This window comes from Eumetopias jubatus, unplaced genomic scaffold (genome assembly GCF_037043125.1).
Source record: "Eumetopias jubatus isolate StellerSeaLion01/CBP00866 unplaced genomic scaffold, mEumJub1_p1.0 scaffold_2, whole genome shotgun sequence".
Taxonomy (NCBI): domain Eukaryota; kingdom Metazoa; phylum Chordata; class Mammalia; order Carnivora; family Otariidae; genus Eumetopias; species Eumetopias jubatus.
The window spans coordinates 129,674,957-129,963,314 of record NW_028274808.1 but is presented as its reverse complement, the minus strand read 5'-3'; the positions used below and the strand labels follow the sequence as shown (position 1 = coordinate 129,963,314).

Sequence of the window (288,358 nt, the reverse complement as noted above, 5' to 3'; positions counted from 1 at the left end):
AGAAGGAAGAATCAAAAAAGGATACCAGTATGGAGCAATCAAATGAGGTAGGATGAAAATCAAGAGAACGTGTTATTCTAAAAGCAAGTTAAAAATCTTTATTTTTTTTCTAAAAGAAGATAATGATTACCTGAGTCAACTTTTACTGATAAATTAAGCGAGAGCAAGACTAGTGACTGAGAAGCAAGGAGGAAGTCATTAATGATGTTGATGATGATGATTTTGGTGGTGTGGTAGGAGCAGAAATCTGATTAGAGTGGGTTTATAAGAAAAAAGGACATGATAAATTGGGAAAATGAAGACTAGAAAAATCTTTCAAGGAATTTTCTGTAAAAAGGAATTGTCAAATCAGAGTAGTAGCTGGCAAAGAAAGTGGAGTCATGAAAAGATTTCTCTAATATGGAAGTATTTGAATGATGTACACTGTATTTGAATGATGATAAAAATGATGTAGTAAAAATGAAAAGTTAATGAGAAAGAAGACTGGAGAATTGCTGAAGTGATATTCTAAAGGAAGTGAGAAGAGATGAGGTCTACCCGTGGGACTGACTTTGGATAGGAGCAAGGAAAAAAACCTCTAGTAACTGGATAGAAGAAAGGACAGTAGCAGGTAGGTGGTGAGATGCAGTTGCAGGAATCTGTGGAAGATTCCCTCTGTTTCAGTTTCTTGGTGAAGTAAGAAGAAAGATCATAAGCTGAGAATGGGAACGGGGAAGGACGTTTTGGGAGTTTGAAGATAGGGAAGAAAGAAGGAAATTATGTTTTTTAGGACAATGGAAGGGTGAATGGACATGACGGATAAAGGATATGATTCCTAAGCAGCATTTTAACAGCCTATTGGCAAATATTTTCATGAATTTAAAAGGAGATCAGTTAACTTAGATGTATGTTTATCCCCAGTCACATTTAATGCTTTGAGTACGGGAACGGAGTTGGCAAAGAATTAGATTTAGCCAGGGTTGTAGTATTAACACTTTAGATGAGTAGAAAAGAGGCAAGAGAATCAAGGGAGTGAGGGATTCAGTGACACTGTCTTGACTTAAGTGACCATCTTCTCTTACATTACTGCAACAGTCTCCTAAATGACATCCTTGCCTTAATCCTGTTTCTCTCAAATACATTTTCTGCAGTATAACCAGAGAGTTTTCTGAAGAGCAAATTTGAGATCACTCTCTTGTTTAAATCTCTTTAATGGATGCCTACTCCCTTAAGGATGAAGTCCAAAGTTCTTAACATGATTTCTCTGGGCATTGATGATCTGGCATTGCTTACTTTCTTAGGCCCCATTTCCTTCCACTCCCTCTTCTCACTCTTATATCTGACGAGTTAATGGATTTCAATCTGAAGCTCTTTCTAGCTTTTGGGACAATCTTCTCTCATTTCCAAACTCTTCTCCTGGTTAACTCCCATTTGTCTTTTAGGATCCAGCTAAAACAGTGATTCATCCAGGTGGTCTTCTTGGAAATACAAAGGCTGTTTGTGGTTTTCTACTCTTACCTGTTTCGTTCATAAGATTTTATACGAAGAGTTTTTGCCCTATTAAAAAAACAAACAAACACTAGCATGTTACTAATCTACGCTAATCCTCTCATTTTGTAGGTGGAAAAACTGAAGCTCAGTTTCATAGATAATTAGTGATAGAGTCAAACTCAGGAATCTCAGTTCCTTTCCTTTTCAATCCAGCATTCTTTCCACTGTGTCTGTGAATATCTCTCTGGCTGCTACAGTGCCTTTGTTTTCAAACACTCACTGCTTACTGAGTATATTTTCTATACCTAGACCTCTGACAAGCAGGAACTTCATAGCTGCCCTCAAAGAACTTTTAATCTCAGGGGAGGACAGACACCAATAGATAATTATTAGATCATAGTGTAACTGAACCCAAATCCAACTGCCTGATGCATAGCAAAGCCAATCTGAGATATCAAGTTTACAGCAAGGAAAGAGTTTATTTGAGGGGCAACCAAAAGAGACAGGAGAACAAGCCTCAAGTCTGCCTCCCAAAGGAAGAGAGAATAAGTTCTTTATAATCATAAGGATTGAATTACATGCATATTGATGAAAAGGGCAGGGAAACTTAGGACTATTCATGAGGACAAATGGAGCATGCGTATTAAGCAAACACATATGTAACATATATCTGATGTTCACTTTGAAGTGGAGACCTACATCAGAAAGAGGCAAAATCCAGCCCCTGACATGAGGAGCTTATCGGAGGACAAAGAGAAAGGGCTATAGGCATGCTCGGGGAGCTGAACCAGTATAAGCTGGATGGCATCTTGGAATGCAGGGCCTTGCTTCTTCATAGGCTGGAACCGTATCAGTTGATTTTGAGTTCAAGCTTCTGTAGAGACAGCTAACGGATTTTTTAGTGGGGTCTGAAAACACACAACTAGATTAGAAGGAAACAGTTTTCTGCAAAACAAGCATTGAACTTTCTAGTAGTTTCAACCTCACTCATTGTGGGCCATGGTTTCAATGGGTAAGTGAAATATTAGAGCTATAATGTATTCATGGATTATAATTCTAGTTTATTGCCTATTGTTTTCATGTGTACTGATTGTATTGATCAAGTTACACTGTAAACTCTATGCACATAGAGTGCTTAGTTTCGTTTGCGTCTTCTCTCATTTCTGCTTACTGTCAAACACAGGGTTTGTTTCATACCAGGACCTTAATAAAACTTACTGATGGAATGGGGCTGATCCGTTGCTTTCTATTTCCTGTACAATAAATGCATGGCTATGCCAAGCAGGAAATGTAAAGCACTTTCTGAATCAAAATATCTCTATTAGAAATTATAAAAACTAAGCTGGAAGGAAATTCTTAGACTTGAAGGGATGTGATATAATAATACTTAACACTGTCATGTGTTTTTATCTATACTATCTAATTTAATGATCACAGTCACCCAATTCTATCATTACCATTTTGCAGACAAGGAAACTAAAGTACAGAGACTTTAAAACATCTTTCAAAATCACACAGCCCAAAAATTATAGAGCTGGGATTCTAACTCAGGCCATTTTACTTAGATGCACACATTTAACTAAATGACTATAGTCTTTCACCAACCTCCTTCAGGTCCCAGCTAGCAGACCAAAACATCTTTTCAGGCCTTATTTTTTTCCCCCAAATTTACTTTCTTTTGGGCAAGAGGGTTCTTTCTTTTTTTTTTAAACATTGTATTTATTTATTTATTTGAGAGTGAGAGAGCGAGAGCGAGAGCAGGAGTAGGGGGATGGGCAGAGGGAGAGGGAGAAGCAGACTCCCCATTGAGCAGGAGCTTGATGTGGGACTCTATCCCAGGACCCTGGGATCATGACCTGAACCAAAGGCAGATGATTAACCCACTGAATCACCCAAGTGCCCCAAAAGGGTTATTTCTGATTAGGAACAGAGACATTTCCTTATTATTTTGTATAGCACTCATTTTTACCACCTACTAATATTAAAATACAGCTCTTCCCCTACTTATGACGAGACTGCATCCTGATTAAACCTAGCGTAAATTGAAAAATAGCATAAGTTGAAATGAATTTAATACACCTAACCTACCAAACATAGCTTAGCCTAGCCTACCTTAAATGTACTTAGAACACTCATACTAGTCTACAGTTGGGCAACAGCATTCAATACAAAGCCTATTTTATAATAAAGTGTTGAATATCTCATGTGATTTATTAAATACTGTACTGAAAATGAAAGACAGATTGGTTGTATAAACACAGGATGGTTCAAAGCATATCAGTGTTTACTCTCATGACCATATTGCTGACTGGGAGCTGCGGTTCACTGCTGCTGCCCAGCATCATGAGAGAGGATCTGTCACATATCACTAGCCCAGGGAAAGATCACAATTCAAACTATGGTTTCTCCTACATCATGCATATTGCTTTCACACCACTGTCCAGCTAAAAAAAATCCTAAGGCAAACCATCGTATGTTGGGTACTATCTGTAACTACAGACCACACAGTCATTCACATTTTCTCAAACTTCTAATGAAATCTAAAGATTTGAAAACCAGATTCTTCTGGAAAAATTGAAAAGAATAATCAGATTTGAAAATTTGATTAATCTGGATGAAATACAATTGTGTATTTCCCTCAAATAAAACTATCACTAATTTAAAATCCTTTCTGCATCATGAGGTCAGTCTGTTATGTAGTGATTAATGGCTAGGGCAATTTGTTTTTCATCAGGCAGAAGCTAATATTAGATAACCTCTACTCCTAGGCAGACAGGCTACTTTAAGTTTTCCTTCTAGAACTGGGCCAAGTCTCCAGAGAACCCAGCCTTCCTTATTTGGAGATGGATCTATAAATTGACTGACACTCACACATACCAAAAAGGCTTTTGGGAAGCCTTTGAGGAGGTTGATCTTCCCACATGCCACTCACTGAAAGATAATGAAGGAAGACAGCTTTTTTTTTTTTTAAGATTTTATTTTATTTATTTGACAGAGAGAGACATAGCAAGAGAGGGAACACAAGCAGGGGGACTGGTAGAGGGAGAAGCAGTCTTCCCATGGAGTAGGGAGTCCTATGCGGAGCTCTATGCGGGGCTCAGTCCCAGGACTGTGGGATCATGACCTGAGCCGAAGGCAGACACTTAACAATTGAGCCACCCAGGCAACCTGAAGGAAGACAGCTTTTAAAAGATATTTACTTTCCTGGATGAAAGTATAAATTCATGCTTGCATATAAGGTCTTTCTATACTCACAGGATGCTCTGTTAAAATAATAATAATAAAAAAAGTCTAGCCTTGAAAATTCCTCGAGTGGGCAAAACCAGTTTAGTTGTACAAATAAAGCTTAATTTAGCTTACTTTGCAAGACTAACTTAGCCTGGGTCATTTCTTGCTATGGCGCTGGAAATTATAAGTGAAACTTAAACTGGTTACCTAAATCTGATATGAGATAACCACTAACAATTCCCTATCATTTAAGGAAGTTCTGATATTATAAGCAATCCTTGTGAAGAATAAACAGTCACTGCTATCCCACTGTATCAACTGCTTTATAATAGTATACCCCTGAGCTTTATTCCATGTTTTGGTTGAAGTGGTCCCAACTTGCAAACAGTCTTTTTCGTGTATGTGATACAGGCTGGCTGGGTCCAAGGATCCACGAGGGTCCTTGGCTTGGAGTAGGATGGAAATCAAATGTGAGCTGAGAGGAAGTGAGAGCATAGTTTATTGAAGATGTAGAGAGAGCAGATACTGACAGATTGTCTGGAAGACTCAGAAAGGAAAGGAGAGGGAGTCTCGTCTTTACTTGGAGCCTGGGGTTTTTATTGAGGATGGTGGGCTGGTGGATGTGTCCTCTCAGGCACTCAGGAACTGGTGAAACAAGGATGAATGTTCAGGTGTCCTCCAAAAAGTCCATATGCCCTGGAGCCAGGGGTCTGGATGTCAAGGTGTCTGGAGTCGGTGGCCTTGGAAAACATATATGAAGGGCTCTCCTGGTCACTCCTTAGTTGTTATCTTTTGTGCTGGAAGACTCCAAAGCAATCATTAACTCCTTGATCTTTGCAAGGGGGACATACAGTATCATCTATAAGCCAAAGTTGGGCAGGGGTGCAGGTCTGCGCGAGAACAGAAGCAGAAAAAGGAGGAAAAAGCAGTTTTTTCATGGAATCCCTTTAGTTTCCCTGTCTCATATGTATAATAACTTTTACTAATTACTACTTTGGTGATTCATTTGTTTTACTTCTGTTATTTATGAACTTTTCAACTCACATGTATGATCTTCCTATATTTCTTATACTTACAGTATACTATATTATACTCATGAAGTTAGACTTAGGATCCATGGTTCTGATGTTAGGCAGCTCTACACTACACATTTTCCTTATAATATTTACAGTATGTTAGAGATTTTTCAGAATCCAGTTTCACATATCCACGGAGACAGCCACCCTGGCTTTTCAGTCAGCTAAAGGGCAAATAGAAAGCACCATTGCCTTCGAAAAGGAAAAAGACTGAGAATGTACAAATGATAAAGATTTTTAAAGAACAAATGGCAGCTTAACAAGACAAGGAATGGTCAAATGTGCAAGAAAATCAGAGAAGTTTCAGCTTTAAAGTCTTAATCTTGTTAAGAATTTGTCAATGAGCTCAGTGGGAAAATTGGATTATACTTTGACCCATGGTTGGATGAGTTGCAGAATATCTTTCAGGACAAGAAAATTAAATAAAAATAAAATTCTTCTTTGATGGGGGACATAAATATTCCCTAGCCACCATCTTCTTTCTTCCTACCAAAAAAGATAACATGCTACTTAAATAGAGAGCTCTAGGAAACTATCCAGGAGTATTTTTTTTTTCCCCTCTACCCAATTATTACTTAAAATTTTGCCCCTTTTATTCTCTCAGGTATAGTCCTTTACATTTTCGTGGTCTTTTAGATCTTTCAGTCACTCTCCCAGACGTTGGTGATTGTCTACTTAATAATTCCTTCCCTCTTCTTACCAAGTGAACTTGTTTTCCCCCCAGTTGTCAGTATTTCTGCATGTGAGGGCATGCTTCAGGGAAGGCTGGCTCCTGCCTATGGCAGAAATCTTGATAACCCAGTGGTTTATTGGATAATTTATTGGATAATTATGGTTAAGCCAATTTTGGTAATTCCATTGCCTATCGACAATGATTGATTAAGGAGTACCATGTGACCTAATGCAGGTCCATAAGGCATGAGGAGAAGAAAGCTGGGGATTCTTTAAAAAGTTTTTTAGATCTTCAAAAGGTGCACAAAAATTTAGTCCCCTTCCGACCTGCCCCACCTCTGGACATCGCTGTTTATGCACATACTGTTTGGTACTGCCCTCATACCTATCCTGAGACAACAATAAGAACTAGTTGACAAAATGAGAAGAGCAGAATGGAAATAAGGCTTTCAGTGCTGATTTGTTTTTCCCAAAGAAATCATAACACTTCATCAAAATGATCTGAAATAAAGGTAGGGAGAAATAAAGCCAACATCTGTTAGTAGACATAGAAAAGGAATTTTCAAGTGGTTTTAAAGATTAAAAGAAACTACACAATGGCGGGACAGGCCAAGTTGATAAATTTCTTCATTATTTCTGGTACATAAAAGTTTCTCAATATTTCAATATTGGATTCTTGTTCATCCTTTTTGTTTAAAATATGTTGCTGTACCTGGATTCCTGTAGATGAGTGAAGCTCCTACTCCCTCAAAAACAGGTTCCTGGGGGCATCTGGGTGGCTCAGTCGCTAAGCGTCTGCCTTCAGCTCAGGTCATGATCCCAGGCTCCTGGGATCGAGCCCTGCGTCGGGCTCCCGGCTCCATGGGGAGCCTGCTTCTCCCTCTCCCACTCGCTCTGCTTGTGTTCCCTCTCTTGCTGTGTCTCCCTCGGTCAAATAAATAAATAAAATCTTAAAAAATAAAAAAAAGATTCCTGACTTAGATCTCTACTGCTTGACTAGTAAAAAAAAAATAACCAGTAAGTCAGGGATGTTCCTAAAAGCACCTTCCTACCTCTCCATCTTGGTCTTCTATGACTCCTGACTCCTCATGCACATAGCTACATGTAACCAGTGTATTTCTTTGACACCGATGTACTCTCTCATGCATCAGTACCATTGTGTATGTCTATGGTATGACCCTAACTTACCTCTGCTCCTCCTGTCAGTGGGTGGAGCCTCCAAATGGTGTTCATGAGAACTGTGGAGTGCTGAGCAATAGAAAATCTCTTTTCAACTCTGATAGCAAGAATGTAATGAACCTCCCTAAAATAAGAGAAGAAAATCCTTCCCTTCTCTCCAGCAACATGGTAGAGGAGGCAAAACAGAAATATGGCTATAGTTCTGAGCAAAAAGAAGAAAGCCATTTCAGGGTTTAACAAGGAAAGTATGTAGACAGCAAGCAATTTACAGAACCGATAGAATAGGAGAGAGAGTAAAAGATGGGAAAGAAAGTCTCTGTAGAAATCCTTTGGTTAAGACTTATTTCTTGAAACGAACTGAACAGTGGGATTAGCAGGGACTCAACAATAAGTCCTCCAGCATGATAAAGTGATAACTCCCTCACAGTGTGCCTTTGGCCTTTGTGCACACACCAACAGAAAAACAACTGAGGATGAGGATTCTCATAGTTCTCTTGTGGTGATTTCAGTCATTTTCAAAAAAAATTCTTATGTGTTTACAAAAATCCTTCCAGGTATTTTGAGATATAAGTCCTTTTACTGAGTAGCTTGTTCCTACTGTTTTTAATAAGTGCTCTAAAATAGGAAATTAAGCAAGTAGAACTCTTTATTAGTCAGGGTCCATCAGGAAATGAGACAAAATGCATACTTGAGATTGAAGTTATCTGAGGAATGTTTAATAAAGATGTTACAGGATTTCCTTTCCTTTGGTGCCTACGGTTCTCGGTCATGCCTCTTCAAAGAAAGAAGTGGTAGACTAGATGTAGAGTGGTGGGCAGCAAAGCAAAGTTTATTGAGTGCTAGTAAAATGTATTGAGCAATAATACAAAGCTCCCAAAGAGGGAGGGGACCGGAGAAGTTTGCCTATTTGGTGTTTAGATCTAGTAGGTTTTATGGGCTTGTTGGCAAGCTATTTTAATCTGATTAACCCTCCATGCCCCTGTCACCCAATCAGGTTTTTGTTACCTACCTATCATGTGGGGAAAGGGTTGGAGAGACACTAATTTCTATAGCTTTGTAGTAATGCCCAAAGAATCATTAGAAAATATTGAACCACAGTGCATTTCATTTTAAAATGAAGAAAATATGTAGAGTAAGAACAATGAGAGGAGAAAAAGACTTGAGACACACTGCAAACATATTTTCTTTCAAAACTACACAAGAAGTGCAGTGAGAGGAATCTAGCCATGTGGACCCTTTAAAAATAGTTTTCCCAATAATTTCCTCTCCAGTAAGGGTAACCATTGGCCTTCTGTATGGTTCTCCAATTGCAAGTACATTTCAGGAACTGGCACAGAGGACGATAAAGAGTTCTGCTAATGATGGTCAATGTTTTTAAACTATGTGAAAGCTGAGATAATAATTGAATGGAGACTCGTTTACTCAGTTCTCCTGGGTAATTGTCCTAACTGCCAAGTACATAGGGAGGCTGTGCACATCTGCAACCAGATATTGCAAACAGGAAAATCAGCTCCTGTTCTTCATTCTATTAACATCAGACCTCATTTGAAAAGAGGTAAAATTCAGAGCAATATTCCTGCCATCTACTGTTACTGTCCTAGATTTTACCAGACAATATTGGCTGCTTGATTCTGATGAAGGATAGTTGGAAGAAGGGCAAGCAGGGACAAGGAGTCCCCCTGCCCTAAGAGGAAAACACCCTTAAATAAAAGGATCTTACACCCACCCTGGAAGGAGCCCTCCACCCTTTCCCATGTGATAGGTAGATGACAAAAACCTGATTGGCTGACAGGTGCATGGAGGGTTAATCAGGTTAAAACAGCTGGCCAATAAGCCCATAAAAACCCCTTGACTTAGAAACTCCAGTGGCAACCCTCTCATGTCCCCTCCTTCTTTGGGAGATTTGTACTATATAAACTTTGCTTTGCTGTCCACCACTCTTCGTCTGGTCTACCTCTTCATTCTTAGAAGCAGTGTGACTAAGAACCTCGGCACCGAAGGAAAAGAAATCCTGTAGCAATTTCAGCATTAACTTCAAGAAAGTGACTTCCCAAGGATTGAAAGAGAGAGAGAGAGAGCTATGTCACATGTTTCTTCTCAATTCTTGAAAAGATGATTTTGAAGCAAATACAACTGATTTTTAAAAATTCAGATTATTGAAAATCATTTTAGAGGGACAAATTTTGCTCAATAGTATTTTTGCACTGACTATCAAGGTGGTAGGGGGCACTTAAACATTGTGGTTGTGCTCTGAAATGTGGTTGGGATTTTGTCAGTGACCTAAAATGTCCCCATTGGAGCTTTCACGATCTCTCTTCCTTTTTTGGATAATTTTATTTGATAGAGAAATCATCTAAATAAAGCTCTGGAAGAATATAATTTGAACTATTGAGAGCGGAGGGGTTGAATATTTAGACATTGTTCACACTTGAACGTCAACTTTACTAGCTAATAAAAATCGAAGAAACAAACAGAAAGGAAGCAGGAAGGAAAGAAGGGGATGAGGAGGGAGATGATTGGAGGCGGAGAAGGAAGAAGGGGATGAGGAAGGAGATGATTGGAGGCGGAGAAGGAAGAAGGGGATGAGGAAGGAGATGATTGGAGGCGGAGAAGGAAGAAGGGATGAGGGAGGGAAGGAAGACTAATCCTTCAAACCACAGGAGATGTGTTTGTGAAAGGCTAAAGGAATGAACCGGTTCTGCTGAATGCTACAGCATTTGAATTCTATAATACATGTTTAAGTTTTTTAAAAAGACATTTTAAAATTGGTAAAACAATGATTTAAAGAGAAATGTAACATTGCTTCATTATATTTAGAAACTCATTTGGTAATATTCTGAGGAATTTTACTCAATAGGCAGAGACTCAACACATTAAACCAGTCCAAGTCTGAAGAGAAGAAATGAGGATAAAATTCTAACTAACTAACTAACTAACTATAACCATATTACTGATTTTGGTGCCCAAATAGGAAAATATATCTCTTCACTTTGATTTCTACATCGTTCTTCAGTTGGCTTTATAGAACTGAATTTAAATTAGGCTTGGCTATATAGGAGTTTACTACAGGTGTTCTGGGAAAAAAATTACCTTTTTGGTTTAAATGTTAACTCCCAAATAAAAAAGCCCCAGGTTCGCTTTCATATGTCATGGTAAAAATCAACTAGAAACAATCATATCCATCCTTAAAAGAATGTTTTAAAATTGGCTCTAAACTTTCATCTTCCAGATGGGCAGCCTCAAGCAGGCCCTGCTGAGGTGGCATATTAAAGGCCTAAATATGCCTCCAGTCTACACATGGATTCCCCAGGTTGACAATAAATATTTAAAGAGTTGCTGGTGTGTCATGAAAACAAAACTGCACCTTGTGTCTATGTAGGATGGTTTATAAATAAATCTGTTTTTCACTTTTTTCTTGTCATTTTTATTTAAAGGGGCTGAAATCAGCTGCATTTTCAAGGGCTCACCACTATGCTCAGCCACATGGCTGAGTTACGTAGGCCATCAGAAGCTACAAATAGGTGCCATTTGAAACCATCCATATGTTCTATGAATGCTACCAATGTACACATTCATGTTTCCAGTAGAAAATATTTCTCTCTCTCAGAGCCCCAGATGACACCACTTGAGAAATAGTAAGAATATATACATTCATTCGTTTGCAAACATGGTTCTAGGCACTTCTAAGTACTGTGACTGTAAATCATGATAATATTGATAACTAAGCAAACAATGTCATTCACTGAACAACTATTTTATGACAGGCATAGCATTTTACATCATTTAATTATCTCCAAAATTCTTTGAGATGGATATAATCCCATTTTTACAGATTTGAAATCTTAATCCTGAAGGCAATGTTTTTATTTTCACAAAAGGCTAAACCATAGAACTAACACATCTTCAAACTGGGACTTACTGTGTTTGTCTATTCACTTTAAATAAGTTGCTAAGATTGTCTATACAGAAGGCTACCTACATCTAAGATGGGTTGACATCATATTGGATGGTGACAAACTGACCCAAAGAGGCCCTATCTTATAGGGGAAGGATGACTGCTAGGTGCAAACAATAGAAGGCAGAGGAGAAAGGGAAAGGGGATGCATCAGCTCTAAGTGCATAATGAAAGCTACATAATAATATGGTCCCAAGTTTTCCATTAGATTTTTTTTGAAAGTTTTGAGTTCCACAATTACAATTTTTTTTTTTTTTTTTACCAAAGATATTCGGGAAAACAATGAGAAGATTTGCTGCCCTTTATTGAGTGCTAACTCTGAATTAGAAACTGTGCTAAGTGCTTGCATAGTTTGTTCAATTCAGTCCTACCTGTGAGGCAAATACAGATAGTTGCTCCCATTGTTTATTGAGGCTTGGTGAGATGGAGTGGCTTCCTTAAGTTCATATAGTTCATAAATGCAGAACCAGGATTTGAATATAGTCAACGTTCTTCACCACTACTCCTGCTGTCTTGTACATTGCATAACTAAAACAGGAGAAAATTTAGTTGGTACAGAAATATATTCTACTTTCTCTTTTTATTGAGGTATCATTGATATGTAACATTTTATTAGTTTCAGGTGTACAAGATAATGATTAGATATTTGTATATATGTATTTTAAAATGATCAGCACAATAAATCCAGTTAACATCTGTCACCATACATAGTTATAATTTTTTTGTGATGGGGCTTTTTAATATTTGCTCTCTTAGCAACTTTCAAACATGTAATACAGTATTATTCATTATAGTTACAATGCTGTATATTATACCTCCATGATTTATTCATTTTATAACTGAAAATTTGTACCTTTTGACACTAATCACCCATTTTGCCTCCCCCCCACCTCTGGTACGTACCAATCTGTACTCTGCATCCATAAGCTTAATATTTTAGATTCCACATTTAGTGAAATCAAACAGTATTGGTCTTTCTCTGTGTGACTTATTTCACTTAGCATAATGCCCTCAAGATCCAACCATGTTGACACAAATAGCATGATTTCCTTCTTTTTTTTCTGGCTGAAGAATATTCCTGTGCATGTGTGTGTGTGTGTGTGTATTACATTTCCTTTATCTGTTCATCCATTGATGGACACAGATTGTTTCCATGTCTTGGTTATTGTAAATAATGCTGCAATGAACATGGGTGTGCACATATCTTTTCAAGTCAGTGTTTTTGTTTTCTTTGTATTAATATCCAGAAGTGGAATTGCTGGATCATATGGTAGATCTATTTTTACCTTTTTGAGGAACTTCTATACTGTTTTCCATAGTGGCTGCACTAATTTACATTCCCACCGACAGTGCACATTTTCTTCACATTTTCACCAACACTTGGTATTTCTTGTCTTTTTGATAATAACTCATCTGGCAGGTATGAAGTGCTACCTCATTGTGATTTTGATTTGCATTTTCCTGATTAGTGATGGTGAACATGTTTTTATGTGCCTATCAGCCATCTGTAGGTCTTCTTTGGAAAACTATCTATTCAAGTCTTCTGCCCATTTTTTAATTGGGTTGTTTGGGTTTTTTCATATTAAGCTGGGTAAATTCTTTATGTATTTTGGATATTAACCTCTTATGGGATGTATGATTTGCAAATGTTTTCTCATTTTGTAGGGTGCCTTTTCATTTTCTTGATGGTTTCCTTCACTGGGAAGAAGCTTTTTAGTTTGATACAGTCCCACTTGTGTTGATGTTTGCTTTTGTTGACTTTGCTTTTAATGTCAGATCCAAAAAAAGTCATCACCGAAACTGATGTCTTGGAGCTTATGGCCTATGTTTTCTTCTATGAGTTTCATGGTTTAAAATTTTACATTCAATTCTTTAATCCATTTTGAGTTAATTTTTGTATATGGTGTAAGGTAGTGGTCCAGTTTCATTTTTTTGCATGTGACTGTCCAGTTTTCCTAATATCATTTATTGAAGAGACTATCCATTCCTCCTTGTATATTCTTGGCTCCTTTGTCATAAATTAATTGACCATGTATACATGGGCTTATTTCTAGAATCTCTATTTTATTCAACTGATCTATTTGTCTGTTTTTGTGCCAATACTGTTTTGATTGCTATAGCTTTGTAATCTAGTTTGAAATCAGGGAGTGTGATGCCTTTTATTCTACTTTTGATTTAATCTCCACTTCCCTGAGATGACCATTCTAGACCTTTCAGGTAAAAATCAAATACAGAAAAAATGTTATTCACCCCATTATAATAACAAATATTTATTGAGCACTTACTTTATGACAGGCATTCAAGTGTTTTATTTAATTCTGACCAAAGTCCATAATATAATTATTTTAATTTTGTCTTACTTTACAAATGGGACACTGGGACATGTTAATTTATTTCACAAATGTATTAGTATCTATTGCAGTTAACAAATTACCACAAAGTTAGCAGCTTAGAACAACACACATTTATTATCTCAGTTTCAGAAATCTGGACCTGACTTAGCTGAGTCCTTTGATTTAAAGCATTACAAGGTTGCAATCAAGGTGTCAGCTAGGGAAAGGTTTTCATCCAAAGGCTCTTGGGGAAGGATCTACTTACCAGCTCATATGAATGTTGGCAAGGTTTAGGTTTTGCAGGCTATTGGACTGAAGGCCTCAGTTGCTTTCTAGACATTGCCAGAACAGTTCTTACTTCCTTACTATGTGGACTTCTCCATATAGCTTTATCAAAGCCAACAAATGAGGCTCTGCTGGCAAGACAGAAGTTACTCTCTTATGTAACTTATTCACACAAATGGCATTCTGTTATTTTTCTTGTATTCTATTGGTCACATGCAAGTTGCTAGTTTTGCTCACACTCAAGAGAATACACAGAAGCTTAAATATCAGGTGGCAAGGATCATTGAGAAACATCTTACAGTCAGCCCACCACAACAAATATTTTTGAGCACCTACCATGTACTCATGAGACATATTCTAGAGGTGCTTAAAGTGGCCAAGAACATATTTCAAGGTGGAAAATTAAATAATTGAAGGAATAAATAAGAAAAAGGAAGCCATTTAGGGGGGATTTCAACAGTATCTAAAACTCCTCTCAGAAAAAAAAGTCCTCTCAAATGTAATCCATATAGAATAATTTTGGAGCCAGGGGTAAGATGAAGCTTCATATCAAAAGATGAGATACAGTCCACATGCACAATTAAGCTATAGTGACTTAACCTGTCTCAAAAAGTAGGCAACTTACCATGAATTTGGATATCTTTTGTTCAAGAGAATGAAGTATTTTCCCATAGCCAATGCAGATTAATGTAAAATTATTTGCAGTTATCAATTTATTTTACTTTTCAATGAGACTTAAACTATTTCAACAGGGAACTGACAATTAGAGACCATTTGAAGATGATGCCACTACAGACCTTCTTCTAAAAATCTGCTTCTAAAATATTTTTTCTTTTTTTTCTTTTTGTTAAATTAATGCAAAGGAAGTTCATACCTACCTCTCAATGCTTTTGTCATCATTTTTGCTATAGTGAAATATCACTAAAGTTGTCAAGTGTTGATCTTTTCTGAAGTTTAAAAGTCCTTTTGGGGAATGTTCAAGTACTTAAAGAAAAGGGATGCATCACCAGCAACTTGGATTAACTTACTGTACAATCTGAAGGAACTTGACTTCTATTGTTTGCTTCCAAAATATTTTATATTCATGGAGAAAAAATAGCGAATAAAAAATTCTGATATTGAGTAATCACTAAAACATTTTATTATAGCTCTCTATCCTTTTTTCTATGCATATATATATATATACACACACACACATAAATGCATGCAATAATATTTACTTGCTTGCAGTTATCCTTGAATTTTTTCTTTTTCATACACCTCATATTCAACCCTCAGAATATATCCAGAGTCCAAATACTTCCCTCCACATCTGCTGCTACTGCTCTAGTTCAGTCCACCATCGGTTCTCCTGACTGGTGTCTCTTCTTCCACCCTTGCCCCTTATAGTCCACTGTCTACACAGCAGCCAGGACCATCCTTTTAAATGTATGTCAGTTTATGAGCGTCTTTGCTCAGAAACTTGCACTGGTTTGCCGTCTTAGTCAAAATAGTTAAAATCCTTACATTTGGGGGGCACCTGGGTGGTACAGTCGGTGGAGCGTCTGCCTTCGGCTCGGGTCATGATCCTGGGGTCCTGGGATGGAGCCCCGCATGGGCTCTCTGCTCATCGGGAGGCCTGCTTCTCCCTCTTCCACTCCCCCTGCTTGTGTTCCCTCTCTCGCTGTCTCTCTCTCTGTCGAATAAATAAAAATCTTAAAAAAAAAAATCCTTACATTTTGTCCCAGAAGGCCTTATGATGTGTATCACTTCCTGCATTTTCCCTGTCTTTCCCTACCACTTGTCCTCTTGCTTACTCTTTGGTACACTGGTCTCCTTGCCATTCTTGAACACACAAACACATCCTTTTTTGCAAGCTTTTGTACTTGCTCTTTTATCTGCTGAACTACAGTATCCTTCCCCATGGCTCATTTCTCATTTCTTTTAGATCACTGCTCAAAGTTCACCTTATCAGAGAGACCTTTCTTGACCACCTCCTACTTTGTTACTTTTTATACTTCTAACTCATTTTATCTCAGTGAACTTCTTATATATTTACTTAATTATTGCTTGTCATCCCCACTAGAATGTAAGCTCCATGAATGAGAGTGGGGACCGGGATTTTTTAGTTCACTGCTATATCCCTACTACCAAAGACAACTCCTGAAGTCCTCTCAAATGTAATCCATATTTTAAAGAAAAATACACTATATTTTCTCAGTTAGGGAAAATTTAAAAGCCTGGTAATATTAGGTCTTTTTTTTTTTTGGTAATATTAGGTCTTAGCAAAGATGTGAGAAAACTAATATTTTCATATTCCACTGGAAGTAATGTACCATCTTTCTGGTAGACATTTTGATATGTATTACTCTGTCTGAATTAGTATTCTGACGTATACTAGGTGCTTATTAAAATTTGTTGAATGGGTGAACAAATAATTGAATTAAAAATAGTAGTAGTGATAACAATATTATAATAAACTTGGTTTTTTATTTAATATTTCACAATATTCAATATCAAAAAATATAAAGCTATATCATAAGGCTTTTTTTTCCCCTATGTGCCTAGTATTTTTTTTTTTTTTAAGTAGGCTCCATGTCCAATGTGGGGTTTCAACTCACAGCCCTGAGATCAAGAGTTGCATGCACTACTGTCTGAGCCATCCCTCTACGTGCCTAGTATTCTAAAGTTTCGTGGAATACTTAATCCACCCATATTTTTGTTTTCTTTCCCCAAATTTTCTAGATGATAGACACTATTATAGCAAAAATATTGTACATAAATGTCACACATACATACATATATTTAGCATAATTTTCTATAAGTGAAATTCTTAATTCAGACAAAATACTAATTCAGACAGAGTAATACATATCAAAATGTCTACCAGAAAGATGGTACATTACTTCCAGTGGAATATGAAAATATTAGTTTTCTCACATCTTTGCTAAGACCTAATATTACCAAAAAAAAAAAAAAGACCTAATATTACCAGGCTTTTAAATTTTCCCTAACTGAGAAAATATAGTGTATTTTTCTTTAAAATTTTTATTTCTTCGATTACTGATGAATTTGAACGTACTAGATATTTTATGAACTAGCATTTTATGTATTTGCTCAGTGTTTGTTTTTTGTTAAATAAATTATTTGTATGTTATAGAACACAGTTTAGTTTGTCATTTACATCTATATTTTATGGTAATTTTATTTATAAAAATTTAAATTTGCTTAATCAAGTTTATACTCTAGTCAATAAAAAGTCTACCTTAAATTGCTTAAACTGATAAATGAGATCATATATGAGCAAATGTGCTTGGGGACTCAAGTTTGAGACTCCTCGAAACATTTTCTGTTAATAGATTTTTCCACCTAGAGCTTTAAGAGCGCTTTGTTAGCATTTCTCAATATTTTCCATGCTCAGTTATTAAGACTACAAAAACAATTTTAGAATGTCAAGTTGAAACTTCAGGGGTAAATGAAATAAAACTGATCTAGCTGTAAGTATACCATCTTGTTATATTAACTTGGTACACTTAACTTCACTAGAGGCCTGGTTAACCAGCTCACTCCTTTACACTTGTAATCTTTAGATTCCCCCTTTGCTAGTTGGAATCATATTGTTATATAATATTATGACTCTTAAATACTGTGGGGATCATTTACTTCCTTTATTTCTCAAATAACATTAACAGCTTACATAAGTTGAGTGTCTGAATTAAGATTGCTCTGTAACAAGACTAAAAACTAGATCTTTTGATTTTCATACTATATTATGCTTCTCCTCCATGGATCACCATATAGATATTTACTGATTTTAATTTCACCCAATTCTTTGATTTCTGAAAAAACAAATGTAAAATTCTATGGGCTAATTGGGACGTTAAGGGATAGTTCTTAAAGGAACCCGTTTCATTGTTGATCAGAGTCCAGAAGAGGGCTTCTCAGTTGCTTTATGTCCACTCCTAGTCCAGGAATCCCCATTTTCATTAACAGCGCCTAGGAGAAGAGAATCTCTGCATGAAAAGCAGCAGGAACTGAATTCTCATTTATAGGAAATTCTTCATAAAAAGTAGGGGTATTATAAGATAATCCAAATTTCCAAAACCCTTGGAACAACACTAGGACTCAATATTATAATCCGGGTAACTCAAGATATTCCAGAGGAGGGGGGGTGGGGAGAATGTGGCTGATGAGGGCAAATGAAAGAATGAATCAGATACAAAAGCAGGGGCAGAGAGCAGATCAAACTGGATAGAAATTGGCAATGGAATAAAAGGTAGACCAGAAAGCCAAACTAAATAAGAAATTCTGCAAGAAAGCACTTTGAGTGTTTGGACTGGCCATCTGGGCCCACTCTGTCTTTTTCTTAACATGGTCAGGGGCTGGATGCCTTGGGGAGATGCTTGATTCCTAGCAGTCCCAGGCTTTTCATTGAGGATCAACATAGTTCTCAACCCAGTTCCTCGGATTCCAGTGAGTTAATTCTGCTCTCACTTCATGGCTACTGCATGGGCTTTGGAGTAAGAAAAACTCAAAATCAAACCTCAGATTCACTATTACTATGTGACTTTGGACAATTTGGTTAAACTCTGAATGAGTGTGTGTGCATAATTTAGTGTGCGTGTGTGTGTGTGTGTGTGTGTGTGTGTGTGTATACACAGCTTAGTTTCCTAAATGACACATAGTAAGTGTCCAATAAATGGTATATACTGAGACTATGACTCTTTCTATCATAACTCTAATTTATTAAACTTTTAAATTGTTTTTAAATCTTTTCACTCATCCTCAGTGGTCCAGTTAGGTTTCTCTTCTACTTTGTGGTTGTAAGTTAGAAATAAAATGACATAAAGGTAATAAAAAGATAAAATAAATTCTGTTTTGCCTTAAAGTCTCTTGCTCAGTGTTTATTTTGACACATTGAATGAAAACAGATAAGGAATTAATTCTAATTAAAAAAAGGAAGCTGGAAGCTAAAAAAAAATGAAAGAAAACCTCATAATTTCCTAACAAATTAGAAGTCTCAAGAGAAATGAATCAATGACAACACAGTCCTACATCATGCACAGAACACTTTTTATTATTTCTGGTTATAATTTCTCTAATTTGTACAAATGACCTACATTTCCCTGGGGTTTGAGTCATCCAGGAGACTGATAACTAAAGATTTGCAATCCTGTAATTCAAGATAAGTACTCATTGCAAATATAAGAGAGTGACATCAGTCCCTGGAATTTAGAGATCACAATTACAAACATTCAAAAAAATACGTAAATTTACTAAAGGCAAACACAGTATAGACTTCAGTGTGATGAGAATACATTTACTTAAGGTACAAAATTTTGTATTAGTAGTTGCTTAGTATAAAATTTCTAAACTCTCTTGAAATGCAGATATCAAGTTTAACGTTTGTTTCCTAATTTATTCAGGTATTATTATGAAAATTCTTCCACTATTTAAAAACTTACTTATCTTTTCAGCTTTTGCCAATTCAACAACTTGTGAAATTTCTTTGAAAAATAAAGTTAAGTGTAATTAAATTGTTAACTTTATTATTATATTGTACATGTTTTTTCATTTATTTTATTTTTAAAATGAAGGGGGGGAATTCGGAGGGGGAGATGAACCATGAGAGACTATGGACTCTGAGAAACAAACTGAGGGTTCTAGAGGGGAGGGGGGTGGGCGGATGGGCTAGCCTGGTGATGGGTATTAAAGAGGGCATGTACTGAATGGAGCACTGGGTGTTATACGCAAACAATGAATCACGGAACACTACATCAAAAACTAATGATGTAAGGTATGGTGATTAACATAACATAATAAAATAAAATTAAAAAATAAAATAAATAAAAATAAAATAATAGTATTCTGATAAATGGTATATTTAATATGCACGTATACTATCCCCATATCTCTCACTTTCTCACCGACTCACATCCACCCAGTAAACCAGTAAATATTCCTAATTTGGGTTAGTAGCTCCAAGTCATATCAATATTTTTCTTGGCTCAAAAGTGTTTATTCCAGGTTCTAAGAGAAATCTGTTTTTAGTGTTAATATAATTGTAAAAATAGAGGCTATTACTACATGGCCATACATTCCTTTTTCAGTATCAGTCAAAAGCATATTGTTTTCAAAGATAGAGTCAGGAAATATGAAGTTCAACTTTACAATTACAATTAAATCCAGTGAAATGGGTCTTACACACTGCTTGGGAAAGTAAATGCAGAATAGGACCAGCTTTCTGGAGGGCAATTTAAAACTCTCCATTTATCTCCTTAAATTTTCATATATTTTGTTAAATTAATTTCACTTCTATAAATGTAGCTAATAGGAGAAAATCAGAGATGTATGCAGATATTTATGAAAAAGACAGTAAATATAACAATATTTTACCATAACAAATTGAAATACCTAAAATGGCAATATGGAATTCATTAAATAATTATAAGATCTGTCTATATAATACAATATAGCAATTACCTATTTTTTTTAGCATTTAACTATTTTTAAATTAATGTGTAGGGACATGGAAATATGCTTATAAAGTTAAGTGAAAAAGAATAAACATTGTAACCCTAATTTTGGAAGGATATATGTCAGAATTATCCCTGTAATTATTAACAGATGATAGGTTTAGGAGAAATCTTATTTCCTATTTTATATATTTTATGTTTTCCCTAATAAACATATACAACTTATATAATCATAATAAAATGACAAATGATACAAATGGTATATACAATTTATATCTATAGCTACAGTCTCTTACGAGCGCAAGAACTTAATTGACAAGTGGCTGCTTTATATTGCACATGTTATTTTCTTGATTAGCTCAAGCTCCACATATCCCTCAAATTTGCTACTCTTCCATAATTTCATAATTCTATTTATTTTATTACTATTTGCTTAGTCACCCAAGATAGAAAGTTAAATTCATACTGATCTATGTTTCTTTCATTGTCCCAAAATAATTAGTTCTTAAGTTCAGGTCATTATTTCTCCTAAATGGTTCTTGAGTGTATCTTTTTCCTAAATCAAGGACATCTATAGAAAAAGGCTTCAAAGTTCTAAACATGTTATATAAAGTTCACAAAAATATATTGAGCTTAATATTTTGGATAGTCCAACTTAGCCATATGTTCTAGCCATCTCAAACTCTTTACCATTTCCTAAGTAAGAAATGCTATTCCCTTTAAAACTTCAGCTTGCTATATAAAACAACAAAAATTCCTCCTCTTCTCTGAATTCTCATCTAAGTATTCTTGGGACAATTAACTGAGCCATTTTTACCGCTCCTCAGCCTACTTTTGAAGAACCCAGCATACGGAGTTGTAATTATTTGCTTTATGTAAGTTCTCTTTACTAGATTGTGGTCTTCTTTTCAGAAAGGACCATACTTTGAATCTTAGATTTGAATCTTTTTTTTTTTTTTGTCTCTAGTATTAACAGAGGGTGAAATATATGGTAGGCATTTATTTATTTATTTATTTATTTTTTACTGTATAACAGTCTTTTGATTGTTACTCTGTGTTATACTTCCAAATTCAAAAGATTTCTATTGCTCAATTGATAAATACATCTATTTCACTTTAGTCTCTGTTCATACAATACTTAGAATTTATACTGATGTCATTTAATAGTCAGAAAAGCAGCCCATCTTTAAGAAGAATTCTTTATATATCAAGACAATTATAATGACTTTGTAAGGAAATCTATCTTTGCTGAAAGTCTAGTAAGTTCCAGGATTTTGCCAGATACTTTAGATATTTAATTTTGTTTAATTCCTTACTTAAAAATGAAGAAACTGAAGCCCAGGATATTTAAATAACCTTGGTAAGCTCTCATAGCCAATAACCATTGGATTAGATATTTTCTGAGCTCAGTAACAAAATTGTTACAGAAACGAGAAATAATAGTACAATAGAATTTAAATTATCTTAATATTTATAGGAAATATCACTAAATTAAATAATAAGTGTTTTGCTTGATCCTGAATTCTCTTGTTTCCCTTATGTATCTGTAATTGATGAGATATTTGACGAGGTATCTCAAGACATCCTTAGGAATAATACCAAGAAATACAGGCTAGATATTAATATAATTAAGGAGAAAATAAAGTTCTTATATTGTGACACTTAGAGGCTGTTAATGGATTGATCCCAGTCTGTTACCACTTTATTAATTTTTTGAATAAAGAATTAGCATAATTATCACATTTGCAGATAAAATTGTAGCTGTGGCAAAAATACACTGGAGGAGAGAAGCAGGGTGAAATAATATATAGAGGGATTAGAAGATTGGACTAAATCTTTAGAAATTGCATTTAAAAGGAATAAATATAAATTCTCAGTTTTGTTTCCAAAAATCCAAGTAACATATTAGGAAAAGATAATTGAATAGCAAATAAAGGCGGAGAAAATAGAATAAAAGGAAAGATTTATTGTTTTCCTTTAATTATCAGCTCAAGGCGAATCAATAGGACATGTGGCTCCCTCAGACAAGAAAATAAAACCAAAGTAGGGGATAAAATAGTTCCTGCCTGAACCGCTTGTAAAGAAATCATTTCCACTTAATGAATGCAGAATCGTCCATAATTTATTTTATTTATTTATTTTTTTAAGATTTTATTTATTTATTTGACAGAGAGAGACACAGTGAGAGAGGAAACACAAGCAGGGGGAGCAGGAGAGAGAGAAGTAGGCTTCCCGCCGAGCGGGGAGCCCAATGCTGGGCTCGATACCAGGACTCCGGGATCATGACACGAGCCGAAGGCAGACGCTTAACGACAGAGCCACCCAGGTGCCCCGCGTCCATAATTTAGCAGCTAGTAGCAAACGAGGGTCTCCAGGTGGGGTAGGGCATCTAATAAAACTGACCTTATAACATTGTCAATACAATTTTGCCTTTTTGTCAGAATTCAGCCACTTAATATAGTGTCCATCATAACATTGGATACTGGTGGGCATTGCTCCCCTCCAGTAAGGCGAGGAAGGACAAAACTATTTATTTTGCATGTACACTACAAAATTGAGCCTGGTTGGAATTTTCAGAGATTTTACTGAACACTAAGAGAAAACAAAAGAGAAATTATCAGATAAATCAAGAAATATAGAAACAGTTTCCCTTAAAAGATTTGAGTTTGAGGCTCAAACTCTGCCTCAGTCTATAGGTTATCCCAAAGGAAAGATGAGCTCTTTACCCCAAATGAGCTCATAGAGCTTTGTAGGCACAGAGCCAAAGTTCTCTAGCTTTTAGCTTGTCTGCATTTGGAGAATGCCAACTTCTGATTCATTTTCCAGGAAACAATTGCCCAAATACCTTGTTCTCTTGACAAATCCTAGTCTTCTACAATATAGTTCAGCATTTTAGGACAAAAAACCATGAATGTCCCATAATAATTAGTCAGATTTATGTTGCATGAATAACTTTAATTTCACCTTTCAGATGACTCTAGCTTTTATACTTTTTCATGCTCCAAAGAGTAACAATATTCTAATTCCAAAATTTGTCCTGCAATACACTCTATTAAAAGGGATCTGGGGTCAAAAAAGTTTGGGAAACACTGCACTATGTTCATCCCTCAGGGAGTCATCTGGCACAGTAACATTAAAATTTCTGATGTGTTCTACAATTTAAAAGCCTGTTAGATTTAAATTTGCTGGAACTTGAGTTAACTGAAAGTTTTCCAAACTAATTTGATCAAAGAACAAATTATGTATATGTATTGTGTATGTACAACATATATTAACTGCCCATGGAAGATAGTTTTTTCCAATATTGTCCTAACTAAAGAAGTATACAGTCAGATTTTACATGTAAACATGTAACAAGCAGGTCATTCTCATCAGAAAACAGTTTCTAGAACTAGATGGGCTTTGCTTTATGTGTTTAAACACATAGTATTTCACTGCTGAGAACCATTTCTCCAAATAATCTGGACATATTTTTTTTTTTGAGAGAAACCAAGCGGTTTTATAAAAGTATTAAAACCATGCCCAGTGATTTCAGTTTGGAATAAGTGGGGATGAGATACTTAGCATGCACAAGAGGGATATAGGGTTGGAAAATGTCATTGATTGCCTCAGTAACTGCATATGAAATAAATCCATGTCAAACAAGTTTAGCATTTTTGTGTATTGTCTCAAGACAAAAACAATGATCTCTAAGTAGATTCTATAGAGAGAGAGACTTCAGGTCATTATAACAACACTTTATACCTATTAGAGCTATCAAATATTTAATAGGGTGAATCGCAAAGATACAGAATTCTCATTGTTGGGAGAGGTTCTTTGGTTCACCTGCAGTCTAGGTACTTACACAACTCCTACAAAAATACAAACGTGGCTTCTAGAAATGCATACCTAACCCAGAAGCACACACATACACATAATGGTAAAAAAATATTCTCTTTAACCTGAATAGGGAGACCTTTTCAAAGGTCTGTAAATATGCAAAGGGAGTGATTAGTTCTTTTTATATATATATGTAGTTACAAATTTTTATTGAAATTCCCGTTAGTTAACATACAGTAGAAGTTAGTGATTCATCACTTGTATATAACACCAGTGCTCATCACAACAACTGCGCTCCTTATTAGTTTTAACTATAGACATTGAACATGTTTTTTACAGATGGTGCTTCAGCATACTCCAAAAGGTATCTTAGCCAAAATAGTGAAGAGAGGAGACTAGCTTCTATGGATTCTATGATTTTGAGATCTTGCCAATATCTGTTTATTATCAAATTCCATTGGTTGTGTTTAAATTCTATTTATTTTTGAATTACATCAAGCTTAATTGAGTTGATTTTACCATTCGTTTGAGTTCTTGAATTCTTTCTTCTGTTATTGAATTCAACCAGATAGGAATAAGTAAACAGAAAATATTTAATTTGAATGATATATAACAGTTAAATCCAAAGAAAATAGATGGCTAATTATTTTATTGCTCAGTTCTTAAGATTTTTACATAAAACATTTTCTTCTGCTATTGTTTCCAAATGCTATTTTAATGAATATTATTCCTAAACTACACATATAAAGGAAAGAGGCTAGACAATTAGAGATTTTCAGAAGTGGAAGAATAAAAATAATCTTAAATAATCCTAGAAATAGTTGTGCTAATTAAAGTTTTAACTGAAATGAAAAAATAAATTGATACACAAATCTCTGTAAAAGCTTTGGCTGAAAAAATCTCAAATCCCACAGGCAGGTAATAAACCACAGAGGAAATACAAAGTTCATTCAAATAATGGAGTTCCGTTAAAACTAAGATATCTCAGAACCCATTGATTTCTGGGTGTTGGGGCAGAAATTAAGGGGAACATGTCACCTTAAAAAATCTACAGAGCTGCCCCACTCCCAGTGTTGCAATTATATCTGGCCTATTATCACTAGATGCGGATGCAGAGATCATAATTATAACTTGCTAAAAAGAAGTTAGGAAGTAGATATAGAGGTGTGATATCTGTAATGACAGTAAACATTAAATTTTAGTCTATGAGGCCAAAGGAAGATAGCTCGCATGTGAACCTCTTACTGTCTATCTTTATGTTAGTTAATAGACCTTAACTTTAGAAGAAATAATACTAGAAACTGAACTTGGAAGAAGAGAAATGACCATGTTTCTCTTAATATCAAGTATTTAAGAAAAACATTAGTATTGATTCATAATAGATTTTATGGCAGCCAAGGTTAATTGGAATGTATTATTCAAGTCCAAATATAGACTAAGTTGTTCCTGTATATAAACATATGTTTCTTTATTTATACAAATGTGATATATTTCATGTTAATCATATAGAACAATAGAAAATACCCACAAGATCTATCCAGCTTTTTCCAGGTCAGTTTGGTTCATTTATAGAAAACCATTTCCACTTGCTTCCACAGATTCACTTATTATAAGATATTCTACCTCTTTGGCCTACAGTGAAAATATGCATGTGGGAAGTATTGTGTTATCGTGCCTGTGGAAAATTTGCCATTCTGTCCCTTTAGGGGCAGCAGGATGAAGAGATACTCATATAAAAACATGCAAATTTTCCAGACAATTTTGTAAACAAATACAGAGACATTCTTTTTTTTTTTTTGGCTAAGTGTCAAAAATCAGTTTTTGGCCAAAGCAGACTATAATCTTCTAGAATGAACATCTAGAATAAAAGAATAATTATGAAATTTTAATATATAGATGAATTATTTTAATAATTACTTGGCTTAATGATGCAGAAACAGTAATGTCTCAGCAACATGAAGTGCAAGATTGTTTTCTTCTAGTCACCACACTAAGCACTTGGGGTACACATATTGATGTAAAGAATCTTTTAGTTCATTTTGCTTAGGCCCCTGCTCATGAATTAATGCTGCCTGTCACATGTGATAAACAAAGGAGATCAAGTTGGTATCCATCAGTTAAATCATCTTTTAAGACTGTAGAACTACCTAATACGACTTTTCATTGAAACACTTATGGCCAAAATGGTAATTAAATAACAACATTAAATTCAGTCCTTAGAGGTTGTTTTATTTAGTGTTATATATACTAGTCCTGAAATAATTCTGCAAAGATAGAAACATAATATGACCTAGTTTTTATTTTTGGTTTATTGGCAATTAAATTATTTAGATCAGTTAGTTGGCTCCAAAAGAACATAGTGTTCTTCCTAAATTTATCTATGTAATACATTTACTGTTAACATTCATAAAGGTCAGTCTATTTCCCTATTTATTTTACTATGTGAAAGTGATTAAAAGGTTTTATGTAAATATAATTCACAGTTGGCTAACCATCACTAATTATTGCTCCATTTTGTTATTGTAATTATATATATTCATCCTTCAAATTGATAAAATTTTATTATAGAAATATTTTCATTCCAAGTTACCTACATTTGAAAGTACATAATGAGACATGAAGAATACATCTGAAGTGTTTATTCTTGTTCCGTGTTCATATCACTGATAATACTCACTTAGGTATAGGATAGATGGTAATCTATTTGATCATACACCTGTTGACCATATCAGAAAAAACAGTGCAGCAGACATTTGGCTATTTGGACTTTTAAAAGATAAAGCCAAAGATGAATCTAAATGTTAGATTTTGGCCAAATCCAGAGGCCAAAACCAAACATAGACACATCCCTAAATTATGTCCATCTTCTGGCAGTTGTCCCCCTAATCACCATGAGACCCGAGTGATACTGCTCCATGTCAGAATTAACAGAAAATCACTTGGACAAGTAGCATGTCAAGATAGCATATCTTGATGGCAATGTTTAGTGGTCATTGCCTAATAGGCTTAATAATCTGCTTTCAGAAGTCTCAGTCAGAGTGAGTGGTACCACCTACCCCTGCTATACATGGCTTTAGGGATATCTGGTGCAAATCCATTATAAACCCTGAATTTGTGCTCCAGATCTTGTCCTCTGACCTACTCAGAGTCATGTGACAATGTGACTTCTGCTCTAATAAGATAATTACATTTTTAATGAGTCTATGAACATTTAAACATCAAAATAGTTGAACCGTCCAAATACCATCTAGTCTTAGTTTATACCTTGCATTATATTTATTTGGCCAAGGCCAGGCTTCTCCAATGTCCATAGATCTCTTGATACCTTGCTTAGGTACTGAAATGAAGTACAAGGACTTAGTATGTCTTTAATTAGCTTGCTAGTAAGAAATGCAAGTGATATCTTCCAGGTCCTTGCCTATTCCGCCACAACCATAAAATCATTCAGAAGGAAAGGAATAATAAGATAATGGGGAAGATCCAAAAGTAAATGAAAAAAAATTACCTAATGGAATATCTAGAAAGCAATTGTTATATTATATTAGAAAGACATTCATTATTACCAGAATCTATGCTAGAATAAATCCCCTCCCCCTCAAAAACAAAACAAAACAAAACAAAACAAAAACAGCTTGTGTATTTCAGGTATTTTTAGCTTTGAATATATGATCATTATTTCAACACAAGTGTCTAAGTGTGTAACTATTTTACACAAAGTTATATTTATAAAACTCATGAATTTTTCTCCAAAAAATCCCAAATAAGCTACCACAGCCAGTCATTGTAGAACATTTTCTCTTTACCTTAATTATTATTTATTTTCCTGAGTATTTTTAGAATAAAAGAAATAGTTGATCTTTTTGTGTGTGTGCTTTTTTCCTTGGTTCTAATCTATCAATATAAAATAAACAACTTCAGTGGTGGGATTATTGGCTTATTTTAACCTATGTTAATAGAATTTTAAAAATAGCTACATCTATTTTTGGAAAAAAATCAAATTTGAGGAATCTTGATAAGTACAACCAAAAGATCCAAAAATAAATATTATTTAAAAAAATTCCATCATTTGAAATAAAATATTGACTGTTTTTAAGAGCTGTTATTATATATGTAAGAAAACACTCAATGGACAACTCTTTTTTTTTTCTCAAATGGTAGTTTTGACACAATTACATTTTCACAGGTAAAATGATGTGCAGTTAAGAAATTAAATATTCTGGGGTGTCTGGGTGGCTCAGTTGGTTAAGTGTCTGCCTTCGGCGCAGGTCATGCTCCCAGAGCCCTGGGATCCATTCCTACATTGGGCTTTCTGCTCAGTGAGGAGCCTGTTTCTCCTTCTCCCACTGCCTACTTGAGCTCTCTCTCTCCCTCGCTGTCAAATAAATAAATAAATAAATAATAAAATCTTTCAAAAATAAATATTCTTTCAGAAATATAACTGGTTTATATTTGGACTTCCAACTTACTTTGTTTAAAAATATACAGAGCAGTTGGATGTGTTTCTCATAAGATTTTGGTCATGTAGGATAAGAAAGCTAATAGGGCCCAGTAGGAATTAGACCTCTATCTACATTTGGATCCATTAATGCTACCTTCCAACTAAATGGGCTAACATAATAAGCTCAGGTAAAGCACACAAATTTGAAATTCTCTGTGTAAATTGTGCTTCTGAGGCAAAATGATATAGTAAACAGGCCACAGGTTCTGGGGAAAGCCATAATTATGTAGATTTCTAGCTCCCCCAAGTACTACGCTTATAACCTTGGACAATTTATTCTTCTTCTTATATTTAAAAAAGACATATTATAACAATTCTGAATTTGAGAATGATGTATCATGTCTCAAAAGTATATAATGAATGGGTTACAAAATTAGTTCCCATACTGTTATGTGCCTAAAAACTTGGGGGGGCAACGGAGTTAATATGACGATCATTAAAGTTTGTAGCACTATACAGTACTAATAATGACAACAATAACAATACTGTGAAGAAGAAAATGAGGAGGAGGGGAGGAAGGCAAGGGAGGAGCTTGGGGAGGAGAAGAACAGGTGGAAGTGGACAGATTGTTGGTTACTGTTTTGAATAATTTTGAGTTTCTTCAAATGGTTTTCATTCACTACTTTACCTTTTGTATTACTTATGCATAATTACATTAACATGGGATTTGGGAGTTATATGAGTCTGATTGAACTGCCATAACAAAATAACACAGACTAGCTGGTTTAAACAACAGACATTTGTTTTCTCATAGTTTTGGAGCCCAGTATTGGTTTCTAGTGAGGCTTCTCTTCTTGACCCCCTGCTCACCACATCCTCACATGGCCTTTCCTCTGTGCACACGTAGAGAGAAAGAGAACGCTGGTGTCTTTTTTTTTCTTTTCAGAAGGACACCAGTCCTATGGGATTAAGGTCCCACCCTTATGATCTTTTTTAACTTTAATTACCATTTTAAAGGCCCATTATGCAAATATAGTCACATTAAGAGGCTAGGATTTCAATATATAAATTTGGGGAGAATGCATTTCAGTCCATAACAGAGGTGGAAAGCAGAAAGGGGGTGTCATAGTGAGAATTTAGTTGCTGCAAAATCAAGGAAACTAGTTAGAAATCAAAAGAATAAAATTTTTCTAATTCACAATCTCATTTACCAACTTCCTCTTCCCTCAAAAGAATTTTAAAGGATTGTCCCATATTGTTTTCTTTCATTCGCATTATTTTTGCAAATAATTGACCCTTAAATGCCTTATTTTTAATTTCACTTGATGAACAATTGGAAAGCCATCAATTAAGGGATTTCTCATTGGCTTTCTATAGCTGACATATTTACACGTATTACTTGAGAAAAGGATTAACTCTCCACCATTTCATAATTATAATTTCCACTAGTGTTTATGATTATTACATTTATCTCCAGAAGCTGCAGTGCTACCATCCTGTCAGCCAAAGTGCTCATCACCATATGGAAAAAGTTTGATTTGAATGAAAAACCTGGACAATCCTGCTGATGGCTGGACAGCTTCATACCACTTGAGTTAATGCTTTTCTGGACAAACTTTTAATTTCACGGTGGGGGCTCCCTGGCTTAGATAGCAAATATCTGAGCATTAACCGTGGGTCTGTGAGGCTCAGCCAGATGCGCCCCCACAATGCTCTGTGTTGACTGCCCCGCCCCAGTCTCTGACACTCGGGGAATTTTCTCTCTCCGGTGAGAAACTCAAGTCTGATTTTTCTCACCCTCCTTTGCTATCCATCCCTTCAAGCAAGTAATAAGTTTTGTTTTCATTTTTAACATTTGGTGGAGATGTAGTTATTACATTAGTTCTTTATTTCTGCTCTTATGTACTAAGGTTTACCTCAGATATTACTGAACTTAATATCTCAAACTGGACTATTTCATTAACAAACCTTAATTAACAAACCCCAAGTTATGAAATCATTTTCTTCTTCAAATATCAATCTGTGTCTTTAATGAAGATTAAGTGGTCAAATTTATTAAGGTTCAACCTTGCAAGCAGCTGATACTGTTAATATTTTTAGCACACAGATTTATGACACTCAACCCTGATGATGAGAAAGGTTTTTAATTTTTTCTTTAAAATTAGTACACAATTTTGCTGCCTTAAATAATTTTGAAAATAAAATTAGGATTTGCCTTATTAGAAATCTGAGATTTAAAACAACTTAAAAAAATATTGGGTCTTCATGGGGCACCTGGGTGGCTCAGATGGTTAAGCGTCTGCCTTCGGCTCCCGTCATGATCCCGGGTCCTGGGATCGAGCCCCACATCGGGCTCCCTGCTCCGTGGAGAGCCTGCTTCTCCCTCTCCCTCTACTGCTCCCCCTGCTTGTGCTCTCTCACTCTCTCTGTCAAATAAATAAATAAAATCTAAAAAAAAAAAAATTGGGGTCTTCAAAATTCACTAATTAAATTTATTTCACTGATTGCTAATCAATCTTATGGTTACAACTCTAGATAACTGATTATATCTGGAGATTGTAATAAGGGATATATTGCCTGAAATTGTACTGTTGATGAACTAAAATATTAAGGTCTCCTATAATCGAAGGGTTCAGCAAACAGTGATGTGTCTTTAGAGGTTGCAGACCCCTGGAAGGTAATTACCAAGGGGTGGGATTTGAGTATCCTGGCTTAAATAAAATTCAAATGAGACATAATAAAGTCTTGTAAATGACTAGTTATGACATAATTTTTATAGAAAAATTATCATTGTATTTTAACGCTCTAACGCATTCACATATAAAACCAAACTTTTATCTGGGATATGACCTTGCCATCTAACTTAGTTGTTTTTTTTTTTTGTATTAGTATTTATCAGTTCCTGGTCTGAGTCATGCTACCTGATGCTTCCATCTCACTCATAAGGAGCCTCAAGTTGACAGAGATACCAAGCTGCCCCACCCCCAGCCTTCTAGAAGGGTACCCTAAACATGCCAATCATTCTGTCCTGCCACCTTATTCCAGAAGCTAAAGTGTTTCTTATGTTACAATAATACTGAAGACTATTCAGTACCTTTAATTTATTACATTTCAATACATAATTTTTTCACTGAGGAAAATAATTTTTAAAGAATTAGAGAAAGCTAATGTACTATGAAAAAACTCTTGTTTACTTATTCAAATATGGCTAGTTCCAAGTTCCCATGTTCTCAGTCACTTATAAAGATGGTACTGTTATTGAATTGGAACAGCTAAGTGTTTTAGATCTACTTCTAGCTCATAACTTAGATGAGGGTGAAAGCAGGAAATCAAATTAAGGGCAATGTGAGTTTCTACCAACTCTCATTTTAGTTAACTGTGTCTATATGACAAAAATTCAACCAGTAGATGGCACTATTTATTTCAGTGAGAAAGATACACTTTCGTTGTCATAAAAATAAGCAATTAATTGCTAAATGTGAAAATGAGTGGACTCCCTTCACATTTTATTGTGAGTTTCCCCCAATTGATTTGTATTCAAATACCACAAAAAGACATAAAATCAACAGAGAGTTCCTCATTTAAAAATGAACAAACACACTTGCTTCTGGGACTTTGTATATTTTTCAAATAATGATATGAGGACATGAGAAATTTTAAAAATATTAATCTGAAGATTTTGTTATATGCCTTGAAAATGTAAAATATATGTATGTATATTTATAGACATACAGATTTATATACATATTTTTTAAATAGAAGTCTTAAGTCAAGGTATTGGCTAAGCCATGTTCTCTTTAAAGGCTGTAGGAGAGGATTTTTCCTTGCCTTTTCCTAGTTTCTGGTGGTTGCTGGCAATTTTTGTCATTCCTTGACTGATAGAAACATCACTCTAATCTCTGCCTCTGTCATCAGGTATTCTCCCTGTGTCTGTCCAAATTTATCTCCTGTTATGAGTAAACCTGTAATTGGATTAGGGCCCACCCTTAATCCTGTATGACCTCATTTTAACTTGACTGCATCTGCAAAAACCCTAATTCCAAATAAGATCACATTCACACAGGGGCACCTGGGTGGCTCATTTGTCAGGGGTCTGTCTTCCGCTCCTGTCATGATCCCGGGGTCCTGGGATCGAGCCCCACATCGGGCTCCCCGCGCCACAGGAAGCCTGCTTCTCCCTCTCCCACTCCCCCTGCTTGTGTTCCTGCTCTTGTCATCTCTCTGTCAAATAAATAGATAAAATATTTTAAAAAATCACATTCACAGGTACTAGGGGTTAAGACTTGAACATATATTTTGGGGGGATATAATTTAAACTATATTACCTTATAATAATAATAATAATAAAAGAATCAAAACCCTCCAGGATGATCATTACTACCAATAAAAAGACAGGTTACTTACAAGGAAACAAAAATAAAATTGGCAATGGTCTACTCAACAACACTATATGGGAGAATAAAATAGAGTAATGTCTTCAAAGTACTGAAAAGATATAAATTGAAGCTAACATAGTATGATTCTCCCCGCCAAAAGAAAATTACCAAGTTGTGCACCAAAAAAAAAAAAGTTTTTTTTTTCAATCATGTAAGTATTCTAAAATTTAGCCTCTTGAATAAAATGTTGTTTTTGGGTGAACCTAGCCCTCATTTGCATCCTCTTTTCCCATAACCTAATTACAGCCAAGGTTGCTCACAGTATACAATTCTGGTTAATGATAAGTGGAATTTTGTCATGGGGTTCACGAGAAAGGGTTTTTGTTTAGTTTAGTTTAGTTTTGTTTTGTTTTAATTTCTTGATGAAGATTCCACTCTTTTCCTTTCCTGTCTTCCCTACTAGAAGGCTTGCATTGAGACTGATGTGGTAAATATTCTGTAACCATGAGGAAAAGAAAGTTGTAGAAATGTTGATCTAATGTTACATAGCTCTGAGCCAAGTCTATCAGCACCTACATTCAATCTTCTAAGACACAAATAAATCCCTATTTGTCTAAGCTAGTGTTACATATGTATCTTACTTGCAGGCAAAGACATTCCTAATTAATACATTACCCTTAGATCCTTTTTGAAATTATTATTTGGTGATTTATTCCAGCAAAAGGAAGAGATTCTAAGATAAGATAGAAGACAAGAAGTAGTGACAGTCAAAGAAATCAGTAAATTTATAGTTAACAATATAAAAGTGTTAATGGAATGATGAACAAATTTCAGTGACATTTTCTCAAATTTAAATTCAAGATGCTTTCAGGTGATAATTTGGGAGCATAGTAAAGGACAGTACAAATGGAATAAGGCTTCTGAGATATTTGGTGTCAATATTAATTGTATATATACTAACGGCAGAATAGAACATAAGTTATTTTTTTTTTATTAAGAATTAAAATGGTTGGGGCACCTGGCTGGTTCAGTCAGTAGAACAAGCAACTCTTGACCTCAGGGTTGTGGGTTCAAGCCCCACACTGGGTGTAGAGATTGCTTAAAAATAAAATCTTTAAATAAATAAATAAGTCACAAAAAGAATAAAAACTAGATTAACTTCTAAACCAATAGATAGAAAAACACAATCAAGGAAACACAAATACTCCAATAAGCTGTAGAAATAGTAAGACAGAAAGAGATAACAAAAAACATAGTGAATAAAAAATATTATAAAAATATATTTATAAAATATAAAATAAAAAGTAAAGTGCAGAAATAATTCTAAATATATCATTTCCCATAATAAATGTCCAATAAATTACTGTATGAAAAAGGGAGGTACGAGATGAAATATACAGCCACAAGCGCTTTGCAGGAAACACACCTAATACAAAATGAATCAAAAGGCTGAAAATAAAGAGGTGAAATAGAAATCTCAGACAATTTGCAAAGGCAACAAGAACAGCAGAAGTGGTGATATAAATAACATATAAAAGGATGTATGAAATCTTTGACACCAAATATAAACATCTTTAACACCAAATTATATAACATCAAGACAAATTAAGCAAAATGTGACAGAAATGTAAAGATAGTTTAATAAATTCTCAATTTTAATGAAGGACATGAACATATTTTTCTCAGAAATCAACAAACTAAATATATAAAAATAAATTAATAAAGGAAAGATTGAATAAAGAAATCTTAAAGCTTTATTTATAGCCATATATTAAACTTTATATCTAACCAAGAGAACCCTTCTTTTTAAAGTGTCCAAGGGATATTTATAAAAATTGACCATACATTAATTAAGAAATTCTCCAAAGCAGAAATTATGTATTTCCTGTTAATACAGTATATTAAACTAAAAATTTAAAAAGAAAGAATAATTATAAAAGTTTAATTTGATCTTAAATTTAATTTAATCTTTAATTATAAAGAAACTTGTCCACATTAGCATCAAAATTTAACAAAATATGTGCAATACTTATACACAGAAAAAACAAAGCATTGCTAAAAGAAATGGAAAATGTGAATAAAGGATAGATAGACTATGTTCATGGATTAGAAGACTCAATGTTATTAAGATGTAAATTCTAGCCAAAAATATACTTATTAATACAAGTATTTAACCTTGGGATGCCTGGGTGGTGCAGTCAGTTAAGCCTCCAACTCTTGATTTTGTCTCAGGTCATGATCTCGAGGTGGTGAGATCTAGCCCCTGTGGGGCTCTGGCTCAGTATGGAGTGTGCTTGAGTTTCTCTTTCCCTCCCCACTGTGTGTGCATGCACTCTCTCTTTCTCTATCTCAAATAAATAAATAAGTCTTAAGAAAAAATGTTTAATATTAAATGAGCCAAGGGGTTAAAAGAGTACATTAAAGCTCACATAAGGAGTGCCTGGGTGGCTCAGTGGTTAAGCCTCTGCCTTCAGCTCAGGTCATGATCCCAGTGTCCTGGGATTGAGGCCCACATTGGGCTCCCTGCTCACTGGGGAGCCTCCTTCTCCCTCTCCCTCTTCCCCTCCCTACCCCACTCATGCTATCTCTCTCTCTCTCACTCTGCACTCTCTCTCTCAAATAAATAAATAAAAGCTTTAAAAAATAAATATTAAAAGCTCACATAATATAAGAAGAAAAAAGTAATAGATATGCAAGGAAAACAAACTAAACAAAAACATGGTCTGATCAGTAAAACACAATGCTAGTTATTTTAAAGATAAAGTAGACAACCATTGGATATTGTGATAAAGGAAAAAGGAAAATGGATTAAATATTAGGAATAAGAAAGAAGGTATAACTATTGATACATATTTACATTGCTTTTTGAGAGAGAGAGAGAGAGCAGGTGTAGGGGCAGAGAGAGAGGAAGAGAGAGAATCTCAGGCAGGCTTCTCACTCAGCAGTGAACCCAATGTGGGGCCCTATCTCATGACCCCAAGATCACGACCTGAGCCAAAATCAAGAGTCAGACGCTTAACTGACTGAGCCACCCAGGTGCCCCTTACATTTTTTAATACAAAGGAATTGACATACAATTTTTAGTGATTAGCATGACAATATAAATGAAATGCATAAAATTTTAGGAAAACATAAACTACCAATATGACTGAAGAGATAGAAAACGTTACTGATCCAATAACTGTAGACTACAATTGTATGAGTTAGATGTTATTGTTATTTTTTTAGCAATATTATAATATCAATACCATTTCCATTTAGAAATTAATATCTTAAGACACAGAAAAGTTAAGTAACTTGCTTAGGTAATATAACCATTAAAAGGTAGAAGTCTGTCTACAAAATCCGTAATATTAAGCACTACATTATGCTATTCAAATTAAATTTTTGTTTCATGCCTATCACAAGAAAAATTTTGTGCTCTAACTTAGGAAATCACCCTGCAAGTTATACAGAGAGAAGAAAAATTTTTTTATCATTTATGCAAGTATATTGGCACAATATGACCCATTTACTTTTAAACATCCCAGAAATTGTTAAATAATTCATTCATCAATTCAAAAAGTATTTATTAAACATCCATTTATCCATCAGGGAAAATGGGCACTGGGAAGCCAAAGGTGATTAAATCACAATTCTTGCCCTTCAGAACTCTCAGTTTAAGGCAGAGTTAATTTACATTGTCCTATTAATGCTTTAATACTATGGTGTTGTAAGAATGGCAGTAATAGTAACAATGTGAAGCAATTTCAGCAAGTGAACAAAGAAAGGATTAACTATGTGTGGAAATCGGGAAATATCCAAAATTTTCTGGACATCTACTGAGTTCTAGGCAAAAATAATCTGATAAAGATAACTTATCAAGAAGCCCTAAAAATATCTAAAAATTATAAAATATGCCTAACATCCCTCACAATGCAAAAGAAACCCGCCATAGATGAAAGCCATAGACTGGAAATTGTAATTTTTCTTCATTGTAAGAACGAGTTTGTTTTGAAAACTGGCCTGTCAACTATTTACCTGAAGGCACTTTACATATGTTAATGTATTAATCTCCACAACAATGTTATGAGGTAGACATTTTTACCCATTCTAGAGATGGGATGACTGAGGCCCAGAGACACTATCTTTCTCTAAAGAATATAAAACTACAGCAAACAGAAGAGCAAAACCTAAACTCCAGATTATGCTTCTTGTGTCTGTGATATAATAATGGTGGGGGCAGTGAAGCAGATGATATTGTTCTAAGTTGATGATACTAGAGAAAGATATGGGAATTACAGAAAGGGAGCTCCTTTAGAGTGAAAACCAAACTGGACCAAATGGAATATGATAAACAGACTACAGGTGGAAAAGGCCTGGGAGAAAGTTCCAGATTCTGGGGTGGAAAAGAATAAGAAATGGGATATTTGCTGTTCCAAAGTATACACTGTCTCCAAGAAGGAAGTTGAGACTGTATAAGATAAGAATATTTGATATATGAAAGAGAAAAGCTGGCAGGAAGGCAAGTAGCCAGAAGAGAGTGACCAGGGGTAGATCTGGAAAACTAGCTTTGTAGACATGACTGCTTTGCCTAAGGTTTATTTTGCTTATCCTCACCTGGGTGGGAATGAGGCGATGCTGTATTTAAAGAAACTTTGTTATGTTCAGCTGTGAGTGTAAGCAGCTCTGCTTAGAATAAGACTTTATTATAAAAGCAGCTTTTAGCCAGGAGAGTGGTTGTTTGAGATAGTTATTTAAGCCAGGGATCTTTGTTTTTTTGTGGGGGAATCAGGGACTCCTGACTAAAGGGGGACTTCCTGGAGGGCAGAGAATGGGAGACTCTGGAGAGGAAGCAGGGGTAGGATGAGCAGGACCGGCCAGTGAGGTTGGTGGGGTTTCCAGGTTTCTCTCTTGAGTATGCATCTCCGTCCATCAGCAGAGCATTTGGTCAGGAATAAAAGTTGCTTAGAACAGGGGAAAGGCCTATAGGCAAAGGAGGGGTTCCTGCTCCTAGTGGTCTTGGAGTCCTCTTCTAATAATGCATCTGCTCTGAGATTAGATTTGAAGTACTAATAAGTGCATTCCTCTTGAGGTTTTTGAAGCAGCTTTTACATTATTACCTCTCTTATTTTAGAACTTAATTTTTAAGTTTTTTCTTTTTTAAAAAAATACTTATTTATTTATTTATTTAGATCGGGGGAAAGGGCAGAGAGAGAGGGAGAGAGAGAGAGAGAATCCTCAAGTAGACTCCCCGCTGAGCACAGAGCTGGACACAGGGCTCAAGCCCACGACCCTGTGATTATGACCTGAGCTGAAATCAAGAGTCAGACGCTTAACCGACTGAGCCACCCAGGTGCCCCTTAAGCTTTTTTCTACCTTCAGAACAAGGGCCAGATACAATGATAAGATAGAGAAAGTTTCATTTGGCCTTTCCTTTTCCGTTTCATGAAGATGCCTTTCTCAGACACACTCTGCCAAGTGCCTAGAATACTCATTATACTTAGCCTCCTGTCATTACAATTGATTGTCCCTTGTCCATTCCCTTGGTAATCCCCCTGCGGGGAGAATCCTTACAGGCGTTGGAGGATAACAGTACTTGAATTTTGCCTAGTGGGCCTGTTTGCATTTTAGGTAAAGATACCTGAAGCAAAAAGATCCTCGATGTGCAAGTCATCTTTAAAAGAAGAATTTCACATACACAGGTAGACTATGGCAGAGATGTGTAAAGTCAAAAAAAATTTTTTTTCTTGGAAGACTTTTTTTTTTTTTTAATCTACAAAAACTGAGAGAAATGGATATGAATTTCTTTACAAGCCCTAAGGGAACTAACACTGTTTTGATCTTCATTATATAGTATTGGGAAAATACATTCCCTCCAGATGTACCCTTATTCTGATACAAAGGATTGCTACTACAAAGCTCCATAACTCATCTTTGCATAAGGCTAGCTCTAGCTACTGCCATCAGATCCATGATGCAGACAAGGCCAACAACTCATTTTACCACCCTCTACTTTGAGGTCAAGAGAAGCCATATGATCCTCCATTATAGAGTTTTCAGGAGAGACATGAGAACATAATTCAACAGACTGTATAGCTTTCCTTTATTACATTGGAATAGCTTTTCATTTTGGGAGGAAATTCAGAAAGGTGATAGCTGTGACAAGTCAGCTGGTAAATTAAAATGGCCATCTGTGTAAAAAAAAATAAAAAGCATTTTCAGAGGATCAGGGAGAACTATAACAATACAGCCAGGATTGATATTTTTAGTAATTGTCATTCTTTTTTTTTTTTAAAGATTTTATTTATTTATTTGAGAGAAAGAATGAGAGAGAGAGAGCACATGAGAGGGGAGAGGGTCAGAGGGAGAAGCAGACTCCCTGCCGAGCAGGGAGCCCGATGCGGGACTCGATCCCGGTACTCCAGGATCATGACCTGAGCCGAAGGCAGTGGCTTAACCAACTGAGCCACCCAGGCGCCCAGTAATTGTCATTCTTATTGGAATAATTTCTTTCTGTCACTCTTCAAAGCACAGTATATTCCTTTTTTTTCTTCATAAGCACATACACTCATTGAACCTTTCATAAAACATGACACATTTCTATCCAATTGTTTTCCTTTTCCATTCCTAAATTAACCTTTAATGATCTCACCGTTACTAACAATTTAAAGATAATTCCCTAATTGACATTCTTCTTATCAAAATGATCATTTCCCAATAACAGATGGTATCAATCCTAATATCAATTATTAATTGGGGAAAGTTTTTTTTTCTTCTAATAAAATGAGGCAAAATCAATTAGTTAGTGAGCCTCTACCATGTGTTTACCTTTGAATGACAAGATTGAAGATGAAAGAAATCATAGTTTCTGAGTGTCTGCTATGGCTTTAGCATTTGAACATAAATAACCTCACCTGAAGTTCAGAGTACTTCCCAAAGTTATATAGACACATAGCTTTGAAGTAATAGATTCAGGGTTCAAGCTCAAATCTGTATAATTTGAAGTATGAGAAAAGACTCAGCAAAATATCTGCCTCCAGGTATAGGAAAATCTCTTACAGTGAAGAAAGCTGGGGGTATGACTAGATAGCAAATATAATGCCTCAGCAATCCAAAAACAGTTCAGATGAATGGGTAAAAGAAAGAATATGTCCAGATTATTTGCGGGGAGGCGGAGCAAGATGGCAGAGGAGTAGGAGACCTAAATTTCATCTGGTCCCAGGAATTCAGCTAGATAGGCATCAAACCATTCTGAACACCTACGAACTCAACAGGAGACCGAAGAAAAGAATAGCAACAACTCTCTGAACAGAAAAGTGACTACTTTCTGGAAGATAGGACATGCGGAGAAGAGAATCCGAGGTGATATTCAGGAAGATATTGGTGGGGGGAGGGGGCCTCCATCAGCCACTACCGGCAAGTGATAGAGCAGCTGAGCACAAAATCGGAACTTTGAGAAGTCAGCTCCACTGAGGGATGTCGCTCCAGTGGCTAAGTGGGGGGTGGAACCCTCCCTAGAACAGTGTGGTCTCAGGACCCTTGGGGTCACAGAAGGACCAGGGGTGCCTGAGTGTGGCAGAGCTCCCAGGTATCGGAGCTGGGAAGCCAGCGGCAGAGATGGAGCCAGGAGCGGGCTCTCAGCTTGGGGTTGCCATAAACCGTGGTCCATGGCACAGTTGGGCCACTGCTCTTCCAGCAGGGACCCAAAAAGTGGCAGATCTGGGGAGACTCCCCTTCCTCCCCCCGGCGAAGCAGCGCAGGAGTGCACTGTAGGGATCTGCTGGGTTTGGAGACTCCACACGGGATCATGTGCCAGAGATAGAAATGCTCGGTCACAGGCTGGGTGAGCACAGAGTGCAGCTGGAGACCAGGGAGATGGGAGTCATTGACTGCTTTTCTCTGGGGGTGCATTGAGGAGTGGGGCCCCAAGTTCTCAGCTCCTCCAGGATGGAGATTGGGAGGCCGCCATTTTCCCTCTCGTCCTCCAACGCTGTACGGAAAGCTTGCAGGGAACAAAAGCTCCCGAGAGCAAACCCGAGCAGATTACTTAGCCCGGCTCCGGCAAGGGCGGGGAAATTCCACCTCTGGCAAAGACATCTGAGAACCACGGCAACAGGCCCCTCCCCCAGAAGATCCACAAGAACAGCCAGCCAAGACCAAGTTTACCAATCAATGAGAACGGCAGAACTCCAGTGCTAGGGGAATACTGCACATAGAGTTCATGGCTTTTCCCCCATGATTCTTTAGTCTTTCAAAGTTAATTTCTTTCTTTCCCTTTCTTTTCCCCTGGTTTCAGGTCTCTTCTGATTTGTTTAGTGTATAGTTTTCTGGGGTCAATATTACCCTGTTAGCATTTTGTTCTCTCATTCATTTATTCTCCTCTGGACAAAATGATAAGATGGAAAAAATCACCTCAAAAAAAAGAACAAGAGGCAGTACTGACTGCCAGGCACCTAATCAATATGGACATTAGTAAGATGTCGGAACTAGAGTTCAGAATGACGATTTTAAAGATATTAACTGGGCTTGAAAAAAGCATGGAAGATATTAGAGAAACCCCTTCTAGAGAAATAAAAGAATTAAAATCTAACCAAGTCAAAATCAAAAGGCTATTAATGAGGTGCAATCAAAAATGGAGGTTCTAACTGCTAGGATAAATGAGGCAGAAGAGAGAATTAGTGATTCAGAAGACCAAATGATGGAGAATAAAGAAACTGAAAATAAGAGAGATAAACAACTACTGAGTCACAAGGGCAGAATTCGAGAGATAAGTGATACCATAAGACGAAACAATATTAGAATAATTGGGATCCCAGAAGAAGAAGAAAGTGAGAGAGGGGCAGAAGGTATATTGGAGCAAATTATAGCAGAGAACTTTCCTGATTTGGGGAAGGAAACAGGCATCAAAGTCCAGGAGGCACACGAAAGCCCCCTAAAAATCAATAAAAATAGGTCAACACCCCCACATCTAATAGTAAAACTTATGAGTCTCAGAGACAAAGAGAAAATCCTGAAAGCAGCTCAGGACAAGAGGTCTGTAACCTACAATGGTAGAAACATTAAATTGGCAACAGACCTATCCACAGAGACCTGGCAGGCCAGAAAGGACTGGCATGATATATTCAAAGCACTAAATGAGAAAAATATGCAGCCAAGAATACTATATCCAGCTAGGCTGTCATTGAAAATAGAAGGAGAGATAAAAAGCTTCCAGGACAAACAAAAACTAAAGGAATTTGCAAACACGAAACCAGCCCTCCAAGAAATTTGAAAGGGGTCCTCTAAGCAAAGAGAGAGCCTAAAAGCAACATAGACCAGAAAAGAACACAGACAATATACAGTAACAGTAACCTTATAGGCAATACAATGGCACTAAATTCATATCTTTCAATAGTTACCCTGAATGTAAATGAGCTAAATGCCCTAATCAAAAGACACAGGGTATCAGATTGGATAAAAAAAAAAAAAACAAGACCCATTGAAATGCTGTCTGCAAGAGACTCATTTTAGACCCAAAGACACCCCCAGATTGAAAGTGAGGGGGTGGAAAACCATTTACCATGCTAATGGACACCAAAAGAAAGCTGGGTGGCAATCCTTCTATCAGACAAATTAGATTTTAAACCAAAAACTATAATAAGAGGTGAGGAAGGACACTATATCCTACTTAAAGGGTCTATGCAACAAGAAGATCTAACAATTGTAAATATCTATGCCCCTAACATGGGAGCATGCCCCAATTATATAAGGCAATTAATAACAAAATCAAAGAAACACATCGACAACAATACAATAAGAGTAGGGGACTTTAACACCCCCTTCACTGAAATGGACAGATCATCTAAGCAAAAAATCAACAAGGAAATAAAGACTTTAAATGACACACTGGACCATATGGACTTCAGAGATATATTCAGAACATTCCATCCCAAAGCAACAGAATACACATTCTTCTCTAGTGCCCATGGAACATTCTCCAGAATAGATCACATCCTAGGTCACAAATCAGGTCTCAACCAGTACCAAAAGATTGGGATCATTCCCTGCATATTTTCGGACCACAATGCTTTGAAGCTAGAACTCAAATCACAAGAGGAAAGTCGGAAAGACCTCAAATACATGGAGGCTAAAGAGCATCCAACTAAAGAATGAATGGGTCAACCAGGAAATTAAAGAAGAATTAAAAAAATTCATGGAAACAAATGAAAATGAAAACACAACTGTTCAAAATCTTTGGGATACAGCAAAGGCAGTCCTAAAAGGAAAGTATATAGCAATACAATCCTTTCTCAAGAAACAAGAAAGATCTCAAATACACAACCTAAGCCTACACCTAAAGGAGCTGGAGAAAGAACAGCAAATACAGCCTAAACGCAGCAGGAGAAGAGAAATAATAAAGATCAGAGCAGAAATCAATGAAATAGAAACTAAAAGAACAGTAGAACAGATCAACGAAACTAGGAGCTCATTCTTTGAAAGAATTCATAAGATTGATAAACCCCTGGCCAGACTTATCAAAAAGAAAAGAGAAATGACCCAAATAAAGAAAATCATGAATGAAAGAGGAGAGATCACAACCAACACCAAAGAAATACAAACAATTATAAGAACATGTTATGAACGACTATATGCTAGCAAATTAGATAATCTGGAAGAAATGGATGCATTCCTAGAGTTGTATAAACTACCAAAACTGAACCAGGAGGAAATAGCAAACCTGAACAGACTGATAACCACTAAGGAAATTGAAGCAGTAATCAAAAAATCTCCCAACAAACAAAAGCCCAGGGCCAGATGGCTTCCCAGGGGAATTCTGCCAAACATTTCAAGAAGAATTAATACCTATTCTTCTGAAACTGTTCCAAAAAATAGAAATGCAAGGAAAACTTCCAAAATCGTTTTATGAGGCCAGCATTACCTTGATCCCAAAATCAGACAAAGACCCCAGCAGAAAGAATTACAGACCAATATCCCTGATGAACATGGATGCAAAAATTCTCACCAAAATACTAGCCAGTAGGATCCAACAGTACATTAAAAGGATTATTCACCACGACCAAGTGGGATTTATTCCTGGTCTGCAAGATTGGTTCAACATCTGCAAATCAATCAATGTGATACAATACATTAACAAAAGAAAGAACAAGAATCATACGATCCTCTCAACAGATGCAGAAAAAGCATTTGACAAAGTACAGCATCCTTTCTTGATCAAAACTCTTCAGAGTATAGGGATAGAGGGTACATACCTCAATATCATAAAAGCCATCTATGAAAAACCCACAGCGAATATCATTCTCAATGGGGAAAAACTGAGAGCTTTTCCCCTAAGGTCAGGAACACGGCAGGATGTCCACTCTCACCACTGCTATTCAATATAGTATTAGAAGTCCTAGCCACAGCAATCAGACAACAAAAAGAAATAGAAGGCATCTGAATTGGCAAAGAAGAAGTCAAACTCTCACTCTTTGCAGATGATATGATACTTTATGTGGAAAACCCAAAAGATTCTACCACCCCAAAACTGCTAGAACTCATACAGGAATTCAGCAAAGTGGCAGGATATAAAATCAATGCACAGAAATCAGTGGCATTCCTCTACACCAACAACAAGACAGAAGAGAGAGAAATTAAGGAGTCAATCCCATTTACAATTGCACCCAAAACCATAAGATACCTAGGCATAAATCTAACCAAAGAGGCAAAGGATCTGTACTCAAAAAACTATAAAATATTCATGAAAGAAATTGAGGAAGATAGAAAGAAATGGAAAAAGTTATTTTCTCCCAATCTGTAGCTTATCTTTTCATTCTCTTAACTGTCTTTGGAAGACAGCTTATTGATTCTTTCTTTAATGTATCATGCCTGTAGTGTTGTATATAAAAAGTCATTGCCAAACTCAAGGTTATCTATTTTTTAATTTTTATTTTATTTTATCTATTTGTTCCTATGTTATCTTCTAGGAGTTTTATAGTTTTGTGTTTTATATTTAGAGCATGTTTTGAATTAATTTTTTTTGTGAAGGGTGTAAATTTTGTGTCAAGATGATTCTTTTCCTTCTTCTCTTCCTCCCCCACTTCCTCCTCATTTTCCCTCTTCTGAATGTGGATGTCCAGTTGTTGAAAAGAGTATTTTTACTTCATTGTATTACCTTTGCTCCTTTATCAAAGATCAGTTGACTATATTTATGTAGTTCTACTTCTAGACTCTCTATTTTGTTCCATTGATTTATTTGTCTATTCTTTTGCCAATACCACACGGTCTTGATTAATGTAGCTGTATAGTAATTCTTGAAATCTGGTGGCATCAGTACTTCAGTGTTGTTCTCCTTCAGTATTTTTTCCTCTCCATACGAACTTTAGAATCAGTTTGTTAATATCCACAAAATAAAATGCTAGGAATTTAATTGGGAAAGAACTGAATCTATATATTAGGTTGCGAAGAACTGACATATTGACAATATTGATTCTTCTTATCCATGAACACAAAACACCTCTACATTTATTTAGTTCTTTGATTTTCATCAGTTTTGTAGTATTTTCCTCATATAGATCGTGCACATAATTTGTTAGATTTATACTGAAGTAATTTATTTTTTTGGTGCTAATATAAATGGTATTGTTTTTAATTTCAAATTTCACTTGTTTCCTGGTGGTGTATAGGATGGTATGTGTGTGTATGTGTCAATTCTTTCCAGTTTTCCACATAAATGATCATGTCATCTGCAATGACAGTTTTTTTTCTTCCTAATCTGTATACATTTTATTTCCTTTTCTTGTCTTATTGTACTACCCAGGACATTCAGAAAGATGTTGAAAACCAGTTGTGAGAAGGGACATCGCTACCTTTTTCCTGATCTTTGTGGGTAGGCTTCAAGTTTCTCACTATTAAGTTTTTTCTTTTTTTTTTTTTTGGTAGATATTCTTTATCAAGTTGAGGATATTTCCTTATATTCTAGTTTACTGAGGGTTTTTATCATGAATGGGTTTTAGATTTTGTCAAATCCTTTTTCTGTATCTATTGATATGATCATATGACTTTTCTTCTTTACCTTAATATAATGGATTACATTAATTGATTCTCAAATATTGAACCAGCATTATATACATGGAATAAATGCTACTTCGACTTGGTGTATAAGTTTTTTTATACATTGTTGGATCCAATTTGCTAATATTTTGTTGAGGTTTGCATCTATGTTCATGAGAGATATTGGTCTATAGTTTCCTTTTCTTATAATGCCTTTGCCTGGTTTTGGTATTAGGGTAATGCCAGCCTTATTGAATGAGCTAGGAAGTATTCCTTTATCTTCTAACTTCCAAAAGAGATTATAGAGAATTGATATAATTCCTTCCTTAAATGTTTGTTAGAGTACACCAATGAACCCATCTGGGCCTGGTGCTTTCTGTTTTGGAAAGTTATTAATGATTAAATGAATTTCTTTAGTAGATATAGGCCTATTCATGTTGCTTATTTCTTATTGTGTGAGTGCTGACAGATTGTGTCCTTCAAGGAACTGGCCTATTCCATCTAGGTGATCATATCTGTGGCCATAGAGTTGTTCTTGGTATTCTGTTATTATCCTTTAATGTGTATGGGATCTGTAGTGATATTCCCTCTTTCATTTCTGATGCTAGTAGTTCTTTTCTCTTTTTTTTTTTTCTTAGCCCAGCTAGAAGCCTATCAATTTTATTGATGTTTTCAAAGAACCAGATTCTGGTTTTATGGATTTTCTCTACTGATTTCCTATTTTCAATTTCATTGATTTCTGCTGTAATTTTTGTTATTTCTTTTCCTCTGTTTATTTTGAGTTTAATTTGCTCTTTTTCTTGTTTTCTAAGGTGGAATTTAGATAATTCATTTTACTTCTTTCTTCTTTTCTAATATATGCATTCAATGCTATAAATTTCCTTTTAAAACACTGCTTTAGCTGCATCTCACACATTTTGATAAGTTGTGATTTTGTTTTCATTTAGTTCAAATTAATTTTTAATTTCTCTTGATAGTTCTCTTGGCCAGATGTGGTATTTAGAAGTGTATGGCTTAATCTATAAGTATTTGGGGATTTTCCAGCTATCTTTCTGTTATTGTTTTCTGGTTTAATTCCATTGTGGTCTGAGAGCAGACACTGTCTGATTACAGTAGTTTTAAATTTGTTAAGTTGTGTTTTATCAGCCAGAATCTGGTTTACCTTAATGAATGTTCCATGTGAGTTTAAGAAGAATGTGTATTCTGCTTTTGTTGAATGAAGCAGTCCATAGCTGTCTAATATATTAAGTTGATTGGTGGTTTTATTGAATTCAACTATGCTGTTACTAATTTCCTACCTGCTGGATCTGTTCATTTCTGATAGAAAGGCATTGAAGTCTTCAACTATAATAGTGGATTCATATATTTCTTGCAATTCTATTAGTTTTTGTTTTATATGTTTTGATGCTTCGTTATTAGGCACAGACTTGTTAAGGATTATAATGTTTTTCTAGAATTAGCTTCTTTATTATTAGGCAGTGTCCCCCTTATCCCTGATAACTTTCCTTGTTCTGGAATCTGCTCTGGCTGAAATGAATATAGTTATTCCTACTTTCTTTCAGTGAATGTTAGCATTGTATTTCATCTACTTACCTTCAATCTATACATGTCTTTATATTTAAAGTGTTTCTTATAGACAATATATAGTTGGGTCTTGTTGCTGTTTTTATTGTTGTTGTTGTTTTGATCTAATCTAACAATCACAATCTTTTAATTGGTGCATTTAGACAATTGACATTTAACATGATTACAGATATAACTGAATTAATATCTACCCTATTTGTTACTGTTTTCTATTTGTTGCTCCCATCCTTTTCTCTATTTTTGTCTTTCATTCTTTTTCTGCCTCTTGTGGTTTTAACTGAACATTTTATATGATTCCATTTTCTCTCCTTTCTTAGCATACCAGTTGCACTTCTTTTTCTTACTTTTTCTAGTGGTTACTCTAGAGTTTGCAATATACATTTACTATTAGTCTAAGTCCACCTAAAATTACACTTCATGGGTGGCGTAAGTACTTATAATAACAAAATAATCCTAATTCCTCCCTCCCATCTCTCATATCATTGATGTCATTAATTTACTTCTGTATAAATATACATAAGAATGTACATGCACACACACATATATATACATATGCATACATAATTAATACATTGTTGTTATTATTATTTTGAAGAAACTATTATCTGTTAGATCAATTAAGAATAAGAAAAATAAAAGGTTTTATTTTAACTTCACTTCAATGCTCTTTCTTTCTTTTTGTAGATCCAAGGTTCTACCTATATCATTTTGTTTCTTTCTAAAGAAGTTCCTTGGGGACTCTGGGTGGCTCAGTTGCTTAAGCATCTGCCTTTGGCTCAGGTCATGATCCCAGGGTCCTGGGATCAAGCCTCACATTGGGTTCCCTGCTCAGTGGGGAGTCTGTTTCTCCCTCTCCCTCTGCCTCTCTCCCCACTTGTGCTCTCTCTTTCTCTCTCAAATAAATAAATAAAATATTTTTTTTAAAAAAAGAACTTCTATCATTTCTTGCAAGGCAGGTCTGCTGGCAACAAATTCTCTCAATTTTTGTTTGTCTGAGAAAGTCTTTCTTTCTCCTTTTGAAGGATAATTTTTCAGGGTACAGAATGCTAGATTGGTAGTTTTTTTCTCTCAACACTTTAAATGTTTACTCTCTTGCTTGTATAGTTTCTGAGACATCATATGTTATTCTTATCTTTGTTCCCTTACAGATAAGATGCTTTTCTTCTGATATCTTTCAGGATGCTTTCTTTATCTTTAATTTTCTAAAGCTTGAAAATGATATGTCTACCTATAGCTTTTTGAGCATTTATCCTGCTTGATGTTCTCTAAACTTCTTGAACCTGTTTTTACTGTAAGTAGCCTTACTTTTCTTCTCTATAAAATTTTGCTGATGTCTTTTCCAGGTTTCCCTCAGTAGCCACATCTTGAGAGTCTTCACTGAATCTTTCCTGGTTATAGTTTTGGACATTCCACAAAACCTGAACAATAAACATTAAAGCTTATCAAGAGTTATTGATCCTTTAAACCTCTTATATCAAACTGATATTTTTCTTCCTGTGAATTGTCATTCATTTAATTAATTCGGTAATTGCTGCTTTCTAACTATTCATACATAATTATTTAATTTTTGCCACTTAAAGTTGTGTATGTCAATCATAATAATATTACAAATAAATTTAAAAATTCTCAGAAAAAGAATTGGTCTAATGCCATTTAGTACAGCATTTTTAGGAACTTTGGAAAATTGATTAAATTTCATTGTTAATTTATTTATATCTGTTTTGAAATAAATTTATAAATTATAAACTTTTACATTTATTTATTTATATGTATTTTTAAAGATTTATTATTATTTATATGTTTTTTAAAGATTTATTTATTTGAGAGAGAGAGAGAGCTGGGGAGAGGGGCAGAGGGAGAGGGAGAGAAGCAGACTTCTTGCTAAGCCCTATGCACACTTGATCCCAGGACCCTGAGATCATGACCTGAGCTGAAACCAAGAACTGAAGACTCAACTTACTGAGCCCCCCATATGCCCCTATTTATTTATTTATTATTTTTTAAATATTTTATCCATTTGTCAGAGAGACAGAGAGAGAGAACACAAGCAGAGGGAACGTCAGGCAGAGGGAGAAGCAGGCTCCCTGCCGAGCAAGGAGCCCAATGTGGGACTCAATCCCAGGACCCTGGGACCATGACCTGAGCTGAAGTCAGACCAACCAACTGAGTCACCCAGGCATTGCTCTTTATTTATATTTTTAAATTTTATTTTATTTTTTATAATTGGCTAAAATTTATAAATTACATACAGTAAATGCACAGTTTTTAGGTGTTCACTTTTGGCCATTGTGTACACTGCCCAAAGTAAGAAATAGGACATTTCTTTCACACAGAAATTTACCTTGTGTTCCTTTCCAGTTAAATATTTTTCTTCCCCAAGAGAACCACTTTCTGATACCTGTGTTAAGAACTGTAAAGTATATATAACTTTACCATTCTTGAAAGCTAGTAAGTTATCCTGAAAACGTTTCACAGATTCTGACAGAAGACGTGAGTCATAATAATTGTGAAACAATTTTGGATCCAAGCAAAGAAGGCATGAAAACTGATTAGAGCCATTAAAGCAAGGACAAGGATGAAAACCTTATAAAAGTTAGTGAGCAAATGATAGAAGCATTCAAAGAACTATTATGGATTGTGTTGTGGACAGAATGTGTCTCTCTAATTTCTATGTTAAAGTCCTAATGCCCAAAGTGATTAGGAGGTGGAGCCTTTTGGAGGTAACTGGATCAAGAGGTGAAGCCCTCATTAGTGAGATTTGTGCCCTTTTAAGAAGAGACTCAGGAGCTTGCCCAGGCTCTCTGCTTTCTGTTATGTGGGATAAAATGACAAATCAGTAGTCTGCAACCAGAAGAGGGCCATCATCAGAACCCAACCCTGCTGGCACCCTGATCTCAGACTTTCAGTCTCCTGACTGATTGGTGTGATGTTCACCAAATGACTTCTAAGATTCTTAGTTTCATTCTTTGATTCTAATTCTTATTTTGAACTACATTAATTTAAAAGGCAAGGGTCCAATTTAGCATATTACAAATTTAGACATGTGAGATGATAATGTGTTTTTTATGAAAAAGATTTTTCACTTTACACTTAATATAAAAGTGGTCTATAAATGACCAGGACTAACAGCCCATGATGAGACAGATCTAAGCTGAGGCAATTGTCATCAATTATGGGGAGGGTTGCTCAACACACACACACACACACGCACACGTATGTATATATTCATTTATTTTATTTTCCTATAGTGTAATGATCAATTTTGCTACTTTTATATTACAGAATGGATTTCTACCACCTTGTTAGAGAAACTGTTTTTTAAGCTGAGTGTCCGGGTGACACGGTCCTGACCACTTATACATAAGTGGATGTCAGTGGGTGGAGCTTTCTTGAAGCTTTTTAAAAGATTCTGATTTAGCTGGTTTGTTCAAATGGAATTATAATCAGAGAAATAGTTTCATTATCAGAAATTAATTTAAAAAGGCTAGAAGGCTCTCCTTAAGAAAAAAAATCAGCACTTAACACGAAAATCTAATGATAAAATGGAAAGAAACAGAAAAGAGCCTGGGGAAAAATGTCAAGTGATGGATTTGTGGGCATTTACTAAAGCAGAGGAAATACACAGCAAAAAAATTTCCTATACAGAAATTCTTTTAGATGAAAATTGTTAATTCTGTTTTTAATATCTTATTTCATTATTTTTGTGTGATTTATACTGGCTCTTCTTGCTGAGGTTTAGATTCACCTAGTCCTTTTTTTTTTTTTCCCCAGAATGTATCAGGAGGCTATCTCCTACCCCTCCCAAAGTTGTAGACACAGCAACAATTATATTCCAGTCTGAGGACTGTGTTGAAGTGACTTCTCTCCCGTCTCAGTATTGCCAAAATAGCTGACTCCTGGCTCTCTTATTTGATTTATGAATTCTTTAGACAGTTTGAATTCTTTTATTCAATTGGGTATGAAGGATTCTGGCCTCCTTTTTCATAAAACAGCTGATTCAATCAAGCAAAAGTTAGAAATCAAAGCAATACATTTGTGTGACAATGATTAAATTTGGAGTTTTTCTACTGGCGGCCTGAGCAGCTTTGGCCGTGCTGGTTCTGCTCTGATAGCAACGCTGCTCTAAGGGGCTGGATTTCCCTGTACTGTCACTTGGGGCCTCCGTGCCAGCCACCTGCATCTAGAATTGTGGTCTAATGAAGAGATACTGTGGAGCAATAAACAAGTTAGTTCTTTTATCTAATTTGTGGCACCTAAAAGGGAATTGCTGCTTCTTCCAGTTAAAAACCAACCTGTAATTTAAGATGAAATCAGGAGCTTTTTTTTTTTCATTTGGCAGCAAAACAAAGACGCTGACTGACAGTTACCGTGTACCAGTCAATCCCCAAACATAGCGGCTTAAAGCAACAACTATTCGTTTAGCTCACGTATCTTCCAATTGGCAACTTGGGCTGTGATCAGCTGCATGGTTTTTCTGGGCTAATTATGTGTGAATGGTCCGCTGCTGGGTTGGTTGGGGGCTGGTTGTCCATGATTGCCTCAGCTGGGACAGCTTCTATCTTCATACGGGCATCTCTCACCTTCAGCCATCTAGCCTGGTCTTGTACACAAGGTCGTGGCAGAGTTCTGAAAGATATTGTTACATGCAAGTCCTCAGGAGATGTAAGCTTGGACATGGCACACTGTCATTCCTATCACATTCTCTTCACAGGCCAGGCCACGCCAGATATACAGATGAGAAAATAGCCTCCACCTTTTGAGGGGAGGAGCTGAAAATCACATTGAAAAGGGCATGGAAATAGAAAGTAGCAAGGATTGTGGTCACTTTTTTTTTTTAAGATTTTATTTATTTATTTGAATGGGGGGGAGCAGCAGAGGGAAAGGGAGAGCAGACTCCCCACTGAGCAGGGAGTCAGTCCCCAGTTCCCCCTCAGGTTGGAACAGGGTGTTAGCAATGGACCCTGAGATCATGACCCAAGTGGGAAGGCAGATGTTTAACGGACTGAGCCACACAACCACCCCTCGGATTGTGGTCATTTTTGCAAACTACCACTCTTTGCCATTGGCCAGGAAGATTGACTGCAGATCAACACTGAAAAAACTGATTTTCAGTTGAGGGCCGCAACTTAGCTAATATTGCATTCAGGTAAGAGATTACTTACGTGGTGTGAGGGAGGTATGAGGCAGAGAAGTATCTACATGCTGATTTCTGCTTTGTGAGCAGGTTGTACTTCTAAATCATGTTGTTTTGTTGTTTCTGTTTTATTGAGGGAAAACAAGAAATATTTCTAACATACAGCAGCATGCAACTCTATGGTTCAGTCGGCATTTAATAAAAATTTCCTTGAAACAAGAGAAAAAGATGAAAAAGACCTTCAGACAATCAAGACTGTTCTACTAGATTAGCTTCTTCATGTTGCAAATCTGTCAAGTCTATGATTCTTTCAGATAGTACTTGTTTTTGGTATAATAATGAAATTGTTGCTTTAGTCTACTGCATTCTCCTCTATTATTATTTTGTTCAAGCCAAATACTGTGCTGAATTGAACCATGAAATGAACTATATTGAACAACATCAACACAAAAATGTTCTGAGGTGTCATTTGAATTTTCATGTTTGTTCAATTGTTTTTACAGTTATTACCTTGATAATGTAATGTTTGTTTATTAGGTATCAAATCGTAGAAGAAGACAACAAAAAGGAGTTAAATTAGCATAGTTTAATGTAATAAAGGAATCAACAGCATCGATAAAAGCAGTGGGCACTACACAGATGTCCCAGTTCCATTCTTTTACAATGCAGTAGCTGTTAACTCTTCTTAATGCATTGCTGTAATAACCAAGGATCATTCTTCAGCCTGAAAACATGACATTTGGAGGCAGGTGAGGTTATCAGAGGAAGGGAAGCTGAGCTGTTAGAAAGGTTGAGTTAGGTGGGCTTGGGGCCCTCTAGGAACAGCATGCTCATCGCTGTGGCTGGAGAAGTATGAGTTGGGGGATAAAGGAGAAAAGATCAAAGAGGCAAAGGGCAGGGCTGAGGGCAGACCATAAAGAAGTTGCAGACTGCTGTAATGATTTTGACTTTTACTCTGAGATATGAGAACCAATTACAGAGTTGTTAGCAGAAGATTGAAATGATTTGTTTTTATTCATAGTAAGATCACTTTGCCTGCTCTGTGGGAATAAAGAGTAGTATAATAAGATCACTTTGCCTGCTCTGTATGTGTTGGAGAGTAGTAGTAGATAGACAGCTATATAATAGAAGCTGGGGGATGAATTAGGATTTATACTTTTTTTCTTCCAAATCTGTTCCTTGCCCTTCCTCTGATCAGATTTATATATTAGAGGTCTAATCCTTGAAAAGTGTATTTCCCAGGCTACTTTGCTAACAGGTTTCAAAGCTAAATTTGATCAAAGAGAAGCACTGTAGTGAAGTTAAAGGCAGAAAGAAAGGAAAACCAGGATATTGCTCCCTCTCTTTATTGGCTCTGGGTTGTGTCTCTAGTGTCTGTTGCACATGCTCCATGTTTAGTCCCTATTGGGCAGACCACTCTGGTAACCACTTTGTTTGGGTAATCTTGAATCTTGGGTTCCAGTAAAACTAATTTTAAGGGTAGGGTAGCAGCTGTCTATAATAGTCTGGGTTATCTAAACTCTTCTGTTTGTTCTTTCAGATAGTCTAACATTTTTGTAAATAACTGGCTTCTATTAATACCCCAAAATAGATTCTGTTATTCCACTGAATCTTAATTAATAGAGTGGACTATTACAATACATAAGACTAAAGATGATGGTGGCTTGGAACAGGGTGATAGCAATAGAATTAATAAAAGTCATGAGATTCAAGATATATTTTGTAGGTAGAGTGAACACGATTCCTGATAGGCTCTACGAGTGTTGTGAGAGAAATAAAGGAATCAAAAATGACTCCTGTTTTGCCTGATAAATTAAAAATAGTGTAATATCCAATAACTAAAATGAGAAAGATGTAAATAAAGCAAGAGTACAATGGAGGAAATCAGGAATTCAGTTTTGGGCATGCTATGTCTGAGATATCTATTACATACCTAATTGGAGATGTCAAAATTTCAAGTTGCGTGTGTGTGTGTGTTTGTGTGTGTGTGTGTGTGTTTGGGTGTGTGTATGCATTGGAAACTCAGAAGAGGGGTCCAAACTGGGGATATAAATTTGGATAACAATTTTTTATAGTTATTCAAAGTTATGAGACTGGAGGAGATCATCCAAAAAAAATGAGCATATATAAAAAAGAGAAGATGACAAAAAGTGAATGAGAGCTCCATTTACTGCATCTTCAATTATTTAAAATTGTATAAATCAGTGATGTCCAAAACAACTTCCTGCTGTGGTGGAAATGTTTTATGTCTGCACTATCATAGAAACTGTGTTAGTTTTATAGTTCTACCATAATAACTTATCTAAAATTTGGTGACTTAAACAACACAAATTTAATATCTTGCAGTTTGGTAGGTTCGAAGTCCAGCATAGTTTCACTTGGCTAAAATCAAGGTGTGAGCAGAATAAAATTCCTTCCTGGAGGCTTTCACAGAGAATCTACCTGTCCTAGCTTCCAGAGATTACCTGCATTCTTTGGCTATGCTCCCTTCCTGAAATATCTAAGCCAGTGAAGCTTGTTGATTCCTTCTCACATCTCATTACTTTGATCTTTTCTTCTGCCTCCTGATTCCACTTTTAAGGATTCTTCTGATAATATTGAGCCCACTAAGATAATGCAGAATAATATGCCTAAATCAATGCCAACTTAATCATATCTGTAAAATCACATTTGCTTTGTAGGGTAACTTATTCACAGGTTCTGAGGATTAGGTTGTGGACATAATGTTGGAGGTGGCATTATTCATTTTAGCTGTGTGGCCACTAATACCACATGGTGATTGGGTACTTGAAATATGGCCAGTTCAGCTGTGAACATTTTTTTTACTTTAATTTTAGTTAATTTAAAATGAAATTTAAATACCCACATCTGGATAATGGCTGCTTCATTTGGGTAGCATAGATCTAGAGGAATAGGGGAATGAATAGAATAGGGAAATATAGTATGACAACAGACCAGCATTAAGAGTCCATGTGTGGCTTATAGTCCTGAATTTTAAGGAAGACTTTAGTATGGCTGTGAGTATTTCTGCAGCCATTATTTAGCTAGTGATGGCAGCCATACACTTGATTAGAGGACATGTCATCAGAAACAGATAACTATAATCAAGGAAGAAGAAAATTTGTATTCAAGAAATAGTGATGAGCAAAAAAGCCAGAAAAATGTTACTTACTTAAATAATTATTGAGGCTGGCACTCCAAAATTTAATATAATTCTTAAAAGAGAATTCATAAAACAGATGATCCACAATGTAATAAGCAATTTTAATAATTTATCGAAATTCAAATAATCCTTGACATTGATGGAAAAATGAATTGAAATGCTTTGTTTCAAATTTAAGGATAACTAATAGAATAATAGAAATAAGATACAGAATTTGCAACTTGTTAGAAAGAAGTAACAAAGTTAAATACAGAAAAACTTTAAAAAAATTCAAAAACGTGAACAATAGAAAATATAACAAGATGGTGGCAAAAAGCTTTAATATATTGATTAGATAAATTCCTCTATCAAAGACAAAGAACATAATTAGCTCTTTTTAAGAGTCATATTTAAATGACACAGAAAGGTAAAAATTGAGTAGACAGAAGGCAGACAATACACAGAGATTTCAGCAGAAGCCACTCTTTCCAGTAGAGTTTTGAATTCCAAAGCCTGTGGGGCTTAAAAAAATTCAAATCAAAATTTCATTTAAAAAGTGGTCTCCAATTAGTAGTTCCCAAGATGGCAGAAATAAATACAAATCTTTTTTTTGCAGGGATGAGGGCCAGTGTAACTGGCTGATTAGCTGCCCATGAGTGTTCTAAAACAAAGCCTAAAAATTCATAAGCCTTTCTTATGCACCAGAGATTGCATTTTTTGTCTTTTAAGAGAGAAAACTAATGTTTTCTCTTTTCTCTTTCTTAAAATGTGTTTAAAAAAACACATATACATAAGGACAATAAAACTGTGTTTGCACCAATATTAATCAAATTGGTTCTTCCTTTATAATGAAGAAAAAGAGATGATCACCAAAAATTTGCAAAAAAATCAATTACCCAAAAGAGAAACACAACTAGATTATAATTTTTAGTCAAATGTCTCTAAGAGGCTGGTAATTTTGAGGATATGTTGCAAAAAAATATATATGCTTTTGTTATCAAAAAGAAAGATAATTAAGAAATGCCAGGAAAAATCAAAAGCTGAAAAAAAGTGATTTTAATATCAAACAAAGTAAAATGTGGCACAATTCTGAGTGGTCAAAGAATGTAAGAGTAAAGAATCTACTTGAACTTGATATTTTCAGAGTCACAGCGGTCATGGCATTATGCCTATTGAAAAGAAGGGGTAAATTCTACTACAGTACTTGATGCAGGAGTGAATGGTACATAAGTAAACATAATAATGGAACTATAGTTTGTTTTGAACACTTTGATCAAACTTATGATTAAGCACACATAAATTCAATGTAATGTTACTGTCCTTTTGATAGGATAATGAAAGTATCTACATGGAAGTTGGAGATGAGAAGAAAATTAAATGGTAGGGTCTATTATATCCTCCCATTTCACAGTGGGTAGCTCAGATCCTTGTCTAAAGTCATTTATTGCCATAAGAAAGATAGGCTTAAGAATATTATTTAAAATTACTAAGGTAACCACAGGGGAGTTAAAAATACCTAGTGTAAAATATCTAGTGTAAAAATGACAAAGGCAAAAAGACATGATGAATAATATGAGCAAATCCTGATCTTTCAAAGGGAAGAAACAATAGACGATGTCTAAAATTGTTAATCCACAAAATAGAGATATAATTAGTTTATTCAAAGTTAAGGAGATAACCCCCTGAATAGCACAAATAGAAGTGGAAAAAGTAGTTGCCTCTGGGAAGTGTGATTATGGATGTTATAATATTTTATACTGTCAAAATCTGCTTTTAAGAAAGAGGAGCTCTAAAAAGAAAAACATTTTGTTTGAAATTATCCTCGGAGAATGTAAAGAAATTAATATATCCAAAAAAGAATAGTAGCTATTTGAAAAGATAAAATGTCATAGCTTTTAAAATTTGTTTTTAGTTTTGATTTTCTCTTTAACCTAAAAGTTATCTAGAGGAGTGTTTATTTCAAATTAGGTTTATTTTATTTCTTTCTCTATCTTTTTCCCATTAAACTAGAGTCTTATTGTGCTCAGAAAATGTAATGCATTGAAATTCTACTTAGGAGAATTTTTAGAGATTTTCTTTGTAGCTGAAGAGATTTTTGTAATTGTTCTCTAAGACTTTAAAAAGAATTGTAAATTATATTTTTTGTCAGATGTAAAGATTTCTGAAACCTAGGTCTATTATAATATTACACTGTAATACTGTATAATGTTAGGCTATGCATAATTATTTCTGAGAGTGGTATGGTAAGCTTGGACCATTGTGGCTTTATTTCTTCCTCTACATCTTTATATTTCAAAAACATGTTGTTTGCAACACAAATACCATAATTATTTCATATTTCATCAAAATAAAATATATATTTTAGCCATTAATCATTTTTTCATACTTAAAACTATTTTTTGGCAGTTTTAGATTTACGGCAAAATTGAGAAGTGCAAAAAGTTCGCATGTACTCCTTGCCCTGGCTACTTGCGTAGCCTCCCCATCATCAATATGCCCACCAGAGAGGTACATTTGTTAACAAATGATGAACCTATGTTGACACATAATTATCATCCTAAATCCATGGTTTACATCAGGGTTCCTTCTTGCTTGTACCTCCTAGGGGTTTGACCAAGCGTGTAATGACATGATGTATATATCAGTATGGTATCATACATAGTATTTTCACTTCCCTAAAAATCTTCCACTGGTCGACCTATTCATCCCTCCTCCTTCCCAAACTCGGGCAACCACTGACATTTTCACTGTCTCACAGTTGTGCCTTTTTCAGCATGTCACACAGAATCACACCACATGTAGCTTTTTCAGATTGACTTCTTTCAATTGTAATATGCCTTTGAGTTACCTCCGTATCTTTTCATGGCTTGATAGAGTCTCTCTCTTCCTTTCTCTCTCTCTTCCATTCTTTCCCTTCCTCTCTTGCCCTTCCTCTCGTCCCCTCTCTTTTTCCCTTTCTTTCTTTCCCTCTTTCCCTTTCATCTTTCCCTGTCTATCTTTCTTTAGCATTGAATAGTATTTTACTGTCTGGATGGACCACTTTATCCATTGGAGGACACCTGGGCTGTTTCCAAGTTACAAAATTAACCGTAAAGCTGCTCTAAATACTGTGTGTAGGTAAAACTGTGAACTTTGTGGTGTTTTAGATGCCTTATTCTCATTCCCTTTTCACCAGCTCTGTGGTAGCCTTAAAAACCAACAGCTTTGCAACTGCAACCATCGTAGCCATGAAAACCACTGGCATAGAAGTCAATGGAGGGGGAAGTAGGGGCTTGGAACTTTCCCCAAATCCCTACCCATATTATTGGGAAGCTACCTGAAAAACGCAGAGTTTATCTAGCCATATTCCCAGGGCACATATCTAAAACAATCATTGATAGTTACTTCAAATCATGGTTTCCTGAGGTAGAGATACCATATGGAGCCAACAATCCCACTGAGGATGATGTTAGTGGATTTCTTTATATAAGGCCTTTACTATGTTGAAGTATGTTCCCTCTAAACCTACTTGCATCTTTTTTAATTTGTTGAGACTTGTTTTTTTTTTGTGACCTAATATGTGATTGATTGATTGATGGATGGATTTTAAAGAGAGGGCGGTTTTTTTTTTTAAGATTTTGTTTATTTGTCAGAGAGAGAGAGCACAAGCAGGGGGAGTGGCAGGCAGAGCAGGCAGAGGGAGAAGCAGACCCCCTGCTGAGCAAGGATCCCAATGTGGGACTCGATATCAGGACCCTGGGATCATGACCTGAGCCGAAGGCAGACGCTTAACCAACTGAGCCACCCAGGCATCCCCTAATATGTGATTTATCCTGGAAATGTTCCCTGTGCACTTGAAAAGAATATGTATTCTGCTGTTTTAGGGTGGAATGTTCTGAATGCATGTTAAATCCATTGGTCCAGTGTTTCATTCAAAGTCACTGTTTCCTTGTTGATTTTTTTTTTAAGATTTTATTTATTTATTTGAGAGAGAGAGAATGAGAGAGGGAGCACATGAGAGGGGGGAGGGTCAGAGGGAGAAGCAGACTCCCTGCTTGAGCAGGGAGCCCGATGCGGGACTCGATCCAGGGACTCCAGGATCATGATGTGAGCCGAAGGCAGTCACTTAACCAACTGAGCCACCCAGGCATCCTCCTTGTTGATTTTCTGTTTGGATGATCTGTCCATTGATGTATGTGGGGTGTTAAAGTCCCCTACCATTATTATATTACTATAAATTAGTTCCTTCTTGTTATTAACTGCTTTATGTATTTGGATGCTCCCATGTTGGGTGTATAAATAGTTAAAATTATTATATATTGTATATCTTCTTGTTGGATTGTCCCCTTATGACACAATCCAACAGACTTTGTTTTAAAGTCTATTTTGTCTATTTTGTCTGATATAAGTATTGGTACTCTGGCTTTCTTTTGACATCCATTTGCATGATAAATGTTTCTCCATCCCCTCACTTTCAATCTACATGTGTCTTTAGGTCTGAAATGACTCTCTTGTAGGCAGCATATAGATGGGTCTTGCTTTTGGTTTGTTTGTGTGTGTGTGTGTGTGCATTCCATCGCTCTATGTCTTTTGATTGGGGCATTTAGTCCATTTACATTCAAAGTAATTATTGATAGGTACGTATTTATTGCCATTTTGGTAATTGTTTTGTGGTTGCTTTTGTAATTCTTCTCCAATTCTTTCTTCTCTTGCTCCCTTACAGTTTTCTGGCTTTCTTTAGTGATACCCGTGGATTTCTTTCTCTTCATTTTTTGCATACCTATTACTGGTTTTTGATTTGTGGTTACCATTAGGTTTGTATATAATGTTTTCTGCATACAGCGGTCTGTATTAAGTTGATGGTCACTTAAGTTTGAAATCATTCTTTATTCTTCTCCCCTCCCCCCCTCATGTTTTAGGTATATGATGTCATATTTTACATCCCTTTACTGTGTGAATCCCTTGACTGATTTTTACAGATATACTTATTTTTACTGTTTTTGTGTTTCCTGCTTTTTTTACTCTTACTTATGGTCTTTTCTTTCCACTCAAAGAGTCACCCTTCAGTTCTTGCAGAGATGGTTTCATAGTCATGAACTCCTGTGGTTTTTGTTTGAGAAACTCTTTATTTCTCCTTCTAAACTGAATGATAGCATTGCTGGATGGAATATTATTGGCTGCATATTTTTCCCATTCAGCACTTTGAATATATTTTGCCATCCTATTCTGACCTAACTTTATGCTGAAACATCTGCTGATATCCTTATGGGGCTTCCTAATGTGTAGCTGTGTTCTTTTCTCCTGTTGCTTTTAAAAATCTCTTTATCACTACTTTTTGCTATTTTATTAACTACGTGTTTTGGTGTGAACCTCCTTGGGTTGATTTTGTTGGGGTATTTCTGTGCCTCCTGGATCTGGATATCTGTTTTCTTCCCCAGATTAGGGAATTTTTCAGCTCTTATTTCTTCAAATAAATTTTCTGGCCCCCTTTCCCTCTCTTATTCTTCTGGGATCCCTATAATGTAAATGTTATTATGCTTGATGGAACCTATGAGTTCCCTAAGTCTGTTCTCATTGTGCATGCTTTTTTTTCTCTCTCCTGCTCAGCTTGATTATTTACCATTATTTTGTCCTCCAGATCACTGATTCATTCTTCTGCTTCCCTAGCCTGCAATTTATTCCATCTGGTATATTTTTAATTTCAATTATTGTGTTCTTTGTCTCTGATTGTTTCTTTTTTATCTCTTTGTTAAAGGTCTCACTGATGTCTTCCACTCTTTTCTCAAGTCCAGTGAGTATCTTTATCATCATTTAAATACTGTCAGGCATATTACTTATATCTGTTTTGCTTAGGTCACTTGCTGTGGTTTTGTTCTATTCTTTCATTTAGGACTTATTCCTCTGTCTAAATCTCTGTGTTTGATTTTGTGTGTTAGGAAATTTAGGTAATTTAAAAGTCCACATGTATGTGCAGGACTGTGATCATGTCTAAGAAGTAGCTGAGAGGGCCCAATTCTTTCACCTATGATTGACATTGGGTCTACATTAAGCAATGATTGAAGGGGAAGGCAGAGTTATAAATTATCTGCTAGAGTGTTGAAAATGTGCAAAACAAACACAGAGCACCTCAAGGTCTATGGGACTTAGTTGTTCAAGACACTTAAGAAAATCTCTATCTAATCATTAATTCATGACGAAACTAACCAAACAAGTACTTAAGTGGATGCATATAGCAGAGTCACAGATCAACTGAATTACTTTGGGAAAGTCACAAACAAAAGGAAAGCCATACAAAGAGAGCAACCAATAACAAATAGCAATAGCAACAAACCCTGGAAAGTGAAGGGATCTAATTTTCCTTTGATTTCCAGAGTTTCCGGAATTCATTATTTTAAATGTATGTCTTTTCAAGAAGGCATTACAAGGCACACATAAAAATAAAGTATGACGCATACATAGGGAGGAAACTAGTCAATAGAAATTGCCCCTGAGGAAAGGCCAGACATAGAACTTCGTAGACAAAGATCATAAATCAGCTTTATAAATACCTTTAAGAACTAAAGGTTAACATATATAAAGAATTAGAGGAAAGTGTGAGAATTATATCTCCAACAAAGAACAAATAGAAACATTAAAAAAGAATTAAATAGAAATAGTTCACTTAAAAAGTAAAATAACTATTAAGAAAAATTTACTGCAGGAGCTGAACAAAAGATCTGAAATGGTAGAAGAAAGAAAATTGGAATTTAAGAAAGATTCTTTTGAGATGATTTAATCTAAAAAACAGAAGAAATAAATGAGGAGAAACAAAGAGACATGTGGGACACCATTAAGCACACTGACATACACAAAATGGGATTCCCAGAGGGAGAGGAGTATGAAAAAGAGGCAAAAAGAGAAAATAAGTTAGTAGTAAAAACTTTTAATGAAATCACCAAAAATTAGTACTCATTGTTAAGTGAGGAGATACAAAATAAATATAAAAACCCGACAGTTTTCCTATATACAAGTTATTACCAGTGAGATACTATACTGGGAAAATATGTGTAATTCATGATAGTACCTAGTGTACAAAATATATGTGAATAAATAAAAACTTGGAACAAAATATTTATAGTCTATGTAGTAGATTAAATGTTAATGAACATCCGATAGAAACAAGCATACAATAGAAATGTTACTTATAAATTACGATGAAGACAATAGAAAATAACAAAGTATAAAAAATTTATCAGATAAATAATTTAAAGTGACAAACCACTTTAAAAGTGTGAAGGATGATCAACTTTGTGAATACACAGGAAAATACAAATCCAATCCGATCTCATTTTGTGTATAACTGCACTTAAAATATGTAGACACTAGCCACATGTGGCATTTTAGATTTAAAATAATTTAAATTAAATGAAATTTAGGATTTGATTCCTTAATTTGGTAGCCAAATTTCAGGTGCTTAATAGCCAGAGGCTACTGTATTAGCATGGATATAAGACAGGTCTATAATTGCAGTCTGCTTCTCCCTCTCTCCTTCGATCCCTCCACTTGCTCATTTTTTCTCTCTCTCTCAGATAAGTAAATAAAATCGTAAAAAAAAATTATCTGACTTATATGATCTATTTAAAAAAGTAAGTCACAAAACAATATGACTCGTATGATATAGCATGTACTTGTGTGTGTTTATTTGCTTGTGTGTAAGATCTGTGGATATTTGTAACTAGAAGGAAATAGGCTCTTAACAATACCCAGTAAACTTTTATAATGATATAGTGGTCAACATTAGATGGAGTTAAAGATTAAAAAAAGACAATCATATTTTGCTGCTTTTTTTTCCTGTAGCATTAGGGTTTTATTCCTTTTATGATTTAAAAAAAAGAGAAAGAGAGTTTATAGAAGCCAGGTAGTGGTGAAAGCAATGCCCTAAGTAATTTTTCCACCATCATAGAGATTTCCTCCATATCAGGGAAATGGTGTTAAGTAAACATTGCCACATATGCTAAGAAATTATGAGTATCATACATCTTTTTTCCTCATTGTTTCATTTAGATGTGGAATACTCAATACAAGGAATTGTACATACTTGAGAAAAAACGTTAAAGAATGCTTTCCTATTTTCTAATGCAGTACTAAAGACAGTGAATTCAAGTAGAGTTCAATCAGTGGCTTGATTATAGCTCTACTGAAACAGCAGTAGAATGAACTATATAGTTTTTCACGTCTGACTGTTATGTATGCTGTTAGCTTTAAGCTTGATTCCTCTCTTGAGAGTTGAGGTGACATATCCACTTATGTAGGGCTATTCTAATACATAGCCAAAATAATGGAAAAGAAATGTGAATAATTATTTTCATAGAAGTGAAGAGTATACCTATATTATTCTAGCTGGGACCTTAAATCAGTTAGTGGAAAAAAGAGATTTCATTGTAACATCAGAGCTTATAGTTGTGAGGCCTCAAAAAAATGTATCCAGTTCTCCTTTAATACACACAAACAATTTCTGGTGGGAAAACATTTATATCCTATACCTCCCCATCCCATCACTTTCCATGTTAATTTTAATATGGAAATTAAATTTTAATATGTTTTTTTACAAGATTCACACCTAACGTTTGTGAAGACTTTTATTTTACTATATACATGACAGTAAAACAGTAAAATAGTAGAATGTATTTTTAAGATGTCCTTCTCTAAAGCCTTTTCAATATTTCTCTCCCGGTTTTGACTTACTGGCCCCCACCACCCTCTACCCTTAACTCAGATGTGTCTCTGCATTAGGTTCCCATCACAGTGATCCATGAAGACCAACCCTTTCTTATCATGGCTTAATGTTTGTTCCAACAAAATTTAATTATCCTGTGTTTTATAACCTCAGAATGTTGATTTCAGCTAGTCTTCTGCTGGGAAGCAATTTAAAACATGGATGGTAACAAAAAAAGCCTTTTCTGAGATGTTTATATCTGATATGAGTAAAAACAATGGCAAAACTAAAGAAAGAGAGCCAAAGAGGTAAGACCTTTGTGGTGGGTTGGAGTGGGGGCGGGGTGTCTCTGGGTTACAATAAGACATATAACACAAAGCCCTTCTTAGCACTGAATGATGTTTCAAATTAAATGTTAAAATTAGTACATCCAATGTGTTCTTTTTGCAAATGTTGAATTTCTCCCCTTTATCATATTTCAGCAGATGAGAGGGTGGATATATTACTAGCTATAGCATTATTCTTGTCCTGTAGACAGTAAGACTCAAAGCATATGATCTCTCAAAGGCATTTCTGTCCAAGAGCAGCAATGGCAAATGGACACCGAAGTTAGTTAGTTATTCAGTCTTGGTTCCAGGATTTCAAGATTATTTGCTAAAGATGCTGTCTTAAAGTACAGTATGAAGTGATTTTGTGAAATTCTATATTAGTACTAAGAATCACAAAGATTGTTAAGAAAACATATTCATCTTTATAAAAGGCTATAGATAGAAATACAACAACCCCAGAGTTAGAACAGTAATGAATGCTTAGATATCAAGGACTCCTCTTCAAAAGCATACTTAGATTTGGGTAACAAAACCAAGGGGGACTAAGACACAGCATTTTTTTGCTGGCTCTGTCAACAACTAGCTATACGTTGTCCAAGTCACTTAACTGCACTGGGCTTCTATCATTTGTGGAATGACTCCCTCCTATGATTTGTAACATAATGGCAAATGAATCATTGAATTTTTTAAAATTTCTTTCGGCTGTACCACTGTATGATGAACTGAGGTTCTCCTTCCTCTCACTACAGAATTTTTAAAATTAAACTTTTTGTGTTAAAATAATTGTGGGTTCACATGAGTTGCAAGCAACATAGAGCCATCCCATCTACTCTTTACTCTGTTTCCTCCAAAGGTAACATCTTATAAAAATATAGTATAATATTACAACCAGAATATTTATGTCGATTGAATTAAGATCTATAATAGCTTGCTATGGATTTGATTCTTTAATATTTATCAGATAAAGGGATTAAAATTTTTGAGAGCTTAATGTATCCTGTGTTTTATATGCTTCATTTCCTTTAATTCTAATTATAGGCTACTTTAGAGGCCCAGCTCAAAGTGAAAGAGTCAGGTTCAAGGTCTGTTGACATCACAACCTTCATTTTTTCTTCTTTAGCGTGCTGCCCCTGGGAAAAATCTCCAAGATCTTTCTTAACACGTCACGTGGCATTAAGTTGCTCTACACACATCGCTGCATATATATGTGTGTCTGTTTCCATCAGGAAAATTTTGCTTATGTAGCTTTGCAGAGCCACAGACCTAGGAAGATTTGAAACCTTTCCAGTCTAGGTCACCCAGCCCATCATCCATTTAGTTAGGATTAAGTTTGTCTTCTGGACTCCCTCTTTTTTTTTTTTTTTTTCATCTTTTATACCATAGCTTCATTCTCTGAATGATAAATGATGTTCGAGCACGGCAGAGAAAGAAGTAAGGGCATTTTGAAAGAAGTCATTTGTATGTTCCAAAAGAAGAAGGATAATTTTACAAGAAAATCTGCTCAGATGAGTTAATTATGTAAAACAAAACAAACAAACAAACAAAAAACCCCACCGTACATTTAACTAAGAAAATTAAAATTGCAAAATGGAAAATTACGCTGTTCAGTCTTTTACCACCATCCTTTCAATCTCCTAGGGTAACAAACAACAAAGTCTTTCTGAGCATCTAGGGATTCTCAGACCACTGGTGCCTCAGCTCCTTAAAAGTAGTATTGGAGTAATTGGAGTAACAATTGATTTATACAACAAATATGTATTGAATGTCTACTAAGTATCAGAATTAAAGTACTAGGGAGATAGAGCATACCAAAAAGAAATACCTCCTGACCCCTGTGGGGGGTAGAGCACAGCATTTTAATGAATAACTGTACAAATAGATACATACTTCTATTCCATAGGCATTATGGAAGGAATCCACAAAGTATTATGATAACATAGAAAAGGATAATTTAATTGAATCTGAGAGTTCAGAAAATCCTCTTTGAGGAAGTGCCATTTAGTTTGAGAACTGAAAGATAAGAAGATAGGTTTTATATTCAGAGAGAAGCCTTGGGGATTGGTATCATCTGAGGGTTTGCCCATTTTACTTATCAGTCAACCTTGTGGTCCATGATCCGTAAAATTGGGGTTAGCAGCTGGAACACTTACTCGTGGTCACTCCTTGTAGCCTGGGATTCCTCATAATGTGCTGTTTGGGTTTCAAGGCTGAGGAAGAAGAGGGAGTTTATGCATGATAAAGTCTACTTGTGAATCAGCCCCTTAATCACTTAATTCCTAGAGATCTAAATATAAATGGCATTACACATAGTTAAGGTATATGGAAATTGATATATGAAAAAATACATATATGTGATAAATGTTCCATTTTTTTACTGAATATAATATATAGAGGGGTGCCTGGGTGGATCAATCAGTTGAGCGACTGACTCTTGATTTCGGCTCAGGTTATGATCGCAGGTTTGTGACGTCCAGCCTGTGTTAGGCTCCACAGTCAGCGAGGAGTCTGCTGGAGACTCTCTCCCTCTCTTTCTGCCCCTTCCCCTATTCGCACTCTCTCTCTCTAAAATAAGTAAATCTTTGCAAAATAAATTAATTTAATTAAATCTAGAGTTAATATTTAGGTTTTGCACCTATGGTACAAAAACGGACTTGCAGCTTTTTTACAACTTGGCTAAAAGTGTTCAAGGTGGCATCCGACCTGTGCTCTGTTATAGGTTTGAACTATGATAGTTAATTGTTCTTGACTTTCTGCCCTTCTGAACAAAAAATTATTTGCCTTTTAAATAAATTGGCTCCATTCACATTAACCAATGTTATTTTCTTTTAGTTACTTCTATCTTGCCACATTACTTACTCCTAGGTGAGCAAACATATTATGTCTACAACAAATATATTCAGCTGTCCTAACAGATTCCCAAGTGAAAATGGAAATAAACAGTGAAAGGGAAAACACCGTCCAGCATGGTTAGTGGTTGCAGTGCACCGGCTCTGAGGTTGTCTACCTGAGTTTGAAATCAAGTCTCACAAGTTACCATTTATGTGACTTGTTTACTTAACCTCTTTGTACCATGGTTTCCTTTCTGTGACATTAAGATTAATAAGAGGACCAAACAAATCATTTAAGTATAGAAGAAGATAAAGCTTAAAAAGCACAGCCCAGTGCTTGGCATATTTTAAGCCCTCGGAAAATGTTAGCTCTTAAGCCGTAAGTAATCTTACTAATAAGAAAAAAATGCCACCCAGTTTCTTTCTAGTGAGGGTGGACACATGGGGAAATAGGGTATGATATATGAGCCTTAGCATATGCTCCTTCCTCAGGCATCAAATCCTCTGGCAGAATGGGCTTCAGGGAGACCTAGGAGAAGAGCTTAGTGTCGCTGGGAATACAGCAGGAGCGCAAGTGACATTGGCCTATCTACCTCTGTGCGAGCTCTCAGGCTTCCCCAAGAATCTAACTGGGTTAGCTTCATTATCTCCCATGGGAGCCTCTGCGTTTTCACCCAGACAGAGTTACTGTAGCACTGTGTCTAGTCGGTTAAAGTTTGTTTGCTTTTCTCACACTGGCTCAAGACAGAATCTTTGGTGCTTTAAAGGCAACTGTGGGCCTGGCAGGCTTCTAGAGTTTCATCAATTCTCTCTGAAAATAGGCATGTTTGGGCACAAAGAATACACAGCTGGGTTCTTATCCATCTCAGGGAGAAGAGGAATGCCTCCCTCCAATGTCCTTGTCATTGCTGTTAGTCACTGACCATTTAAAACTTGCCTCCCTCTGTTGTGAGGCTCTCATTGCTCCACCTTCCTTTCTGTTGACTCTTAAATCACAAGTTGACTGTATTAGTTAGGGTTGTCCAGAGGAACGGAACTGCTAGGATGTATAGAGAATATATAAAAGATTTTTTATGGAGATGATGAGAGGAGATTATGATTTATTATCTCAGTTATAGAGGATGAGAAGTCCTATAGTCTGTCATCAGCAAGCTGGAGGACCAGGAAAGCTGGTGGTATAATTCAGTCCGAGTCCACAGGCCTGAGAACCAGGGGACCCAATGGTGTCAGCTCCCAGTCTGAGGCCAGAGGCCTGAAAGCCGGGGGGATGCTGGTGTAAATCCCAGAGTCTGAACACCAGAGAACCAGGATCTTCACTGTCTCAGGGCAGGAGAAGGTGGTGGGCCAGCTCAAAAAAAGAAAACAAGAATTCACCCTTCCTTTGTCTTTTTTTTATTTTTGGGGGGGACCTCAAAGGGTTGAGTAATGCCAAACCACTTTGGTGAAGGTGGATCTCCTTTATTCAGTCTGATTTAAATGATAATCTCTTCTGGAAACACCCTCACAGACACACCCAGACATACTGTTTTGCCAGCTATCTGGACATCTCTTAGGTTAGTCAAGATGACACGTAAAATGAACCATTGTGTTGACCAAAGGCCTATCATTCGCTATCATGCACTTATCTGTGGGACCCAAGATCAACCTGCTTCACATTCGTACTTTTTTTTTTTCCAGCCATCTCTCAAGTATAGATTCTTGGGTAAGTGGTGCTTTTTCTTATTCTCATATCAATACCACTTTATGTTGCTGTTTCTTGACCCATACTCTCTCTTCTATTCCTCCTAAGCTCTTTCTTCCCTGAGTCTACCAGTTCTGTTAGTAATGGACTCCAGATCCCAAAATTCTTTACAAAATATTTTGTGCACCTTGGATTTAAATGAAATCTTGTTTTCCCTAGAAGACCTGGATTAACCTTTTCTTCTTTCAAGCAGAGCTGCGTATTCTCCCTTTTCTTATCTCTCAGGGCTGGGGGCAGGTATCTCCATGCTCTGTGCTCTTCACTGTCACCTTTAGACTTAGTCTTCTGTCTTCTTATTAAAATTTTATGCTCTTTTATAGTTCATGCCACTCAGCTAGACAATCTCCATCTCTGTTAGAGCTAAAGAGCAACCCAGAAGCTGTCTTTTAAAAATGGTGTTTAATTCTCTGCTGTAGGTATGTAGCATTGTCTAGTTCCAAAACCCTTAGGATTTATGCTGTGAAATTCCTCCTGGAACTTGCCAGAAATTGCACACATATTTTTTTTTTCCCCACCCCAAGTGATGGATCACATTTTTAAGTCTGAAATCGAAGGATCTGAGATCTTATTCGACTTTCCGGTTAACAAGTTAGCTGGCCTTTCTCCTACCAATCTACCTATTAACAGAAACTGCAGGCCTCTGGATAAGAGAAGACAATTTATTCACCAAGCATCTTAGCAGTGCCCTAACTCCCCTTTGAGCAACATGATGAGGGCCAGATATTACTCGTGCATACAAAGGTTGTACTATAAAAGGGGAACCTTGAAATTATGACATGTCTGTCTTCTTCCTCTCCAGAAGAGACTTTTGCTCTGGGTTATAAACAAATCTTCTCCAGCGAGGAGGAGAAGTCTCTAGCTTTTTTTTTTTTTTTTTTTTTCCATCACATTGGAATATAAACAAATGGCTCTAGGGGCTATCTCTAGGGTTGCTATTCAGTCATCCTCTGCTGTAGCCTGGAAAATGCAGAAATGTGGAAGTAGTAGTTTCACATGACTAGGGCCCAGGTTGTAGAACAGCTTTCATAGCAGCTTGGACTTGCTACAAGGAACTTTTCTCTCCTGGATCCCACTCCCATTTGGCAGCTTCATCCCATCTACTAAAAGTCAGGGCAATATTCCTACTGGTGGAATATTCTGCCACAGACCTCAAAGTGCTATCTTTTTAGCTTTCTTTACACCAAAGTCCCTGTAGGTGTGAGATGCAATAATTTTGTAGGGGACATCCATCATGACCCAGGCCACTGAGCCCCTTCAAGACTTTACCAATGTATTGGGCCCTGATTCTTCATCAGGTCCGTCTCCTATCCCCTGTAGTTTATGCATTTCATCAAAACTTCTGACATATTTGTGACTTCTTGCTTATCTGGTTCCATTAACATGATATTATCCATAAAGTATACTCGTGTGCTGTTCTGTAAATGTTCAGACAGTCCAGATCACTTCCAGATATATTACAAAAGATGTCAGGAGAGTTAATGTAGGCCTGGGGCAAGACCATAAAAGTATAATTCTGTCTGTTCCAAATCACTACAACTTTGTTTTTTATCCTCCTTAATAGGAATAGAAATGAAAACATTTGTTAGATCAATGGCTACATACCATATATCTGAGCCCATGTTAATTATCCATATCCCACATAGCAAACAGAATTCATCTACTTGACTAGTGAATTAATGTGGAATATAATGAGGACCATTATTCCTGCATTCTTTGAGAATTTAAAGGTGGCACTAATCACTGCCATTTCCTCCAAGATGCAATATTGTTTTTGATTTACCAACTTGACCAGTGGGGGGAGGGTGGGATGGTGTCAGTTTTAGATGCTTCCATGTGGCCTTCCCTGCAACAATATAATCTATGAATCAGGAGAAGGAACTTACGTGAGAATTCTAAGAACAACCTAGTATATCCATACCAATGATATATTCAGGGCCAGGTACCAGAGAATTAAACATTGGATGTTTCTGGGAACCCAGTGAATTCCCTGTAAACTAATCTGGGTAGTAGTACATTTATTATATTCCTTACATTCCTGAGAGTCAAATTAACTCAGACCCAGCAACTAACATTCTTTGAAATATTTTTGAATATTTTCGTATTCCCCTTACTTGAGTAAATGTCTGTAAGTTTCTTTGAGGCCTATGGGGATTATTTTTCTACCTACTTGTCCAGTTTCACAGTTTTGCAGGGTCCTTTCTTCTGAGGACTTCAGTCAGTATATTTCAGATCTGCAAAATGGCTGAGGTCTGAAATCTGGGCAAGCATTTGAAATATTTTATTGGGCCTGGTGCCCTCAGTTTCCTTTCCTGATTTCTTTTGATTCTATGGATTGAGCAATACCCTTGTTGGTTACCCATCTAGGTTGTTCCTAGGGAAGCTATGTTTTAGCAACCATTTCCAAGGTACCCTGTGATTCAGGTCCCCTGTTTGCCATACCAACCTTGCAGCTCATTAAGGAACAGCCTAATACTGAGTTTATTTTATTTCTGACAGTTAAGTGCCACCGCCTGGTCTCTATTACTCTGGGATTCTATAATTCCCAATTCTACTATTGAGCCCCGTTGTAATAGAATCTCCATTGTTTTCTCTTATAGAGTAAAAGTCACACTGAGTTTTTTAATAATACTGGTGCCTCTCTCACTAGAGTGTAATTGATCATTTTGGTAGAAGTATCCTCCAGCCCCATCCATGGAACATGGTCAGTTGGTAGATTTTTCTAACTCATATAGATATCCATCTAGCATGCCTGCTTTCATTATCTGCTACTGTAATTATTCCATTTCTCTTTCACTTACTGTGGGCCAATGCTGTTTCCAAACTTCTAAGTGTTACCCCAGTTAGAATTAGAACCATCTAATTAGTATATTAAGAATCAGTATACTTCTACCATCTTCTGAGGTCCTTGCCACATTATTAGATCCTGTATTTTGGAGACTATCCCCGTGTCAATAAGCGCTTCATTATCCAACCTTCTGTTTACTCCACATCCCCTCCTCCCTTCCCCACTCCCAACTCCATGGTCCCATACATAATTTCCAGGCTCCTGCTGGTACATGTTGACTAAATCACGAAGCTTTCTCAGGATATAGTCCATTTCTTCTCCTCTAGTCCCAGCACTTCACTGGCCATGCTTTGCTGTGGCCTGATGCTATGACTTGCTCTGGTGGCTGGACAGGGATATGGGACTAGATCCTTACAGTGGGGTGGGGTACAGTCTAGAGGCTGCTGCATTGTTTTTAAGCAAGGAGAAACTGGGCCTTTTGATTCCTCCCCTAAGAGAGGGGCACAACCTTCCTGTAGACCCAGGGTGTTAAAGGGCACCTGAAGCTTCAATATTCTCTATACACATGGCCTTCTCCTGTCTCAGAGTCCCACTGCTGTCCAAGCACAGTCTTGACTTTACATGGTTGAGATTTCAAACTTCTTTAGAGATTTGCTACTAGCCTTGATCCTCTGCTTTTTCTGTCCTAGGCTGTAAAAGAGACAAATTACTTTACATGCAGCCTAGGAGGATCTCTGAATTTCACATTTTGCTTTTGATTTGTGAAATTGCCCTCAGCCTTTCGGTGTCTTTCTCCAATGCACCAATTACACTCAGCAAGAGTCATCTGATTCCATTGTCCTCATAATTAGTATTCCCACTGAACTTTCCAAAAGCCCGATATGTTACACCAGCCTGTGCTGTCCCTGTTTCATCCATTTTGACTGAAGAAAGTTTAATAATGATCGGTTGCATCAAACCTCATTCTATCTTCTTGTTTGATACCTTTTCCACTAAATAAAATTCAAACTGATTTGCAAGGCCCCACTTCAGCATCTAGCAGAGCATAATTACTCTATTAAATATGTAAATATTCGATTTTTTTGGACCTATGTGATGATTTTCACTAAGTCCAATCACTCCTTTTTAATATACTGCAAATAGAACAAGGCTAATTTTGTTTTAAAGATTTTTATATATTCATTTGACAGAGAAAGAAAGTGCACAAGCAGGGGGAGTGGCAGAAGGAGAAGGAGAAGCAGGCTCCCTGCTGAACAGGAAGCCCAGTGCAGAACTTGATCCTAGGACCCTGGGAGCATGACCTGTGCCCAAAGCAGACGCTTAACTGACTAAGCCACCCAGGCGCCCTGAAAAAGGCTAATTTTAATAGCTTATGTATTGGAACTTGGTTCTGTCTACTGGAATACCTCTGATTCACAATAAGACATAGATTGCAACTAAGCCAATGGTTACCACTGATCTAAAACTGGCCTAGTCACCCCACCTGATGTCTTGAGGTCTGATCTAGAAGGTTCCAGGCCATAGCTGTTGCTCAAGCTTAATGGAATAGACAATAGGATTCTTGATAGAGACCCAGTCATAGTTCTAGGTTAATTTCAGAATCAACTGTGTCAAAATTAGTTGCATCAACCATATTACTTATATGAAGTAGCCCCATTACATACACACACACACACACACACACATACACTTCCTATTAAAATTCAATTGATTATGACTCAAAATGGATACCAGCAAATTCTAGTAATGCTGTCTTAAACTGTGGAACATAATGGAATCAGTTTTCACCGCCTCCCTTGTCTATACTCCCAGAAACCTCTGCCTTTCATTCCCAGTTCAATTCCTTTCAAGGCAGCATGGCATGCTGTCACAGAGGGAATGCCGTTCTTGCCAATTTGCATCCTTCAGGGTGAAGGTCAGGGGTTCCAAGTTTAATTGATTTCCTTCTTCGAAGAAAGAAAGGGCAAGAAAGATGGAGCTTTGTGAAAAATCCCTGGTGTTTCCATGCATGTCATTTGCCAGTGTGAAAACAGCAGGGCTTGCATCTCCTCACAGACATCCATGCTTGGTTCCTGTCTTCCATTCACTGCTAGTATCTGGCCCTGAATCTAACATACCACTGAATGTACAAAGGAATCTGTTGTATTTTGTGTCATTTCTGTTTTGGCTTGGGCCCCCCTGATGTTGCTCCAGCTCAGCAGTCAGCTGCTCAGACGATGAGAGCCTGTCTCTTCATCTTGCAATTTCCTGCTTTCCATTCTTCACTTGCATGATCCAACAAAAGCAATTCATTAAAAGAGTTAAGTGCTTGGCTATTATCAGAGAGGGGAAAACAAATTCAGCTATTTTTGACCTTGGAGGTCTTCCAGAAGCCACTGAACTCAGCTCTTTCTTCACCTACAGTAATCATAAAGAATCACCCACAATTTCTATTGGTCACCTTATCATACTACTGTAGAGTGGGCAGATTTGTGTTGTCTAAAAATCAAGGGCAGATTATGTAATTATTCAAAGAGCTCAGTGGGTTTCTTTGCTTATTTATGTGCCACTTATATAGCCACTGAGTTTCTTGGTAAACTCTGAATGTTAAAGCAAATAAGGCTGATAGATAATTATTAACTTTCTTGGAAAGCAAGTAATACAAAACAAAACAAAAAATTTCTTTACTACCTCCAAATACAGTCAGTAACAGAGTAACAGCCTTTAATTTAAGAGCAGTCAGAAGCTCTAGTATCTGTTAATGCTTATAAAGAAACCCTAGATTATTTCTTAAAAGTTATCAAACCCACATATTGTTTTATAGATGCATTAATGTATAGAAAAGTTACCTTATTCTTTTATCTTACCATTAGGTTTTCAACTTTCTAAAAAATGAATAGAGTTGAATGATTACATTTCACATCTAAGAACTTGCAAAGGCACAAAAGGAAAAAAAATATTGAAGCCTACTGAGCTGAGTTTTAAAAATCTGTTTACTTATGTAAATAAAATGGAATTCATTTTATAATGTTTCTCTCTGTGTACTACGAAGGAAGACTGAGCACACATTTTAGTTGTATTGCTGAACTAGGCAATAATCTGCCCATAACTGGTGAACAAATATTCTTAAAGGTATAATCATCAACTTTAATAATCATTAAAATTAAATTTCTTAACTATCGTACTCTTTTCTTTCTGGTTTTAGGAAACATCTCTTGGCTTACTGTCTACATGACAATCATTCTCCATCTTTGGAAACTGATACAGAAGGGGGTCTGTCTCAGTCATGGCTGTTCCATATGGCCTGCAGTGGTTGATTGGGTCAGAGGTGGACACTTCATTTAACCAATGGCCATTATATGGTCCCAACAATTTAGGAAGTTGAAACAAGACACAGAGACTGGGAGCTTCTAGTAGTTGAGTTTTATTAGTGGCAATACCCTGAAGCCTATGAACTCCCACAGTGGGAACCTGCTCTGATACCTGTTTTACCTGAGACCCAGTTTAGCTCTAGCTTAGCTTCTGTGAGATGTGGCAGCATCTTCCTAAAAGTATGTTTATTTGTCTAATCTAGCTCCAGTTGGTGTCTGTTACTCGCAACCAAATAAAACTCAAACAATACATTAAGACTATATTTATCATGTGTATACATTTGTTTTCACATTGTAAACATTAATGTCCTTTTACATTTCTCCTGCCTACTAACAAATGTATGACAGATATTTTTCTCCAAAAATTTGTACTTAAATTAGAATGCTTACATTAATTATAATGAAGCAAAATTCCAAGGATATCCATACTAAAAAATCCGCATTTAATACTGCAGTTTACTGAAATAAAATTGTTGACAGAATATGCCCTTAATCTAACTATACAGAAGGTATTCAGTGTGAATCTAATGAATTTAAATCAATTCAGTTATTATATTTTTGGACAACTACCTTCTTACCTCATTTCAGTACTATTGAAAATACACCACATAAATGTTTTCATAATTTAATGTTCTATCTAATAACAGATAAAATATAGTTATTAAAGGATATTGTAATAAAAATCAGCTCAGCATTTAAACTATTATATGTCTAACATAGAGCTTTTTAACAATGTAGATTTACTAAAATTATTCATAATTATTTTTTAAACGTACAACCTCTTGCCATTTTACAAATGAGGAACAGTAGCTTCCAAAGCAAACTTTAGGTAATATCAAAATAGACTTTTACAAATGAGAAATCAAGTAAGTGATTCTTTATCTCATTTGCTGCAAACACAAAAAAACTACTTATCAAAAAATTCATCTTATTCCTGTTGGATAAAGTAGCAGCTATTTTTGTCCCTTGCTCCCTTGTAAGATTGTCAACTTCTTCAATCTTGAAACAAATCTTCCCAAATGGATATATTCAGTCTTGTGCTCATATGGGTGCTCCATAAATATTGTTGGATTAAAACTAACCTCTCTGGGAGGCTAATGAAGAACAGATGCAGGCAAAAACAAGATGGTGCCACTAGGGGGGAACATAGAAACTAAAAGACATTAGTGTGAGCAGAGGGAATAAAAGAAAAATACCAGTTGTCAGCTTAAATGGAGTTCATGGATATAATTGAACAGCTGATAAAGTAGGTAGGAGAGAAGAGATAACCTTCAATCTTATTTTCTTTCTTTAGCTGTGTGTTACAGCTGTGATTCTTGTGGAAATAAAATGTGTTTTCAATTCATTCATAAGGAACATTAATCCTATAGGTCTTTATAACACTACAAGAAGTTACATAGAATGTTTGAGTCTTAGGAAGTATGACAGTGTAGACCCACTATTCTTCAAGTTTAATTAGCAGAGTGTTCCTTTTTGGTCTAGTTTGTATTGATGTAGATTTACAATGGATTAAACTTCAAATTCTGATAATTCTGTAGCAAAAAATATAGCTCTTGGCTATACTTATCACATTTTATACAATTTTCCAATGAGACTAATACCTGCAGTTTGCTGATAAAAAAAATTTTTTTTCCTGTCCTTTTACTATTCTGACATTTTTTTTTTTGTTTTGTTTTTTGTTTTCTGTTCATCTACTGGCTAGTTAGGGAGGAAGAAACAAGGATCCTGTGACAAAAGAGCCCAGGCAATATACTTTTCAAAGGTAATTTGCCCATATAATTAAAGAATATGTGAAGAATTACTTATCAATTGGGACCTACCAGTCAACTTACCCAGTTATACGAAACTATGGTTATTGCTCTTTGGAGAATCAGCATGATGTCACAGGCACAGTTGCTATTTTTCTCACTAAAAATTGGCTGATTCGAATTGTATTATGAAATATTTTGTTATCTATCCCTGAATGTTTTGTTAGGAAGCGCACTTTTAAATCATCATTTCCCTAAGTGTTTTCCTTAAAATACTGGAGCTGGACAATGCTCCCCAGATAAAGAAGTTTCAATGGGTACATGAGTTTTTGAAGCAGTGCCCTTTATATTGCACTCTTGGTGATAAACAGGGCTAATTAAAATGTTGATGGCTCTGAAAAATACTGCAATTATACAAGTTCAATTTATCCAACAAATTCTTTTATATCTATTTAAATCCCCAGGAACCATTGTTTTTTGGAATACATTTTGTTAAAATAAGGTTTATAGAAGGTGATTCTGAGGGCAGTTAGTAAATTACACACAATATTATTATTCTTTAATTTCTTTTTTTAAATTATTATTATAGAGAGTCCTTATGTATCCATCATTCAGTTTTTTTTTAAAGATTTTATTTATTTATTTAATTGACAGAGAGAGAGAGACAGCGAGAGAGGGAACACAAGCAGGGGGAGGGTCAGAGGGAGAAGCAGGCTTCCCGCCGAGCAGGGAGCCCGATGTGGGGGCTCAATCCCAGGACCCTGAGATCATGACCTGAGCTGAAGGCAGTCACTTAGCTGACTGAGCCACCCAGGCGCCCCTATTCTTTAATTTCTTAACCTCTCCTGAGTCACACCCACTTTAGAAGTAGATGAAGGTCATCGCTATTTTTATCCAGAAAAGATACACAGGCATATGTATATTAAATTTTACATAAAGTTCAAAATTTTGCATATATTTAAGGCTGATAGTTAAAAATCTATCACTGGTACCATGTTAAGGAATTCAAGCTCTTGGTTCACTCACAAATGAAGCTTCCCTTTTGGAACTGCTACTGTGAAGCATAGTCAGCTCTTGGTAACTTAAGTTTTGCAGTTTTACTCCTGCCCTTCACATAATGTAATATGTGCCTTTTGCCTTTGTTGTTGCCCTTTTGAATCACCTGCAAGCGGAAAGATAGAGACATTATCAGAGAACCAAGAACAAGAAAGCCAAGGATGATTCCTCCTCTTGTATATTCTGAAATACATTATTTAGAAACCAAAATTTTAAATGTATTTCTTTGGTGGATAAAATTTAAGGATATATTAGAATTTCCTTACTGCATTTATATTACTGATCCTCACAAGCATAATATTGAGACAGTTCAACAGCTTGTAAAACATTTCTGTGCTCTGTTGCAGCCAAAAGTACAAAATGCATGCTATATTTGGTTAGTGTGCAGTCTATTTCAAATGTATGTCTAAGGATGGAGGACTTAAGAGTTTTCTATCATTTTTCTTTTTTCTCCACATGTTAGGATGGTGTAAGTAAACAAAAAGATTTTACTTTGCAATTTAATTTAAATTTGTTTATGTATCTCTTACTGAATCAAAAGGCTTTTTGGAAATATCCAATTCTCTCCAACAGAATGTACAGAAAGGTATATCTACACTGATAACAAAGTTGGAATCTATTTAAAACATTTTTCTTTCCATTTCTTTTGCCCTAAGCTCTTATTGTTTAAGGTGTCCCCCCCCTTTTTAAATAATAGTCACCATAGTAATATAAAGAATCACTACATTTTAAATTCAAGCAGATATATTTATTTGGAATACATATTTATTTGAATAATATTTATGACACTTTAATTATATTACATCTTACTCTTATAATTTTGACTTTTATAACAATGAAGATGAGAAAATGGAAATGAAGGAATACTAAGTATTAAGAGTAATTTAACTATAGTAGAGTTTATTTAGTCTTTACAACATGTATAGAAGTTCCATTATTTCCAATTTACATGTTATTTTCAGAGAGACTAAGATATTTCCTAGGATGACACTGGTAGAATGTGGTTGAGATAAGATTTGAACCCAAGGATTCTGATTTAAAAATAGTATGTTTTCATTTTTTAAAACAATTTCAAAATAGCTGGCAGAACAAGTATTTGGGATGAGGTTGTCAAAATAAATAAGAATTTGCCTTTAGAAAAGCATATTCCAAAGGTTAAAAGTACAGTAACTGAATTAGTTTGCATAGTAGCTGGAAATGAGGTTCTTCTTTTTTACTTTGGTATCTCTGACCTCTGTTTTCACATGGTTATTGTCTCTGTCCTAGGATCTAGATCCATGGCATGTCATATAGAAAAATACATAATTTTTAATGCCTTACACATACACACACACACACACACACACACACACACACACACACTATTTAATATCTTTTCTAGTCTGTCTATTCCCTAACCTCAATTGTCAAAGGCCTTAAGTGACTGGCCTAGTTTAGAATCTTGTCTCTTGTATATTTGCTGAATTCACACCTGCTGCTATTCCATCTGCTACAATTTTAGATCACTAAGACCTTCTTGAAATATGTGGAAAATGTCAAACATACTCCCAAAAAAGTGCTGCCTTCTTTTAAGCTGATGGTGTCCTGAAATGACTGAGTTTTTCTTTTCCTAAAGATAAACACTCGCCTTTTTTTTTTTCCCAATGACCTAACGTCCCTTTATTTAAAGGATCAAGACAATTGGTCATGGTTTAAAGGACAGAGAAATAGCATTTCAAAAGTAAATGTCATTCTACTTGATGGTAGGCACTTGAAAGGTTATCAATGCTGTACTTATAAGATAATAGTTCTATACCTGAATGATATAACACATTTTAATCATATTTCCATATTTTAGTGAATGTACAAATGGGTTTTTTCAATCTTAATATATCTCAATCTTAATAAATCGGGACAAGATATTTTGTTTATTAATAACATCTAATAGCTGATTCATTCATTCAGATATTTATTCTATGCAAAATTCTACCTGGAACTGTACAATAAGGGCCCTAAAATGTGTTCAGTAAGAAACTTGATAAGATTATATTTGTATGAGTATATGGGTCATTCTTTACTTAAATAATAAGTTCTTATTTATCTATTTAGACATGGAATTTTATGTTTCTTTTCTTGTACACTTACATATCATTTATTATACCTTTCTTAAATTACTTAAAAATTACATTTTTCCCCCCACAAGCAATAAGGAAGGTATGGGGATAGGAGTGAATACAATGGTTCAAAGGAGCCAGAAAGAGTGAATCCTAAATCGTTGTACAGAAGAATTATCACCATATGGGATCATTATTATGCTTCCAGTATATGTTGGATTTTAGTGTTAATATTTTTTATTCCTCCTAGAAATTATGTATTATAATATTGCTGTGAATTAGGGTAGAATTCACCTTTAATAGTTTTTGCTGCAATATTTTACTGGTTGAAAGTTTGTTTTAATTCTATCCGAAGTGGCAAGACCATGCAATCTTGGGTGTTTCCTTCTTTATAAAACAAAGGCATTGGACAGTTAAAAAAATTAGATGATTTTCTGACCCTCAGCCAATCTGTAACTTTGTGGTCACAGTGGGACAGGGCTTCTCTATCACTGGGAGGAAAGGTGGCATTAATCTTCTGGAAAAGCTGTCAGCACTAACTGATAGATTCCGATGTACAGAACGATGGAGATTGATTTTTCCTCCTACATCTGTGTTGGATCCTGAATCTTGACCTGGACTCACTCCTAATTGTTTGTAACTTTTAACAATCTAGACTGTTTTGAACAGTTCTCTTTTTGCTGTCACTTGGGGATTTTCACTCACAACTCCTGTCTGAACTTAACAAGATGAAGGCATCCACCAAAAAGGAAAGTAGCTAGATAAGCACAGGAAACATAAATGCGGTCAAGAGTCCACCCAGGAATTTAAATTTTTTCAAATGTGTGCTTTGAGGATTTTCAGAAAGCACAATGCTACTTAATCTGCTCCCTGGAATTTATAGTTGGGGGCTTTGATTCTTCCCTGCAAGAAAACAAAACAAAAAAAATTAACTAAAGAATGCATTGTATCTTAGAGATTGCGAGGCCCCAATACATGGTAAAATGACATTTTTCATATTTCTGCTTTACCTTGGCCTAAGGTATATATGAAATTGTTTGCTTCTGTATAAGATTATCAACACCGATTCTTAAAATGTTTAAATTTCTCTAAGTATCGGACACGTAGTAAGAACTCTTCTTATTATTTTGCCAACTGCTTCTGAGTCAAGGCTGACATTTTGGGCTACCTAACTGATAAGACATTTTAAGTAGAGCTTATTGTTAATCTACGCAAAACTCTAGTCTTTTGGTCTGTAGCCTGACGCTCGTATTGCCAATATACTGAAAGCTCTGGAATTGCACTACTAAATTTCTGGCGTGGGGTGGAGGGAGTGCTGCTTCTGGCTGTCAGACTTCTCTTTTGCTGCCTGGACAAATAGTACTTGTTCCTGTATTCCTAGCACTGCATTTCACCTGAATGCTCCTGGCTTCTTGTTGGACCCTTAGCACACTGTCATTTGTTGATGGGATAGATATTTTCCTCCCTATTGCCTCTATCTCTAGACTTCTTCCCAGCATTTCATTCTTCAGATGAGTAAATTTCAAAACGTTGTTCCTTCCAAAGGCGTCCTCTACTACAAATATCTGAGCCTGCTCTACCTGAATGTCATAAGATACCTTCCCAATTTGAACAGATCACCTCATAGGGCCTTCTCCTTGAGGAAAAGTAATGCTTTTAATTCTGTCACTGAGTAGGCAGTACTTGGGACTTGGGCTCACTGCTTTTAGAAACCTAGAAGGGATGATAAACTGAAACATCTGTCCCTGTCTGTTCTGCCCATAATGTGGGCCTGCACTGAAGGGGAAGACAGTATGGTTTGCCCAGTCACCCAACCTTTGGGTGGCCTGGGACTTTAACTATTTCTTTCTCAGCAATGATCCTGGTTATGAATATGTCTTTGACTATAGGGAGTTATGATTTGGAAGTGTTCCATTTGACATGTTTTGTTTTTAAAAGAGTTCTTTGGTGAGAAATTTCTACTGGATATAAAAGCAGGAACAATTAAAAGGGCTTTCCTACTCCTCTGCAAAATAATAATAATTACCACCACCATCAACAAAATATCTTCTTTCTGCAGACATTGGAAATTATATAATCTTTGTGTTTTCCATTCAGATATTGCTACCAAGAGACTTAGATCTCAGTGTAGAGTTTAAATATATTATTCCACACCATATCCTCAGTGGACTTATTTCTCCACTCTCTACAAATAATTTGTCACCTAAAAAATTTTCAGGGGGCACCTGGGTGGCTTAGTCAGTTGAGCGTCCAACTCTAGGTTTCAACTCAGGTCATGATTTCGGGATTGAGCCTTGCATCAGGCTCCATGCTCAGTGGGGAGTCTACTTGAGATTCTCTTTCCTTCTGACACTCCCCCTGCTCGCACGCTCTCTCTCTCTCAAATAAATAAATCAATCTTAAAAAAAATTCAGGTTTATTTTACAATTTGGTTTGATGGTTTTTTTGTTTATTGGTTTGGTGATTTGTTTGTTTTATTGTAATTCTTGTCTGAAATTTTTGGAGGTAACTTTGATATAAATGATAAATGCATTCAGAGTCAGGAACATTATACAGATACTAAATGTTAAAGATCAAAACATCAACACCTTCATAATGAATGTATTCCACAGTTAAATATGCAAGATTATAGATTGGTCTGTCTTAAACTGGTGATGGGTGTGTGTGGGAGTAGGAATGGGAAGGCTTGTCAGTAAAGAAACTGCTCAAGGAATTCAAGTCAATTGCAAACTGTCAATATGAGTTATCATCTATAAAAGTGTGTCTATTATGTAAAAATCCTTTTTATTCCAGAAAGAATTACTTTGAACAAACTGTTCCTAGTGCATCCAGGGATTGTTGACATGAAAATAATGGCTAAAAGCTATGTCTAATGACCTGGAACTCAGTCAGATAGTGAAAAACCCAGCAGAGTGTAGCATTTGAATGTCTACTCTCACCATGGGCAGTAACAAAACAGCCAGATCAAAACACCTTAATATTGATTTGCAGAACTGTTCTTAAACATGACTTTGAGTTGTGCCAAACTTCTTATCAGAATGGTGACAAGTATCCACAATATTTCATCCCTAAACATTGTTGTGATAACTAGAGCTCAGAATCATTTATTAACAATACAGAATTTCCAATTGCTTTAAATGATGTGTTTGCTTCTGGTTCAGATGAGGTTTTAAACATTATAGAAAAGGTCTTTATCTCAGCTTTACACTTCTGCTCATAATTGTCAGGCAAAGAGCCCAGCTGAAAGCTTGGTGCAAGCCACTAAGGGTGCCCATGACTTATTGCTGGGGAAATTTGCCACGAAGACTTGCCAGACTTCTCATCATTCAACATGGAACTTTATCTTCAACAGCAGGAGTCAATTCTGCTGAATTACAAATGCTTGGCAGCCTCTCAAGACTTGCCTTAACCATTTCCATAGAGATTAGGGAGAGGTCTCGTATGACAAATAATATGTTCTAGATGCTCATCTGTGTGGATTTAATCTTCGGTTATTTTTACCACAAGAGTTGATCTTTGTTAGGAAATACAACATTGAATAATAATTTTCTGCTACTCTGATTTAGTTCCCTAGGCTGTGTCAAACAGTACAGAGGGTAAAAAGGCAAGTGTGCATTGTCCTACTGATTGATGTTCAGTGCATGCTACAGAGGATGATCTGACCACACAGAACCATGGCAAGCATCTTACAAGATCACTTGTTCTTTTGCAGCAATGATTTCCACCATAGAGAAACAATACTTTTCCTGGAACCATTGTAATTGCTGGTATTTCTGTGGCTTCTAGTGTCATGCAGAAGTTGTTAGGTAAAATGTTGCTTCCTTTTGGGTCAAAAATAAGACTACCAAGTGTCAGGGTTTTGGGGGAAAGATATTAGGGAATGGATGAGATTTAGGAAATGGGTGGATTCAAGTGACTTTTTGTCCCTGGTGGTTGATGATAACCTGTTTTGGACCAATAGGTTTTACTTTTATATATGCTTCTCCTTTTTTCTAATGATTAGAACCAAAATCAGAGAATATATTGTAAAAATAGCAAAAATATCTCACTTTGATATGAAGAGAATGTGGCTTGATGAGTATAGCTGAATCGAAAGATAGATGTGTTCTGTAAAGCAACTATTTATAATTTGGTGCATACTCACCTCTTAGTAAGTTATGCTTTCCCAAGTTATTTTGGTGCTAGTTGATAGTCTACTAATATCCATACCGGTCATTAAACCATTAAAATGCTCCCATAGCTATTAGTTAATAACCTCCGTTCAAGTCTCTGAAGTGTTTCTACCATCATTTTCATCTTGATTACTATGATATATATATATATATATATATATATACACACACACAAATATATGTGTGTGTATATATTATAATTATATAATATATAAAATTATATATTTGAGATATAATTAATAGATAACATTATATTAACTTCAGGGGTACAACACGATTTAATATTTGAATATATTGCAAAATGATCACAGTCTAATTAACATCCATTACCACAGACAGTTACAGATTTTTTTCCTTGTGTTACAAACTTTCAAATATACAATATTATTAACTATAGTCACCATGCTATACATTACATCCCATGATTTATTCATTTTATAACTGGAAGTTTGTATTTTTTTACTCCCTTCACCCATTTTATACCCTTCCCCTCTGTTGCCTCTGGCAACCACCTATTTATTTTCTCTATCCATAAATTCCACTGTTATTTTAGATTCTACAAATAAGTGAGATGATACCCTATTTATATTCATCTATCTGAGTTATTTCACTTAGCATAATGCTCTCAAGTTCCATCCAAAGTGTCTCAAATGGCAAGAGTTCCTTTTTTTATGGTTGAGTAATAATCCACTATATAGACAAATCACACCACATTTTCTTAATCCATTCATCCACTGATGGACATTTAGGTTGCTTCCATACTTGGCTATTGTAAATAATGCTGCAATGAACATGGGATGCAGATATCTTTTCAAGGTAGTGTTTTTATTTCCTTCAGATTAATACCTAGAAATGGAATTGCAGGATCACATGGTAGTTCAATTTTTAATTTTTTAAGGAATCTTCATATTGTTTTCCATAGCGGCCCCACCAACAGTGCGCAAAGATTTTCTTTTCTCCACTTCTCCTCCAATGTTTGTTATCTCTTGTATTTTTATAATAGCCATTGTAATGGGTGTGACGTGATATCTTATTGTGGCTGATCTCCCTGATGATTAGTGATGTTGAACACATTTTCAAGTACCTGTTGGCCAGTTTGTCTTCTTTGGAAAGATGTCTATTTAGAACCTTGGCCCATTTTTTAAATCACATTAGTTTTTCTTGTTTGTTTTTGAGTTGTGTGAGTTCTTTATGTATTTTGGATATTAACCTTTTATCAGATATAGGGTTTGCAAATATTTTCTCCCATTCATTAGGTTGTCTTTTCATTTTGTTAATGGTTTTCTTTGCTGTGCAGAAACGTTTTAGTTTTATGTAGTCCCACCTGTTTATTTTTGCATATGTTGTCTTTACTTTTGGTGTCAAATCCAAAAAATCATTGGCAAGATTGATGTCAAAAGGCTTACCACCTATGTTTTCTTCTAGAAGTTGTATGGTTTCAAGTCTTACATGTGAGTCTTTAATCCATTTTTGAGTTCATTTTTACATATAGTGTAAGGTAGTGGTTCAGTTTCATTCTTTTGCATGTGGCTGTCCAGTTTTCCTAATATCATTTATTGAAAAGACTGTCCTTTCTCCATTTCATATTCTTGGCTCCTTTATTGTAAATTAGTTGACCGCATAAGCATGCATTTATTTCAGGGCTCTCTATTCTGTTCCCTTGACCTATGTTGTTTTAATGAAACATCACACCGGTTTGCTTACTATATATAGCTTTGTAATATAGTTTGAAATCATGAAATTTGATGCCTCCAGCTTTGTTCTTACCTGAGATCGCTTTGGCTATTAGTAATTTTATTAAGAGAAGATACAAATGCATATATCTGAACATTTAAATATTTCTTATTGGCCTTTAAAAATACAGTGTACTCTACTACTGCTACTGCTACTAGCCTCATTGATTCATTGATCACTTACTAAGGACTCCGCCTAACCCAAAGGATTCTACTTATATTAACTTATTTAATCCATACGACAATGCTATGAGGCACTATTATTATTATCTATATTTTTACAGACAAGAAAATAGAGGCACTGAGAGATTAAGTAACTTGCTCAAAGTAAAAAAGGAAGTGACATAACCGAGTCAGCCTACATAGTCTAGTTTTAAATCCAATATTCTTAACTACTACTCTTGCCAGCCTGATTAAGCAAACATCCTTGACTATTTTAGGTAAAGAGTTTGTATTCTTTTCTAAGATAAACAAATAGACCTGCTACTGTTATTTGTTTAGATTTGACTCTACTGGAGCCAAGCTTAGCTTTGACATTTGCAGACATGGGTTAGCTTTCATCCCACTGCAAGATATAGGGCAACCTGGTATTTGGTTTTCCTACAAAAGGCAGTTAGGAAGCCCTAGAGGAACCTAATTAAAATGCAGCTCATTTCCAAGGCACCGTATCTTGCTGTGTTGCCATAGAAACAGTGGAAGGTTTCTGGTCATTGACCTTTAAGGGAAATTGAGGATACGTTTTCATCATAAGGTTCATAAGAGAAGCTACCCCAGTATATTAACTTATAGTGGCAGGACAGCTTTGGAAATCCCCTGTACAATCCTACCTGACTTTAGAAGTATATTATATCAGCAAAACTCATTAGAGGCTCAAACTCAAGCTCTTTTGAAGAAATTTTTTTTTAACTACTTCCAATATGCCATCTGTGTTATTGGATTTAAAATAATCAAAGATAGTGCTCTAGCAACAAAGAAACATTAAAGGAAATCTTAGATAATTATACAAGAAACATCAGAACCAATATCATATTTTGGAAATAGTTTGTATTACATCTATTGCTTTTGGATTCTTTAAACCTAGGCTTACTCAAATAATAAAATGCAGCATTACTGTATCAAAAAGATACACCTAGAAAATCAAAAGTTTATTATAAAATATTATGTTAATACTATTTAAAAATACAAATTCTTAATTTTTGCCCTTTCTGGTTTATTCATATGTAAATTCAGGCATCATTTTACTAAGTCTGTATAATTGAAAATCCTACTTATATGATATATATTTATACATATACTTTGTGTATGTATACATATATGCACATATATATACACACACATATATATATGCCATTTGACAGAAGGCAAGTGCCCATGATTCAACAGAAAAAAATGACAGTTTTCCTTAGTGTAGACTGCTTTTACTATATTAATATTTTTATTTTCCACTAAAAATAAATAACTTAGTTCTATTGTCAGGCTATGCATAGTTTAATTATAAGGAAATGTCAGGGGAATCAGGGCTGGCTAATTTCTTCTAGAATTAGAAATATGTCTCCATATATGTGAGTATCACTTATTCTAGACATAGACATCTGAAGAAAAATAGAAATACTCTAATAATTGTATGTAGAAAAGCTAGGCTACTACCCCATTCCCTAAACTTCTGCAGGGTTCTCTTACATAGCTGTATGTCCTCACTCAGAGACACAATGGGGACTGGGGGGGGAACACAGACTCTGGCCCTACGTTAATTGGGACTCCTGGCTCTGCTACTTACTAGCTATGTGACTCTGAGAAAGTTACTTAGTCCACAGGAACCTCAGTTTGCTCAAGTATAAAATGAGGATAATAATGGAACTTCTTAGGGTTGTTTTGAGAATTAAATGAGCTAGTATTGATAAATCACATATCTATATTTGACACAGTAATAAAAAAAAACATATTTTGTCTTCCAATGCCAGGGACAGAGCTCACAAGGAAATGCCATCCCTGTCGCACTCCTGCCCAAGACACAAAGAAAACAGTGAGATGACTCATCCCAGATAAAAACAGAGGACTGTCAGTGCACTGGAAGAGGAGTCTATAGAGTTTGCTGTTAGAAAAATGTTTTTCTTTCTCAGTATGGATATAGACAGCACTATTTCTGAGAATTAATGGTTGCCCTTGAGGGGTATATATGTGTATGTGTGTGTGTGTGTGTGTGTGTTTAATCCAATAGTTGCCTACCACATGAGCCAGAAAGATGAGTAAACATATCTTGCACCTCACACTAGGGGAGAGATTCTGAAAATCCAACTTATAAGGCCAAACCACATATGAGATTGTCGTGTTGCCATTTGGGTGCCAAAGCCCACCCTGACTCGTTTTGTTAAAGCTCCCATGGAGTCATATGAGGATGAATAACTCAAACTTGAGGGAATGATATCTGCAAAGTAAACCTAGAACCAGACTAACCCTCATGCTACCTGTCAGGTGAATGCCTCGGCAGTGGATATGAGATAACCTTCCCGAAAAGGCTTGTGTGCCTTATACAACTTTCTGTTTAAGTGCTTGGCACAAGATAACCACCACTGGTGTGTATTAGTACTAGAATACTTTTTGAACAAAGATATTTTAATTTTCCAAGCTGTTTTCCTAATTAGGAATACTCATTAATGTACCGAAATAAAACGAGAAACTTACCACTTCTTTCCAGTTTAAGACTACACAGACAGTTTAACGCTCAACATGGTCCCTTTCCAATTAGACAAAAAAGGAAGTTTCTATGGTGATTATGCTTATAGTCATTGCAGTCATTCCTTTTTCTTTCCTTGCCAATGCTCAATATACATCAAATTACTCACAATTACATACAAACTTCCTAGCACCTCTGAATCTTCTAAAATTATACTTTCTACTCGTGACTTTAAAAAGTAACTGCGATTTTTCTCCTGAATAATTAAAAAGATAAACCAAATAATTCTTCAATTAATTTATGTAGGGTTTTTATAGTCAAATTTACTGTCAGCACCCATGGAGAGTTAGTGAATCTTTCCTAAATAGAAAAACCATTCCTAAAAAAGTATCCTGAGATTCACATATTCAGAATTTAAAGGAATTCATGAGATTTTATGAATCTAGAAAATCAACAATTTTCCATTAATTGTATTCCGTATGCTGTACCTTTCATCTTCATGACTTACTTATTTTAGAACTCCAAGTGTGTACCTCATAATCTCTTGTATCTATTTCACCCATTCCCTTACCTACCTCCCCTCTGGCGACCACCAGTTTGTTCTCTGTATTTATGAGTCTGTTTTTTTGTTGTTTCTTCATTTGCTTGCTTGTTTGTTTGTTTGTTTTTAGATTCCTCATGTAAGTAAAATCAGATGGTATTAGTCTTTCTCTTACTTTCTTCACTTAGCATAATACGCTCTAGGTCTATCCACGTTGACACAAATGGCAAGATCTCATCCTTTTTTATAACTATGCTCCACATACCACATTTTCTTTATCAATTCATCTATCAAAGGACACTTGGAATGCTTCCATATCTTGGCCATTGTAAATAATGCTGTAATAAACATAGAGGTATATATATCTTTTTGAATCCACACAGTAGTGGAATTACTAAATCATATGGTATTTCTATTTTTGATTTTTTGAAAAAACTCCATACTGTTTGCCAGATTGGCTGAACTAATTTTCATTTTCACCAACAGTGCACAAGGGTTCCTTTTTCTTCACAAGGGTTCCTTTTTCTTCACATCCTCACCAACACTTTTTATTTCTTGTCTTTTTGATTCCAGCCATTCTCACAGGTGTCAGGTAATATCTCATTGTGGTTTTGATTTACATTTCCCTGATGATTAGTGATGTTGAGCATTGTTTTCATGGGTCTGTTGGCCATCTGTATGTCTTCTTTGGAAAATGTCTATTCAGGTCCTCTGCCCATTTTTTTGATTGCACTGTTTTTGTTTTTTGTTTTTGTTTTTTTGATATTGTATAAGTTCTTTATATATTTTAGACATTAGCCCCTTATCAGATATATCATTTGCAAATATCTTCTCCCATTCAGTAGGTTGCCTTTTCATTTTGTTGATGGTTTCCTTCACTGTGCAAAAGCTTTTTTTTTGGTGCGGTCTCAATAGTTTATTTTTGCTTTTGTTGCCCTTGCCTGAGGGAAAGTGGCCCAAAAATATATTGCTAAGACCAGTGTCAAATAAATTACTGCCTATGTTTACTTTTAGAAGTTTTATGGTTTCAGGTCTTACATTCCAGTCCATTTTGAATTTCTTTTCTATATGTTCTAAGATAGTGGTCCAGTTTTCTCTGTTAAAGAAACAGTTTTTTCCCCACTATATATTCTTGCCTCCTTTCTCATAGGTTAATTGACCATATAAGCATGGGTTTATTTCTGGGGTGTCTATTCTAGTCCATTGATCTATTTGTCTGCTTTTGTGCCGTCCATACTGTTGTTACTATTACAGTTTTGTAATATAGTTTGAAATCAGGGAGCATTATTCTTTCAGCTTTGTTCTTATTTCTCAAGATTGCTTTGGCTATTCGGAGTCATTTGTGTTCCATAAACATCTAAGGCTTCTTTGTTCTAGTTCTGTGAAAAATGCCACTGGTATTTTGATGGGAATTGTATTGAATCTGTAGAGGGCTTTGGGTAATATGGACATTTTAACAATATTAATTCTTCCAATTCATGAGCACAATATATCTTTCCATTTATTTGTGTAATGTTTAATTTCTTTCCTCAGTGACTTAAAGTTTTCAGAGTACATCTGAAAACTACATCATCTCTTCAGTTAAAATTATGTCTAGGTATTTTATTCTTTTTGGTGCATTTGTAAATGAGATTGTTTTCTCAATTTCTCTTTCCGCTACATTGTTATTAGTGTAAAGAAATGCAACAGATTTCTGTGCATAATTTTTCATCCTGCAACTTAACTGAATTCATTTATCAGTTCTAATAGTTTTTTTTTTTTTTTTTTTTGGTGGAGTCTTTAGGGTTTTCTCTATATAGTATCATGTCATTTGCAAATAGTCAAAGTTTTACTTCTTCCTTATCAATTTGTATGCCTTTTATTTTTCTTGTCTGATTGCTGTGACTAGAACTTCCAGTATCATGCTGAATAGAAGTGGTGGGTGGACATCCTTGTCTTAGGGGAAAAGCTGTCAGTTTTTCACAACTGAGTATGATGTTAGCTGAGGGACTTTCACATATGTCCTTTATTATGTTGAAATATGTTCCCTTTATTATGTTGAAATATGTTCCCTCTAGACCAACTTTGCAGAGGGTTTTTAGCATGAATGGATGTTATAGTTTATCAAAGCTTTTTCTGAATCTATTGAGATGATCATACGGTTATCCCATCTCTTATTAATGTGATGTATCACACTGATTGATTTGCAGATACTGAACCACCCTTGCATCCCTGGAATAAATCACGATTTAGTGTGGTGAATGATTTTTGTAAAGTATTGCCAAATTCTGTTTGCTAATATTGTACTGAGGATTTTACATATATGTTCATCAGAGATATTGGCCTGTAGTTTTCTTTTTTTTGCCATGTCTTTGGTTTTGGTATCAGGGTAATCCTGACCTCACAGAATGAACTTAGAAACTTTCCTTCCTCTTCTGTTTTTTGGAATAGTTTGAGAAGAACAATTATTAGCTCTTCTTTAAATATTTGGTAGAATTCCTCTGTCAAGTTATCTGGTCCTGGACTTTTGTTTGTTGGGAGTTTTTTGATTACTAATTCGGTTTCATTGCTGGTAATTATTTTTTTTTCAAATTTTCTATTTCTTCCTGATTCAGTTTTGAAAGATATATTTCTAGGAATGTGTCCATTTAAATTGGCATTTCTTAAGGTAACGGTTTGGTAGTTCCCAGAAATGTTTAAAGACATTTCCGAGGGTGGTGGCGGGGATATTTGATTTAAAAAATAAAAATAAAATGCTGGGTTAAACAAAGTTAACCAGATTCTCTCGGAGTCTTAATGTGCTAATATGTTTTATTAATACTTGAAGCAGACATAGTCAAAATCATTTCTTAAACTTACTGTTCCATGGAACCCATTTTTTCTGAATAGCCTCTTAAGACACCACTGCATGTCAGAAGATACTTTGGGTAGTGTGCTTCAGTGAATTCCCAGAGTAAAGGCTTAATGTTCCATCTTGTCTGCTTAATTCTTTTAAAATTCCTTCTCCTTCAAATGGCTGTCAAGAACTTTAATTTTGTCAGTTCTCAGTTCATATTGTTATAAGCATGATTTTATTATTAAAGTGAGATGGGATTAATATTTTTATAATGAGATAACATTTTAATTTCACCATTTATATATAAACACAAGTTAATAAAACACATCACAAAACAGTAAAATTTCAGAGTTAATATTTATAGGTGCATAGTTTCATGCTCACGTTTTTAAGTATTACATATATTAACAAATTTCACAACACATCATTTTTAAACAGAAATAATCATTAAAAGACACCTAGAAATCTTATAGTATATGATAGTAAATCACAACTTCTCAATAACAGCAACAAAAAATAGTGAAGATTTAGAAATAAGTGGTAGTCACTTAGGTGTTTTAATTTAACATTTTAGATTTGAAGCCACAATATCGCATAGCACACAAGGACCCTGCTACCATATAATCACTTCAGTGAGAGGGAAGCACTGAAATGCTGAGTAGGGGCAGGTACAGATAACTTCAATCACTGCTGATGGAAGAGTTTAAAATACATTGTAAAAACTTTGAGAAAATATCATGACTGGGCATGTTGGAACTGAGTACTTGTACAGGATGGAACATCTTTCAGTAGGTCTCAAGAAACTGGGAGCAAAAGTATTTCTTAGGCTTCGGGTTCATAGTCTTGATATCCTTCCTAATATGAAGAAAATCAGAAAGAAAACATGCAGTGTTATTAGTTTTAGTCATCAGTAATGAAGGATTTAGGGTGAATGAGATAGGACACGGCTCACTGCCTTGAATGAAGGTTATACTCATAACAGCTCTGCAACTATTCAGTTACACACAGTATACTTTCATTTTTAATAATTTTGTCTTCCTGTCAAATATAAAAGTGAATTATGCTGCTCAGAGTTCAGGTATCTGAATTTTACTTTCAGATGACATTTAACAATCATATGTTCTAGTCCTGTAGGACAAGTTAGTTGGTCTATATTGCTCCCAGTTTCCTCAACTGTACATTTTGAGAGATAAATTAAGTGGCTTAAAAAGCCTCTTCAAGGGCTAAGATCCTCTAATTTTTAAAATGAGACAAAGACATTTAAAGGCAAGTGACATTTTCTCTCCTTTTGCTTCTCAATGAAAATGTCTTCTTCATCCATGGCTTCAATTATTACTTTTATTCTAAACCCCCCTCTCCCCATACAGTATATGGATAGCATCCACAGTAAAAATATTAAAGATCTTAACTAAAGCAGTCAGATTAGTCCTAAAGAACAACTCTAATTAGGATTCTGCTTTAAAATGAGCGAACAAATATATCTTCAATAACTCAAGTTGCTTTCTGAATATAGTACAAACTTAAATGGAAAGTTTCTCCTAGTATTCTACAACTTATCTTTGACCCATCTCTGCAGCGTTAATATGTCACTAGTCTCTGTTCCCTAACCTCAAATCCTATTTAATTACTCACTGTTCCTCAGACATATCTTTATGCATGTTTAGACATGCATGCCTTTGCTTCTGATATTACCTTGTGCTAGAATGTCCTCCTTTCATTTTGGCCTATCATATCTCCCATCCCCCCCACACACAGATCAACACCAACTCTTCTATAAAAGTCCTGATCACTCTGACCAGCTCCTGTAAAATATTATACTTTTTTTGTGTATCTTGAATATTTTTGCCTCTGTGATGCCTGATACATAGAAGACAGTCAATAATGTTTAAAGGAATTGTCATGAATAAATGAAGGAGTAAATTTGTATTTGTTTTTGTCAAACCATTAGAATGTAAACTCCTTGTGTCCTGGTACTATCAATTAATCTTCTTGTATTTTCTATAGTATTTAGCATTGTGCTGTGCATAAAAAGATTCAAAAATTTTGGTAAAATCTAAGAAACAATTTAATCTCAATTTCTATAAATGGGATTATCACTATGCCTTTAACTGATGCCATGAAGAATAGTATATAACCTAACTAAAGACACTTTAACTTGATTTTTAATGAATAATACATCTTCTTTGTGATGTCTGGTTCCAGTATAAGGGTAACACCGTCCTCATGGAGTTAGTTGGGGAGTAATCTTTCCTCTTTTTTTTTTTTTGGAAGAGAAATTAATTGGTATTAATTATAATTAATAGTTATTAATTATTCCATAAGTGTTTGGTAGAATTCATCAGTGAAGCTGTCTGGTCCTGGGATTTTCTTTGTGGGTAGATTTTTTTTTTAACAATAATCCAGTCTCTTTACTTTGTTATAGGTCTATTCAGATTTTCTATTTCTTCTGAGTCAGCTGCATTCATTTAAAAGTATTTTTAAATTTTCCTTAAGATACATTTTCTTTTAAAGAAACTTATTTTCAAATTAAAATTAATCATCAAAAGGCTAGACTGAAGTACATCAGTTCCTGCAAACCATGCATTTATCATATTTCTACTCTATAATTTTTGTGGGTACCTTTTATTTTACCATGCAAATATCCTGCTGGAAATATATGGCAAATAATAATTATTTTAGGCATTCAGTTAATTTCTCCAACTTTCCATCTGGGGATTTATTTTAGAAAGTAAGGTTTTTAATAAAATAATTTTCTAATGCAGGGATCAGCAAACACTTTCTGTAAAGGGTCATTAAGTACATATATTAGGTTGTGTGAACCACAGAGTATCTCTGTTTTTTTTTTTTAAACAACCCTTTACAAATGTAAAAACCACTTCTAGCTTTCAAGTTGTCTGCACAATATATATTCTGGATTTGGCCAATTTGTCCCTCTAGAGAGTAAATCACTTTCATTAAGGACAAATGGAAGGAAAATCTGACAGTGACAGATTTTTGGTACTGCTTATTAAAAAGACCCAACTTGAAGTCCTGAAGTTTATTTTTAGAGTTGTAGGTATATAAAATTTTACCTCAGAAGGCATTTCATACGCCTCATTGTCAGGATCAACGGGCATATCTTCCAGAATTCCTTCCTGTGGGCCTCCTTCTTCACTCTAAATGGGAAGCACAAAAGGAATATGATGAGGTACTAGTTTTTACTTTTTAAAAATTAGGCACACTTTCAAAACATCTTATATATAATACTGGTAAGAATGTTGTAAAAGTGGCACTCCTTAATATTACTGCTCGCATTCTAAACTATATAGTACCGTTGCAGAAATATTGTGGTTGTATGTGTTGTTAACACTAAAAATGTACAAATTTTTTGCCCAAGTAATTCACTACCCAGGAAGTAGTCCAAAGCTATCATCCAAACATGTTTTTCAAAGCATCAATGACAGCAGTAAAAGAAATTGTTAACCTAAATGTTCAGTAGAAGATGAAAAGTTTAGAAAATTATAATTAATCTATTCAATAGATTATTATGAAGATATGTATTTACTATAGCATAAGAATTATATAACAAATTGAGAACCTATTATAATAGCATGTTTAGAAAGATATAAAGTTGTATATATTATGGACATAACCAATGTATTATTCAGATACAAAGCTAAAAAGATTGAAGAAAATCCAACAAAATATTAAAAGCACTTTTTATTGGGTAGTTATGTTTTACTTTTTCATAAGTTAACTTATATAACCATTTATAATGTAAAAGCATACATATTTTATAATTTATTTTTAAATGATGGCAAAGAAATTATTTTCTGAAATTTCAAAATTGAAGTTATATAAATATATATAACTATATAAATATATACTAACTATATATCACTATATATATATATATATATATATATATATATATATATATATGTAGAGAGAGAGAGAGAATCAAATACATGATCCACAAATTTCCCAGATCTCTCTCCTTAGAAATAAGATACCATAAAACTCAACTTGAACTCAGGTCTTCACTAGTATCCTTCATTAAATACCTTTTGTTGCTTTGCATTTATTATGTAAAAGCATACATATTTTATAATTTATTTTTAAATGATGGCAAAGAAATTATTTTCTGAAATTTCAAAATTGAAGCTATATAAATATATATAACTATATAAATATATACTAACTATATATCACTATATATATATATATATATATATATATATATATATATATATATATATGTAGAGAGAGAGAGAGACTCAAATACATGATCCACAAATTTCCCAGATCTCTCCCCTTAGAAATAAGATACCATAAAACTCAACTTGAACTCAGGTCTTCACTAGTATCCTTCATTAAATACCTTTTGTTGCTTTGCATTTATTCCAGTAAAGTTCACTGAAAATTGAAAAAGCAGAGAAGCAATGTGAGCCTAAAATGGACTTACTCAAAGAGATCAAATACTCCCTCAGCCAATGTTGCTTATGTTTAAAAATATGCCTGATGTAAATAATAGCTCCTCCTGTCTCCATCATGAAAGTGACTCACAGGTAGGCAGAGAGATAAAGAAATGGCTGCCCATGTGAAAAGTCAAACTAAACCTCATGCTTACGTTAACTGGGCTGAGTAGTTTATAGATCATCATCTCCTGCCCAACTCCCTTTTTATAAACCCAAACAGTCCAAGTTATATATAAATGAAATAAAATATAGACATTCCCCAGAATACCTTACTTCTAAATGTGGAATAAAGATACTATTTCCATGGAGTTTCACCTCTTAGCACAAGTCAAGAATACAGGTTCTCTTGTGTTGTGGTTAGATATGAGGTCGGTAGCATCACAAGACTTGAGTTCAAATCTTAGCTTCTCTAGATTCTAGACTTTTTAAATTGAAGTACAAGTAACATATAGTATTATATTAGTTTCAGGTGTACAACATAATGATTCAACAATTCTATACATTATTCAGTGCTTACCACGCACGATGAGTATAATCACCATCTGTCACCAAACAATGTTATTATAATCTTGTTGACTATGTGCCCTATGTACTTTTCATCTCTGTGACTTATTTATTTTATAACTGGACATTTATACTCTAAATCCCTTTTAGTTCACCCATTCCCCACCCACCTTTCCTCTGGCAACCACCTGTTCTCTGAATTTCAGAGTCTATCTCTTTGTTCATTTTTCTTATTTCTCAGATTCCACATATAAGTGAAGTCACTTATTTGTCTTTCTCTTATTTAACTTAGCATTATACTCTCTAGGTCTTAGAAGTGTTGTTGCAAATGGTGACATTTTGTTCTTTTTTATGGGTAATATTCCATTGTGTGTGTAAATACACTACACCTTCTTTATCCATTCCTTTTACAATGGACACTTAAGTTGCTTCCATATATTGGCTATTGTAAATAATGCTGCAATAAACATAGGGGTGCATATATCTTTTCAAATTAGTGTTGTTATTTTCTTTGGGTAAATACCCAGTAGTGGACTTATGGGGTCATACGGTATTTCTATTTTTAATTTTTTGAGGAAACTCCATACTGTTTTCCAGACTGGTTGCACTAATTTTCATTTCCACCAATAGTGCACAGGTTTCTTTTTTCTCCACATCCTCACCAATACTTGTTATTTCTTCTTTTTTATTCTAGGCATTCTGATAGGTGTCAAGTAATAAATATCTCATTATGGTTTTGATTTGCATTTCCCTGTTGATTAGTGATGTTGAGCATCTTTTCATGTGTCTGTTGGCCATCTGTAGGTCTTCTTCAGAAGATGTCTACACAGGTCCTCTGCCCATTTTTTTGATTGCACTGTTTTTTTGATATTGTATAAGTTCTTTATATATTTTGGATATTAACCCTTATTGTATATGTCATTTGCAAGTATCTTCTCCCATTCAGTAGGTTGCCTTTTTGATAGTGCAAAAGCTTTTTATTTGGTGTAGTCTCAATAGTTTATTTTTGTTTTTGTGTCTGTTGACTAGGGAGACATATCGAAAAAAGTGTTTCTACGGCTGATGTCAAGGAAATTATTGCCTATGTTTTCTTTAAGGATTTCTATGGTTTCAGGTCTCGTATTTAGATCTTTAATCCACTTTGAGTTTATTTTTGTGTATGGCATATGAAAGTGGTCTAGTTTCATTCTTTTGCATGTAGCTATCCAGTTTTCCCAACACCATTTATTGAAGAGACTGTCTTTTCTCCATTGTATATTCTTGCGTCCTTTGTTGTAGATTAATTGACCATATAAGCATGGGCTTATGTCTGGGTTCTCTATTCTTTTTGATTTATCCATGTGTCTATTTCTGTGACAGTACCATACTGTTTTGATTACTACAGCTTTGTAGTATATCTTGAAATCTGGGAAGGTGATACCTTCAGCTTTGTTCTTCCTCAAGATTGCTTTGGCTGTTTGGGATATTTTGTGGTTCCATACAAATTTAGAAATTCTTTGTTCTATTTCTGTGAAAAATGCCATTGGCATTTTGATAGGGATTGCATTGAATCTGTAGAGGGCTCTGGGTTGTATGCACATTTGTACAGTACTAATTCTTCTATGAGCATGAATATCTTTCCATGTATTTGTATCATCATCAATGTCCTTCATCAATGTTTTACAGTTTTCAGAGTGCAGGTCTTTCACCTTCTTAAGTTTATTCCTAGGTATTTAATTCTTTTTAGTGCAATTGCAAATGGGACTGTGTTCTTAATTTCTCTTTCTTCTACTTTGTAATTAGTGTATAGAAATGCAACAGATTTCTTTACATAATTTTGTATCCTGCAACTTTACTGAATTCATCAGTTCTAATAGTTTTTTTTGGTGGAGTCTTTAGGGTTTTTTTATATATAGTATCATGTCATCTGCAAATAGTGAAAGTTTTACTTCTTCCTTATCAATTTGTATGCCTTTTATTTTTCTTGTCTGATTGCTGCAGCTAGAACTTCCAGTATCATGCTGAATAGAAGTGGTGGGTGGACATCTGTGTCTTGTCCTTGATCTTAGGGGAAAAGCTGTTAGTTTTCCACAACTGAATATGATGTTAGCTGAGGGATTTTCACATACGTCCTTTATTATGTTGAAGTATGTTCCCTCTAAACCTAAGTTTGTTGAGAGTTTTTTTGTCATGAATGGATATTGTCCTTTGTCAGTTATTTTGGCATCTATTGAGATGATCATATGGTTTTTATCCTTTCTCTTATTAATATGATGTATTATACTGATTGATTTGCAAATATTGAACCGGTCTTGTATCCCTGGAATAAATCCCAATTTATTGTGGTGAGTGATTTTTGTAATGTATTGTCAAATTCTGTTTGCTAATATTTTTTTATTAAATATTTTATTTATTTGAGAGAGAGAGAGAGACAGCAAACATGAGTGAGAGAGAGAGAGAGAACCAAAAGGAGGAGAGGCAGAGGGAGAGTAAGAAGCAGGCTCCTCACTGATTAGGAAGCCTGACACAGGGCTCGATCCCAGAACTCTGGGATCATGACCTGAGTTGAAGGCAGGCGCTTAACCAAACTGAGCCACCCTGGTGTCCCCTGTTTGCTAATATTTTATTGAAGATTTTACATCTTTGTTCATCAGAGATATTGGCCTTTAGTTTTCTTTTTGTTTGCACTGTCTTTGTCTGGTTTTGGTATCAGGGTAATGCTGGCCTTGTAGAATGAATTTGGAAGTTTTTCCTCCTCTTCCCCTCCTCCCCCTTCTTCTTTTTCCTGAATACTTTCAGAAGAATAGTTATTAACCCTTTAAATGTTTGGTAGAATTCACCTATGACGCCATCTTGTCCTGAGCTTTTGTTTGCTGGAAGTTTTTAATTCTGATTCAATTTCATTGCTAGTAATCACTCTGTTCAAATTTTCTATTTCTTCCTGATTCAGTTTTAGAAGATGATATTTTACTAGAAATTTATCTAGTTCTTTTAGATTTTCCAATTTGTCCTATAATTTTTCATAATATTCACCTATAGTTTTTTGTATTGCTGTGTTATTATTTCTCCTCCTTCACTTCTAATTTCATTTGAGTTCTTTCTTTTTTCTTGATGAGTCTGGCTAAAGGTCTATCAACTTTGTTGATTTTTTTTTTAACTTTGTTGACCTTTACAAAAAGCCAGATCTTTATTTCATTGATCTTTACTATTGATTTGTCTAGTCTCTATTTCATTTATTTCTGCTATAATCTTTATTATTCCTTTCTTTCTACTAGCTTTGGGCTTTGTTTTTTCTTTTTTTTTTTTTTTCCTAGCCCCTTTAGATACAAGGTTGGGTTGTTTATTTCAGATTTTTCTTGTTTCTTAAGGTAGGCCTATGTTGGGGTGCCTGGGTGGCTCAGTCCTTAAGCATCTGCCTTCAGCTCAGGTCATGATCCCAGGGTCCTGGGATCAATCTGCGCATCGGGCTCCCTGCTCAGCTGGAAGCCTGCTTCTCCCTCTCCCACTCCCCCTGCTTGTGTTCCCTCTCTCACTGTCTCTGTCAAATAAATAAATCATCTTAAAAAAAAAAAAGGTAGGCCTATGTTGCCATAAACTTTGATCTTAGAATTCCTTTTGCTGCATCAAAAGATTTTGGGCTGTTGTGTTTTCATTTTCATTTGTATCAATTTATTTTATTTTTCTTCTTTGATCTTGGTAGACCCATTCATTGTTTGGTAGCATGTTTAGCCTCAATGTATTTGTGGTGTTGTTTTTTTTTTTTTTTCAGATTTTTTCTTGTAATTGATTTCTAGTTTCATACCATTATAGTCAGAAAAGATATATTGATATAATTTTATTCTTCTTGAATTTATTGAGACTTGTTTGGTGGCCTAACATGTGATCTATCCTGCTATCCTGGAGAATGTTTCATGAGCACTTGAAAAGAATGTATTTTCTTCTATTTATAGATGGACTATATATATATATACACACATATATATAGTCCATCTAAATATATAGTATATATATAACATATATACATTTATAGATATATATTAAATTTATATATATTAAATAAATTTATATATATTAAATATATATAAATAATGAATGTATGTATATATTAGATTCATCTTGTCTAATCTGTTATTCAAAACCACTGTTTCCTTGTTGATTTTCTGCCTGGATGATCTATCCATTGATGTAAGTGAGTATTAAAGAATGCTACAACTACTGTATTACTGCCAATCTCTCCTTTGTCTGTGAATAGTTGCTTTATGTATTTGGGTGCTCCCATGTTGAGCACATAGATATTTACAATTGCTTTATCCTCTTCCCTTTTTCATCATGTAGTTCCCTTCTTTGTCTCTTGCTACAGTCTTTGTTTTAAATTCTATTTTGTCTGATAAGTACTACTACTCCAGATTTTTTGTTTCCATTTCCATTTTCATGGTAAATGTTTTTCTGTTTCTTCACCTTCAATCTGCATGTCTTCTTAGGTGTGAAGTGAGTATCTTACAGACAGCATATAGATGGGTCTTGTTTTCTAACTTTAATCACCCTGTGTCTTTCGATTGGAGCATTTAGAACATTTACATTTAAAGTAATTATTAACAGGAATTTACTTATTGCCATTTTGTAATTTATTTTATGGTTGTTTTTGTCATTCTGCTCTGTTCCTTACTTCTCTTGCTTTCTTCCCTTTTGGTTTGATGGCTTTCTTTAGTGTTATGTCTGGATTCCTTTCTTTTCTTGTGTGCATTTATTATAAGTTCATGATTGGTGATTACCTTTAGGTTCATTTATAACATGTTATGTGTATAGCAGTCTCTATTAATTTGATGGTCAGTTAAGTTTGAACACATTCTAAAAGCAGTTTTTATGTATGTGATGTCATATTTTACATCCTTTTATTTGTGAATCCCTTGACTGACTTTTGTAGATATAATTGATTTAAGTGCTTTTGCATTTTAATCTCCATTCTCGTTTTACAAATAATTATTCTATTATATTACATGTTTGCTTCTACCTGTGAATGTTTTTCTTTCATGACTTTCTTACTTTTAGTTATGGCTTTTCTTTCCATTCAAAGAATTCCTTATAATGCTTCTTACAAGGCTGGTTTAGTAGTGATGAACTCCTTTAACTTTTTTTGTCTGGGAAACTCCTTATCTCTCCTTCTATTCTGAATGATAATCTTGCTGGAAAGAGTATTCTTGGTTGCAGGTTTCTTTCTTTCAGCATTTTGAATATATCATGTCACTCTCTTCTGGCCTATAAAGCTTCTGCTGAAAATTCAGCTGAGAGCTGATAAACCTGAAGGTTTCCCTTGTATGTAACTGTTTTCTCTTCTCTTGCTGCTTTTAAAATTCTCTGTTTATAACTATTTTCTTGCCATTTTAATATTTTGTCTTGGTGTGGACCCCCTTGGTTAATCTTGTTAGTGGTTCTCTGTATTTCTTGGATCTGAATGTCTGTCTCTTTCCTCAGATTAGAAAAGTTTTCAACTATTATTTCTTCACACAATTTTTTGCTTCTTTCTCTGTTCTCCTTCTGATATCCCTATAATGCAAATGTTAATTACACTTGAAATTGCTGAATTTCCTCAACCTGGTTTTTTTTTTTTTTTTTTTGGAGTGAGAGAGAGTGAGTGGGGGAGTATACGCAGAAGGAGAGAATCTTAAACAGGCTCTACACCCAGCACAGAGCCTTACACAGGTTTGATCTCACAACCCTGAGATCACAACCTGAGCCACAATCAAGAGTCAGCCGCTTAACTGACTGAGCCACCCAGGTGCCCCACAACCTCTTCTCATTTTCAATTTCTCTTTTTGCTGTTTAGCTTGGTTTCTTTCCCTTACCCTGTTTTCCAGATCATGGATTCATTCTTTGCATCCTCCAACCTGTTATTGATTCCCTCTATTATATTTTTTTAATTTCAGTTATTGAGTTCTTCATCTCTGACTGGTTCTTTTTTATATTTTCTATCTTTTTGTTGAAGGTCTCACAGATTCTCCACTCTTTTTTCAAGTCCAGTGAATATCCTTATGACCATTACTTTGAATTCTCTGCCCGGCATATTGCTTATCTTATTTCATTTAGCTCTTTTACTGTGATTTTGTCCTGTTCTTTCATTTGGAACATATTCCTCTGTTTCCTCATTTTGCCTCACTCTGTGTTTGTTTTGATGTATTGGGATGGTAGTTACGTCTCTTGGTCTTGAAAATAGTGGCCTTATGAAGAAGTCCTGTGGCACCCGGTAGCACAATGTCCCCTGGTCACCAGAACCAGGCATTTCAGGGATGTCTCCTATGTGGGCTGTGTATACCCTACTGTTGTGGCTGAGCTGCATTTGCCCTTCAGTCCAGTGAGCTGCAATGACCCACTTCCCTGCTGTGGATACACCAGTCAAGATGTGGCATGTCAGCAGTCAGGCTAGCTGTCTGCAATCAGTCTGTCTGCCACAGGTGCACATGCACCAAACAGCAAAATGCTTTCCTGGTTGGGCTCCTGAGAGGCTTTCAATGGTGGGCAAGGTTGGCAGTCAGACCAGATTTCAATACCTAGTCTGTCTGCCAGGAATGCAGGTGCACCAAAAGGCAAAGCACTATCCCTGAACACTCAGTTTAAAAGCTCCGCTGCTGGAACTGTGGGTGTGCTAGTGTATTGTAGTTTTCTTCCCCTCCTGCCAGGGAAGGAATAATTTTGGAATGGCAACAGCCTTTGCTGGAGCTACTTACAGGGTGTGTTGGGGCAGGAGCTGCTTTGGAGGGATGCCCTGCTAACACAGGTGACTTAGGGTGGGTCTGCAGGGGAATGTGGGTGCCAGGCACATCGTGTAGCAAGAGAGGTGGAGAATGTTCACACTGATTCTTGCAAGTGTTCAGCTATCTAGTATGGGAGATAGGAAGATAAATGGTACCCACTGGCATTTTTGTTCTTGGATAAGTCTCCTCAAGATCCCTGCCCCTTCAGCACACGTTCTGAGATTAGTAAATAACTCTCCTTCATATACATCACAGCTTTTACTTAAACTGCTGTACCTATGTTTTTTCTCCTCCGGGTTATTTGCTATGCTGGTTCTTTAAGGGCAGAGACTCAGGTTCATATCACCCTCTAGCTCTCCCAAAACTAAGCGTGCTGATTTTAAAAGTACCTGGAGTTAAGCCCCACTGATAGTAAAAGCTCACAAAATGTGCCCCACCTGTTTTCAAAGTCAAAGGGACTCATCTTCCCAGGGCTAATCCCCCCTGTCTGGGGTGGGGTTTGGATCTTGTTTCTTCTGTTTGTGATGTCATCCCCCCCTACCCTGCCATTTGTGATTAGTCTCACTGGGGGTTTGGTTCCCAACTATCTGCATCTTCCCCTCCTATACTCTTCCATGTGGCCTCCTCTTTATTAACTGTGGAAAGTCTATTCTGCAAGTCTTTGAGGTAACAGATGTAGCTGTTATCTTGGTGTGTTTAAGGGACCAGGTGAGTTCAGGATCTTCCTACTCTGCCATATCTTCCTGATCTCCCAGATTCTAGATCTTTTGTGATGTTGGGCAAGTTTCTTAAGCTTTTTCTAAGCACCAAATAGCCTTAGTGAAAAAAATGGGGCAGCAATTCATCTTTTAACGAGGAGGAACAAAAGATACCATTAATCTACTATTAGTATTTAGGTAACTTTTAGTGATAGTCAAGTATGAGAAAAATAAAGTAAACCTGTTGTTAAAAAGAACCAAAGGCCCAAAACAGAATCACTTATGTTAAAGACCCATGTCAGTAAACCAAGTCTTAATACCTAAACTAACTGCAGTTCTAACACCCCCAAGAATACAAATTTAACCAGCATACTAATTTCCTCATCTACACTAGGAGGTAACCTGCTATTAGACCATTTCTGTTCCCTTTAGGAGTGTGACCTTGCCTAAAACAATGCAGTCACTGTTAATAATTTCTTCCCCCCACCCCATTCCCTCTCTGCCTTTAAAAATCTTTTCTTTCCTACAGCTTGATGGAACTCCATTCTATTTGCCTGACTCACTGAGTAAAGCTAATCAGATCTACAAATTTGCTCAGTTGAATTTTTTTTTTTTTAACAGATTTGGTTGCAGTATTGACAATTAAGTGAACTTCTGACAGCCTTCAAGGACAACAAGAAACAGAGGCACAATGCCTCACCAATCCTTTTGAGTTCATTGTCTTTTTCACCGTTTCTGAGGGCCATTGGTGAGTTCCTCTCAATATGAGCTCTGTTCTTTTTGCATCGAGCTTCCAATCTAAGTTGCTTTACAGTCTAGAGTTAATGGGCCAGTCTAGACTGACAGGAGGTCTCTAACCAGTCCTTGTTTCAGTCTGCAATTTCAGTTGGAATCCCTTCCTCAGTTCCAACTCCAGTCTCCAGTAGTGGAGTCTGCTGATTTAGTCCACATTGGGAATTGCTGGTGGTGCAGGTAGGAACTTCCATTGGCAAGTCCACAGATTTCTTAAATCCAGCCCTTGGTTCTATCCTCAGATTCCACATGGAGAACTGCATCTGCCACCAGAAGTTCTTAATTTGTTTGGCATCAGTCCAGAGTCTTCATTCTTTGAGGTCTTCCGGTTTAATCCTTTTCCCAGTATCAAGTTCTTTGCCTACTGCTGGTGTCCATGGTTCTGTTTCCTTGGTAACTATTGGTTTCTGTTAATGGGCACATGAGGTAAAGGCTAATTGTTAAAGGGAATCTTGGATGCCAAAAACCTGCAAAAATTCGTGGGCATGGGTTCAGCATTTAAGAGCTGTTAGTTTACATACCACCTAACTCAAAGACTCCCATGTTAGGATAAGTTGGTTACACAATGGGTTACATAGACAGTAGATCACCCACCCACTTCAAGAAAGCTTCTGTGCAACCAGGTACACTGTAAAACATGCATAATTCCCACCCCAGCTGCATGTGCCTTTTAGATATTAGTTTGCCTCTGAGAAACCCAAAGACTTGGCTAATGGGATCCTTAAACTCTAAGCAGTCAAGCACACCACCGTCCAGCATGCCTGCTTTTTTCTAAAAACCATGGGCTCAGAATCTGTGAATATCTACAGAAATGGCAAAATTTTACTAAAAACTATCTAGAATTACAATGGCCGTTATGAGGAATGTTTCAATTATATAAGATCCCCTTTAAGGAGTGTACTTGAAAGTAAAGCCTTCAAAATTCTAAAAATAGCTTCATTGAAAATTTCACTACAAAAAAACTGATAAAAAATTAAAAAGACGCAAGAGGTAACTAATAGAGAAGACTATAAGACTCATGTAATTCTCAGTACTTTCCTCTATCATTTCAATACTCCTCCTAGTCCTCTGTCTGAATTGCCTTAACATGACCATAAACATAAGTCCACCAAGTTAATAACCTTATAGACACCCCCCCCATTATCTATCTTAGAATGAGGGCCCCACGTAAATTTTGCATTATCATATCTGTCTCATGGTTAAATACTTTTAAACAACAAGGCCTCTGATTATATACTTATGTGTGTCTAGTATAGAGTGTGACATTTTCTACTTCTGGATGGTATTACTAAAATTTGTAAAGAGCTCTGTTTAATTCACCTAAAAATAAGTACTTCTAACTTAATTTTTTAGAGAAAATCTCAGAAACATAAAAGAAACTAACACAAATGCTTGTCAGATTCACAAGACCTGGGAAAATATTCAGTATTAAGGGTAATTTCAGGTTGCTGGTTTATTATAATAGACATATCTTAGACTTATCAACCCTGACTATAATGCAAACATAACTTTTTATTCTGCCTATGTTTACTAATCAAATAGGTTCATGTTGTCTCTGTTGCAAAATTAGTCAGGAAAAAAAAAACCCTTAGAATTAGATTTTGTCTAATGTTTCAAATCTAAACATAATTAAGAACAAGTAAATTGAATAGGTGTAAATAAAAGTTTTAGGTGAATTTTTAACATCATTTCCTCAAATCATTTTGGTAACCTGAAACTTTAGAGTTTTGCTAAGTGATGAGTTAAGTTAAATTCATTAAGTGTCAAGATTATTTCCAAATAAAATACTAAAACATTAATCGCTGAAAATAGGCTTATTTACTTTTTGCTTACTTTTACAGAGGAATCAAAAATATTTGCACCTATTAGTAAACATGTTTTAAACCACATTGAGAAATTTTCTATGAAAAAAGCAGAAATCATAAAAGTATGTTTCTAGAAATAGAAACAGTATGTTTGTCAATTCACAGAATGCCAATGTAAAAGAGCATTCATAATTGTTTACTTCTTAGTGAAAGTCCCTAAGAGTTGAAAATTCTAATCAATATATGTAATTAACGCTACTAGGAAAGCACCTCTGTATGCAAGAAAAGAAAGTTGTTTGCTTTTGGTAAAGGAAGGTATGAGGAATGAAAATATATTCTAGTTAAGGGGAAAAAAAGCAATTTTGGCATAAAGTAAGGCTGCTTATTTAAAGAGGAAAAATATAGGACAAAATCCAAATGTAAAAAAGAAAGTTGAAGAAGTTTGTGGAAACAAAATCTGTGAAAAGAAATTTTAATGTATAATCAAGCTAAAATTAATATGAATTTATTTAAGAATGAGTTTTAATATTAAAAGTACACAGCTGGGCGCCTGGGTGGCTCAGATGGTTAAGCGTCTGCCTTCAGCTCAGGTCATGATCCCAGGGTCCTGGGATCGAGTCCCACATCAGGCTCCCTGCTCCTTGGGAGCCTGCTTCTCCCTCTGCCTCTCTCTCTCTCTCTCTCTGTCTCTCATGAATAAATAAAGAAAAAGTTTTTTAAAAAGTACACAGCTATAAAACTAGAATGTGGCTTTTTTTCTGTTAAAAGAAAAGTTTTCTTAGATTATTGGTCTGGTCATTGTTTACAATTTCTAATTAAGGTTTTTTGTTTAACATAAGCTGCTTAGAAAAATAAAGATTGTATGTTTTGTATTTATTGGGTCTTTGATTACTTCATTTTTTTTCCTTTTGTTTTTTGAAGGAAAAACAAACTTTTTTGTCGTTGTTGTTTTCTGAAGGGAAAAAATCCTTCAGAATCTTTTCAATTTTAAAAGAGCTAAGGCTTAACTTCTAGGGAAGATGGTGAAGTAGGAGGATTCTAAGCTCCCTTGTCCCATAGATACAACTAAATAATACTCACATCAGTGTAAATGACTCAGAAAATGGCACAGACTGGCAGAACAGACCCTCTACAGCTAACTGTAGAGACGAGGGCACACTGAAGAGGCTAGGAAGAGCTGACACTAGTTAGGAGCCAAACTAATGCACAAGACTGTCCATGGGAAGGAGGGACCATGCTGGCATGGAGAAAGGAGAGAGAGATCCTCTCACCAGGCACCCCAGACACAGGGAACCCACATGGGGAACATGAATACCTGTAACATTTAGCTTTGAAAAGCAGAGGGGCCTAATTTCATGAGTTCTTACAAATAGCAGGGCTTAACACCTGGAACTTTAAAATTGAGCATGCTTGGCTCTGGGAGAGCCAGGAAAGTGATAAGAAACAGTCCATGCCCTTAATGAGATAAGACAACAAAGAGCCCCATGGAGATACAGCAGAGAAGAAGCAGTTTGAAAATCGCCTGGGGTATATAAAGGAGGGATATTTGTTTACTAATCTCAGAGTTTATGCTTGAGGGGCAGGGATCTTCGGGTGACTTATGCAAGAACAAAAGAGCTGGCAGGTGCCATTTCCCTACCTTGCCCACCAACCTGCAGGATACACAGACAACTGCAGGAACCAAAAAGGTGCCACCTAACAGGGTGACCTGCCATTGTAGCCTTCTGCAGTTCATCCAACCCTGCCAGCCTCAGCAGGAGGTTTCCCGGGTGGCTTCCGGTCCCTTCCTGCAGCAGACCTGCACAGACCTTGCGGGCACTGTGCGCGCCACCCCCACACTCTCCTGTGAACTCTCCCATTGCAGCCCTGTGGCAGGAGGTTTCTAAGTGGCTCCAGGTCCCCTCCTGCTGCAAACATGCACAAAGCTCGCTAACACTGCACGCCCTACTGCTGTGTTCTCCTATGGACCTGCCCCCTCTGATATGCCCTTGGCCAGAGCCTGGCCAGAGTCTATCCAGAACAGTGGCAGTGTGCAAGCAGCCCTGAAGGGGCCAGCCCCACTTCAAAGTGATTCCTGCCCCAGGGAGAGGGGAAGATAACCACACAGGCCACTCTGACTGTGGCCCCAGCAATGGGCTTGGGGGCAGACACGTGATCTGACTGTAGGCCCTGCCCAACAATGCAAGCTCCTCAGGGGGTAACACAAGGAAAGTGCCCTGCAGTTTGGTACAACCACAGCTCTAGCAAATGCCTAATCTGACTCAAGCCCAAGTGCCACATATGAGCCCACTGACAAGACAGGGACCAAACCCTGCCCACAACAGGCAAAGAAAGACACTGCAGACAACTAGACCGAAGGCAAAAGTGGTTCAGCCACAATAGTAGAGCATGCACAACACACATAGGAGACACTCCCGAAGCACCAGGTTCTGGGGAACAGGGGTCATTGCAGCTACAGGACCTCTTCCCCATAAGGCCACTACTTCCAAGAGCAAGAGATGTAGCTGACTTTCCTAACAGACAGAAACAGACACAGAGGTTTAGACAAAATAGGGAGACAAAGGAATATGTCCCAAGTGAAAATGAAAGAACAGGAAAAAAAAAAAATCACAGCAAGAGAGCTAAATGAAATGGAGATAAGTAATATGCCTCACAGAGAATTTAAAGTAATGGTCATAAAGATGCTCACTGCACTTGAGAAGAGTGGAAGACCTCAGTGAGACCATCAACAAAGAGAAAGAAAACATAAAAAAGAATGATTCTGAGGGAAAGAACTCAATAACTGAAATTAAAAATACACTAGAAGGAATAAATACAGACCAGAGAAAGCACAAGAGCAGCTCAGCCATCTGCAGGCGAGAGTAATGGAAAGCAAGACAATAGACGTAGAAAAGCATTTGACAAAGTACAACATCCATTCATGATAAAAACCCTCAACAAAGTAGGTTTAGAGGAAACCTACCTCAGCATAATAAAGTCTTATATGAAAAACTCATAGCTAACATCATCCTCAATGGGAAAAAAAATGAAGAACTTTTCCCCTAAGGTCAGGAATAAGACAAGGATGTCCATTCTCACCACTTTTATACAACATAGTATTGGAAGTCCTAGCCACAGCAATCGGGCAACAAAAAGAAACAAAAAGCATATCAGTAAGGAAGAAGTCAAACTTCCACTATTTGCAGATAGCATAGTACTCTATATAGAAAACCTAAAAGACCCAACCAAAAAATACCACTAGAGCTGATAAACGAATTTAGCAAAGTCGCAGGAAACAAAATCAATCTATAGAAATCTGTTGCATTTCTATACACTAATAATGAAGAAGCAGAAAAAGAAATTAAGAAAACAATCCCATTTACAGTTGCACCCAAAATAATAAGATACCTAGGAATAAACCTAACCAAAGAGGTGAAAGACCTAGACTCTGAAAACTATAAAACACTGATGAAAGAAATTGAAGATGACACAAACAAATGGAAAGATACTCCATGCTCATGGATTGGAAGAACAAAGATTATTAAAATGTCTATACTATCCAAAGCAATCTACACATTTAATGCAATCCCTATCAAAATACCAACAGCATTTTTCACAGAACTAGAACAAACCTAAAATTTGCATGGAACCACGAAAGACCCCAAATAGCCAAAGCAATCTTGAAAAAGAAGCAAAGCTGGAGGTATCATATTTTTAGACTTCAAATTATATTACAAAGCTGCGGTAATCAAAACTTCATGGTACTGGCACAAAATAGAGACAAAAGAAAACCCAGAAAGACTCTCACAACTCTATGATCATTTAATCTTTGACAAAGCTGGAGAGAATATCCAATGGGAAAAAGACAGTCTCTTCAACAAATGGTGTTGGGAAAACTGGACAGCAATATGCAGAAGAATGAAACTGGATCACTTTCTTACACCATACACAAAAATAAACTCAAAATGGATAAAAGACCTAAATGTGAGATCTGAAAGCATAAAAATCCTAGAAGAGAAATAGGCAGTAATTTCTCTGACATTGGCTATAGCAACTTTTTTTTCTACATAACTCCCCTGAGACAAGAGAAACAAAAGCAAAAATAAACTATTGGAACTACATCAAAATAAAAAGCTTCTGCACAGCAAAGGAAACAACCAACAAAACTCAAAGGCAACCTACAGAATGGGAGAAGGTATTTGCAAATGACATATCTGATACAAGGTTAGTATCCAAAATATTATAATGAGCTTATATAACTCAGCACCCAAAAAATAATCCAATTAAAAAATGGGCAGAAGACAGGAACAGACTTTTCTCCAAAGAAGACATACAGATGGCCAACAGATACATGAAAAGAGGCTTATCATCAGTTTTTATCAGAGAAATGCAAATCAAAATTACGATGAGATATCACCTCACACCTGCCAGAATGGCTGAAATCCACAACACGGGAAACAACAGGTGTTGGCGAGGATGCAGAAAAAGAAACCGTCTTGCACTGTTGGGGGGGGATGCAAACTGGTGCAGCCACTGTGGAAAACAATATAGAGGTCCCCCAAAAAGCTAAAAATAGAACTATCCTTTTGGTGTGGAAATGTTGGGGTTCAGAACAAACGGCCAAGAAAGAATTCTTGAGACGTCTTCGGTGCAAAAAAGTGGTTTTATTGAAGCACGGTGACAGGACTCCAGGGCAGAAAGTGCTGCAGTGGGCTCATGAGGAGTGGCTGATTATATACGTTCAAGTTGGGAGGGCGCCAGGAATAGTACAAACCTCCAAGGTATTTTGGAAACAAGGTTTCCAGGACCTGGAAGGGGCTAGCTATTGTTAAGAAAAGGTCATTTATTAGTGTTAGGTAAAAACTCAGTCATGGGACCCTTCAGATGTATATCAGCGGACCGTATGTTTGGAGGATGATTGCTAACATATATCTTGGGGGTAGAGTAAAGGAAGTTTCCAAAAGAATTTCTTTATGTTTCAGATAGACTCATAGAATCCTGGGGTGTCGGGCTAAGATCGCCTTTTGCCCTTAGCAAAGCGTCAACATTGAGGCAGCTGAGCTCCCAGAGGAAGGTCACTCTGCCTGTTTCAAGGACTTGTCAATAGGTTGTGAGCAGCAAGGAAATTTAATTTTTTTTTCTTTTGCCTTTGTTTCCCACATCACTATGATCCAACAATTGTGCCACTGGGTATTTACCCAAAGAATACGAAAACACTAATTCAAAGGGATACATACATCCCTATGTTCATCACAGCATTATTTACAATAGCTAAGATATGGAAACAATCCAAGTGTCCATCAATTGATGAATGGAAAAAGATGTACACACACACACACACACACACACAGAATATTATTCAGTCATAAAAAAGAAATCTTGCCATTTGCAATGAAATAGATGGAGATAGAGAATATAATGCTAAGTGAAATAAGTCAGACAGAGAATGACAAATACCATATGCTTTCACTCATATGTGGAATTTACAAAACTAAACAAATGAGCAAAGGGGAGGAAAAAGAGAGAGAGAAAGAGAGAGAGAGAGAGAGAGAGAAATCAAGAAACAGATTCTTAACTATAGAGAACAAACTGATGGTTACCAGAGGGGGGGGTGGGTGGGGGGGAATGGGTGAATAAATAAAAACTTAAAAAAAAATGTTATTCCTTCTGGTCCAAATTTAAACATATTAATTTTTTATTCTTTCTCTCCTGGGCATAAGTATTTTCTTTTTACTTTTCTCATTTTACATCTTAAGAACGTGGCTTGACTTTCTGCCTGTCTGGGACATGCAGGTTGTCAGTACTTTTTTTGACTATCTTTGGGAGTAACTACAGATATTGAAAAAAAAATAGTATCTTTTACACCCTTTTTGAGGATGCCTCTTGGGTCCATGAAGTTGTTTACACTTGATCTTAGCCAAAAGGCCGAGAAGCGATCCATGAAGTTGTTTAATACTGCCAGAAATATTTACTGTTTGTCCTAGCTAAAACCTGACAAGATATTTTAAGACTTAACGACTCTATAATCAGAAATTTGGCCAAATTGGAAGCTGATATTCAGAACCTGATATAAAAAATTTTAAGCACTCTCACCTCAGGTGAATGTACCCAGAAGAAAAGAAGACATTCTCATAAGTGGATGGGTGTGTCAGTCCTTTGATAGCATTACACAGCAACCCAATTCTTTGAGGAATTAAAAACAGCTGTCCTTATTTTACAAGTCTAGTCTTACAGGACCAGAGGTACGATTACAGAACCAATTCAAAGACACAAATATTTTTTTTTACCAATTCCACAACCTCTCCTATTTATCTCAAAATGCATAAGTATTATAAAAATCCTGGTCTTGAGGGAAGGAGAGTCATTCTAGAAAGTGCTTGCATTTTTTTCCTGTGCTATTGAAACGTAAATGTTCAGTGTCCTACCTGGTCTTTTCCAATGAACTTAGTTCATCTCTTTAAAATACAAATTCCAGGGAGGTAATTTTTATCAAAAAAAACAAGGGGGAAAGCCATTTAGAACCTGACTTGCCAAGGACAAATACAAATCTTGTCTTCTCCACAAATATTAAAAGAAACCGTTAGCCATGTAGGCCAATAACCTTAAATTCAAAAACAAACTCATCCAACATTTATAACCAGTAAATTTTGTATCTATTTCATGGCAGTGATTTTAAAATAGAAGCTATAAGGTCTGCCTCTGTCTGTATGTTTATGTGTGTCTATATATGTGTTGTAAATGTGTTTCTACCTCTGGATGGTATTGCTAAAATTAATTTGTAAGAGAGAACTATTTCATTGGCTTGAAGGTAGGCTCGTCTAAAGATAGGCATTCTTTAACTCAGGGGCAGAAACTAACCCAAATGTTTTTCAAATTCATGTGATCTGAAAAAATATTTGAAATAAATCCTAAAGTTGATAGTTTAATTAAAACAAACATGTTTTTAGAGTTACGAACATTATATATAAAAATTTTAGTCTACTTGAGTTTAGTAGCCAAATAAATTTGTTAACTCTTACAAGATCTGTCAACAACAAAAATAGCTTAGGATAATGGCTGCGTAATGTTTAATAAAGTTTTTGTAAGTAATCTAAATAGTTAAGAACAAGTAGATTAAATAAAAGACCCTTGGAAATGTTAACACTACATTTGAAAATTTTAAGAGACATGCTTCTAGAAGTTTTAAAATGTATTCATAAATTTGAAAATTTAAAAAATGCTGATATGACCATTCACAACTGCTTCTTCATTTTCACTAGAAATCAAGGTCTTTAAGGGTTAAAATTCTAAATAATATATGTAATTAAAACTACTTAAAATAAGGGAAACCTCTCTGTATGCCAGGAAAGTAGGTTTTCAGGAAAAAAAAAAAGAGGTATAGAAATTAAGACGCATTTTTTGTTGAGGGAGAAAAAAAGTAAATTTGTCCTGAATTGAGGCTAAAGAGAAAAAAATAAAGGACAAAATCAGAATATATAAAAAAAATTGTAAAAGGTTTATGAACAAGAAACCTTTAAAAAATTAATACGTGGTCAAGCTGGCTAAGATTAAATAAATTTATTTATTTTTTAAGATTTTATTTATTTATTTGACAGAGAGAGAGAGAGAGTGCACACAAGTAGGCAGAGTGGCAGGCAGAAGAGGGAGAAGCAGGCTCCCTGCTGGGTGGGGAGCCCAATGTAAGGCTCAATCCCAGGACCCTAAGATCATGACCTGAACTGAAGGCAGACATTTAACCACCCTGGCTCCCCTAAATGAGTTTATTTTTAAAATAAGTTTTAATATCAAAATAAGCTGGTGCAAAGATAAAATTTGGTTTTCTCTCTGTTAAAATGACAGTTTTCTTGGACTTTTGGTCTGTTTTTGGTAAGATTATTGTATAAGATTCTTTACCTTTTGATTATTAAGTTTCATAATGATCTGTGATCCTATTTAGATAAGTGTTTTTAAACCCTTTTTTGGGTATTTTTGACAAACTTCCAAAATCAAGTTCTTTTAAAAATGCCTGTTTTATCTAGAACATTCCAAAATATTTGTCAAACAAATTGGACATTTGATATGTAATTTACATGGAAGCATATAAGTAATACTAAGCCTTCTTTATATTATATTTGTAGGATTGTGGCACATGTAGTTAAAGTCTATTTTCCTGCAAAAACAGCCCCTTATTGCCAGATTTTTGCCATCCTAATGTCCTTGAGACATGGCAATAGTCTGCTTCTGAATCAGAAAAACTGATATGGACAAATAATGGCTGTAAATTCAATGAAACCCCTGCAACTAGACTTCATTAAACAGCTACTTAGTATGGGTTATCAATATGTTCTTGTTATTGTATATGCATTTTCTGGATGGGTTAAAGCCTTTCCTTGCTCCAAGTCTGACGCCCTTACAGGAAAAACAAAAAACTTAAATGTGTTTCCCACTTGAAGTGTATTTTCCACTATCTCCAGTGATTAAGGCACCCACTTCACCAGACTAATCCTAGAAGCCTTAACAAAAGCTTTACCAACTTGAAATTCTATCAGTGTTACAGCTTTTTGCTGATCCCTTGTTGTCTCATGCTAGTATGATCAGCTACTATAAGTCTCTAATGTTTTATGCTCAAGCCAGCCATCAATAAAGAAGGTTTTCTAGATCCTATTTTTTCTTTTTGTAAAATAATTATTTTTAATTAACATATAATGTATTATTTGTTTCAAGGGTACAGGTCTGTGATTCATCAGTCTTGTATAATACCTAGTGCTTATTACAACACATACCTTCCCCAAGGGCCATCACCCACGTAGATCCTAATTTTAAAGGAGCCTGTTGGTCATCCCCTGGAGTGTTGTGGGTATTCTAAAATGTCATCAGAGGAAGACAGCCCGTGAGCCCCCATTGAAAGGGACCTTAACAAGTGCCCCTGACTACTGACCCTGCTCCAAAACTAAAAGATGCTAGAGAACTCTAAATCAAATCCACAGGAAGAGAAGTAGCTGACATGGAGGTAGACTGCTTCCACTCAAATTGCTGGATTAAGACTTCATACTGTGAACATAAAACCCCTTCTCCCTCTTTTCCTTTCGTTTCCTCTGGCATTGGCCTAGAAAGATAACACCCTCATCTGTATCTCCCAGGCCACTGCTAAGGCAGGGACTAACATCTTTGATTTCAGGCTAGGAGAAAATCTAAATGTGCCCCTAATTTTTCACAAGCAACATAAGACATCTTATTAGTTGATTCTCCTAAATTTACATTGTTGAGTTAAAAAGGACCTCTCAGGAGGCTTTTGAGACTCTGGACTCACTCCTTTTGGCAGGTCCTTTTTTCCTTGGCTAGGGATAAATATAAATGAAGCTATAATCCAAAATATCTCCTTAAAATTATTGCAGAATCTTCTAAAGCAATAGCAGCTCAACAAAGATCCTTAAACTCTCTAGCTAAAGTTGTTCATGATAATAGAATAGCTCTTGATTATCTTGTAGGTGAGCAAGGAGGTGTCTGTGTTTTGTCCAACACCACTTGCCATACCTAGATTAATGCTTTTGAGGAAGCTAAATCTCAAATAAGGACAAGCTGCTTGGCTTTAAAAAGGTGACTCCTTTCATGGGGTTTTTCCTTGACTTACTTGATTTTGATGGTTGGGTCTTGGGGACCATGGTTCCAAAATATACTCTAAATATTGGGAATCATCCTGCTTATATTAATCATAATGATCTCCTTGGTGTATTATATTCTCTCAGAAACTTTAAATGTATGTTTGCAACTACTAACCACCAAGCAACTATGACTGGAACATCTAAGGAACAACAACAAAAATTATCAACTTAAAAAATGTCAACTGGAAAATGTGACCTATGAATATCACAGAGGTTAAGTAAAAATGTCATGGCCTACGGCCACCTCACCAAGGAGGAACAAAAGCTGTGAGAGACACTAATGTTTTAAAGTTTGATCACATCTGTCAGTTAAGCTGAGTCTGCTGAAAAGGCGGGGGGGGGGGGGTGCTTGTTAGAAAGAAAACCACAGGCCCAAAATGGCATCACTTGGAAGAATTTCCCAAAGCATGGCTTGATACCTATTCTAATTGTTGCTTCAACCTCCCCCAGAAATGTAGTCTTAACCAGTCAGGAATATTTCAGTCAGTGCCAATCAATCTGCCAATTGGGTCCTCTTCCTCCCTCAAAAAAAGCGGTAATCTGTATGATAAAACACCTTGCTTTCCCCCCAGAAAGTGGCTTCCCCTAAAATAATTCTTTTGCTAATATCCTTCTTGCCCCACCCTCCTTCTATAAAAGCCTTTCATTTTGTGCATCTCCTTGGACTTCCCCTCACCCCCATTTGCTAGATGGGATGCTGCCCCATTTATTAATTGTTTAACAAAGCCAATTAGATCTTTAAAATGTGCACAGCTGAATCTTAGTCATTTAACAAATGGAAGAAAGAGGGTAAAAAATAAGCATAAGCAATCAAAAAAAATCCCAAGATATTCAATAACTATCAGCATATAACAAGAACAGGTTTATGCTTTCAAAAACCTTTAACTCATTAAAGGCATAAATATATTGTGTTTACATGCCTGACTGCTGGGCTTTTTAAGCATTGTTTTCTGGAGAATGAGATTATTGAATACATTAATTTTTTTTTGAGAGAGAGAACGAGCACTCACAAGCGGGGGTGGGGGATAGGTGTGGGAGAGGCAGAGGGAAAGGGAGGGAGAGAGACTCTCAAGCAGGCTCCACGTCCAGAGCAGAGCCCAACAGGGGGAGGGAGGATTCAATCTCACGACCCCAAGACCATGTCCTGAGCTGAAATCAAGAGTCAGATGCTTAACCAACTGAGCCACCGAGGTGCCTTAGTACATTAATATTTTAATAAATTATTAACTGACTGTAAAAATTTTAAATAACTGTTTTACCTTAAATACAGTGGAGACAGCTCACACAATTACTGTGAGGCACACTATCCTTAGCCACATCTTCCCTAGAAAACTTGGTCTTAGGTTTAGTAATTTACTCAGAGTTAAATTGGCAGAGGTGACTTCTGACTGTGCTCTTAACCACTATTCCGAAGTTCTCCAAGAGTTCTGACATTCAAATGTTTTTATTGAAATGTTTATAGATTTCAGAAACTGAGAAATTAGATCTTCTATCATGTCCCTATGTCCAATCTATTCTTTAAGACTTAGTTAAGAGTCTATTCCTGGGGGCACTTGGATGGCTCAGTTGGTTAAGCATCTGCCTTTGGCTCAGGTCATAATCCCAGGGTCCTGGGATCGAGTCTCACATCGGGCTCCCTGCTCAGCGGGGCGTCGGTTTCTCCCTCTGCCACTTCCCCTTTCCCCCTACTCATGTTCTCTCTCTCTCTCTCTCTCTCGCTGTGTCTTTCTCTCAAATAAATAAATAAAATCTTAAAAAAAAAGAGTCTATTCCTGGTAAGTGAAATTCTTATAATTTGATTTCTAAGACCTATCAAAGAATTTTATTTATAAACATTATATGTTCTATGGGGCCATTGCATCTTTTATATTATAGAAGTTTACCCAGAAGGAAAAACAATATTAGTTAAAGCACAGGGGAGCATTGTCTCTATCAAACTACTTTGGGGGCGCCTGGGTGGCTCAGTTGGTTAAGCGGCTGCCTTTGGCTCAGGTCATGATCCCAGGGTCCTGGGACTGAACCCCACATCGGGCTCCCTGCTTCTCCCTCTCCCTCTGCCTGCCGCTCTGCCTACTTGTGCTCTCTATCTCTCTGTCAAGTAAATAAATAAAATCTTAAAAAAAAAAAAAAAAAAAAACTACTCTGATGAGTGAGTCACCTGTGTGTAGAAAGATCCACCTTGAAGATGTGGCCAGGGGAACTAGTGAAAGTCAAGGAACTAGTGGGGATGAAGCGACAGTGTAAAAGATAGGCCTACTCTTGTGATGGTTCCTGCTATGTAAGTAAGCAAAATCCCTTAAGGACAAAGATAACTGATATTCAGTTTCCTATTTTCTGTTGAGTTCTGTGCTGCAAAATCATTTCACTGTCCCACCCTGCCCCTCACACATAGCCTGTTGTCCCAAAGTCTTCAATAAAGTTTACTACACAGTGATCAGAATAGGAGGCTGTGGGATGAGAAAGGCACAGAATAGGTAGGAGACAGGTTATTTTATGGAAAAAATTAGAGCCAGAATTGACAAGAAATCTAATCTCGTATTAGAATTAGAATTATCATGTATGTATTTTGCCTTTCCTGTACTAACTGTACCTTGGGTTAAACAAATAGTTGGTGAGTACAAGTTTTTCTCTCTAATCTGGCTAAGAAAGGAAAAATAAAGTATCATCATTTTACAAGGAAACTCGGCAATGATTGGCAAAGGCTGTGAACATGACATGAAGAGAGAGAACCACATATTCTGTGTTCCTTATAAGGTATCCTTACCCAACATCTGAACTGGATTCACATCTATTCTCAATCGGAAAATTTACAGTAATGTAGCAGCTGAAGAACATGTTCACATTAGATACAACTGGCAAAATTTCTGACTCTGGGGAGTGATATAAAACAAATAACATAGCTACTTCAACAAAGTAAATCTCAAGGAAAACAAAAGTTTTGAGGATAAAGTAGATGAGAGAGTATCAGAAAACTGCATCTTAACAATGTTTTCTTCTTTTCTTTAAGAATGTTATTTTATTTTTATTTGAATCCTGATTTAAGCAAATATGAAACTGCTGGGGAAGTCTGAATACTGAATAGGTATTTAATTAAAGAGTCATTTTTTAAATATGAAAATATATGAGAGTTTTGCATTAAAAAGTGTCTTTAACTTTTAGAAATTAAGTAAACATTTGATTATTTAACCATCATAAAATAGGTATTTGCTTTGAAATTATCCAGGTTTGGGTGGGGAGAAATGGATGGAGTATAGAAAACAGCATCTATTAGTTAATGATCAGTTGTTTATGCCATTTTTCATATCAAATACAATACAATGTACACATTCATTTCAATAATCTCTAACCCTGATATGTTTTTCAGAATATGACTTTGTGATCTAGATCTGTCAACTCCATGTATTAATAGATTTTTAAGCTTACTAAAATATTTGGCAGCTATTCCAAAGAGAATACTGCAAGAAACAGTTTAATCACTAGATATAATTTTATCCTTAACTTGTATATTTACCATTTTATAAACTTATCTCTAAAAACCTTGAGTATTATCTAGAAATATCTCTTAATAAATTTCAATTCCAACTCCAATTTAGAACTGTGCCTAATTATGCTTTGAATGTTAAATAACATTAAGATTTTGTATTTATGGATATTAAGGACTTGTTTTCAAAACATAATCCCTCTCAGAAAATACAAAATTCAGCTTCTGTTCATTTTTTACCATAAAAAAAATATCAGTATAACAAATGTTGAACACCTTTGGTGTTCAACCAAAGGTTGAAACAAAAAACATTTTGTTCCCAAGTTTTCATTATAATGTATCAAGCCAGAATACATTAGGGTAATAAAATACATGAGGAAAAAATGGCTAGATTATGGCATATGCCTGCATGTTTAGGAAGAGAACTTGTGTGCAAAGTTCAATAGAGTATATAGATTCAGTAAGAGAATACCTTTTTTTTCTCTTATAGGCCCTACCTCCAGAGGATCTGTGGTTTCTTTTTTCAAGTGAGATTGTCTTAAGAACAATGAAATAGAGTAAGTTTAGTATCTTACTTCTGTGTATAACCCATGGACAACTCAAATGGTTGTCAAAAATATTACAGTGGAGTGGCCCTCCATTGCTAAGTAAAGGTACAGACTTAGAAATGGCTGTGACCTCTTCCACCCTAAAACACAAACTCAAGTTCTTTCTAAACTAACCTGTTATGTCATACAGCTGATATATAACCGATTACCAATTGGGAAGTGCAATTCTAGGAACGTGAAAGTGAGGGGAAAGGGAAGCAAGCAAAGGAGGGATGCAAAGCAACAACACCATGAGGAGAGAGTCCTGGCTAACTGCCCAGCTTGCTCTAAGGCAAGGGCATGAGCACCACCCAAAGTGCGGTTGCATCCCCAGCAGGTGGGTAGCAGCCTCCCTGACCCTCAGTACTCTATCTTTCTTTTGGTTATGGAAGGGGATAATTCCCTGTATTAAAACTTCCATATTTGGAAAACAGTAGAGTCTGTTTCCCTTGGTCAAACTGTGATTCAAAAGGCAACTCAAATTTCATTAACTTTGCTTAAATTTACATCTGTTTTGTTTCACACTGTTACATAACTTTTGGTTAGCATACTTTTCTTTATGACTACAACTATACATATGCTAATGAATTTTATGTTTTAGTCACGTTATACTTAGATATGTTAAGAAACAAGACAACACCCCAAAATGAAGTCACTTAGGTGAAGTTCCACGTCACCAAACCAAGACTTAATTAGAGTTTCAGTTCTCCTAGACATGGAATCTTAAACCTGGCCATCATGAATCCCTTGAGCAGCACTAGTTAGGTTAACTGCCTCCTAGACCCCTGCCATCCCCTAAAGGAAAGTAACTTTACTTACAGCCAACCTGCCTTTTGGCTAAAGTATAATTTCTTGTTCCCACTCCGTAATTCCTGTGTCTTTTATCTTGTACAGTGAATCGAGCTCCTTTCTAGTTCAGATGCTGCCTGATTCAAGTCAGTTTTTGCCCAAATAAACTCTTACATTTTTTAATATGCTTTGGTTTATCTCTTAGCAGTTCTATTGCCAGAAGCAGGAACCAAAGGAGACCTCTGAAAGCCCCGGACAAGTAAGTAAGCAGGCAAATGGACTGAATGTGCCTTTTGTTCCTATTGAGCTCACTATATTCTTGCCATGTCTGGAGGTCATGGGAAGTCCCTTTTGAATCCTAGCTCTGCTTTCAGACTTTGAGCATTTCTTTTTCTGGAATGGACCTAGAAACTGACTGGAATCGAACTAGGTCTGAGTTAAGCTAGACTTGGTCCAGTGTGAGGCCTCAGGTGAATAAAACCTTATTCTAAGGCTGAACAAGCAGATCAATCTTAACAAAGATAATCTAAGTGACTACAGTAGAGAAGTTTTAACCTAGATAATTTATCCATTTAGGAGGTGCCGTAGAGGAAAAGGGGTCTCAGCCAAGCATTCACCATAAAGAATAGAGGGAAAATTATATTTCCTCTCTTAGTTTCAGGTGACCAGGATGAGACCTGCTAGGATACCTCACTCCAGACAAGATCCTACAAAAAGTGGCAGAAGTCAACAAAGGGTGAGAATTCTCACCAAAGTCATTTCTCCCAGATCTCTGTCTGTAGGAAGGTAAAATTTCACATTGTCCCTTTCTTTCCAAATTCAGATTGGAAGTAAAAAAAAATTAAGAATGAGGTCTTTGAATTGTGACTCATGAATTTGCTTTCAGATACCTGTGCTTTGTTGATCTTTTCTCTCCCAGGTTTAACTTTTGCCTTCTTGTTTGTCTTATTTTATGTACTGAGAACTTGGCTTGGCAACCTTCAGGTTGGGGACTCTAAAAATATGGCTGGACAGAAATACATGTTGCATTTACATATGTGTTTATGTATGTCTACATATGTATGTTATAAACGTGTAATTTTTTCTATCTTCAAATGATATTGCCAGAATTAATTTGTAAACAGCTCTATTTAATTGGCCTGAAGACAACCATTTATATAAATTAAGTATGCTCTCAGAAATATAGAAACTAATCCCAATGTTTTTCCAGGTCACAGGACCTAGGATAATCTTTAGTAAATAGAAACTAAACATTGTTAGTTTAATTAAAACAGTCATGTCTTTAGGGTTATCAGAATTAAATATAATACTTTTATTCTACCTAGGTTTACTAAAGTCAAATAAGCTCACATTGTCTCTGTTATAGAATTTGTTAGCAAGAAAGATAACATAAAATGAAGGTTAGTTGCTTAATGTCTCAAAAAATTTTCATGACTAATCTAAACATAATTGTTAAGAACAAGTAAATTAAATTTATGTAAGTAAAATTTTACAAATGGAATTTTCAACAATAACTATGCTTTATCATGTGTTCAACTTTAAAAAAGTTTTCAAGATCTTTTTGGTAATCTGAAATCTCAAAGTTATACTGAGACAAATTAAAATGCATATTTGTTGACTACGTAATTTCCAAATAAGATAAAATACTAAAACATTAATTACTGATCACAGGTTTACCCACTTTTGGCCTCCTTTTACAGATGAACTAAAGGTAATTGGGTCTATTAATAAACATACCACATTGGAAAATTTACTATGAGAAAGAATACGCTTCTAGAAATTATTATATATATTTATAAATTTGCCAGTCCACAGAATGCTGGTGTAACAATCCACAACTGCTTTGACTTCTTAGTTTTCACTAGGAATGAAAAATTCTAAGAGTTAAGAATTCTAATCAATATGTTTTGTTAAAACTACTTAGAAATAATAAAGGTGAAAGGAAACCACTGTACATGAAAATTTGGTAAGGAAAGTAAAATTATTGTTTCAGAATGAGAAAGAGGAAAAAGCATAGGACAAAATCTGATTGGATATGCAAAAGTTGTAGAAGGTTTGTGGAAAGGGAATCTTGGAAAAGGAATTTTATGTGTGATCAAGCTGGCTAAAAATAGAATGGATTTTTTTAAATGAGTTTTAATATCAAAAATGCACTGGTACAGGAGGGGGAGGAGCAAGATGGCGGAGGAGTAGGAGACCTACATTTCGTATTGTCCCAGGAATTCAGCATGATAGGTACCAAACCATTCTGAACACCTACGAACTCAACAGGAGATCGAAGAAAAGAAAAGCAACAACTCTGAACAGAAAAGCGACCACTTTCTGGAAGGTAGAACTTGTGGAGAAGTGACTCTGAGGCGATATTCGGGAAGATAGATGGTGGAGGAGGGGGCCTTCCACAGCCGCTACTGGCAAGTGATAGAGCTGCGGAGCACAAAATCGGAACTTTTAGAAGTCAGCTCCGCTGAGAGACATCACTCCAGTGGCTAAGTGGGGAACACTTGTGGGGACAGTGTGGTCTCAGGACTCTCGGGGTCACAGATAGACCGGGGGTGCCTGAGGGCGGCAGAGCTCCCCGGTATCGGAGCAGGGAAGCCGGGGGCAGAGACAGAGACATGGAGCAGGCTCTCAGCTCGGGGTTGCCATAAACTGTGATCCACAGCACAGTTGGGCCACTGCTCCTCCAGCAGGGACCCAACAAGCGGCAGAACAGGGAGACTCCCCTCCCTCCCCTGGGAGGAGCAGCGCGGGAGTGCACCGCAGGGATTTGCTGGATTTGGAGACTCCTCACGGGGTCGGGTGCCAGAGATAGAAACGTTTGGTCACAGGCTGGTTGAGCATGGAGTGCGGCAGGAGACTGGGGAGACGGGAGTGATTGACTGCTTTCCTCTGGGGGCACACTGAGGAGCGGGGCCCCAAGTTCTTGGCTCCTCTGGGGCGGAGATGGGGAGGCCGCCATTTTCCCTCTCATCCTCCAAAGCTGTACGGAAAGCTTGCAGGGAACAAAAGCTACGGAGATGAGGCGCCTGGGTGGCTCAGTCGTTAGTCTGCTGTCGGCTGGCTCGGGTCATGGTCCCAGGGTCCTGGGATCGAGCCCCACATAGGGCTTCCTGCTCCACGGGAAGCCTGCTTCTCCCTCTCCCACTCCCCTGCTTGTGTTTCCTCTCTTGCTGTGTCTCTCTCTGTCAAATAAATGAAATCTTAAAAAAAAAAAAAGCTACAGAGAGCAAACCTGAGCAGATTACTTAGCCCGACCCTGGCAAGGTCAGAGCAATTCCGCCTCGGGCAAAGACATTTGGAAGCCACGGCAACAGGCCCCTCCCCCAGAAGAGCAGCAAGAAAAGCCAGCCAAGACCAAGTTTACCGATTAATGAGAACAGCAGAACTCCAGCACTAGGGGAAGACAGCACATAGAATTCATGGCTTTTTTTCCCATGATTCTTTAGTCTTTCAAAGTTAATTGTTTTAATTTTCTTTTTCTCTCCACTTCTTTTTAAAATTTTTCTTTTTCCCTTTTCAACCAACATCTTATCAATCCCTTTTATGAATAATTTTCATTTATACAGTCATATTCCATCCCTTCATCGTATTAACCCTTATTTTTGTACATATATAAGTTTTTCTTTCTTTAAAATTCTGGGAGGCACTTTATTCTAACAGACCAAAATATGCCCAAAATCTAGGGTGTGGCACTGATCTATGCACCAGTCTGATATATTTGATCATATTCTTTTTTTTTTAATCTTTTTCTTTTTTCTTTCTTTCCCTTTCTTTTCCCCCAGTTTCAGGTCTCTTCTGATTTGTTTAGTGTATATTTCTCTAGGGTCGTTGTTACCCTGTTAGCATTTTAATCTCTCATTCATCTATTCTCCTCTGGACAAAATGACAAGATGGAAAAAAATCACCTCAAAAAAAAGAACAAGAGGCAGTACCGCCTGCCAGGGACCTAATCAATATGGACATTAGTAAGATTTCGGAACTAGAGTTCAGAATGACAATTATAAAGATACTACCTGGGCTTGAAAAAAACATGGAAGATATTAGAGAAACCCTTTCTGGAGAAATAAAAGAACTAAAATCTAACCAAGTTGAAATCAAAAAGGCTATTAATGAAGTATAATCAAAAATGGAGGTTCTAACTGCTAGGATAAATGAGGCAGAAGAAAGAATTAGTGATATAGAAGACCAAATGATGGAGAATAAAGAAGCTGAGAATAAGAGAGATAAACAACTCTGGATCACGAGGGCAGAATTTGAGAGATAAGTGATACCATAAGATGAAACAATATTAGAATAATTGGGATCCCAGAAGAAGAGAGAGGGGCAGAAGGTATATTGGAGCAAATTATAGCAGAGAACTTTCCTAATTTGGGGAAGGAAACAGGCATCAAAATCCAGGAGGCACAGAGAAGCCCCGTCAAAATCAATAAAAATAGGTCAACACCCCCACATCTAATAGTAAAACTTATGAGTCTCAGAGACAAAGAGAAAATCCTGAAAGCAGCTCAGGACAAGAGGTCTGTAACCTACAATGGTAGAAACATTAGATTGGTAACACACCTATCCACAGAGACCTGGCAGGACAGAAAGGACTGGCATGATATATTCAGAGCACTAAATGAAAAACATATGCAGCCAAGAATACTATATCCAGCTAGGCTGTCATTGAAAATAGAAGGAGAGGTAAAAAGCTTCCAGGACAAACAAAAACTAAAGGAATTTGCAAACACGAAGCCAGCCCTACAAGAAATACTGAAAGGGGTCCTCTAAGCAGAGAGAGAGCCTAAAAGTAACATAGACCAGAAAGGAATACAGACAATATACAGTAACACTCACCTTACAGGCAATACAATGGCACTAAATTCACATCTTTCAATAGTTACCCTGAATGTAAATGGACTAAATGCCCCAATCAAAAGACACAGGCTATCAGATTGGATAAAAAAAGAAGACCCATCAATACGCAAGAGACTCATTTTAGACCCAAAGACACCTCCAGATTAAAGTGAGGGTGTGGAAAACCATTTACCATGCCAATGGACACCAAAAGAAAGCTGGGGTGGCAATCCTTATATCAGACAAATTAGATTTTAAACCAAAGACTATAAGAGATGAGGAAGGACACTATATCATACTTAAAGAGTCTATCCAACAAGAAGATCTAACAATTGTAAATATCTATGCCCCGAACATGGGAGCAGCCAATTATATAAGCCAATTAATAACAAAATCAAAGAAACACATCGACAACAATACAATAATAGTAGGGGACTTTAACACCCCCCTCACTGAAATGGACAGGTCATCTAAGCAAAAGATCAACAAGGAAATAAAGACTTTAAATGACCCACTGGACCAAATGGACTTCAGAGATATATTCAGAACATTCCATCCCAAAGCAACAGAATACACATTCTTCTCTAGTGCCCATGGAACATTCTCCAGAATAGATCACATCCTAGGTCACAAATCAGGTCTCAACCAGTACCAAAAGATGGGGATCATTCTGATTTTTGGACCACAATGCTTTGAAACTAGAACTCAATCACAAGAGGAAAGTTGGAAAGAACTCAAATACATGGAGGCTAAAGAGCATCCTACTAAAGAATGAATGGGTCAACCAGGAAATTAAAGAAGAATTAAAAAAATTCATGGAAACAAATGAAAATGAAAACACAACGGTTCAAAATCTTTGGGATGCAGCAAAGGCACTCCTAAGAGGAAAGTATATAGCAATGGAAGGCTTTCTCAAGAAACAAGAAAGGTTTCAAATATATAACCTAACCCTACACCTAAAGGAGCTGGAGAAAGAACAGCAAATAAAGCCTAAACCCAGCAGGAGAAGAGAAATAATAAAGGTCACAGCAGAAATCAATGAAACAGAAAACAAAAGAACAGTAGAAGAGATAAATGAAACTAGGAGCTGGTTCTTTGAAAGAATTAACAAGATTGATAAACCCCTGGCCAGACTTATCAAAAAGAAAAGAGAAATGACCCAAATAAAATCATGATGAAAGAGGAGAGATCACAACCAACACCAAAGAAATAAAAACAATTATAAAAACATATTATGAGCAACTATATGCCAGCAAATTAGATAATCTGGAAGAAATGGATGCATTCCTAGAGATGTATCAACTACCAAAACTGAACGAGGAAGAAATAGAAAACCTGAACAAACCTATAACCTCTAAGGAAATTGAAGCAGTCATCAAAAATCTCCCAACAAACAAGAGCCCAGTGCCAGATGGCTTCCCAAATATTTAAAGAAGAATTAATGCCTATTCTTCTGAAACTGTTCCAAAAAATAGAAATAGAAGCAAAACTTCCAAACTCGTTTTATGAGGCCACCATTACCTGGATCCCCAAACCAGACAAAGACCCCATCAAAAAGGAGAATTACAGACCAATATCCCTGATGAACATGGATGCAAAAATTCTCACCAAAATACTAGCCAATAGGACCCAACAGTATATTAAAGGATTATTCACCACGACCAAGTGGGATTTATTCCTGGGCTGCAAGTTTGGTTCAACATCCACAAATCAATCAATCTGATACAATACACTAATTAAAGAAAGTACAAGAACCTTATGATCCTCTCAATAGATGCAGAAAAAGCATTTGACAAAGTACAGCATCCTTTCTTGATCAAAACTCTTCAGAGTATAGGGATAGAGGGTACATACCTCAATATCATAAAAGCCATCTATGAAAAACCCACAGCAAATATCATTCTCAATGGAGAAAAACTGAGAGCTTTCCCCCTACGGTCAGGAACATGGCAGGGACATCCACTATCACCACTGCTATTCAACATAGTACTAGAAGTCCTAGCCACGGCGATCAGACAACAAAAAGAAATAAAAGGCATCTGAATCAGCAAAGAAGAAGTAAAACTCTAACTCTTTGCAGATGATATGACACTTTATGTGGAGAACCCCAAAGACTCCACCCCAAAACTGCTAGACCTCATACAGGAATTCAGTAAAGTGGCAGGATATAAAATCAATGCACAGATCAGTGGCATTCTTATACAACAACAACAAGACAGAAGAAAGAGAAATTAAGGAGTCGATCCCATTTACAATTGCACCCAAAACCATAAGATACCTAGGAATAAATCTAAAAAGAGGCAAAGAATCTGTACTCAGAAAACTATAAAATACTCATGAAAGAAATTGAGGAAGACACAAAGAAATGGAAAAACGTTCCATGCTCATGGATTGGAAGAACAAATATTGTGAAGATGTCAATGCTACCTAGAGCAATCTACACATTTAATGCAATCCCTATCAAAATACCATCACTTTTTTCAAAGAAATGGAACAAATAATTCGAAAATTGTATGGAACCAGAAAAGACCCCGAATAGCCAGAGGAATGTTGAAAAAGAAAAGCAAATTTGGTGGCATCACCATTCCGGACTTCAAGCTCTATTACAAAGTTGTAATCATCAAGACAGTATGGTACTGGCACAAAAACAGACACACAGATCAATGGAACAGAATAGAGAGCCCAGAAATGGCCCCTCATCTCTATGGTCAACTAATCTTCGACAAAGTAGGAAAGTATGTCCAATGGAAAAAGTCTCTTCAACAAATGGTGTTGGGAAAATTGGACAGCCACATGCAGAAGAATGAAACTGGACCATTTCCTTACACCACACACAAAAATAGACTCAAAATGGTTGAAAGACTGAAATGTGAGACAGGAGTCCATCAAAATTCTACAGGAGAACACAGGCAGCAACCTCTTCGACCTCGGCTGCAGCAACTTCTTCCTAGAAACATTGCCAAAGGCAAGGGAAACAAGGGCAAAAATGAACTACTGGGACTTAATCAGGATAAAAAGCTTTTGCACAGCAAATGAAACAGTCAACAAAACCAAAAGACAACCAACAGAATGGGAGAAGATATTTGCAAGTGACATATCAGATAAAGGGCTAGTATCCAAAATCTATAAAGAACTTATGAAACTCAACACCCAAAGAACAAATAATCCAATCAAGAAATGGGCAGAAGACATGAACAGACATTTTTCCAAAGAAGACATCCAAATGGCCAACAGACACATGAAAAAGTGCTCAACATCGCTCGGCATCAGGGAAATCCAAATCAAAACCTCCATGAGATACCACCTCACACTAGTCAGAATGGCTAAAATTAACAGGAAATGACAGATGTTGGTGAGCATGCAGAGAAAGGGGAACCCTTCTACGCTGTTGTTGGGAATGCAAGCTGGGCAGCCACTCTGGAAAACAGTATGGAGGTTCCTTAAAAAGTTGAAAATAGAGCTGCCCTATGACCCAGTAATTGCACTACTGGGTATTTACCCCAAAGATACGAATGTAGTGATACGAAGGGGTATGTGCTGCCCGATGTTTATAGCAGCAATGTCCACAATAGCCAAACTATAGAAAGAGCCCAGATGCCTATTGACAGATGAATGGATAAAGAAGATGTGGTATATATATATACAATGGAATATTATGCAGCCATAAAAAGGAATGAAATCTTGCTATTTGGAACGATGTGGATGGAGCTGGAAGGTATTATGCTAAGCTAAATAAGTCAATCAGAGAAAAACATGTTTCATATGATCTTACTGATATGAGGAATTCTTAATCTCAGGAAACAAACTGAGGGTTGCTGGAGTAGTGTGGGTGGGAGGGATGGGGTGGCTGGGTGATGGACACTGGGGAAGGTATGTGCTATGGTGAGCACTGTGAATTGTGTCAGACTGTTGAGTCACAGACCTGTATCTCTGAAACAAATAATACATTAAATGTTAAGAAAAAGAAGATAGTAGGAAGGGAAACATGAAGCAAGGGAGATCGGAGGGGGAGACAAACCATGAGAGACTGTGGACTCTGAGAAACAAACTGAGGGTTCTAGAGGGGAGGGGGTAGGGGGATGGGTTAGCCTGGTGATGGGTATTAAAGAGGGCACATATTGAGTGGAGCACTGGGTGTTATACGGAAACAATGAATCATGGAACACTACGTCAAAAACTAATGATGAAATGTATGGTGATTAACATAACATAATAAAATTTAAAAAATAAAAATAACAACAAAAAAATGCACTGGTACAAAATTGGAAATTGGTTTTCTCTGTTAAAAGTACAAATTTTCTTAGATTATTGGTTTGTTCTTAATAGGAAATTTTAAACAAATATTTCTCTTTATTTTTTAAGTAATCTGCCTGGTCAGCAAAGATTTTCTGTTTTACCAAAATAACTTACCATGCTTCACATTGTCTTTTTTTTTTTTTTTAAAGATTTTATTTATTTATTTGACAGAGAGAGAGAGACAGTGAGAGAGGGAACACAAGCAGGAGGAGCGGGAGAGGGAGAAGCAGGCTTCCTGCCGAGTAGGGAGCCCGATGCGGGGCTCGATCCCAGGACCCCGGGATCATGACCTGAGCCGAAGGCAGACGCCTAACGACTGAGCCACCCAGGCGCCCCCACGTTGTCTTTTTCAGTCTTTGATTACCTAATAAGACCCAATCTTCTCACTATTAAGAGAGCTAAGTTTTGTTCCTAAGTATGTAGCCTTTTGCATTTGCCTTTAATGTCATCTTTTGTTACTTTTGTTAAATAGATAATTATTATTTCATAATGATCTGTGATCCTAATTAATCAAATGCTTAAACCTTTTGACATTTTCTTAAAATCAAATTCTAACTTCAAACTAATTTTGAGATTTCCTAGAGGAACCTTGGAAAATCTGAAAGGATTTGTGTCTCAGATTGTAAAAGAGAGATGTAAAACCAATTATGTTTACTTGGTATGTTAAATTATGTGTTAAGCATTGTTAAATAGTGATGATAAAACTTCTTAGGTTATATTTTTGGACACAGATATGTGTTTGCTTGTGTACACACACACACACACACACACACCCCTCAGTCTACACACATATATATACACACCCCTATGTCTACACATATATATACACACACCCCTATATCTACACACATATATATACACACACCTGTATGTCTACACACATATATACACACCCGTATGTCTACACACATATATACACACACCCACATGTCTACTCACATATGTATACACACACCCATGTCTACACACATATATATACGCACACCCCTATGTCTACACACATATATATACGAACACCCCTATTTCTACACACACATATATATGCACACCCCTATGTCTACACACATATATACACACACCCCTATGTCTACATACATATATATATATACACATATACATCTCTCTATATAAATAAATGCATGTTATTAGTATAAGTGCTCTCAAATTTTTATGAAATTCATAAAAATATGATATGTTCTGGTATAATGTTATCACTCATAATTCCAGTTATTATCTTAAAATGTACGTCACAGAAATAACCAAGCCTCCTCATCAATTCCATTATAATGAACTCTCCTCAGATCTTTAACCATGGGCATTTAAAGTGTTTTGTCATTTATAGATCATTTTGTTACTCTAATGCTTTTGAAAAAGTGAGGTTCATGGAAAGGACCCTAGCAAGTAGTCTGGACCACTTACACCGCAGCCAATTCCAAGGTATTAAAATTCAGGTGCATATTTCATACCTGAAGGCAGCTCCACCTGACATCCGTCCTGTGCAAATACTGAAGATATCAAAATCAATTGGCCAGGAAGAGAAGTCGCTGACATTGAGGCAGACTGCTTCTTCCTAATATGTCAAATCAAAAACATTTCTTTCTAGTTCTTTTTTCTCTGACTAAATGAATATCTTTATGATTCTTTTGTCTATCTTTTCTTTCTTCTGGCCTGGAAAGATAATACCACTATTCATGTATCTTAGGCCATTGCAAAGGAGGGTAATCCAACCTCCAAGCGACTGTAGGATTTCCCACAGTGCTGGTGGATCCAGTAGTTCTGCCCATCAGAGATTTCTCCCTGATTTTCCAATGCCTCAGTTTCTCTGGAACAAACTCAGCCTCATCTCTATGGTGCCAAACTCCCTAACCTTAGAGGTCCATTTTCCTATCTCCAGTTAACAATTCCAAACCTGGGAAACTTTGCATCCAGGCTCTATATAATGAAAGGGAGACAAGGCAAGGGTAAACAAAATAAAACCACTTGTGTGGTCTAGAGACCCTTACTTGCATTTTACCAGCCTCCATGGCTGTTGCCTTTCCAGTCCTGAGCCACAGACTCAAACAGGAATTATCAGTAGACATTCATGATTTAAGATTCACTTCCTTTGGCAGATCCCCACTCCCCAGACAAGAAGGGCAAATGAGGCTATGATTAGGAACCTCTCCTTAATTCTTGAAGATGTTGCAGAATCTTCTGCTAAAGAAATACCTGCCTAACAAAAGTCCTCAGATTCTCTGGCCAAAGTTGTTCATGATAATAGGAGAGCCCTTAATTAGCTCTTAGCTAAGCAAGGAAATGTCTGTGCTGTAGCCAACAGCACTTGCTGAACTTAGATTAACATTTCTGAGGAAGTTGATACCCAGCTATGTAAGATCACTGAACAAGCCAGTTGGCTTAAGAAAGTGACCTCTTCAAAGGGGTCTTTCTTTGGCTTATTTGAGTCTGACTGGTTTGGGTCTCATGGTCCATGGCTTTAAAGTGCACTCCACACATTGGGAATGATCCTGCCCATAATAATCATAGTAGTCTCTCCAGGGCACTGTATTCTCTCAAATGATTTAAATGCATATTCACAGCTGCTAACCACCAGGCAAATGACCTCCCTAAGAATAGAAAGAACATCATAAAAGGAACAAAGAGAATGACCAACTTAAAAAATGTGAACCTGACATCGTGACCTGTGAATACTATGAAGAGATTCAACAAAAACCATGAGAGCTCCAGAGTGATAACTGGGAGTAGTGCTAATGCCTTCAATTTTTTATCAAGTCTCTTAATTAGGCTGCGATCCTGATCAAAAGGGAGAAATTGTTTAAAAAAAAAAAAAAGGCAAAACAACAAGACAGGCCCAAACCGGAGTCATTTAGGCTAAGCCCCACATAATCAAACAAAGACTTCACTCAATTACAGTTTCAGCTTTCATAGAGATGGAATCTTCAAGTCTGTCAGGAATCTCCAGATCAGCACTAGTTAGGTTAACTGCCTGATAGATAACCCATGATCGCCTAAAGGAAAGTAACCTTGTCATAACCAATCTGCTTTTTTGCATAAGTATAACTTACTTGTTCCCACTCCCTTTTGCCTAAAAGTCTTGGATTTTTGTACACAATCTCGAGCTCCTTTCTATCTGCTAGGCTGGATGATTCTGGATTTGAATCAAATTTTTGCTCAAATAAACTCTTAAAAATTTTAATATGCCTCAGTTTATCTTTTAACAAATGTAAATTAATCATTTATATAACAAAATTATTTCTGTTTAGTTGCATGACTTTTAATTTTATTGTATATTTATTCTAATGCACAATGGAGATAAAAATTACTTCCCCAAGCCACCCTCTTAAGCAAGACTTAACAATCACTAGGGGTCCTTGTTAAAAATGTAGGTTTCTAGGGCCCTGTGAATATTTTATATGTTCCTAGGGAATTTTTTTTTAAGATTTTATTTTATTTATTTGGCAGAGAATGCGAGAGAGGGAACACAAGCGGGGGAGTGAGAGAGGGAGAAGCAGGCTCCCCGCTGATCAGGGAGCTCATTGTGGGGCTCGATCCCAGGACCCTGGGATCATGACCTGAGCCGAAGGCAGACGCTTAACTACTGAGCCACTGAGGCGCCCCAGGTTCCTAGGAAATTATTACTCAACATCATCAACTGTTTGTAAACTCTGTGGCATTATTTGGTTTAGAGTATAGCAATGTACTTGCTATCAGTGTGAATACATGTTTTTTGAAAATCTTTCATTTTGAAATCTATAAAAAAACTGTTGGCAAAGGTACAGGGTGTTCTAAAGACTCTGAGAAGCAATACATGATGATATTTATAATAACATGCCTTCATCCACTACCAGGCATCTATGCCTTAAACATTTTCCCCACTGTTTTTACACTGAAGGATATTTTGGGTGGAAATATTTTGCTGCATTGTCAAACAATGTTAATCAACCCCAAATAACTCAACAGATCAAACCCTCGGGATAGAGGAGATAGTAACCCTAGCGATTAAGAAACTAAACAAAGAACTCCAATTTAAGAGAGAAAAATGGTTGAACTTAGCACTCATCTTAAAGAATCCAATGTTTCCGATATGGAATCAAGCTTAGAAATCCTGTTCCAGTGAAAATAACATAGACTTTTAAACTAATGTGTATATCATATACTCCCAATTTTAAAAAGGGGAGTAAAGGAAATGTGTGTAGACAGTGTTAAGTACCATTTATTTTATTGAAAAACTAAAAAATGAAGTTTTGATACTATAGTATCCTATTGTGTTTTAGATGTCCTAGTCCATAATTTTTCTATCAACATTTACTGCTCACTTGTATAAGACAAGCTTTAGGATATGGGAAAACACACACATATGACATACATTATACTAGACCACTGATTACATCTGGGGCTACCTCCCGAGACCATCCTGATTCTCTTAACTAAAAAGTGCAACTACAGCACACAATTTTCATCATAAATTGCATATGCGACAATAAACAAAACCTAGCAAAACAAGGCTAAGTAAAGATACAGTTCCTGGTCATCTGCTAGGCTTTCTTACTGGCAAAGCAGCCTATGCTCTTCATGTGTTATACACCAACTCAGATTGTGTCTCAGCAAATTTACAGATTATTATGTCATCAACCATCTGGATCACTTGGGAATAGTCAAATTGATGAACACCATAAATCTATAGTAGAAACATTACACTATTATACATAGTTCATACCTACAGGGGAATCTTTGCAAATTAAAAATGCAAATGTATTTTAATTCAATCATACTTTTAGAGAAACCAGTCTTCCATAGAAATATGTATTTAGAAGCTATTTATACCCTATTTTGGATAATTAATTAACATACTACTTATTTTCTTGCCATTTGCCCTATTTCTTTAGTTTTGACAATCCCCCTCAGACAGAGAGAAAGATAAAGGGAACAGATACAATTAAAATTAATTTGTTTTTATAAGGTTTAAAATGAAGGAGAAAGTAAATACATTAAATCTATTTGGAGGTTATTTTTTGGATGTTATTTATCTATTATCCCTGAACCCAGTTTTAAATACATTCAACTATAAATTACAAAATAACTGGTCTATAAATCAGGAATCAGTATGAAATCAATTTTTAGAAGAAATTTCCATAATATAGCCAAGTGGTAGTATTCTATCTTAAAACGTTATTCTTCTTGTAAGCATTAACTAGCAGCTCAGTGACTGCCATATTTATGATAGTGCCATGTAATTAGCTGACTCACCTAATAAGACTTCACAACAGAGCAACCTTGCCAGCCTTTTTCCCTGCTACTTGGTTATAGACCTAGTTCTAAACACTAATATACAATGAGAAGTCTGGGAATAAACTATCTTTTGTTTTCCTCTCTAAAAATGAATCTTCTTCTTCCATTATACTATACATACTATATATACGTATATATAAATATATATAAATATACATAACTAGTGTGTATATATATATATATATATATACTATATATAAGTAAATAAATATATATTTAAATTTACTTATTATTTTAAGTTTGCATAGATAGGATTTTTGCAGACCTGTCCCTGGGGTAGTGACTGAATGAGACATCAAAGTAAAAGTGGGTCAACCTGAAAAAAAGATCTACCCTTGTGTTGAGCTCAGAACCAGCCAGTCGTTTCATCTTTGCAAATTCATTGATATATGGCAGCAAGTCTTAAAACTAGGACCTGGGTACAGAATCAGTGAGGGTAAGTGTCAGAGATCAGGGTCTGCTTCTGTATTTTAGGTGTCTTAGGAATGCTAAAAGGCTCCCAGAAAGAGGAAATCTGCCATCAAAATCTTATTGATCCATGGCCCAGGTGTTTGCTTTCAAAACTAGGTGGGAAACTGGTCTTAGTATCTGACTGGGAGAAAATATGTCAGGCAAAATAAAATGTTTGTACACCAGAGGGTGGCTAGGACTTAATAAGGCTCTGAAGCAGAGAGTGAAGACAGTGGCTTCAAGATCAGTGGACATGAAATCTAGGAGGAGAATCTTAAAGAGCAAGATGAAGATGTGTCTTCTTTGTCTAAGAAAGTAAGATGAGGAAAAGGCTCTAAGAAAGCCAGAGCAGGAACGCAGTACATGTAGTCAGATGCATGTTGATACCTGAGGGTCCAGGAGTCTCCTCGCTACTGGGAACAGATGTCAATCACATGTGAAAGGCTCTGAAGATCTGGAAGGAAAACTCTTCAAGTGGATCTCAGCCTTCAAGTTGGAATATCTTTGTTTAGCATCTCTGACAGACAGAAGGGGCTCAGGAATGATGCCCTACAGGCCACAGTAGTCACTTTCTGTAGGTTTTGCAATTATTCTACCCTGAAAATACTTTCATTGTTAAGCTTTGTCACAATTGTGATTGTTACTTTCTTTTGGTTACGTGGAAAGAGTTTTCTCTGAAAACCTCTATCCATGTCTCAAGAGATCTAAGATAAAAGGAAATCTACTTAAAAGATTATCAAGAAAGGTAATAGCCTGGGTGTATCCTTAGGAGGTGACTCAAATAAAATATTAAAATGATTAATTTTCCATCCTACAACTAAGGTTTATTTAGGGCTTATCTCTATTTGGTACTGTTCCAGGAGTTTCACAAGCATTATTTGATCTTAAAAAACAACCCTATGAGAAAGTTACTACTATTATCTCTATTTTACCAATGAATGAACAGAGATAGGCAGTCTGGTTCCCAAGGCACTCAGCTATTACATCTATGTCTTACATAGACAGAATGTATTTTTTATCATATGTTTATTAAATCTGCAAACACTAAGCTAATTAATTTTTTCTTAAAGAAAAAGATAGCTTATTATGAATTTAATGAATAGCATTTTTCTGGTTTAGACCTTTTCATTAGTGTCTTCTAACCAAATAAAGATGATAAAACTGTCAGAAATAAATTGTTCATTTCCTCCCAAATATGTGGCACAGAAACTACAGTTTTTTAGAATGCTTTGCAATATCATCACTTGAGCTTTTTCCTCAATCCTATTTTTTTCTTTTTAGATTTATTTTAGAGAGAGAAAGAGAATGCGAGAGTGAGGGGAGGGGTAGAGGGAGAGGGAGAATCTCAAGCAGATTCTGTATTTAATTTGTCAACTATTCTCCTTTTATTTTTTAAAGATTTATTTATTTTAGAGAGAGAGAGAGACAGAGATGGGTGGAAGGGTAGAGGGATAGAGAAACTCAGACTCCACACTAGGCATGGTGTCCCATGAGGGGCTCAATTTCACAACCTTGAGATCAGACCTGAGCCAAAACCAAGTGTTGGACACTTAACCAACTGCACCACCCAGGTTCCCCAACCATTTTCCTTTCTTTGATTAGTTTATATCTGTTTTTTTATTGAGTGGAAACTCCTCAATTTTTGTATAAAATATGGGAGAAAAACAAAGAACATACAAAATATTCTGTATTTGAGATGCTGCAAGTGTCTCTATGGTTGTAAGGAGAAGGTGGTGTTGGTACACGTGTGTGTGTGTGTGTGTGTGTGTGTGTGTGTTGGAAAACTATATATTGAGGATAATTCCTAATCCTATTATTCTTGAGGAACTAGAAGTGTGGTTACACAATCACTCTAAATACTCTGTGTCATAGTCTCCTCCCTCCAACAACTGTATGCACTATTTGTTGTTGAGAAGATAAGGAAAAGACATGCTTTTAAGAGAATGGGATTTGGTGGCTGATTGACCTAGTGGCAGATGGTATCTGTGAGATTTTGAGCAATGCAGAGGTCTCAACTGGAAAATGGTGGTAATAAAACCTTTATCAGACTGTTGTTGTATTAAGTGAAATGATATACATAAAATAGCCTATAATGACCAGCACACAGTCAAAATAATACAAATATTTACTAAGCATCTCTAGATGTCTTAAGCATTTTTTTTTGTGATCTAACTATTCCAATAAATGTATATCCTATATTGTCTCAAAACATATTACCTGCTGCTGTTGTTATATTTTCATTTTCCTGCTAATTTTTATAAAGCTTTTTTTTGGGGAAAGATTGAAACAAACAAATAATTATTTTAAGAATGGAAGCTTTTGCCTTTTTCATTGACTAGCTACATTTGACTATTGTCAGTATTTTGCCTTTCTCAAATTGGTTCACAAGTCCCCCTTTTTGTTCCCTCTCAGTTGCTTAGAAATGCAGCCGAAAACTTTTAGTACTAAGTGATAGACAGGCCTTGCTATGTTCTGAGTACATCCAAGTGAAATAGCTCTATAGCACTTGCTTTTTACCTATCAGTGCAAATGCTGTACAGTGTCCTCACTGTTTTTAACTGAAGACTTACAAGTAGAAGTAATATTTTATTTAGACCATACCAAGGGTGAGAAATATTCACAGCACCCATACTTAAAGATGAATGTACTTTTCTTCATGTTTATAATGCTGGTAAAGAAGCACCTTCTATCCTTGCAAAACTGGCTTCTCATAATTGAAGCAAAACAAGATATATATTATGACCATTTTTTTGTAGACTCTTGGATCAACCTCACAAAAGGCTTAGTACTGTGCCTGTGAAACTCTAGACTGCTATATCAGTCAATTATAACCTTGCCATAAGAGACACTCATGGGGAAAGAATACAGAGTACAGAGGTCTTAGAAATGGCAAATACCAATAGTGTAACATTAGTATTTATGATAATATGTCCCAACTGGTAACACCATGACTTGCTTCCCAAAATGTGCAATATATTTATATTTAAGGGATTATATATAAGATTTGGGGAGGCAAATGTAAAATTAACACTGTGTTGTACAAAGAACTGAGCAGCTAATGATAATTTTTATATTATTTATCAATAAATGCCTCCAAATTATAAGCTATGAAGCAGAAAATATTATTTCTGATAGTCTAATTCAAAGATAGAGCTTCCATACATTTTGTGTTATATTGTTATCACATATACAATCTTAGCCAATATCAACCTACTCAACTAATGGAAATTATTATTCAGTGGAAGGATCATGAAGTAGATTAGCTATAGCAATAACCTGGAGAGAAGTGGTCAGGTGACTAGAGGAATGGGAATGCAAATGGAGCAAAGAGATTGCCTTGGTGAGATGTAGAAGTTTAATGGACAGGATTTAGCAACTGATGTTTAAGACCTGTGATAAGTCTGAGATTTTATCCTACTTGCAAGCTAATGAGTTAGTCTGCCACAGTTTTACAGATACTGGCTAAAAACATAAGAGTCCTGGGTCAGAGGTGAATGAATGCCTTTATTACCCATCACAACAGAAGTAGCCAGAGTATCATCATTTTCTTGAGGTGATTCTCTAAGCCCTAATTCCCATAGGGAAGTGCAGGTGATACCTACACAGCCAGCCGATTGCATTACAGAAGAGGAATCCAGGATTTAGGGAACATGAATCTTTTATAATAGGCAGTAAACCTGTCTTTCCTTTGCTCCAGAATGAGACATTATCTCTAACCAAAGCTATCAGCACACTTGCCCTTTGCTTTAGACAAAGAAACTACTTTTATCTTCTAAGGCTTTTCCCTCTATAAAAATCCTTGAAATACAGTCTCAAAAAGCAGTTAATGCCTGCTTCCAAAATGTACAGAAATGTGAGACTCTTAAGCTCCCCACAGTGCTCAAATGTAGGCAGATTAACACAAGGACAAGGGATAAAAACAGTAAGGTTTTGAGTATAACTAGGAAGATGGGGACTATTAGCAGTTGTGATAGAGAAAAAGAGGGCAAAATAAATTGTAGTGCCAGTCATTTCTTATTGAGTCTGAGGTGCCTCCATAAATATATGTTGAAAATATGAGATTAGAGTTGAAACTTTGGATATATATTTGAATATTACTCCACAGAGCTATTTGAAGAAGTCATCAGAGTCCCCAAAATTAAGAGAAAAAGAGACAAGTGAAAGAAAGCATTATGGTATCACCTGAAGAAATTTTGTAGCTAGGAGGGAAAGTAGGAAAAAGAAGGAAAAGCAAATGGGAAATAATGTTTTAAAAGCTAAATGAAAAAGCTGTTTTTCTAACACACTGGTACTATCACTGGCAGTTTCAAGAACTGAAAAGAGAAAATAAGAGAAGTACACATGTGCTCTTTTAGTACTCGATCTTTTTTTTTTTAAAGATTTTATTTACTTATTTGTCAGAGAGAGAGAGAGGGAGCACAAGCAGGGGGAGCAGCAGGCTCCCCGCTGAGCAAGGAGCCCAACTCGGGACTTGATCCCAGGACCCCGAGATCATGACCTGAGCCGAAGGCAGATGCTTAACCAACTGAGCCACCCAGGTGTCCCAGTACTCAGTCTTTTATGCATGTGGGATACATATATTTATTAAATATTTAAGTTTGCTGAAGAATCCAGAAAAGAAGAATAAGTCGGATTTCAGGGAATAAAGGAATGAACAGGGCCACTGGAAGCCAGGATGGTAGACATAATTGATAAGTGATGAGTAGAGAAAGTTGTTGGGACAATTAATTTTTAGGGCAATGGGATTTGTAAGGGAAAAGCCTTAGAAGATAAGACTATATTAATACTAGTCTTTTTGTTTTTGTTCTGTCGTTTTGTTTTTCTTTTTGAAGAAATGGAGAGACTCATTAATGATTCTAATAGGAATAGAGTTTCACAAGACAGAGGCGTTGATTAATAATGTAAAATCTCAAAAGAGAGAGAAAAGGATGGAGTCAAGAACACAAGGAGTGTTTACATTAGAAGAGGCAGGACACATTAACATGCAATGATACTTCCAGGTGGAAACAAGAGAACCAAAAGAAGCCTGAAACATATGGTCTCTATTTTTGCAGTAAGATAGGCAATGAAATCATAAAGATGGAAAATTTAAGGGTGGAAAAGGCAGGGGAAGGAATTTATATTTATTTATTGAATAATCTTGTGGTTAATCATCCCATTTTATTGATGATAAGCATATATGTCAGATTGCATTTTTGCCTAAAGTCACAGAAGACATGAACAGACATTTCTCCAAAGAAGACATCCAAATGGCCAAAAGACACATGAAAAAATGCTCAACGTCAGTCATCATCAGGGAAATCCAAATCAAAACCACAATGAGATACCACCTCATAGAAGTCAGAATGGCTAAAATTAACAAGTCAAAAAACAACAAATGTTGGCAAGGATGCAGAGAAAGGGGAACCCTCCTATGTGGTTGGTGGGAATGCAAGCTGGGGCAGCCACTCTGGAAAGCAGTATGGAGGTTCTTCAAAAAGTTAAAAATAGGGCTACCTTATGACCCAGCAAATGCACTACTGGGTATTTACCCAAAGGATACAAATGTAGTATCTCCCCCCAATGTTTATAGCAGCAATGTCTATAATTGCCAAACTATGGAAAGAGCCCAGATGTCCATCAGCAGATGAATGGATAAAGAAGATGCATGTATATACAAGGGAATACTACCCAGCCATCAAAAAGAATGAAACCTTGCCATTTGCAATGACATGTTTGGAACTGCAGGGTATTATGCTAAGCAAAATAAGTCAGTCAGAGAAAGATAAATGCCATAGGATTTCACTTATATGTTGAATTTAAGAAACAAAACAGATGAACATAGGGGAAAGGAAGGAAAAATAAAGTAAGATAAAAACAGAGAGGGAGGCAAACCATAAGAGACTCTTAATTATAGGAAACAAACTGAGGGTGGCTGGAGGGGAGGCGGGTGGGGGGATGGGGTAACTGGGTGATGGGCATTGAGGGCAATTGATGTAATGAGCACTGGGTGTTGTATGCAACTGATGGATCACTAAAATTCTACCTCTGAAACTAATAATATGTTAACTATCTTGAATTTAAGTTAAAAATTAAAAAAAAAAAAAGAATTGTACTGCCAGTTTTTTGTCATAGGGTGACTTTCTGGGCATCACAGCTAGTTTGTAAACAAATCATTTGGATGGCCCAGTTTGTTACATTAACTAAAAGCCAAGTCTAAAGCATAGGTAGATAGATATAGATATGTACACACACTATATTTATATACAAAACCACTTTCTATTCACCCAAATTCCTAAATCATACAGTATTTTTAAAAATAATTCCAAGCATTTGGAAACAAGAAAAAAGTCACTTTGCTATACAAAGGAGACTGTGCATAATGTGTTTTAAAGTGAGTTGGAAGAAATGAAATTTGATCTTTGAGGTTAAAAATAATGCAATATAAATCTATATTTAATTATTCTGAATGACTATTATATTTTGCACATTCCTACACAAATTTTTATTGCTTAGTTTACCTTCATTTTTGATTCCTCTTACTTTAATTTTGATATCTCTGGAATTTAAGTCTGGGAAACTATTTCATCTTCTCTAGCCCTAACTTTTCCAGGATTGGCATTCTTTTTTTCATCTGCAGAACTCCTGTCCCATTTTTCACAACTCAAACCATAATTCGGTGTGGAGTATCTATGCGTCCCATCTCTGTGGAAACCAAGATGTAAGCAACACAAAGATTATTTTATTAGAAAGTTCACTAGAGCAGAAGAGCCAGTACACACAATTTACTTTCAGCAAGTTTAACCTGGAAAGAATGTTTGCCTCTGTTGAGTTTCCTCAGGCAAATGGACAGCCACTGAATGTTCCAAACAAAACAAAACAAAAACCAGGTGGTAAGACTGTGTTGGAGCTCTCATGTGCTTATGTTCAGAAAACAGAAGGTTGGTGCTTCTCTAAGCGTTAATACAGCATAACAATTCCTGCCCAAGTTTGACAATCCAATCATTTTAAACCTCTGTATCATCATCATCATCACCCTCCTCCTCATCATCAAAGCATGATTAAATATAAAATACTATTTCTTCACAAGAAATTTTTTACAATCTCTGTGGAAATGGATAAAAGTGGTTCCATCATTCCCTCTCCCCCAGGACCGGGGACTTAGGCACATCAAAGGAATTCAGAGAGTTCTTTGAAGCAAGTGTGAAAACCCACAATGATCAAATGTGTATTAAAGAGGGCACGTATTGAATGGAGCACTGGGTGTTATGTGCAAACAATGAATCATGGAACACTACATCAAAAACTAATGATGTACTGTATGGTGACTAACATAAAAAAAATTAAAAAAAAGAAAGATACAAACATCTTATTTCAGGAAAAAGGCAGCATGATATAATAGAGAATCATCAGTTAAAAACCTGAAGCTACTTTCAAGGTACTACTGATAAATCACTATAATTTGACAAGTTATCCAATCTGTATTTCATCTGCATACCTGTAAAATAAGACGTTCAAACACATATACACATGCAGGTGTTACAGAACAAGTATTGAGTGAGTGTCTAAATGTGAAATTTTAGACTTTCAGTTTTATTATCTTCATAGCATAGCACAATATATATTGAATGAGTTACTAAATCAATAAACAGAATTAACATGGGTTAGTTTTAATCATATTTAGAACAGAAATCATTTCCATAAAATTTTTGAAGATGGAGCTGTACATTCATTATCCCTAAATCTCTGTGTGACTGATGTCCCAATTTCACTATTAGCTCTTCAGCCTTGGCTGTTAAGGCCTGCTCTCTCCTCTGGTCCTCTCTCTAAATGTCACAGCTATTTCTGGCAGGTAAGACAACTGCTTTGGTTAGTGTGAACACACACCACTGAGGAGTGCAAGGCACCTGAGAGCGAAGGCTGCTAAAATAGGGAAATAACTCAGGGAAAAAAAAGATAGGAAGCTGAAAATATAACATCCATGCATTTGTCTACTTATAATCTAATTTACATGTCAGTCATTTTAAAAAGAATATAAGGTGTTTAGAAAATGTAGTTTTGCCTCTAGCTACACTTAATATCATGGCCACTTAATACAAAGCAGTGTCCTTGCTTGGTATCGCAAAGGACAACTCGGAATTGAGAGCTCAGTCTCTAAGGATGGTTTATATACTCTGTATCTTGAGGCACAACAAGGAGAGAGTTCATCATTTTTCAGAAAACACTGCCATTATTCAAGTTAGAGAGAGGGCTGATGAAAGACTTTTCAAAGATTTAGAGAGATCATGAAGGCAAGCTGGCTTTTAACAAAAACAAAATGTGGTTATGCAGTTTCTGACTGAATTTTTAAAGTCCATAAACTCATCCAAAGACAAGATTTTTTTAATTGCAATGGGGAAAAACTGAATATTATTTGGACTATCAATTGTGAAATTAAGCAAAAAGGAAGTTTTGCTAATGGGCGGATTTAATATTCATGAATGTGATGGTTCAGCATTTTCTCTAATGTTTCCCACAGCAAGACCACTAATTAATGATCAGCTATACAAATGGAACATATCATTGTCTGATACTCTGATACTATTTTTTTCTTTGCCAAGAGTTAATATTTCTTATTTTGAATATGTTTTATTATTCCACTCCATGTTTCCCTATTCCTACCCAATCATTACTTGATTTTCTTTTCATTAAGTCTTCTTATTCTCTCTACAGGGTTTTTTTAAAGCCTGGTTTACTATCTTGCAATCCTCCAGCTGTGACTTGAGTAATGTTGTTACTTCCAAGGATCCGTCTGACATTAGCTGACTTTATGAAGCATAAGCATCAAGATGAAAGACAAGACTTTTAAAATAAAATGCCTGAATCAAATGAGAGGTCAAATTTTGCAGAGTGTTTTGTGTCTTGAAAGTCTTCTGGCTGTAATTATCTGAAGCCCTTGGCTAGATAATTATTGAGGGACTCTTGCAATTGTCCCTTTTCTCCACACAAATCACCACATTAATTAAGAGACAATCACTGGAGACAGGTTACTGTTCTGCATCTTTAAGTATTTTTAGATCTTCATTTCCAGAAAAAAAATACATTAAGAAAAAGATTGCTTCTCAGCCACATTTTCTGATATACAGATATTCTCAAAAAGGTCTCTGGAATGTACCTCAATCTTATTTCTGCACATTTTTAAAAGGAGGTCATTATGAATTTCGCACATATTTCATAACCTATAATGTACTTATCTAATCTGATTTCACCTGAGCTAGTAAAGAAATATGAATCAGGTGCTTGTTGTGATCAAGGTGCTAAAGTTATATTTACACTAGATCACCACCTTAAGATGTGAAAGCTTAGTGAGATAAGAAGCAAACTGATGATTCATTAGCCTAAGAGCAGTATAAAACTACCTTTGGGGGCCTTTCCGGGGTTAATGTAGTGATCAGAGAACCTGGCTCTCGGTTACAGGAATGCCAACCAAAGCTGGCCCTAGACTTTGGATTATGTCTTATTACATTGTGCTGTGTTAAAATAAAAATGCAAACAAAAGCAAGCAAACTGAGTGATAAGAACTTCTTCAGTTTCCTTGCCAATTTCCTTAATTGCCTTTTTCTAAGACCAGCTCTCATGCCAAGTAGAAGAGAAGGGATCTAAGAGGAGAGACCTAAAATCTTCATCATCCCCATATCCTTAGATCCTAGAACAGCATATGCACCTAGTAAATAGTTTGCAAATAATCATTGATTAACTGTACTTCTATAAGTTTTTCCATGATATCCTCTGTCAGAGCCAATCTCTCTTTGCTATGTGCCTTGCTAAACACTTTCTCTGTGGATCTAGTTCAGCATAAACTATCATGAGATTATTGGTGTAGGCCAGAGTCCTTTGCTGGGGAGTAAGTTCCTCAGAGCAGGGATAAAATCATATTTTCATCTTTATCTTCTACAGTTCTTTGCCCAGTGCCTAGCAAATAATGCCAAGTAAAAAATATGAAACTGAATAAATATATATAAGGACACCAGTGGAGAAAACAGAAAATTAAGAGTTATTAAAAAAATAACTCAATTAAATTGTGTAAAATAGGAATCCCTTGGTGATTTATAGCAGAAATTAGGATTCAGATCCAAGTAAAAAAAAGATACTATTGCCCCATAAAGATATGATTTGTTGTAAGATAGGTAAAAATATATATTGTTTGATATTAAGTGCTTACACTAAATTTAATATTTTAATTCATTTCCTTTTTATGTGTAAGTACTTATAGTACATTAAGGTCAATATGCATGCCTGTCACCTGAGGTACTCATTATAAATGCAGATTCCCAAGCTTTGAGTGTTAATTACTGAACAAATTCAACAAGAATTTGAATTTTAAAAATAAGCTCTTTGGATGATTTGTAAAGATTAAAAGTGACTCTTCGTTTTTTATTTGCTATTGCAAAATTTTACATATGCATTGACTAGTAAGTTTCCTTTCTCTGAGAAAATAATTTTTTTCTCTGGGGGAAATATAAATGTGGTTGGCTTTTCTGAGAGCACACGTTTCTAGAAAAGCCTTGATCCCAGTGACAATATCATCCAAATCAATGAGAGTGGTCTCTACCCCTTTGCCCTTACTCCCCTGCAGAAGGAGCCCCCCAAATCCAATTACAGATAGTCCATTTTCTATTCCTGGTATTATCAATGGGACTCCCACCTCAGCTTAGGATTCTGGATGAAGAAGGAATGCATCAATTGTAAAGTACTTGATAATGAAAAAAAAAAAAAGTCGTCTTTCAGAATTACAAAAAATGAATGAATATAACCAATGTTTAAATTTAAAGTGTCTTGATTATAGAATGAAACTTATAGAATGAAATAGAATTATAGTTAATAAAGGTAGCTAATATTTTTTTGAAGATTTACTACTTGTTAGATACTCATTGGGTGATTTCCCATAACCTTAGGATGTAGGTACTAAGAGGAGGTCCACTCTACAAACATTAACTAATTTTCCCCAATTCAGTTAGCTTATAGGAAGTGGAACCAGGAATGTTGGGTCTGGAAGCTATGCTCTCAACTACCAGGCCACATAGCCTCTCAAGGCATGCCTGGATATGTGGGGGTATGTGTTTAGGGATACACGCACACCAGCGTGCCATTTATGTTTAATCTGTCTACCAATGTTTACATTCATGTTGGAGTTCCAGGCAAATGAGAAAATATTTGTACCTTTGAAATCACTAAAATTTTTGTAGGATTCATTAACAGTCTCTACCCCTGTGTATTTCCACAGTACCTTTAAAGTTTAACAGGTGGGAACTTTTATATGAATCAAACACAAGTACAAACAACATCAAAGAAGAAACACTTTTTCCATTTAACATCCACTCATAAATCTCTAGTTTCCTTCGGATTTGACTTTAAATCTTGCCCCATTTCCCAGAAATTGATCTCTTCTAACTGACTTCTATTAAAGAATTTAGAGGGCGCCTGGGTGGCTCAGTTGGTTAAGCGACTGCCTTCGGCTCAGGTCATGATCCCAGGGTCCTGGGATTGAGTCCCGCATCGGGATCCCTGCTTGGCAGGGAGTCTGCTTCTCCCTCTGACCCTCCCCCCATCTCATGTTCTTTCTCTCTCTCTCATTCTCTCTCTCAAATAAATAAATAAAATCTTTTTTTAAAAAAAAGAATTTAGAAAAAGAAAAAAGACAATACAATGCAAGTGATTCTTCTAATAATGTTTCATTCTCCCATTCTCTCTCTCTGGAGCATACCATCTGCTCTCAAATCATTTAATAAAGGTCTCTCAGCATGCTTTCTTTAGTTAATATACAAGTACACAAATACATGTGTAAACACACACACATACACTACAGACTAGAATGCCTTTTTTGGAGGGGTTTTGGGGCCTATATGATATCTCTATTATTTAAAAATTTCATAGCACTTATGCTCATGAGGAAATATAAAGCTTGGGAACAAAGAAAAAAGATTACTATATGTCTTTTAATTTTTTTTTTTAAACAGGCTTACCAATGATTAAATTATCTGAGAGAAACTATCTGAGTTAGACTTCGCAATTAACTATTTGATTGGGGCCCAAACAACTTCAAGTTTTTTTTTTTAAGATTTTATTTATTTATTTATTTGCCAGAGAGAGAGGGAATGCACACAAGCAGGGGGAGCAGCAGGCAGAGGGAGAATGAGACTCCCTGCTGAGCAGGGATCCCGATGCGGGACTCGATCCAGGGACTCCAGGATGTGGGACTCCAACCCAGGACCCTGGGATCATGATCTGAGCCGAAGGCAGATGCTTAACCGACTGAGCCACCCAGATGTTCCCACTTTGGAGTTTTACGTTAAATTGTAGATGTTTGTTCAGTAGAAAACATAATTCCAAAGGTTCATGGATCAGTAAAATATCAACTAGTTTTGCAACTATAAGCCAATTCATTTTAGAATTCCTTTGACTGTTTCTATAAATCTTTATTCCTCAAATTTTTCCTTCCAACCAGTCTTACCAGCTTCCTGGTTCCCATATTAGTTGAGTAAAATCTTTTACTCCTATCCATGTTACTTGTGTGTGAAAGACATTTTCTTACTTTTGAAACTATAATATACTGTAGAAAGGCCAATTTCTAGGTTCACCTGAAGCATTGTTGAATTATTTTTTCCTCTTTTAGTTTTAACATTCCATATAATTTTAGATTACTTAAAAACTCAGAAAATGTTTTATTTATAGTCTTCCTAAGTAATACAATCTGTTACCTAAATTAGATAAGTAAAATTCTTTGGAAACTTTCATACTTAAAAGTAAACACATAAAAAAGTAAGAACTATTTTTTAAATCTTTAAGTCCTACTCAGTATACTTAGTAGAAACTCAACAAGAAGATTAGATGGTTTTTTTTTTAAACATATATCCCATGGGGTGTTTCTATAAATTATTTTTATTTTTATTTATTTTTATTTTTTTAAAGATTTTATTTATTCATTTGACAGAGAGAGAGAGCGAGAGAGAGAGAGCACAAGCAGGGGGAGAGGCAGAGGCAGAGGGAGAAGCAGGCTCCCCCCTGAGCAGGGAGCCCAAATCGGGACTCAATCACAGGACTCTGGGATCGTGACCCAAGCCGAAGGCAGACGCTTAACTGACTGAGCCACCCAGGCGCCCCTCTATAAATTATTTTTAAAATAAATTATATTTTCTCTGTCATTTCGCTTTCCATTTGGAATGTATTATGTACTTTGGTGTTTTCAGAGAAAGCATGTATCCTATTCCAAGCATCTTTTCCAAAGAGCACAGGTAAAAATATGCCAAAATATGAACAAGAACAATGGCCAGCCATCCAATGAAGTGGCTCCAGCAGGGCAAAAGGCAGAGGATCTAAGGCAATGAAGGATTCTGACTACTGAGGAAGCCCCGGGGAAGTGGCTGCTCCATTTCCTTTTTCAAAAGCTTTTTATATAGAACATCAATCAGCTTTCCTATAGAGATGAGATCAACTCCCTAGACAACTACATGTCCTCCCCCTCCCCCACCTCCAGTTTACATGCAGACCCACAGAGATTAATTAACACTTGCTCCAGGAAGAAACACAGACAATAGCATCTGATACTGGAATAGTCCTTTTGAGTAAGTATAAAACTTACGGAGGAGGAAGGAGATGTTTTGAGAGAAGGAAAAAAAGCACTGGATTTTATTGCATAAAGCCAAAGAACTTTGTATTTGTGATAAAAGTATGAACAAAACATACATTTTTTGAAAAACAAAACAAAACAAAACAGAATAACCGGCAATGAAATTTTGCCCTGATAATCTACTGTTTTTGTGTCAATGGTCTGTTTCTTAAGAGGCTTGTGTAAAATGAACAACTGTAACTGAAACATTAGTATTATGACATGTGGGAGAGATCGGAGGACGTTCAACACATGGATGTTGTGATGCACAGGTAGACAGACTTATAAAGGCACAAAGAGAGTGGTATTCCTGTTCAGTATGGTATACAGCATTTTATGAAATACAGTTATAAGTATAATTTATTTCTTTCAAAATATAATACAGTCAGATTTTAAAAAGCTCTACTCCAAGATGTATACTTAACAATTTAAACTCAGGATTCCTTCTTTTTTTGGAGAAATCTATGGAACCAAATTCTTTCGAGAACATGGCTGAATCCGAGCCATTTAAATAAGCAGATTCCACATTTACTTTTGAATGAGAACTTTGGAAGCTGTCAGGACATACCAGTTGCAATTTTTCTACTACAGAGTTATTTTCTTCAAAGAAATGAAAAGTGCTTTATAGACATTACTTAACAATTTCTTCTCACCGCATTCCAGGAAGACAAAAAAATGTGCATGCATTAACTCAACAAGCATTGGGATGTTTCTCCCTAATAAATTTCATTCATGCAATAAATCCCACCTTTAGCAACATTCCCCAATAAACCTTAATATTCATAAGCTCATGCATGTTCAAATTTGTATTAAAAGATTTTTACATTGTGAAAATGTGTATATAAGCGTTCTGTGACCAAAAACATCACCAGTTTTATTGTTGTTGTTCTGTTTTTAAAAACCTTGTTTCTTACACCTTTTTGGTCATAAATCAAAGTGACATAAATAAAGCAATGTTAATCTCCTTTGAATAAAATTTAAATGCCTTCCCACAAGTCTATCCATAAAGCCTTTTGACTATGACTTATATGATCTGGAATCATTCTTATCTTCAGCGTCTGTGTCTTCCTTTCTCTCTCAGATTTGCTCTAGCTAGACTCTCTCTCAGACTAGTCTGGTTAGTCTTTCATGCCTTTAAAGCCACCAGATTCTCCTCACATAAGTTTGCTTTGCCTTCTGTCCTGCATTTCCATCACCCCACCCCCAGTTTTTTTTCTCTCTCTCTCTCATCACATGTTCAGCTCCTCCTCTCCCTTCCCATCTCAATTTAAATGGGACCTTCCTGTATAAACTTTCCATAAACTGGATTGTCTGAAACCAAGTGGTTAATGGGCTTCTATTTTCATTATGTGCTCAAAGTATCTATTTTATGATGCTTTGTTAAAAATAAATAAATAAAAGGGAAGAGAGGTGATCTCCAGAGAATGGAAGTGTTGGTATAGAGATGCAAGAGGGGAAACAGTGGTCTGTTCCCCAGCCTGGCTCTAGGGAGCTTAAGAAGGAAGAGAGAGAGGACCACAGCAAATGCTGAAGGCATTGTTTTGATTGAGATCACAAGACACAGGAAGCAAGGTCAGGGGCAAGGGTGGCAGTGGAAGGATTCCTCCCTTAGTAACTTGAGGGCAGCAGATTTCAGAAAGCGAAGCAAAGCAGATAAAAGCAAGCGGACTTGTTCTTGAGCACATGTGAGATAGCCTTGGAGATTCCAATAAATCAGTTGGGAGGCCGAGGGGAGGCTCAGGCCCTGCAGATGGAGTTCCGCAATGGAGGGGAATCATGTTTATCCTCCGGCTGTCAGATCTGAAGTTACTTGGGTTAGGTAAGTGACCCCTGGGATGGTAACAGCCAGTGATTATCAGCAGTTGCAGATCCGTTTCTATACTAAAGCAGATAACAGCATGCAGGAACTATCAAAAGCCACAAATCAATCCCCGTGTCTTGTCATGCATCCACATAGCACTTTTCTCTTTCCTCACAGCTACTTAATGGATACTGGCAAGGCGTCAAGTAGACAAACTAAGAAGCAAGGACAAATGATGCTCCCCAAATTTAAGGTGAGTCATCAGTCAGGCTTGTTATCTCAGGGAATTTAGTCTGTTTTCTAGCTGGCTTTATTTTAGTACAGCCATAAAATAGCTGTAATTAGTCTCTAAGTCCAATGACTCAATACATTTAAGCATTTCACTTGACTCTCAACCGTGGAAAAATTGCAACTGACTTGACAATACTAATATGCTCTCACTGGCATACATGTGATACTATCGGGACATGTGCTTCCAGGGTCTTCTTTCCTGTGATGTTCATGGACTATCATGAACCATCTTCTCTCTCCTACTTCCCTATGGATCTAGTAGGATGCATTCGAGAGGAAAGTGATTATAGTAGAGTTTATGGCCAGTGGTTAGATTCCTCCCCCACCCCAGTATGAAACCAATAAGTTTATATGGAAACTGAACACAGCATGGGAACTTTTTCTTCTTTTTTAGGCTTACCTATTTGAAATGTTACCTTAGTTAATGAAAACTATTATGTTCTATAATTGATAAAGATTATTTTTAACTGAGATATAACAGGCAAGTTGCTGTTACAATCTCTAGATTACCGTTTAAAACAAATAGGTAAACATACTTTTTTAATCTGGAATCAAGTTAAAGCAAATTATACTTTATATTAAATCACATTTAACAAGTTTCAAAAGTAATAATAAATGTTTCTAAACTTTAAAAAAATGTATTTGATACCTTGTAGATACTCCTGCACATGTTCAAGATTTTCATTTGTCCAAGGGTTTTTATTCACCCACAGAATCAAAAATACAAGGCTCAATACAGTTTCATCAAGTGCCAATGTAACATCTAAGTTTGCATTAATTAACTTGTAAAGGAGATAATAATGACATTCAAAGGAAGAGGCATCATCTGTGGACAGCTCCATTTCCAGATTTCAAGAAAACTATTTAAACATTTATAGCATTGAGAGTGACTCAGACGGGTTTGTGTGCTCACTTGTGTGGCCATATTGTATAACAGTGGGAGGTTTAGAGTGATAAAGTTCAGCCATCCATTTCGTCTCCAATTGGGGCTCAGGCAAGTGTACTTTACGGTTCTGTTAAAAATTTAAAGAAACAAAACAAAACAAAAAACAGTGCACTATTTGTCAGCCCATGTTAAAAATTATTCAGTGGACCTAAAAAGTCACTGATTTTGAAAGTAAAAAGGCACAAAATACAAATGCAAAGTAAATTATTGAAGGATTTTAAAGGCTTGTTCTAAACATAATTATCATAAAATGCAAATAGAAAATAACTCAGCCTATATTGGTTATTATAGTTTTATTCCATCAGTTCCACTAAGGCAAATATATGAATTTTTTTATATATCAAAAAAAAAAACCTTTCGTAAAGTATACTCTGTATGACTACTGGGTAAGATTGTTTATGATTATTAGCATGGGAAAAGTATAAGCACTTAGATACTTTTCATAACTTTAAATTATTAAATATATTTAACAAAAGAGAAACCTTATTTTACCAATAGTTTGAAATCTTCAATACATCTATAACCCCAAAACATGCAATGTTAATTTCTCCTGAAAATAACAGCTTTAAAAGAATTTAAGCTTAATTTTCTCCTAACCTCCTTTATGAAACTTAAGATAAAAATACAGTCCTTCAGAACTCCTGACAAAAGGGGATAGAAAAGAAATAAAGATGTTTATAGTATTTAGGGAAAGTTGAAAGATGGTCTTTGTCATATATTCTTTACATTGTAAAAGAGTAAATGGTAGTTTTCTAGGGAGTTTGCGAAATTGCTAAAACTGAATGTTTGGATGTACATGTAGAATGTGGAGTTATATTCTTTAATATTTTCAAAGGAAAACTGAAAGCAATTTTTTAGAAAGCATCCAACCCTAAATGAATATTTTAAGAAATCTAAACTTAAAAGAATAATATATTTCAAAAGGCCTAGATGACATACAATATAAAAATAACTATATTTATAAATAGTGCATTTATTTTCATTTTAAGTGCAGTTGTCTAGGATTTCAAGCACCCTTCTCTCTTTGACCTGTTTTATTTTGTTGTTCAGCAAATGGGTAAGCAAAAAATTAAGTGGAATAATTGGAAAGAACCATTAAATAAATCAGCATCTGATAACCTAAACAATAGTAATACGAGATAGAAATTTCATGAATTATTTGGGCTTATTAATGGCCTAATGTTCTAATAATAAACATAATGGTTTATTCAACTAATTGCAGCTGTCATTCTTAGAGGCTATTAGCAACTTAAGAGAGTGAATTACACCCAAATAAAGGATACATTTGTATAGATATTTGTTCTTATTGCTAGCCATTTATTCTTTAGTATCTTTTATTTACTTATTTACTTATTTAATGAGGGGGGAGAGGGAGGGGAAAGGGACAAGCAGACTCCCTGCTGAGCAGGAAGCCAGAGGTGGGGCTCAAGGGCTCTATCCCAGGACCCTGAGATCATGACCTAAGCAGAAGTCAGATGTTTAACTGACTGAGCCACCCAGGGGCCCCTCACTAATATCTTTTAGGCACCAATTACGAAGATGCCTAGAAATATTCTGTGTATATAAAAAGAGAACCAGCTGGTCATTTAATAAAATCAGGTATATAATGCCAAAAAACAATTTTTATCTGGATGCTAAGGCAATCTGGACTGGACGAATCTATTTCTTGTTGGAGCCATGTCAGCCTATACTTTCAAACACATTTACACTGTAAGTTGGTTTATTACTTTTCACCCCTAGTGTCTTAAGCACACTATATACACTTGTAGCAGTATAAGACATTTTTGACGGAAGGAGAAAGATTAAAACATAGATGTTTATTTCAGAGATGCTGAAATGGTTTATAAAAACTCTGTGACTATAAGGAATACATACATAATGCAATGTGTCAGGAAAGAAAAATGTTATCTTTAAATAAAAATAATAGGTGTGTATTTTGAGAGGTTGGAATTCACTGTTCTAGGTCACTTTTTAAGGGGTACTTGACTCAAAACTGACAGCTTTGGCAAGAAATGGCCTTTAAAACAATGTCTATTTTAATGCAATGAATCCTGACATGGAATTTGTTGGAGCTGATCATGGTTCCTATTATAGTCAAACTATTTAAAGCAGGGAATGAAGATTTGAAATTTAGGTACTAGGGAGTTTGCTATGATAGTTATTCTAAATAATTCACTTAAAAATGAATTTGTCAATTCTATTATCAAATATTATAAAGCACGAGGTAAAAACATTAGATAACTTAAAAACTACAATAAAACCTACTTCAGAAAACTGCTCATTTCCTAATATATGCATTGTTTCCAGTATCTTGAAACCATAAACTCTGCTAGTGTGACTAGCAGATGATGAGCAGATAGCCTGTGTAACACTATCAATTCACAGTCAGAAATCAAAGTCTTTTCCTCCCACTTTATAAGCTGTTTGGGAAGAAAGGGTATGGGTGTGTATGTGTGGATGTGTGTGTGTGTGTGTGTGTGTGTGTGTGTGTGTGTGTGTGTGTAACTGGGAGCAAGAGGAGATTAACTTGTAAGCCATTATCTGATGCAAAAACAGACATTTACTAAGTCATCTATGAGGAGCTGGTTCGATAACGGCTAAGCTGTCATATAAATCTTCAGGGACCCAAATGCTCTCAAGTGTGACAGAACACTCATCTTAACTGCCAACAGTCCCATTTAAAATTAAGATCACATTTGGCAAATGGCTCTATTGTTTGGAGTTCTGTTCAGTGATAGGTTTGTTTTCAATGTGATTAGCATTATCTGAGGACTAAAATGACCTTCAATTAAAACTCCTTTTGAATTTTGTCCATGTGAGCCCTACCATGGATGGCCTTTGGCTGTACTTTAACAATGATTAAAATATTCAAAGATGATTATGAAAGAGAGGTCTTGGAAGCCACAGAAAATAACTGACGTTTAATGCTGTTCTGTCCACGAGTAGCACTATATGGGAGCACAAACACATTTATCCCAGAAAAAGAATATTATCTAACCATCAGAGTTCAAGAAGACTCAGCATAAGCGAGCAATGCATGAAACAGATTTGCGGTGAAAAACGTGATGTTCAAGTGCCTAGTCTCAGGTTCTCGCTCATTTCCTTTCCATCAGCTAATTTGTTTGATATCTAGTCTTTTTATGATGCAGTATGTAAAAAAAAGAAGTCCTTATCACAGAAGTTTTAAACATATGTTGCACATTAATTGTACTCGTATAATCACAAACAAGCAGGCAAACGCTTCACTGAGCTTTATCAGCTTCTCTGCCTACACTTCCACATTGGTTTTGTGAATTTGGGTGTAACCTACATTGAGAATGACTCCCTCTATTTAGGGCCCCGGGAAATAAATAATGCTGATTTAACTGGGACTTTTTATATCTTCTCTTAGAGTAAGAAAATTTAATCACTAATCTACCTTTTGAGGAATCCATTTAAAAACATGTATAAAAAAAAGCATGCTATATACTTTGGCATTCTTTCTTATGAGAGAAAAGAAGACAAAACTGAGATCCACACAGAGGAAACAATCCAATTTATAGACCCGTCTATTTATATGTCTCCAGACTTACGACTGAACAGTACTCTTTTTAAAAGTGTTTAAGTGTTTTTATTTATAATGCAGCTCCTTTCTCTACAAGAAGCTATTTTATACATGCATACTATCATCATTTTCATTACTTATAGTTACATATATCTCCCATTTAATTTATCCTTTTAACCCTATTTTATTTATTTGCTAATATTTAATATAATTATATTTAGTATAATTAATAAAACATGAAAATACAAACTACTACCATTAGGAAGGAAATACTTAAGATCTTAAACTCTTTCATGCAAAGGAAGATAGTGGTTTGCCAAGAACCACAAGCTTTTTAAACTTGACTTTTATTTGTGCCAGCTGCAGGTTCAAAAGAAAACCATTTGAAGTGAAGAGATGGCAGTTGTCTGGTGGATTATTCTTCCTCATGCCACTTTACCTAGAAGTGTTGCCTTTCCTTATAAAACCATAATAACAGACAAACACCATGAACCTGGGTAGGCACAGTCAGTCACTATCCTAAGGTCCACTTGGTATGAGGTATACGCACAGAGGACTAAAAGGGTCATGTGAACAGTATGATCCCACTGGCTGGGAGTCAGAGTGGATATGTGTCTGAATATGGTCTAGAACAAAAGAACAAGTATTAGAGGAACTCCTAAAATGACATCTATTATTTAGGAACTGGGTCAAGAAAGAATATAATTACATATCTCCTATATTTACATGGTGCTCATTCATCAGAGAGCTCTTCTAAGAAAACAGATGATCGTGCATAAAAATAAATGCTATTTCCTTCTCAACTCCAAAGTACATAAAACTTGACATGGGATATTTTCTAGATAAAAAGCAGTTATATAATCTAATATCAGCTTTAATTTCTCAGATATCCATTTTCTGCTATAATAAATGGACAAAGCCATTTGTATTTCATGCACATTTGTTGTATCTTATTCTTTGTTTTTCATTTAGATAAATAGGCTTTTATACCCGAGGTGCTATGGGAAATCCCAAAGCTCGGAAGATCACTAATGAGGACGGAAGGAATTAACCATTATGAAAGCTGAAGCATGCAGCTACTGCGAACATGGCTCAGTGTTTGTGTAACAGGATCATCGGTGTAGCAGCTGTTCAACGAGTTTTATTGGAACTGGAGTCACATCCCAAATCTGAAACATCTACTCTTAATAAAGATGGTAACTTTATGCCTTGCAAAAAACAAACAAAAATCTAGTCCTCAAATGTTATTTTTAAAATGAATTAACCCTTTGTCTTTCCTCAGACCTTTTCTTTTTTTTAATATCTTCAATAATATTTCAAGCGTTAGTCAGTGTAAACTCTAGGCTAAATGCAATGCCTTATATATTGTAGGCATTCAACTAATATTCTTTCACTAAATAAGTGAAAGATGAATGGAAAATATCATTGAATTTAAAATGGGTTTAGAGACCATCTCTAAATTAGCTGAATTATGCAGGATTAGCACACTGATATATTTTCACTAATTAATTTCATATTTTCATTAAGGAAAGGTGGTATTAGAGAGTTATATAATTGATAGAAGAATTATCTATAGCTTCTAAACATAGAGATCATGAGTTTTCCTAACATGTAACTTTTTTTTTAAAGATTTTTTATTTATTTATTTGACACAGAGTTAGTGAGAGCCAGAACACAAGCAGGGGGAGTGGGAGAGGGAGAAGCAGGCTTTCCGCTGAGCAGGGAGCCTGATGCGGGGGCTCAATCCCAGGATCCTGGGATCATGACCTGAGCCAAAGGCAGATGCTTAATGACTGAGCCACCCAGGCACCCCAACATGTAACTTTTAAAATATAAATTCTATAACATTTAAAGCTGTAACACTTTTGACTAGCCTTTTAACTTCTGATCATTATTTGTTTCCCCATAAGTAAAAGCCTATTAATATGTATGATGAAATTCAGTACGGTATAAATCACTTGTAGTAATCCTATAAGAAATCTGTAAGAGTGAAATTATTTTTTTTATTTTTATTATTTTTTTAAGATTTTATTTATTTGACAGAGAGAGATACAGCGAGAGGAGGAACACAAGCAGGGGGAGTGGGAGAGGGAGAGGCAGGTTTCCCGCTGAGCAGGAAGCCCGATGTGGGGCTCGATCCCAGGACCCTGGGACCATGACCTGAGCCCAAGGCAGACGCTTAATGACTGAGCCACCCAGGTGCCCCAAGAGTGAAATTATGATTATAAAAATCAGCAGACCCAAACAAATAAATGAATCTTTCAGTAAAGTTTATGGATACAAAAAGGCATTCAACTTTTAAAAATCCCACTCTATAAAATCAAATGGAAAATGGTAACAGGACCAAAGCTAGTAATATAATTGCTGCCTAACTACAAACTAATTTAAGAGTTATGCTGAAACCAGTATGTTATCTCTTTTAAGATAAAGAATATTTATACACCTTACTATACAGAACTATCTTCAATATGATCATACCATTGAGGAAAAAGCAAATGGAAAGATATAAAAGTTCTCACTTATTTCTAGTCCCAACAGATATTATTTCATTGATATTGGATTTCCATATATATACAGGTAGAATATTAACATTCTTTGCTTCTCAGTTTCACTGACAATCAAATTGCACAAATTATTTTTGTGGTATCCAGAGATTGTATTGTTAATTGGCATCATTAACATTTTGAAATTGAGCGCTAGCTGAAGGCTTGATTGGACATTGATAAGTCATGTACTTGAGCTCTAAAGAGATGGAATTCATCTCTTAAAAGGCTTTATCCTTACGTTGCCTGTCACAAATTTGGAACCCATTTCTTTTAATTTGCAAGCTTTATTTTTATATTGGAAACAAGCTATAATTTTAATAATTAGAAGATGATTTGAAATGCAATGCTACCCATGGCTGCCTCTTATCCTTTGGGTTTCTTATAGATTCTTTTTTAGGGATAAGAATTATGTAGAAACCAGATGCTACAATTGCCCTAATTTGTAAGTCCCAAATTTCTCATTTCCATTTTGGCAAAAGAAGTCAAAAAACATGAATAGCTTTTTTTTTTTTTAAGGTTTATTTATTTATTTTAGAGAGAGAGAGCAGGGGGAGGGGCAGTGGGAGAGGAAGAGAATCCTCAAGCAGACTCCCCGCTGAGCATGGAGTCCAAAGTGGGGCTTGATCCCAGGACCCTGAGATCATGACCTGAGCCAAAATCAAGAGTCAGATGCTTAACCAACTGAACCACCCAGGAACTCCATGAATAGCCTTTTTGATCTGTCTTTCCCCTACACTAGTTCCTGCAAGACCTTCATTCTTTCTGCTATTGCAGGCTCACACTCTGCAGTCTTCATTTATTCTTGCCATCACTACCTTCAATCATCCTGTAACCAACTCTTTCCAGGTCATTCTCTAACCTTTGTTTTATAGCCATAGATCTATACCTAACAGACTACTTTAAACATGAATCAAGAGTTTTCCCTTTATAATAACACCACCACTGAATCTGTAATTGTTATGCTAAACACTTACTTAACATTGAACAAATTTACTATGCCCAATGCTTTATTTATTTTCCCCCCGATGCTTTATTTAAATCCTGTGAAGTGGTAGTAACTTTTATCCTCATCTCACACAAGAAGAAACTGAGGCACAGAAAGATTAAACATCTTACCCAACATCTCATAGTTGGCAAATGGTCTGTGTAACAGTAAAGATCAAGCTTTCATCCACTATATTATAAGGCTTCTTGTGTTGTCACTGTAAACCTTTCATTACATGGTCTTTACATTTGGGATCTTCAACTTCAGATTTATTTATCATGCAGTCATGACTCTAGGTTTTCACTTGCCTTGGAAGTCAACTGCTAAAAAATTAGTCTGAAGAAAATAAAGTGAGGCCATAGAGTACCTGGATGCATTAGTAAGAAGTCTGGACTTTATTGTACATGGGGTGAGTAATCATAGGAGGGTTGTAGCTGGGATTATGCACAATTGCATTTGTGGAGACTTCTAGCTAGAGACTAAGGGAGAGATGAGGAGGCCTGCACTACATGAATGCTGATAAACTTGGGAGGAAAGACAGAATCAGAACATATTTGGAAATATAATATGTTGAATCAAATAGGATTTAAATGGCTCCTTATGTTTCCAAGTAAAGCTCCTCTTTGCACTGACGCAGCACGACAGCCCCAGAGAGGCTTACCAAATTCAGATGCCAAATTATCATGGCTATGCTTTTGTAATGTAAAGCAATCTACAACTTATTAATACATGCACACACAAGTCCTATATAATTAAAATTATAAGACACTTACCTATTTGCAAAAATAAAATAGGTATCGTAACTCTTTACCTCTACTACTTCAGTGGGAAAGCTCATTTTAAAATGTGTCCTTTTTAGTTTTACTTCTGAAATCCTGTGATAAGACATGCTTCATGCCAGACAGGTTAGGCCAGGTTAGGACGACTCTGGAGTCCCATAATACTCAACTAGGCCCATACCCGACTAAGTCAAGACAATATCAAGGAATTAAGTAAAAAGCAAAACAGGGTAAAAAAAAATAATACAGTAATATAAGAAAATCCCCCCAAATTATGTACCTGAGTTTATTTGTCCAGACACAAACAAAAATTTCTGGAATGGCATACCAAAAACACTAGTTTTATTAGGATGAAATATGTATTTTTGATTAAAAAATATAGTTTGTTTGAAACATGGTTTTGATGAGGAGACAGATTTTCATTTTTTCACTCCATATGTTTATGGTTTGAAGAGTGGGGGCAGCAGAAGATGGCAATATAAGAAAACGTAGATCAATCAAGACTGGCACACAGTAGGTACTTTGCTGCGAATAGCTAATAAATGAAGAATGAAAGTCAAGGTGGTAGAGATTAGGGCTTTTGTGCAGGTGACACACACAAATTGACTTGGTGAGGTGTTGATCTAAGTTGTGACTTTGACTCTGGTTCCTGACTTTGAATATTTTATTCTCAGGAATCATAGACCTATATAATGAAAAATATACCATACACAGAATTCCTTGGCCTTAAAAATATCTCTGCAAGTTATAATAATTTAGATTGAATGAAGAGGACAATTGCTTTCACTTGGTTAGGCATCTGGACTGGATCAGACTCTGGAACTGGGGGGGTGGAGGGGGTCTACCTCTTTTAGGAAATTTTTGCAGACAAATGAAAACTCTACCTCATCCCCCATCAAAGCTTCTGTATCTCAAGATGGAGGCAAGAAGGCTGACATCCAGAGTAGGAACTCAGATATGCTCTTTCATTTGAAGTTGACATGGAATGGTCTTATCCTGAAAACACATGCCAAGCTCTCTTAAACAGACCTATAATTATTTCCATGTCTGGATTTTAAAGAAATGTAACTTTGATAATCCCACTCTCCATTTCCAGAGAAGTAATAAAATCCAACACTCATTGGGTGTTCAATATGTGCCAGGCACATTTCTAAACAGTTTATAGCTGTTTGTTTGAGGTAAGTATTCCTACTGTCCTCCTTTTGGAAGATTTGAGAGAGAGGCAAAATGACTTGCCCATGGTGGCACAGTCGGTAAATGGGAAAGCAGAACTCTAACCTCAACACCAACCAGAGACCACTGTTCCCCTATGTTTGCTGTATGCCACCTAAGAAATTAAAGCAAATTAAAAGTATGCCATGGACTATTAACCTGAAACAGGCAGGCAGAAGAAATCTCAGGAAAAAAAAATCGCAATATTTGACAGAACATTGTAAGTAGTTAAAGAACAGTTTGTATAAACAAAGTGGTCTTTTTATGAACTTTGCGTGAGAAATTTTAAGTGTGTTTTGGTTGTTATTTTCCCAAGTCTGTGACTGAAGGGCCTTTGTTCACTGAAATACTTCACATGCTTCCTCCCTCTGTTGTAGGGGCATTTATTTCTCTTCAGATACCACAGGCCCTACTGATATCTGTGTATTAAGTTTCTTTGTTTTGTTATGTTCTGCCATTGTGAAACAGCATTGGAAATAGATATCTGTAATCATGCCCAGGGTATAACTATAAATAAGTTCCTGTTACGTAATATGAAAATATACTATGCTCGTTAATCCATAAAGTAAGATAAAATCACCATTTGAAGATAAAACAGTAAGAGGATACATCGGTGTTTCAAAGTTTATGATTTGCCTGTCGCAAATAAATTAGGCGGCTGATATAGGGAGTATAATGGGTAAAAGCATGGGATTTCGAGTTTGACATGTCTGTGAATTCTAATTACTAGGTCTTTGATCAAAGCCAAATTGTTTAACTTCTCAAAATGCCTACATCCTATGTTACTGTGAAAAATAAATGAGATAATACATGTAAAAGCCATAACCAAGTGCCTGGTATTAGTAAATGCTCAATATAGGTCAGTGAGCATAATGATTTACTACAAACTCCTAATAAACAAAGAAGTTTAAAATATTGTGTTTCTTAAAAAAAAAATACTGTGTTTCTTGGTGCGTCTGAGTGGCTCAGTTGGTTGAGCATCTGATTCTTGGTTTTGGCTCAGGTCATGATCTCAGTGTAGAGAGATTGAGCCAAGCCCTGTGTCGGGCTCCATGCTCAGTGTGGAGTCTGCCTGAGATCCTCTCTCTCTGCCCCTCCCCCTGCTCATGCTCTCTCTAAAATAAATAAATCTTTAAAAATAAAATAAAATAAAATACTGTTTCTTTGATTCAGTGACCCATAATTTTCCATATTTTTTTGTTTTCTACTATTGGGATACATTTCTAAAATTAGTACATATATTCTCCTCTTTGCCTGTCTCCCCAAGTTTTATTGGAAAGTATTATTAAATTAATAGTGTATCTTAGGAGTAGGTGTTAGATTCAAGACACATGGAAATCATATAATGTTTCATGTGCGGTTCAGTGGAAGAAATCAAAGGGCAATCAACCCAGAGATGAGAAGATACTACTGGTTGCTTTGAAGATTAACCCTCCAAAGCTGCTCATTTTTTTACATCTCATCCAACAATGCTAATTCTGTCCCTTGTACATATCCTTATTAAATTCCTCAGCAATCATCTGCTCTATGACCAGCATAGTGCTAGATGTTAGAGATTCTGGGAAGAATGAGATGCTGTCCCTGACCTACAGGATCTCAAAGTCTAGTAGGAGTAACAAACACGTGAAGACATTCCTACATCGTAGTTGTCTATAGCAACAGACAAGGACCCAAGAAATGAAAATAATATGAAGGAAGAATTTGCTTGAGGAATTCTTACTGTATGTTTGAATGTAATTAAAGTGCCTAGACACTGGTAGATGACAAATTTATGATTTTTGAAGTCATGTGATCCCCTCAGTCTTGAAGCTACTGAAGGTCTTTCTCACTCAAATGTGGTAATGTTGCTAATTCCGTACAGGAAAGGGGTACTGCTCCCAGTCACAGGAAGTAAAAGTGAAAAATGAGTGCAGAGCTATTTTTGAAAGTGATGAGACTTCATTGTAATTCATTCAATTATCTGTAGATCTCCACTTTTAATTATCACTGCTTTGGTATTAATTATTCTTAAATGTATAAATTACATTCAAGATTTTAAAATTGATTAAGCAAGAACAGATTTAAAAACACAGAACAAAAGGAATTATTTAAGGACAGAAGTAGATTCTTCTCCATGAACTGGCATTCTGTTTCTATTTTATCCTTAGTCTGAATATGCATTTTTGTCATTACCAGTACTTCCACAGGATAAGACTGAGGTCACAAGCATTTGCTGAAAGACTTAAGCAAAAATAATGGTTAGTGAGATTAAGAAAGAAATAAGGTAAACAAAATAGATGGCTACAAAAGTGACCTTTATAAAGTCTTCAGTCTGTTGGAAATATTTGATATTTACATGGAGAAGCAATGGCTTTGTATAGTTATTTGTATAAACTGACTAAAAAGGTATAACTATATAGATCTATAAACTGGCAAAATTAAAAGTTTAGATATGTTTGATGCTTCTCTTCTACTTTTCATATTTATATATATTGTTCTGTCTTTTCAAATCTGATCCTGCTCAATTGTAAGCATCTTGAATCTACGCTCAGAGGCAAGGAAATCCATCCTCAAGATTAAAGACTTGTTTTTATCTGGGTGGAGTTAGAATTGCCTGGTAACAGCTACTATCACCAAATTGAGTGTTAACAATGGAAAAATTTAAAAATACAGATGCCAAAGTAGGACAGTGTAGGAAAAGAATATTTTAAGTTCCTTTCCCTAGCCCCATCTATTTTACACTGCAAGATTTGTAGTACTTTCAGCAATTTTTGAGAGTTTAACACATATACATATAGAGTGCTTCTTATACAAGTAGTCACCTTAAAAATTGTGAAATGTAAAGAAAACCAGAATGGTAAATGAGTAAAAAGCAAAAGACACTTATTCTGAAAATCATGTAGGGTCACATATAATTGTGATTCTGCCTCTTGCTTCTTGTGAATTTGTAGCCAAAACCAGAACATTCCTGGCATTTGGTCTGGCATCATTTTGAAGGGTAAGCCTGATTCTGTGATACTAAGCACAGACAATTTGGCATTTGGCTCCAAAAATATGCTCAGGATTTGTTACTTCTTCCCTCAGCAACAGGCTCCCAGCCAAATAATTTTTAACCAAATTCCAGAGCCCAATTTTGCTTCAGCTACTGAGATCCTATTTCAAGTTGCTATCAAGATGGGGGCGGGGGGAAGAAATACTGACACTTGTGAGATCCCAGGACAAACTCAATCCATACTATTTCTGTTTCTGCATTAAAAATAAAAAGACAGAGGGAAGAAAGTGTGGTATTTTCAAAACACTTAATTTTTTTCTTCCACCTTAAAGTCCAAGTGGGTTTTCTTTTTTTAACCTAGACTTGGTAGAAGACAGAGCATGAACATTTTAAGGAAAATATTATTTAAAGTGAATTACTTAAAATCAGAATATTAGACTTTCCTTAGACTATCTCAATTTATTAATTTTTTTTTTTATGGAGAGTAAAGGGCAGTTGAACTTTACTTTTAAAAGATGCAAGACAAGTGAATAAAAGATACTTTGCTTCTTTCATATACTTAATACTGAATCTTTTTAATACTGTATAAAAATTCTGTTTTTTTAAATGACAGTAAAATTAAACATCTTCCCTTAATGTATAATTAGAAAAATTTAAATAGTTATGGAGTACTTCTACCTCACAGTATAACTGTGTAGCTGAATTTCTTTAGCCTTTTATTCTTTAAACATCAAACAACTGTTCCACATCATAACTATGTCTTAGATTAGAAGTTTAAATTAAGATCTAGTACCATCTTTGATTTAATCTTTAAAATTTTATTTTATTATTTTTTCAAGATTTTATTTATTTATTTGAGAGAGAGAGAGCACAAGCAAGGGGGAGGGATAGAGGGAGAAGCAGACTCTCTGCTGAGCAAGGCACCCAACGTGGGACTCCATCCCAGGACCCTGGGATCATGACCTGAGCTGAAGACAGAGGCTTAACTGATTGAGCCACCCAGGTGCCCTAATCTTTAAAATTTTACATAAATACAGCCAATGTTCAAAAGATGCAGTGTTTACTGACCTATAACACTTATATTAAGTTTTCATTGAATAATACATATTTTCCCCTTAAGATTTTTGTTTGAGGATATCTTATAACCCACTTCTGAATCCATATACATGTGTATAGACATATAAAACAGTTTATTAGACAGACTTTCTGTGTTAATAACATAGCTTTATATTGGCTTTTTCTCCTTACCTGTTGCACTCTCTCCTCTTCATTGAGATTTCCACCCAAATAAACTACCTGAGTCCTCCACTATATTTCAGATTCAGCTTTCAAATTCCAAAAAAGGTAAGACAAGGCCCAACTACTCCTATTAAAACACATCCTGCCTCTATACTCCCAAGTCCCTGAACCTACTTCTATTATAAAACTTAGCAATAGGGGCACCTGGGTGGCGCAGTTGGTTAAGTATCTGACTCTTGGTTTTGGCTCAGGTCTTGATCTCAGCGTCCTGAGATCAGCCCTGCATCAGGCTCCATGCCCAGCAGACTCTGCCCCTCCCACGCCCCATGCTCCTGGTGTGTGTGTCTCTCTCTCAAAAAAAAAATCTTAAAAAAAAATAAAACTTAGCAAACAGAATTTCTTTAAGCCTGAGGTTTCTATTGTTCATCTTTGAATCACTAGTGTTAATACAGTCTCTGACAAACTACAGATGCGCAGTAAATATTTGATTAAATAAATGAATTCATAATTCTCATTTATAAACTTTTTGTTAAACTGTTAGGAAACAGACCTGTCGTAAGAGTTACAACATCAAGTACTGAGTGGAAGCTCAAAAATATTTGTGGACTGAAAGAAGATGAAGGCTGCTGACTCACCAAAAGCACAAACACAGTCTGGAAAAAAGTACGATTTCCCCCAACGTAGCTTGAGATAGATTGTTAACGAGGAAGAAAAACAGGATGGGCATCTTTCCTCAGGCCTCACACCTAGAGATATTAACCTGCGGAGGGGCTAAAGTGCAGTCTGAAGGAAAAAGGGACAAGAAGCTAGTGTCACTTTCCTTCCCCTCTCCCAGACAGTCAGCCTTGTTGCAAAGCAGTCCCAAGACAGCCCTGCCTGGGCAAGTCGCCAGCACTCTGCAGTTTACGTTTTTATGCATCAAGACCCAGAGCTGTCAATATCAAGTGCCTCCCAAGTTTTCTTCTTTGTCTTTTAAAGTTTCAGGGAAACATTACAGGAGAGCACAGATGTTGATGTCTGGCCTGATCATGCATTGTTCCCTGTCCCTTGGACCTTCTGATTGTTGCAGGCAGACTTAATGGTTATTAATCACGGTCTCCCTATAAACTACTCACTAATCCACCGATGAACAGTTTGAGATTTGTAACAATCAAGCCAGAGTCTTCTGACCATTTTACCAGCATTCTACAGGTTTAAAAATAAATTTTATATTTTTGGATTGAACATAAAATATAATGAAATCATTTACTTGGCGGTGTAATTCATGCATATTCTTACAACTATATTTACATAATAATGTTTATTCCCATGTAAGTGTAGATTCCAGTATGGTGGTCAGAGGTGCACCAAAATATGCCTTTTCAAGATTTGGAGACAAAATCTGTAATAGTGATATAAAAATGTGAAATTATATGAAAAGTATCCTTAGAAGTAGCTAGCAGACAATACTGAAGTATTTTTGTAATCATACTACTCTTTTTTTTTTTTTAAGATTTTATTTGTTTATTTAACTGACAGAGAGAGAGACAGCGAGAGAGGGAACACAAGCAGGGGGAGTGGGAGACGAAGAAGCAGGCTTCCCGCGGAACGGGGAGCCCGATGCGGGGCTCGATCCCAGGACCCTGGGATCATGACCTGAGCCGAAGGCAGTCGCTTAACCAACTGAGCCACCCAGGCGCCCTGTAATCATACTACTCTTAAAGTGACCTGAAATATTTTACATAATAAATATTTAAAAATTAGTTAGTTAACTCTAAAAATATTTATTATGACATTTCTATGTTTCTTATGGGAAAAATACTTTTACCCAGTTGTAAGTTTTTCAGATAGGGAAACAGTTTTTTTACTTGAAGCATAGATGAATATAAATGGTTATAGTAAAAATTTATTACTAAGGTAAAAGATCTACCCATACTTAAACACATGATTAGGAAAAAAAGACAGTAAAGTTTTTATATAGTATTCTTGGGGTAGGTAGAATTTATTTTGCTGGCCTTGGATTTCAATGGAGTTTGAAAGCAATGGGACTGACTGGATTCCTTTGTCAAATCAGGTATAAGAAGGAGATTGTGACATGAAGATTTATATATATATTTTTAGCCCATGGTTGAAATAGTAAGTTGCAAGCATTTTTGCTTTGTCCAAAAGTGGGTATTAGGCCTGATTAGCTCAAATACTCAAAATTTCATTTGCATCTTAAAGAGTCCCACACTTAGTCATTCTTCACCTCTCTCTCTCTCTCTGCTTACACTGAAATTATTAACATTTTTATCCATTCCCGCATTTGAAATCTGGGTCAGACCTGCAGTGATCTCTCACCTACACTTGTGTTTAACTTTCTTAATTGGAATTCCTATTTCTAATCTCTTCCTTAATCCTATGTATGTCTTCAGAGTTTTCTTGCTAAAATCACAACGTGATTTCACCTCACCCCTACTGAAAAACTGTCGTGTGTTCATATTGCTACCAGTTAGAGTTCAAATGTACATGATCTAAAGAGTGACTCATATATGGCCCAACCTGCTTCCCAGCTTCACCTCTGTGTGTTTCTCTCAGGGTCTCAGCATGGTGTCAAGGATATAAAGGGGAATGCAATAGTTATTGCTGTCAGTGAGCTCAGAGTCTAACTGGAGGAGACCGAAATCCGTAAGGCAACTTGGCAGTGAATGATACAGCAGTGTGCACAGGTGCCACAGGAGCATAAGGGAGGATATATAATAAGCCAGGCTGGGAGGAAGAGACAGTTAGGAAGACTTGCTGGAGGGTGTTATGTCTGCAGAAAGTCTTGAAGTGGAGGGAAGAGTTGCCTAAGAGAAGGGGAAAGAAGGCGAAGGAGAGAGTGGCACAAGAGCACCAAGGCAAAAAAAAAAAAAAAAAAAAGCCTGGTTAGAAGTGATTTGGTGCTGTGGATGTTCAAATGACACTTCCGTGAAGCTTTCTACAATCTTCTTATTCAGAGTCCAATTCTTGATTCTCAGTGTTCCCACATCACCTGATACATAGTTCCGTGGCTGTTCCTCTCACATTGTATTACATACTTTGAGACACCATGACCTCTGTTTATCTTCGTATCTCCAACCCATAGTACGACCCACAAATGTTTCGTGAATGTATGGGTTGTATAAGATTGGATGGTTAAGTGGGTCTGAAATTTTTCAATCCTTCTATTATGGAATCACAAAAAGTGGAGAGAAAAAGTGCTAGCTGTTAAGAAGCATGTGCTCATAAATTATGCTTGTAAACTATGTTGAATTTTGAAAACTATATTTAAAAATTTGAAGGAAAAAGACTAAAATAATATATATTCCCAGCAATTTAACATTTGGGGTCTCAAACTATTGTCGGGTTAGTTATAATCAAAAACAACAAACTGTTCCACACCATTTTTCCGTAATTGCTATAATTGCCAGACCCATTGATTTCCTATGATTAACTATTTAGAACCATAACTCAGGTTGGTTTTGGAACATGAAAGGTGAAAAAGCATCATGGGAAATCAGTGGGTGTGGCAATTATAGCAATTTATAATGATAGCAACCTGGCTCACAGAATCATCTCCTTGCCATCTATGTCCCACAACACACCTACAAACTCTGCATGGCACACAGGGCCCTGTCCAGGGAGGATTGGGTATTTTTAAGCCTATATTCCAGTGACATAGTTCCCCTGCTTGATGTTTCTCAATTTGTACACCTAGGATCCTGCTTGGAACCCTGCTTCTCAAAGCCAAGTACTTGTACTCACTTAGTTTGGGTCCATGCCATGTTCCTGTGGAAAGAGAAACCTGTTCCTAAATGGCCATTCAGAATGTTTGTCTGTACTATCATGGCCCTCCCTTCCTACCTCATAGATGCCTACTGGTCCTATGTGTGTGCATGTTCGTGTGTGCATGTGGGTGAGTGTAAGGGAATGTGCATGGTTTTCATACCAGCGGAAGACCTTCCAGGGATCTCCATCCATGTGCTTTGCTACTTTTTTTTTTTTTTTTTTTTGGTAAGCCCTCAGTGTAGACCTCTGGTGCCACTGGGTTTTCTGACCTATCCTATACACCTTGGGCCCTGATTCTTTTTGTTGCTATTATGAAATATACATCCTTAATCCAGACCTGAACATAGAGGTAACAGATGTTAAAGATGACAAAAATTCTAAAGAGTTTTCAGGAAAAATCTGAATTTCCAGAATAGTTTGTGGTGAATACCTCAGAACCAATAAATATTTCACATCTTATTTATAATGGGGACCTTAAAAAATATTATACCAGCTTATCATTTTGTAAAAGTCCATCAAATAGTGATATGTAAATCATTTCAAAAGCCTTTCTAAATCTATTGCATAAACTAGAGAAAATACTATTGTAATATTATTATGCATAAGCCATTGTTAGCAGAATTTTCTTTTCTTTAAGAAACTATCCTTTAAGTATTTAACTGCCAATTAGAATATATAAATAAGTACTCCAAAATCTTGAGAGTTCAGATGAATCTGTTATGGCCTTTGAACTGTTATTCCTACCCTTAACTTGTCTCTTCAAAGCATTTTATGCATTGTCATCAGACTATTTAAAGCCCTCAATTTCATCATGTTATTACTTTCACTGAAAGTTTTCAAGAATCTGATTAAACCTCACTATTGTAGGACTAGTTTTCAGACAACCTACCCTTTACTTCTCCAAAGTTATTGCCTGTAACACTCATAAAATACTTATTTTATTTATTAACACACTGATTTAATTTATCATTATTTGATTATTAAATAAATGTTACATTATTAACTGGTTTGTTTAATCAATTAATTAATTCATCTCCACTTGTCAATTAGATTTAAAGCCGTAAGGGCAGTTGAGTTGAGGCCCAATAAGTGATTGATGAATTGAATTATACTTCTTTGTATAGAGACCCTCACATATATATTACATATAATACAAAATCAAAAACAAGTCAGTTAATTGATTCACTGGTTGTAGTTTGGAACAAGATTTGCATAAATAATATCTTATAGGAAAAGTATGAAATATGTTTCACTAGCCTGTAAAAATGCAACCTGAATTCTTGTGGTTTCCTGCTTAGCACTCTGCTCATAGTCAAGCCTTTCTAGACCCATAGCTTCATACCAGGTATCGCTCTTGCACACAGGGAGAGAGCATCTCTACGCCTGGCTAACTGCTTTGCAATAAAGCAGTGGTCACAAGAAAGGTACATATCTCAGTATCATTCAACACCATCCATGAAAAAAAACAAATTATATATCCAAGTGAATGTAGAATCCTGATTGTAGCTGATATTTAATCCTAAACAAGAGGCCCTCTTACATTCTCAGCTACATGACTTTATATTAATAGTGCAGTGTTTCACCTAATGGCATTGGTACCCAACTTTTCTTTACTTTAGGCTTATATACTGGCCCTAGACATTTTCAAAATTCTTTACACCTTGTTCCTAAACAAGAACATAAAAGGAAAACATTTCCTAATATATATCTTATAAACATATTCTCAAAGCAAATATAGCCAAATACCAGACTTTCCTCTTTTTCTTTCAGATACATCTTTTTTTTTTCAAAAACAGCCAGAAGCCACTTAGGACTAGTCCACCCAAGTAGCATAGATGTCACTCGGTTCCTTTCTCAATCTCAGAGGGGAGTATTTCATTAGGAATTCATCTTTAAAAATAATGATGTGGAAGGCATTACTTTTAGTTTTCTTGTCTTTAAACATGGTGAAATCATTTCAGTACTGTGAGAATGAATATAATCTAGCAAAGAAAAAAAACTTAAGATTTGAGAACAGATGGTTAAAGATCATGACAATAAAGAACATATCCAAGGTTAACGACCTACATGCTGAACTTGTTTTAATTTTAAAAGCCATTACCAACTGAAAGTGTTCTGCTTTAGCTGAACCAACACAAGACTTTTTTTTTTCTTTTTAATTTCTTTATACACCTTTAGAAAAGGACTCTTGCTGCTTGTCTCTCTGGAGCAACAGTGGGATCCCATGTGGTTACTTCTTTGTGAATAAAAGCATCCATATGGAATTGATAGTTTCTGCATGCATGGGCAAACATGTTGTGTCATACTAATGACTTAAATACAAATTTCTCTAGAATTATTTTATTCCTTAGAATCCCAATCTTAATTCTAATTGCCCTTGGACTAATTGCCCACTTCCATCAGTGGTTAAATTATTATCTGCTAATCAAAGGGTACATTAAGCCCCATCACTATGATATTGGAAGAAGCAGGTAAGACAAATATTGTTTATTCCAGTTATCAACAGAAGGTTAAGAAAGATTTTAAAGAATGAGAATAGTAGTTCCAGGTTCCAGTTATTCAATACATCCTACCAGGGAATAGGAAAGGCAAATAGATTGGGTTTGTGATGAATTTCAAGGTCAAACTTCTATTCTTCCACTTCAAATTTGAGAGCGGTAACTTGAGAAAATGCACATTTCTTCCTAAATTTTAGATATACATTTTTGATGGATCAAAGAAAGCTATTTTTTTTTAATTATTGACCTGCAACATAGGGAGGTGAGTAAAAAAAACTACTTTTATCATTTTATATGAGATCTGTATCCTTTTTCAATATCTGTATTTAAAACATTTAAACTATAGGGATGCCTGGCTGGCTCACTCAATTAATTAAGCATCCAACTCTTAATTTTGGCTCAGGTCATGATCTCAGGGTCATGAGATGGAGCCCCACACTGGGCTCCGTGCTGGACTTGGAGCTTGCTTAGATTCTCTCTCTCAGAGCACCTGGGTGGCTTAGTTGGTTAAGCATCCGACTCCTGATTTCGGCTCAGGTCATGATCTCAGGGTCCTGGGATCAAGCCCCGTGTCAGGCTCCATGGTCAGCAGGGAGTCTGCTTGAGATGCTTTCTTTCCTTCTCCATTTGTCCCTCCCCCTGATCATGTGCTCTCTCTAAAATAAATAAAATCTTAAAAAAAAAAGGATTTTCTCTCTCCCTCTGCCCCTCGTCCCCCCCTCAAAAAAAAAAAAAAAAAGAAACTAAAAACAAACCACACTTTAAACTATAAATTTGAGATGGTATTATAGTCATATAGTCTGTGATTTATAGTAATCTTTGGGTAATTTTTCTGAGTCACTTTTATAAGTGAAGAAACAAAGTGACCAAGAGAATAATTTATGGTGCAGAAATAATTTTAAACAATAAGAAGCTTGAAATATAACAAAGAGACCAGAGTCAGGGCTAGACGAGATGGAAGTAAATATACTAAAAGAAAAGAGTATGCTGTGGCTTCTCCCATATTCCTCCAAGACAAAATGGCAGAAACTAAATCCAAGGGCAACTCAGTAGTAGTCAATAATTATCAGCTAAAGGAATGAATGGATAGGTGAATAAAAAGACTGAAATACAGGTGCTAGGGGAACATGGGACCACAATGCTCCGATTGCTATAATAAGGTGGAGAGGAATGTGAAGGTTCCCTGTTGAAGAAAATTTTTGTACACTTGATAATATATAATATTTCTATTATAAGCAGAGAAACCCTGCCTTGGAGAGAAACATTTATTTTGGATGCCATCACTATAAATCATCTTGCAGATAAAGGAGGGAGATTTTAAGTTCCTTCTAAGATGGGTTGGAAATAGGGAACAGGGAGATTGTATCTCAACTGTTTAAAAATATGAAACAAATGAACAAAAATATGAAACACATCAAGGAAAGGACATCAATAGCAGAGAGAATCTTCAGTATTTTTATTTTATATTTTTTAAAGATTTTATTTATTTGACAGAAAGAGATGGAGAGAGAGAGCATAAGCAGAAAGAAGGACAGGAAGAAGCAGGCTTCTAGCTGAGCAGAGAGCCCGACATGGGGCTCGATCTCAGGGCCCTGGGATCATGACCTGAGCTGAAGGTAGACACTCAACTGATTGAGCCACCCAGGGGCCTCAGAATCTTCAATACTTTTATTTATTTATTTTTATATTTTATTTATTTATTTGAGAGAGAGAATGAGACAGAGAGAGCATGAGAGGGGGGAGGGTCAGAGGGAGAAGCAGACTCCCTGCCCAGCAGGGAGCCCGATGCGGGACTCCAACCCGAGACTCCAGGATCATGACCTGAGCTCAAGGCAGTCGCCCAACCAACTGAGCCATCCAGGCGCCCTTCAGTACTTTTAAAATATAGAAGGCTTAGTAGTGAGAAGACCGTAGCACTTAGGAAAGCAATACTTATTCTAGCGCCCATGCCACTACCTTCTAGTTTTGTGACCTTGAGCAAATCAGTTAATTACTCTGGGTCTAAAAATGAATGTGAAGATGAGGGTCTATGGTGACCCATTCTAATGGTAAGATTGGAGATTTACAGCCACAGGTACATCTGAAATTTCCCTGGCATTTTGGAAGCCTTTCAAGAGCTTTTCAGGAATTTAGCATGTGTTTAAAAATATCTGTGGCAGTACTTCCTAAACATAAAACTTCCACATGTATGAAGAGATGTCTTTGTTAAAATTTCTCTTAGGTTATTCCTTCCCAAGGTAGTGGAAGCTGAAAAAATCTTAGAAATTCTTTTAAGATTGACCAATTTACTTGACTATAAAATTTAAGAATCTAACCATTTTAAGGTAACAATATATTTTAATTGAAACATATGAATAGTTAGTCATTTTAATCTATATGCATAAATTCACCTTAAAGGAACTATTTTTTAGAAATATGGAATGGGACTATCAACCAATATTTACCAAGAAATGTTTACTTTTCTAAGTCAGTGAAGGCAGAGAATGTGAAAGTCTAGCAACATAAAAGAGATTGGTCCCACAAATCATATAATATAGGTTTGCAGTACAGAGTGGCAGAATTTTACTGCTAATAACAAAGCATGTTGATCTTAAAGAGCAAGAACCCTGAATTTCCTGGTTTTCTTCTGGCTCCACGATGCCCCTCACATCATATAAGTGTGCCAGTCAGCTGCATCCAGAAGGTGGAGTAAAATGCCAAATTATACTTTCGGCAGGATTCCAGAGATTCTCGGATTTTTTTTTTCTTTCCTTTCCGTAAAGTTGTGCCATATGAGCTGGGTTTATTTTGAAAGGTCCATGAAAAATAAGTCAGATTTTTCTTGAAATTTGCCCCTCTTAGAGATGAAATGTTTTTGGACATGCTTCATATAAGTGCATTTGTTCACTTTATTGTTTTTAATTTTGCTCATAAATTTGTCCTCTCTAAAGAGCTTCAAAACTTCACTGTGTTCTGACATTACTGTAAAAATATATCCGGTATGTTCACTGAAAGACAGTGGTCAATATATTTAAGAGAAATGTCTTATTCATTAATCTTAGGAAATGTTAGAGGGAAATCAATAATAACTAGAAACTGAAATTAAAGATCATTCAGTGAGGCTGACAATTTTATCTATCAAACATTAATGACAGTAATAAAAACAGATATATTGTTTTACCACTTGGAAAGCACTTTCACATGTATGTTTCCATTTGGTTCTCACATAACATTGTTAGGTAGATAATAGCATTCTCTTATTACACAAAAAATTCAGGGGCTGTAAATGACACAAATAAGGTCACTGAGCTCTTAAATAATGTGATACTGAGTATATTTCCTGAAGTATTTCTACAGGATCAGCTACCTATATTGACATCAAAAGATCTACTCAGTTATATGGCTTTGTAAAATTCTGTTAACTTTTTAGTGCTTTTGTATGTGTTTATTCAGGAAACCATTTAAAAAGCAAGAAGGTGAATAAATTTAAACACAAGAAATATTTACTAAATATAATGTATTTATTGTACATCAAAAGTTTTCAGTATTTTGAGTAGCAGACATGCATCTTCAATAATTATTTCTCCAATCTTTCCTAAAGAATTGATAAAGACATAAACAAAGATTTAAATGTAAGGATGTTTATTGAAACATTATTTATAATATATAAGATTATAAATAAAGATTGGCATTTTATTCATAAGTATGTTGAAACCCATAGCGGTCACATGAATTGATCATAGGCATACCAGTAGTTAGGGACAGATTTGAGACTCAAATTTATGTTAGATCTCTCTAGATATAGAACTCTCTCTACCAGGACACTCTATACCATATTCTAACTGCAGGACTGATGGTTTTCCCCAAGTTATTTTTTGGATGTGGGTTTATGTATAATGTGATTAAAATTATTCTTTTTAAATTAAAAGAAAAGGAAGGATAAATAGGTAATAGCACAGCCAACAATAGATTGTTATGCTGTCATACATACCAAGTGCTAGATAATATACTTAATATTAAATATATTTTTCAAGGTGTAGAAGGAATGTACCTCAACATAATGAAGGTCATATATGACAAGTCTACAGCTAATATCATACTTAGTGATGAAAAGCTGGATCTTTCCCTTAAGAACAGGAAAAAAGATAAGTATGTCCACTCTCACTACTTCTATTCAACATAGGGCTAGAAATTCTAGCCAGAGAAGTTAGGCAAGGAAACTAAATAAAGGACATCAAACTGAAAAGAAGATAAATTGCCTCTGTTTGCAAATGATATGATTTTATATACAAAAAAACCTAAAGACTCCACGAAAACACTTTTAGAAATAATAAACAAATTCAGTGAAGTTGCAGGATACAAAGTTAACATATAAAAATCAGTTGTGTTTCTGCACACTATCAAAAAACTATCCAAAGGAAATTAAGAAAACTACCCCATTTACAACAGCATTAAAAAGAATAAAATGTTTAGGAATAAATTTAACCAAAGAGGTAAAAGATTTATACACTATATACTATAAGACTCTAATGAAAGAAAGAAGACACAAATTAATGAAAGCTAGCCTGTGTTCATAGATTGAAAGAATTAATATTGTCAAAATGTTCATACTACCCAAAGCAATCTACAGCTTCTGTGCAATTCTTACCAAAATTCCAATTACATTCTCACAGAAATAGAAAGAATAATCCAAAAACTCACAGAGAGCCACAAGAGACCCCAAATAGCCAGAGCAATCTTGAGAAAGAACAAAGTTGGAGATATCACACTTTCTGGATTCAAACTATATTACAGAGCTATAATTATGAAAACAGTATGGTACTGGAATAAAAACAGACACATAGATGAATAAAGCAGAATAAAGAGCTCAGAAATAAGCCCACACATATATGATCAAATAATCTTTGACAAAGGCCCCAAGAATACACAATGGAGAAAGGACACTCTCTTTAATAGGGTGTTGGGAAAAATGGATATCCACATGCAAAAGAATGAAACTGGAACTCTACTTATACCACTCACAAATAAACTTGAAACAAATTAAAGACTTAAACATAAGAACTGGAAGACTCCTAGAAAAAAAATATAGGGAAAAAATTCCTTGATATTGGTCTAGGCAATGAGTTTTTAGCTATGACACTAAAACAAGCAACAAAAACAAAACTAAACAAGTGGGACTACATCAAACTAAAAATCTTCTGTACAGCAAAGGAAGTAATCAACAAATTGAAAAGGCAACTTAAGGCATGGGAGAAAATATTTGCAAACCACATATCCAATAAGGGGTTAATATCCAAAATATATTTTAAAAAAACTCATACAACTCAATAGCAAAAACAAACAAAAATACCCCCAAAAAACAAAAACAAAACCTAAATAATCCAATTAAAAAATGGGCAAAGGACCCAAATAAACATTTTTTTCCAAAGAAGACATACACATGGCTCAGGTACATGAAAAAGTACTCAACATCACTAATTATCAGAAGAATGGAAATCAAAACCACAATGAAATATCACCCTACACCTGTTAGGAGGTCTATTATCAAAAAGACAAGATTATAAGTGTTGGTGAAGGTATGGAGAAGACCGAACTTGTATACCATTGATGGGAATGCAAATTGGTGCAGGTATTACGGAAAAGAGTATGGAAGTTACTCAAGAAAACTAAAAATAAAACTACCAAATGATCTAGAAATCCCACTTCTGTGTATATATCCAAATGAAATAAAAATAGTATCTTGAAGACATATCTGCACTGCCATGTTCATTGTAGCACTATTCACAGTAGCCAAGATATGGGTAAAACCTAAGTGTCCATTAATGAATGAATAAATAAAGAAAATGTGTGTGTGTATGTGGTTGTGTGTGTGTGTGTGTGTGTGTGTGTGTGTGTGTGTGTGTGTGTGTCATAGAATATTATTCAGTCATGAGAAAGGAAGAAATCCTACCATTTGTGGCCGCATGGTTGAATCTGGAAGATATTATACTAAGTGAAATATATGTGGAATCTAAAAATGTGGAACTCATAGAACTAGAGAGTAGAATAGTTGTTGGCAGGGACTGGTGGAATAGTGGAGATGTTGGTCAAAGGGTACAAACTTTCAGTTACAGGATGAATAAGTTCCAAGCATCTAATGTACAGCATGGTGACTATGGTTAATAATACTGTATTATTAGTATTGTATTAACAATGTATTGTATAGTCATGTTCTCACAAGTATAAAAAAAGAAAATGTAAACTATGTGGGGTGATAAATGTGTTAATTAATTTGACTGTGGTAATCATCTCACAATACATATGTCTATTAAATTATTACATTATACATCTTAGTTAATCAATCTATATACAATCATATCTCAATAAAGTTAGAAAAGATAGATATATTTTTAAGGTCTTTATCTCCACGAGCAGTCACAATATGGTATGTTACTCTGGTAGGAACTAAAAACTGAATACAGAGCTTCCTGTTCATATCACAACTAAATGACCCTTAAAAGGGTCTTAAAATTAAATTTAGGGCGCCTGGGTGGCTCAGAGGTTATAGTGGCTGCCTTCGGCTCAGGTCATGATCCCAGAGTCCTGGGATGGAGCCCCGCATCGGACTCCCTGCTCCGCGGGAAGCCTGCTTCTCCCTCCCCCACTCCCCCTGCTTGTGTTCCTGCTCTCGCGCTCTCTCTCTCTCTGTCAAATAAATAAATAAAATCTTTAAAAAAATTAAGTTTATTAGAAGGTTAGAGATAAGTCAAAGTCAATACTTCACCTGATTTTTCTTTATAAATAAATTTTGCTTTCCAAAATAATACTTTGGATTCCTTTAGGAAAATCAGAGAAATGACAGAGAAGAGATAACTCAGAGATAATAAATAAGAGAAAGTTCTGAGCCAACATCTACAGAAGCTTTCAGTGTTCTTCAGGAACTAGATTCTGCTAAGAGTGAATTATTTCCAAGAAGCCAAGTTCAAGCTGGTACAAAAGCTGTATATTAATTACTTGAAAAAACTCCCAGTAGGGCAATGTCTAAAAATATTTCAGCGAGAACAGCGTATAGATTTGTTATAAAAGTGATGATCTAGCCAAGAGGGTGTCTGATCTACAAAGTACATTCACCAACAAAAATTTAAGGAGCATTTAGAAAAGAGTGGGAAAGGAAACTTGCAACACAGATGGGTTCTCCGCATTTTGGCCATGTCTGCACACTTAACCAGATCACTCTTAATGGTCAATTCAGTCCAAAGCAGTCAACATGATTTAGTTGTTTATAAAAAATGTGGCACGTGCATGACTAACATGTTGTATTCTTGTCATGATTGTAAAAACACAGTCTCTACCCTCTGAATGTTAGCAGGTATAAATATGTTTAAACCTAGAAAAGACTAAAAAAATTAAGAACTGTTTTTAACTATAATCATTAACTTCCAAACCCAAAACATCTCCTCCTTAACATAATAACATTCAAAGATGACTTTTAACCATCCCACAGTAACTTACTGCTAAAAATTGTACTCATGAATATTCATTTTACTTAAGTGACACAAGCCCTATGTAGGTATGATTATATTACACATATCCTTTCCGATCTCACTGACAGAAGTGACTATGTCTGCTTATAAAATTTGAACATTCCCATCACTTAGCTCGTTCCACCAAAGAAAATGTGTTCAATATATGTTTGCTGAAGGGAAAAATATCTTCTTCTAGTTAGCATCTATCCACAAACAATGCTTAATAACAGTCTATGTCAGAGTTTGCTAGCCGTCCACCAAAATCTGTTTCCTCTTCTTTGTCAGGACATGTAGCTATATACTGCATTTTCCAGTCTATCTGGAATTAATTGTGGCCAATATCCAATGGAAGAAGAGAGGAAATAATGTATGTTACTTCAAACTGGGAACACATATGTCCCCCTAGAGGATGGTGAGGCTATAAAATGGTAATTGTTTGGGTCCCTCAATTACTCCATGGAGGAAACTCACCCACTAGCCCAAAATCTATACCACAGATCTATGTGAATGAGAAATAAACTTGCATTGTTTTTGAGTAATTTTATAGAAATTCATCTTATGGTTTTTAAATACATAGATGTTCAGTAGGTATTTGCTGAATTAATTCTTTTTTGTTTGTTTTTTTAAGAACAAATTCATCTTTAAAACAAATTCATTTTTAAAAACTCAAAATATATTCAAACCTACAGAAAAGTATCAAAACTGTACAAAAATCTCAGTATCCCTTTCATCTGGAATCCATAATTATTAGCATTTTACCGTCGTTTGCTCTCCCTGCCCATCATATGGATGCATACCTATGTATATGCATCATATGTATATGTAGATGCATATGCACATCTATATCTATATTTATGCATGGCATGCAATAGAGATTTTCCCCTGACATAAAAATCTATTTTTTCCTGCACAATAATGCATTAACCTAAATACTCCAATAAGTACCTCCCCCAAACAAAAAGACATAATATAACTGACATTATACAACTCTTGCAACCAGTAAGTCAACACTGATACAACACTACCATCCAAGCTAGAGTATGTGTACTTATTGTTTGTTCAATTATTTGTCCAGTGTGACAAATATTATAACCACTCTGGCTACCTTTTTCAACAACCCTCTCTACACCCCTCCTTTCCCTCTCCCACTTCTTTCTTTGGCTCTGGCCACACTGCAGCTGACCTCTGTCTGACAACCTCCTTCCTCAAGCTTGCTCAGACCTCAGGCACCCACGTTTGCATGTCTCCATACCAAGGGAAGAAAGGAAGAAAAGGAAGGAAAAACAGGAAGAACAAAGGAAGATGGATGAATTAATTCATTTTTAATACAGTGCTACATGAAAGAAAACGTTGGCAAGCAACATTTTTAAAAAGTTAATAGTAAAAACATCCCCAGAGTCTACCTAATATGAGCACTTATATTTTTCTCAAATTTCTGTCTGAATTGAAAAGGGTATCTGAAAGGTCTGAGAAATCAGAGCTGGATACCTAGATTTATAATTATCTTTGAAGACCAGCTACCTTCCTAAATAGCAGGATCAAGCACATAAAACTGAATTTTTTATTCAGATTGAAATCAAAATCTTTCTTCTCTTATTCCCTTGCTTATAAAATATCTTCTGAGACTTGAGAAAGTCAAGGGCCACATGAGAACAATGAACATTCTTTTCGATTGTCCAGTGGCATAACTCAAATTAAAAAGAAGACCTTACTATGTGTGCTTAAACTTCTTATGTCTTTATTTTTTTATCAAAACCAAAACACTGCTTACTTTTAGAATATATTGTAAGCCAACATGATTTTTTTTTTTGGTAAAAGCAAATATCATTACAAAAGAGAAAAGGTTATAGGAATCGTGTAGTACATGTTCAGAAACATTTTGTCTCATAGTTGTTTTCAGTAAATGCTTCATTTCCATGTAGGAGGTATGTAAGATTCCTGTTAAAAATATATTCCCTTCCTTGAATATTCACAATGAATGCCAAAAATTATCTCAAATGAATAAAGACAGGGCTGATTAGCAGTGTTTTATTTAATGTAACAATAATTTAGATTTTATATAATTTCAGCATCTATTCATTATGCTGAATAATCTTATAAAAATCTCATGGTTAATATACTACATATAAAATTTTATGAAGTACTTTGATAAATTAATAGAAAAGTAACATCTGCAGTACTACAACTAAATTGGGCTGAAAGGAACCAATACATGTGATGGTATATAAGAAAACTAATTATGACATGATTTTAACAGGAAGAGAACATTGTTGCCTAGGGCACTGTCTCCTCAATTATAAATGTGTCTCCTCCAAAACTGTGTTTGTAAGCCATTTGCTGAAACAATGACCTTATTTCCACCACAGAAATTACATTAAGGATATTTTTTATTTCCCAAAACAAGTCCATAACAGTCTGTCTTACTATGTCATGAAATTGTAACTACATTATCAGTACTACCTATCTAACCAAGAAATACTAAAAGTCCATTCTCAATATCCAGGTTTCTCTACCTGTTCTAATTGTACTCATTATCTTAGTTCTCAGCAGTAAGTTTTCCTAGTTCTCAATAGTAAGGTAACTAGTCTTGAGGCTCTAGGCAGGGGAAAGTGGTCTTTGGGGTGCTGCAAAAAGGGACTGAGTCTTCATGAGTAAACTTGTGCAGAACTCATGGTTTCATTCTTGGAAGGTGATGATTGCTACCTAAATCTCTGTGCCCTAGGTCTCTAGTTGCATTTGGCAGGGAGAGGACCATGTCTTTGATGACAAGCGATGGTGGAAAAAAGAGAGGGAAGAGGCGCAAACAATGGCTAAATACAACAGGAGGAAGGAAGGACAATTCCAGCAGCAACCTATGTGGGTAATTGAATTCTGGCCTCTGGGAAATCACCTCCACTGTATATGTGTACACACACACACACACACACACACACACCCATATTCATCAGGTCTCAATTTAACATTGATAATTGGAACATCACAAACTAGTACAAAATAATAGTTACTATTCAATATTTCTAACTGCTTTGATTCATTATTTTATAGAATGCTTTCTGATATTAACAAATACTGTTTGTACTATACAAATCTAAGTAATGGTTTGGTATATAATGGCTATTAAAGATAATGTGCGATATATTTGTGGTCCTTTCTTATCTCTCTCAGGGGACACACTGATATAATTGAGACAGCTCAGCATGTCATATAGAAAAATCTCTTATAAAATAAAGGTCAAAGATTAAGTAGATAGTCATTGAATTAATTTGTTTTTCTTAAGAGGAGTTATTCCACAAGTCAAAACCAAAGTCACTGATAGATATGTTTCTCATCTTGTTCTCTGGATGTGAGAATAAGGCGTTGATTTCCTTTGGTGGCTTTTTGCTTGTCTCAAAAGAATACATTAAAAAATTCTGCACAGCTGTGATTTACTAGTCTGACAAAAATGAAGAATGTGTTTCTCTGTCCACAAAGAAAACACAATATAAATCTCCTCCCCTTGCTATCCTCCCCCATCATCATCACCTAGTCTGGTGACGTGTTTTTAACCCCAAACACTTTCAAAAGTAATGATATACCATTGCTTCAAAATCCTGCTGATTATAATTTTCCAGCATTTTGTAAATATACCTACTATCAAATTGCTTGCTCCTATGCTATATGGCAATGGTTTCTAGGGGGTAAAAATGTCTTGCAAACAAGTAATTTTGACCTGGCTACCTTCATACAGAGATATTGACCCTTCCAAATTGCTTTCATTTGGAAAAATGAAAAGCACTCAAAAAATGAAAAAATCTAGCTTCAGAAAAGCAAACCTTTCCAACTTGTACTAATAACATCATGACATTTTCTCACCTCTGAATGGTTTGTGTCCTGGACACTTCTGAAGGGAAATAAAGACATACAGAAAATAACATTATTTCTAGGATGCTTATTTTTTATTTTTTAAGTGAATGTTCCTGACACTGGGTACATTTAGAACATTTGCAATTTAACAGTAAATGTCCACTGCGGAGGCAATGGAAAGTTATACAATTTCACAGCTGAGAAAGAGCCTTAGAGATCCTGTAACAAACATCCTCATATTTACAAATAGAAACAGGGTAGATGAGTCTAAGTGACTTGCCTAAACCATAAGCTAGTGGTAGAACTGGGCTATTAAGCCCATCTTGTTCAATTTCTCCCTGGTGAAACCCAGTGATGCAGTATGTACAAAAATTCCTTCACAATAGCTCAACATCTGGCCAGAGAATCATTCTGTCTACACTCCCCCATATTAACACAGTCTCCTTGGTTTACTTCTGGTAGTTATTTATTCCCGTGCTAACTCCCTGGTCATGACTTTGTCACAAGTATATCAAATATGTCAATCTAGTCTCTCAATACTTCCATCATGTCATTTTTACACATACTGTAGCAGAGACTAATCTATCCTGTAGCTTGCATTTTGTTCTCAAAATCCTCTAAAATTAAATTTAAACCAATAAAACATTCAGTTTCCTCTATTTGATAGCTGTTATCTACCAGGATATATTCTATTCTAACCTCTACTTCAGCAAGAAAATCTTGTATCTCCTTACATGTATGCTATGTGTTTTAAGCCCCTAAGTTTTGATAATGATGATAATACTATAGCATGCAATATTTTATGTCAAACACTGTCCTTAGAGGTTTAAGTCCATTCTCTTCTTCAGCATTAACAATAATGCCATGGTATTATTTGTCACATTTGCACTTTATTGTTCTATGATATAACTATTTTGACATAGTATTATTCTATCGTGGCTGTTAAATAAAGTACCGCAAATTTGGTAGCTTAAAACCACACAAATTCACCCTAAATTCCTTAGAGTTCTATAGGTTAGAAGTCTTACAGGGGTCTCACTGGGTTCAAATCAAGTGTTGGCAGGGTGTGGTTTACTTCTGGAACTTCTAAGGGAGAATGTTTCCCTGCCATTCCTAGCTTAAGGCCATTCATAGCTCTTATCATGATCCAACAGCATGTATCTTATACTTACTTTTTTGTTTATTGTTTGCCTAACTGCTGTAAAAGTGTTAATTCCTTGTGGGCAGGACATTTTGTTTGTTCTCTTCATAGCTATATCCTAGTGTCTTAGAACGATGCTGGACGTATGATAAACCCTTGGTCAACTTGGGTTAATGAATGAAAACCAAAATTTTTGTTCTGTCACTTAATAACTATATTATTTGGAGGAAGATAAAAATTTTAAAACTCAGTTTCCCTATATGAAAACCGAGGGTATTAATACCAAGATATTATCTTCAGGATTAATTGAGGTCATGTTTATGAATACCAAGTAGCATATTACTTGGCACATAGTATAAACAAATGGTATTATTATTACTATTATTATTATTATTAATTAAAATAACATGCTTTTGGGGCACCTGGTGGCTCAGTTGGTTAAGCATCCAACTCTTGGTTTTGGCTCAGGTCATGATCTCAGAGTCCTGAGATCAAGCCCCACATCAGCTCCAAGCTCAGCACAGAGTCTGCTTGAGATTCTCTCCCTCTCTCTCTGCCCCTCCCCACCACTCATACGCTCTTTCTCTCTCTCCCTCTCTCCCTCTCTCTAAAATAAAGAAAATAAAATAACAGGCTTTATAGCACCTACACCTATCCAAATTATTTTTTCTTTACTCATTTATTAACTGTCCCATGAAGGCAGAATCTTGCATGCTTCATCTGTATATCTCCGGTGCCTAGAATAGCAACTGGTAGGAGCTGAAGAAATCCTTGTTGAATTAATTTTAGTTGTGTGTAGGAAAAGAACCTTAGGGGCCTTTTATTCTACCACTTAAAGCTGTGCCCACTATTATGATGGTTCTGTGTGTGTTCTTACAGATTCTTTTGTAGAACTCAAAATGGGATAGAGAGTGATGATGGGAAGAAGTTTTGAATTCTCCATACTGTAAGAGTTCTTAATGTTTTATGTATTGTTTAAGCCTATTAAAACCTGATAGACATGAACACTTCCCTCAAATTGTGCATACCTACCCTACTCATGGTATTCTGCATAAATGCCCAAAGGCCCCCCTTCAGAGGTCCTGAAGACTATCCATCAATGTAACAGATGTTCCAAGTCTCAGTCTGTTAGGACAGGCTCTTACTTTGAGGTTATAGTGTGTGACTAATATAACATAGTATACTGATGTAGCAGGAATGTGTTATAGTGACAGAAAGCAATTAGAAATTTATTATTACAGGCCAGATGAAAAATTTTGAAGACATGAATTGATATTTGTGGTGGTGGAGGTAAAGAAAAAACTAGGCAAAGCCAAGTCAGTAGCCTGGATGTTCTGGAGAATGAGGGAGAAGAAACCATCCTGATTCCGATATTTTTATCCCATGTAGATCCACATTTTGTGTATTTTTTTAAATAAAATGAAGTATTTTTTACTTGGTTATGAGAAGAACTTGTGAAGAAAGAAATAAAAGTCAGGAGCACTTTATCGTACTTTTCCTCTATTTATTTTGGACATAATAAACTTAAAGCTATTTTAGTTCTTATCTCATTACAATCTAGACCTTGTTTACCACATGATTATCATTTGGGGATTCTCTGACCTATAAATAGTGAACTTAACAACTGTTAAAAAGCCACAATACATGTTCCCATGGAACTGTATCAATTACAACTGCAATACACTATTATAGCTAAAAATATCACCACATCATGCAACAGATATACTATTCCTACTTCTATTGTCAGAGTGCTAAAAAATACTCTGAGCTACTTAATCATCAAAGATAAAAAGCAGTTGTTCACTTCACATGACATAGAACACAGGTCAGGGTAATGTTTGTTTGTTTGTTTGTTTTTTTCTAGATGGAAGACTGACAACTAAATTTGGTTCAAGTATATAGGGAGGAATTAACTGGAAAAATTAAGTCCTCTCCTTCAATATTCTAAGAGAAGAAAATAAACCTTCTACCCCAGAAAAAAGTTCCAGTTTGGAAGCCTTTGTATGGTATTCCAATGAAACAATCTATATTAGAATAGAAAAATCTAGGGGTGCCTGGATGGCTCAGTCTGTTGTGTGGTTGAACATCTGACTCTTGGTTTCGGCTCAGGTCATGATCTCATGGCTCATGGGATCCAACCCTGTGTTGGGCTTTGCACCCAGGAACGAGTCTGCTTGAATATTCCCTTCCTCTGCCCCTCCCCTCCCCCCCAGTTCTCTCTCTTTGTTTCTCTAAAATAAATGGATAACTCTTAAAAAAAAAAAAAAGAATAGAAAAATCTAGGTTAGGAGTCTGCCTATTAAATGTGATAAGAGTTCAAATAGCTCCTGAGTCGTCATAATAGCACTTCATGGAAAGATATTGAAACTCAATTTTTTCCCTATTTTTTGGCATCTTATGGAAAAATACTCAGGAAGATTATAAAAAGAAACTTTTAGGAAGTAATATCTCTAGTTTTCCTAAAATTTATGTCAAACTCAGATTATGTATTCTGCATAATAAAAAACATCATAACTTTCACTTTTAATTAAAAATATGTAAAGCAAAAGAGAAGAAGTAATCTGCTGAATAACAACTGATTTATTTCATTTGGGGCTCTTCTATATTTAAGGACTTGGTAAAATGCTGAGGACTTTATAAGAATGAGAACACGATCGATCCTAGCCTTTAGGAAGTTTCTTATCAAATTTTGGAAATACATTATTTAACAAAGTTACCATGTACCATCAGCCAGGAAACTCTGAAAAGATACACAGAACATGCTGGGAGAGCACCAGACAAGCAGACGGGAAAACGTGGGGCAGCAGAGGTAACAGATGAGGTGAGAGAGAAAGCCTGAGTTGGCACACGGAGGGTCTCCCAGGTCAATACCTGGGAGCCTGTCCAAATCTGAAGGAGAGCTGTCCATGGGTGTGAAGCAGGGGACAACTCTGAGTTATGAGACATGAATTTGGATGGTTGCAGTGACAGAAAGAGATGAGTTGGAGATAATTACAACCATCTACCAAAGAGATTTTGAAGTCCTGAGATGAATTCTAGAAATACTGTATATAGAAAGTAAAATCACAGACTTTATGACCGACTGCAAGTGAGGGAAGTAGGTGAGCGAGAGGAAGAGATGAAAACAAAACAAAACAAAACAAAACTGAAACAGCAGGTTATGGGAGTAAGAACAAGCTGAGGGGAAAGAAGATCAAATCATCATCTGACCAGTGATAGGCAAGCACCCTTGTGTAATTAACACAACCTCATCCCACAGGTTCTGAAGGTTAAATATCTTGTCTAGCAAAGAGAGCCTTCATATTTTACTTCTCTAGACCCCTTAATAGATCTTCAAGGTTTTATTTCCCTGGACAAATAATCTAACCCCTTTAAAGAGCTAAAATTTTATTTATTTATTTATTTATTTAAGATTTTATTTATTTGTCAGAGAGAGAGAGAGCATAAGCAGGGGGAGTGGCAGTCAGAGGGAGAAGCAGGCTCCCTGCTGAGCAAGGAGCCCGATGTGGGACTCAGTCCCAGGACCCTGGGATCATGAGTTGAGCTGAAGGCAGACGCTTAACTGACTGAGCCACCCAGGCATCCCTAGAGCCAAAATGGTATACTGGGAAGATACTGCAGTGTTTTCAAAATGTATGCTAGTAGCAGATATTTTGAAGTTTGCTAACTTAAGACAGGTCCACCCCTCCCCACCCCGGCTTACTCAATGTCACATTTCATTTGTCCTCCACAAGGTAACTTCTGCTGGGCTGGTCATTAGGCAATCAATTTTTGGAGGGAAGGTTGCTCTTGGATTTGTTCTTACATATAAAGGAAAGTCGATAACTTAAAAATAGTCAACTATATTGAGGTATAATTTGCCTACAATAATATACACACAGTTTAAGTGTATATTTCTAGAGTTTTGATGTATTAATAATTCCAGATAACCATTACAACAATCAAGAAATTACATATTCTTATTATCTCCCCCAAATTTCTTTTGTAACTTTTTGTAGTTAATCTCCTCTCCCCACCCCCGCCCTGGCCCAGTGTGGTAGAAGGTACACCTCTTGGATCCCTGTTCGAAAGCCAAAGAGCGACAGGGTGTGCTATCAGTCTCCTACTGCAGCAGCGAGGGGACCCACACCAGCGTATGAACCAAGGCAGCCTTCTGCCCATGACTGAGAACAGCACAGAAACTAATGCCTGAAGGTTTCTGCCCAGTGCACGACTGAACCAGCAATCTTTGTACCAGAGCCACTGTTGGAAGCCAAGACCTCTTCAGAGCTGCACTGCAGCCTGATGTCTTCCTACCCAATTCTTCCTTCTGCCTCCCTTTCCACAGACAGCAAAACTGCACTGTGGTCCCAGACTTTCTGGGCCTACTTTCCTCCCATTTTCTTTCTACCTTTCACAGATATGGCCCCCCAATAAATTTCTTGTAATTCTAACACCATCTTGGCATCTGCTTCCTGGATGACTGAATTGATACTCACCTCTGCCCCCAGCATCCAGTGATCTACTTTTTGTCGCTGGAAATGAGATTTGTGTGTTCTAGAATTATAGTGTGTACTCATTTCTGCCAGATTCTTTCACTCAGCATATATTTTTTAAAGATTTTATTTATTTGGGAGACAGAGACAGAAAGAAAGAGAACAAGGAAGAGGAAGGGGCAGAGGGAGAAGCAGACTCCCCTTTGAGGAGGGAGAGCGACACAGACGCTGGGCTCGATCCCAGGACACCAGGATCATAACCCGAGCCAAAGGCAGATGCTTAACTGACTGAACCACCCAGGCACTCCTCACTCAGCATATTTTTGAGATTCATCCATGTTGTTGAGGTTACCAGAGTTCATTCCATTTCTAGTACCATGTAGTATTCCACTGTATGAATATACCACAAATTTTGATTATATATATATATATATATATATATATATATATATATATATAGTCTGTGATCCACACAGTTAATTTTTGCATATGGTATGAGGAAAAGATGGAGGCTCTCCTCCCCCCACCCCGTATGGATATCTAGTTGTTCTAGCACTGGCTATTGAAAAGGCTTTCTTTTTCCCAGTGAATTATATCTCTGTTAAAAAATAAATTGGCCATATACAAATGGAGCTATATCTGGATTTACTATAATACTCCACTGATCTATATGTCTATTCTTTTTTTTTTCAGTTAAGGTTTAAATAACATACTATTATTTAACTAATATAGTGTTATATTAGTTTCAGGTGTACAGTATAATGATTCATTTCTATATAGTACTCTGTTCATCTAGATAAGTGTACTCTTAATTCTCTTTACCTATTTCACCCATTCCCCACCCCTCTCCCCTCTGATACTCTTCAACAGATAAAGATTAGATTTTCTATTTCACTTTATATCGTTGTGATGTTATATTTTCAAAATAACTTGTCCATGGTATCTAAGATATTGAAATTTATATGCATGAAGTTGCTCAAGCTATTCCATTATTATCCTTTTAATGTCTGTAGGATCTGCAGAAATATGCATTCTTTAATTTCTAACATTGGTAATATGCGCTCTCTCGCTCTCTCTCTCTTTAACCAGTCAACCAGAGGTCCATCACTTCTTTTGATATTTTCAAAGAACCAATTTTTGGCTTTTTAAACCTTTCTCTAGTTATATTTTGTTTTCTATTACATTAATCTCTGCTTTTATTGCTATTATTTCATTTTACCTAACTTAGCTTTAATTTTTTTCCTTATTTTTCTATCTTATTAAAATAGATAAAAGTTTAGACCAATAATTTTGGACCATTCTTCTTTTCTAATATAAGGATTTAAAGCTACAGATTTCCTCTAAGTATTGCTTTGGTTGCATTCTACTACTGTTTTTTTTCATTTTTATCCAGTTAAAAATAATTTCTAATGTCCCTTATGCTTTCTTCTCTGAGCCATTCATTATTAAAAAGCTCACTGTTTAATTTCTAAATATTTTTGGAACTTTCCACACATCCTTGTGTTATTGATGTCTAGTTTATTTCTGTGGTGGTCAGAAAAAAATAGTTTGTATGATTTCAGTCCTATTAAATAAATTGAAAATTGTTTTATGGTCTAGAATGTGATCACTCTTGGGCAATGTTCTGTGTACACTTGAAAAGAATGCCTATTATTCTTATTTTAAGTGGAGTGTCCTGTAAGTGTTTATTATGTTATAGCAGGTATAGAGATTCTCAGCCTCTGGCAGGTGAGCACTCCCTTTTCTTCTGTAATGCAATTTTTATAAAGGGTAATATATATATATATATATATATATATATATATATATATATATATATATATATAAATTCTTACCTTTTTTCACTATACCAATTTGGTTAAGAAAGAATTAAAAATGTACACTACACATACTGCAGGGATTGGTAAGATTTTCAAGCAAAAATTTTTAAAAGGACAAAACTCAATACATTTCCAACATATGGTTCTCCTGGGTATTTCAATTTCTGTTTTTCTTTTTAGACTTTTAGGTTAAAAAAGTTATAATCATATATGCTTACTTAATTGGTTTGAGTAATGAAAGTAAGCAAAAAGTTTTGTAATAATCATAATAATAATGCCAAAGTGCTTGATGGAGTCCTTGTGAACACTGACAGACAGATTTAGGATGCTATAAGAAAATTTTACAAAGTATAATTTTACCTTGTGCAACTTCACCTGAAATTTCTTGTAAATAATTTGACAGCCTCTAAATATAAGGTCAGATTTTAAATTATATTTTTCCTATTATATTCTATTATATTCTAAATCAATGTTTGGAAAATAGAAAATATGTAACCACTTGGTAAACTTTCATTATTTATCTACAAGTTTTATATGAAATAGTAACTTTAGCTTTACTGATAGAGAAGAAGCTAAGATTTTTAAAGGATTGAAATACCAATAGTAATACCTAACATTCTTTGAGAGTTTACTATGCATCATTTATATTCTAAGTGCTTAATCTCATTTAATCCTTATAGCAACACTCTGGAATTTATTGTTGTTATTATCACTCTACAGATGAAGAAACAGTACCACGGCAGGTATATACCTTAGCAAAAGCAGGCAGCAGAGGTTTTGACTCTAGATCCAGTGCTCTGAGCCACTGCACTGTATAGCTCATTGTGGGAAGGACAGTTATTTTTGCTGAGTATTTAGAAATTCCATAATGCTTAATCAAAATATTAAATATTTAGGTTAAAAACAGCAAAAGCTAGGACACATGCTGTATGAAACTCAAATAAACACCCCAGGGGTTTGAAACATTAGAATAATGAGCACTGAATATGTGTAGTACAAATTGTGCAATTAATCAAATTGTGCAACACGTAGTACACAACCCAAAATATTCCTGGAAATCACAGTGATATCAAAAGGTAATCACAGAAAACAGGAATAAGTATGAATACCACATACTGATTTTAAGGAAAGTTCTGAGACAGCAAGTTAAAAGCAATATGAAGGTGCATAAACATCCTTGGAATTCTGCAAGTGAATACAAATTACTTGAGTAATCAGATACCTTGGCTCCTCACATACAGCTTTGTAAGTTAGTCAAAAGATGAAAACCTAGTGTCATCCTGCCCTCTCCAATTACCAATGTTAAACTGTACACATATACATAAAAAAATCAATGTCAAGAATAATGTACCATCAAAGAATATGAAATACTTTATCTGATCACATTGCTTATAGTGCACATTAAATACTCATGCACATTATTGCTTAGAGCACTTTCCAATACAATTATTACGTGAGTCACATATGTAATTTAAACTCTTCTAGCTGTCACATGAGAAAAGCAAAAAGTAACAGCTGAATTTTATATTTTATGTAATATAACATTCAAAATATCCACATGTATAAACTATTAGGAAGTTTTGTTCTTTTTTTATGCTAAATTCTTGAAATCCCTTGTATATTTGATACCACATCTCAATACAGGCTAGCTACATTTCAAGGGCTTAATAGCAACATGAGTCTAGTGCCTATCATAGTGGACAGTGCAGCCAGAGAGATCAACAGGAAACAGTTACTGAGCACCTATTCTATGCAAGAAATTGTATTAGCTATTAGGGAAACTAAGAGGAAAAAAAATCACAGTCCAACACTAAAGTAATTACAATGAAGATATGGAAAAAGATTTTGTACTGAAAAGATAATTGACATGAAACAGGTATGTCTGACAAGTTCAACAGGAGTAATGTAGGCAACAGGTTGTATAAAAATTTATGGCAGGGATTTTTATGATCTTGGGCAAAAGTATGTGCCTGAGATATTTGAGATTTAAGAAAAGGTTTTTGGCATAAAATATATAGACATACATGAACATAGAAAAAGCCCGATACATTCTAGTAACAATGAATGAACTAGCATTAGAGACTTCATATATGGTAGGTATTAAATTTCCTGGATGTTCAAATGTTAGCCAACTCTTAAATGTATGAATAAACAAATGACAAAAGACATAATATTGGAACAAAAAAATGTGAACACTAAAATATCTGGTGACAACCTTTTGCTTCTAATGAATGAAGAGTCAGTTAAATATGTTTGAATGGGAAATGATGTGTGAGGCAGTACAGACAGCAGTTAAAAATTTACTGGGAGGGGGCGCCTGGGTGGCTCAGTCGTTAAGCGTCTGCCTTTGGCTCAGGTCATGGTCCCAGGGTCCTGGGATCGAGCCCCGCATCGGGCTCCCTCCTCCGTGAGAAGCCTGCTTCTCCCTCTCCCACTCCCCCTGCTTGTGTTCCCTCTCTCGCTGTGTCTCTCTCTGTCAAATAAATAAATAAAATCTTTAAAAAAACTTTTTTACTGGGAGGACAAGGTAAGCCACAGATAGATGAAATGAGAGCCTACACACTAATGTAGGCATAAGTTAATGAGAGTTCTAGCCAAACCATAATGGAGGAGATGAAAGAGAGATTGGAAGAATGAATGAAATAAATAAGGATCCTAGAATGATATTATGGTCAGACGTGAAAAAGAGAAGATTGTGAATATACCCAAGATTTGTACTATAGGTCACAGAGAAAATACTGGTGTCTTTTGTGATAACTGATATGGAAGTGCTCCTACTTAGGAAAAAGATTAACCCAACTTTAGGCCTGCTGAGATCAAAGTGATGACATGATGTCTAAAAACGTGCACTGCACAAAGAGAAATATGAGAGTATATATTAGGAAAGGGCCTACTAGAAATGTAAAAAAGAATAAATACTCATGAGAATATATAACATTGCTAAGGAAAAAGCAAAACTCGGAGAATGAGTCAGGAATCTATAACTTCAAGTTACAAAAATATGAGAAACAGTTTCTGTAGAGAGTGCTCTAGGAAATAAACTAGAGATGAATAAAAGAATCAAATGTCAGGATGCCTGGGTGGCTCAGTCATTAAGCATCTGCCTTCGGCTCAGGTCATGATCCCAGGATCCTGGGATCGAGCCCCGCATCGGGCTCCCTGCTCAGTGGGAAGACTGTTTCTCCCTCTCCCACTCCCCCTGCTTGTGTTCCTGCTCTCGCTATCTCTCTCTCTGTCAAATAAATAAATAAAATCTTTAAAAAAAAAAGAATCAAATGTCAACTAGATAGAAAAGCCATGGATATCGGTGTGGGCAACATATATAGCTGCATAAATGTCAAGTTTACTATCTTACGTGGCTGTATTACTATGGATACCATAGCCTTTCACAGCACCTAAATGAAAGCGAGAGGATTCACTATGTAGTCATGAAATTCTTTGTTCTATTATGCTCTTGTCTGTGATTTGCATAACATGACTGACTATAATCTGAGTATTGTGTGTGCCCTTTATTAATCAATCCTTGTATAAATCTCAGAAGGATTTTTATTTCTCTAAAGATAAACCTGGCTTGCTAAATATCATGAGCTCCAGTATAAATTTTAATAAATTCCATAAAAGACTACAGTCATATTTTTGACACTTCTATGTTTTTAGTGCTATCTCTTCTCATGTTTGCTATTTTTATTGGTTTCTTTTGTGAAGTATGCTGGTTTCTTCCTTCTTCCTCCTTACAAACTCTCTCCACTCTACTCTTGCTCTGGGAAGATAACGTATATGAACTACATCAGGGTTTCTCACACTTGGCACTAGTGATATTTTGAATTAGATACTTCTTTGTTATTGGAGGAAGTTTAGCAAAATGCCTGGCTTTTACCCACTGGAAGCCATTAGCACCTCTCCCTTTCCTCCCAGAGTTGTGACAAACAAAAATGTCCCTGCAAACAAAATTGCCGCCTCCCTGTCCCAGCGTTGAGAACCAGAAGGTTACAGCAATGTACTCCTTTGGTAATTCCATTACCCTATGTGTTTGGCCAATGGGAGCACCAGAAAACCAAATGGAGGGAGGAAAGGAAGACCAGGTTGTTTGTTTCCCAAACATCCATTCCCTGCCAGGTCAGCGCGGGCAAGCTGGGTCACTCCACAGACCACAGCTCCTGTCAGGCAGCTATCTTTAAACAACCTCTGTTTGTTCATGTGTTTTCTCCCGTTCTTTCTCTCTTACTCTGATATTCTCTCTCTCTCTCTCTCCACACACACATACACCTCTCCTCTCCCCGCTGCCTACTGCCTCAGAATCTGTAACTTCTCTTCTGCCTCTGCTCATTTAGGCCTAGTGGGTATAATGGTGCACACTGTTACTATCCTGAAGTACTACATTACATCCTAATTCTATCCAACCCTTCATGATTACTCACTTTATGAAAGTCTCCACAAATTACCTAATTTGTGTGTACCATCTGTTTCTGCAGGAATTATAACTGATACAAGGTGAGTTCAGATCAAAATATTTATAGAAAAGAAAAACACCAAATAGTCATTGAGGAGTTTCCTCCATTTTAGCCCCAATCGTTGCCATGTTTTGTGCAGGCAGCCTTGTAATAGTCACTGACTGATACCGATATTACCTCTTACGCTTTGATTTGATCAATTAAAGTTAGCTATGAATACAAAAGATCACTAAATGCGCTTTCTTACCCTGTTGCTCTCATGTGAAATAGAGATACAAACTTACAATGAAGAGCAGCAACCAGGTAGAATAGTTCTTGGAACTCTTCCCAAGAAGAAAATATTGAGATTATAAGAAGTGAGACTGTTTCAGTTTTTATAGTCACACCTTATAAAGAAGTAGGAAAGTATATGGAGATGTCTGTTTGTTAATTTAGTCATGCACTCATTCAATGAGTCAACAAATTCTTGGAGCCTACTGTTTTTGAAGACACTGTACTAGATACTATGGAGTTTACAAAGTTGACTAAAATGTAGGCTTTATCCTCAGAAGAATTTATGAGCTTATTTGTTTGAGGTCCAAACAAAACAAAACAAAAACAAACAAACAAAAAACAAAGTAAGACTGTAGGGGAAAGTGGTATTTGTACCTTACATCCCCCTGATGCCAAAGAGAGTATTCTCAATACTTGGTGAGGGGCCAGATCCCAAGCCCGCAGTAAGTATTAGTTGAATGTGTGGCCAAATGAAATTTGAGGAAGGAAAAAATGCCACACAGTGCCTCACAGTTCTGTGTGGGAGCTGTCAGTAATAACATGCTTCTCCCAGTTTCTGATTGCATTCCTGGCATATCCTATATACATCAATCTTCTGTGATTAAATGAAACATTAACTGCTCTGTTTGTATTACTTGAGAAGAACATTAAGAATTATTTTGAAATTCAAATAATTTCCCCGTAAACCTTAAATTCAGAAATTTGTATACTGAATCTTACCCAAAGTGAAGCACAACTATATCTATTGCACAGGTGAAATCATATGAAATAAGGCTCCTACTACACTGTTACCATAACTAATCTGGGCTTTATAAGGTTTGAAATTGGTTTTATTTTCTAGAGAAGTTTTAGGTTTATAGAAGAACAGTACAGAAAATACAGATAATTTCCATATACTCCTTTTTTCCCCTTCCCCCAACTTTTCCTATTATTAACATATTGTATTAATATGATACATTCATTAAAACTGATGAACCAATAATAATACATTATTATAACTACAGTCCATAGTTTACCTTTAGGCTCACTCTTTGTGTTGTAGAGTTCTATGAGTTCTACAAATGTATGTCATGCACCCACCATTATGGTATCAGAAAGAATAGTTGCACTGCCCTAAACAAGCTTTGTACTCCACCTATTCATCCCTCTGTCCTTCCCACAAAGCTTTGGCAACCACTGATCTTTTCATGCTTTCCCTGGTTTTGTCTTTTCCAGAATGTCAGAGTTAATATCATACAATATGTAGACTTTTCAGACTGGCTTCTTTCACTTAGACATATGAACTCAAGCTTTCTCCATGCTTTCGTGGCTTGATAGCTTATTTCTTTTTATCACCAAATAATATTCCACTGTCTGAATGTACCACAGTTTATCCATTAACTAACTGAAAGACATCTTAGTTTCTCCCAAGTTTTGGCAATTGCATATAAAGCTTCTAGAAACATCTATATGCAAGTTTTTATGTGGATGTGCTTTCAACTCTTTTGGGTAAATACTGAGGAATGTGATTGCTGGATTACATGGTAAGAGTATGTTTAGTCTTGTAAGAAACAGCCAAAGTGACTTCCAAAGTGACTGTACCATTTTGCATTCCCACCAGTAATGAATTAGAGGAGTTCCTATTGCTTCACATCCTCACCAACATTAGGCGCTGTCAGTGTTTTGGTTTTTGCCATTCTAATAAGTGTGTAGTCAGCTTTCAACACATTTTCACATCACTACAATTAAAAAGCAGAACCTTTGGTTGTCTGATCTTTTCTTGGCTACTTGCCTGTCCATTTCAAACTGCAAAGCTGACTACATACCTAGGATATAAATCTTCCCTGTCCTTTCTTGCATTCATATCAATGTTTCATTTGGTAAACAGTAATGACTATCAGTTCCTGCTAATTGTTAGCAATTTTGAGTAGCAGGACATTTTTTCTGATACGCACAAATATATAGCTGAGAATCATGTGCTGCAACACTGGAAACATTGCTGGGATATGTGATAGTTTCAATGGGATCGTAGGACAAGCACTGAGCTTAGAGTCAGTGGATTTAGTTCGTTTCACCGGAGACACTCACAATCATCAGACCTTGGTTCATTTGACTTCTTTCAGCCTCGAGAATGCATTTGTAAATGAAAAAATATATTTTCTTTCTGCCCATCCTACCGTGAAACTGTTGTAATAACAATATGCATTTATGCTGTGTATTTGATACCATGCAAGCAATCTGAAAATCACAAAACACTACATAAAATATAGGGTCATATCCTTACCCCGAAGAGCTCACAGTTTAGCAAGAAAGCACTAAACTAACCACATTACGATTGATCACTGCTGTAGATGTGGTTCGACAAGAAAGCACTCAACTAACCACATTACAATTGATCACTGCTGTAGATGTGGTATGACAAGTTTCCTTTAGAATACTAAGGAAGAATTGTCAAAGACTATAGATATTAAGCTTTTTTGTGCCAGGTTCTGGGACCACATTTATCTCATGTAGTCTCTATTGCATCTCTGATATGTGTATTTTATTATTCTCATTTCATACAGAGAATGTAACTGAATAATGAAGCACTTTGTTCAGGGCAACAAAGCTAATGAAGTTAATGTAATTCCACTTTTTATGGAAAGTTGGGAAAGGCTGCATTATATATCCTTAACTGGAGGGGCCATTTTTAGAACTCAATTTTCTAGAATTCAAGCTATACCACACACAACAGATTACTCCATAGCTATTGACAGTGGGTAGGTGTAGGATCTCTTTACATGGAGATTCTTAAGGGTAAGATCCCTATTTACTCAAGAATCAGTTTTAGACAGTGTCTTTGTGTTCATACTGCTGTTTTTTTTTTCTTCTATTAACAGAAGAAAAAAAAAGAAAGAAATGAAAAGAACAGAAAAGAAATACACACACACACACACACACACACACACACAGCTACCTCATTCTCTTCATGACCTTCAATACCAAGGAAGACTGAATAGAATATCAAGATAAATTTGTGGCAGATTTAGTATCCTGTCTCATTTTCATGGCTGCCCAGAAGTTAAGAGGTTTGGAATGATTATAGGCTGATAAGGAGAAAAAGACATCAAACTAAGTGTCTACAGTCTAAAACAGATCTGTGAAAACTACTCCTAGTTCTACTGAGATTTGTCAGAGTAACTATTATACAGAGATGCTATATTACTTTTCCCTAAGATCAGAGAGCATTTCTTACTCATTCTCATATCTTAAAATTTACCATAGTGTATGGTACTAGGTAGAAATTCATTGAACATCAGTTGAACATCAGATGTGAAAAGAGTTGGTGATGTAAACAGAAGAATATAATTGTTGTGGGCTCACTTGTATTCTATATTTGCTACAAGGTTGCTTATTATATTGTTTTGCTGTTAGAATCAGTATTGGTTGCTATTTAGCAGATCACCTCAAACTTCATTCAAAATACCATGTTTAAAAAGAAAGAAAACTAAAAAAATGTAAATGTGTGTCTAACTTAGATCACATTAATGTTCTGAAATGAGCAGATCAAAGATGGCAAGTTTTAAGACTTATGCAGTAATAGGTCCTTAAAAGAATTACTGACTCTATCAGCTTGTATTCAATGTGCCTGAGTGAAATCAAACAATGGTATTCCCAGAAACAATGCGCCTTAGAAGAGTGAATACCAGCTACATATATTGTAAAAGTATCATGCCAACTTCTCTTCCAGTGAGGCATAGAGAAAACAATTTATCTCTAACAAGAAAAACTTCAATGTTGTATTAACTGGTAATTGCATCTAAAACATTTTAAAATACATTCCCTAAAGTAACAGAATAATTCTAAAAATAACCTAATAAATCTTCTTTCAATAGTCTGAAAAGAAACACATAGAAAACAAATGAAGCAAAGAATATTTAGAACTGAGAGACAAGTTAATAGAAACTGACATTAGACGAAGTTGAAAATCAAAAACAAAGTATTAAGATTTCATCAAAATAAGCTTCGGCACAGTGAAGGAAACAATCCACAAAACTAAAGGGCAACCTACTGAAGATATTTGCAAATGACATATCCAATAAAGGGTTAGTATCCAAAATATATAAAGGACTGATACAATTCAACACCCCAAAACCAAATATTCCAATAAAACATAGGCAGAAGATATGGGCAGGCATTTCTCCAAAGAAGACATACAGATGGCCAACAGATACATGAAAAGAAGCTCAATAGCACTGATCATCAGGGAAACACAGACGAAAACCGCAATGAGATCTCACCTCACACCTGTCAGAATGGCTAAAATCAACAACACAGGGTGCCTGGGTGGCTCAGTCGGTTAAGCATCTGCCTTTAGCTCAGGTCATGAACCCAGAGTCCCGGGATCGAGTCCCGCATCGGGCTCCCTGATCAGCGGGGAGTCTGCTTCTCCCTCGGTCCTTCACCCCGCTTGTGCTCTCTCTCTCTCTCTCAAATAAATAAATAAAATCTTAAAAAATAAATGAAAGTGAAAATTTAGGGCTGAATTAATTCCACTCAAAATACAATGGATGAAGGGGGAGAGGAACCATGAGAGACTGTGGACTCTGAGAAACAAACTGAGGGTTCTAGAGGGGAGGGGGGTGGGGGGATGGGTTAGCCTGGTGATGGGTATTAAGGAGGGCACGTACTGCATGGAGCACTGGGTGTTATGAACAAACAATGAATCATGGAACACTACATCAAAAACTAATGATGGAATGTATGGTGATTAACATAACAAGAAAAAATTTTAAAAAAACACAGAAAGCTGACTTTTTTACTTCTCTGCTCAAAGGCCTTTACTCTAATATAATCTAATATAATCTAACATATAGCCATGGTGCTTTGGGCCATTGTTACCAAGGACCTGTGAAATTACATGGGACCTGGAAAAAAAAGTATTGCCTCCATGCTACAAAAGAAAAAGTTGCAAAATGTTTGACTGAATATCTATAAAGGGTGATATGCCAACTAGCAATTCAAGTGTACATGTGTTTTCATATATATATATATATATACACACTCAATTTTAAATCACAGAAAAAGGAATAATTTCATCATATAAAACTCAACTTTTAAATTATAAAAAATATTCATTCTGAATTATGTAAGACTGTTGAATCACAGACCTGTACCTCTGAAACAAATAATACATCATATGTTAAAAAAAAAAAGAAGATAGTAGGGAGGGAAAAATGAAGGGGGAAATCGGAGGGGGAGATGAACCATGAGAGACGATGGACTCTGAGAAACAAACTGAGGGTTCTAGAGGGGAGGGGGGTGGGGGGATGGGTTAGCCTGGTGATGGGTATTCAAGAGGGCACGTTCTGCGTGGAGCACTGGGTGTTATACACAAACACTGAATCATGGAACACTACATCAAAAACTAATGAGGGAATGTATGGTGATTAACATAACATAATAAAATAAAAAATAAAAATAAAATCTAAAAAAAAGAAGATAGCAGGAAGGGTAAAATGAAGGGGAGTAAGTCAGAGGGGGAGACGAACCATGAGAGATGATGGACTCTGAGAAACAAACTGAGGATTCTAGAGGGGAGGGGGGTGGGGGGATGGGTTAGCCTGGTGATGGGTATTAAGGAGGGCACGTTCTGCGTGGAGCACTGGGTGTTATGCACAAACAATGAATCATGGAACACTACATCAAAAACTAATGATGTAATGTATGGTGACTAACAGAACATAATAAAAAAAATACAGTGGATGAATCCAGTGAAATTTGGCATGTTGATTTATATAACCAATTCCCCCCCAAATTTTTAATGTGGTAGAAAGTATTAACTTCAAGCAAATATCCAAATTTATCTGAACATGAAAAGAGGAAAATCACCATCCCTGTGGCCATTAATTCTACCTGTGTGAGACAATATGGATAAGGCCACAGTGGGCTATTCTCAGGCTCTTCAAATTTTACTCTACCAAGGGGTCTGAGGACAGGACATAGAAAAGGACTGTGGCCCTCATGCCATTTTGCTCACACAATTTGCACTGACGTTTACTCCTGAAGGATGTATTTTGGAATTAAGAAAGAGCAAATATATGCAAAAATTGCATTGGATGTGAATCTAGTGGCCCTTGCAATTTTGCTGTAGGATATCAATTGATTCCCTCTTACAGAGAAGGGACTGTCACACTAAAACGGTTTCCACCAGCTCAAACATTACAGCAGGCAGAATTTATCTGTAGTTTTAGATGGGCCCTCATTTGTTATAAAGATCTATCACACCCCAAAATACTTCCTGAAATTAGAATTTTCTCGATAAATCAGTGTAGCCCACGGATAAAATAAGTTACCAAGCCTTCCTTTTGAATCTTGATCCATATTCAGAGAGGACTATTCCACATCACAAACACTAACTAGTTTTTAATGTTCTTCTCTGTCCCTAATGAAATCTGTATTGTCGAAGTATTCTGGAAGAAATAAATAAAGGAGCCTGGTATCTCAGCCAGTGCCTCCTGGAGTTCCACACAGCTGATGAGTCCAGGCAGTGACAAATGACACGCTATTCCTGGACGTGCAGCCTTCTCTCCCTCTCATCTTCTTGCAGCTGAACACTGTCACATTCCTTGCAGAGGAAACATAACATTTCATAGCTGTCATCCTTGCATAAAAGGCAAAGGGAGGGGAAAATTCCTTTATCCATGTGCCTAAACATTTCCTTTTATTATTTATATATCAATTATCATGAGAAAACATTGAGTGTGTGTTTCGACATAAAATGGGGAAAGTTATTTTGGGGAAGGTGTTACTTACAAAGGAAAACACACAGTGGAGAGTCAGGAACAATCGGGAGCTCACTGCCTTGATATTCCTAATCTTCTTTCTGGCATCGTGTGCTCACCAACTGCCTAATATTGGATGCATGTGGTTCTGCCCATCTGTCCAACAGTCAATCTAATTTATGTGATTTACTAAGAAAACATTTAATGGAATATGAATAATGTATGATGATAAGCAGTTTTTTAAATCTCCAAGATTTATCTTATGAGTGAAAGGGTTGCTTCGTTCTTAAGGAAAAAGTCAATATCACGTATCCACGTACAACCAAGTAGAATTGCTACACAAGTATGAAAACGCAAGAACTTTTGTGATAAGTATGAAAGGTACAAGTAATTTTATTAGAATTGGCCCACATTCCATAGCATGCCAAATCACTAATATGCACCAAAAATCACATGGAAATTTGAAGTAGAGAACGATCTTTGCCATTTTACACATTCTTGCTGTCTGTCTTTTTAAAATTAGGATCAGAGGGGCGCCTGGGTGGCTCAGTCAGTCAAGCGTCTGCCTTCAGCTCAGGTCATGATCCCAGGGTCCTGGGATCGAGCCCCATGGACTCCTTCCTTCTCCCTCTGCCAACTCCCCCTGCTTGTGGTCTCTCTCTCTCTCTCAAATAAATAAATAAAATCTTTAAAAAAACATTAAGATCAGAAATTCTGGTTAGTCAGTTTTTTTTAAAGAAGACTATAACGGTTATCTCTGCTTTCAGAAGAAGGAAACGTCTACACTTAAATGAATAAAACTCCTTTCACATATATTTAGTAAGTATTGGAAATGTGCCTGGAAGGCCAGCGTATGTGGAGGGCAGTGCACCAGAGAAAAGGGATAGGACACTGTAAGCCACAGTAAGGATTTGGATTTCACTCTATGTGTGAAAGGAAGCCACTAGATGAGTGACGGCAGGGGAGGGATGACTTGGTTACTGTTTCAAAAGAATAACTACGACTGGTGGAGAACAGAATAACTGGATTGTGGTAAGTAGAAGCAGGGAGGTCACTTGGGAAGCTAGGGAAGGAGTCGACATGAAAAACTGATGGAGGGCTGGCCTCAGGAGGTGGCAGTGGAGAAGGAAGCCATGGTATTATATTATATTGTGAAATACAGGTGAACTGATCGCTAAAGAATTGGATGGAAGATGTAACAGAAAAAGAAGCAAGAATTCTTTCAGTGTTTTCACCTAAGCAACCAAATATGAATGGTATATCTGCAAATGCTATGAAAGCTAAGAAAGGTGAAATTATTATGCATTACGGCAGTTAGAGAAAGCTTCTATTGTAGTTCTGGAGGCTTGAGCTGGACTTTTTAGACTGGATAAAATTCAGACAGGAGGCATAAAAGCCTTCTCAAAGGTAAAGCAGAGTTAAAGTTACATATTGTGGGGCACCTGGGTGGCTCAGTCATTAAGCATGTGCCTTCAGCTCAGGTCATGATCCCAGGGTCCTGGGATCGAGCCCCACATCGGGATCCCTGCTCAGTGGGGAGCCTGCTTCTCCCTCTCCCACTCCCCCTGCTTGTGTTCTCTCACTCGCTGTGTCTCTCTCTGTCAAATAAATAAATAAAATCTTAAAAAAAAATAAAGTTACATATTGTGTAAGGTAACTGGGAGATATTTTGAAAACACCTGGGGGTCTGCCTAGACTGAAGAGTTCTGTGGAGTGATTGAGAAATATGTGATTGAAAAGAAAGGGAGGCCAAATAAAATAGGGCCTTGAATAATGAGATTAAGCCCTGGGGCTAGATTCTATAGGTAGTAAACAGCCACTGGCTAATTTTGTAGAACTAATCTAGCTAGTAACTTCCAACTTTTGTTAAAGGAAGTACTGCCAAAGGCCATTTCATAGATTCCAAAGATAGATCAAGGTAGATGTATTTATAAAATGGTTGAACCAAAACAAATGATGTAATATATGGTGATTAACATAACAATAAAAAATTATAATAAAAAAAGAATATAAAAAAATGGTTGAACTATGAGAAGATTAAGTAGATTTCTAAAGAAAATGTTACCATAAATTTCATTTTACATACCCACACCCCACACTCACACTCATGTATATACACACATATACAATACTAAGCCACTACTCATAACATAAACTACTACCATCCTCAAGTCAGTCTTTCGCAGTTTCTTTTTATAAAGGTATAAATTAGTTTCAAATTTCTATTTACAATTGAATTCTATGTATTCCGAATACCTACATCAATCAGTCAATTCTTATTATGTTTCAGTAAGCTCTTAGGTCCAAAAATACATTTTAAAATGTGACCTTAGGAATTTGAGATGATGATCAGATCTGCTAGTTACGACTAAAAGGCAGTACCTATTAATGAGATATTCAGAGGTTATAGGGAAAACTAAAGAATATAAAGGCCCTCCCAGTCCAGGTACAAGGCCTTTGTTCATATATAAAATAAACTATACACTATGGATGGACTTATCTAATTGCAATAGAAATAAACTACAGAAAAAAAAAGTCTACCAAAAAATATAGTTTTACAACTTTCTATATGTTATCAGGTTAATAAAAACATTAAAAGTTATTTGCAAGCTTAGGGATTGGGGCATGCTGTGGATAAAGCATACTGAAACGAGAAAGGCAAAGTTTTGAGGATACGTAAAAATAAGATGATGATAGCTTTCCCAGAGTCCAAAAGATCTGTATTACAATTTTGCAAAGTCAAATTGTAAGGTCCCATTTGATCAGATAAACTTGCTAAAAATGAAAGAATAAAGTATTACATTCATTCAGGCAATACAACCCATTACTCCTCAAAAATCTTTGTTAAAATTTATCTTGAAATTTGGATGTGGTACCCAGTATTATTTGATAGCAAAAAGACAATGCTGAAATAGTATTTTAATTTGGTTTGATAATTGGGATCAAGAAAAATAAATACAAGACTATACCAGATTTTTTTTTTTTGAGAAATAATAAAAGACTATTAGTGCTATGATACTTCACTCAGAGACAGCCTTACTTCAAACTTGAAGGAAAGACAAAGGGGTTGGGGAAGAAATCTTCAAGCAAAGTCTATAACATTAGTAGACTAAGAAACTCCTACATATACTCATCATGATTAAGAGTTTGATTTAAATGCCTACAGTACAAGAAATTGGTTTTGAATATCACTATATTTCTGATGCTGCCTAGAATAGCATCTTACACAGAGCATGACTTCAACAAATACGGACCAGATGAGCTGATGAATAAATAGGTGAATGGATGAATGACAAATGTGTAACTGTACTTTTAAGTACCCATGAAGCTGATTTTTTTTTAATTAGTTGAACAAATGTAAACAGAACTGAGACACTAAGAAGGAAAATTAGCCTCTTTAAGTTCTAATTGTGGTGAAAGCAGCAGAATGCTTAGTCACATAAGTGTCAAATAGAATGGAATATTATAAATACTATTTATTATGCTATTGTTATGAGTTTAATACATACTTGTTAAAGGAAATCGACAAAAATATAAATAAGCAAGGGGAGACAATAAAATGACTGTAATCCATGACCCAGAAATCGTCTATTGCAGTGTTTCCTCAAGGACAACGTGGGAGGACTTTCTGTGGTCGCTGTAATGCCTGGGGAGCATTACTGACATCTCACAAGCAATGTCTAAGGCTGGGACACTTTCTACAGTGAATGTGAGAGTTCCCCAAAGCAAAGTATTATCCAGCTGGAAATGCTGAGTGTGCTTCATTGAGAAAAACTGAGAGCCTGGTGCATTTACTTCAGGTCTTTATATATACATATATCATGCACAGATTGTTTTTTAAATAAAAATAGGTAATACTATAAAAACTGTTCATATTGTTTGGTAATCTGTTCTTTTCACCTAATGCAACAAGAGCATCCTTCCACTCTATTAAATATTCTTCTCTGTCAGCATTTTAATGGCTGCTCAGCATACCACTGTATGGATCAACCATATCTTAGGCCTTATCAACCTTATCTAAGACCCTACTGTCAAATGTCTAACTTTTTTTTCAACTTAACATTACAATCAATGCTATCCTTATATTTAAATTCATGATCATTTAAACTCTTAGAAGTGAAACTGTTGATTCAGAGACTATCCATAATTTCAGTGCTTTTAATATAGATTTCCAACATGTCCTCAAGAATGATTTGTATCAACTTACTCTCCAACCATATTGCTAGTGATTAAATGGACAACTCTCACATAAAGCTGCTAGTAATGTGAAACACCAACTGAGGGCATGGTGACCTTGGGTAATAGCTCTAATAGGTAATTCCCTATCCCCTATCTAAACAGGAGGTGCAAGGATTGCTATGAAATAAGCTTCCATTTGAGACAATGAAACTAAATTATAAAAGTTCAAGTGCGGGCCCTTTCATTATTTTCCCATCAGTAAAGTTTATTTATTTATTTATTTATTTTTACAGATTTTATTTATTTATTTGACAGAGAGAGACACAGCGAGAGAGGGAACACAAGCAGTGGAAGCGGGAGAGGGAGAAGCAGGCTTCCCACCGAGCAGGGAGCCCGATGTGGGGCTCGATCCCAGGACCTGGAATCATGACCTGAGCCGAAGGCAGACGCTTAACGACTGAGCCACCCAGGCGCCCCCCCCCACCCCCATCAGTAAAGTTTAAAAAGAGAAGAGACATTTCCAGGAAAATAGATTTGAAGGAAAGTATTAGTGGGAGTGTGGGAATCTGTCTTTTGCCTTGAACCCTTCTCTATGGAGACAAGTGGTTACTCATGAGCTTGGAAAGGTCTGTGCACTGGGAAGGCTCACATCTCATTCCCTGGTGGGATTCTGCCTGAAAAGCAGGACCTGCTAGCTTTCCCAGTGCCAAAAGAGTGTAGGCAAATAACCACAGAGACATGGGGGGCTAACATACCAAGATGGAGAGTTTAATCTCAGTCGCCTCACCCCCACATCTCCTGATCCCTGAGAGTTGAGGCTGGTGTGGTGGAGATTCCTAGGTTTTTCCTGAGTCCAGATTAGGCAGAAAGAAGAGTACACAGGACCTGGTGGCCAGGTGTGGAGGACAGAGGCAGGGAGTGACAGGAGAGCATAGTTGTCCTCGACCCTGAGGTTAGGAGGGGACGGGTGGGCACATTTAGACATATAATGTACCACATCAGAGAGGCACTCTGGGACATTAGTGGCTGTGCTGACTGAAAACCAGTCCCGATCAAGAGCAAGGATATTGCTATTCCTATCCCTCCTACTTTCCCCCTTTGCAGACATATTATCCCATTTTCAAGTGAACTTGGGGAGAGGAAACTTGAGCTGATGTTAAGCTCTGGCAACATACAAATCTTGTATTTGGTTGAATATTTATATAATGAGTCTGTTTTACCCTGGAAATAACTAAAATAAGATTAAATGCAAGGCCTTAAAGACCATAAACTAAGCCTTAGTGCTTGTCATGAAGGTGTCAAAATCAGGTAAGTTTGGGATTGTACACTTCTGGAATTGCTCCCATTCTAGAAAGTTCTGGCATACAAAATTAGCTTCAGGAAAAACTCTCTGGCCTCCTTCCCTTCCATGGACCTTCCTGCCTTTTTTTCTTTTTAAGATTTTATTTATTTATTTCAGAGAGAGAGTGAGTGAGAGAGAGAGAAAAAAAACATGAGCAGGGGGAGGAGCAGACTCCCTGCTGAGCAGGGAGCCCGATGCAGGGCTTGATCCCAGGACTCCAGGATCATGACCTGAGCAGAAGGCAGATGCTTAACCAACTGAGCCACCCATGCACCCCATCCTGCCTTTAAGTATAAGGGAAGGGGCCAAGATAACACAGCCAATTCTTAGACCTGTCCCTATCCAGGTCAGAAGGGAGCTTCATCTGGATTTGGTACAAAAGTTTCATATGAATGTCATATGAATGAAGAAAGTCATTTCTTTGGCCTTGTCCAAGAGATCTTACAGAAAATGGCTATAAAAGAATAGGATTTAGATATGAGGTGCTGAGTCCCGATAATCTCTAAATATCTCTAACCCAGGACCTAAATACCAGCCTTATTAAGAAAAGGACAAAAAGAGTGAGTGGGGACAGTTTCAGTCAACCTGGGGCATCTTAAACCTGACCTCCACTAAACACCCAGACCTACTCTCCATGGGTTTGACATTAAGAAGACATTAGAAAAGACAGCAACTCTATCCCTAACAAGATATTAGGGCTCTGGGATTTTCTTCTGTTTAAAAGAGAAATTTTTTTTGTTTACTCCAGTATTTCCCAAAATTATTTCTTTCTAATTACGTGTGTATAATATTCAATAGAACCACACTGGGGAAATCAAAGGAAAAATAATAGTAATGTGACTTCATTTTACTTAGCTAAATAAAGTAGGATGTTCATTGAATGGTTTTTCCACTTTCTGTGTTTACAATTTACTTACACGAACAAAACCTATAATCATATATCTAGCACAACTCAAAGAAAATGCAGGTTCTTCTCAACAAAATATCCTCACTGTATAACATATCACAACTGACTATTTTTTATCTGCATGATCTCATTTCATTCACACTGATTGTGCGGTGGCTGGCCAGTTAGAGACACTCGAGTAACTTTGGTTTAGAAAGGTTAAATGAGCTGCCAGAGGTCTGGCAATGCATAATTGAACAAACTGGCCTAAAATTCAAGCCATTAAACATACTCAAAACATTCTGAACTCATTTAATCCAACACTTTTATTTCACAGATGAGAAAATCCGTGCTTAGAGGGGTGAGATGACATCATCCAGCAGAAGGAGAGAGACAAGACCAATTCCACGTTCCCTACTTAAAGCTCATGCTGTGCATACTGAGCCGTAACAGGACCTATACACATGACCCAATCAAATGACATAGATAAACCAGGAACCCAGTATAAAGATAAAGGCCAGCTGGCTATCATGATGAGTCAAAGAACAGATATAGGGCAGCTTTAATTAGAAAACTTGTGAACTGCGTTTTTTTTTTGAAACTCACAAGTGTTAGTTTTCCTTTGCAGGAAGAACACCATAAAAGGATTATTTTAAGCAGGCATTAGTTATTTAGATGAGATTATTTTTTAAAGGTGCCTACCTTACATACATCATAATGTTAAAAACTGAAGATGAGGTATTTTTAATACCACTGTATGCTTTGCATGACAACTGTATTAATCTCCAAACTCAGTGACATTGGTAAGAGTACATGCCTTCTCCGGTTTCACTAGATAGCAAATAACACACAAGCTACTGACCAAAAACTGGACCCTTAAGACAAAACGGTATGTACATTCTCAGAAAACTTTTGTGGCATGAAATCGAAATATCGAAGGTCCAATTCTCCAATCGTTTGAAGATTTCCAACAATCGAACAGGATAAAGTGTATATATGTGTGCATTGGAGGTGATTTACTATTATGGTTTGGCAGACAGTTAAATTCTATTCTTAAGTTCTAAAATTCTTAAATTAAAAGTTCACATTATTCTTCACAATTTACAAAGCTGTCAACTGAATTTATTCTTATGAATTGAGTTCCAGATAGATTTATTATATTTTGTTAGTGTGAGGAACACAAAAAAAGAGTAAGACAGTTTCTACCTCTAATCAGGAAGATAAAATATACATTCCTTCTTTAAAAAATTTTTTATTCATTCATTCGTTTATTCAACAAACATAATTTCTGTTCCTTGTATTAATGTATACTATAGCTTCATTAAGAATTAAATACTACTTTGAGAATTTTCAAAATAACTGTTTAGTGATTCCAGAATCACCTGATAAAGAGGAATATTTAAATTGTAACTTAAATATTTAAATGTTTTGCAAAGCTTTGATAAAATTTCTTATAAAAGAATTACTTCCTATTTTAGTTGACAAATTACTTATTTTCTATGCTTATCATGGAACAATTGGGTTGATGAGATGTATCATTCAACTCTAGTTCTATAATTATGTATTTGCATGCAAAAGACAATTGGCATCTCATTTACCTTATTTCTGTTCCTTTGAATTCAAGTAAACATATTTTGTCCTAGATTTTTGTGTATCTTGAATTCCTATTTTCTCTTGATAAAGCAAACAACACCATCAAATATCTCCCTGAAAATTGGAAAACTAAAAGCCTGTATTTGAAGTGGCAAAAAATAAAATTACTCTTACTTTTTAGGAACAGAAAAGTTGGTTATCATTGAAGTTTGGGAAATGACTACTATATGTCATAATAAACAAATATGTCTATTCCCTTTATTCCTGTCACCTAAACATATTAATATTCTTTTTCCAGGTTTTCCATTGAATTATAAGGTGGAAATATGGCTCAGGTGGTAACAGAGGTTTAAAATGAAAACACCTAAGTTTGAAATCATTCTATGTATAATAATATCTGATTCATGAAACTATCAAAAATATCATGTTCTCTTTGCATGTGAAGGGACATTAGCAAGAGATGTTAGCCACCTTCACAATGAAGACTGATTCACCAAAGTATGGTCATTGCTCTTACATTGCATTCAGTAGAATTTTAATTCATATTAAGCATTTATGAAGGAATAAGCCAATTTCACAAATATGAGTTAAAGCTGTTTGCTGGTGTGCCTTGAAGCAGTTCTGTCACACTCTTCCTATAATACATTTTCTAACAAACAAAACTACTATCACAATTGGTTCTTTGAAGATTGAAATTGGATTTGTAGTCATGTATATATTGTGGGGTTATAATGCTTACACATTATTAACTACTGGTGCTAAGACTCAGGTGGAAATATTTTTATGTTTCTGTCTAAACAGCTAAAATATTGTGACTGTTATTTTTATGTGTGTGAGGTAATTTCATAATCTGCTGACAGAAACAAAATTTAAAGTATAATATTTATTGAGAGTATAGGTCTCTCTCATTCCTAACAAAAAGGATTTTTTTCCCTATGATGGATATATACTTGTTACAAATACAGACACATTCTCCAAGAATAGAGATGCTCCTCTTTCCCAGGGGTAAATATGTCAGGTGCTGTGCCTAGACCACATTTCTTGAAGGCAGGAGTCATGCATATGTTATCCACCTCTGTAATCTTGGGAGTGCCCAACTGAGTGTCCAGTACATACAAAGTACCCATTAAATACGTGATATTGAATTTTAATGAAAACCTAATCATAAGCCTAAGTTTCTTACAACTTCCTATATAACGATTGTGCACTTCCCCTTTCCAACCTTACAAGATTAAGGGTCATTAGGAATTATGATTCATCCATCCTGAGCCCAGTGAAATATTAGATACAAAGAAAGCCCACCACAATAGATGTGTTTCCAAGTAGAGAGACTTTACGTAATATTAGTAGATTTTCCTATGAGCATAAAATATTGATTTTTACATACCACATTACAAAAGGTTACTGATTATATACATGTTAAAAACAAATCAATCAGGTCAATTGGGTTTTTTTCTTTAATTACAATATGCTTTAACCTAAGATTATAATGCTCTTAATAGTTTGTGCCACTCCCACCACAAGTACACATCAGGCAAGTCCCTGTGCCACAGAGCTTTTGCGTTAGGTTTAAATATAACTAACAGTCATGTTGGTTATCTTCAGAGGTCAAGCACAAAAGCAAGACTCAAATTTCCAATTATTTGAGACAATATATTAGATTTATCATTACTAAACATTTAATAAGAACGTACTATAAATCAGAATATTTCACTAATCTTGACATTTCTTGTTACCTTGTTATAAACAAATCAGTATTAAGATTACACCTATGATATGTGTATGCTTCTTCAAAGAAATCTGAAAGATTGCCTGTGACCTTTGGCTTATTTGTGAAATCAATATAAATGAGTTAGCTTATGTCAACATCCATCCAACATCCAAACAATCATCTGATTATTTATTAAGAAGGTCAATAACACTCAAGTGTTTAAAAATAAGTCTGCATCAAGCTAAACATGATCGCTCTGGTAAATCAAAGGAAGTAAGGAGGACCCTTAAATGTTACAAAAAATGTCACATTCCTGCTTTGTTTTACTCCTCTAGCACACATTTGGTTAGCTATCCTCTTATGAGTTAAGGCAGCAGCACAGAGTATGCATGCTTCTATCCATCTGAAATCAATATTTTCTGGATAACTGTGCTGGGGATAGTAAAAATTTCTTATAATCTGATCTAATTTTTTCAAAATGGCACTGTTTAGGCACTTCACTCTAATTCTGAAGAAAAATAATAAACAGATGAACTTGAATATTTCAAGCATCTGAGATTATAAATATTTCAAGCTTATTTCTTGCATGAAACCTATTAATTTCTGTAGGGAGGTCTGTGACTAAATGGGATGTGATAATGAAGCTTACTGCTATACTATTTGTTAGGCAGTGGTTATCTGGTATATGAAGAACTTTCACTCTCTATAAATAATTTTAAAAAATACAAAAGTATAGACCTCAAGGACACTGAGGATCCAACTCTTCTAGGGCATTCCAGATAGCATTAAAGAAATGCCCATTTGTTCAGCAAGGATTTATTTGAGCAGTAACCACATGCAAAGCACTGTTGAGGGGTTGGGATGGAGCAAATGTCGTGACCAGCTGCATATTGCAAACCTAGATGTACTACAGAGCAACTCTTACTCATTACATTTGTTTATAATAGTCTTAGTACAAGCAGATAATTTGTTCTCAATAGAAGTAGGAAACAATTTGAGAATAAAAGAAAAAATCTTCAGATGCAATGGTTTTGTGTAGCATCTTGTCTATCATATTTTGTAATACTGGAGAAACTTTGGCCAATTTGACTTAGAGATGGAATGTAACTTTGCTTACAAAAATTGCTATTAAACTCCTGCTTAGGGTGTTCTAATTTTCTGTGAGCACACTAAAAGCGAAAATAAATGTGAATAAAATGTAAAAAAAAAGTAGGAAACAAATTCCGTCTATATAATACCACTGTTTGAACTTAAAACTTGAGTATTTCTGCCAATGCATTTGCAGCTTGTTTCTACCATGCCAATCAAATGAACGAGCTTCAGGAAATGAACTGTATACCTGATAATCTCTTGTGTGTACATAGGCAAAAATATAGATTAGTAGATGCATTATTCTAATGTATTCAGTAGAGGAGCTAATAATATTTGATAAAGCAAATTCTTAAAATTCAAGACATCCCTTTTGTCCTTTAATCTAATGATTATAATTAGAAATTATTAATAAAGATAGCTTCATTCATATGAAATTCAAATTTAAAAAAATACTTAGGTATCTGTCATCATATCTCTCTGTTAACATCAAAAGGAGATAGAGTACACCAAAGCAAACATTCCCAAAGAGATGAATTTAGCAAATAAAAACAGATAATCAAAATGAGCTTTTAGAGTTCTTGGAGAAAGAGAGAAAGAGAGAGGGAAAGAAAGAAAGAAAGGAGGGAAGGAAGGAAGGAAGGAAGGAAGGAAGGAAGGAAGGAAGGAAGGAAGGAAAGAAAGAAAGAAAGAAAGAAAGAAAGAAAGAAAGAAATAAAGAAAGAAAGAAAGAAAGAAAGAAAGAAAGAAAGAAAGACAGACAAGACCAAAGGGTGGAAAGAAAGAAAAGAGGAAAGGAAGGAAAGAAGGAAAGGAAAAAGGGAAGGAGAAAAGGAGAAAGGGAAGGAGGGAAGAAAGAAAAAAGATTTGATCCACTATCAATCAGGGAGTAACGGGCCAAATATCCTCAAAGGACACGAGGGCTAAACATCAATGCAGCCACTCCCTTTGCAGTGTTGCTGATATTTAAGAGAGGCACCACTGCCAAGAGAATGGCACAGCCATTAATCCACTTCAACGAGCTAACACCCAGTAGTCCTGCCAACCACATCCCTCTTCCCCCAAGCCTTATGAAATGCACCACCAAATCTTGTTGATATTACCTCCTACATAGGCTTTAAATTAATCCATTTCTTTTTCTTCCCCCCACCTACACCTTAGAATATACAGTCATCTCCTCTTTCCATCCAGCCCACTAACTGGTCCCTGGTTTCCACTCTTCCCTCCCTTTAATCTCTTTCCTGCCTGGCAAGCAGAGACATCTTTTCAATATGCAAAATTATAACCTGACATCCTTGCTTAAAAATTTTTTTAATAGGTTCCTTCATTCTTAGAATAAAGACCAACATTGTCAACATGACCAACCAGGTTGTGACCCCTGCATATTTCTCCAGCTTCTTCTACCTTATTTTCTATGGCTCCAACTGCAGTCCTCTTTGACTTGCCAAGGTACCCCTCCTACCACATGAGATTTCTTCATGTTGTTACTTTTGCCTACAATGTTTTTCTTCCAACTCCCACTTGTTTATTAATTGCCAGTCACTTTTCTAGATCCCAATGCAGACATCATCACTTCCTCAGGGAAGCCTTTGCAATGCTCTCCCTTATCCCTTACCCCATACTGGCTGGGATATTCTCGGCATTATGTACTCCACAGCATTTTACAGAACTGCATACTTATTGTGTGGTAATTAGATGATTATTATTAACCTTTGTCACTAGACTGTAAGCTCAATGAAGAGAAAAACCATGTACGGTTTTCTCATCATTTTAACCACAATATCTAGCAAAGTGTTGGACACATAGTGAGCAAGCATTATTTCTTGAATGGAGAATGAATATGCCAATGGAGTCATTAACAAGTGGTTAAAGCAACAATAATCTGCTTATTTTCATTTACCAGAATCATTTTGATCAGAGTTTGAATGATGAAATTACATTGCTTCAAATCTCATAATGAACAAATTGAAAGATTTTATCTAAACTCTCTAAGATTTTTGGCATTTCATAGATATGGCCACAATGAAAAGATTATTAGCATACTCCTTGAGTTATAATAGAAACTCAGAATGTTTTTGCTAAATTAGGCTTTAACAATTTTCTGGTATAGTTTCTCATATTGAAAGAGTCTTAGGAGATCCTCAAAAAGTCATCCAGCCTGTTGGTGACAGAGCAGGGATGAAAATCAGCCATTTAAACTCTGTTTAATGTGGCTTTTTTTTTCCTATAACTATGCTGCAATTTCTGGTTTTTATGACTACATTTTCATATTAAAAATTTGGAAGAACTTATAAGTACCCATAAGAGAAATATCTCCAAATGGTTAATTTTGTCATATCGTTTAGATTTCTGCTTTAAAGTATTAAAATAAATAGCAATATTTTTAGAAAAATAAAAAAGCCCAATTTCATAAGAAATGAAGCACTTTCATGCCTTATTTGCAATTTACATGGTATGCCTTAAATAGGGGTGAGAAGGGAATGGTACATGTTTCCCTGGTTTCTTAATATTCTGAAGCAGAGAATTTTTCCACTTAAAACTAGCCTGTAATTCAGTTTATAAACCCCAAAAGGAAGGTAGGTTTTGAGGAAGTGGTTGGGGAAGTGACATAGTGGATGGAAAAGCAGTCGGTCACAATTGGCATGTGACCTTGGACTGTCACTCCCCTCTGTAGATTCTACTTTCCTTATCTGTACAATCAGAGGGTTGGTCTAAATCATGGGCTTTGTCTGTTGATGGGCTTCCAAGATCCCAAGTCCTTTATTGTGTGCATTTCTGAGAAGAGAATCCAGAGCTTCTGTGGGATTGGAGAAGGGCTTGGGACATTTAACAGGTTAATTGCCTCTGTACTAATAGCAGAGATCCCTCTTAACTTTTGAAATATAATAAAGCTATAATTATAAATTCAGACAGAAAATAGAAATGTGTATAATTATTAGCGTAAGTAATAAGATTATTTGAAGAGCATAAACTAGACAAAGGAACACTCCTCTCACTAACCATACATTTACGCGTTAGCTAAAGAACTACCGTAGAAGCCCAGCCCAGATTTTCCATAAGTAACATCAATTGCCCAGATGATATAAATACCTGTGATAAATCTCAATATGTCACAGGTTTTTAGTCCTGCTTTTTCATTATCAGTGTTTTAATGATCAATCAAGGCAGCCTGCTACATAGAATAACATGGAGTGGAAACAATCCAGAGCAGTTTGCCAGCAAATAAAGCTACTTTCTTACAGAGTTTTCAAAATATCTATTTGAAAACCATTTTGATTATAACTTTCAGATAGTTGAATAGCCACAGTTGCTATGCAACGCATATAATTATTAGACACAGAAATAAAAACCACTCTTAATCACTTAATTTCTTCTTACCTTTCCTTATTCACTTAATTTCTTCTTACCTTTCCTTCTTAATAAATATGCCTAATTATCCACCAGGTGTCAGGTACTCTTCTAGACACTTGTGATATATCGGTGAACAAAATGAATATATTTCATCCTCACGGGGCTTATATTTTAGGAGGGTACAAATAAAATACTAAAGAACATATATAAAAAGTAAGTTGGGGGCACCTGGGTGGCTCAGTCGGTTAAGCATCCAGACTCTTGACTTAGGTTCAGAGCATGAGTTTGAGGTCTTGAGATTGAGCCCCACATTGGGCTCCATGCTCAGTGCAGAGTCTGCTTGAGATTCTCTCTCCTTTTCCATCTGCCCCACCCCCACTGGTGTTTGCACACAGGCACACACATGCTCTCTCACTCTCTCTCAAATAAATGAACTCTTTAAAAAAAGTAAGTCATTTATGATTCTTAAAAATGGTACATGTAAAAAAGGAAAAAGTAAAGAGTAGGGAAACTGGGAACACCAGAGGTGAGGAGAGTGGTTCCAATCTCCAATAAGTCAGGGTAGGCCTCACCGAGAAGGTATCATTTAACAAACACCTGAGATGAGGGAGTGAGCCTAGCATATAACCTGGGAAGAGCCTTCCAGACAGAGGGAGGCACCAGGGCAAGGGAGTATTTGATTTGTTCAAGGAATAGCAAGGAGGTCATGGTGCCAAGGAAATAGCAAAAATCTCTGCTGCTGTGGTCACAAAATTTGTGAAATTTCATCTTCCAGTTGACACCTCATTTTCTATCACTTACCTGTTTAAAATGAAAGTTATAATATCTTTTGTATAATCCTACTAGAGTCTCGTATTTGTCAAAAATACAAAGTTTTCCTGAAAATTTTTAAATCACCCCAAAACCATGATCTCTGGTTGGTATGCAATTTGACTCTGTCTCCACAAACATATATTTGCAAATGAACTGCTATGTGATAAGCAAATATGCCATTTAATAAGAGATGATGTCATTATAAAGAAATCAAGCAAAAGACCTTCAGTTTGACACTTTGTCAGTTGGGCACAAAGCATTGGTTATACCCCAACAAAGAGAGATTTCAAGATTCATAGCTAACATGAAAGCACCCCTTCTTTCTGAAATGTCACTCTTCTTTTGGTATTTATTACATTGTTCATTTCATTAACTTTCTTCCAGAAAATGAAACAATCATAATTACTGTACAATTTTCATAGCACTTATCTGGGTTAGTACCTCCAAAAAAGAATACACACATAAAAGTAGTCTTTTTTTTTTTTTTTGAGAAGAAGGTCCGTCAGCCCTCCCCCAAGTAAGCATCTTATTCCTGCCTAGTGCCTTCCATGAAAATGTGCTGTGATCCCGAGACTTTACAAATTAACATAGAATGTATGCAGCCATACCTTGCCCAACTGATCCTTTTTGCCAAAGCCGGTGGCAGCTGCGATGCTCCCTGCTCCCTCCACGGTCTTCTGTGCTACCACTGTCACCCCTGTCACCACCGCCTCACCAACATTTGTCACTTGCTCTTTGGTCTTCTCAGCCACTGGGATAAGTCCAGAACAACAACAGATTAAGGGACAGTGGAACAACAGGGACTGAAATCAATTTCACTTCCACTAGCTGTCAACTTCTAAAGACCTGTATTTGCACGTGCTATAAATAACTGAAGTGTCAGAAGAAATAAAACCTCAGAGATATTTAACTGAGTATGGCTTAGACAAACATTAAATCTTTTTTTCTTTAAATTTTTTATTGTTATGTTAATCACCATACATTACATCATTAGTTTTTGATGTAGTGTTCCATGACTCATTGTTTGCATATAACACCCAGTGCTCCAAGCAGTACGTGCCCTCTTTAATACCCATCACCAGGCCCATACCCCATCCCCCTCCCCTCTAGAACCCTCAGTTTGTTTTTCAGAGTCTATTAAATCTTTGCTAAGATATACTGCTGTAATCATGCAGATAGTAAAACGTGCTTCAGGTATAATGATCACAAATAGAACCTTTGAGCAGCTGAGGTTTGATTAACATTTTACTAAGGAAAGTTTAGAGAAGGCAATGATTACAGATGCAGCTATTGTGGTATCAGGTATGTATTTCTTTATTTCATTTTCAACATCAATTCTTTAATCTCACCCAGCATGTTGATTTTCACTACACCTTCTGAGTCACACTAACAACACATAGTTGCTCATGTTACCATCAGAAATGAACAATACAGATGACATGATACTAAATATAGAAAACCTGAAAGACGCCACCAAAAAACTACTAGAATTGATAAACAAATTCAATAAAGTTACAGGATACAAAATCAATCTACAGAAACCTGTTGCATTTCTATACACCAATAATGAAGCAGCAGAGAGAGAAATTAAGAAAACAATCTCATTTACAATTGCACCAAAAATAAGAAGATATGTAGGAATAAATGTAACTAAAGAGGTGGAAGCTCTGCACTCTGAAAACTATAAAACACTGATGAAAGAAAGTGAAGACAACACAAAGAAATGGAAAGACTTTCCATGCTTATGGCCTGGATTTAACAAATATTGTTAAAATGTCTGTACTACCCAAAACAATCTACACATTTGATGCAATCCTTATCAAAATATCAACAGCAATTTTCACAGAACTAGAGCCAACAATTCTGAAATTTGAAAAAGACTTCAAATAGCCAGAGCAACCTTGAAAAAAAAAAAGCAAGACTAGAGGCATCATAGTTCCAGACTTCAAGTTATATTACAAAGCTATAGTGATCAGAACAGTATGGTACTGGCACAAAAACAGACACATAGATCAATAGAACAGAATAGAAAGCCCAGAAATAAACGCACAACTATATGGTCAATTAATCTTTGACAAAGTAGGAAAGAATATCCAATGTGAAAAAAACAGTGTCTTCAACAAATGCTGGTGGGAAAACTGGATAGCTACATGCAAAAGAATGAAACTGAACCAGTTTCTTATATCATTCACAAAAATAAAGTCAAAGTGGATTAAAAACCTAAATGTGAGAACTGAAACCGTAAAAATCCTAGAAAAGAACACAAGCAATAATTTCTTTGACAGTGGCCATAGCAACTTTTTTCTTAGATTTGTCTCCTGAGGCAAGAGAAATAAAAGCAAAACTAATTATTAGGACTAGATCAAAATAAAAAGCTTCTGCACAGCAAAGGAAACAATCAACAAAACCAAAAGGCAACCTATGGTTGCGTAGGTATCCAATGAAGGGTTAGCATCCAAAATATATAAAGAACTTACAAACCTTAACACCCCAAAACCAAATAATACAATTGAAACATGGGCGGAAGACATGAACAGACATTTCACCAAAGAACACATCCAAAGGGTAATACACATGAAAAGATATTCATCATCACTTACCATCAGGGAAATGCAAGTCAAAACTACAATGAGATATCACCTCACACCTCTCAGACAGGCTAAAATCAACAACACAAGAAACAAGTGTTGGCCAGGATATGGAGTAAAAGGAACACTTGTTCACTGTTGGTGGGAATGCAAACTGGTACAGACACTGTGGAACACAGTATGGAGGTCCCTCAGAAAGTTAAAAATAGAACTACCCTATGATCCAGCAATCACACTACTGAGTATCTACTCAGTAGAATACAAAAACACTAATTCAAAGGGATACACACACCCTGAAGTTTATAGCAGCATTATTTACAATAGCCAAGAAATGGAAGCAGCCCAAGTGTCCACTGATTGATGAATGGATAAAGATATAATTAATTAATATATACACATATATAATGGAATATTATTCAGCCATAAAAAAGAATGAAATCTTGCCATTTGCAACAACATGGATGGAGCTAGAGAGTATAATGCTAAGTAAAATAAGTCAGAGAAAGACAAATATATGATTTCACTCATATGTGGAATTTATGTTTTTATTTTTTTAAACGTAGAATTTAAGAAACAAAACAAATGAGCAAAGGGAAAGAAAAGAGAGAGAGACAAATGAAGAAACAGACTCTTAATTATAGAGCATAAACTAACGGTTATTGGTGGGGAGAGGGGTAGGGGGTGGGTTCAATAGGTGATGGGGATTAAGGAGTGCACCCGTGGTGAGCACCAGGTGATGTACGGAATTACTGAATCACTATATTGTATACCTGACACTAATATAACACTATATGCTTACTAACTGGAATTAAAATAAAAACTTAAAAAGACAAAAAAAATGAACAAACATCCCTTACTCTAAAGGGATGGTTATGAAGAAATTTTGGTCCTTTTATCAAACGTCAAGTGGTTGAAACAGGGTTTTTAATAAAAATGTTGATTTTCAACAATTTTAATGGCAACAAAAGAGCTAGGAATTAAGTATAAAAACGAAGTTTGTTGAGCAAACTTATAATTTCTTTTCACAAAACAAAATACAATATGGTGATTCAGTAGATTTTTTTAAATAATTTAAACATTTAGAGAAGACAGTGTAAATAGTTTGCATTAGATTTAGAAGCAGACTTAACCTCATATAAAAAATTCTCCAAGGGCGCCTGGGTGGCTCAGTTGGTTAAGCGACTGCCTTCGGCTCAGGTCATGATCCTGGAGTCCCGGGATCGAGTCCCACATCAGGCTCCCTGCTCAGCAGGGAGTCTGCTTCTCCCTCTGACCCTCTTCCCTCTCGTGCTCTCTATCTCTCATTCTCTCTCTCTCAAATAAATAAAAATCTTTAAAAAAAATAAAAATAATAAAAAAATAAAAAAAGGCTTTCACTCCTTTAAAAAAAAAATTCTCCAAGACTATATCTGATATAATTGTTGAATTAATCTTTCTCTATTACCTCCATGCAATTGCCAAATAAAAGAAACTCCAATAAAAAATAGTTTGTTTCAATTAAATGAAGAGTTCTATGAAAAACAAGAGCTTCTGCTCTTTTAATAACTCAAGGTAAATAGAGCAATAAAACAACTGCTCTTCATCAAAACCTTATAACATTTATACTCATAAAGCCTATATCTTGCATCTCTTATGTCCATCTATGTAATGTTAGCCTTCTTTCCTTTTTGCCTTACAAACTCTTTTTCTGCTTTTTTCCCAGATTTCAGGAATTTGGGGTTTTGAGTGGTAATTTTTCTCAGGCCCTCTTCTAAGTAAATAGAGACACTTTTTTTTTTTTTTGGTTATGCTTTATGCTTGTGTACATCCTCTCCAGATAATCCCCAGCCCAAGGAATTGGCTGAGCTGCACTGTCAGCTGTTAAGTTGGCAAATGTTATATGCTAGTCACATGATTATAGTACAGATTGCATGTCACCCATTGCAGAAGGCCAATGATTGAATAATGTGGACAAAGCAACTGGATTTTGATAGCAGGTCAGGGAAGTAAGGTGGTCTGCAAGAACAGATACTTACTCTTTAGTTCTGGGCAATGTGGGGAAGCTGAAGTGACCCTAGATTCTAAAATCAGGAAGAGTCCTCAGAAGGTGTTGCTTTATATTTGCCTTTTGCCACTTCTGGGGATATAGTTGATGCCTCCTAACATGTAATGGGTATTCCCAATGCAAAGTTCAATTTAAATGCCAGTGAGAAGCTATACTGGAGATTTCATGTTTTTAAACATTTCCAGAATGTTGATCCTTCAAAAATAGTGAATTGTGAGCTTTAACTTGTCATTTTTTTTCTTTTCCAAGAACATGAATAGAAAATTTTGCTTGAAAAATGAACATTTTATTGTTACAATATCTCAAAGACAAGAGGAAATTTTGATCTTTTTACAGATTCATGATTTTTCTACCAGCCATGAAAGGTTATTTTTATAATATCTAGACCATTCTTTGTATATGTATATACATTAATTTATTTTTAATGCACATAAACTTCACAGTCAAATGCACTTTGTACTTTATCATAATTTCATCAGGTTTTATCATTGTAAGAATAAGTAAATTAGTTACATTACAAAATGACAGAGTGTACTTGTAGCAATGACAGACACATTTTCAAAGAGTACTGTAGGACTTGTTCACCTAGTGGATTATCCAGTCATCTTGAGCCCCTGTGCCCCCTGTTAAGGACTTTTACACTATTTCTCTGTTAATTGACATGCCAAACAAAAGGGTGACAAAACAAAAGGAAGTAAGACCCATTCAAATTGGTAAGATTTTTCATCTAATAAATGATATTCATTTTTAAGGGAAAAGACCTTATAACCAGGATCAAAAAGGATACCTTCCGGCCAACTAATCATAGTATAATATTTTATGTTCTCCCCTAAATGTGCCAGTCTTTCTCAATTTTGTTCATATAGCTTTGTCTGGCCAGAAGCTTTGATCCTTCTCAGATATCTCCCTATCTGTTTACTCAGCAAATTCAAGCTGCTGTTAAAACCCACCTCAAATGTCAAATTCTATATTAAAAAACCTTCCTCCCAACAAGTGTCCTGTTTCTCCTCCTGTGATCTTGTAAAATTTTAGATACATCTCTGCTCTGGAACTGTTTACATTGTGCCAGAATTATTCATTTCCCAGTGTGTCTCTCCACCCCCACCAGCCTATTTAAAGTTCATTAAAATCAGAGAGCCAGTTATTTTTCTTTGTATTATTTCACAGCAGATACTCAATAAATTATTTTGAACGAATTAAAAGGAATTTTGTGTATTCTGTAATTTATTCATTAACTTTGATAATTAGATTTAATTTGGCTTTAAGTCAAAAATAAAATTTCAGAAAGAAAATGCGGCACCAACTTTTCAAATAGATACAGTAAATCCAATCTTTGATCTTAAATACAATCATAAAATTAAAACGATCTAGCTTTGAATTGTACAAATTGTATATCTGAGGAAAATAAATTTATATTATAAAACATTTTGATAAATTATAACATGTTGAAATTAGTTGTGTTCATTATCATGTAACAAATTTCTGTTTATAAGAACCAAAACTCAGAAAATCTCCAATAATAGGAAATTATTTATACCATACTTTCATGAGAAAAAAAATTAAGTAAGCTTTTATCAACATCTATTTTTTAAAGCAGCTTGAAAGACATGTCATTCAGTACATGCAGATTAAATACACTCTCATTTTTTTCTATAACATAATGCATTAAGTTGACAACTGCAACAATAATGAACTGAGATCAAATAGCTAAGGTATAAGGAAAAGATATTTAGATTTTATCATGAGATTATCTAACTGGGAGAAATTCTTTTTCTTGGAATTTTTTAGGTAGAAAACTTCTGGCCTAACTTAAGTTTACTGAAGTCTATATTTCTGAGAAATAAGTAATGGGATGGATCTTGAAGAAATTTTTCTTTTGACATTAGAGGATAATATTATATACTATATAATAGTTTCTCACTTCCCTGCTTTAATACTAATTACAATAATAACATTTATTTAGCACTTATATTATGTAGACCTAATAAACATTTTAGACCAAGTATAATAACCATTCTTCTCCTTAACCATGGAGGTAATTATCTTAAACTTATTTATCCTTATACTTGGAATTTGGAATTTTATATTAAATAATCCTACTCATTGCCTAATGTGGGAGAAGGATGGTATTTACAGCAGATTTATCCCACTGCATTTCTCATAGACAGGCTACTTATGACATTTTTGATACTTTGCTATTGCCAGGGTAGTTGATTGGTACAATGGCTGTAAATATTACCCACATAAAAATCATCATGGTCTTGCTGCTTAGCAGGATTTTCCATGGTGTTCTCTGGAACACTGGTTTCACTCAATCCTAGTAACTACTGAAATAAGGTCAAATAAATTTGAGAGGTCCTGGATTAAACCATATTATGAAAATTTCTTTACTATGGAATATCTCAGATTCTTCAGTATGCTAAAGAAGACATGATACACAAAGTTTCTCAATATTATTAAGCCAGGGAAACATAAGGTGACTACTGTGGCTACTGTTCTTCAGAAAACAAAATGCTGCCTTATTGTACAAACTTCAGTAGTGTACACGTACACGCACACACACACACACACACACACACACACACACACACACTCATTGTGGAGAGGATAAAAACTCTGACTTTGTTAACAGTTAGCCTTGCAGTCCATCTCCCTAGTTTTCATTCAATGATGTTACTAGTTGTATTCTTTAATTTTTACCACAGGCTCTAAATCTGGCCACAAGCTTATCTGCTTTCTAAACCACATGGATTCTTCGACTATCAAATGGAACACCATTAATCTAGCTAGGCTCTTCAGATAGTACAGTCTCCAACTGTCTGCCATCCAGGTCTTATTCAAATCATGCTTAATAACATCATATTTATAAACAGTCCCTAGAAGTCAACACAGTTCATGTACTTGCCTAGTTCTGGGCATTGCGTATCGATTGGATTGCAACAGAGCAAATACAAGCAGCATACTTTAATCTACCTTCTAGCAGAATCAGTTTCAAAGGTTCTATTTTCATTTTGTGCCCTCATTTATTTTCAAAAGTATATATATATAAAATAGTCATATGAAATATTTTTCTCCACTAGCTGTAAAAATGTTCAACATTTAGTGTGTATTATACAGGTGTTAGGATAGATAACACCTGTATAATACACACTACTTAATTTCATTATTCTAGGTATTTGTGCACATTAATTCTCTTTATTCTTTTACAGATGAGGAAACTAAATCACAAAAGCATTATGAATCCTGCAGAAAATCACATAGCTTGTAAATGGTAAGCAGAAATTTGAACCAAGGAAGTCTGGCTCCAGTGTTATGGTATCAATCACAAAACTGTATTAATACTCCCATTTGATTTTCTCCATTTCCATTTTATAATTCAGTAATAGGAAGACGGTATTTTTCTGAGACAATTTTACATTTACTGCTATCTGATCATACGAATTATATTTCTGATTATATATCCTGTTTTACCCCATCTGTCAAGCAGCTTGGAATACATACAACATGAAACTGAATCACGGCAAGTCTCTGGGCTCTTAAGATTATTAAATTTTGGTTCTCCTTTCATTTTTCTATCTGTCTCTAACATATTCCTCATCATCACCACCATAATTTTCATTTTCGATATTAATTTATTGCAATCTTTTTATAAACCTATTCAAATTCTTGGTAAAATCATGCCAAATAGATATAAATACAATAAATACTTCACAGATCATTCCAAGGGTGTTTCTTAAAATGTTTTCTGAGTCATCAAGGAAATGTTATACTGAGTATAGTTTAATGTCAGAATGCTTTATTACACTGTACAGAAAATTTGACATTAATCCTTTGAAAACTGGCAATTCTTATACTTAATTTATGGTAGCAGTTTGCCAAGACATAATGTTTCAAAATATTTAAATGTGATATTACCATAAATTAAACATATCCGGTCAATTCAGAGGCATCATTCTTGATAGTGGAATATATTGTTTTATTTATCTATAATAAATATTTACTTACTTAAACCATTTAATAAAGAATTAAAGTTAAACAAAGCTGATATTCCCTTAGAATACTTCTCTAGGAACACAGTGGCTGTTTACAATTACATTCTGAATGATTAATGCTTACTAGATATTTTCAATATCATTCTTGGATATGGGCCCCATGGAGCTTACCTGTTGTCACACCATGAACCACTCCTTCCTTGGTTTTGGAGCCTATAAAAACAAATTCAAAACATAAACATAAGTCTCAAACTGGCCTTATATTACTGATTAGCTAGTTTTAAATACAACTAATAAAAAAAAAAGTCTCAATCTTTAGAAGCCCATATAGAAAAATATCCTTAGAGGGCATAAAATCTAAAATAAGGAATTCCAGTAATCATACAACAAATAGAAGAAAGCAAAACTAGCAGGAGGTTCTTTCCAATTAAAATTTTAACCCACAATGATGAGTTATTTTTTTAAGTTTTCACTTTAATTCCAGTTAGTTAACAGAGTGTTATTAGTTTCAAGTGTGCAATATAGTAATTCAACATTTCCATGTGTTGACAGCTGCTATAAACACTGGGGTGCATGTATCCCTTTGAATTAGTGTTTTTGTATTCTTTGGGTAAATACCCAGCAGTGCAATTGCTGGATCATAGGGTAGATTTATTTTTAACTTTTTGAGGGACCTCCATACCATTATCCACAGTGGCTGCACCTTCCAATGATGACTTTTTATCCCCTTGTGTCCCTCTTCAATAATGGATTTTGCCCAGAAATAAACCCACACTTATTTGGTCAATTAACCTACAATGAAGGAGGCATGAATATACAATGGGGAAGACAGTCTCTTCAATAATCAACTTAGGGAAAAATAAAAGGGGAGATAACACTGGGGCTGGGTGGGAAGATGATCTTAGGTTCAGAACTGTAGAAGCTACACTAAAGTACAGGAGAGCAGAGAGATTAGTCAACCCATGAAACTCAAGTAGAAGGGAAGAAAAAGAAGAAATTAACATTCACTGAACACCTATTATGTAAAAGCCATTTTAATATTGTTTAATCCATTTATTATAGGTGAATTATGCCCACTTTATATCTGAAGAAATTGCAATTCAAAGTTAAATGATTTGCCTAAAGTCACACAGGCAATAGCTAGCTATTGATATCAGTATTAGCATATTGATATGACCCTAAACCTATATGCTTTCCACTAAGCCAAGCAAACTTTTAGGAGGAATACAGCCTTTATACAAATAGCTCATTAATATATATTAAAACTAAGTTTAACAATTTTATTCATGAGCTCTCTAATGTTGGATTTTTTAGTGTGACACTAGCTGTTTTTTGTGTTGGGTCTTTTTTTTGAGAGAAAGAGAGAGCTGGGAGGAGGGGTAGAGAGAGAGGGAAAGAGAGAATATTAAGCAGGCTCCACGCCTGGTGCAGAGCCCGATGTGGGGCTCAATCTCACGACCCAGAGATCATGACCTGAGCCAAAATCAAGAGCCAGATGCTTAATCAACCTAGCCACCCAGGCACCTCTACACCAGTTTTTTAACTAATTTTTTTTTTTTTGGAGAAAATAACAGTGGATAGGAGATTCATTTGAAAACTACCCTGTAAGTCAAATAATCTATTTCTATCAGACATAGAAGAATATAAGGAAATGAGGGCATAAAAACTGAGAAAATATTTAAATCTATTTTTGGAGATTAAACTAGGTACTAATCCTCAGTTTAAAAATGCACTGGTTTAAAAAGCTTTCCTAAGCATGTTAGAAATAACAGTAAACACTTTAAAACAAAGGAAAAAAGCATTAGGGAATCTCAGGTTCCCCATCACTAAGACGACTACACAGGATTAATTAAATAATCTCTAAGAACTGGGTCCTTAAACTGGAGAGTGCAGCAGAACCAGTCAGGTGGGAGTGCTGGTTGAAAATACTGACTGTTGTGTCAGAGTCTCAAATGTTCAGGAAATACCAGGTACAGATATTTGCATTTTCTAATAACCCTCATGATCTAATTCTAATTCACGGGTCAAATTTATAAAACACTGGTCTTAGATGGCTTCAATTTCCAAATTTATTTAAAATTTAGAAGCATATATCCATGATTTCAATAATATGATTGCTAAAATGACCTAAATGAATATACAAGACTATGTTGAAAATGTTTACTAAATATTTTTATGAAAATATATAAATAAGGCATTAAGTGAAATTTGGATGCATATTTAAACTTTTTTACTAAACAATCAAGAAAAGTATCTATGTTTAATAAAACAATTTAAATATAGTTAAGAAGTTTCCATTTGAATACATTTAAGGACCTCTGATAAAAATAAAACATATAATAAATGATAGCATTGTAATTAAGAATATGGGTTTTGCCCAGAAATAAACTCATTCTTATATGGTCAATTAACCTACAATGAAGAAGACATGAATATACAATGGGGAAGACAGTCTCTTCAATAAGTGGTGATAAGAAAACTGCACAGCTACACGTGTAGCAGAAGAGTGAAACACTTTCTTACACCACACACAAAAATTAATTCAAACTAGTAAAGACTGAAGTGTCAGACCTGAAACCATAAAACTCCTAAAAGAAAACATAGGCAGTAATCACTTGGACATTGACCTTAGCAACATATTTATGCACATGTCTCCTGAGGTAAGGGAAATAAAAGCAAAAATAAACTATTGGGACTACACCAAAATATAAAGCTTCTTCACAGCAATGGAAGCCATCAACAAAATTAAAGACAACTTAGTGAATGAGAGAGGATGTCTGCAAATAAGATATTTGATAAGGGGTTAATATCCAAAACATATAAAGAACTTATACAACTCAGTGCCAAAAACAACAAATAATCTAATTTAAAAATGGGTAGAGAACCTGAATAGTCATTTTTCCAAAAAAAAATACAGACAGCCAACAGACACATGAAAAGATACTCAACATTACTAACCATCATATAAGTGCAAATTAAAACCACAATGAAATATAACCTCATATCAGTCAGAATGGTGAGTATCAAAAAGAAAGAAATAAGGGTTGGTGAGGATGTGGAGAAAAGGGAACCCTCATGAACTGTTGGTGGGAATGTAAAATGGTGTAACTACTTTGGAGGTCCTTCAGAAAATTAAAAATAGAAATACCATATGATTCAGTAATTCTACTATTGAGTATTTACCTGAAGAAAATGAAAACATTGAATTCAAAAAAACATATGCATTCCTATGTTTACTGTAGCATTATTTACAGTAGCCAAGATATGAAAGCAACATAAATGCCCAATGATAGATGACTGGATAAAGAAGATATGGGGTGTGTGTGTGTGTGTGTGTGTACACAAATGGAATATTACTCAGCCATAAAATAGAATGAGCTCTTATCATTTGCAACAACAACATGGATGGACAATAGAGGGTATTATGTTAAGTGAAATAAGTCAGATGGAAAAAGACAAGTACCATATTATTTCACTTATATGTGGTATCTAAAAAACAAAACAAAAAAAACAAAAATAACAGAAACATAAAAACAGAGAATTGGTGGTTGCCGGAGGGGAGGTGGGTGAGGGATGGGTGAAATAGGTGAAGGGGATTAAGAAGTACAACCTTGTAATTACAAAATAAATAAGGGAACATACTTGGCATTATATAAAGAAAACTAAATTGTTTTGCTTTTCAATTGGACTCTAAATTTATAATTTCTAAGCCATTTGAGATAATTGTTATTTATTAAATTGAAGTATATAGACTGAAAATTTGTATACAAACAAATCACAAAAAAATCATAAAATAACACTGATTCTTATGTAGTTCCTCAATTAGTTAAAAGATAGTTGCCAAAAATATAATATTATAAAGGAATGAGATTACTTTTTTCATTAGGCTTAAGAAAACAGTGTGCTAAATATCTTCAGCCATATAGAAGTTAGAAAACTTTCTATAGTCACTTCCAATCTTTCACCCCAGTTATTTGTGAGTTTTGTAATGATGAATGAAAAGATAAAAAGAAAATATGTTGGCAAAGCAATTATTCTGTTGGACAGCTTATTTGATAATAATAACCATGGCTCCTATATATAAAAGTGTGCTTTACAAAATCCTCAACAAAATATTAACAAACCAAATCCAACAATGTATAAAAAGAATTATACTTCATAACCAAATGGAATTCATGCCAGGTATGCAAGTTTGGTTCATTATTCAAAAATTAATTAAAGTAATCCATCACATTGACAGGATAAAAAAGACAAATGATGTGATCATATCAATAGATGCAGAAAAAACATTTGACAAAATGCAACATCTATTTGTGATAAAAACTTCTGGTAAACTAGGAATAGAGGGGAACTTCCTCAACTTGATAAAGAATATTTACCAAAAAACCTATAGATAACATCATATTTCATAGCAAGAAACTAGGGCTTTCCTACTAAGACCAGAAACAAGGCAAGCATCCTACTGGAAATCCTAGCCAATGCAATAAGATAATAAAAGGAGATAAGAGGTATACAGGTTGGGAAAGAAGAAATAAAATGATCTTCATTCACAGATGACTTGTATGTCTATGTAGAAAATTGTAAAGAATCAACAATGACAAAAAAAAACACTAACTTTTGTAAGACTCTTGGATACAACATTAATAAACACAAGTCAATCACTTTCATATATACCAGCAATGAACAAATGGAATTTAAAATTTAAAACACAATAAACTTATATTAGCACCAAAAAAGAAAAAAAATACTTAGGCGACATTTAACAGAATATATCCAAGATCTATATGAGGAAAACTACAACGCTCTAATGAACAAACACAGAGAATTAATAAAAGGAGGTATATTCTGTGTTCATGGATGGGAAGACTCAATGCTGTCAGTATGTCAGCTCTTAACTTGATCTACAGTTCAATGCAATCTTAATAAAAACCTCAGCAAGTTATTTTGTCAATATAAACAAACAGACTCTAAGTCTATGTGGAGAGGCAAAAAGCCGCGAATAGCCATGATGATATTGAAGTATAAAATCATAGGTCTGACACTACTTGCCTTTTAGACTTACTATCAAGATATAGTAATCAAGACAGTGTGATAATTGCAAGAGAATAGACAAATAAATCAAAGGGACCTTATAGCGAGCCTAGAAATAGAACCACATAAATATAGCCAACTGATTTTTGACAAAGGAGTGAAAGCAATACAATAAAGCAAAGACAGTCTTTTTGACAAACGGTGCTGAAACAACTGGACATCCACATGCAAGAAGAAAGGAGAAACAAGGAGAAGAAGAGACAACAACCCTTCACAAAAATTAACACAATAGGGATCATAGACCTAAATGCAAAATACAGAACTATAAAACTCCTAGAATAACATAGGAGAAAACCTACATGGCCTTGGATATGGCAATGACTTTTAGATATAACACCAAAAGCACAACCCATGAAATAAAGAATCAATAAGCTGGACTTCATTAAAATTAAAAATTTCTGCTCCGTGAAAGGAAGTGGGGAGAATGAAAAAAGCTACAGACTGAGAGAAATTTTTGAAGAAAATATGTCTAAAAAGGAACTATTATCCAAAATATGCAGAGGACTCTTAAAACTCAACAATAAGAAAACAACCCAGATTAAAAGACAAGCCAAATACCTTAACAGATGCCTCACCAAAGAAGATATATAGATGACAAATAAGCTTATGAAAAGATGCTTCACATCATATGTCATCTGGGAAATGTAAATTAAAACTATCAGTTACCACAACACACCTGTTAGAATGATCAAAATCTAGAATATTGAAACTCCAAAGGCTGACAAGGATGTGAAGCAACAAGAACTGTTATTCATTATTACTAGTGGGATGCAAAATGGTCCAGCCACTTTGGAAGACAGTTTGTCAGTTCCTTATAAAACTAAACATATCTTTACCATATGATCCAGCAATAGTGATCCTTGGTATTTACCGAAAGGAGGTGAAAGTTTATGTCCATTCAAAAGCCTGCACATGGATGTTTATATCAGTTTTATTCACAATTGCCAAAATTTGGAAGAAGCCAGGATGTCCCTCAGTAGGTGAATGGATAACTGTGGTACATCCAGACAACGGAATCAGTATTTAGTACTAAAAAGAAATGAGCTATCAAGTCATGAAAAGACATGGAAGAACCTAAAATGCATATTACTAAGTGAAAGAAGCCAATCTTAAAAGTCTACATAGTGATGATTCCAGGTATATGACATTCTGGAAATGGCAAAATTATGGAGATAGTAAAAAAAGATCAGTGGTTGCCAGGGGTTGGTGGAAGGAAATTAATAAGTGATATACAAACAATTTGTCCTAGGACAACAAAAGTATCTACATATACTATAATGATGGATACACTTCATTATATATCTGTCCAAATGCAGAGAATGTATGATATGAGGAGTGAAACTATGGGTTTTGGGTGAATATGATGTGTCAATGTAGGTTCATTAATTTTAATAAATGTACCACTCTGGTGGGGGATGTAGATCGTGGGGGAAGCCATGCATGTGTGGAGGCAGGGGGTATGTGAGAAACCTCTGTTATTTGCCTGTCAATTTTGCTGTGAACCTAAACTGCTACAAAAAATAAAAGTCTTTAATTTTTTTTAAGTGTGCTTTATTACTCACATGTTTTGTTTTATTATGACATTCTCACAAAAACTCTGCAAGGTAATTGCATTTATCTAAATCTTATTTTTACAAATGAAGGAAGTAAAGCTCATAGATGTTAGGTAACTTTTATCGTATTCTAAGAGCAATAAATGATGTAGCCTAGACTAGAATTTAAGTTTGTGTGACGTCGTCTATGTTCTCTCTACTTTTCCAGGAGTCAGCAAACTGCAGCTTATGGGCCAAATCAACTCACCACCTATTTTGGTAACTAAGGTTTTACTGGATCACAGCTAATTATTGTCTATGGCTACTTTCACACCACAACTGCAGAGCTGATTAATTGACCCAGAGATCTTATGGCCTAAAATATTTATTGTCTAACGCTTTACAGAAAAAGTTTATCAACTCCTGATCTAATTACTCTCTCTTCTCATGGTCAGTTTTCATCCCAAACCCTGTGTCTGAGTTCGAATTTTAACTATCCTTCAGAACACAAACAACCAATAAATAATTTATAGAATGCACTATGTGTTAAAAAACCACGATATACCACGTTATTAAAGAGGGCACATATTGAATGGAGCACTGGGTGTTATATGCAAACAACGAATCATGGAACACTACATCAAAAACTAATGATGTGAAGTATGGTGATTAACATAACATAATAAAATTGAAAAAAAATACAATATATATTGAAGATGATCTAAAAATACACATGACATGTAAACAAATTATGATTTTATGTAATGGCAAATAATAGAATATCAAAAAAATAAAATCATTATATTTGCCTAAACACACAGTTGACAATGAAAACAAAAAGTTTTCCAGATGATAAAACCTATTTATTACATAGAAAACAGGAATGTATTAAATTAATATTCAATAGTTTCTGGACTCACTACCAACTAATAGAATAAATATTAGCATCCTAAAAAAATCTTTAAAGTTACTAAATTATAAAATAATGGAAATCAAAGAATCGTTGCAAGCACACACTTGCACAACTTAGAAAACTGAGGACAAGTATAAAGATATCGATTATCTGCACATCACTGATTCGGTATTCCAAATTCCCTCTAAAAAAGATATAATTCACAAAACACTTGAAATTAACTGGTCATTTTTTCCTCTTGTAACACTCTTTAATTCAATGATTTTCTGAAGATATGTCTTAAGAGAAAGAATAATTTAACTTAAGATTTGTAGCAAACTCAGCCAATATAGAGCCTATGAGCAATGAGAAAAAAAATAATATGAGAGGCATTCATAAAAATTATTCCAAGTCTAACTCTTTTTCAGTGCCTCCATGTTGGAGAGGCAGTGTAGCTGTCTTTCACGCACAGAGGCATAGTGCCTTATGCCACCCAACAGGTTCATCCTCCATCTTCCTGCCCATCCTGGGCTCCTGCTGCTCCAGCTGCCACCAGAGAATGTGCAAGAGCTCAGAGCAGCAGAAGAGAAAGAGGAGAGGCAGAATGAGCAGAGGGTGAGTGTATGCATGTGTCTCTGTGGATGAGTGTTTGTCTATGTATGTGTCTATTCCTTCCCCAAAGACTTTGAAGTGAATTGTAAAGTAACACCCAACCTAGCACAGTTCAAGGTAAGAAAAAAGAGAGTCAGGATCTGCATGAATACTACAAAGTGGCAATTTAGGAACAAGTAGAAAAGATAAGCATCAATCTCATTATTTAGTACATGTATCATTTGATAAATGAATTATATATATCTCTGAGATATTAGCAACAGCCTTCAAGCACTTTTTCAGGCAATTAGTCTTCAGTTTACCAAGTGGTCACAAGGATGAACTCTACCAAAGACTTTTCTGTCCTCTCCTTTTTAGGGCCACAATAGGTCTTTTTTATATATCCCAGGGCCATATTGAAGTCTTATTTTAAAATATGAATACACTAACTTTTGCTAATATTATTCATGATGATTAAAAAAAATCAAAGGCCCATGAATGACTTTGACTTTCACTTCTTAAAAATATTCTTAATTATTTTTGGAGACTGAGTTTTAAAAACTTTTTATGAATTATAGTCCCTTATGCACAGAAGCATTCATTTAAAAAGTCCAAAGTATTACTGAAAAATTAAATATTCTGAAAAAAAACAAAAGGTTATCCTCACTTTTTACTATTAGCTCAAATATACACATTTATCTACCCACACAGTCCTCTGACTCAGTTTACCCTTTTGACAAGTGATGATGCAAAAATGAATCAAGAAATACCAGCATTTAGAGCATCAATCATCCTAACCCATCAGTCATAAATAAATATCAAGATGCCATGTGGGGGGCTTACCTACCTACATAGAGAACACCCTCTTTTGTCTTTCCTGCTGCCTCTGCCACACCCTGTTTGGTTTTTTCAGCAGCAGCCACGACTCCTTCCTTGGCCTTTGAAAGTCCTTTCATGAATACATCCATGGCTAATGAATTCCTTTACACCACACTGGAGAACACAAAATATAATTTCAATGAGAACTTTTACATCAGAAACTAATGATGTACTGTATGGTGACTAACATAACATAATAAAAATAAATAAATAACAACTTTTGGGTAGAATAAAATAAAATGAGAACAAACCACTGAAAGATCAGTACAACTCCCAAAAGTGCGACACTCTTTTACTTAGACTCTTATTTCAACCACTGGACCAAAAAAAAAAAAAAAAAAGCCTTTTTTTTTTTTTTAGCTTTTGCATTAAAAATTTAGCATCCCTCATCCATCTTGGCTAGTAAAAGTCTAGCTGCCTAAACGTGGATTAAGATGAATCATCTGAGTTGTGCTTACTGTATCTTCGAAGGGTAGTTACATGAAAAGATGGACCCCTCTTTCAACTTCCCAGAGTCCAAACGGTGACAAGGTAAGTTAGAAGTACGTTTAAAAGATCACAGGAAAAGAAAGGGAGCTGGAGGCATGGGGTCAGGTCAGTCTTAAAAATGAATCTCAGAAGAGGGCTAACTGGTTGATCACCAAGAGGGGCGGGAAGAGAACTACTCACTCTGGGTGTGGCTCAAGCTCGAGCCCACACGCACCGGCCCTAATCCACGCGACCAGCCACCCCCGCCCCCAGCTATCTACTCGGAGCAGGCGCCTGTGCACAGCCGGGAGCAGTCTCCTGACTCGCGCCAGCCACCCGAGGGGGCGTTCTCCGCGCGCGCGAATTCGCTACCCACCCGGCGCCCGCACCTGTTAACCCCTTACCACCTGTTGACCTGCCCTCCCAGCACTTCTATTTAATGATCTGCCAAATACAGCTTGCTTGCTTACTTCATCGAGAAAACGCAGAGGGCGGACTGGGGGATTTAAGGTAAAAGAGAAATAAAAGTTGGCTGCTCACGCTCCATCTAGTCTTCTCGCGTTTCCCCAGGAAAAAGCGTATCCCAGAGAAGCAGCGTAACCTCTCAGCCTTTGGGGACGAGAAGAACGGAATTATCGGATGCCAGAGGAAAGCCAGGTCAACTTACTTTCCTCAAGCTCACTGAGGAGATAAGCACCCACCTCCGAGAGACTCGACACAGCGGGTCCTTATTGCAGCAACAACCTCCCTCCCAGAAGCCCACGACTCCTCTCCTCCCGGGTTTCCTCCAGTATTGCCAAAGCTGCCCGTTTAGATCCATAGGTACTTACCTGGGTCCCTCTGATCCTCACAACTACAATTCCTCTCAACCACCCCCTTACAAAAAAAAATTTTTTTTAAACAATTCCCAAATATTATTTAAATGGGAAGAGGGAGAATAAGAAACGCACAGGAAGGGAGGAGGCAGCGGCAGGGGAGGGATGGTCCCCAGAGGAGGCTGCTGTCAGCACAACCCGGTGATGAGAGGCTGGGGGCGTGGGAGGCAAACCCACGAACCTGTCGTCGAATTGCCACGCCCCGTCCCCCGCACAATTGGATCCGAGAGAAAGAGACAGAAGGTCGGAAGGGAAGGCAGGGAGAGAGCGCGAAGGATGCTAAGGGCCAGGCTCGGTCCTCGGGTCTGCTCTAAAGCCAGCACACACCTCGCCCCACGCTGCCGCGCTCGGTTTCTCACCCCCTCTCTCGGGTCCCCTTCTTGTCGTCGTGGTCTTCCTCCTCTTCCTCTTTCTCCTCCTCCTTCTCCTCCGCTCACCGCCCCCGCAGCTGATTTGTCAGCTCCTCTCCCCGCCCCTCTCCCGGCGCTCGCTGCTTCCCCAGCCGCGTGCACTTCACTCCTTTACTCGGATGGGGATGGGGGCGGGGGGAGGCTGTACCTCCAACTCCAGCCACCAGCCTGGGCCTGGGGGGCGGGGAGGTTGGGTATTCTGCGCTTCACCCCAGGTTCAGGATCAAGGAGACTCTTGTGGCGATCTGGACCTGTTAGCCTTAGGCTGATGTTTCTCCGTCTTTCCCATCCCCCCTCCTTCGCTGTCTCCGCCCTTCCCTCTGGTTCCTCACGGGACCCCCTTGTCCGAGCCACCCTAGTGGAGTGGAGGTCTGAGGGATCGACCACCAAAGATAGAGCCATCTTCTTGGGAGGCTACTGAAGGAGGCAGGCAGCTCAGGAAAGATGCTTAACCAGTACTACCAAGAGCACGTTTCCCTCGGATCGCTGAAATGTTGATTAACGATGGTAGGACACGATGTGAAGGATGGCTTTGTTCAAATATCACTCAGATTTTCGTAACCTCTTAACCTCGGATGAGCCCGAAAGGGTCCGCGGATGGAGAGAGTAGGAAGGCAGAGTTAGAGGTTGAGGCAGGAAGGAGCCTCTTCGAATCTTCTTCCCACCCCACAATCACCATTTTCTTGTCCACCAATCAGCTGTTGCCAGACGCCGACTTTTCCCATCGGTGGAACATGGAATAAATATTCCCCAGCCGTCGATACCAGGCGGTCTTAAGGTTTTCATTCTCGAAATGGAATTTACTTTCCACTCTCGAGTGCGTGAGGGAGGAGACGAATCAGCTTGGTTAATTCTCCTGAAACGTCCACCCAATTTCTTCGCCCCTTCTACACACTACTCACCTTTCTCATTTGATTCACGTTGCCCTCGGAGCTGACACCCAACACATCCCTTCCCACACACAGACACGCAGACATATGCGCGGGCTTGAAGACAATTTTTGCATTGCTTCACACATTTCACCTCTTTCAGAGCTGGAGGGAAAACAGCTGTTCTTGGATCACACCAGAATGGAGAACCAAGCTCCTCCCTCTAACAGAATGCATTTGCTGTTTTTGCCTGAATTGGAGGATGATTTTAGCACTGGAAGGGAAAGACAAGTCTTTGCTGTATGGGGTTTTTTTTTGTTTGTTTGCTTGTTTTGTTTTATGTTTGTTTATATATTTGTTTATTTGTTTATTTATTTATTTATTTTTGTAGGAAAAAAATGCTTTCTATATCCCAGCACTCATTTGGGTTCTGAAATTTGAGTAAAATGCAGTTTAAATCTACAAAACAGCCCTTTGAAACCGAAAAATCCAACAACAACAACCCAACAACAACAGTAAAATGCAATTTAAATCTACAAAACAACCCTTTGAAACCAAAAAAAACCCAACAACAACAAAACAAACAGGAACCAGGGACCCAGAATATATATATATATATATTCTGCTTAAACAAGTCCTTATGCTATTGGTCTGCCCTTTTTAAAAGCAGGCTTTCCAAATGCTCATATTTTGTTTCCTTGGAATCAGAAAAAGAAGGTTAAGCTTAGGAACTGGTTTACTGTCTGGCTTTGACACTTTGAACAAGTTATGTCCTCTGTTCACAGTTTTCTTTTGTAAATGAGGAGATGAACGCAGATGAGCCATCTCTTTTCAACTTTTTACTATGAAAAATGTTTAGACATAAACAAAAGCTGAGAGAATGAAGGAATCCATGTGAATATCACCCAACTGTCACCGTTTTTTTAATGTATGGCTAATCATGTTTCATCTATATGCTCACCCACTCTCCATTTTTTATCACCACACTTTATGTTTTACTAAATCCCAAGCATTACATGTATCCTTTCATCTGTAAATATGTCAGCCTTTATGCATAAAATGCAAGAACTGTTTTAAAATATCGGCAATAACACTTAGATGGTCTTTTTAAAAATTGATGTATAATATACATATGGTGAAATCATCAGATCTTAAATAGTCCTTTAAATTAGTTTTGAAAAATACATGCATTAGTGTAACACACAACATTTTGAAAACAGAACATTTTCATCACCCCAGAAAATTCCCTTTTGCCCTTTATAAGTGGTACATATTTTAGAATTGCACAAAATTGCAATCATACAGTATGAAAATTTTTCCCCTTTCACTCAACATATTTGTGAAGTTCATTTATGTTGTGGCATGTATCAGCAGTTTGTTCCATTTTATTACTTCTGTTTTTTTCCTTTCATTACTGAAATAATATATCTTTTCCACTGTGACCTATCACTGCAATTACCTTGATAGACTATTATGACAATTATTTAATGTATCATATGACATAGTTTAACATAGTTTATAGTTTAACAGGGACCTCCTTGGAACCTAGTGCTTTAAATCAAAGGGCTGTATTCTTAGGTCCCATGGCAGACTAATGAGAGAATTATTTTGGAGTGGCTGTTATATTTTTGTGATTCTTATAGCATAGCATGATACCATAACACCTTTATATGGTACTTTATGCTTCACAAAAGACTAAGGTACTGTATCATTTAATCACAACAAGTGGGTAAATTAAGTTTTATTATGTACCTTTTATAGTCATGGAATCTGAAGCTCAAAGAATTTTAGTAAAAGGCTGAAATTGCCTAGCTCTTAAGCAGCAGAGCTGAGATAATCTAGCAGGAACCATTCCAAAAGGCACAATTGTCTCCTGAGTTGTCAGTTTCTCTCTAAAACCTTACATATTGGGTGTGGTATAGGGTGGGAGGAAAAAGGAGGGACCCAGTTTTGTTAGAAATAGCCTTTGGATTTAGATTTGACTATAGAAATTAAGAAGAACTTAAGCTATTATAAAACAGAGCGTTCATATTTGAAATTTTGCCTTTTCTACGTTGGTAATTCTTTTTTTTTTCCACTTTAAATTTTTTATTGTTATGTTAATCACCATACATTATATCATTAGTTTTTGATGTAGTGTTCCGTGATTCATTGTTTGTGCATAATACCCAGTGCTCCATGCAGAACGTGCCCTCTTTAATACCCATCACCAGGCCAACCCATCCCCCCACCCCCCTCCCCTCTAGAACCCTCAGTTTGTTTCTCAGAGTCCATCGTCTCTCATGGTTCGTCTCCCCCTCCGATTTCCCCCCCTTCATTCTTCTCCTCCTGCTGTCTTCTTTTTTTTTTCTTAACATATATTGCATTATTTGTTTCAGAGGTACAGATCTGTGATTCAACAGTATTGCACAATTCACAGCGCTCACCATAGCACATACCCTCCCCGATGTCTATCACCCAGCCACACCCTCCCTCCCGTGGATAAAGAAGATGTGGTATATATACACAATGGAATATTATGCAGCCATCAAAGGGTATGAGATCTTGCCATTTGCAACGACGTGGATGGAACTGAAGGGTGTTATGCTGAGTGAAATAAATCAATCAGAGAAAGACATGTATCATATGACCTCACTGATATAAGGAATTCTTAATCTCGGGAAACAATCTACGTTGGTAATTCTTAATAGGGAAAGATGATTTCTCATCACCCACCAAAAAAAAAAAGAAAAGAAAAGAAAAAGAAAAAGAAGGGAGAAAGAAAATTGTAAGTCAATTTTTGGTCATTTAGAATTATAGTTACAATTCTATATTCTAGTCCTCTTTTCTCCTCTCAAAGCATCTTGAACACAGTTAAGCGTTCAATAAACTTTTAATTCCTCGTGCTATCAAGAGTGACATTGCTTATATTCTACTTATAGTCTCTTAGCTCTGTATTCCTAAGAAAATGGAATTACTCTAAGGACAAAAAAGAAATGAATGAAGGGGGAGATGAACCATGAGAGACTATGGACTCTGAGAAACAAACTGAGGGTTCTAGAGGGGAGGGGGGAGGGGGATGGGTTAGCCTGGTGATGGGTATTAAAGAGGGCACATTCTGCATGGAGCACTGGGTGTTATATGCAAACAATGAGTCATGGAACACTACATCAAAAACTAATGATGTAATGTATGGTGATTAACATATAATAAAAAAATAAAGAAAAAAAAGAAATGAAGTTAATAAAGATACTTTTCTTTTAATTTTCATCATTGATAGCATAGCCTTAAGTAAATTTTTAACTGTGTAAATGTAACTTTAAAATTTAAACTTGAAAAAAATGTTTAACTCATTGACTGGCCTGTACTTCATAAAGAATATGGAAGAATAACCTATTGGGAGACATTGTTGATGTGCAAATTTTGTTAATAACTACTACATATGTGTTTGGTTTTCTCTTTGATAAATGAAATCTAAATATTTTACTATTCTTTTTTTAAGATTTTATTAATTTATTTGACAGAGAGAGACACAGCAAGAGAGGGAACACAAGTAGGGGGAGTGGCAGAGGGAGAAGCAGGCTCCCCATGGAGCAGGGAGCCCGATGCGGGGCTCGATCCCAGGACCCTGGGATCATGACCTGAGCCAAAGGCAGATGCTTAATGACTGAGCCACCCAGGTGCCCCAATACTTTGCTATTCTTTAATGAGATTGTTTTATCTGAGTTTAATACAGTAATTTAGCTAGAGATTAACATTCTATGAGGTGCATGGTTAGCCTAGACTCTCTTAGCCTTCCCCCTTACAACTAATTTTCTAAGTGTGCCATGTGGTAAGCTTGTGGAGCAAAGTGGAATGGCATGAAAAATAAGGAAGCTTCTTGTAACCAAGTAGTAAAAAGTGGATAGGAATTGATTTAACATGTTTAAGTGAGGAAAATACAATCTTTACTCTCTTTGGATAATATTCCAGATTCGTTGTGAACACAAGGGGCAATGTAATGTTGATTCTCAGTGACCTGTATTCTCTTTTTGTACCTTTGTCTCATTTGCTGCAGAGGTATGAAAAGCATGGGGTAGTGACATCTTGGTGGGCTTCTCTCATAGTTTCATAGTGAGCACAGAAGGGCAAGCCTAATGGATACAGTTGGGATGACGATTGCGTACAATTTTTAAAAGACACTGAAATTGAGACAGGGCAATAGAGTTACAAAAAGATATGAAGAGCAATGAAGAGGGCGTATAGTGTCCAGAGGAGATTCTCTAATTTGACCCCATGAACAACTTCATGTTTTTCCTATAATACCTTAGGCAGCAAAAAAGAATGGACATTTATAGTAGCACAGTGTAACTTATATCTATTAATACTGTAGTATATCCTCAAAAATGTAGAATGACTATAAATTGTGATCACAAGAAAGTACCATGTGAAATAGGTAAAATTCAATTGCATATTATTTTAAATGTCCCTGTGGTTTTTGTGGTGCTAATAATACAGACATGCATGATTCCAAGATTAAAGATTTTAAAGCCAGATAGAAAATATATTTAAATATTTTGGGATTTAGAAAGTTCAAATCCTTTAGTATTAGAAGAAGAAAAAGATACTTATGAGCTCAATAAATGCACTAAACCCTGGTGAACCTGGAAGATTTCTGAGAATAAGGGTACCAGGTACAAATTAAACACAGGGACTTAGCAAGTTTCTGCCACTTTAGTAGTAGTGACTGAGAGCAAGTATCCAACCTCTCTAATCTCAACTTTTCTCATCTATGAAATGAGGATGATACCTCAATTGTCTTGTGTGATTACTGTAAGGAATAAATAATCTGGTTCTTAGCAAAGAATTAAGAACTGGCATCTCTCAGTATAAGGAGGCATTATTATTACCTAGTCCCCCTGTTTAGGGGGCCTTTGGAAACACTTTTTCATTAGAGCAGTTTGAACGTTATTCCCAATGCTCCCTGACCTCCTGTCCCACTTACAACATGTCTGAGGTATTTGATGTCTCCGTATCAATAACTTTGGCTTATTATGGTAAATAAAACATTTCCAACCAGGGATGGCAGTTGTAGGAAGACAGAGAGGGGGGAGCTGAGGAGGACTGATAGGGATCATTAATTAAAAATTTTCCAATATCCCTTTTCTCTCGTTAGTGTATGGATTACAATAACAATGTCACTCATAGCAATTTGCTTCAGCAGCATGAAGAAATAATAGTGATGGTGATAGAATTAATGTTTACTATATTTGTTGGCAGTTTTACATTCTTAAAACCTGGTTTCTTTAAAGAGGTGGTGGCAGAGCTCTGTATGAATTATGTTGATTTGCCATGGGAGAAAAATAAAATGACACAACAAATGGTTTCCAAATTTGCCAGACTCATTGAGACAGCAGCTCTGAAAGGCGTCAGAATGAATATCCAATTCAGAGATAAACTCAGCCTCTAATGTTTCAGGTGAGTGAAAAAATGGACAGACTGACAAGACACTGACAGATCTACTTCTACTTTTCTTTCTTTTATTTTTTTAAGATCTTATTTATTTATTTGACAGAGACACGGCGAGAGAGGGAACACAGCAGAGGGAATGGGAGGGGGAGAAGCAGGCTTCCCACGGAGCAGGGAGCCCAATGCGGGGCTCGATCCCAGGACCCTGGGATCATGACCTGAGCCGAAGGCAGATGCTTAACCCACTGAGCCACCCAAGCACCCCTCTACTTCTACTTTTCAACAGCATTTGAGTTCAGAGGGGAGAAAATAAATGGATGAAATAATATTTCAGTAGAAATTATAATGTTTTGTGTAGTGTTTGAACTGAAGTTATAATGCCTTTGTAAACAGAAATCATAGCAAATTAATAAAATGAGCATGTTTTTCTTATAACATCAAAATTATCCAGGCATCTAATATGTTTTCCTCTGTAGATATTTTAACAGCATTAAGTGGCATTTAAGAAATTTTCTTCAACTGTAAATAAAAAGCACATCATTAATATTTTGAAAGCTTGTTATCCCACTTAAAATTGGAAATTTACATTATTAAGAAATTAAGAAAAGGAAATTATTCAGAGAAGAAATTTTTCTTCCTTCCTTCCTTCCTTTTTAAGTAGGCTCCACACCCAGCATGGAGCCCAACACGGGGCTTGAACTCACAACCCTGAGATCGAGACTTGAGCTGAGATCAAGAGCCGGATGCTTAACTGACTGAGCCACCCAGGTGCCCCAAGAAGGAATTAGTTTTTACTTGCTACCTGATAAATAGTTTAGCATTAAAACATAACCACACTAATAAATACATATTTGTAAAATCATTTTTGACCAAAGAAACTATATAGTACCATGTAATCAATCTTCTTTTTAAAATTAATTTTTAATTTTGAATTTTTATAAATATCACTTGAGTTCATCTCCTACTATCTTCCTGAAAAGGGGACGAGAACTTGCCTATATACTTAGCCTTATAATTATTCATATATATTTATGTATTATGAATGAGCTCCTCTTAAATCAACTTCTCTGTGGTGAGCAATGATTGTTCTTTAAGTCTCACAGATTCTCTTCTGAGTCTATTTCTGTTTAAATTCCCCTTCACTTTCCTCATTAAAATATTAGACTAAAATCTGCTTTTTGTTTTTGTTTTTAGATCAAGATAGGAAGAAACTCCAAGTAATCAGGTTGTCACAAAGAAAGATTTTTTTAAAGATTTTACTTATTTATTTGAGAGAGAGAGAATGAGAGATAGCACGAGAGGGAAGAGGGTCAGAGGGAGAAGCAGACTCCCTGCTGAGCAGCGAGCCCGATGTGGGACTCGATCCTGGGACTCCAGGATCATGACCTGAGCCGAAGGCAGTTGCTTAACCAACTGAGCCACCCAGGCGCCCTCAAAGAAAGATTTTTTGATAGCAGTGGATATTAAACACTTGAGAATGGTTAAAAAATAAAGTTGTATATTTTTATTTTGTATTATCAAAATTTGCAGTGCAGAAATAAATCTGCTTAAATATGTAAATCTTCAATTCCTACAGCAAATCTAACTAGAGGTTTCACAAATATGTCTTCAAATTCATGTAGAACCAAAAAAAAAAAGTAACAATCAAATATCTTCACACAATGTAATCATCAAAAGGAAAACCTAACTTGCATAAAAAAAAAATCTCACTGACATTACTGAAATGTGTGCAGCTGACTTTCAAGTAAGGAAGTTGTATATACCTACAAGATCATTAAAATATAGACAAAAGAATATAATGCACACATATATTCACATGATGTAGATGTTATGTTCAGTAAAGAAAGAATAACAGTGAAATGATTTGCCAAGTATTTTCAAATGTAAAAGCAACCCATGTTTAATGGCTTAGTTTATCTCTCTGTGTCTATAAAAACAATCAATTAAATGAGAATTCAATCTCCTTAATCATCTTGGATTATGATCTTAACCTGTAGGGAACATTTAAATGGCCAAAATAACACTCTCACACATGCTAAAAATCCAAGTGGATTTCCGTGACAGGACTGACTGAAAAGATATATAAATATAATGCACCTTCGTTTTTCATTGTTACATAAATAGTACATGCCCATTAGAAATACATGTATGCAAGAAAAAGGAAAAACAAAGTGTCAGTGTGCCCAGGAACATGAAATAACCTGTTGACTCTCCTATTGAGAATTACCTTTTCTAAAAAGATCGCTTAAAAATATGTAGCAAAAGCATTTGGTATCTTTGAGCAATTTCGCTTTTAGAGATATATACTAAGAAAATAATGTCATATACTCAAAGAAAGGCATTTGTGGTGTTTTATACAATTGTAAGAATACTCCTGCATTTTCCATAAAAAGTTTTTAGCAATGCAATTTTCCAAGTTAAGTTTCTGATTAGTTATTTCTCTGGGACCTCTTTTACTCTTTATGTGATACGTGACATAACTTGTAAATGATGAAGTCTCTTGTCTCCATCTTCTTTCTTCTTAAGTGGCACACGATGCAGCTCAAAATATTTGTGGTTGACCTTTTTCTCCACTTGCCTTCTGCTCTTTAAAAGAGAAACTTTAGCTATATTTACCTAATAAACTTGTGAAAATGGATTGAGCTAATGCATGTAAATTACTGCTATGATGGTGTGTAAAACAGCTAATTCTACTTAACCTATAAAGCATACTTTGGTGGGGAAGGGATAATTGTTTTATTGCTTTTCTCCTAAGACAAATGCCGCCTATGATGAAATAATGCTTGTGGAAGTAAAGGATAGATTTAGTTCTGGACATGGAAGAGCTACTAATTGGATGAAAAGGAAGCGAGGTTGTAAATACTTTCCAGTTAGGCAGAAAAACACCAAAACAAGTCAAATCAAATCAAAAAGAGCCTACCTAGAAGCAAAGGAGAATTTGCCCAAGTATATCTTATTTTTATTACAAATTTCTCAGAATAACTTGTTTAAAACCTTTCGATTTTATTGTCTATAAAATTAAAGCTCCTGGAGCGCCTGGGTGGTTCAGTCAGTTAAGGGACCGACTCTTAATTTCCAAGCAGGTCATGATCTCAGGGTCATGAGATTGAGCCCTGGGTCAGGCTCCACACTAGGCGTGGAGCCTGCTTGAGATTCTCTCTCTCCCAGGGCACCTGGGTGGCTCAGTTGGTTAAGCAACAGACTTTAGCTCAGGTCATGATCTCAGGGTCTTGGGATCAAGCCACCCTCAAGCTGTGCATTGAGCTCCCCCCACCTTTAGCCACTCAGCGGGGAGTCTACTTGTCCCTCTTCCTCTGCCCCACCCCCTGCTTGTGCTCTGTCTCTCTCTCAAATAAATAAAATCTTAAAAATAAAAGACTCTCTCTCTCTCCCTCTCCTTCTGCCCCTTCCCCCACGTGCGCTCTCTCTCTCTCTCTCAAAAAATAAAAAAGAAATAAAAAAAGAAAATTAAAACTCCTTAAGAAATGATTAGCCTCAGGATGTGAAGCTGAAGGAGGTAGAGTTCCACATTTTGCCACATACAGTGTACACTATAGGATTTTAAACTAGAAATCCAAGAAAGTGTGAAAATTTGGAACACTTTAGAAAAGCCAAAAGCTACATCAGAGATGAAAATATTCAAAAACATTAAGCATTCTCTGTCTACAACAACTGTCCTCCCATCCTATCATTAAAGCCAGCTCTGTTAGAGTAATTTCCAAAAAATCTATCAGAGTGCGTCAGTACCGCCAGGTGCATCTTGGGTCTCACCAATTCAAATAGTGGAAGAGCTTTCAACTTTGTTTTTATATATACAATATTTAGTTAAAAATCACACATATGTATGTAATTAAAAGAGTTGTTCAGCATAAGTATATTTAAAATGCACTATTTTTCTTCAGGAATTTTCAAACTTTGAGAATATTGCAAGTGGTAAGTTTCCCTAATCTTTGTTACAAAGCTTCTTGCAGTGGTCCACAGAGACTCATCTGAAGATGAGAAGAGGCTCACAAGTATCGTGTGTTATCATGGCCAAAATAACCCAGCACCGTGGCAGAGAAGGGGAGAAATAATGAAACAGGGCACGTGCTCAAATCCACTGTGGAAAGGATGAATCTCAGAGACTGCTCTCTAAGGAGAAACATCTACATGGAGTCACTTGTCCCTATGGCAGAAAGGACATGCTCTTTAATTTCTATCCAAACAAGATAACATTGCAGAACTTGTGTTCTCTCAACTTCTGCTTATAATTCTTAGCTAGCAACATCCATGAAATTATTTTTACATGACATTATTCTCCATTAAAGCTTTAATTACTTGATCTACATGATTTATACTCTCGTGATCACTATAGCTCCACTTCTCAAGATTTCTTCCACATTTTGCTTTTCCCCAAGAAATAAAATGAATTTAACACCTTTCTGAATAGAGTTCAGTTGCATAGAAAGAATGTTATACCTTTTAGAGTGCTAATTAGAGCCAGTAATAATATGTCTCATCTAAAATCCTTTTGAATTATTCTGTCAGTGTTGGAATGGTGTTGAGCTTTTGCACACTTGCCAAATATGCAAATTAATTTTTGCTTTGGATTTAGAGAAAGCAATTTGAGGAAATTTCTCATACAGGAATTGTATATTCTGATTGACATATTGAGACTTTTAATGAAGGTAAAGAGAGATACAAACATTTCTCTGAATACTCAGATGGTTAGAAGTTAGAAGCTTCACATAATTAGGAGACCTCTCAACCAGGATTTTTCTTTCCTCTTTACCTTATCTTTTCAGTCTTTCAGTCTTTTCCTTTTATTTCTCATGACTTGCCCTGTCTAAAATATTGACCTTTGTTTGGTTTTGGTTTTTTGTTTTGGGGGCTTTTTTATATATTATTTTCTAAAATACTGGTCTTGATTTAAGTAGTAGAAATTCATTAAAAAAGCAAGAACAGCCAATGGAGTTAACATCCAAAGTGTTATGGGTTGAATTGTGTCCTTCTCAAATTCAGATGTCCTAAGCTCCAGCACCTCAGAATATAACTGTATTTGGAGACAGCATCTCTAAAGAGCTAAGTAAATTTAAATGAGGTCGTTGGGGTGGGCCTAATCTAACACGACTGACTGCAGAGGAGATTAGGACACACACACAACAGACGGAAGAGGCAGTGTGAAGACAAATGGAGGAAGATGCCCATCCACAAGCCAAGAAGAGAGACCGTAGAGACCAATCCTGCTGACACATTAGACTTCTAGCCCCAGGATGGTAAGAAATAAATTTCTGTTGTTCAAGCCACCCAGTCTGTGGCACTTTGCTATGGTAGCCCTAGAAAGGTAATACATCAGGGTAATAGTTATATTTTGAAATCAAAGCTGTGTAGCTGCATGACAAGCCGAGTACTTTGTACGGGGAATCTGAAGTTTGTAGAAGCCATGTGACTGGCCCAAGGTTAACCAACCAGCACTCCAGCAGCGGAAAATGCAGAGGCCCTATTTTTACCATGGACACTAATTCCTTTGTCCACTCTCTTATAAGCAAATATGCCAGAGGAGAAAATATATAGAATTAGTACTGTCCCGTCCTCTCCTTTTCAAGTGCTTGTTTTGTACTCTGCAGGCTTCACAGAGTAGAGAACAAAATCTGAGGGTAGAGAACAAAAGCTGGCATTACGAATATGTTGAAATAAATATGCTCAACTAAAAATAAATTTAAGGCTCTGAATTTTTTTTTTTTTAATCTAAGGCTTTAAAACCAGCTTCACCAATATCATTTGCTTATTACCATTTTGGCCGTCATTCCTTAAAAAGAGTGGGGTTGAGGAAATTCACTTAAAATATCATTTGTATAATAAAGTTTAGGACTGAGAATGTAAAGAGCTGAATTATAATCAGGTTATAAAGAATGTGTTTTCTGATTTTACCTTTCTTATAACCAGCTAGAAGATCAAAAGCATCCATTATTCATTTTTGAACTTTCCACCCTGTAGGATGTTCCATTCTACCCTGCCCACACAATTCAGTAGAAATTACACATGTTGACTGATAAATAGGGTATAGACAATAGAGAACATCAGTTATATTCTAAGGAATTGACTTTTTAAACGTATTTTCCTGGACTTCAAATCTGATTGTGGTCCAGTTGTTCCTAAATATTTAGTTCAAATTAATGGCTATTAAACAACTGAGGACCTCTTTTTTTTTTTTTTTTTACATCTCCAGTACTTGGCATGTTTCCCGAAAAAACACCGAGAAGGTTCCCAAGCACTTTTTTTTTTTTTAAGATTTATTTATTTATTTGAAAGAGAGACAGAGCATGAGCACAAGTGGGGAGAGGAGCGGAGTGAGAAGGAAAGAGAATCTCCAGCAGACTCCCCACTGAGCACAGAGCCCTACAGGAGGCTTGATCTCATCACCATGAGATCGTGACCTGAGCAGAAATCAAGAGTCAGACGCTTAACTATCTGAGCCACACAGGTGCCCCTTCCAAGCACTTCTTTACCCACTATCTCTCTGCTTCTCCTTTGGTTCCACTTTTTCCTAGTGTAGGAAAGTGTCTATGTACACAAGGGACCCCTGTGAGGACTAGGGTCCTGCTTTGACTTTGACAGTACTTATCTTTAGAACCTGGCAACCTGCTCCAAAAGCTTCTTAATGCCCACTGTGTACATGAAAAAAATCAAATAGCAGAATAGCCAGTACCATACTGTCTTGATGATGACAGCTTTGTAATAGAGCTTGAAGTCCAGAATTGTGATGCCACCAGCTTTGCTTTTCTTTTTCAACATTCCTCTGGCTATTCGGGGTCTTTTCTGGTTCCATAAAAATTTTAGGATTATTTGTTCCATTTCTTTGAAAAAAGTTGATGGTACTTTGATAGGGATTGCATTAAATGTGTAGATTGCTCTAGGTAGCATTGACATCTTCACAATATTTGTTCTTCCAATCCATGAGCATGTAACGTTTTTCCATTTCTTTGTGTCTTCCTCAATTTCTTTCATGAGTAAAGAAGATGTGGTATATATACACAATGGAATATTATGCAACCATCGAAAGGAATGAAATCTTGCCATTTGCAACGACGTGGATGGAACTGGAGGGTATTATGCTGAGTGAAATAAGTCAATTAGAGAAAGACATGTATCATATGATCTCACTGATATGAGGAATTCTTAATCTCAGGAAACAAACTGAGGGTTGCTGGAGTGGTGGGGGGTGGGAGGGACGGGGTGGCTGGGTGATGGACATTGGGGAGGGTATGTGCTATGGTGAGCTCTGTGAATTGTGTAAGACTGTTGAATCACAGACCTGTGCCTCTGAAACAAATAATACATTATATGTTAAAAAAAAAAAAAGAAGATAGTAGGAAGGGAAAAATGAAGGGGGGAAATCAGAGGGGGAGAGGAACCATGAGAGACTCTGGACTCCGAGAAACAGACTGAGGGTTCTAGAGGGGAGAGAGGTGGGGGGATGGCTTAGCCTGGTGATGGGTATTAAAGAGGGCACGTGCTGAATGGAGCACTGGGTGTTATACACAAACAATGAATCATGGAACACTACATCAAAAACTAATGATGTAACGTATGGTGATTAACATAACATAATAAAATTTAAAAATAGCAAAATAGCAAAGATGTTACTTTGATTTGGGTTCAAAATGTTATTCAAATATATTATTGTACCATTCTAGTTTGATTATTTCATATTTTCATTAGAATAAGGTTGATCCAGGCATTTTAATTCTTTCCCTCTTACCCATAGTTTCCACCTTACTGATTTTATTATTCTTAATCTCCTATGAATGAAACAAATTGATCCAGGCAGTAGAATTATTTATTTTTGTAGGGTGAAGAAACTTGTCAGAATAAGAACAAATTTGAAAAAGTGGAAAATATATCTTATTAATGAATATTTTAAATGCTTATAAAAAAGTAATAATTTACCAGAATTCAGTTTTGCAACTATATTCTCATATTTGGGTAATCAACGGAACAGATGATGATAACTCAACAGTTCTCTGATTGTATTTAAATCAAGACATTTAACAATGAAGTAAAAATTGTACTAAGACCTTAATTTGCTTTCCATAAACACCAAATACTCAATCCTTATTGATGGAGTATCACAAAATGAACACACATTGATATGTGAGTAAGTGAATCTGTTGAACAAAACTGATGATGAGCACGATTTTGCTAAGCCTACGAAGTGTCCCTGTGCCAGTTACAAAGCCACTGCTCCTCGGTCCAGGTCAATTTTTTCCTTTCTTTCCTCACTGGTGCTGAGGCTAGGATCCACAAACCGTGTTCCTTTGCCTGCTGTTAGATGCTACCAACTGAGGACTTTAGAGACGTGGTGGAAGACAGGGGAGAAAGACCGTGATCCGTATTCACTGGCTGTTATTGTTGGTGTCCCTGGACTCCGACCATCTCCCTTCATGCCAGCAGCAGCAATTGGTTCCCTCCTCTAGCTGCTTTCTACATCTCCAGTAACAACCTTGTTGCTGCCTTCGGGTTTCCAGAACCAGGAGGGCAGCCCTCTCTGCTCAGATGTCTGAGGCCAACCACGTGGGACCCTTCCCTGGGGCTTCTGAGTTATCAGTACCAGCCATCCAGGCAGTGCCCCTTCCTCCTGGGTCTGATTCCCTTGGGGCTCTGGTTGCTGCTCTGAGCTCCTGAGATGCCAGCTCGAGCCTGGTGGCACCCTCTCCTCAGAAGTGTGAACGCTAACTCAACAGGAGTCTTGCTTTGAGATGTTAAGTTCTGATAACCTGAACTTTGGCCTTCATTGCCCCAGCCACACGGGGGACACCTGTTTCTTGGACTTAGTTATCCCATGATGTCCTTTTACAGTCCTTGGATACAATGTAACCAATCCTTATATTAAGTTATCTCGGTTGAACAATCTATTATTGCTCCTGTCTTCCTAAGTTTTCACTGATATACTCAGTGATTTGGATAAAAGAAAGTAAGACTATTCTGAACTAATAAAAGTAAAATTATAGAATAGTTTACAAAAAATTTATCTTAAAAACATAAAAAAACAGGGCGCTTGGGTGGCTCAGTAGGTTAAGCGTCTGCCTTCAGCTTGGGTCATGATCCCAGGGTCTTGGGATGAGCCCGGCATCGGGCAGGCTCCTTGCTCAGTGGGAATCCTGCTTCTCCCTCTCCCTTTGCCTGCTGCTCCCGCCTGCTTGTGCTCTCTCTGTCAAATAAATAAATAAAATCTTTAAAAAAAAAAAACAGATTGAATAAACAAAGCTTTCAACTAAGAGTCTTATTTAATACCTAAAATATTGATAATAAACATATCAATTAATCAAATGTACAATAATATTTCTAGTATGTTTTTTCAATATTATTTTTATTGCTCTTTCAATAAGGCCAAAAAAAGTAAAATTTAGTCTGTACCTCAGTAACTAATTTAAACATTTAAATTAGGAAGATATGAACAAAAAAATTTTAATTCTTTTGAAATTCCACAGTGGAAATTCTGCTTAAATTTACAGATGTATGAAATTCTGTGTTACTATTGCCACACCAGATTCCACAAACCAACTCTCTCACTATCTAGTATAGCACACTCAATGGACAAAGATGATTTGATTGAAAACATGTTTTCTCTAAGTCACAAATTTACAAATAACTCAAGATAGTGTCTTGCCTTCCCTTACCTGTATGTAAAACAAACAAGAAAATGTACAAAGATTAAGAACCCACCACCTCCCATAGTAAAAAGGAAAAGGGATATTTCTTGAACACTAACCTGCATCAGGTAATATGCTCGTGGCTTCATAGAGCATATAATCCTCACGTTGACATTTGAGATATGAATCATTAGTCACTTTCTCCTTTTTACTTGGAGCATGAAGACACAGAGTCTTTAGAGCTTAGAGTGTTGGTCTCAGATTTCAACCAGATCTCCTGCCTTCAATGCTTATGCTTTTTCTATTAATGTAACCCTAGCCTAGTTGGTATTCAATACAGTCATTACATGAAAGAACAAGTCAAGGGGTGCTTGGGTGGCGCAGTCAGTTAAGTGTCTGACTCTTGGTTTTGGCTCAGGTCGTGATCTCAGGGTCATGAGATTGAGCCCCACATCAGGCTCTGGGCTCAGCATGGAGTCTGCATAAGACGCTCTCTCCCTTTCCTTCTGCCCCTTCTCCTGCACTCTCTCTCTCTTTAAGATAAATAAATCTTTATTGAAGAAGAAGAAGGAGAAGGAGAAGGAGAAGGAGAAGAAAGAAAGAAAGAAAGAAAGAAAGAAAGAAAGAAAGAAAGAAAGAAAGAAAGAAAGAAAGAAAGAAAGAAAGGAGAAAGAAAGAAAGAAAGAGAGAGAGAAAGAAAAAAGAAAGAAAGAAAGAAAAGAAAAAGAAAGAAAGAAAGAAAGAAAAAGAAAGAAAAGAAAGAAAGAAAGAAAAAGAAAGAAAAGAAAAAGAAAGAAAGAAAGAAAAGAAAAAGAAAGAAAGAAAGAAAGAAAGAAAGAAAGAAAGAAAGAAAGAAAGAAAGAAGTCAAACCTCTAGCTGCCAATAAGTGTCATTTCTTTATTACATTACATTTTCAGAATGCACCAATTTATCCAAGGGGTACTTTCCATATGCCTCTCCCCTTCCTCCCTTTCTTCCATCTCCAGCTCCTTCTCCAACTTTAGCTTCTCCTCTTTGCTCATTTCACAAATGTTTCACTTAAAATCTGTGAAAAGTGTGAGTTTCTTTCCTACTAATGCATAGTTATGTTTTTTAATTCATTTAGCATATAGCATTAATTATATATATGTACATGTATGTATGTATGTACATGTATTTACACTCAACTTAGTAATCATTAGGAATTCATAGCAACAGCCATAATTTTCATCACCTATATTAGTTCCTAAAAAGGCCAATCTCACAGTGGATCCACTTGATTTTTAAATTGGCAGACAGTCTAAATTGGAATACATGATTTTAATTAAGAACACCAAATTAAATTCTCATTTGTGTCTGAACAAATATTTTGTTTAGTATCAATTGTTGAGAAACTGTTGACTTTCAGAAACAGCCAAGTATATTATTATGTCTATCTTATGTTTTTTTAACTCATTTCAGTAATTTAATAGAACCGTTGCTTGAATAATTCAATTGTCTTGCACATTCTTTGTTGTTGTTCTTTAAAACAACAAATTACTCTTTATTGTTTATGGGCAAAGCATTTGAACTTTTAAAATTCTTAACCTAGGTCTTTAATGCTTTGAGATTTCAATTTTTAATTTATTGCAGTGTTTTTCACCTGATTTAACATTTTAACTTTCAGAGTAAGCAGGTGTTAAAAATCTCAAAATGGTGGGTGCCTGGGTGGCTCAGTCGGTTAAGCGACTGCCTTCGGCTCAGGTCATGATCCTGGAATCCTGGGATCGAGTCCCGCATCCGACTCCCCGCTCGGCGGGGAGTCTGCTTCTCCTTCTGACCCTCCCCCATCTCATGCTCTCTCTGTCTCATTCTTTCTCTCTCAAATAAATAAATAAAATCTTTGAAAAAAAAATCTCAAAATGGCAAGATGAGATTTGACATGCATTAACACTTAGTGTTTACTTAAAATATAAGGAATTCCCACAGCACAAAGTGCCAGACAGTTTCTACCCAGGGAGTATGCTGAATTCAGAGGAACTAGCAATAAAGTATTGAATTCATAATGCTGGATTTTAAGTGATCAAAATGACAAATGACCACTTCCAGCAACTTTCTTGGTAAACATGGAATATTCACAAGAAAGAAGAATGATCTTTCAGGTGGCTAAAGTAGGATTTTTCTCCCCAGAGTAATGACTCCATGTAAGACTACTACTGGCTCGAGACTTTCATGATAGTGTCATCACTCAGGTTCAAGAAGTAGCTCTTCCCACACCTCCAAACACCTTTTTTTTTCAAGCCCCATGTCCAGTTGATATTGACCCTCCAGTATATTATGCTTCTAGGACTCGGAGCACTGCAGTCCAGTTTATCAACCAGTATTAAAAATTTACACACCATAGGAAAGTTTTATGATGCTTTAGGTATCATAAACATGTTCATGTTTAGAATAGCTAAACTGTTGGGGTACCTGAATGGCTCAGTCAGTTAAGCATCTGACTCTTGATTTCTGCTCGGGTCGTGATCTCAGGGTCATGAGATCAAGCCCAGCGTTGGGCTCTGTGCTGAGCATGGAGCCTGCTTAAGATTCTCTTTCTCCTTCTCCCTCTGACCCTCCCCCACTCATTCTCTCTCTCAGTCAAAAAAGGGGGGGGCATTTAGCATTGTTGCTGTTATAGTTAAATTCAATATTATCACCAACTGTGGCTGTCAGAAAATTCTTACAGGACCTGAAATGAGAGTATTTATAAATACTCCATCTTCTTACCTTAGGTTTTGAGCCACAGGTCTGGCATACTGTGGAGGAAGAGGAAGTTTTGAATTGGTCATGGTATTGAAGCTTTAAGATCTCCAGGACTGAATAACTGAATAACTGAAATTTGTCAAAAAAATATTATTTCCACCCAGATTCTATTAGGGATGGGAAAGAGGAAGTGAACATCATATGGCTAAAGGCAATAAAGAAAAAAAGAAGCTTCATATTTATATTCAGACAAGGTGAGGTTGGTCAATAAAGTGGCTACCTTGGCTTACATGTTTGACTTATCCTGTGGACCATGAGTCCTGGAGGCAGAGCTTGGTCTTATTCATGTCAGTATTCATGGATCCTTGCCTAGAACCTGAAACTTCAGAAGAACTGAATAAATGTGTGTGTAACTGAATAACATTTACACATTATGCCATGGTTTTACCAAAGGCATTATTAAACTCAGGTGTCTATATCTGAATATATTTCTTATTCTTTTTAGTCCTTACAAACCTAGGCTGGTCTACAGCCAGTTTTACTGTTGATAATCCTCCATAGTTTAAAATCCTCCAATCCTAAATTTCTATGACATGGTTATTTTCTGATTATTTTCCTACTTCTCCATTTCTTCTTTTTTGATTATTTTCCTACTTCTCCATTTATTCTTCTTTATAGACCCTTTTTTTTTTCCTATTCATTACTCCTTGAAAACTCACTTCTCATTCTGATGTTCTCATTTTGGCAAATGGCAGCACCAAACACTAATTTAGCCAAAACAGAAAGCTGTAACTTATCCTTTGGTGACATCTTCTTTCTCCCTTCCTGTCCAGTCAACAAGCACTTCCAACCTACCTCCTTAATATTTTGCACATCATCGATGTCTTCCCATTTTCCATAAGGGAGTCTAAATTCACACAGTAGGGGAGCCTGAGTGGCTCAGGTCATGATCTCAGGGTCCTGGGATCAAACCCTGCATCAGGCTCCCTGCTCAATGGGGTGTCTACTCTCCTCTGCCTCTCCCTCATGCTTGCTCTCTCTCTCAAATAAATAAATAAAATCTTTAAAAAATTTTTAAATAAATTCACACACTGCTTTTCTTTTTTGGATATCTGAAATAACCTCTGTTATCTAAGGGCAAATACCTCCCTCCTTCAATATTTGCAGTCAGGCTGAGCTTTCTAATTTTCTATACCACTCAGGCCCTTCCCTCATCTGATACCCATTGGAGAGTCATCCTTGTTTACAGGGACTGGCCAATAATCCTCCCCAGGCTTGGTCTCTGTGTACCTGTCTAGCCATGGCTCCTCTTATGTCTTATTCCAGTTCTGCTAAACAGTAACACCTCCCTGAATGTGCAGAGCTACTTCAAATCTTGGAAGAGCGAAGGAGGGCACTAGGAATAACCACAGCCGGACAGCAGGAGTAACTGCTGGACTGTCTATATTTGGACAAACTGGGCTGTGTGTTTGTTCAAGTGATGCGAAGAGTGATAAAGGGCTTAAGAAAGAGAGAAATGTGATCTGATTCCTTTTGCTTAAAGAGCACACACTGATGTTATCCTGTAGATGTTTGAAGGGAATGAAAAACTACATTCAGGGAAAGCAATTAGGATGTTGGGTTGCTGTTAACTATGTAGCATCTTACGAGCTGAACATCAGTGATGCTGATGCTGATGCTTATTTTATGATGACCTGTTACTATGATGAAGAGTCTGATGCACCTGTTTATGTCCCCCTTTTCCAAGATCAAGCAGAAGTGAAGAGAGCATATGCAAAGCAGTTCATAAAATACCTAAAAGAGTGTCAGAGTAAAATCTGCCTTCCAGTGACTAAGAGGCCTGACATAGAGTACTGGGGAACTGACCTGCAAGTTATAGTGATTGCTCTGGAGATGGAAAAAGAGTTACAGAAGCACCTGCAAGAGCTGAAGAGCTTGGCTTCTAAGAATAGTGAAACTGATCTCTTAAAATTCCTGAAAAAGTTCTTGGTTAAACAGAAGAGGAACATAAAGTATCTGGAATACCAGCATAGCTATCAGAAGGAATTAGAAAGGCTGGCTGCGGAGGAAAGCACATCTGAAGAGCCTGTGGAAGCATCGGGCAGAGGCTTAACATCTGAAGGCAAGACAGCAAGTCCTCCATCGTTATAATTATCTAGAAAGGAATGATGAGAGATGAAGAGAAGACACTGGCAATGAGAATGGAAAAGGAGGAAATATGTGTGGCAAACATAAGAGATACAATGGATATAATTTAAAAATTGCCTTCATATCAGAACTGAAGGAGAGGGAGAAGTCCGAAGGCTTTCTGGTTTCTCTGTTGGAAGTTTGTGAGGATGTTAAGGGACTCGGACTAGAAGATAGCTTCAAGACATATTTGGAAACACTTTTAACTCAATGAACTTTTTACTTAAAGCAAAGAATAAATGAGACAAATGTATTTTGGTCTTGAAAATGTGATCTGAGCTAATCTGAAGAAAGCACGGTATTTATAATATTGATAGAACATGTAAATGTTTCTGCCTTTTGAAATCATATTTATCAGCTTTAAAATAGATTCAGCTTTTTATCCTTCTCTCTTAAAAAAAATCCTTCCCTGATCTGTGAAGTTGGCCTTTGCATTCATATGCCACTGTGTATTCTCTTCTGTTACTATACCAATGACCATTTGGGTGCACACTCTTCCAATGCAGGGAGCATATCCTATCATTCTTTCTACCCAGTGCTTTGCCAAATGCCCGGTAGGCATTATTACAGAAGATGGTATTTCAGAGTTTTAAATTTGAATGCTGGTGGTGTTCACTCTGTGCCTGTGAGGTGTCATGTACCGTTTTGGAGAAAAGACCTGCTTACGATCTAATGACAGAGTCAGTCAATAAAAAAAAATATTGTATAATATAGAGGTAATTAATTTAAAAATAAATAAAGCAGAAGGCAGAAGGATGGGTTGGAAAGTTCCTGAAGGGAAGGGAGTGGCTTTTCATAATGGAGTGGTCAGAGAAGGACTCCTGAAAAAATGATATCTGAGCAGAGACTTGACTGATGAGATGGAGTGATGATGTGAAAATATGAAGAAATATTGGTCTGGGCAGAAGGCACAACATGGACACAGAACCACCATTCCTAAGATAGAGAATCTCTCATTCCTCATGGAGACTTCGTCTTTAGGGAGCTTCTCTGGGTTTTCTGGTAGACACGAAGGCTTCGGCTGTTGGGACTGGGAAAGAGAAAAGGACTGTATTGGTCAGCATATTTGGATAGAAGGGTGGGGCAGAATAGACTGAGGGCTCCAGGGAAAACAGTTCTGTGAGGCAGGGGAGAAGACTAGGGGTCCAGGGAGAAGGCAGGTGAGGAGAGACACACATAGGTAGAAAACAGGCTGATCCTGTGTTTATATCTGGGTTCAAGGATGAGCATTTCCCTAAACAAAGATCACAATACAGGAACCACATTGTGAAAAAAACTTGCAACTTTATTTGCAACTATATAGTTAGATCTGGTTTCTACAAGAAGAAACACTTAAAGAGGAAGAAAGTACTTATCGGATTTCTTTTTTTCCCTGCACAATGTTAAATAAAGTGCTTTGGTTGGTTTCCCCTTAAATACATTACATCAGTGGTTCTCTGTGGGCCTGGAATGGGTCCCTAGAAGGTGCATTTCTAACGCATTACCCAGATGATACTGATGCTATTCGCCTAGGAGCCATACTTGGAGAACCCCTGAATTAAACTAACTGAAATAGCAACTTGACTGATGTCAAATAAACACAGGTTAAAGTAAGTGACAATCTTACTACTTTCCTTTCAATTTCTTTTAGGTATTATAAAATACCTTAGAGTATTTTATAATAATTAGTTTTTCTTAATATTAATCCTGTGAATATACAAGTTATAAATATATTATCATTCCATCACCCAAATCAAAGTGAAGATTGCTAACACCAATGCTAAGTGTTTTTTTTTTTTTTAAGATTTTATTTATTCATTTGACAGAGAGAGAGAGAAAGAGAGCACAAGCAGGGGGAGCAGCAGAGGGAGAGGGAGAAGCAGGCTGCCCGCTGAGCAGGGAGCCCCATGCAGGGCTTGATCCTAGGACCCCGGGATCATGACCTGAGCCAAAGGCAGAAGCTTAACCAACTGAGCCACCCAGGTGCCCCTGCTGAGTGTTTATTGGCACCCTATAATGTCTCAAGCTGTGATCTAAGTGCTTTAAATTAATTAACCTCATTCAACCCTCTGAATCGTGCTGGGAATTAATAATGATAGGCTCTTTGCCTATGAAGAAACAGAATCACAAAGGCCATACGTTAGAGCAAAACACCTAGGTTGGGCTAATCCAGAATTTTGTTCTTTTTGACATGTTCTTTTATTCTGCTTTAGGCAATGAAGCAGACAACATATTCACAAAGGAATCATGGATATAACCTAGAACTACTGCTCTTTTTTTTGAGCATTAATGTTTCCTGCTTTGAAATATCAGGTCCTTTTGGCAGCATCATGGTTTAACAACATGTTGTTAATCCCAGGAAAAGCACACTGAGCTTCTGTGCATATTTATATATTTAAATAGCATCAGGCATTTCACTTTCATGGTCCATGATTTGTTCCCTAGAAAGTAATAGAACCTGTGTAAATCCCTGTTTTTGGGTTCTATGGCACAGATCCCAAACAGATAAGGGGAGGCTATGCATCAAGAATGTATGACAATGCTCCAAACTTCTGTTTGAAGGCTACCCTCCTCCCAAGTCAATGGAGGTTTGTGGCTGCAATCAGTCATCAGACCGGAGTTACTCAAAGCAGGGAAGGAGGATTTAACCTTGTCCCAATGGGTTTTAATTAGCTACCTTTTATGTGAATCACAATCTCTGTTGACATACGAGGTGAATATGCATAACTGAGGTATTTGTACCTTCAAACCCTAGTAAGAGAGTTAAAAATTATAATTTAAGTAAGCCGGTTTCTTAGGCATTTTTTATAAGATAACCGGAAAAGAGCAAGGATTAAAAAGGCAGCTATTTCTATGCTAGGGTCAAACAGTTTCCCCACATTTCTTGGGCTCCCATAAAGAGAGATTTTTCCTCAATTGTCCTCACTTCTTTCCCTAACCCTCACTCTGCCCCAGGGAAGATGAGGTCATTTAAACAGTGGGTAAAAATAGAAAGGATACACTATTAGGTTTGTCTCAGCCTCTTCTGTGACCACGTGGGGGGAAAGCTGCTTTGCTCCTATTTCTTCATCACACTGACACTGCCCATACTTTGGAACGCCTTCCTCAAAGTCCTCCAAGTTCCTCTTTGGCGCGAGCCAAGCTACTCATGATGTTTGACAAAGTTCAAGTATGGGGGACAATCCTGAAAATCAGGAGACTCCACAGCTGGCTCCTGCTACTTCCTTTCATTTCATTTGTGGCAATCTTTATAATCATGGGATTTTTTTCTGGGGTTGCATGATAAAATGATTTATAAATTTAGTTATGCCTATGTAAGCAATCACAATGAAACTGATTCCAAAAAGGCTGACGATGGGCCAAGAAGTAAAAATACCCAATGTCCTCCAATCTGTAAGGGAGCTGTTGGATCCAGGCCCAGTAAAAGTCCCTATTGATGAGATTCCTCGGGCACCTCTGAAACTCAGAGTTCTAGGAAAGGAAAATCTCATGTCATTCCCACAGTACAGGGACCTCCTCCCTATGTTACTTTGATAGGATAGGGTGCACACATTGTAAGTTGCCTTGGGAGGAAGAATAAACTTTAGATAACCTTTAAGCAAGAGTAAAAATATAACTTTTTCCGCATTACACACAATAGCAGATAGGTTACGCTTCGTCTCGCGTGGTCACGCTCTGTCTAGTACCTTTGTTTTTAAATCCAAAATGATTTAAGATGATTGTAATAAGATGTAAAAAATAAAATCATATGTTATGAAAGAATGGGAAAAACAAGGAAATATTCTAATGTATAAATAAAGTCCCTCTGAGGCTATCAGGAGGAGATGCTTGCAACCTGATCCTGTGTCCGTGTCTCCTCACTCGCCGACGCCATCCTTTCCTTCAAGGACCCTTCCCCCGCTGGCGCTGGACTCCGGCACCTCTTCTTTCGGTGCTAGAATCTGTCAGGTCACCAGAGCTTTCCAGAAGGAGTGCCCCCAGCCTAGAACAGGATTCCCATGGGCTAATCCCTTCTCCTTTTTGAGGTTCACTCTCTGACTCTCTAGCCCTGTCCCATGTGGAGTCAAACAGATGTCCTGAAGAACTCTGGGGCTCACATCTATAGATTCTTTCTGGGGCCCTGTGGTCAGAACAGATCCACGGATCACTTCCCACTAGTTAGAGAAGTATTTCTCTAGTAAGAAAGATTCAGTCAGAATGATGCTGACGTGCATATTTAGGGTGCCTCACTCATGTTAGACACAGGACCAGTTTAGTGCTCTGAGCTACCTACAGATGCTCACTGACCCTCAGAGTCTGAGCCATATGTCCGGGTTCTTGCATGAAGTCTCACTTATCTGTGTTTCCTTCAGGGTGCCACCTGTGGTCCACAGCACACAAGAGGCAGAAATGTTGGAAGGCATCCTTCGCCCCATAGCCATTGTACCACTCACTCTGCAGGCTCCAGACCACCCATGAGGCAAACCACCAGGGATAGCTGCACCTATCTGCTCTGAGGACTTTCAAGACAATTGCTCTACATTGCCTGTGAGTCTTTCTGATCAATGTCCTCCCTTGCTTCTCAATGGGGTGAAGTCCAAAGTCACGTTCTCAGGAAGTTGGTCTTAAACGGAGCTGGAGATGGAAATGGACATTTTTGTGCAAATGTGACAGTTATACTCTCTCTGTTCCCAGCTCCCCCCGCCACCTCCTCCTCCTTGGTGGTGATGTGTGAGAGACAAGGTGAGGTCAGCATTGAAAGAGATCACACTCTGGGAAGTCAGTGATTATATCATAAGGACTTCAAGAGAAGACATGGACGATGAGCTCTTCTAGGCTACATTATAAAATTCCCAACAGTAAATTTAATATGAGGGGAAGAAACAATTGTTCATGTTTTCCTACATGCTCTAAGATTTGTATGTGTGGTCCTCATCAACAAAACACAGTAATAACTCCTGAAAGCCTGTAGAAGTCAGTATTCACAGGCAGCATGGTGGATGATACAGCATCATGAGTAATTCTGTAAGCGGCATCAAATAAATACTATCAGACAACTGCAGAGGCAGGACAACATATCGTTTCAATACAAATGGATTCCGAAGAGCCAAGGCCTCGTGAATAATCTGTTATTACCTTTTTCTCAAGGTGGGAGAGATAAAATTTACCGGGAAGCATGCCTTTGACAATAAACATAGAGACATTGTTCTTGGATCTGAACAGGAAAAATGATGTCTGATACTATGAAGAAACTTCACCTGTACTAAATACACAATAAGAAAAAAATCATATACCTTTTCTCTGTTCAAAACTTTATCAATAAATCACTAGGCCCCACATAAACCCATAGATTGTGGAATACATTTCTAAAGGAATTTTTCTATAGATAGAAGTCCAGCACAACGCAGGGCCCTGCCCTAAATCATACCAGTTCAGGCCCTGTGAGGAAGGTTTCAGTTTGGTGCTGCTGAGGAGTGAGGGGGTAAATTTGCCAATTCTTTGATTCAGTCAGCTGGCCTTTTTTTTTTTTTTCCCTTAAATTAAGCTACATTTTCTAACTTAGCTTCAGTATGAATACAGGTAATAACTTTCTTTACTCTCGGCCTTCTTCTCTTTTGCCTTATTCTCAGTAGGTTTAGAATCTAGATAAAGAAAAGCACTGCTATATACTGGGCCAACTTAGACACTAAATCCTACATTGATGTACATTCTTTTTATATGTGAAGATTTAAAAAAAAAAAAAAGCTGAAAGCTAAAGGAATACAAAAAACTTAAAATCAACTTATTTTTTAATGTATTCCTCTGCCCATCCACCTGCCCCCCCTCAGGAGGATTAATCTATAATTTAGATGTGTAGATTGGAGGAATACACCTTACCTTGAGACCGATTCCCATAGGAATGTTAAGAGGAAACAACGTACGGTACTTGTCAAACACTGTCATATAAATTATATTGTCAACCTATCTCAAAAACCTATGACAGGGGTAGTTAGATTAATTAATTAGGGCTGCCATAACAAAGTACCACAAACTGGGTGGCTTAAAGCAATGGAAATTTATTCTCTCATGGTTCCAGAGGGCAGAAGTCTGAAATCAAGGTGTCCACAAGGCTCTGCTCCCTGTGAAGGCTCTGGGGAAGAATTCTTTTTTGTGCTCTCCTACCTTCTGGTGCTTGCCAGCAACCCTTGCCATTCCTCAGCTTGTGGACACCTGCCTCCAGTTACTGCTTCTGTTTGCACATGGTCATTGTCCCTCTGCATGTGTCTACACCTTTGCATCCAAATCTTCCTGTCCTTTCTTTGGTGAAGACACAAGTTATTGGATTTAGTGCCCACTCTAATATAGCATGACGTCATCATAACTTGATTGCATCTACAAAAACCCTATTTCCAAATAAGGTCATATGCTGAGGTTCTGGGTAGAAATGAATTTGGGGAGACACTATTCAATCCAGTACAGTATTATTTTTATTATCATCATCCCTTTATAATTAGGAGACCTGACACTCAAAATGATAAAAAGGTGAAGTGACTTTTTCAAATTCATCTAGTGAGTGCAAGTCGTTCAGCCTTGTGATTTTATGTATTGCTGCATTTTAAACTTTTTATATGAAGCACAATATACATGTAGATAAAGTGAACATATCATAAATGTGCCACTTGATATATTTTCACAAACTTAACATACCCATGGGACCAGCATTCAGATCAAGAGATGATTATCAAGACCCCAAAAGCCCCACCATGTGTTCTCTTAGTTATCACCTCCAAGGGCAGCCACTTTCCTGACTTCCAAGAGCATAGATTCCTTTTACCATTTCTATTTTATTTGTTATATAAATTTAATCGTGCACACAAATACCCATATAAATACACATTTCTTTAGGGTATTATATTAGTTTTATTGCTGATATAACAAGTTAATTTAGTTAACACAAATTTGCTATGTTATAGTTCTGTGGGTTAGGAGTCCAGTGCAGATCTCACTGGGCGAAAATTAAGGGGTTGGTTGGCTGCATTCCCTTCTGGAGGCTCTAGAGGAGAATCTGTTTTCGTGCCCCTTGCATATTCTGAATGCCACTACAGTCCTTGGCTTGTGGCCTCCTTCCCCATCCTCAAAACTAGCAATGCTGCATCACTCTGATCATGATTCCATATAGGTACATCTCACTCTCACTCTAACCAGGAAAGACTCTACATTATTAAGGACTTGTGCAATTAGATTAGGCCCACCTTGATAATCCAAGGTAAGCTCCCTGTCTCATGGTCTTTACCCTTAATCATATCTATAATTCCCTTTTGCCACATAAGATAATATGAGTAATATGTCTCAGGGACTGATATGTCTCAGGGAGGGGAAGTGAGCATCTTTAAGGGCCCTTATTCTGGGATGAAATTGTTGATCATAAGATATGCATATATTCGGATTTAATAGATATTGCTGTTTTTTCAAAGTGGTGATATCAAATTGCACTCTTATCAGCTGTGGATGAGAATTGTCAATACTTGATATATTTGTCCTTCTTGGCTTTTTCTATGCTGAGGAAGAGGACCGTGATGTGTACCTTAGTTCTCCTAATTCTAATTTTCTACATTTTTCAAAATGCTGAGTTAAGAAATATGAAGGGCCTGCGATATTACCCTACTTGCAACTGATAAGTTAGCCTGCCACAGTTCATAAATGCTGCAGCAGACTCAAGATTCCTGGGTCAGAGCTGAAAGACAGTTCCTTACGCATAGTAATAGCAGGGGCCAGACTACACACCGAAATCCCCACGGGACAACACAATGTTGCCTGTGCATGCAGGGGTTTGCATACAGGAGAAAAACTTTTATATTAAGACATTCAAATATTTTATAATGGAAAATATACATGTCTGCCCTTTGTCCTGAGTAAGACACTGTGACTATTTTCCAAAGCTGTCATAAAACCTGTCCTTGTTCTGGAGACATACCCTATCAACATAGTCTAAGGCCATTCCCCATACCAATATCCCTGGAAATATATTCTGGGACAAAGGCAGTGAGTGCATCTGCTCCCAAAATATGCAGAAAGGTAAGAGACCTATCTGTGGAGAATTATCTCTCAGCATGTTGCTTACCTTTAACCTATTATTGGGTTTGGTAAGTAGATTATGATACATTCAACAAATAAGATTCATCATATGGCTGGGTGGGGTATAATAGAAAGTATTATGAAAAAAGAAAATTAAAGGATATCCTTGCTTTCTCAAGAAACTTACAACCTAGTAGAGGATAAAGAGCACAGAAGAGGATTATATTAATATGAAATAGAATGTGCTAAACATGTCCCAGAAGGCTTTCTCCATGTCTAAACAATTCTAAACTTACTATTATTAAGCTTTGTTTCTGCAGCCTTTGATTTATAGAAATTGAAATTGTTATGTAATCAAATCTCTTCATTTTTTATGCTTTATGTCCTTGAACTTGTGTAAATCAGTATTCTTTAAAAACAAATGGGGAGATCATTTGTTGCTGTATGGTTTAGAAAAAAATTGCAATAAAGATCCTTCAAGTAGATCTTCAAGTAGATCTTTATGGATAACTGGAAAGAAAGAAATGGGGAAAGGATAGGTATTTTAAGTGAAGAGAGAAATGATGTGGAGAGCAGATCTAGAGAGCTCAGAGTCCATTTTTCCTAAAATAGACTAAATTTGGACAGTAGGAATGAGTACAACGCTGGATGGCCAATTCCCCCACTGTTTTCACAAGTTCAGGCATTTGGCCTTAATTCCTTGTGAATAAAAATGTTTAGTCCATAGCCTGTAGTAAAATGTGCTTTTGATTTATTGAACTGAATAGAATGAATACTGGAGCTCAGTATTAAACCTCAAAATCTTTGAATATGTGTGTGGGGGTAGTGCATCAGGGCCGGTCCAGAGATATTGATGAAAAACCTGATGGTGTTTCATGAAATTACTTATGTAATAATAAAAGGTAGAGACTATGGGGGAGCAGGCACCAGGCTGCTCAGATCAAGAGCATCCGGAATTGGAAGGTTTCATGGAACGGAGGGGTCAAATATAAATACAAACCTATATTTCAGCAACAAAAATACATTTCTGCGTTAATTTTTTCTCTTGGACATCTGGAAAAATGGTGGTAGCTTTAATTGTGAAAAAGAAGGTAGGAAAAAAACTTGCATTACGAGGAAAGCTGGATGAGGGTTGTTTTTTTTTTTTCCAACATTTTAATGAATCACTAGGGTCAATACTTCCTTTCACACTTGCCTTTCAAAGCTGTAGACTGTTGTTCATGAATGTGGGATATGCTTTCTCCAAGGCAGCCTCACATAGGTGCTAAAAGGTTGTGGAACTTTATCATTTCCTGATATATAGTGAATCCTTGATATCTCAATGCTTCTGTTGTTTGCTGTAAGTGTTTACTGTATCCTAACTGTGTGTCTAGGTTGGGAGGTGATATGGACCAACTTCAGGTAAAGTTGATAAGGCTGAAGGTGAATGACTTAAAACAGTCATATTCAAACTAACTTTTTCACTCTGTCTTTCTATATATAATATTATTAATATATTACCCATAATGCCAATAAAACTTTGAATAAATGTTTCCAATGTATTTTAAGACTGAATATTTTTAAAACATGTTTTATTTCGAAATAATATGAGATTTACAAGTCTATCAAGTACAGAGAGTTTCTGTATATCTTTCACTCTAATGTTAACATTTTATATAACCATAGTACATTTATCAAAAAACTGAATATTTGAAAGTTTCCACTGTGGTCAGAAGTTTAAAATTTGCCTTATCTTTTACAACTTTATATGCACCTATCCGTAGGCACATATCATATACACACATGTCATAGCAAAATGTTGATTTTCCAAATATTGGGCTGTAACATTTTGTGGACTCTAAGAACATAATCTGTAGGTTGCTTTAAATCCCTAAGTGACACTGCAATTGTCCATGTTCTTTTTGAGTTGGTTCATATCCAGTAAAATTACTTATTTGTTCTGTTAGTAAATTGCAAATGGAAATTTTAAGTGGTTCACCCGATGGATTCAAATTTAATCTTCTTCTGTTTAGACCTTTAAATTTTATTTCTGTTGCTCATTGTGAAAACAAGATGACAATTTAATTAAATCAAATACATTAAAGAACTGCTAAAAATGCGTCAAATTAGTCAAAACTGTCATTTTTGCCAAACTAAGAAACAAATATTCCTTTATACTCTATTAGGCAAATAACGGCAGCAATTTGTTTTAAAATACATGGTTAGAAATGTATCATTTATGCTGTGAAAATAATGAGTGTATTTCAACCATTCTAGTTACCATAACAACAGAGTATAATGCATTTTCTTTTATTTTAGTTTCAATCAAATTCATTTGGATTTGATTGTCACAACCAAAAATGAGAGAGACACTCAATACAGCCTTTGTACTTCTACTCAAAGTTAAAGGACTAGGTTTGTGTCTACACTGACTTTTTGATATTGGTTACATAGATCTCTGTGTTGAGAAATATTCAGGGATAACATACAGGTAGAATGGAAAAAGGCACATTTTCTATAATCTCTTACAGCTTGGTGGGATACGAGATTAAGTTCTAGACAGTTAATGTTAGCGAAAGTGTCATATGACAGCTACTGGAACCTTCCTTTAAAGACAGCTGCTGAAAAGCTTTTTCCTCCCTTTCTTCTCAATATAATACTTCATTCTCCTTCCTGAAATACAGAGATGATGGGGAAAGCTCTTACTGCCATTTTGGACCCTGAGGACATGGGACATATACTGAGGATGGCAGAGTAGTTGATTAGACGTAGCTTTGGTCTTTGAAAACCTTCTGGAACACAGTTGCCATCCCAGTGTCGGACTATCTCTGAATTTCTCCACAAGAGAGAAATGACTTTTATTCATTGTTACTTTTTTATTTCTATGGGATTTTTTTTGTTTTTTGTTTTGTTTTGTTTTGTTTTGTTGCAACTGAAACTAATCCTAACGTGCCACATGTCTAGGAAAAGTGGAAATAGGAAAGACAGCACTATATAATTTTTTCAAGAAAAATGAATCTTCCTTCATTGATGTACATATTTGTCACCTGTGAATACTTGAGTTTGCTACTCCTGCCCACCCCCCTTATTCTTTTGGTGGAATCCAGACTGTGAAGAGGACCCCAGCAGCTGGATCAGTGATGTCAGTCCTACCTTCACTGAACTCCAGACACCACCGAGTTTTGTCTTGGTTTATTTGTGTGTTTGTTTTTTAAAACATCCCGACATCCCAAGGTAATAACATTCTGGAGTTCTGCACAACCGGGAATGGAGAGTGATTTACTTAAGGCCTTTGTTTTTAAATCCTGGGAAAATAGATAAAGACAATTAAATCTTACTTTTGATGTTATTAAGTCAGTAGAACAAATGCATACTGTTTATGGTCGAGTCGAAATAATTGAACAAGCCATTTATACAAATTCAGTAGAGAAGTGACAACAGTGACTGCATAAACCACAGAGGGGGTCTCTTCTAAGTTACACATGAGGGATATTCTGAAACAGAAAAAAGCATATATTAAACGGGATTAAAACAGTTACATTCAAAATCCATTTTATCAAGCATAATAAGAAGTTGAAAAGAATGAGGTAGGAAACACAGAAAAAGCTAAATTATTAATACTTTGCTAAGTGATGAGAAAAAGACATATAATTCAATTTTGAGTGACAAAGAAAACAGAGGAAAAGTACGTTTAAAAAAAATGTAAACAAGAGAAATGGGATAATGATAGATCAAGAGAACATTTTAGGCTAAATTTCCAAAATGTTGTTCTAAGAAAATCACTTGGCACCACAGAATGATATATCACTGGCGTTGCTGAAAGTGGGACAAAATAGAACACATAAACAGATGAGCACTTGAAGTTGGCAACTCTACCTCTGGCCCTACTTGGCAGCTCGGGATGAACCAGAATAAGAATAAGGGAGTCATCAGGATAAAGTTGCTGACTAAACTCTTCTACCAAAGACTTTGTGTTTACAGCATAATTCCACAATAAATAAATCTGTTCTTCCTATACCAGACTGGAATATCTCTCTTCTGTGAGAATGAATCTATTTTTTTTTTTCCATCTTTCTTCCTTCTCCTCAGCTCTTTCCCCATATGTTCTACCCTAGACTACAGTTCTTGAGGGAAAGAAAAGAACAGTTTGGCAAATTTTATTGTTTTATTTTATTTTAATTTTTAGTTTTTATTTTACCTTTAGAATAGATGTGACCATCAGGCCTTGGGCTTCCTTGTTCTACTGTACTTCAATTCAGCCTTTTCCCTCACAGGCATCCTAATCTCTACTGATGTTCAAAGGAGATTATCATAGGGGATTTTTTGTTTTTGTTTTTGTTTTAAGAGAGAGAGGGAGGGGGCAGGGAGGGGTAGAGGGAGAGGCAGAGAAAGAATCTTAAGCAGGTTCTGCACACAGCCAGCCCAACTTTTTCTCAATCCCATGACCCTGAGATCATGACCCCAGCCGAAATCAAGAGTCCATTGCTTAACGGACTGAGCCACTCAGGCGCCCCCATATTATCCTAGTTTTAAAGTGGAGTGTTCCAGGGCTATTAGTGTAATCAATTGGACTAAGAGTTTGATTTCATTCGTTTTGATGTTAATGCCTCTAAAATTTGATCAATTGGCTTTTCAGCCACTGTCAGATATTAATTCTGAAGAAACAGTGTTTTGTTCTAGATATTGCAAACATTTTTCTTCAGGAATTAATGCCAGTAAAACTGTATTTCCTGAATTAAAGCTAATTGTGTTTCTGAGGTTAAGCCAAGCATTGCCTTCTGAGTTAAAAAAAAAATAAAAAGTTTAAGAAAAAAAAATTGTAGTGAATCTAGAATTTGATACTGCCATCTGCTGTTTAGAAACAAAATTGCATGGACTTTGAAGCTAAAATTTGTTAGTATTCAAGAAAAAAATAGTGTAAGACTAATTTATCTTATGCTATCAATACATTAAAAAGAGAGGAATATATGGTATTTTATTCATGCTAAATATTTCTAAATTTGGTTTTAAGAGCTTGTGTCATTTCTTTTATATTTTATAACATGTATTATAGCTTTGAAATTTTATAAATATAATTATTTCATAAATATCTACTAAAAGTTAGCAACTATTTAAAAAGACGCTTAGTTCAGGTTATGCTTAAAAATGAAAAGTAAAATAGCAGATATAGGAGACAATAAGAATGTTTTAAGTTTCAAAGATAATGGATCTCAATTTGTACACAAATATTAAAGATCAAAATGGCTTTTTGTTCTGAACAATGAGATAATCAGTGTAGGTATGGTAACATATATATCTGTTAGACATGGAAGAATAAATATTTTAAAATATTCAACTTGTTTAATAATGGGAATTATATTGTTTAAAGACAAATATCTTAGAAATCTTCAAATCCTTGTGCTCACTCCAGCAGCACATATACTAGAATTGGAATGATAAGATTAGCATGGTCCCTGCACAAGGATGACACGCAAATTCGTGAAGTGTTCCATATTTTTGTGGTATATATATATACCACAGCCCTAAAAAAAGAATGAAGGGGCCCTTGGGTGGCTCAGTCAGTTAAGCATCTGCTTTCTGCTCAGGTCATGATCCCAGGGTCCTGGGATCGAGTCCCACATTGAGCTCCTTGCTCAGTGAAGAGCCTGCTTCTCCCTCTGCCTGCCGCTCCCCCTGCCGGTGCTCTGTCTCTCTCTGACAAATAAATTAAAAAAAAAAAAAAAAAAGAATGAAATCTTTCCATTTGCAGTTACATGGATGGAGCTAGAAGAGTATAATGCTAAGCAAAATAAATCAGTCAGAGAAAGACAAATACCATATGATTTCACTTATATGTGGAATTTAAGAAACAAAACAAAAAAGCAAAGGGAAAAAAATAAGATATATATAGAGAGAGCAAATCAAGAAACAGACTCTTAACTATAGAGAATAAATGGTTACCAGAGGGGAGGGGGGATGGGGATGGGTCAAATAGGTGATGAGCACCAGGTGATGTATGGAAGTGGTGAATTACTATATTGTACACCTGAAACTAATATAACACTGTGTTCACTGGAATTAAAGTAAAAACTTAAAAAAAAATCTTCAAATACTTTATGTAATTAATCTTGTAGATGCACACAAAACTAAGAATGCCTTTCCTGATTCACTAAAAGTATTTGTTTGGAGCTTTTTATGTAAATAATTTTTATAAGAAATATATAAATATATTCTCAGCTATTTGAATGATACCAAAAAATATTTTTATTTGATTATCTTTAATTGCTATAGTTTTTGTTTTTACTTTGCCACATGATCTTAAGTATTGATAATAGCAAATCAACTAATTAAATAATTGTTGCTAGTCAAGGAGAAAACAATTCAAATCATACATGGTTATTAACTGTGATTATTTGTTACTAAAAATCCTGAGTTTGCCCAATATGTTAAAAAATAAAACAATTCTAGGATAGGATCTGTATTTTGGATAAGTAGAAGCAAAATCCCAAAGAAATGTATTAAATTCTCTGTTTCATTTTCCCTTTCATAATTAGCCAATATTCTACCTATGTAAATTATCTATTGCTTAAACTTTGTCATATTCATCTCCCCATTTAGTCAAAAAGATTTGTTCATATAATGAATTTGTTAGCACACTAATAGATAAAAGAAAATCCAGGAAGTTCTAAGCAATTTAGGTTTGTGATATTACAAAAGGATCACTAGTCTGGGCTATATTTCAAATCACTTTATGTTGTTCACAGAGGTAGTTTAACATTTCCATGCTAGGTCATTTCAACTTAGTTTGAGTCAGGGTCTTTTCTAATGTTATTAAATTTGCAAGTGGATTTGCAAAACTACTTTTTAGAATTAGATTCTCTTTAATAGTTATTCTAAGAGTATTCTAGAATGGTAAAAAAAAAAAAATTCCCATTTTTTTTCCAGAATGAAGGAACACACTCATGTCCTTGACACTACTGTTAGCTTACATAAAGAAAGTTTTCATGAAGATTATTTTCTTCTCTTATGTGTAACTCTATATGAGATTCATTAGTAATAACCTAGTCACAGGAATAAATTGATTTTAGAGTATTTTAAATATAACCTAACAGACCAGTATATGAATCCAAATGTTTAAAAAAGTTCAGTCTTACATCGCTCCAGCAGATATAAACCCCAAAGGAAACTGAATTAGCAAACTTCTGCTTCCAACCAAGATGGAGTAACAGGGATTGACTCTATCCTCTTGCTTGATACAGCTACAAAAACAAACAAACAAGCAACAACAACAACAACAAAAATCAGAAAATATATATGAAACAGTGGCCTTCCAGGCACTGGATATCAGGCAACAGTGACTGCTGACACAAGAGCAGCCACTGAGGGGAGACTTGTGGTTGCCCCAATTACTGCCTGGAGAAAGTGCCCAGGCCATGATACAGGGGAGAGGATCCTAAATAGAGCTGTGCATTCTCTTTGAGTTTGGTGGATGGAATTGGGATATTGGGAAACCAAAGATGCCTAGAATTTACAGGCAGAGTACTGGAGGGAAGAGAGCTATACAGAGAGAAAACTGCAGAGTTGTGCAGGGGCCATCCTCAAGTATTTACTTGGGTACTGCTGAGTATAAACATATGAGGAAACAATGTGAGGCCCGGAAAAGGACCATGGAGAAGATGTAGAGGGGACAAACTCCTGAGATCACGTAGGACCAGGAATATTGCCTGTTCCTTATACCCAGAGTAGAAAACCACATATTTCACAAGGTATCGGAATAACAGGAATCATCTTGCTTCAGTAGTCAAGAAAAGCTAGCCCTTAATAAAATGCTTCTCTGGTTCTGCCTGACAAAAATTAAAAGCGAGAATTGAAATGAGTGCACTATTTCCAAGTAATTTAACCATATCCCAGAACAACACTTAATATTTAAAGGAATGCAAATATATCTAACACTCAACAGGAAAAATTCACAATGTCTGGCATACTATTGAAATTTACCAGGCATGCAAAGATAAAGGAAAATACAACTCATAGTGAGAAGAAAAACAAACCAATTAAAAGTGACCCTGAAATGACACAGAAGATAGATTTAACAAGGATATTGAACACTTTTAACTGTACGCCATATGGTCAATAAGGTAGAAGTAAGATTAAACATGGTAAGTGTAGACAGAGAAGATATAAAAAACACCCAAACAATATCTAAGATGGAAAATATCCTGGATGGTATATCAACAGCAGATAAAACATTGCAAAAAAGGTTAGTCACCTTGAAGACCTAGTAATAGAAATTATCCATGAAGAAACCTAGAGTGAAAAACAGCTAAAAACAAAACAAAACAAAACAAAAACACAAATCATCAGTGAACTGTGGGATAGCTTCAAGTGGCCAAATATATACATGTAACTGGAACCCTCAAAGGTGGAGGAAGAAAAAAATATATACATAGTTGAAGAAATAATGGTCATTGCCCCCAAATTTGGTGAAAACTTTAAACTCACAGATTCAAGAGCCACAAGCACACCAGTACACATTGCTATTAAGTTGCTTAATACTAATAATAAAGAAAAACTCGTAAAAGCAGCCAGAGAAAAAAGATACACTGTGTAGAGGGGAACAAAGAATAAAGATAAGCATGACAGTAATTTTTTTTTTTTTCAGAAACAATGCAAGCTAGAAGACTTTAGAGTAACATCTTTATAGTGCTGAATGAAAAAAATATTAGAATTCTTCACTCAGTCAAAATATATTTCAAAAATAATAGTGAATGCATCACTAATTGCAAAATAATAATAATTATTATAATAATAATAGTAAAATAAGGCTTTGTCAGACATGGAAACTGAAAGAAGTCATCAGCAGCAGACCTGGACGATAGAAAATGTTAAAGGAAGTTCTTCAAGCAGAAGGAAAATGATACCAGATGAAAATGTATTCCTATGCAAAAGAGTATAAGATCACACATTTATTAAATATATTCAATCACACTTTAAAAATAGGATAAAGATTCTGGTTTCAGATTTTTTTACCCCTCCTTTTTTTTTATAGTGATTCAATAATTCTATATATTATCTGGTGCTCATCATAAGTGCACTCCTTATCCCCATCACTTGTTTCACCCATTCCCACTCCCCCGCTCTGGTAACCATCAGGTTGTTCTCTATAGTTAAGAGTCTATTTTTTTATTTGTCTCTCTCTCTCTCTTTCTTCCCCTTTGCTTATTTGTTTAGTTTCTTAAATTCTGCATATGAGTGAAATCATATGGTATTTGTCTTTCTCTTACTGACTTATTTCATTTAGCATTATACTCTCTAGCTCCATCCATGTCATTGCAAATGGCAAGATTTCATTCTTTTGTATGGATGAATAATATTCCATTGTGTATATATATTCCACTTTTTCCTTATTCATTCATCAGTTGATGGAAAACTTGGGCTGCTTCCTTGTCTAGCCTATTGTAAATAATGCTGCTATAAATATAGGGGTGTATGCATCCCTTTGAATTAATGTTTTTGTATTCTTTGGGTAAATACCCAATAGTGATTGCTGGATTGTGGGGAATTTCTATTTTTAACTTTTTGAGGAAACTCCATACTGTTTTCCACAGTGGCTGCACTAATTTGCATGCCCACCAAGAGTGTACAAGAATATACCTTTTTCTCCACATCCTTGCCAATATCTGTTGTTATTTGCATTGTCGATTTTAGCTATTTTGACAGGTGTGAGGGGTTATCTTATTGTAGTTTTGATTTGCATTTCCCTGATGATAAGTGACTTTGAGCATCTATTCATGTGTCTATTGGCCCTCTGGATGTCTTCTTTGGTGAAATATCCGTTCATGCCTTCTGCCCATTTTTTAATTGAATTATTTGGGTTTTTTGGTGTTGAGTTTGATAAGTTCTCTATTTTGGATACTAACTCTTAATTGGATATGTCATTTGCAAATATCTTCTCCCATTCTGTAGGTTGCCTTTTAGCTTTGTTGATTTGGTTTCAGATTTTAGATATATCTTTTAAGCTATCAATTTCATAGCCATAGAATTTTGTTACAGAAATTTATATATTAATATTTATAGATATATTTATATTGTTTTATTTCATAAGTAATATATTATTATATGTAACATATATAATGTATACTCATATATTTATGGATATATTTTATATTTATAGGTTATATTTATAGATAAAATAAAATTGATTCAAGTGCCAATATTTTACATACCTGGGGGCCCACTTCCATTTCATCCTTTCTGTCTTCCACAGGCCTACATGTTAAAGTGCTCCATCCTGTCTGGTATATTCTCCAAAATGTCTTCATCATTCATCCTTTTCACATGAAAATATTTGTCATTTCTTGATTGCCACAGAGATCTTATCTAAAAAATTCATCATAAAGTATGAAAAAATAAAAGATTTAACTTTCCAAAGAGGTTATTTTAAAACATAACTTTTGACCCAAGTGGAATCTTATGGTGTGGAACATTTCTGAGATATATGCCATTTGTTTGCACCAATACTTAAACTCAGTGGCACTTCCTAAAGAGTAATGACAATTTTACTGTCCATATAGTCTTGCCTTGAATCACCTTTTTTTTTTTTTTTAAGATTTTACTTATTTATTTGACAGATAGAGAGTATAAGCAGGAGGAGTGGCAGAGAAAGGGAGAAGCAGGCTCCTCGCTGAGAAAGGAACCCGATGCGGGGCTCGATCCCAGGACCCTGGAATCATGACCTGAGCCGAAGGCAGACGCTTAACTGACTGAGCCACCCAGGCACCCACGCCTTGAATTATCTTATTATTAAAATATGTTCATTTTCTTGAGTACTAAATTAGAGAATTAAGCAGTTAATTATAATTACAAGCATCTTAAATTTTATACTGTATGTGACTTTAAATGAAGATGCCCAAAATTAATGCATTATTATTATTTTTATTGTTATTACTAATACAACTAATTCATAGTACTATCACCTAAATCATAGATCTGTTGTTTTATTATTATTTTTTAATCATAGAGGGCTTAGCTTACATACATATAGCTTAGATGCATTTAAACTTTATGTGAAATCACTTCAGAAAAGAAAATAGGAAAAGCAGCCCAGGTGATAACAGCATAGAAGATGAAAATGGTCCCAGCAGGAATAAGTGGAGGCCCAGTGTCCTTTCAAATAGCCATTTATTTCACATATTACCATTAGGAATGTTAGGTCTTAGTTCCAAAATTATTGTAATGCATTTACAAAGCAGCATTTGATTTAGGTCATAGGAACACTTAGCAGGATTTTTATAAAGCCTTCAATTTTCCCTTCATATATTTCCCTCAAGCTTACGCATGCATTTTTATAAAAATTAAAAGTTTCTCTCCCTTTTTAGTTCAAAATCAATGATAGCATCTCTCTTTTGCCTCACGCGTGTGTTGAGTTTGGTCTTCCTTTATTAAATATTCTTCAGTAGCAAACTGCTTGGTGTAGAGAATATAGAAAATGATTTGATGCTGATGACCCCATTTATCAAATACCAGAAAAATATGATTTTGTGTCATCTTCCAGTGTACATTATTGAAACTGAACTGAACAAAGGAGACAGCTTTAATTAACCCTCCTCTCCTTTTCCAAAAATCATATGCTGACTGATGGTAAACTTTCCCATGTCCTCCAAGCTTGAGGGAGAGGGGATTTAAAAATTCTAACGTATTCAAGTCACACATGTAAACTTATCATAATGTAGATTGATCTCTAACTGGGACATCGAGTATCATAACATCAATTTCCCACAACTGGAATTAATTTTCCACCTTCACAGATATGCTTTAAATGTAAAATATTATGTGTGTTTTCATTGGAGTTTGGGGATGCAAAGTTGAAAAGATGGGTTACGCCAACCTCATTATTTTTTTAAATAAGTAGTATGATCTCAAGAATTAGGAAGAACTGAAAGAGCCAAGTCAACTTATTATAGGGTTGATATGTAAAGAAAGCATTATTATGTACATCCCATTTAAGAGTTAAGAGAATTGAGATATATGTCCTTGAAGAAGCTTACCAAGATCATACAGCAAATAGATGCTACAGTCAGGATTTGAACTCAGATTTGACGAGTTCCAGCTACAGAGTCAACACCCAGGACTATTTTTTCTCCCCTTGTATAATGACATATTTTATTATAATGAAATTTCTAATATAAATAAAACCATGCTGTGGTAAAAAATATTTTCTTTTTCTTCTATTGTCAGATGAAAAGTTGTATTTGAGTTCTATTTCACTAGCACACTAGCTTCTGAGGAATCTATTGTTTTTCACCAAGTACAGAGAGAAACGTCAACTTTTTTAACATGATTTATTCTTTTCAAAGTTGAATCATTTTAATAGTATTGCTCTTAGAGGATTGTATAAAATACCCTGTTTTTTTTTTTTAGGCCTTACCAAATATATCTTATAAGGTATAAAATCATGTTTATGGTAGAGATTCAAGCAAAGAGGGAAATTAGGGAACTGGGAAGAGAATACATTTTTTAATAGTCTTATTCAACGTCACTTAAATTAAAGCATAACATTCTCTATTGCTTCTTTTTTTTCTGCCTTCGAATATAAATTGTTAAGCTGCCATTCATGGAATAGTCCCATTGTTAAGATATCTTCGCTGCCTTCTGTTCTCCCATTATCTCTTAATCATATCCACAGTGAAAATTTGCCTGAAAATGGTAACTTTCCTGTAAGTATTTATTCATTTATTGATTCCTCTTCCAAAGCAACATTTGAAGCTCTGTGTCACTTACTCTGTTAGTTAGCATGTAGGCTGGATGTCAATCACTGGAAATCCCCATTAACTGTGGCTTAAACTGGAGAGTTTACTTTTCTCTCTATTCAGGAAGTCTGGAAATGGTCTGCCCAGCATCAGAGTGATATATCACACTGTCTAGGACCCAGGCTCTTCCATGCTAAAGCTTTGCCCCACATGGATTTTGTTTCCAAGTTATTCTCATGATTCAAGTTGATTGCCAGAACTCCAAATATTCCATCAGTAAGGAAGAAGGAGCAAAGAAAGATGCAAATGCAATATTTTAAGAATATTTTCTGGCAGGTGGACACACAATTTCTGCTTATAAACCCCTCAGGTAGTCACATGGCCACAACCGACTGCAGGGAAAGCTAGTGCATGTGGCCTTCTTTCAGCTAAAAATAAGGGGTCCTATTACTATGGAAAAGGGGGAAATAAATATTTGCAGATGTTACAGTTCAACGTCTTTGGGAAACAGATTATAAGATGGAGATTACTTCCAAGGAAGTTTATTAGAGAGTGTTACTGAGATCAAAACTTTCGGAAGATTGAGGGAGAAGTTGTGGACTGAGGGACAAGTTGAGCTGTTCTTTAGTCCCAGTAAAGACTTAGGTCCATCCCATTCGGAATTATCCCTAGTCAGGGTGAGGGAGCTGAGTCTTCATATTTCAACTTCAGTCACTTGTTGCGGGCTAGTGCTGGAAGGAGGTATGGCACTGAGCAAGACAGTTCTTTTCAGGTGAGATAGTTCCCAGAGAAAGTTGACTGTTGCAACTGTCTTCCAGCGGTTGGGGGGGATGAATTCTTTATTCCTGAAGAGGAACCTTGGGAGCATAACACAGCATCTTCCACAGCAGACTGCAGATCTGTGCTATGGACAATAAAAAAAGGAAATAAAGAGCACGTCTTGCCCTGGACACTTGAGGACTTTATGTTCCAGTTACATTCCAAATAGCTCTAACACGAGTAGAAAGGATTAAATTTTTAAAGAGAAATACAGATAAAGAGCTATGGGTATGCAGAAGTTACTTTTCTTCCACTCAATTACAATTCTTATTAAAAACCTACTGTATGTTAGTTAGATACCATGTTAGGCAATGAGATAAATGAATGTGATTAACATGTTCCCTTGCCATTATGGAATTTAGTGGCTCATTTGGGGGAGAATGATTGAAAACAAATAAATAAATGAAATAACAGCTAATTGTGATATGTGGTAGGAAGGAAATGAACAATTAATTGTGAAATACAAATTTGAAGGAGATACTAGGAGGGGAGAAGGAACGATATAAGTTGAGAATTAATAATGAGAAGAAAACAACCTTGGGAAGACAGGAAGACAGATTGATTTCTAGGCAAGGGGCCCCCAAATGTTCAGTGACAAAGTGACAGATTTGAGACCTGAAGGAACATCAGCATGACTGGGATACAGTAAGCAAAGAAGAGAGGGTTGTCAGGTGAGATTGAAGTAAAATCATTAGTGTCTGAGAATCTGGTTTGCATTTTAGGCACAATGGGAAAGACAAGAATTTAACAAACACAAGAACACACATAATCTGATTAGCATTTACATAAATTACCCCTGGCTGCAGTAGACAAAGTGATATTTAGGGATTGAGAAGGCTTCAGTAAACTTGACATTACTTTTTTTTTTTTTTAGATTATTTATTTATTTATTTATTTGAGAGAGAAAGAGCAAGAGAGCAGAGAGGGGTTGGGGGGAGGGGTAGGAACAGAGGGAGAGGGAGAAGCAGACTCCCCGCGGAGCAGGGAGCCCAACACAGGGCGTGATCCCAGGACCCCGAGACCATGACCTGAGCAGAAGGCAGATGTTTAATCCACTGAGCCACCCAGGTGCCCTAACTTGACATTATTTTTGAAAATTGCTTTCAACAATTATTCTAGAGATACAGTGATGAGATAAAAAGAGAAAAATTTTGAGTCACGAAGTTAGTTTTCCACAAGGAGATTCTCTGTCTCTCTCCATACATACACACGTGCACATAAATTTATGAAAATGAATATGGAAGAAAAGTAATCTCTGAATGACTCCCATGTCTCTTTATTTTCTTTTGGCTCTTTAAAATGCTTATACCTTGGGGTGCCTGGGTGGCTAAGTCAGTTAAGTGTCTGATTTAGGCTTAGGTCCCTGTCTTGCCACCTGGGATCGGTCACGGCCTTGTCACCTGTCAGGCCCTGCACTCAGCTGGGAATTTGCTTCTCTCTTTCCCTCTCGCTCTGCCCCTCCTGCTGCTCATGCTCTCTCTCTCAAATAAATAAATAAATAAATAAATGTATATATATTAAATGAAAGACTTATTCCTTTACCTTGTAATAGAGCTATTTGGGTTGCACACACACACACTCTCTCTCTATCATGTGTATACACACACACAATTATTTATGTATTCTATATGCTATACATGTAGCTTATGCATGTATTCATGTATATATTATGCACAGATGTAATATAGTATATACATAACACAAGGACATTACATATAGTATGCTGCATACTAAATTATGTAAAAATATTGTTTTCATGTTTTTTAAAAATTTGAGTAAGATACTAACTTTACTAGAATAATTTGAACAGTGGAAACTCAGTTTTGTCATGCCCAATACTGTGCATCATGCTCACACAATATTTTTGTTGAATTCACACACTTCTGTTTATATATTTCTATGAAAATAACTTTATATTTTTCTTGTAATGAAGAATTATTGTTTTAAATGCCTTTGCCTCTTTTTCAATGTTATGTGAAATTACATCCATCCATCCAAGCATAATTTTTTATCTTACAATGTAATGCTTAAGTCAGACATTATTTTTATTTTTATTTACTTATGACTCATGTTTTAATTCATTCTATTTGTGATGTGATAATATATTTATAAGGTAATTCAGGAGTTTTCTACCCAGACTCTAAACAGGACAGGCTAGTGGAGCACAGAGGAGAGCTGGATGCAATGTTCTTCATGACATTGTATTTTTATAGAATTCTATAATAGAATTTTGAATTACTTCATGTGAGAGAGAAGTTCTACCTACTCCCTAAAAGCTAGGTAACTAATGGAATACATGCCTTGAAAGCAGATACTAAAAACTCACTGAAATTTAGTTACAATTACATTTCCACCCATATGCATCTAAACTTTCAAAAATGTTTCACACAGACACCATCTGAATGCCCTAAATTCTGGAGACTGTTTTTCAACAATGAGCAATGTGCTTAGTTAGGGAGTCTCGGCTGGTGGGAGTGAAAAATCTCTAAGGGAGCAAATCATATGTGAGGAAGAATTCAAACGTATGTCAAAGCTTCCACTACTTTTAGCTACAGAGGCAGGGACCATGTATTTATTGATCACCTATCCTATGCAAGACAAGTCTTGAAGTATTTAAAAGACAACAAAGCAGAGGTCCTCCCACTGGCTTGCAGAAGATTTGTTTACTCAGCAATAGAAAGGTGACAAATGCTAAAACAGGCAGAAGCTGAGTGAAAGGATTCAGCTGACTGAAATCTATGTTCCAGAAAAATTCTGTCTGAGATGCACGCTTCCAAGAACTCATTTTCCACCCACTTACAGGAGCTGTACAAGAAACTATAGAAGGCTCTAGCAAAGAATTAGAATAGACTTATCAGTGAGGTGTGGCTGACTATGAAATGCTCTCAGGAATGCAGCCCAGGGCTGCAATGGTGTGAATCAAAACGCTAGAGCAGTTTACCATAGTTTCCATTACTGTTTTTCTTGTTTCTAAATGGGATAGAATTAAAAGTCTAAATCTTAATAACTATGATTAACAGATTATGCCTGCTTTCATACAGGCTTAAATATTACTAGTTAACAAAATATATGGCCATCAAGAATTTTAAGAAAAATCTTAACCTTACATTATTTGAAACACGTTAATTACAGTGGTGACTAAACCTTCAGTTTGGGTAACACTTTTTAGTAAGAATCTAGGATCGAATGCAACACTGAAAGGACAAGAGGCGGGCTGGGGTCACTGCCCTCAGGCATCTTAGTTTCTTGGTCTCTGGGCTTCGGTTGCTAGGCATTCACAGAGAATAATGGCAGGGCCATTGTAAGGGTGCTTTTTCCCTCTGCTCCTCTTAAGTTCCTGTTCTCTGCTTCTGCAAATAAGTGAATATTTGGAGACAGCCTAAAGAGAGGCCCACAGAGGTTTCCACATGTTAGCGTCTACTATACATCATGTGCAAAGGATATTAAGGTAAGAGCAATCCGTGACTTTTTTTTAAATTAACATTCTGCTTCCAAGAAAAAAAGTGTAAAGATAGAGAAGTTTGGTATTGTTGCTTGGAATGAGATTACAGGTCTATTTTGAGTATTAACAGTGTTAGCACTTTGTGTAACATACAATGAAAAAGAATTTTAAAGCATTTACTTTCCTTTAAAATGTGTGACACATCATAATCCAGTAGGAATGTGGGTGGGGAAAATCTTCTGGCAGAATTTAACAATATTTATGAAAATAGCCTGAAGAAAAGCATTATATTGGAAACTGTCGTAATGTTATTATTGCTCATGGTGTAATCAATTAAGCTATTCTTTTAGTTGATAGACTAAATCATCTACTAAATCAGCAGACTTTGTTTTGTGAAACTGTTACTTTTTTGGACCTAGTATGTTGCTGCTTTAACTTTATATTCTGATTGCTCCGGGTATAGAAGCCACAGGGGAAGACAGTCCGTGCATTTGCAAATACGGACGCTTTCTTTTGAAACCAAGCTTTGTATTGGCTGTTTCTACTAGTTTCCTAATGTAACAGAAGCTGACTTCTACTGTTAACAAAAATTAAGAATCTAAATTAATACGTGAGATCCGGTTAACCTGGGGGAGAGGGTTTAGTTGAAGTTGTAGACTTAAAGGATCTGGATTCAAATGGCAGTTCTGTCATCTTTCAGTGACCATACCTTGGCCAGTTACTCGATTTCCTGTGTAAAATGGGGATCATGAGTCACAATGTCACAGGTTGTTAGAGAAATTGAACAGGATTAATATAGTTTATGTGCCACTCAATGCAATGCTTAGCACAGAATCAGTGCATAATGAGCTAACAGTCATTACAATTGTCAGGGAAAGTTAAATCAGTGTTAATCTGTCCTTCTATTGGTTTAAGATCTGTCCGTTGAGAGTTTCTAGAACAGGGAAGCCACACAGAAGGCTTTCTAGTGTGTAGAGTAAGAATAAGGATTAAAGACATGCAAGGATAGGTGGGTCCAGGCTCTTGCCTTGGCCAGAGGAGAGGAAATGTAATGGAAATTAAGCATAGGAAAGTATAACCCTGGTTTCTCGAGATAATAATATTCCAACTTTTACCAATATATGACTTTACATTGTATAAAACGGTCCCATAGGCCCTGAGCCATGGAATCATTGGAGGAAGAATACAGAGGAGGTAACGGAAGCTTGGAGAGATCAAGAGACATGTCTAAAACCATATGAGCAGTACATGACAGAACGGGATGAGGAAAAAGATCTCAGGTTCAAACCTGCAGCCATTGGACATGCCGCCCCCTTTCTATGCTACCCTGCCCATGGTTCTCAAAAGAATAGCTAAAAGATTCAGAAGAAAGTGGTCCATGAAAATATGAGAGAAACTTTGTGTTTTCTAGGCTAGATGTATTCAGGAGAGAGATCATCATCTCTTGGGATTTGGAGGCAGAAGCGCTGATAAAATTAAGGGAAGATTATTTGTTGGCTTTTTCAATGAAAATCTGGAGAATTTCTTTGCCTTTATTCATAGGAATGTTTTGAGCAGCTAATTTCCTTTTCTGTTTCTTTAATTTAGCCAGTGATACACAGATTTGCGTACAGTAAGATAAACAATAAACTATAACTACCGATGGAGGTAATTTCTTAATTTTATTGGTGTGTTGCTAGCATCTAGTTAAATTTAAATTAAATATAAATTCTAATCTAGCAAATACATACTTCAAAACTAAAATTTCATTTGTAAATTTGAAGCAAACACATTTATAACATATTTCTTAAATTTAGGAACTGCTTATTGTAAGGTATTAAAGGACTCCAAGGGAATGTGGCTCCAAATCATGACATACAAAATTTCTAAAATTTGAGAATTAATGTTGGGTGTACTTGTTTTGTAAAAAGAGTTCTTCTAACTATCAAAGCAAGTGTTCTTATTTGTGTGAATAATAATATATGAATAAATTATATGCTTTTTCTTCCCCCCCCTTTTTTTTTAAATGAGGGCCTGAGAAAAGAATATTAATGAAAGGTGGTTTAGTGTTTGTCAGAGTTGCCCAGGGCAAATGGAAGATGTCATTCTAATCAGTGCTGTTAATACAACTTTAGTAATGGTGTATCTAGCATTGATTCATATTCCTACCCAGTTAAATATTGTACACCTTCTTCAATCTATTGATGTATTGTTGCAAATTATATATCGAATCCATTTCCACAGGGCTACCTTTCAGTTTTTTTATGATTTAGCTTTGAGAACTGAACAATAATGATACAACTAATGAAGGAATTGGGTATAATAAGTTATGCATCAAAGTTACTAAGAATATTTCAGAGGAAAGTGGAGTGTTTTGTGAGCTATTTTTGTTCTGATTATAACATTTGTTTACGACATCTGGCCATTTCCTAAATTTATTACTAATGAGAGTTTGTCAGCAGCTGATATAGCTCTAAATTTAAGCTACATTTATTTAAATTGGGGTGTTGTATGAACTATTTCCTACTGCTTAAGAAAAGTAACCCTTGCAGAAAGATTACTTTCATATTTTGATGACATCTATATGTTACAATGATATTTCAGCAGAATGAGCATTCTTCTTTAATTTAATTCTATAAGATGGGGAAATATTACTGGTTTTTCATTTTTCTACAGTAAGTGGGTTTTGCCATGGTAAAAAAAAATAATAGTAGTAATTGTTGGATTGCTCTTCAGCTACTTAGTATTAGGTTTTCATTGTTGCTGTTTTTTAATAATCCATTTTCTTGATATTTAACCATTTTTACCAATATTTTGGCTTAACAGTAAATATATATATGGATATATGTAATTACATATGTATGTGTATATATACACATATATATGTATGAGTGTGTAAATATATCTATTGTTGAAACAGTACTTTAACGTTTTCCCCCATTAATAAAAGTAGAACAAGTCTATGCTCTAAATTTAATTGGGTTTAGGTGGATTTAGGAGAATGTATTATGAAGAAAGAGTTAAGTATAGAACGACTACTGACTTGGTTTTAGAAAACCTAAATTTTAGTCCTGATTCTAACAGTGAAGTTTTCTTAGTGTCCCACTGTATTCTTATCTTCTGTTTCATTTTCCAGGTATATGAAATTTTTGGTAAATATCAAGCTGACTTAAGTTAACTTTCTGTCCTAGAGATCATCTCTGCTCCACAGATGAATGTAAGAATTATATTTGTTCTATTTCGAAAAGGAAAGATTGTACACTTGATTGATTTAAGAAAGATCAGCTCACTGCCAGAAAGGAACAAACATTTTAGATTTCAAGCTTATTAAGTTCTTTTTCTTACACTTAAAAAATTAATGCATAAATTACATACAACAAAATGCTCAGTTCTTAAGTGTTCAGTTCACTGATTTTGACAATTGGATATACTCAGTACCCACAACCCAAAGCAAAATGTAAAATATTTCCATCATCCCAGAAAGATCTTTCATGTCCGCTGCTAATAAATACTCCTACTCCCAGAGGAAGCTACTTTCTGATTTCTACCATAACATAGTATTTCCTGTTCTTGGACTTCATATACATAGAACTATAGCATAGGTACTCCTCTCTGTTTCAGATCTCTCACTCAACACATTGATTTTGAGATTCATTCATGTTATTGCATATATCAGCATTTTATTCTTTTTTTATTGTAGAGTTGTATTTCACTGTATGGACATTTCATTCTTCATTTATATCTTCTTCTCTTGATGGACATTTGGGTTGTGCCCAGTTTGGGGCTACTACTATGAACAAGACTTTTCTAAATCCTCTTGAACAAGTCTTTTCGTGGACATGCTTTTATTTTTCCTGGGTTTTACACCGACATATTTTGTCAGTGTAAAATTCCTCTGTCAGGAGTGAGGTTCATGTACTTTTGTTGCAAGATTGCAGGGTGCTTGTCTCATGGAGTCGAAGAATGAATCCCGCAGACACAAAAGGGTGAAGTGAAGTGAAAGTCTATTAAGCAAAGGTGAGAACAGAAAGGAAAGAAAAAAGCTCTCTAGAGGGAGAGGGGTCTGAATGGGTTGCCACGGAGGGCTTTTAGTGGCAATCTTTTATTGAGAACTGACCAGGAACCTTGTGGCCTTGAGACTCTTGTGCCATCTTGGTTTGTTCCCCCTATCCCTTGTCCCGCTCTGTCTCAGGATCTCCACCTGCCAGGAATAGTTTCGGGGGCCCAGTCGGGGAGTCAGGGGCCTCCTATCTCTCCTGCCTAGAACTTAACCCCTTCCTTATTCATGGGATAGGACCTGTGGGCAGAAAGAGCACTGGGATTGTGAGGAGTGGCTGACTGTATACTTTTTAATTAGTGGGTGAGGGATAGCACAAGTCTCCAAGGCATCTGGAAGCATGGCTTTCAGGATCTTGAGGGGCGAGCTGCTGCCAAGATGAAGTACTTTTTAAACATTAAGGCACTGAGGGAGCCACGAATTCCTTGAGGAAGGTCACGCTCTGCATGTTTCAGGTATCTGTCAGTGAGCTGCAAGTTGTAAGGAGATTTTAACTAAAGCTACATTTCTTTTGCCTTTGTTTCCCACATCACTTGCAACTTCGTAATTGCCACACAGTTCTCCGAAGTGGTGGTACCATTTTACATTTCTACTGGAAATATGTGAGAGTTCTGATTGTCTTACTCCCTTCCAGCACTTAGTACTGTTGCTGCTGTTGTTGCTGTTTTACTTTTAGTTCTAATGTCTGAGAAATGGTATCTAATTGTAGTTTTATTTGCTTTACTTTGCCCTGATAA

At 36.0% G+C, this 288,358-nt stretch overlaps 2 protein-coding genes and 2 pseudogenes across 7 annotated transcripts; 3 read left to right on the top strand and 1 right to left on the bottom strand.

The window, feature by feature from the left end:
- Window positions 1-93,222: 93,222 nt before the first annotated feature.
- SNCA (synuclein alpha) lies at window positions 93,223-237,813 on the bottom strand. 6 transcript variants are annotated; one of them, XM_028117774.2, is made up of 6 exons: window positions 237,735-237,813; window positions 236,001-236,146; window positions 227,219-227,260; window positions 219,032-219,174; window positions 95,768-95,851; window positions 93,223-93,551 (listed from the first exon to the last, which is right to left on the bottom strand). In XM_028117774.2, exons 2-6 carry the CDS (start codon window positions 236,119-236,121, stop codon window positions 93,519-93,521), a joined length of 423 nt encoding a protein of 140 aa, XP_027973575.1. In that variant the 5' UTR covers window positions 236,122-236,146; window positions 237,735-237,813; the 3' UTR covers window positions 93,223-93,518. The 6 variants fall into 6 exon arrangements, with proteins under 6 accessions (XP_027973575.1, XP_027973574.1, XP_027973578.1 ...); XM_028117773.2 differs by having other exon boundaries at window positions 237,703-237,788; XM_028117777.2 differs by lacking the exon at window positions 237,735-237,813 and adding an exon at window positions 237,557-237,655.
- LOC148164890 (uncharacterized) lies at window positions 237,481-238,144 on the top strand (annotated as a pseudogene).
- A 19,854-nt stretch (window positions 238,145-257,998) lies between these two features.
- LOC114220115 (soma ferritin-like) lies at window positions 257,999-258,568 on the top strand. Its single transcript, XM_028117795.1, has one exon. The coding sequence runs from the start codon at window positions 257,999-258,001 to the stop codon at window positions 258,566-258,568; it is 570 nt and encodes a 189-aa protein (XP_027973596.1).
- A 13,425-nt stretch (window positions 258,569-271,993) lies between these two features.
- Window positions 271,994-272,094, top strand: LOC114220151 (U6 spliceosomal RNA; annotated as a pseudogene).
- The last annotated feature ends 16,264 nt before the right edge of the window (window positions 272,095-288,358 follow it).

Bases quoted from the DNA above. Each gene is read 5' to 3' on its own strand.
- SNCA (XM_028117774.2), bottom strand. From the start codon at position 236,121: ATGGATGTATTCATGAAAGGACTTTCAAAGGCCAAGGAAGGAGTCGTG. The intron at 219,175-227,218 runs GTAAGCTCCATG...GACTTATCCCAG, and splicing joins GGTTCATGGTGTGACAACAG to TGGCTGAGAAGACCAAAGAG. The intron at 93,552-95,767 runs GTAAAATTTTAT...TCTTCATATTAG, and splicing joins CGTATGAAATGCCTTCTGAG to GAAGGATATCAAGACTATGA.
- LOC114220115 (XM_028117795.1), top strand. From the start codon at position 257,999: ATGAAAAACTACATTCAGGGAAAGCAATTAGGATGTTGGGTTGCTGTT.